General features: G+C 42.0%; 12 protein-coding genes across 29 annotated transcripts in view; 9 read left to right on the top strand and 3 right to left on the bottom strand.

The window, feature by feature from the left end:
• Positions 1-1,545, top strand: part of si:rp71-1d10.8 (uncharacterized) — a 4,662-nt gene extending 3,117 nt beyond the window's left edge. Inside the window, exon 2 of the mRNA XM_061740919.1 lies at positions 1-1,545. This exon is cut by the window's left edge and continues 1,669 nt beyond it. The gene's annotated coding sequence lies outside the window, so the exon portion shown is untranslated.
• The window catches only part of si:dkey-125i10.3 (cell surface glycoprotein 1), a 13,968-nt gene extending 7,918 nt beyond the window's left edge, over positions 1-6,050 (bottom strand). The window contains exons 1-4 of the mRNA XM_061739911.1: positions 5,994-6,050; positions 5,349-5,386; positions 5,158-5,248; positions 4,884-4,961 (exon numbers count right to left, since the gene is read on the bottom strand). Coding sequence (XP_061595895.1) covers positions 4,884-4,961; positions 5,158-5,248; positions 5,349-5,358 — 179 coding nt within the window. The 5' untranslated portion in view covers positions 5,359-5,386; positions 5,994-6,050. The remainder of the gene's footprint in view (positions 1-4,883; positions 4,962-5,157; positions 5,249-5,348; positions 5,387-5,993) is intronic.
• An 8,515-nt stretch (positions 6,051-14,565) lies between these two features.
• On the top strand, positions 14,566-21,278 carry cwc15 (CWC15 spliceosome associated protein homolog). 2 transcript variants are annotated; one of them, XM_061740918.1, is made up of 7 exons: positions 14,566-14,614; positions 14,901-15,041; positions 15,392-15,504; positions 17,028-17,122; positions 18,265-18,375; positions 20,615-20,769; positions 20,880-21,278. In XM_061740918.1, exons 2-7 carry the CDS (start codon positions 14,911-14,913, stop codon positions 21,007-21,009), a joined length of 735 nt encoding a protein of 244 aa, XP_061596902.1. In that variant the 5' UTR covers positions 14,566-14,614; positions 14,901-14,910; the 3' UTR covers positions 21,010-21,278. The 2 variants fall into 2 exon arrangements, with proteins under 2 accessions (XP_061596902.1, XP_061596901.1); XM_061740917.1 differs by lacking the exon at positions 14,566-14,614 and adding an exon at positions 14,676-14,821.
• Positions 21,279-22,826: 1,548 nt separating this feature from the next.
• On the top strand, positions 22,827-33,480 carry mtmr2 (myotubularin related protein 2). 2 transcript variants are annotated; one of them, XM_061739916.1, is made up of 16 exons: positions 22,827-23,062; positions 25,982-26,084; positions 26,183-26,206; positions 26,313-26,379; positions 26,495-26,589; positions 26,674-26,778; positions 27,058-27,162; positions 27,245-27,328; positions 27,415-27,564; positions 27,650-27,838; positions 29,900-30,085; positions 30,283-30,489; positions 30,570-30,662; positions 30,750-30,863; positions 31,506-31,682; positions 31,782-33,480. In XM_061739916.1, exons 1-16 carry the CDS (start codon positions 22,983-22,985, stop codon positions 31,944-31,946), a joined length of 1,944 nt encoding a protein of 647 aa, XP_061595900.1. In that variant the 5' UTR covers positions 22,827-22,982; the 3' UTR covers positions 31,947-33,480. The 2 variants fall into 2 exon arrangements, with proteins under 2 accessions (XP_061595900.1, XP_061595901.1); XM_061739917.1 differs by lacking the exon at positions 26,183-26,206.
• Positions 33,481-35,771: 2,291 nt separating this feature from the next.
• Positions 35,772-45,553, top strand: fam76b (family with sequence similarity 76 member B). Of its 4 annotated transcripts, none has more exons than XM_061739907.1 (11): positions 35,772-36,567; positions 37,927-37,991; positions 38,090-38,144; positions 38,632-38,787; positions 38,879-39,063; positions 39,386-39,436; positions 39,533-39,610; positions 40,335-40,385; positions 43,639-43,774; positions 43,874-43,975; positions 44,418-45,553. In XM_061739907.1, exons 1-11 carry the CDS (start codon positions 36,481-36,483, stop codon positions 44,505-44,507), a joined length of 1,056 nt encoding a protein of 351 aa, XP_061595891.1. In that variant the 5' UTR covers positions 35,772-36,480; the 3' UTR covers positions 44,508-45,553. The 4 variants fall into 4 exon arrangements, with proteins under 4 accessions (XP_061595891.1, XP_061595890.1, XP_061595893.1 ...); XM_061739906.1 differs by having other exon boundaries at positions 39,515-39,610; XM_061739909.1 differs by lacking the exon at positions 40,335-40,385.
• Positions 45,554-55,841: 10,288 nt separating this feature from the next.
• LOC133459700 (tubulin alpha-1B chain-like) lies at positions 55,842-58,742 on the bottom strand. Its single transcript, XM_061739905.1, has 4 exons — positions 58,617-58,742; positions 57,865-58,087; positions 57,196-57,344; positions 55,842-57,125 (listed from the first exon to the last, which is right to left on the bottom strand). The coding sequence occupies exons 1-4, from the start codon at positions 58,617-58,619 to the stop codon at positions 56,148-56,150; spliced, it is 1,353 nt and encodes a 450-aa protein (XP_061595889.1). The 5' UTR covers positions 58,620-58,742; the 3' UTR covers positions 55,842-56,147.
• A 4,312-nt stretch (positions 58,743-63,054) lies between these two features.
• c2cd2l (c2cd2 like) lies at positions 63,055-102,673 on the top strand. Of its 3 annotated transcripts, none has more exons than XM_061739920.1 (15): positions 63,055-63,316; positions 66,076-66,479; positions 83,099-83,194; positions 85,052-85,171; positions 86,167-86,277; positions 86,742-86,855; positions 89,020-89,119; positions 89,205-89,337; positions 91,294-91,358; positions 91,587-91,708; positions 94,566-94,737; positions 94,816-94,908; positions 95,204-95,298; positions 98,270-98,483; positions 100,594-102,673. In XM_061739920.1, exons 2-15 carry the CDS (start codon positions 66,117-66,119, stop codon positions 100,845-100,847), a joined length of 2,052 nt encoding a protein of 683 aa, XP_061595904.1. In that variant the 5' UTR covers positions 63,055-63,316; positions 66,076-66,116; the 3' UTR covers positions 100,848-102,673. The 3 variants fall into 3 exon arrangements, with proteins under 3 accessions (XP_061595904.1, XP_061595903.1, XP_061595905.1); XM_061739919.1 differs by having other exon boundaries at positions 95,165-95,298; XM_061739921.1 differs by lacking the exon at positions 85,052-85,171 and having other exon boundaries at positions 95,165-95,298.
• Positions 102,674-104,485: 1,812 nt separating this feature from the next.
• LOC133460302 (histone H2AX) lies at positions 104,486-105,133 on the top strand. The gene has a single exon (XM_061740916.1). It carries the CDS (start codon positions 104,587-104,589, stop codon positions 105,013-105,015), a length of 429 nt encoding a protein of 142 aa, XP_061596900.1. The 5' UTR covers positions 104,486-104,586; the 3' UTR covers positions 105,016-105,133.
• A 5,217-nt stretch (positions 105,134-110,350) lies between these two features.
• LOC133459699 (pleckstrin homology-like domain family B member 1) lies at positions 110,351-158,293 on the top strand. 10 transcript variants are annotated; one of them, XM_061739895.1, is made up of 25 exons: positions 110,351-110,474; positions 119,142-119,231; positions 121,753-121,876; positions 125,171-125,341; positions 126,877-126,987; positions 128,128-128,924; positions 135,032-135,226; positions 135,304-135,435; positions 136,809-136,946; positions 137,405-137,533; positions 139,412-139,567; positions 139,651-139,761; positions 141,101-141,178; positions 141,288-141,425; positions 142,704-142,829; positions 142,959-143,114; positions 143,306-143,446; positions 145,600-145,719; positions 145,797-145,875; positions 147,615-147,759; positions 148,059-148,149; positions 149,182-149,328; positions 150,727-150,946; positions 156,321-156,406; positions 156,914-158,293. In XM_061739895.1, the coding sequence occupies exons 2-25, from the start codon at positions 119,181-119,183 to the stop codon at positions 157,052-157,054; spliced, it is 3,783 nt and encodes a 1,260-aa protein (XP_061595879.1). In that variant the 5' UTR covers positions 110,351-110,474; positions 119,142-119,180; the 3' UTR covers positions 157,055-158,293. The 10 variants fall into 10 exon arrangements, with proteins under 10 accessions (XP_061595879.1, XP_061595881.1, XP_061595878.1 ...); XM_061739897.1 differs by lacking the exon at positions 110,351-110,474 and adding an exon at positions 112,670-112,768; XM_061739894.1 differs by lacking the exon at positions 110,351-110,474 and adding an exon at positions 112,915-113,074.
• A 9,463-nt stretch (positions 158,294-167,756) lies between these two features.
• On the top strand, positions 167,757-172,500 carry atf5a (activating transcription factor 5a). The gene is made up of 4 exons (XM_061740915.1): positions 167,757-167,914; positions 168,831-169,079; positions 169,355-170,543; positions 170,637-172,500. The coding sequence occupies exons 2-4, from the start codon at positions 168,938-168,940 to the stop codon at positions 170,821-170,823; spliced, it is 1,518 nt and encodes a 505-aa protein (XP_061596899.1). The 5' UTR covers positions 167,757-167,914; positions 168,831-168,937; the 3' UTR covers positions 170,824-172,500.
• A 748-nt stretch (positions 172,501-173,248) lies between these two features.
• On the bottom strand, positions 173,249-186,276 carry stk36 (serine/threonine kinase 36 (fused homolog, Drosophila)). The gene is made up of 21 exons (XM_061739891.1): positions 186,193-186,276; positions 182,311-182,451; positions 181,330-181,407; positions 181,115-181,245; positions 180,779-181,031; positions 178,218-178,311; positions 177,973-178,130; positions 177,277-177,446; positions 177,084-177,189; positions 176,842-176,981; positions 176,594-176,765; positions 176,412-176,503; positions 176,245-176,311; positions 175,376-175,483; positions 175,210-175,281; positions 174,989-175,106; positions 174,778-174,905; positions 174,726-174,729; positions 174,527-174,687; positions 173,499-174,434; positions 173,249-173,357 (listed from the first exon to the last, which is right to left on the bottom strand). The coding sequence occupies exons 1-21, from the start codon at positions 186,274-186,276 to the stop codon at positions 173,250-173,252; spliced, it is 3,321 nt and encodes a 1,106-aa protein (XP_061595875.1). The 3' UTR covers position 173,249.
• A 2,243-nt stretch (positions 186,277-188,519) lies between these two features.
• On the top strand, positions 188,520-204,629 carry LOC133459698 (A disintegrin and metalloproteinase with thrombospondin motifs 15-like). Of its 2 annotated transcripts, none has more exons than XM_061739893.1 (8): positions 188,520-189,681; positions 193,819-193,951; positions 194,044-194,211; positions 198,502-198,785; positions 200,652-200,829; positions 200,920-201,092; positions 202,187-202,362; positions 202,446-204,629. In XM_061739893.1, exons 1-8 carry the CDS (start codon positions 188,737-188,739, stop codon positions 203,227-203,229), a joined length of 2,841 nt encoding a protein of 946 aa, XP_061595877.1. In that variant the 5' UTR covers positions 188,520-188,736; the 3' UTR covers positions 203,230-204,629. The 2 variants fall into 2 exon arrangements, with proteins under 2 accessions (XP_061595877.1, XP_061595876.1); XM_061739892.1 differs by having other exon boundaries at positions 188,521-189,681; positions 200,917-201,092.
• Positions 204,630-212,500: the final 7,871 nt, after the last annotated feature.

The raw sequence follows: 212,500 nt of genomic DNA, 5'->3' as shown, positions 1-212,500 counted from the left end.
AATCCCTCGAAGTTAAGAGAAAAGTTAAAGAACGCATTCTGAATATCTTTGCTAGGATAAAAGAAACACTGTTAAAAAAGAAAAAATGCCATATTATGAAGTTTTTCTCACGGTATTGTAGAAGAAACATATGTTTGGCTTTGTTAAAATGTAGGTTGAGATTCTGCAGGATTTATTTTGCTTTAATGCTCATGCCAAATTTGCCAGATTTTCCAAAGAGATCCACTTTTAAAACCTGTTACTCAGTTAAAGTCTATTGCGAAACAAGCGAGAGCGAAAGGCCCAATAACTTATTTTTATAAAGCTGGGGCACCTACAAAGGTCCCTGAGGGACACCAAAACACAAACTGCTTTGCATTCTTCCTGCTTAGAGACTTTGGTCATTTTTATGAAGTGCAGAAGTTCGAGTCGGTGAACTTGAACATGTGTGGAGGAACAGCCGAGATACTGAGAGTTCATCACCGCTGTGTTTAACTGCAGAAAGCTGCACAAAGCTTTAACTAACCATCTGCTTTTAGTAAAAGCACATTTGGTGCGTGAGCAGAACTGCTTGAAACTGTTTTGGTATCATACCAATACAAAGATACAGCAACTCTGTGTTGATCATGTCACTTAGCATCATGATACTTATATATACTATAGAGGATGTAAACGCTGTAACAGCTGCAATGTTGAAGATTATAGTCATTTTGAGATGAGATGTGTTGACACTGCCAGTTAAGGACAATACTCTGCTGATATTATGGAAATGAGAGATAACATGTCACTAATCATTGATTATTCAATTGAATTAATAGTCTGACACCGTATAGCTGCTAGTCCCGAGCACAGCTCCTTTTGCTCGGGGTGGCTGTGATGACGGCTTTGTGGCTGGATAAGGAGCTTCTGATGTACCTCAGTCTATGGTGCTGTTGATATCACCCATTGTACCTGAACCTCCCACGATACACGCGCCGCTAACGCGCCGCTAACGCGCCGCAGCCGTTGGGACTTCAGTGCGAGGCCCCGACCAGTCCACCGGCGACTACCCAAACCTCGCGTTTACTGTTGCATCCATCAAGAGCAAATGTGTCCCGGCCGGTGTGGCAGAAATTGAAGCACAGCCACCGCTGCTGTCACGTTGAGAGATGTGCCACCCGAGTCTTTAGTCATAATTACAGATGCAGCCTGTCTCTTCAGCTGCCAGTAACCGAGTGGATGAACTGCCCCTCTAGTTTTCTCTCTACGTGCAACAGTGCAGACTCGTCTCAGACTCGCGTTAGTCAATACCAGCAGCAGACTGCTACATAAAACATTACACTGTAGGATAATACATTACACTGTGTAATGATACCACATGACAAAACCTTATCGAGAGGTAAAAAGTTCACCTTTTTGTGCTGTAACCTTTTCAGATGTGACTCTAGAAGACATGTTCTGTATCAAAAAGCTCTGGACAAATGTGAAAGTTGTATTAATGTGGAGGGTTTGTGTGAATGAGTTGAACCACTGTGTGATGATGCTGTAGAGAAGAATTGATCTCAGGGAGGAAAAAAAAAAACGAAATAAAGATGTCTTTGGAATATAAGTACAGATTTGTTGTTTTTTGCTTGTACCACTGACAGACTGTTCATATTATCTGATCAATGTAATGACTTTAGCCTCTGTTAGGGGTATACGAATGTCCCGGAGCTGCTGGAGGCCATGTTAATGTTCTGTTATGTTAATTTCACAGATGGAGACTTCAGCCTGAAGCCCTTAAATTGTTTTAGTAAACACTCGCTGATGTAACATCGTCAAAGTGCACTCTCAACCCGACGCGTAGAAATGACACCGCCTTGTGAAGTCGATGTCGTGGCCTTATAACTCGCGGGACACAATAATCAGAGTTGGACAGAGTACTTGAGTAAGAGTACAAATACTACTGGTCAAAATTTACTCCGTTACAAGTAAAAGTAGCTCAGTCAAAATATTATATAAAATATAATTTTAGGATGAACCACAGTACAGAGACAGCACTTTTAAAGATTTTAAATGACATCAGGTGCAATTTAGATAACCAAAAACTCACAGTCTTGGTTCTGCTGGATCTAACCGCCGCCTTCGATACAGTAGACCATCACATTTTATTAAATAGACTGAAGCACCTGGTCGGCCTCTCTGGTACTGTTCTTAAATGGTTCACGTCCTACCTCACTGATCGTAGTTTCTTCGTAAGTATGGATACATGTTCCTCAGGAATCTATAAGATAAGGTGTGGGGTTCCCCAAGGGTCAATTTTAGGTCCAACTCTTTTTAATCTGTACATGCTGCCCCTTGGGGACGTCATCAGGAGACACGGCATCAGCTTCCACAGCTATGCTGACGATACGCAACTGTACATCGCCGTGTCTCCTGATGACACAGGGCCAATTGATGCCCTTTTTAACTGTATTTTAGACATCAAGTCATGGATGGCAGCAAACTTCCTACAGCTCAACCAGGGCAAAACAGAGATTTTACTCATCGGTCCTGAAGGCCAGAGAGAGAAACTTTTACCAAAGTTACAGGATTTTAAACCCTCAAAATCAGTTAAAAATCTGGGCGTGATTTTTGACTCTGAGCTCACTTTTATTCCACATATTAAAAACATAACAAAGATCGGTTTTTACCATCTTAAGAACATAGCCAGAGTCCGCCCGTTTCTCTCTCAGGCCAGCACGGAGGTGCTAATGCATGCTTTTATCTCATGTCGTTTAGATTATTGTAACGCCCTGCTCTCTGGTCTTCCCAAAAAGAACATGTACAATCTACAATTACTACAGAACTCAGCCGCACGCGTGCTGACGAGGACCAGAGGGCGGGAGCACATTACACCTGTTTTAAAATCGCTGCATTGGCTCCCTGTGCGCTTCAGGGTTGATTTTAAGGTTCTTTTACTAGTTTTTAAGTGTCTTAATGGTCTTGGGCCTTCTTATTTGTCTGCACTACTTTTACCCTATCGACCCTCGCGGACCCTGAGGTCCTCCGGTGCCTTTTAACCATACCAAAAGTTAGAACTAGGACACACGGGGAGGCGGCATTCAGTTTTTATGGTCCCCGATTGTGGAACAGCCTCCCGGAGAACCTCAGGGCCGCAGAGACTGTTGATGTTTTTAAAAAGAGGCTCAAGACTCATCTCTTTAATCAGGCTTTTAACTGACTCATTTAACTCTTTTACATTTTTTATGCTCACCCTTATTTTTATTGGATCTTACTACTCTGTTTTATAGTTAGTTTATCCTTTTTTATTATCATAATTTATTCTCATTGTTTTATCTTAATGTTTTATCTAAATATTTTAGTCGTTATTTATGGTCTATTTTATACATTTTACTGTCTTAGTCCTTTAGTTTTTAATGTCTTGCTTTTTAGACATACTTTTAGGATTTTACGTTATGTTATACTTTTTAAACTCTATTAGTGTATTTTATCCTGTTTTCTTGTAGCTTTTATCTCCAGTGTTTCCTCATGGGGAGCCTCCATGCTGGGAGTGACTCTGGCCTGCAGGGGGTCGTCCTGGGGATGGTTCTGGCCTGGATGGTGGTGGAGTTCTGCACCACGGCTTCACCGCTGTGGTGTGGACTTCTCTATCCGTCCGGGCCGGGATGGTCTCTGTGGGCCCCCCCCCCCCCTTCTAGCTGCGGGCTATGAGACCTCCTGGCGTGGACGGCTCCCTGTTACCGTTTCCTCACCTGGATCCTCTGTGCCTAGCCATGTCTGCACCATGTGTCTGCGTGTGTCTATCTGTGTGTGTGCGGGGAGGGGGAGGGGGGGGGGCACTAATACATTTTATGTTTATGTTTTATGAAAAGCACTTTGTGTTACATGTTTTTTGTATGAAAGGTGCTTTAAAAATAAAGTTTGATTTGATTTGATTTGATTTGATTACTCGAGTAAGAGTAGAAAAGTACTTGCTTTTAAAGGTACTTAAGTATCCAAAAGTAAATGCTTTTAAATTTACTTTAAGTAAAAGTAAGCTGTTATTTTCCACATCAGTAAATTACTATATTTTTTCTAAATTAATTTAAGGATCTTTTAACTCTTGTTTCTGAGAATTCGATGTTGAGTTGTTGAAAGCAGAGAGGTAGTTCTGCTTCGGCAGACACAATAAACATTTGAAAATAAATGTCTGTGGTTTGTCTGTGCCCTCGTTTTTTACTCGGTCGAACTCAAACATTGAGTTAAGATACGGCCAAGGATTTTGTGAAAGTCCCTGCTCCGAGTCCGGCTCATTATCAGACTCAGACGACTCAGCGGATTGTCTTTCTTCTCCTGACGCAGGCGTAGCCATTGTTGCGGCTCTGTCTTGACTTGTTGCGGCTCTGTCTTGACAAACGCAGGCTACTTTGGCGGTATCGTTTTGAGGAGGCTTGACGTATTTCCGCTTTACGTACATCCCAGTGGAGAGCGTGCACTGTGATAGGTCTCCTCCTTTGACAAAAACAGCTTGTGTCCAATAGGATTTTAGGGAAGAAGAAAAAAGAGCAGACCTGAAAGTAACGAGTACTTTTCAGCCTTCCTAGAAATTTACTTGAGTAAAAGTAAAAACATTTGTCTTGGAAATGTATTCAAGTAAGAGTAATAAGTACCAAATAAATTTAATACTCAAGTAAAGTACAAATCCTCTGGATATGTACTTAAGTACAGTACTCAAGTAAATTTACTCCGTTACTGTCCACCACTGACAATAATGGGCCTTGGGGAAGTTGAACCTCCTGATTGAAGGATGATCACTTCACTTCCTGAGCTTGATAGCTGTCTGTTTCATATCCAACGGTTTGAAGTTAACGCACCGCATGAATTAAATGAATGTTCTCATGATTCAGAAGTATAACGAATTGGCTCTAGTATTCACGGGGAGATTAACATGTGGCGGTACTCACTCAAAAATCCTCGCCGTGGACAGGACGTACGACTTCCTCCTCAGCGGAGCAGGTTTATCTCCCCCTTCAAGGGTCGTGCTGCGAGACAGGAGCAGTTGTTGTAATTACTCACCACATTTACTGCATCATTTGCTTCCCAAAAACTCTTGAATACAGCTGACGACAGCGGCCTGCTGGGAGCTTCATCTCTCGGTGCATGTTAACGCTTAGCGCCGCTGCAGGCGCAGGGAACCCGGACAGCTTAATTATTAGTTTGAAATGAAAACAACTCAACTCGTCATCCTTCGACCTGTTGATCCAGCTGCCGTCCTTCTTCAGGGCCTTCCGCACTCTGACGTTGTGCAATACCTGGCGTCTGTCAATCTCTGCAAGATAAACGTTCGTCAGCGCTTCAAACCGATAATGGGCCCAAACTCAAATATTCATTATAATTCTTTTATGATCATTTAAAAAAATGCAGCTTGCCTTTTGACATGATGCCGATGGATTATCTGATGTTCAACCTGAAGGGAATATTTAACTGATGAGTAAGTTCCTTGTATTATGCAGAATTTCCTCCCCTTTTTCTTTCCTTTTTAATTGTATCCACCCCCCCCCCCTTTGGCATCCTGGGCACAAAACCTGTACGGCGGGCCGACCTCACACCTTGGAAAACTTTATTAACCAGTCTGAACAATTCTGCCCAGCTGAATCAAATTTAAAGTGCACTTAAAAAGAAAAATAAGTCACACTGACCACATTTTATTCTGTAAGAAAACCCAACAATAAGAATTTCACATCTTAGTAGCACTGATGTAATAATGGTCAGCATCCAGTCCACCGTATTCACCAGTCATTCTCTCTCTCTCTTATTCTTAACCTGCTCTTTATTTACAGTTTCGCGTCCTGCCATACTCCTCTGTAGTCTTTCTGAACCCATTATTAACATTTTGATGTGCACTTAGTTTTTAATATCTTACAATGGATCAATCTGAACATGTGCCAGCACCAGTTAACCGAGTCAAATTTGTCATGCATTTCAAATGAAGGCAATTCTGATGTTATAATGAGCTCTTATTTTGCATACAAGCCGGTGAATAGTAAAGAGTGAAGGCCATGTTTTGCTCTCACCTGCTCCAGTCAGCTGTTGGAGTCGAGCGTCGGCGTCGAGAAATCCTCTGTCTTGACCTTACATAGGTACAGATATTTTAACATGAGCCTCCACCCCGTGTCGTTTTAGGCCGCACCCCCTGGTACTGCAAAGTTTTACAACTGGATGCTGCTGCACAGGTTGATCATGTCAGGAGGGGTTTTTTTGTTTCTGGCATCAGACGCAGAGGTGAAACTGTTTTTGAAGTTTCATTTTAGATTAAATTTCACATTCCAATGCTGGTTCTCATAACCGCTCTTTCCTGAACACTGAATGTTGACAAAAGTTTATTCACGCATTGTTGGTTTTGGTTTTCCATTTAAATCAACCCACGATGGGATTTTTATTTCTCATAACTTTAATCTTGGAGACTAAAACTAACTATACATCTCTCCAGGACTAAATTCCTGCCTGTAATCAGCTTTATTATGTACGCTAAAAACCCTTTAGTTTTTATTTGCGGCTCTGACAAAAACATTCTTTGACAAACTTGCTGCTTGAAAGAATGTGAGGAATCAGGAGAAACCGGATGCAAAACTTCTTGGAATTTAAGCATCTGTCTTGTCAGCTCTGTCTTTTTCAATATCTTATTCAAGCGAAATGTAATCCAGTGAAACCGGCACCGTCGGATGTCCCTTTGCATCTTAACCGTGAATATTCACACTTTGGTCTGTGGGTTATCTGTCTCTGAGAAGAGACAGATAAGAGGCAACTCTCAGCTTTTCTAAAGCATCCATCATCTAAACAAACCACAGCACACTGCCTTCAACAGTAGCGAGATGATGGCTGAAGCTTTAACATTTAGATCTCAAACGTAAAAACTTCTTTGCTTGATGCAGCAGGAGGGAGGGGGGAATACTATTTTAAATGTATAAGAGGGTCATATTTGTTTACAGTTAATCATTTGGCCGGTGTTTTAACTTAAAAGTGAAGATCAGAAGAGCAAAATTAAAGAGGATTTATTCTCTAAAGAGATGCTACTTTAATTGATTATTGAATATAAAGAGGAATCTCCCTGATCTGATAGCATTTGGCTGCATTTTCCAGTATCCTGGACTCACAAATGTGCATTGAGACGGAAGTATAGAGGAGCACAGTGGTCGGATTCAGTTCAGATACTTCGGTGCAGACTCTGCAGACCCTGCAGCCGCTCTGCAGGCACCCATTGGTTGACCTGAATGTGATTCTGGCAGCTATGGCTAGTGTGTGGCGGCCAGTAAGTTGCGGAGTGACGTGCCGCTTGCGCCTGATCAAACACCAGAGGCCCAGCCGTGTTTTGGACCAAATATAAGGACTTTGCTGAGCATGCTGGGAGACCTGCCAGAGAAGCACAGCAGTAGTTGAGGTGAGGTAGTCGGGGCGTCATACTGACTCAGATGCGACCTGATTTTTCTTATGTCGTCCAGTAGAAACCAACATAACTGAGTGACAGATGCCGCGTGGCAGGGAGACGCAGGTTTCTTGCAGTCTTTGTTGGAAGATAAATTGAGGAGGATTGGGTTTGGGTCGACTGATTGGCTGCAATGACCAATAGATCTGTCATTAGGAGCCTTGCTTGAAGGTTGCATGCTAAGATTCCTCCCATCAGCAAGCATAGGGGCATCTCTGTCAAGGTGGGGGCAGAACATGTATATTTATTATTCTCATGACACCTTAAAACAGTGATTCTTAACCATAGGGCCGCGGCCCACACTTGGGCCGCGAGCGCCATCTAGTGGGCCGCGAAAAAATTTAGTTTTGTACGTGTGGGCCGCGGGGGCCGCGGGACTGCATAGCAACTCCCGACCAAATGAGGAGAAGAAGACCCTCAGCTAGCTCTAGGTGTAATAGTAAGAGAAATGGTGTGTATTTATAGAGAAAATCCTTCATTTTGCACAGAGTAGGTTTAGATCCGCCAGGATCAGGGATCGATTACTTGGGTCTGCGCCCAGAGCGAGCGAGTGCGGCGTGATCATTTATCCTGACTCGTCCGCGCAGCCGGGGAGGTCGGTGCCGCTCGGGCGGTGGGCTCCATCGTTACTGCTGAAGGATTGTACATGTAGATGTGTCTGCTGGACTGGACTGTTGTTCGGGCTCGCAAAAGCATCGGAAAGTAACTCTGCTGCAGCGGCCAGAGAGCTGCGGGTTCTGCCCGGCCGTCTCAGCTGATCAGGCTCGGATGAAATCCGACACGCGCAGTCCTGACAACTTATTAATGTAAATAAAACTTAGTAAGTTACTTAGTAAGTAATTAGCTTGACTCTTACAGAGATGAGAAGCCTAACAGGTGGAAAGGGAAGTTCAACCCGGAATGGACAGATTCATCCTGGTTCAGTCTTCCCACTGGGACAAAACCAGTGTCTCATGCGTTCAGAGACCGTGGCGTTCAAAGTGCGAAAGTAAAACGCCTCTGAAACAAAACACAAAGTTTTTCATCAAACATATCCACTCAAGTCTGAACTGAAGTCACAGAAAATAAGCTGACCATCTTAAACATGTTTGGGTCCACATACAGCTGTGAAGCAGCTTTCTCCACAATGAACATAATTAAAACTAAATATCGTTCCAGGTTCATCAATGAGCACCTTCTCATGTGCATGAGAACCTGACACCATCCAGCCCAGATTTAAAGTCCTGGCAGGAGAAATTAGAGCTCAGTTCTCTCACTGAACGACAGAAAGTGAGGGCATAAGATTAAGGGGAAGAAAGAAAAACTGCAAAACTTTTAAATTGCTAAGACGTGTTTATATTAATTTATTATAAAAATGTGTTGAGACAATTAACAAAGAAAAGGGGAAATTCAAACTGCTGGTAAAGAAATAAAATAAGATAGCATTTGAAAAATAAAATAAAATCTTATTTATTTATTTTATTTTTAAGAGGAAAAAAATGTGTAATTGAAGTTACACATGTTAATGGGAAAATATGTACTTTTTTAATATAACAGTCAGATGCAGATGTTGATACAACTATGAGGCTACTTGAATATATATATATATATATATATATATATATATATATATATATATATATATATATATATATATATATATATATATATTTATTTATTTATTATGATGTTCTGGACCTTCGCTGCTATACAGTGTTAATATTTAACGGGCCTTGGGCCACTCTGTACTGAAAAAATTGGGCCCCAAGGTCAGAAAGGTTAAGAACCCCTGCCTTAAAAGACATACGTATTATCCAAACATGTCAAGTATGTCAGAGTGCAGAGAGTAGCATACCATGGTTTACCGTCCCAAAACTACAAAGAGGACAGTTAAGATGTGAATGCAGAGCTGAGCTGCAGCTCCAGTGAGAGCTAAATCCCTGTAGTGGACGCTCTTAAAGTTACACCGATTTGGTTCACTGACATTATTCTGTAAGAAAAAAAAACCTTTTGATATTCCTTGAAAATACAATGAAAAAGCATTTTTTTAACACTTAATCTGTAGATTTAATACTTAAATATTTTTAATATTTTGTTGTTTATTCGGGCTAAAATCAAACTTTGGATTTTGTCCATTTCTGTGTTTCCTTTTCTCTGTCTTTCTGTCTCTATACTCGGAAAGCCTGTAATCAGGGAAGGGGTTTAAACTTATAGAAACATGCACTTAAATATTGCGTGGAACCGGTCAGACGCCTTCTGACGCCTTGCCATTTCACACCTCAGCACACGCTCTGTAATTCCTAGTATTCCTGCATAACAGCATCATAGTAAGACTGGCATCTGTGGGTACATTTTGTTCTTGGCTGTGTTACTTGTTTCATAGTAAAAGAGATCTTCAAAACAATCGTCAAAACAATCAAATGCGATACTTCCAAGAAGTACTGTAAATGACACAAAAGCTCTCTGTGTGATTGATTTTAATATAATCTATGAGCAATTGTATCTGCTGAGGGACTTTATATAAGTAAGTTCATCAAAAATAAGATGTAGTTTCTTTTATTTTTATAGCCTTAATTCTTTCTGGCCAATGGCTATATTTAACTTGAATTTATGTTCATGTTTTTATCTTGAAAGTTTGACATCATGAGGCTTCATCTTAATAATAATATTGTTTTAGATTGGACTCAAATGCATTTAGTAGAAAAAGCACAAATTGTCTGAATTAAGACATAAAGGCTGGGGGGTGGGGGCCCTCACCTACGCTTACAGGTATCTGCGGGGGGGACTGGCCAGGACGATGGCTCCTGACGGGCTGGAGAACGAGGGGGAAGTCTGCTGCACGATTCTGACCCAACACACCGGTACCAACTGAGACTCAGCCCGAAGTTTTGGTTGCGATCGCGAGCTGTGGCTGAACTGGTGTTGGAGACTCTGACTGTTTCAGCTCTTTCACAAATTGGGGGGGTTACATTAATTTACACACATCTCACTACACAAACACCAGGGCTTTATTAATAACACGCACAACATCCATCATCATTTTATTGTATCTCTTTCGCTGCTCCACGTGAACAGTATGTGAAACATCTTTGTGACGTCACTTGTGTAGAAATGTGACTAAACTGCAATCTTGAGCACCTACCTAGTAATTAGGGTGGTTGGTTTGTCAAACTTTGATTTACGACATTCAAAGCATCCAGGTTCTGCATACCACGGCACGACGATCCTGTAATAGGCATAACATTGAATATATTTGTAAAATACACACCCACAACCCTTTGTAACACTAGCAAAAGAGCAGGTTTGGACGCAGTGTACCAAGTTAATAAAATCTTATATCCAAGTTATAAGACTAAGACTACCTCTCAGAACAATAATCAAAGATAAAAATTTTAGGTTAACATTAAACTTTAATGCATCATATATTAATATCAGCATGCTACATGGAATCAAAGGGTTTTTCATCAAGCTCTGATGTCAATTATCATTTCCATTATTAGCTGAAGTGGTTGCCCTGATACTTTTTAGAGACATTTTATTGGTGGTTAAAAACTTTTTTTTTTTAAAGATGTTGCTCACTGAAAAAGAGTGTGTGTGTGTATATATATGGAAATTACATTTTTTTTTTCTCCTCAATTTTATTTATATAGCGTCCATTACAACAGATTGTCTCTAGGCGCTTTCCAGGGACCCAGAACATGACCCCCGAGCAATTATATTACATAAACGTCTACCTCATACACATCCTACCTGCTTTTTTTTTTTGCACTGTTTCTTTCCCGTACTGCACTATTTTTCATTCCAGTGTATATACTGTTTATATTTCGTAATTATTTTTTACCCTTTCCCTGCATGTGTGTTGAGTGTACTGCTGCTGCACAAAGTGAATTTCCCCATTGAGGGAGAAATAAAGGACAATCTTAACACTGGCTGGACTCTCTAGCGCCACCCTTCACCACGACGGCCGTTGGGGGTACTGCAGCCAACAGTGAAGCCGGCACGGGAGAACGGGGAGAACGCACATGCAGCGTCATGTGACATCACATCCGCAGCCCAGCGCGGGAAATTCGGGACCGAATTGCAGCACATTTTGCAGCACACAGCCTGTTCAAGGCAAAGGAGAGATACACTAGAGGGCTCATTCTTTTTGGTTTGGAACGCTTCATCTGACATTACTAGAAAACTTAAAATGTATACTGATTTTTTTCATAAATCTTGCCACAATCCGGCCTCAAGCTCCTTTAAGCCAAAAAGTGGCAAGGAAAAACCTCCCCCTTTAAGAGGGAAGAAACCTTACCAGGATCGGGGGGACCCTCCTGCCGAGTCCAGCTGGGCAGAGCAGGAAAAGAGACAGAGGGAAGAACAGAGAAGAGACACAGACTAGCTATATACCATATTGGCCAGAATATAAGACGACCCTCCCTTTAAGTTTGAAAAAGACTTTTTGAACACCAAATTACATTTTTTTATACAGAAAATCAGTACATCTGTTACATCATATTTCACAGCCGCTTTGCAATTGTTTTAACACTCTGCCTCATTTATCACCATCTGTTGGGGTTGGTAAAACAGATATCCCACTGCAAGTGTCCAACATCCGCTCTGCAGAGGTTTTGGGGGTGGGCAGGCATGTGGGCCTGTTCCAAGCAGCTTGCTGAGCAACATGGCTGCCCCCAGCAAGGAGAGGAACAGGGTTCAAAACCCAATGGTCACAACCTTATGAGGCAGCCATTTAATGTTTAAATCAGTTGGTTTGACAACACATTAAGATGGGATCTATTAAGCAATACTATTGGTCATGATTGTGTTACGCTTTACCACCAGTCAGTTTACTGGTTCTAGAGTCATGAAAATCTAGTAGAGTTGCAGTCACGCGCCATAAAAGGGGCTCTCAAGTTTAAAAGCAAATCAAGGGTCAAAACAGTAACCAGGGCAACGATGACCAAGATGCATCAGCCACTACAGTGGAGGAATGTCAAACCTTTAAAGATGAAAGTTATCACAGCCTCATGTGGAAATTATAAGTTTATTATGGCAAACAGGATGTCAACTCCAAGGGTTCAATGTTGTGGTCAGACCTGCAGAGGAAAAAGGCAACAGTCAGTATAACCACTTGCAGTACTGCATCTAATAGTATCAATATTCAGATTGTTACCTCATTAGAAGGTCTTGTGCCCTTTAGATCCAGACCCTGTCTGGTCATCAATAGGAATGTGGTCAAAAGTATCTGTGGTATATTTAGAATTAACCTGGACGTCCCTTGCTCTCTGGTAGCCATTGCTGGAGTGAACAGAGTGGGAAGAAGGGTACAGAGGGCGCTTCTCAACTATGCCGAGGGGACCGTGGTCACTGGTCCAGGCAAAGTCTGGGAAGGGACGGTAAGGCCTGAGGCTCAGCAGCTCCTCAATGATACTGGAGATCCCTGCATCCTGGTCACCCACAAGGCCACTTCCTGCACCAAAGCCAGACCCCACACCGTATCCTGTGCCGGATCCCACACCGTAGCTGGTTCCTACGCCATAGCCGGATCCCACACCGTAGCTGGTTCCTACGCCATAACCGGATCCCACGCCGGAGCTGGTTCCTACGCCATAACCGGATCCGGCGCCGGAGCTGGTTCCTAGGCCATAACCGGATCCCGCGCCGCCAGCGCCAAAGCCAGCTCCTTCACCATGACCGGATCCTGTGCCATAGCCGGATCCCACACCAGTTTGGCCTGAATACAGATTTGTTAGCAAGTCTTTAGTGCGTGTTGCTGGCACCATGTAGCCAGCTAAAGACATCTGACAAGTGTTCCTGAAACTGATCAAATATGATTTTATTGCAGTTAAAATGCTGAAAACGTGATCCTTTAACCACTTGCCAGTTTTACGTAGTGCTTATTTGCCCACCCAATTACATCCTACTGATAAGGTCCATGGACTTAGTTACCTACTTTTTTTAGTGGGGATACAGCCTCCAAAGCCATAGAGCAGGAAACAGAGCCAGGAAATCCTGTTCACATGGACAACATCAATCATTTGAAATACCAAAACAAATACCAAACCTAAAAACTCACCTCAAAACACACTGAGACACCATATTTAAATGCAAACTAATAACAAGCTAAACAAAAATAGTTCTGTAAAAGTCATAAGAAGAATGACCAAAGCCTTGTGCTTGAAGTATTTCGTCAAACCAGATCATTTTATACTGATGCTTCACCTGCTTTAATTTAGGTCATTAATCACACCTGGTGGGTCACATTTTCTCCTCTGCCAGCTTTCTGGCACAGCTGAGTTAGTAAATGGTAAATATTATACACGGTATGTATGTATGTATGTGGCCCATTTCAGATTTGCGGGTACATTTCAAGTTTAGACAGAAAACAAAAATTAAGAATGAATTTTTCCATTAAACTTGTTTTATTCTCATAGAGTATACTTTAAATTGAACATTTCCAGTATTTGCTAATCTTAAACCTGTAAGAGTTAAAATATTTACCGTAATCTGAAAATCAGTGTACTAAAAGAAAAATCGGTCAACTCTGTTGCAGACAAATTGGGTCAAATATATATAATACTCAAATGTAATACAATTTAAAACCATGTCTTCCCTAGGAGAACTTTTGTCTTTACATCCATTAATTCAACTTTAAATCTTGTAAGATAGAAACTCTTTTTTCTGGAGTAAAAACATTAACACATTTAACTGAAAAGTAGCCAAGATGGTTTGCATTTTCTCTAAATATAGCTTTAAAAATGAATGAAATGCTTTGAAATTTCATGTAGTGAGAATGTTAGTTATGACACAGCTTCTGATCAATTTGTTAACAATAAAACCATTTTAATGATCATTGTTTGAAACAAAACCTTTGATTTGCTTTCCATATATATATATATATATATATATATATATATATATATATATATATATATATATATATATACATATATATATATATATACATATATATATATATATATATATATATATATATATATATATATATATATATATATATATATATATATATATATATATATGTATATATATGTATATATATGTATATGTATGTATATATGTATATATATGTATATGTATGTATATATGTGTGTGTGTGTGTGTGTGTGTGTGTGTGTAATAATGAAATAATTAATAATAATTTGTTAAAATTATACCACGTGACATAAGTGCCGGAAGTGACGTAGCTCGCAGTGCTGGGTCTTCCTGTTGTCGTGTGGTAGTAGCTTCGTAAGTGTTGTTCAGTTTAAACCTTCCCAGAAAACGCCAGTTACTTCAGACTTCGTAATAATTCACCGATACACCTCTCTCACACATTTCACGTTGAAACTTTGATGGCACGAAGACCGCCGACGGCGTTTTAGAGCAGGCTAGCCTGCTAGCAGTGTGTTAGCGCTGGTGGCTAACGTGTTTCTTGTGTTGTCTCTGAACAGAAGGGTGCAATATGCCGTCTAACGTCTTAAATATAACCTGAAGTTTAAAAAGATAGTTCATGTGTGACGTGTTGTTTCAACAGGGCCATAAAGATGACTACAGCTGCCAGACCCACGTTTGAGCCGGCCAGGGGGGGCCGGGGGAAGGGCGAGGGCGACCTGAGCGCCCTGTCCAAGCAGTACTCCAGCAGAGACCTGCCGGGACACACCAAGATCAAGTACAGGTGGGACTGCGAACCCACAACTCACTCACTCACTCACTTACTTTTGATCTGAGAGGGACCATGTGCAGTTAGAAACATAAACATTTGATGCATTGCACCAGAGTTAGACTTAGGGTAATTTGCATCTGCAGTCCCTTGTTGGTACAAATAAATACAGCACAGATAAAAAACATCAAACATTATTCAAGGATATTATCGAACATCCCCCATCAAACATTATTCAGGGACATATAACATAGCAATAAATCATGGGATCATCAATGGGAGTACATGAAGTAGCACACACACACACACAGCCCCAGAGAGGGGAGTTTTCTTTTCTTTTCCTGAAAATGCCTTTTCATCTACAGGCAACCTACCCAGGATGCCCCCGAGGAGGTGCGTGCCCGTGACTTCCGCAGGGAGCTGGAGGAGAGGGAGCGTGTAGCTGCTCGTGATAAGACCAGGGAGAGGGGACCCAGAGGTTGGTTGTTATGCAGATATTTGGCTCACTGTGCGTTCAGACCTATGTTTTGCACTGATTTCAGACGTTTGTTTCTACATTATTGTACAACACACAAATAATTCCCCTCTGATCTTGTCTTACCTTCATAAAAGATCTGCATATGCGATGCAAAATTGTTAAATATAACCCCAGTTCCAGAAAAGTTGGGATACCGTGTAAAATGTAAATTAAATCGGAATGCAATGATTGCATATCTCATATTAACCCAAATTTTATTCCCAGTCGATCGTAAACAACATATCTGATGTTGAAACTGATGCATTTTGGCATTTCATGGAAAATATCAGCTCATTTTAGATTTGATGGCACCAGCACATCTCAAAAAGGTTGGAACAGGGGATGTTTCCCACTATGCAGCATCCCCTCTTCTTTTAACATCTGCCTGTAATCGTCTTGGAAGTGAAGAGAGGAATGTTGTCCCATTCTTGTCTTAAGCAGGGTTCAAACTGCTCTACCTGCTTGATGGTCTTAGTTGCTGATTTTTTTATTTATTTTTTTTAAATGATGCACCAAATATTTTGCAATGGTTCATCACCCAGACTCTCTTCCTCCAGAGACATACTGCTGGGATGGATGCACTATTGGGTTTAGCATTGTCTTGCGGAAATATCCAAGGCCTTCGTTGAAAGAGACGATGGGAGAATATGTTACTCTATATTCTCACCTTATTTTCAGCATTGATGGTGCCTTTCCAGATGTGCAAGCTGAACCTATTTACATCTGAGAGGCTGCTGCTTTTATACCCGATCACGTTACTGAGGCCAGTTTATCTAATTACCAGTAGTTGTCAAATTCTCCTCTGGTTGTTTTTGGTTTTTGCCAATTATGTTCCAGCCTTTTGTTGCCCCAGTTCCAGATTCTTTGAGATCTGATGCTGACATCAAAAAATGAGCTTATATTTTCCACTAAATGGCAAAATATGTCAGTTTCATCATCTGATATGTTGTTAATTGATGTATTAGAAATAGGGTGTTATGAGTCTTTCGTATCATTGCATTTACACAGCATACCAACATTACAGACCAGTGTAAAATCACATATCTATGAATTTTATATGGTTATATTTTCCTACTAGTGGTCACCAAGCCCCGTAAGTCAACCACCTAACCGACCAAGGCTGCTAATGCGACTGCTAAGTTGGTATTTGTTGAAGTACTGTTACTTCCACTAGTGATTCTCGTTCCACTTAAAGTCAGAAACATCTCAATGCCGATAAGCTGCTGCAGTAAAACATTGTACACATTTTTCACTACAGTTGAAATATTTTTTGCATCACATGGACCTGTATTTGTATACGCTTATGTCAACAAAACTGCATCTCGCATACTGATGCAGTTTGTATGTAATCTTGTTGACAAGCGCACCTGGCTTTATGTTTCACCTGAATACACTTATTAGTCTTTATTAAATATTAGTAATTGTTTACATGTCTGAAATGCTCCCTAATCCTAACTTCTATTGTATTGGTGTTGCCTTTCCAGAGCACACCACGTCATCCTCATCTTCTTCTTCAAAGAGGCCCAGGCTTGATCAAATTCCAGCAGCCAACCTTGATGCTGATGACCCTCTCACTGATGTAAGTGCTCACTTGGAATGACTGAAAACTGTAGCGTTGACAGGAGTGTTTACATCCACCGTCTTTGCTTACCAGGTAACTCCAAAATGAAAAAGTCAGGTGATCAAATCTGACTTGAACCATCAAACCGTACCATAAGTAATCTTTTGGGACAATGAAAGACAGAGCTTGTAGAGCATTCAGTACACCGGTAGCTTGAATGACATATTAGATAAATCCCCTTGATATTTTAAATACACTTGATAATTAAAACTTTCCAAGTGGACGGTCGAGCATAATTACAGTGTCTGTTCCCAAAGGCTTACACATTTACAGCGTGATTCAGAGTGATGGGTTTGGTCTCACGATGCACACACATCTGCTGTTAAACGTACCGACTAGATTCTACTATGTTTTCCTGCACCGTAAAGTAGAAATGATTGAACGTCCCTCGTCTTTCATTGACGGTAGCTCACCATCTGAACTTATAGAAATGTATAGACTGATTTATATTAACAGGAGGAAATGAATATCTTTGTTAAACAAACGGTAAGAACTGTATTAAACCTGTATTGATTAAATGGAAACAAAGAATTCTATTTAAGATTTTATATATACATATATATATATATATATATATATATATATATATATATATATATATATATATATATATATATATAGGTCTGTGTTAAAAAGGTTTATTCTCCGATTAATTCCTAAAAATCGATTCGTATGTCTTTAAGATCATTTTTATATTATTACTTATAAGCCCGGTGAACTTTAATCCCAGTAGTTGCGTCATTTAATCTATGCATGCACGTCGTGTGAAACTATCAAACAATGAACATGGTAACATCAAGTTTAATACTAGTATTCCCATTATGTTGCATTACAGTCATGTGCTGTAATTCAGGTAACAACTAAAAGAAAAAACATTTTTAATAAAACTAACGCAAATAGATATTGGCTTGAATCGAATTCTGATAATGGATTCTTAATCTTAAGAATCAGAATCGAATCGATTCTTGACATTTGAACATTTGCCCTAATTATATACAGTTTATTAATTGTAACTCAAATTGAGTATTAAATCTTCTTATGAGAGGTACATGGCCCTATTCAGCGACGCTCCTTAATAAAGCAGTTTCTTTTTCTCCTAGGATGATGAGGATGAGGACTCCGAGGAGGACAGTGATGACGACGACACTGCAGCTCTGCTTGCTGAACTTGAGAAGATTAAGAAAGAGCGGGCTGAAGAGCAAGAGCGCAAAGTAAATATTCCTCTCCAATTCAAAGTTTCAGTGTATCAGGATTTAGTAAAAGATCATCTGGTCCTTATGAGATGTCACATTGAGTTGTTCACGCATAACAATCAAGTGAGAACCTGCCTGCCACAGACGCATTGGCAAGCAACAGTTGGTAAATTGGCCCTAAAAGCGCACTTGGCTTTTGAACGTACGGTTTCAAAATGCAGACAACCAGAGAAGTGCAAAACATCACGTCAGGGGGCGACACGGGGGTATCTGCAGACTTGTGTGTTTCCAATCTCGCCATGAAAATTGGAGAGAAGAAGAGTTTAGCGATCAATATGGATTTCAGAAAATCACGCAGAGAGTTGCAAGACATTTTACAGCCAAAAGAATTTTATACTTGTGGAAAGAAAAAACAAGAGTTGCTGCGGCTCCAGAGTTGAGGTTTGAAGATTGCGATGAAGCCGAATCTAACCACAAAAGCGCCATAAGCAAAGTCAGCAGGAAAACGATAGATCTCAGTCAACTGCCACAGATTGGAATTACCTGTGTATTTGCGTATTTGGTGACTGTTTTTAATGCCAGTTGACAAGCTAAAGAGATTCAGGGACTACAATGGTAACGTATGCAGTCATATTCAGGTATACAGGACTGTCTCAGAAAATTAGAATATTGTGATTTCCTGTAATGCAATTACAAAAACAAAAATGTCATACATTCTGGATTCATTACAAATCAACTGAAATGTTGCAAGTGTTTTATTATTTTAATATTGCTGATCATGGCTTACAGCTTAAGAAAACTCAAATATCATATCTCAAAAAATTTGAATATTCTGGGAATCTTAAACTGTAAACCATAATCAGCAATATTAAAATAATAAAAGGCTTGCAATATTTCAGTTGATTTGTAATGAATCCAGAATGTATGACATTTTTGTTTTTTTAATTGCATTACAGAAAATAAAGAACTTTATCACAATATTCTAATTTTCTGAGACAGTCCTGTATAATCCCATTCACCGTAAGCGACCTCTAAATCTCTCCTTGGTTCTCTGAGAGTCATGTTGATTGGTAAACTCTTTTCAATTTCTGAGGTGAGATCGTAAATACCCCCCCTGTCCTAATGTTTAGCGGTTCTCGGGTCTCCCATATCGACTCTGGAGTACTTTTGTTTGACGCAGCGGCTGCGAACTTGCAGAACAAGCCCAAATCACAGCCACGGCTAAGCTCGACAGTTGGTACGCGTTAGTCCTGACTTGCTGCCTGATCCTTCACCGAGTGTAGTAATATCCATTAAGGCCAAACATCTCTACTTTGTTTTTACTCGTACCTCGTCCGAGAACTCTGTAACACTCGGCTATTAGGGAGAGTATTCTTTTTCTTTTTTGAAATTAGTACATGTTATTTTACAGAAATCCTTCCTAACAAACTACACGTCTGCTCTCTCTAATTGTAGAATCATACACTTTTAACATTTGACATGCTGAGGCTGCACATCCTGATATGTTTGTATGTTTTTCTGAAGACGCCCTCTGATCGTCACAATCCTGACCTTGGTGTAAACAAGTGAAAGTGATTTGCAGCTACTGGCTCCTTCTCACCCCCTTAAAAAAATACTCCAGTTTTAAATCAGCCCTCCTCGATAGTAATGACTGTAAACCTTCGTGACGGCGTAAATCTAAGCATGTTTGACTCTCAGCAGAATACACATGGTGTTTCCCCCGGTTACCTTTGTACCCATCGGTCTTCGCCTTCAGGTCACTGTCGTAAATCTGCACCGATCGATGGCTGCATGTTGGATAATGTCAATAGACACTATTTCATGGCTACTACTTCTGTTAAACAGACTTACTGATCCAGTTCTAACAAATCAGTTGCCATAATATGTCCCGTGATTTTGTTCATCTGAGATTCTCTTCATTTTAAGACTTGGTATTTAAATTTTTCTTTCCACACACTTAAGTTTCAAGCTTTATTGTCAGATATGCTATATGTTCGACATACGGCACAAATTAAATTACAGTCCTCTCTGACCCACGGTGCAAAATACAAGTAATGAAATAGAATAATAAAAATAAGCAGTCCACAATTAAAAATACATAAACTAAAATTCAATATTTACATGATGAAATAAAATAGAAGATAAATACATTTTGAATAACTATGTAAACGGGCGAGGTTGTGCAGTTAAACAACGGTACTTTTGCTCATGACTATAAGTGTTGTTTGTAGAGCATTTATTACCCTTCCCATTTTAGGAGCGAGAGCAAAAGGCGGAGGAGGAGAGGATTCGAATGGAAAACATCTTGAGTGGTAACCCGTTGATTAATTTGGCGGGGCAGCAACAACAACAACAGCAGCAGCAGCAGCAGCAGCAGACCCAGACCCAGACTGCATTTAGAGTCAAGAGAAGGTACGTGGCTCAACCAGACGTGCAGACGGTACCAATGTGCTGAAACCTTTGACGGGTTCTGAGAGCGTACCAGGTGATTATCCCACGTTCATTCAACAATGTCGTTCCAGGTGGGACGACGATGTTGTGTTCAAAAACTGCGCCAAGGGAGTAGACGAGGCTCGGAAGGAGAAACGATTCGTCAACGACACGCTGCGCTCGGAGTTCCACAAGAAATTTATGGAAAAATATGTAAAGTAAAAGACTTGTGTTTGTTTTATATTTTGTTTTGTTGTCCATGTTTTGTTTTTTTTTCTAGTATTTGGTTTGCCCTCTGACCCACGTGTGGCAAATGACTTTATATCCATTCAAATTTTTTAGAAATTGTACAGACGACGGGTTCATTTCGGTGTATAAATGATTAAAGAGTTTCATCTTTTTGATTTAAAGTTTGAATTCAGTTCATTTTTAAATGTGATTCAACATTATTTCATCTTTAATTTCAATAAACACTGACGGGCTCACAGAGATTTACTTGTGAATTGTCTTTTTGAAGGTTCATATGTGGTTCTTAATGGAAGTCAAACACTCATGGAAACGAGGAGTTTCCAGTCATGTGTTTGAACTGTCATGTGATCAATTGGAAAACTAATGCATTAAAATTCCCAGGGAGTCATTGCAAAAAACGGAGTGTCTGTGTTCTTTGGAGACGACTACGACTGGGGATTGATTCAAATGTCAAGAATCAAATCCAATTAAGATTCAGAATCGATTATCACTATTCAATTTGATCAGATATCGGTTTGGGTAAGTGTTAATAAAAATGTTTTTTTGAGCTGTTACCTTAATTACATGACTGTAGTTATGAATGAATGAAGGATTGTTTATTTCGTTCAGCAGCAACATCATAAAAAAACAACAAACATGAACAAAACAGAAAAAATAAATTAAACTATGGCTGAACGAAAAGGGTTTGGCAGAAGCATAGCTTTTAGGCGCCAAACCCTTGTTTACTATTCAAAATTTGACAAACAAACAAAACATATTCTAGTAATACAGTACTTTATAGTACTACAACAATGTATATTAACATATATATCCAGAACTTTACCAAAATTACCTTATCTGTTATGCAACATATTATTAGTATTAAACTTGACGCCATGTTCATTGTTTGATAGTTTCACACCACATGCATGAATTAAATGACGCGACTACAGGGTTTAAAGTTCACCAGGTGAAGATATAATAATTAAAAAAAAAAAAAAAAAAAAACAATCATTAGACATATAAATCTTTTTAGGAATTAATATGAGAATCAATTTTTTTTTTTTCAACACAGGCCTATATACAGATACAGGCAAAGTTTATTAATTGTATTTCCAAATTATTGACCCCAGCCCTGCCAATTGTGTTTAAATGTTGAATTTTTGCCTGAAATCTAAGAAATATACTTGGGACTACCAATTCTGACAAGGAGAGGGCAGTTATCCTGCTACTTTTTTTAAAGCTAGTTCATGACTGATGTCTCTTAACCTACCCGGGATCCGTTTTGTTTGATAGATAGATAGATAGATAGATAGTCCTTTATCCATCCTTCAGTGGGGAAATTCGCTTTGTGCAGCAGTAGTACACACAACACACACATGCAACGAAAGGAGGAGGAAAAAGGTAAGAAATATGCAATTGCAAAATATAAACAGTATATACAGTGGAATAAAAAATACAAGTAGTGCAGTACGAGAAGAAGACAAAAACTGCAAAAAAATGTAATGTGTTTGATATTTATATTTTTATTTTATTTAGTTTCATATTATTTTACCGTATAATTTGGTTTTGTTTATTTTTCTATTTTATTTTAACGTATTTTGTTTAGTTTTATTTCATTTTATTTTACCGTATTTTATTTTGTCTTGTTTATTTTATTTTATTCTAATTTTTTTATTTTATTTTATTTTGCCTTATTGTATTTAGTTTTGCATTTCATTTCATTTCATTTCATTTCATTTCATTATGAAGAACTGTGCAGTCATGCTGCAGTTGCCCGGGTCGGCCGGCTGAGGGCGCCACCTCCATCACCAGCCGTCACCGGGACTGGGAGGCTTCTGGGAAAAGATGGCAGCTTCCTTTTGTCGGTGGGGTTTTGCTGTTCTCAGAAACAGGATTTAAAGCAGTCCTAAGTGGAAACCCTCGCCCCGGAGTCACCCACCACCCACACCTTTGAGAGGGAGAACATGGAGAAGAGCGGCAGCGTCGACAGCCTGGGCTCCAAGCCCTCCTCCTCCCGACAGCCCAGTGTTGATTCATTGTCCAGGTAAACTAAACCCTCCTCAAAACAGCTTTATGCGACACCAGTAAGTTGTGAAACCGCTTTACTATTAATAATATGATCTTATAAAGTGATATAAGCGCTTCTGGTCCGGGTGGTGGTCCTGCAACAGTCCAGTTTGGACACATGGAGGTGTGAGCAGGAGACAGGAAGACCTGATTACTGACAGAGACGCAGCCAGAGCTGCTGCTGCTGCACAGATTAGTGTTTCTCCTCCCAGTCTCCCCCTCAGTCTGTGAAGGTCCTGGCTGGGTGTCTGGGTAGTAGACACGGCTCTGAAAGTGGGTTAATGCTGGGCATGGATGTCACCACCCATTAGGGTAATCCACTGAACCAGGTCCTGTGAAGGTTCCTGATCAGACACACAGATACACACACACAGACAGATACACACACACAGATGGATATACACACATAGATAGATACAACCATGCACACACACACACACACACACACACACACATAAATACATACACATATATACATACATACACACAGTACTGGAGTTGAGGGGGGATGAGGGGATGGCATCCCCCTCTGAAATAAAAACGGTCAAAATCATCCCCCTGTAAAACTGCTATCCCTCCTTTCTATCCCTTATGTCATTTCATCAATGAATGTGGTTTTACTGCTATTTCAACATTTAGAGTCATCACCAGAAAAATAATTCATTTGACAATTTTCACCTGTTTCAAGTAAATTTCACTTGAAATAGGTAGAAAAATCTGCCAGTGGGACAAGATTTATCTTCTTATTACAAGCAAAAAATCTACTTGAAACAGGTAAAAATTGTTGTGTTTTCCAGTGATAAGTCTTGTTTTAAGTGTAATGAGATTTGTTTTACTAAAATGAGACATTTTAACTAGAAATAGGACAAATATTCTAGTTAAGATTTTGAGTTTTTGAGTCATATTGATAAGTTCAGAAAACTGTTTTTTATTGTTGTGTTTTGATGTATTTGATGTAAGCCCAGTGGATATTTAAACTTACAGAAGGCTGCATTTAACTGCTGCTATGTCATTCCTGCAGTATTTCTGCAGGTGTTTTGGTCACTGCTATTATTTGTAATATATTATATTATTTGTAATCAGCACAAACTATCTGTCCCCATATGATTAAAATCCACCATCCCCCCTGATTTTTTTTTACAACTCGAGTACTGCACACACACACACACACACACACACCTCCAGGGTCCTTCTCTCTGCCACCGACACCACAGATCCAGCCCTGCTTACCTGTCCGTCCAAATGCCCAGCATCCCTCTTCTTAATACTGCCCCCCCCTCCAACAAACCCCAGCATTACAAAAGCGAACACTAGGCACAACAGACTGTTAGAACATCAGCAGCAGTTTCTTACCGACGTTAAAGGACCCCGGTCTTCTCAGGAGGTAAAGACGACTCTGACCTTTACGATGGATGCCGTCTGTGTTGACAGTCCAGTCCTAACTAGGGATGTTAACAATGAATCGATTTTAGATGAATTGTCGATAAGAAATTACTCGATTAAATTAACCAAATAACAGTTTATCACCGTTTTATGATTGGGCTGTGTTCCATGAATGTAAAGCTGATTTAATGTCTCGGCGCGCTATACAGCCAAGAAAGCAGAGCTGAAAACACGGCTAGTAGCTCTGACAACAGATTGTTGGACTTCCTTAACAATAGAAAGCTACATCACGATAACATGCCACTTCATACAAGTTCAAAACAGTGACATTTTCTTTTAAAACAGACATTTTCCTTTAAAACACATTTTCATTGAACTTTTTCAGTTATATAGGCTAGGCCTACTCATTTTCCTTTGTTTGTGTAAACAAATATTTGACTAAGGAATATAATATGCCTTGTGTATTCTGTATGTCAGCAAAAATCATTTTTCTTAGACCTTATTGAGGGATTCTCAGATTTAAAAGAAAAACACTGCTTATCAGTTAATCGTTAATCGGTTGATAAGGTCATCAATTCATCAATTAATGAATTAATAGAATAAAATAAGCTTTATTGGCCAAGTATGAACATGCCGGACAGGAGATTGGTCTTCGGTTGTTTGGCTCACTAATCGATAATCGATAATTAGCATCCCTAGTCCTGGCTCTCCTCCTCCTGAAGTCCACCACCATCTCCTCAGTCTTGCAGGTGTTCAGCTGCAGATGATTGGCGTTGCACCACCCTGTACTCCGTCTCTCGTCCATCTGCAACACATCCAACAACAATTAGTTTCCTTAACAAAAATAGTTTTTATTCCTCATAAGGATCCCTGAAGAAAGCAGAAATTAACATAACCAACTTATTTGGGGATTTCTCAGCTGGATGATGATGATCACTTAAAATGTATACTTTGTCAGCAATATTACTTATAATATTGAAACCAGCCTGAAATTAAGCCAGTGGCTTCTGACACAATCCATTTTAGAAAACGTGTCTTTTAGCTGGTTGATGGATATTTGTTGAGTCCTTACAAACACCAGGAAACTGGACCACATTACACCAGTCATGAAATCGCTACACTGGTTCCCAAGAACCAGAACCAAGCAAGGTGAGGCAGCGTTCAGTTATTCTGCTCCTCACCGGTGGAACAAACTTCCTGTAGACCTGAGGTCTGCTCCAACTGTAGATCCTTTAAATCAGGACTAAAAACATTACTGTTTAATTAAATACCTACCTGCTGTACTTGCTTTTAAAAAAATTGTGCTTTTTATTATTTTACCTCTTTTCTTATCATTTTATTTGTTATTTACTGTTTAATTGTGTCTCGCTGCTTTTAATGTTGATGTTGACACTTTGAATTACCTTGTGTTGAATTGTGCTATACAAATAAACTTGCCTTGGGCACCTCAGCTTGTTCAGTCTGATCATCAGGGATTTTAAAATCTGCCATCTTTGTCATCTGTCCCCGTCAGCACCTGCACATCCCGCTCTGACCGGTCAGCCCAGGCCAAACCACCATCCGCTCTGTCCTCCGACTCCGTGTCGACCTCTGCAGACTTTTCTCCGGAGCCCAGGGTTGGTAGCCTACATGCACATTTAAAAAACTGATTCTCTGCATGCATTAACACTGTTGATAACCAAAGCACGACTCTCCTCATTTATGCATGCCTCAGGTCAAGCCTGAAACCACCAGCAAGGTATACTAACCTATGCATTCATGGTACATCCTTATATCTGAAATATACTGTACACATGGTGGAAGTGACTGCTGTAAATGTATCAATTTGTTTCTCATGTTTCCAGAAAGTGTTCAGAGATTCAGACAAAGAAGAGCCACAGCTACTTCCAAATGAAGCCGTGCAAGATATGGGTAGATATTATCTTTTAGTGTTGCTGCTCAAATCAAGACATAAACACATTTTGTGACTAGATATAGTACAAATATATAAACCAAATTCGTTTCTTTGTAAATTTCTATCCTCTAGCACAAGATGTCACCTACTTCTGCCCGTTCACTGGAGCTCTGAGGGGAACGGTGACGGTCACCAACTACAGGCTTTTCTTCAAATCCATGGACCGGGTATGAGGAGCGACTATTACAACACACGACTACTACTTTGATTCCTTTGAGGGATGTTTTTCTGATTTTGTTTTTGGTTTCTAGGAGCCTGGGTTTGTGTTGGACCTGCCTCTCGGGGTGGTGAGTCGAGTGGAGAAAATTGGAAATGCTTCCCAACGCGGAGATGTGTCCTACGGGATAGTCTGCAAGGTGAGTGAGCTGTGGAAGGGATTTATAATCATTGCAAATGTTGAATGTTTAAAGATTGTAGATAATTAATGGTAGAGGTTAAGAAAAAGAGATGTAACTGCAGTTGTAATTATTTGTACTGATATTAAACTAAAATGCTATACAGATGAACTTAACTCGATTTAAATAACTAATTTAAGAGACTGTTCACTCAGTAGTCGGTAACTTTTTACTGCTATGAAGACCTATTTGCACGAATACGGCTCTGGCTGGGTCTGACCATGACTCTCTGCTCTGCAGGATATGCGTAACCTGCGATTTGCACACAAACAGCCGGAGGACACGCTCAAGAAGTCAATTTTTGAAGTGCTGATTAAATTTGCGTTTCCCGTTTCCAATGGGCTGGTGAGTGTTTCTCAGTGTCTCTCCGTCGTCGTACCGTCGGCGTGGCCCACTAATGGATTCCCCTCTTCTCCGTTCTCCATAGCAAATATTTGCCTTCGAATATGGTCAAGTCTTTCCTGAAAATGGCTGGAAAGTGTATGATCCTGTCGCAGAGTACAAAAGACAGGTACTTCCAGTGACACGGCCCATATATGTTGCCAGATGTGAAGGGTTTACAGCAGATACTGATGTGTTTTGTTTATTTTTGTCAAGGGTATACCCAATGAAAGTTGGAGGCTAACGAAGGTGAATGATCACTACGAGCTGTGCGACACCTACCCGTCCACTCTGGCTGTACCCGTCAACATCCCGGATGAGGAGCTGAAGAAAGTGGCTGCTTTTCGTGCAAAGGGGAGAACGCCTGTGAGTGACGGTTCTGCAGCTTTCAGGGGTTTGTACGTGGCCGTGCATCGTGCTGTGCTACAGTCCTCTCCCGCCGTGCCTGCAGGTTTTGTCCTGGATCCACCCGGAGAGCCAGGCCACGGTGACGCGCTGCAGTCAGCCGATGGCCGGGGTGAACGGCAAGCGCAGCAAGGAGGACGAGAAATACCTCCAAGCCATCATGGACGCCAACGCTCAGTCCCACAAACTCTTCATCTTTGATGCCAGACCCAGCGTCAACGCTGCTGCCAACAAGGTGGATGTAATCGATGTCCAAGCAGATTGCAAACTGTTGAAATTGCTACATATTATCACTGTTTAGTTTAGTTTAGTTTAGTTTATTTAACACATACAATAAAAAATAACATCACACAAATAAGTGCAGTTAAAAGAAACTGTGCATGGAGGAGCGAGCAAGCCAGTGGGTTTATGAGGAGGCCCCACCTAATAACATTTAACAATAAAGTTATGAGGATACAAAATCATAAAATAAAAAAATACATCATAAAGATTGCATGAATGAAAATAAAAAATTACTGTAGACCTATGATCACATGATCATGAAAATATGAATATTATGCTGAACAAATGGCAACACAGAATATGAAGTACAAAAGAAGCATTAACAGTGGGAAAAGCAAGAGCTTTCTTGACTACATTGTTGAATTAAATGCTCTCTTGAGCGACTTTTGAAAATGGATAGGGACCTACAATTGTTTGCAATATGGTACCAACTATTCCAGACTTTGACACCTCTAAACCTTAAAAAAAATTGGCTTCTAGATTCCAGACATTTCGGCGGATGTACGGCGAGGGCCTGCCATGTTGAGTAAGAATGAAATTGAGAGTTTATAGCGAAGTATGACCTAAAGTGCTCAGGAACATTTCCTTCTGAGGAAAATATCTTGTAAAGAAAAATGCATATTTGGTAACTGTTGATGTCATAAATACTAAGGATCTGTAGATTTTTAAATAAGGGAGCAGCAGTAGCATCCCAGACAGATCGAGATGCAAGTCTGTTGCATTTGTTTTCCTTTGAAACATGTTGAGGGATTTGTACACAACCGTTGCACCTGCTGATGGAGACATATCTGCTGTGCAATGGGAACTACAAGTTTTAACATTCATTTTCTCACAAGTTGAAGAAATTACACCACATGTGGAGTGTTGTCATCTTCTTAAACTTTGTAAGATTACAACAGCAAGAAAAGTTTTAGCCGTCATTTCTAAAAGGGAAAAGAAAACTCACAATTCTCCTGATTATGTCTGTTGTTAAGTGAAGTTTTGGGAAATGCTGCACTGACACCCATTTCAGACTGACGGAGGAGGCAGGTAGCTTAGTGCTGAGATGGTTTCTTTAAATGCATCTAAAATAAACGGAGCAGGTTTCCACCCAGTTGCTCTTGTGAGCAGTTTTTTGCAGACGTGGTAAAAGCAGCCTGCCGGCTGAGACTGAGGTGCTGAAGTATCCCATTTCAGACTTATTTACTTACTCTTTAGACTTACTAGTGCTGGCTGCCATTCTCTTAAGTTCACTTCAACTTTATTGTACCCGAAGGTAAATAACCAGCAACAAGAAACCATCAGTATACATACAACATAAACCATAATCACAACATAAACAAATGTATCTATTTATTCCTGAGGGTTATAGCAGTAAAAATAAACCTATGTTTAAACGTTTGGTTTTGCATTTTGGTACTTATCTGGGTCTGCATTATTTTAAGGACATTTAATGTCTAGAAATGTCTTAGTATTCACACATTTCCTCTCCCACGGCATCTTAAACTGGCAACGAAAAAGGTTCCCTAACTGTAATTAAAGTGTTCAAAAATTACAACTTGAAGCCAGTTTTTTTTTCAGAACTTAAAGTGGAACAACAGCAAAACCTGTAAGAGCAAGATGTCACTTTTTGGGCTCTGAAAAGAGGCAGAAAATGTACTGATTCCACGGTCTTTGAATGATTGATTGATATCTTTATTTCAAACATAAGCACAAAAAATTCCTAAATAAATAAAACAGCAGAACAATAAATCAATAACATAAAAAAGAACAATAATAATCACTAAATAATAAATGTAAATGTATATAATAGCATGTTATGCTCAAAAAAGGAGGAGGACAGACGTACAAACTCTTACAGAAAATGGAAAATATAAGTAAGAAGCAGAGAAAAGTTTACACAGTTTCATACCTGGGACCCTTTATCAGGCAAAAAATGTTTAGAAGTTGTAATTTAATTCCACTTTAGGACTCTGAGTTGTTGAGTTGATCGATGCCCAGCTGATCTTCTTCACCTCTACGTTGTTTTCCACAGATGAAAGGAGGTGGATTTGAAAGTGAAGATGCGTATCAGAACGCCGAGCTCGTGTTCTTGGACATTCACAACATCCACGTGATGAGAGAGTCTCTCCGCAAGCTGAAGGACGTGGTGTACCCCAACATCGAGGACTCCCGCTGGCTTTCCAACCTGGAGGCCACTCACTGGCTCGAGCACATCAAGGTGAGCAGATGAGAGTGAAGATGAGAGTGAAGATGAGAGTGAAGATGAGAGTGAAGATGAGAGTGAAGATGAGAGTGAAGATGAGAGTGAAGATGAGAGTGAAGATGAGAGTGAAGATGAGAGTGAAGATGAGAGTGAAGATGAGAGTGAAGATGAGCGATCAGCGACGCTCGTGTCTGATGGCTTCTTGTTTGCAGTTGATCCTGGCCGGAGCACTCCGGATCGCAGACAAGGTGGAGTCGGGGAAAACGTCGGTGGTGGTGCACTGCAGCGACGGCTGGGACCGCACGGCCCAGCTCACGTCCCTGTCCATGCTCATGCTGGACGGTTACTACCGCACCATCCGCGGCTTCGAGGTGCTGCTGGAGAAGGAGTGGCTCAGTTTTGGTCACCGCTTCCAGCTGGTAGGTGAAGAATCTCATCTCCCTTGCTCAAGGCGTTTCTGTCTGTAGTTACATGACCAATGTTCCCTCCGATTCTCCAGCGCATCGGCCACGGTGATAAAAACCACACGGATGCAGACCGATCGCCTGTCTTCATTCAGTTCATTGACTGCGTCTGGCAGTTGACCCGCCAGGTAAGCAACGAGCTTTAAAGTCGGGTCTGAGAATCTGTCCTTAAAAAAAAAGTCTAAAAGATGATAATCGATGTGTTTTTCTGTAAGTTTCCTGCAGCTTTTGAGTTTAATGAATACTTCCTGGTAACCATCCTGGATCACCTGTACAGCTGCCTGTTTGGGACGTTCCTGTACAACAGCGAACAGCAGCGGATGAAGGAGGTAAGTACGGGTTGTTTCCCTCGGCACTAAACGTTTGAGATGATGATGCTTGCTGATTAGTACATTGTTAGGATTTTATAAAATTGTATGAAGGGTTTTTCTATCAGATTCTACCCTGGTGGTTGCTCTCAGGGCAAGATCACCTCCTGGTTTTATGACCAGACTATTAAGACTTTTAGCTGTTTTCTCTTCTTTAGGTGAAGAAAACGAAGAGAAACATGTTTTAAAACTGATTGATCCCATCCTGTTTTTCTTAAACTTTTAGTTTACTTTTCTGGGTTGACACTTCAAGTAGGAAGCAATCAACATAGATATGAGGCTGAAGGTGTGACATGTTTGGGTGTCTTTCCCTGCGGCTCCACAGACGGGGTTCACGTACTAAACACCTCCTTTTTCAGTATAAATACGACTGGATTGATGACCACCGTGTGCATTTCTCTCCTACCTCTGTGGTTTGAGAAAAGTGTACCTGCGGGTGGAAAATATTGTGCATGATATGATAAAGCTTGTATCAACATTTGATTCAGTTCACTAGTTTTCTCATGGTGCACCAGACAAACAAACACACAGATTGGAAGACATACAAGCAACCAATCAAAAAGGCTCTTGCAGATTTAACACGTTTACCCTTTTACTTTCCAGGAGATTCCCAAGAGGACGGTCTCCCTGTGGTCGTATATCAACAGCCAGCTGGAGGAGTTTACCAATCCTCTATACGTGAACTACTCTAACCAAGTGCTGTTCCCAGTGGTCAGTTTGCGCCACCTGGAGCTTTGGGTCGGCTACTACATCCGCTGGAACCCTCGCATGAGACCTCAGGTACGCTGTGAAACCTGCTTCATGTTTCCATCACCGTCCCCAGACACCAGCACTTCACCTGAGCTTTACACATCCCCCTTTTCTCTTTCCTCATCCAAGGAACCGCTGCATCAGCGCTACAAGGACCTGTTGGCAAAGCGCGCCGAGCTGCAGAAAAGGGTGGACGAGTTGCAGCGGGAGGTGACAAACCGCTCGGTGTCCTCGTCCTCTGAGCGGGCGGGCTCCCCGACGCGCTCCATCACTCCGGTGCAGACCTTCGTCTGACGCGGTGGGACGCCTCTGACCGTCACAGGAGCAGAGGGGAGCTACATGTGAGAGGCTGCCGAGCAACAGCAGCCACGAGGGCCACGGCAGAAGCCACGAGGGACCCGTTCACCAAACTGCTCCTTTAGGTGACTTTTGATACACTACGAGCAAAAGTGTGAAACGACAGTGTTGTATTTCCAACTCTCTGCCTGCAACACGGCGAGTGTTGTCTCTCTAACACAACACGGGACTACAGCCATACGCTACTCTTCCTCCTTGGTGACACTCGAGAGGACATATAATCAAAGTAAGAGAGCACTGTGTAGCCTTCCTGACCGCACTCACAACTAGTATAACTATAGTAACTATTACTCGGGGTTGACTTTTATGCCTTATAAGTATCATAGGAAGACTAGTGCTTAAAAAATCCAAACCAAGATTGGAAATTAACAAAAACATTTGGTGGTTGTTAATTATTGATTTGGACAGCGACGTTGGCTTCCTATAATAGTTAAAATGAGACGTTTTATGAGCCCATAAATAGTAACGTTTGACATTCCTTTCACCAAATGATTCAAGCTTTGTAAGTTTAATTTTTCTAAGTAGCGGAAATTATTTATTATCATTTACAAGTGTATTCATAGCTCTTAAACATTCTGTATCTGATGTTCTGATCTCACGATTAGAGCATTACTCTGTGCAACACTAATAAGCTGCAAAAAATACACAAGAGTTTGTTTGCGCCAATAATTTGTAATTACGGGGGGGGGGGGGGGGTTAGTTTTGCTTTTTGTTAACTTTTCTTATTTTGTTTACATTTCTTAATGCTGCATTTTACAACTAGTATTAGTTTCGTAAGCAATAGAACGGGTGCTAACACTAATGAGTTAATGGATCTTAATACGAGTGCCTGTTCTGAATAACTGATGACGAAAGGACGGCGCATATGGTTTGCGATGTGAATAAGTACACTGATGGCCTCGGGCATCATCGCCGTACACGTGAATACTTGCATGAACCATGCTCCTCAACCTCAATGATGCAATACACTTGGATATATTAGCGTGAGAACAGCACCCTCCTTGCATTTAACTGTTAGTGTTTCAGATGATGGCTGGCACTGCCACCGTCTCCAGATCTGCTTATGATCTTGCTGTTAAATGCAAGATAGAGAGTGCCTTTCATGATCATTAAAGAGAGAAAAAGAGATGAATTAACTATGTTTATAAGGCAGGCGAATACTGGACCACCATGTCTCTGCAGAGAGTCTGTTTTATCTATCACTTTTTTTTTTTTCTTGGTACCATATAGCCGTTATCACTCATTATTCCTAGTGCTTTTGTACTCAATTCATGTCTGCTCCTATTTGTACTCGGACATCTGTTTACCCTCACGCTGTATTTTACACTATTACAGTTAAACACTTCCTCTTAAAGTGAAACTACATGTGCTTTCCAAATTCAATTCTTGAATTTGGAAAGTGATTTACTAAACACAATAATTGTACTTTCAAATGTAAGACTGTAGTAACATATTTAATAAAGATTCTAACATAACATTTATGGTGTTTTTCCTTTTTCCCCCCCATAAAAGGAGATCAGGGAAAAAGTGTGATCTCCCTTTGTGACAAAATGAAATCTGGGGATAAGAAGGAGATTATCTGGGGATCTCGGAGGTCGGGAGGCCACGTACCAGGTCAGCAGGTCTGACATGGAAGTTGGAGCAATGTGAGATCTAACAGGAAGCCAGTGAAGGGGAGATTTGGTCATGGTTTTTGTGCCATACTTTTTTAGTCTTTCTGCAACATTTTGAATTAATTGGAGGTGACGGAGGGGACCCTGGCTGATTCCTGAGTACAGTGAGTTACAGTAGTTCAGGTGAGAGTAGACACAACTTTTTATAAGTCAGCAGTTGAAAGAAATTATGGGATTTTAGCAATAAACTGAAAAAAAAAAAACCAACATTTTGGGCCATCCAGGATGTAATCTCATAGAGAAGCTGTGAGATTTGCAAAACTGCTATGATATGTGGGTTTTATTTACATGTACAGCATCATGAGCATCATCAGCATAGAAATAATTATTTAGATTATGGTCCTGAGTAAATTGGCCCACAGGAAGCATGTCAATTCACAACGAGATGGGACCAGGTATTGAGCCTTGTGGTACACCACAACTGAGCTGAGCAACCAAAGAGATAACATTATTCAGATTGACTGAAAATATATTTTTTAATAGAGATGAGAATGTTATAGAATGAGAACTAAACTCTTAATTCTAATCCAGGACTCAAAACGATGGAGAAGGATGTCGTAGTCAACAGTATCAAAGGTGGCACTTAATTTTCAAAGAATCCGCTCTATCTGCACTTAGCAGTAAGTCATTGGTCACCTTAACAAGGTCTGTCTCTGTGCTATGGAGTGATCTAAAAACAGACTAAAAGCTATTGAAACTACTATCGTCTTTCATAAATCATATCAACAGGCAGAGATCACCTCTGAAGCTTTACATCAAAGGAACTTTGAGATTCGTCTGTTGTTCGTTAAAAACATGGAGTACAAATCAGGTTTCTTTAGCAGTTGGTGCACAACTATATGCTTGAAACCATCTTGTAAAGATCCACAGGCCAGAGACAAACTAAACATCTTTAAGATAATAGGACAGACTGTGTGGAATGCTTCTTTATCAGCCAAGTGGGAACCATATCCAGAGTGCAGCAGGAAAAAGCCTTATGGGATAGATAGCAGAAGATTTGTTGAAACTGTGTAAAAAGCAGATTTAAGATGGGGAATAGAAATTTCACAAGAATTGATTCTTGAAAGGATGATGGGGAACCATTTATAATAGTGTTAATGACAATTCTGGGATTGTAATTGTTATTGAATATAAGCTAAGCTAAGTGAAGTCGGCTAATCTTGCATCTTCAACTGTTTACTGATGAATCAGCTTTGATTCTTAGGTAAATTGTGTACTTATGTACTCAGATTTTCAGGCCTTCCATCAGGGAAGACTTGGTCAAGGATGGGGAAGCAGTGGTGATTATACAAGTGTAAAAGTGCCTCTGATCTGAACAAGTTTTCATGGTGGGGGGGTACACCCTCATCAGGACTGCCGTCTATCATGGGGCCACACAAAGAACCATGCATGCGTCCAGATTCATTGCTAGTGTCTAGCAAATTAACATTTGGATGCATTTGATGTACCTTTTAAATTTCAGATTTGTCTACATCCATGGGTGAAATCCATAAATTGGAGGAAAAAACATGCTTGTTTCCAAAAGTTATTTTCTATTTTATCTTATTGCTTTATTTTATTTCTAAATGGTGAATATATTTCATTGGATATATACATTAGTTTAAGTGATTCGTGATGTGCTTCAGCCAATGCAGGAACCATGAAATAATTGAATACCGGTATGTAATTAAATATATATTCAAAATATAATTATTTAATGTAACATTTAATTATTTAATTGTATATTAAATACATATATAATTATTTATTTCCAATTGTATTTTGTTTCATTGTACATTTATTTAATGATTGAATTAATTAATTATTTATTTAATTTTGACTGTTTCAGCATTCCATACCTTTCCCTTTATGCAATCAATCAGTGTAATAGGAGGCGTGATTGTTCTCTCACTCTGATGTATTTATGTTTACATCTGAGTTTGTCATTGTTCTTGTTAAATAAAGTAATAAAAAAACGTATGGTAGTTAAGCTAAAAATACATTTAAAAAAGAAATAAATAGTTGACCGTAACTCGACACTTGATTGGTTCACCTGATTTGAAACTGAAATCCCGCGGACGGACATAGTGTCGCGAGAGGTTTCCTTTCTTCGGGAGCAGCTTCCGGTTGCTCGACGGCTAGTTGATGCAAACAAGAGAGCAAAACAAGGAAAAACCTTTCTCCGCGAACACGGCGGAAACTTCATCACCCAGGAGGAAAACCCGCCAAGAAAAGGTTTATATTTGTGGCGACGGAACCAAGGACGGATTATATCCCGCTGCCGCGGTAGGAGGCGGCGAAGGATAAAGGATACTTGGAGTTTATTGTTCCTCGCCTGCTCCAGCTAAGCTACCTGTTAGCCCGGACCCGAGGCTCTCACAGCAGGTCCGAGTCTCTGCAGGAACCCGCCGGTCCCAGGTCTCAGTATCTACAGGAACCAGAAAGTCTGAGTCTGTGCAGGAACCAGCAAGTCCAAGGTCCTAGTCTCTAGTCTCTGGAGGAACCAGCAAGTCCCAGGTCCTAGTCTCTAGTCTCTGGAGGAACCAGCAAGTCCCAGGTCCTAGTCTCTAGTCTCTGGAGGAACCAGCAAGTCCCAGGCCCTAGTCTCTAGTCTCTGGAGGAACCAGCAAGTCCAAGTCTCTACAGGAACCAGCAAGTCCCAGGTCCTAGTCTCTGGAGGAACCAGCAAGTCCCAGGTCCTAGTCTCTAGTCTCTGGAGGAACCAGCAAGTCCCAGGTCCCAGTCTCGAGTCTCTGGAGGAACCAGCAGGTTCTAGTCTCTACAGGAATCAGTTAACCCCTCACCCTGCTTCTGGCTCCATGGCTACGTCGGCCCTGTACGCCTGCACCAAGTGCAACCAGCGCTACCCCTTCGAGGAGCTGTCGCAGGGCCAGCAGCTGTGCAAGGTGGGGGCCGTGTGGGATCTGGGGGGACGGGGGCTGTTGACAACACAAATAAGATCTGAAAGTGCCGGCGAGAGTTACAACACGGTATTACCGCAGCAGCAGGTCAGCCCGGCTCAGGTTATGTAACAAGTTAGAAAACAGCCGCGGTGACCGTGTTCTGACCGTTACCACACTAAGACCTGGGGGTTTTCAGCTATTAGTATCTATTTATACTGCCAACATGTTGCTCTGGTATTGATTTTTTTGTTCTCGGTGTAGATATGAAGAACAAAGCAGTTTCTTGTGAGACACAAACAGCTTTCATGAAGAAAAGCAATCTCAGAGCCGCAATCCTCCACCGTCGGCCAACTAGAATAACAGTAGAATTTTTATTTTCAAATGATTAAGTCTGAGTCTGACTTAGACATCCTTGATTTAATTATGTGCTGTTTTTAACTGAAGAAGCGGAGTAGATGAATAGATATACTTTATTTATCCCAAGCTCGGAAATTGTAGTTTGTTTGTTTTTTGATTGATAGATAGATAGATAGATAGATAGATAGATAGATAGATAGATGTGAGTAGACGAGATTGTAGAGTTCACTTTGTTTAGATGTTGTAACCCAGAAAGTTGTTTGTTGTTTTTCTTCGGTGTAGATATGAGGAACAAAGCACTTTCTTGTGACACACAAACAGCTTTCATGAAGATCATGACTAGATTTTTAGCAGATTTTTTATTTTCAAATGATTAGGTCCGTCATTTGTTGAACAGAATTGTTTCTAGTGTCTTGTGAAAATTAGACCTAAACATCTTTGTTTTGATAATGTGCTGTTTTAACTGAAGCAGCAGAGTAGATAGAGATATACTTTATTTATCCCAAGCTGGGGAATTGTTTACAGACAGACAGACAGACAGACGAGATTGTAGAGTTAACTTTTTTTGTTAGATGTTGTAACCCAGAAAGTTTTTTTTTTCTTCTTCTTCGCTGTATTTATGAAGAACAAAGCACTTTCTTGTGACACACAAACAGCTTTCATGAAGAAAAGCAATCTCAGAGCCCCAATCCTCCACCTTTTACAATTGTCATGACTAGATTAATAGCAGATTTTTTATTTTCAAATTATTAAATCCGTCATTTTTTCACCAGAATTGTTTCTGTTGTCTTGTGAAAATTAGAGGACCTAAACATCCTTGATTTGATAATGTGCTGCTTTAACTATAATAGCAGAGTAGAGAGTTGGATTTTCATAGATGTTGTAACCCAGGAGTTTTACACCACACACCCGAGCACATCTTGTCTCAGACTCGTCGCTCATAATTGTATTGAGTAATGTTTTGCCAGAGGAGGATGTCATAACACTTTCTTTGTTTGGTTTCAGGAATGTCGCATCGCACACCCAATAGTGAAGTGTACATACTGCAGATCTGAGTTTCAGCAGGAGAGGTGAGAAATGTACCCTTAATTAAGATTTCCATCTTTTTTTAATACTTTTTCATGGTTTGTTTTGAAATTGTTAACTTATGTTTGTTTGTTTTTAACAGTAAAACAAATACAATCTGCAAGAAATGTGCCCAGAACGTCAAACAGTTTGGAACAGTGAGTAGATTTCTCCTTTCCTTTCCTTTCCTTTCCTTTCCTTTCCTTTCCTTTCCTTTCCTTTCCTTTCCTTTCCTTTCCTTTCCTTTCCACTCCACTATATTAGTATAACACTATTTATCATACTGTACTTACTATGTTTATAGTACATTTATTCAGTTTACAGTAGATTTGTTCAGTTTCAGTTTGTTTTTTACTGTATTTATTCATTTTATTTATTTTTTTCATACTTATAATTTATCTTTATTGTTTATAGAGTCTGAGTTCATGTCCGACATTGAGCTACTGTAGCGCCCGGATTTACCCTCTGGGGATCAATAAAGGACTATCTTATCTTATATTATCTTATCTTTAACATGTGATCGGCTCTGCCGTCACTAATTGCTGTGAAGCTGTCGTATTGGCTACTAAATAAAGACTATTTCAAACTGTACTCAGAATATTGAGCTTTTGGAGATTTAATTTAAAGGTCTTTTTTCCTCCACAGCCAAAACCCTGCCAGTACTGTAACATCATTGCTGCTTTTATCGGGACGAAGTGCCAGCGTTGCACTAATTCAGAGAAGAAGTATGGACCTCCACAGACTTGTGAGCAGTGCAAGCAGCAGTGCGCTTTTGACCGTAAGGAGGAGGGCAGAAGAAAGGTATGATCCTGTCACAGAAGTAGTCCGACAGAAGCGTTAGAAGTGTTACGTTTTATCAACTCCTCTTTTTTATTTTTAATGTGTGTTATAGGTGGATGGGAAGCTGCTGTGCTGGCTCTGCACTCTGTCTTACCGCCGTGTCCTGCAGAAGACCAAGGAACAGAGGAAGGGCTTCGGATCTTCCAACTCCTCATCTCTGAACGAGAAAGACCACCACTCCAGATCCCACCACCATCATCATCATCAACAACACAGACACAGCAGTTCCCACCACAAGTAGGTCCCCAACTCTGCCACCTCTCTCTTTTTGGGCCGTCATCGTGCTCCTGATGCACTCGTGGTTGTAAAATATCATTTTTTTTATTTGGTTTATATTTGCTTAGGCATGTGAACATACACTGGATGCTTTGAGGTCTTAGCTATCCATTGAGACCAAGATTATGCATATTGTCCTTATAATTGTGGAAATATTGTTGATTTCATTTGGATAGGTCTGTTCAGGCGAAATACACTTCCACAATCCCATAACAGGTTAACAGGTTAAAGGCACTTGATAAATGTTGTCCATTAAGTTACTAAGTGTACCTGTCTTTCACAGACTGAGCGGCAGCCTGAGTCCTGAGCAGGACCCGGGAATGTGGAAGCAGAGGTACAGATATCCTCGTTTAATCTCCATGATGGGCGTGGCAAAGTATTTAGATGGTGTTTGTTTATTGTTTTACTTCAGTCTTGATTTGCTTTGCAGCCATAAATCATCTTCGATCCAGAAGGAGACTCCAAAGAAGAAACCAAAATTGGAGATGAAGCCATCCAACGGGGACAGGTATGACGAGGCACATTTCAGCAGTTCTGTGGTCCCCTGAGGGTTGTGGGGAGCTGAGCTCCCTGATGCTACATGCCTTCGTACCCTCTTCTCCACTGAGCATAGGGGTGTAACGGTACACAAAAATCTTGGTTCGGTACGTACCTCGGTTTGGAGGTCACTGTTCGGTCATTTTCGGTACAGTAAGAAAACAAAATGCAAAATATAAACGTGCTAGTTGTTTATTACACACACACAAAATAACATTGGCTGTACGTGTGCCGGCGCTAGGACCGCGCGGACGCAATGGTGTGTCGTCGGGCGGTGTTTTCCTTCGTGCTTCCCTGCAGCGTCACATGCAAACACAAACACACGTACCTGGCAGAAACATTTCTTTATATCATGTTGTCTGTCGCTGGCTGGCTACAAACTCTATACATCCCATAATGTATAATAATATGCCCACGCTCTCAGCAGCGGTACTCGCATCGTTAAGGCTGATTTATGGTGCTGCGTTACACCAACGCAGAGCCTACGGCGTAGGGTACGCAGCGAACGGCCGTACAGTGCACGTCGCTGTGTACCCTACGGCGTAGCCTACGGCGTAGGCTCTACGTCGATTTAACGCCGAACCATAATTCAGGCTTTACTAGGCAACGAAGCAGGTTGACTCGCGTTGCAGAACAGCGCTGCAGAAGCGCTCATAAACGTAAATGATCATTGTTTTTTTTTTGTTTTTTTTTAGGCCTGGCGAGGGGTCTCGTTGGCCTGGCGGCCCCGCCAGGCCTAAACAATGGTAGGGGAAACACTGGACTTGTCACAATTATGTGCTTAGCTCTTTAGTTCTTCATTAGTTAGTGCTTTTTTCTTTAATCTTAATACTTTCTCGGTGTGAGCGCAGCTGCAGCAGCGCTCTGCTCCACAACGTGTGGTCCTCTACTTAATATGTCCGTGTGGAAACTCGTTCGGTACGCCTCCGTTCCGAACCGAACACGCTATACCGAACGGTTCAATACAAATACATGTACCGTTACACCCCTAACTGAGCATCATAAGATCACTCAAGTGATGTGACAACCAGCTTGTGGATGGGCGAGTAAATATGCAGCAATACCTTCATTTCATATCAACTCACCTAAAGCTAGGATCCACTGTTGCCTTCACTCCACTCATTTATTTACAGGCCTTTTTCGGGGTGTCTGCAGGGTTTAAAAAAGTATGAAGAGGTGAGACATCAAAATTGACATATTTACGGCCATTAAAAATGTTAAATGTGGTTTTAGAGCTTCTTTTTTTTTTTTAGAAGAGGGTATTATTTTTCTCACACTATGAGGAGTCATATTCTGATTAATATTCTATCCACTAAAGTTTGCGTTAGTTTAAATGCAGGCTTTAGCATATCTGGGCAGACAATCAAAGATCCTCGTCTCAATCCTGAAGTCCAACCTTGTCTGATGCTGACGTTCAGCTCAACAGGGTAGTCAGCTGGTTGGTTTACATTTTTTTTAGATGCTTGGACGTATTTCAGCATCTTTTGTTTCAGTTTTCTGGCAGCACTTAAGGACTGGCTCCGGCATGTATCTAGTTACAGGCTTATTTAGGGACGCCCGATCAGGTTTTTCTGGCCCCAATCCGATTCCAAGTCATTTCCGAGTTCCAATCCGATACTTTCGTAACACATAAAAAAAAAAAAAAGAACAAATACAAAATAAACAGATCCAGGTTGTCCTCTATTTTAATTTTACTCACCTTGTTTAACCAATTTGCTCTTAAACATTGCAGTTCTCCTTGAGGTAGCTGGAACGATAAAGTAATAATAATAATAATAATAGTGCAACTATTAACTAGTAAAAATAGTGCAAATTTAAACATGAATTTGAATTCAATTAAAAAAAGAGCAGGCCAACTTAAAATACCCAGCAGGCATGTAAACAAATAAGCAAATAAATGTTCAATGTCTTAAAGTACGGCAGTAATGTGCTTTTGAGACTGAACTCTTACTTCTTAATGTCCTTTTCTCTCTTAAAGAACAAAATGTTTGTTTGAAGCGACCTACAATCTTCCTCGCAGCAGCCAGACTGTCCATCACGCTGCCCTCGTGAACACAAAGCCTGTGGCGTTTCTGAACGCTCAGCTGAGGAAGCCGACACAGACGCCAGCTGTTGCTTGTTGATACAGCACTATAAAATTTTTTCATCTGTTTGATGTGCTGATCAAAATAATGAGAATAAAATATAAATCCCATCCCTGATCGGGGCGCAACGTCCCATTTCGATTAAATCAGGAACAACGTGATCGGCCGGTTTCTGATCACGTGGTCGGGATGTCACTGACCTTATTGTTCGTTTTGTAAAAACATCACCACCTGGATGGCAGCTCACGCGCTCGGTCGCACGTCCTCTAAACATAGAATGGCATGAACGGTTGACGGGAGCGGTCACTTCTACCACTGTCAACCTTCTGCTCTGCTGCCCCCCCCCACCCCCACCAACTAGTGCCACGGTACCAGCCAACGTCACGGCTCCAGCAGCTACGCCTGACCTCCGGGTGACTGCAGGCGCCACATCAACACGGAGGCTCTGCGGTCTCTAAACACTGCAGTTAAACACCGCTCACTAAACTCCAATTAAGGAGTGGTGGAGCTATTTAAAGAAATATTCCCCGACTCTGACCTCGCAAAGTCATTCACGGGTGAATCCGGGCACATCATCAGATTTGGATTAGCGTCATTCTTTAAAAAAAAAAGAAAAACAGCTTGTTGGTGGCATCAACAAGGCTGGACTTTGATTCCTTTGCTCACAAGTTCATATTAGGCCTCTGACAAAGGTTTATGTTGAAATAAAATAATAGCAGGTCTCCCGTTCATGCAGCGGAGGCCAGTTTGTGAAGTTTTGGGGCGGCAGTAGCTCAGGCGGTAGAGCGGGTCGTCCAATGATCGGAAGGTCGGGGGTTCGAATCCTGCTGCCCCGTGTGAATGTCTTTGAATGGGTATGAATGTTTGGAGGCGCGATATGGCAGCCACGCTTCCGTCAGTCTGCAGGGCCGCTGTGGCTATAAGCGTAGCTACCACCGCGGTTGAGAATGTGTATGAATAATGATCTCTGTAAAAGCGCTCTGGGTGCCTAGAAGGGCGCTATATAAAACCAAGTCATTATTATTGAAGTTAAATCAGCAACAGTTGGGAGAGCAGATGCCAGTTTGTCGTGCATCAACAGTTCATGTAGTGAAGGCCAGAACCTCCTCTTCATTGCATATTTTATGTAGTTTGTTTAATTTTTATTCACAAAGTGAAATAAATTTGTGCAGTATGGGATCAACATCAGTGGGTCTTTATCTACTCTGTTGTGTGTAGTGTTTATATGAATCAAAATCTGCGTACGCGTTAGAGACGTTGCTGATTAACACTTGAAACTCGGTGTCAGAAACATTCTGAAGGTAGTTGGGGGGGGAAAAAGGTATACATTTAACTTAAGGATAGCTCTATAAACCCTGTTGGTGGTTACAGAGGTGGACTTGGGTCTGGAGGATCCAGGTTCAAGCCCTAGGATGGCAACCGAAATGAAAAAAACACTTTGGGCCCCTGAGCAAGGTCCTTAACCTAATTGCACCAGAATAATGGCATCCCACTGCAGTCTAACTAGTGATGGGTTAAAAGCAGAGGACACATTTGGGTGTGTTTCCATGTATACTGACAAATAAAGAGATTATTATTTGGTTTTGGATGTCCAACCCCTTCATGAACCGTCCTGTTGGTTGAACCAACACCTGAACACTTGAATCGTTTTGACTGATTCCATTGAGTCACCACGAGTTTTGCTCATGAAAATTAGGAAACTTCGACTCTTAAGATGAGCGGTTTAAAAAGAGTTCCTGGAGTGCAGACACTCACGAAAAACAACTTGAATCATTCTGGGAACAATAGAAAGGTTCCTGCCCTCTTAAAGCAGGCCTTGCTGCTGTTTGAGAACCTGATCTTTTGGGATATAACTGCTCAGATTTGTTTTGATGTCTCGGTATTGACTTCATGCTTTTTGCTTTCGTCCCAACAGCAGTTCCATCACCCAGTCCATGGATTCTGGTGGAACGGACAACTTCATCCTCATCAGCCAGCTGAAGGAGGAGGTGATGTCCCTGAAGAGACTGTTGCAGCAGAGAGACCAGACCATCCTCGAGAAAGACCGAAAGGTGGGCCGTCACATTTCCTCCCGCACCGCTGACTCAAAGCTGCACTAGTGTGCGTTACTATTGAATGACGTTTTGATTGAATGACAAATTCTCCTCCAGCTCACAGAAATCAAAGCCGACTTTCAGTACCAGGAGTCTAACATGAGAGTGAAGATGAACCAAATGGAGAAATCACACAAAGAGGCGATGGAGCTGCAGCAGGTAGAGTTAATGTGCATGTTTTCATTAAAAGTCTTGAGCTGTTTTAAACGTCAGATTTGGCTGCTGATGAGCTGTTACTAAAAGATTTGTGCATGACTTGATAGTTTTCAGCTTCTCTTTAAGTAAAATAAAGCTTGTGCAGATCAGATGTGCAGGCTGCAAGAATCTTATGCACTCAGCGACCTAAGTCCCTATCTTTACACCCACTAACACGTTATCTGTATGAAAGTTTACTATGAGTGTAAAAGGCAAATGTATGTTTTGTTTTTCGGTATGCATTTCCACTGTTTCCATGGATACACAGCGAGGTTCATCCTGACAAGTTTCCTGTCAAACTGCAATTTTATATTAGCTGCTCTGCTGATTAAATCTGCATAAACTTAGATATATAGACACAGACTTGTACATCCCACCTCTAACAGTCTGTGATCTGTTTCTGCAGGCCAAGAACAGGGAGCTGATGAAACAAGTGGCCGCCCTCTCAAAGGGCAAAAAGTTTGACCGGACGGGGAGTTCTCTGCTAGTGCCCTAACAGCAGGCCGGCCGATGGGCAACGACACGGAGAGGCTTCATTTTTGTAACACTGTGAAAGTCTCTCCCCCGTTCCCTCATTGCCATCTGCATCGATTACTTCTTAACCGACCAAGCCAGAAAAATCGTGTTGGACATGGAAGTCGGTTGTTAAATGGAAGAAAACCTTTTCTCTAAATGTCAGCATATTTTAGATATTTTTTCGGAGACTTTCCCTCAGGATCATGAAATACAACTTTAGATATGGTGGAGGATGAAGGCCTCTTTTTCAACACTGCCGGGCCACAACGTAAAGGCGTGGCGTGCTTGTGTGGATATCATTCTGGTGGCTCGACGCGTCCACTTGAATTTTATGGATGTCATGCATTTATTTATTCAACTGTATTTCTTAGCTTCTTTATTTTTTATTTCCTCACAACATACTAAGAGTATCCCACATTTTGGGGGTTTTCTTCAATAGCGATTAGTTATATTTTTCTAAATGGTTGCGACTGTGGAAGACATGCTCTCATCACCGGAGTTCATGTGCCACCTCACAATGTATGCAAATGCCAGATGGGTTACCAGTGAACTGCTTCTCGGCAGTCGAAACCTCGTTAACAATTCAGGAGCGACCAACGAGCACTCAGAACCGCCGTCTGGTCGACGTCTTGGCTGCCTCGCTCACTGTGTGACAGCTGTAGTGCTTTGTCGTCCCTCTTTAGTGGAACGACCGTAACTGCATGATTTTACTGCCAGATACCGGACGGCATTGTGGTCAGACTTTTACCTTACCCCCACTCTTTTAAATTTGTTTTTTAAAGAATCACTTGTAAATGTATTACTGGGGTCAGCCATTGTATTTAAACTATTGCTTGTATCTGTTTTAGTGATTAAAAGTATGTGTATGGTGAGGCCAGTTGAATTTAACATGTCTGTAGAAAATGCTTTTTAAAAGAACAAACCCACCTCTCGACATTCTGGGCTGGTTTCATACTGTGGCGTTCAGGATCACTTTTGTACTTTTTTCCAATCTTGTTTAAATCTATTAAAACTGGCTAAACTATTGCTGTATGCCTGTTTTATTTGCTATTTTCTTGTTGCAACTATTCAGGGTTTTGTATTTCAGTATAAAAATATACAAATTTAGTAAGAATGGTGATAGAAACTTGGTGCTTCCATGGAGTAGCTCAAGATTTACCATTATACTTTATGTTTATGGTGCGGTTTGATATAAGCTACCTGGTCATGAATTGGTTCAATTTACAACCCCAATTTCAAAACAGTTGGGAGAGAAAATGTAAATTAAATTGAAATTCAATTATTTGCAAATCTCACTATTAAATTATTGGCTCAGAGAAGCATTTAGGATCATGTTCACATATGGCTTCTTCTTTGCATGATGAATATTTAATCTGCAGTGAAGGGGCTAATGCTGTTATTTCCATACATTATATGCCTCTTTTTTCCAGATTTTCTAAACCTATTGATAGTGTTATTTATTGTAGATGAGGTATTCAGTCTTTGAGATTTTACATACAGCGGGGAAAATAAGTATTGAACACGTCAACATTTCTCTCAAAAAACATTTTTAATCGAGCTATTGACATGAAATTTTCACCAGACGTCAGCATCAACCCAAGTAATGCACACATACAAAGAAATCCAAACATTTAAGTCCATAAATTAAGTTATGTGTAATAAAGTGCAATGACACAGGGAATAAGTATTGAACACGCTTACTGAAATGTATTTAATACTTTGTGCAAAAACCTTTGTTGGTGATCACAGCCTCAAGACGCCTCCTGTATGGAGAAACCAGTCGAAGACATTGCTCAGGTGTGATTTTGGCCCATTCATCCACACAAACTGCCTTCAAATCTTCAAGGTTCCGGGGGTCTCTTCTGTGAACCCGGATCTTCAGTTCTTTCCAAAGATTCTCAATTGGATTCAAGTCTGGTGATTGGCTGGGCCATTCTAGCAGCTTTATTTTCTTTTTCTTCAACCAGTTGAGTGTAACCTTGGTTGTGTGCTTGGGATGGTTGTCTTGCTGAAAGATCCACCCTCTTTTCATCTTCAGCAGCCTGGCAGATGACAGCAGGTTCTGATCAAGAATGTCTCGATACTTTTCTCCAGTCATTATTCCTTCAATGATATGAAGTCTACCAGCCCCACGCCAAACTCCAAACATGTTGTGTCTTATGACATCCGAATAGTTCAAGTTTGGTCTCATCTGACCAGAGTATGTTCTCCCAGAATGTCATGGGTTTATCCAGATGTTGTGTGGCAAACTCCAAACGAGCTTCAACATGCTCCTTCTTCAGAAGTGGAGTCTTTTGTGGTGTGAGTGCATGGAGGCCATGGCGGATTAGTGCATTACTTATTGTTTTCTTTGAAACAAAGGTACCTGCTGATTCCAGGTCTTTCTGCAGCTCTCCACGGGTGGTCCTGGGCTGCTGGAGAACTCTTCTGATGATTGTTTTCACTCCTCTGTCTGAGATCTTGCGAGGAGCACCTGGCCGTGGCTGGTTTATGGTAATGCCGTGTTCTTTCCACCTCCGGATGATGGCCCCCACGGTAGTCACTGGAACTTTCACAAGTTTAGAAATGCACCTGTAACCAATGCCTTCAGTGTGTTTTGCAACAATAAGGTTGCGTAGGTCTTTGGACAGCTCTTTGGTTTTACCCATCACGCAATGCTTCTTGTCCAACACCTTCTTCTTCTTCTTTGTGTTAACGGCGTATTGCTGCCCTCTACCGATCATTATTCAAGTCTCTGTCAGTGTACTATATCTTCCAATATATATATATATATATATATAAACTTTATTTGCAGACACTGGGTCCAGAATACAAAACAAGATACACAATCATTAAACACAAAGAGAAAGAGATTCACTTGTACCCTTCAAATAAGTTAAAAACATACAAACATTCACTTGTACCCTTCAAATTAGCTAAAAACATACAAACATTTCCTCCAGTGTTTCCAGAAACAGGAGGGGAACCTTGTATCGCTCTGTGTCGTGTCAGTTAAGGCCATTATTAAAACATTCTTTGACTCCTTCAGTCTACACATAAATCTAAACATAAAATTCCTCAGTAGGCCTACAGCACGGAAAGTGGGTACATCACTGGTCACAAACATTACACTTGCACTTGTCCATCTAGGGAGTTTTAGAAAAATTCTAAAAGCATCATTGTATGCCACCTGTAGCTTTTTTATTTTAGCACTTGTGTAATGGCACCACAAGTGAGCAGTGTATAGCGGAGTGCAATATGTTTTAAACAGTGCTGTTTTAACACTATCCGTACACATATGAAACTTACGTGCCAGCATATTGGCTTAGCCATATAGTTTACAGCACTGATGCTGAAAATCATCATCGTCACAGAAATCATCCCTAATTATATGGCCCAGGTATTTAAACTTCTTTACAACCTCTAATACTTCTGCCAAAGAAAAAGAGGGAAAGGTAAGCTTCAGATCGTCCTTTGTTTTGCAGATCATAACAACACTCTTTTTAGAATTGAACAATATATCAAAAGAAAAACCATATTTAGTACAGACCCGTAGTAGCTGCTGTAGGCCAGCACTGTACGGAGACAGTAACTAAGTCATCTGCGTATATCATATGATTGATAAGGATGTCCCTCACCATGCAACCTGTTTTACACTCATTGAGCAGTTTGGATAAATCATCCATATATAATATATAATATAATCCAGTACTGTGCAGATAGTCCAACAGTTTCTTCATCTTAGTCCAGTCATCCAGGTTGAGTAAATTACGCAGATTAAATGTAGTTTCTCCAGCTGCTCCCAGGTCTCTGAACAGCTTCCTTCTTTGTAGAGCGTAATTCTTGCACTGGACGAGGATGTGTCCCACTGTTTCTCTGCCTCCACACTCACATTTACCATCCGGGTGTTTCCCAATCAGAGCCAGCCCACTCCTCAGCCCACAATGCCCAAGCCTCAACCTGGAAATAAGAACCGAGTCTTTCCTTTTACAATTAAAGGTGCATTTCCCTTTTTCCACTGAGCTCTGAATAGCAAAATAAGACCTCCCTTTCTTTTCAGTTCCCCATGCCCTCTGCCGCATTTCTTTTGTTGACTTATTTATGATCTCAGTGTATTCTGACAATCCATACTGTAAAGTGATTTCTATACTTTCCTCCTGTACTGCCTTTTTTGCTAATTCATCTGCCACCTCATTACCCTGCACACCCATATGCGCTGGGACCCAAAGAAAACCCACCTCACACCCTGCTCTGTGAATTCTGTACAAACTCTGGAAGATTTCTGACAGTAAGTCAGGTCTAGACTTGGATTTGGTTTCTTTTATTGTTGTTAATACTGCTGCTGAATCACTGCATATAATTGATTGCCCTTGTTTGTTATCCTCAACCCACCTAAGTGCCCATAATACTGCCATCATTTCTGCTGTGAATACTGACATGTGATCTGAAATCCTACATCCCTTTTTAAATCTTAATTTAGGTATAAAAACACCAAATCCCACTTTCCCGCTCCCTGGGTCCTTTGACACATCAGTGTATATTTGCAGATAGTCTCCCCATTCTTGTTGCAGGCGACTATTAACTTCCTTTATTATATCCCCTGATATCTTTTTCTTGCCATCATTCAGTATGTGCAGGTCAACCTCGGGATCTGGAATCAACCATGGTGATACAACTGACCAGCATATTGGAGGGCACACATCAGGACAGGCAACACCAATTTCCTCCATAATAGATTTTAATGTTTCACCAAAGTTTTAATCTTTCTTGCTATTCCCATAAATTCCCAATGATGGTTCAGCAATCTTTTTATAGGAAATGTTTCATTTTGCCCTTTTACTTTCATTAAATACTTCAGACCTAGTTTTTGTCTCCTGATTCCTAATGGCATTTCTCCCATTTCTATTAATAATGCAGGTACTGGAGTTGTCTGAAATGCCCTACTACAAATTCTAAGGGCTTTTGCTTGCACTATATCAAGTTTATTGACCACTGTAGGGGCTGCTGATCCATATACCATAGATCCATAATCAATAGCTGATCGCATCATCGCTCTGTATATCATTAGTAGCGATTCTCTATCAGCCCCCCAGTCAGATCCTGCCACACACCTTAGAACATTTATTATTTTCTCACACTTCAAAGAAATCTTCTCAATATGAGTTTTCCAAGTCAGTCTTTCATCCAGCCACATTCCAAGTAACTTGAAGCTTTTTACTTTTTCAAGAGTCTGATCATATATTTGCAGATGTTGTATTGGCAATTTCTTTCTATAACCAAATACCATATATTTAGTTTTATCTATAGATATCTTAAAGCCCCAATCATTAGTCCACTCAATCACTTTCTCCAGAGCTCCTTGGATTTGACTGAAAACATAAGAGAGGTTCCTCCCTCGCTTCCAGATGGCCCCATCATCCGCAAATAACGAACGACCAAACCCTTTTCCCCCTCTACTAAACATGCCATTGACTAAAATGTTAAAAAGGACAGGACTAATCACACTTCCTTGAGGGGTTCCATTCTCCACCTCAAGCTCCTCAGATAGCTCACTCCCAACCCTCACCTGAATTGACCTATTAGATAAAAAATTCTTGATCCAATTAAAAGTCCTTCCTCTGATTCCAGCATCATAAAGTGCAATTTGTAACCCCTCCTTCCACAGCATATCATATGCTTTTTCAATATCCAGGAATACTGCCACTACTGCCTCCTTATTTGCAATGGCTTTCTTTACGTCAGTGTCTAAACTTAAAACATCCATCGTTGAGCGTCCCTGCCTAAATCCACTCTGAAATGACACAAAGTAATTGCTTTTTTCCAGCTTCTCCACAAGTCTGTCTTTTATCATGCGTTCCATAATTTTGCATAGCACAGAGGTTAGGGCAATGGGTCTGTAAGAACTGGGCTTATCTGGCTGTTTTCCAGGTTTCACAATTGGAATTATTACAGCGTGTTTCCATTCTCTAGCACAGTTTTCACTTTCAATGCTTTAGCTTGTTGCATAACTGACTTGCAAATGATAGAGATCATTCCTGGCATTTTGTAAAATGGAAGCATGCATCACATCGCCCATCTCCTTTTTTAGCTCTTTTGTCAATTTCAGGGGATTGACAGTAGAAAATCCAGGACCTCCCTTTACTTTGATAAGAACTTTATATCCCTCTTCCCTGATGCGATGTGGTCTCATTGCTTTAACCTGTGTGTTATCCATGTCACTATCTTGGGAGCTATATTCGCGGTTTCTCCTCTTAGGCCTATTCTTGCCTACTGTGCTCCACTCTTCCCCACCATGCTCCCCATCCCCCACCCCCCCCACTTCCCGTGGGCATAGGCTGGCTCTGATTTACCACCAACTAGGCAATGTGAAGTTTCAGTTGTATTATAGAGTTCAAAAGATAGCGTTGACGTCCTTCCTTTACAGGAGACTCACCACACGACTTCTTACTTGTCAAGCTACTCAATAATTCAAGTCCATCCACTGTGTATATTAATCAAGGATGATGCTAATTAGGGGTGGGCAAAAATATTGATACAGCAATATATCGCGATACATAGTCTCCCGATACGATATCGATATTCAATGTATGTATCGCGATATATTGCCGTATCAATATTTTTGCCCACCCATAGCTGTACTGTGATTTCAATTTCAGTGTGGGTGAGACACTGCATTTTATTTTGAGTATTTTGTATCTAAGAATAATGCACACTGCACTATTGTGTTTCAGTGTGTTTTTTCATGCAAATATGTTGCATATTAAAATGGAAAGTTTGAATTACATTGTTTTGACTCAGTCTGTCCAATGAATTATCACTATCATCTGATGTACATATATACAACTTGGATTTTAAGATGTAATGCATTTTTAAATTTTTCGGTGAACTATGTAGAATATCGTGATATATCGCATAATCGGGATATCGCATATTGTATCGTATCGTGGCTCAAGTATCGTGATGCGTATCGTATCGTGAGGTCCTTCCCAATACCCACCCCTAATGCTAATGCAACAATTTGGCTTTCTGTTTCAAACCACGCGCTCTCCACCTCCGACCGCTTCCGCATCCGCCCACCGTCGTAGTCAGAGCGCTCGAAGCCGTCCAACACCTTGCTGGTGAGAAACCTTTTTAAAAGGCATCAATCAGGACTGAACCAGCTGATATTACTTTGCACTAATAGGGGACAGGTTAACTTTCTAATTACTGACAAGCTCCAGCTGTTTTCTTGGCTTTCCAGACCTTTTTACCCCTCCTTTTCTTCATGTGTTCAATACTTATTCTCTGTGCCATTTCACTTTATTACACATAACCTAATTTATGGACTTAAATGTTTGGATTTCTTTGTGTGTGTGCATTACTTGGGTTGATGCCGACATCTGGTGAAAATTTCATGTCAATAGCTCGATTAGAAATATGTTTTTTGAGAGAAATGTTGACGTGTTCAATACTTATTTTCCCCGCTGTATGAAGGATATCATTTAGACATTCTTTAACAGATATGGGAGCCTCAGCCCATCTTCTGAGATTCTTCCAGAGTTTCTTTTTGGTATCACTCCCTTTTGCAGCCATTTGTTCCCCATGTCCCAACTTTTGAAACTTTTTTTTCCTGCTATAAAATTAAAAATAAGCTAAAGTTTTTCATGACATGTTTATTATCATTAACATTAAATATGTTTGATGCAGAGCAGGGGATAAAACAGAGTGGCGACACTTCCATAGGACTCCGTTGTAAACCGCAGCTCCGGGTTATGGAGCCCTCTATAGTTCCATAGTGACGTTTGATCCCGTTGATTTCAGTGGCCGCACGTCGAGAGACTCCTGAGGTAAGGCGATGAAATACCGACCAATTTTAAGTCATATGTGTAGTTATTATATCGGAGGCGCTTTTTATGTTAGATATGATTTTTTTCCATTTTTAAATTCATACATTTAATAGGCCAAAACATTGCACAGTGGTTTAAACACTGTGCCAGTAGATCACCAGTTACCACTGAATTAATTATATTGCTAACCTCTGATTTAAAATAAATATTACATGTTTATATGGGATGTTGAGTTTAATTATTTTAAAGGTAATCCTGAAAGAGCCTTGTGAATTTTCTGCTGTCAATAGACTAGCTATAAATTACATGAGCAGCAAAATAATTGTGTGGCTGTTCCTTTTCTTAGTTGTGTATGTGAATCATGTTTTCTTCTTGCAGGGTTTGCTGTTCCTAATGCCTTCTCCACCTCCAGGAATGGGAACAAAGTGACCACCCTTTGCCTAGTCACTTTTTGATTTAAAAGCACACGTCATCATCTGCTTGAATTGCTTTTCTTTTATCAGAGTACAGTGGATGTATTTGAATGTGCGTCTCCCTCACAGGTCCCAGGAGGTTCCCCAGCCCAAGATTTCTAGTAATTTCAATTCAATTTATTTGAACAGACACAAATCAATAGATTATTAAAGTTAGTTTCCGCAGATAGCCTACTCCTTGGGAAGACGAGGATCCTGTTCCCCCTCATCCTTGATCTGCAATTGGAAATATCATTTATTTTCCTGCTCCACTAACACAACTAGTCATCATCATACCATGGTATGATCACTGTTCTACATACAATAATAAATGTTAAGCGTGTCAAACCTCACCTTGATTATTATTAACATTTCGGATTGACTGAGAGCACTGCAGTTGTTAAATAATAAAATTAAACCTCAAAAATACAACTTGCCTAATAAATTGTGCACACAGTGTAGATGAATACTTTGTAGTGGTGTGTATATTTAATTGACACTTTTATTTTGTTGCCATTGATGAATATAGACATTAAGATAGTGAATGCTCGGATGCTAGATTACTTTTTCTAACTCTTCTTTCTGTTTCCTACTTGTTTGGTTGATGTGCACAGATGATATTGCTAGAGGATATTGTAATAAAGCCAACTTTTACACCAGATACGCCTCTTTTTTTCAAATTGTTCCCCTTGGAGAAGTCAGAGTGTGTCAAACACTACACTGATGAGCAGGACGTGGCATCAGGCACTTTTCACAGTATTCTAATAAAATATATGCTCATAGTCTCTGTAAGAGTGTGAAAACAGCTTGTGTTCCACTGTAAGAAATGTAAGACATTTCGTAGCCCCACCTTTGTTCTGCTGTCCTAATGCTGGAATACAGTCTCTGTTAAATAAAACATATTTTTCTGTGATTTAAGAGCCTTCATACATTGTCTTTTAATTATTTTACTTGTTCCCACAGACACTTGGTGTTATTGTCACATTCATCATCTAAATACATAAGACTGTATTTGTGTGTGATTCCTCCCCAGCAGATGCAGCATAAAACACACTGACCACAGACTGATAAACATCTGCAGCATCGTACTACAGATTTCAATAGATCTGGATCATAAAATATTTAACTGAAAACCATAATTTATCATTGTCCAATGTAAGGGAGTATTAATACATCCAGGGGTGCAGATCCGATGTCAGGATTGGGGGGGCACACCAACGTGATTTTAATTTTACATTTTTTGCCAATATGCAACTCATACCATGCCATAAATTGGTAAAGGCTCGCCAAAAAATACTGCACAGGGAATCATTTATTGTGCTTACCTTTCTTGTTTATTTGTCCTAAACAGCCAACAGTGTGTGTCACTGCTTACTTAACTGTTATATTCCTAAATCATAATTTTGAGGGTTTTGGGCATGTAGTGTCTACTCATCTCAAATTCTTCTCACCATCTTCCTTTTATCCTATGGGACTACTTTATGCACGATCAATGGATATATGGATGAAATATGGATGAAATATGGAGCCCTAAACAAGTTGTTTAAACTAACTGATCATGTTTTAACACAGTTGTGGTGGTAAACAGTTCTAAAACAGTTCGTGGATGTATTATTTTTTTAGAAATATATTTTTAATAAATATTCTACATATTCAACCTTTAAGTCTGAAAATACATTTGTTAAATTTTGAATAATTTAGGGTATTTTTATTGGGGGGGACCATTCATGTTTTTCAGAAATTGGGGGGGACATGTCCCCCCCATCCCCCCCGGGATCTGCACCCATGAATACATCGTTTACATTAATCTCATGTAGCTACACAAGAGATGCATTGCACCAGATTACAGTTCAGTTACTAATTTATCTGCAATCCATGAAGCGAAGTTTTCCCTCCCCCCCAAAATAACACAGAAAAGCTTGTCAAATTACGCTTTTAGTTGTCATCCAGCCATTCAATACACGTAACTGACATTGATGTATTCACAGTGATTCAATATCAGCTGTAAATGTACCTGTGTACGGATTATTTTAATATGTACCGTTCAAAAACCCTGCTGTCTGTCCCATAGACGAACATGACAGCTCTTTGTTTGGGCTTCATGAACCACGTGACCGCTCTGGCGACGAGAACAGAAGTTGTCTGTTTTATCCACTGCTCTGGTTTGATGTATTTTTTTCGATATTGCGCTTTGCAAAATGGATGCCGCTTTGTATTTACATTTACACTGCGTTTAACAGACAGCTTCGTGGTTCCCTGGTTGCTGCAGCATGAAACAAAGAGCCACATTGTTGATCTATAATAGCTTTCCTTGAGTTGTTGCCGTAATTAAACCCACACAGCCTTTCATCTGTTAACAGTTTTACAACTAAATACACTTCCGGTTACAGGCTTCAAAATAAAATACCTACAAATGTATGTGCTTAAAAATATTCCTTGATACATAAATGATATTCTCTGCAACGTGCAATTATGTAAATAACATCTGTAAATATCCATCTGTTATTCTTTTTATTTACTAGTATTTTTTATTACTATTTTTATTCTCCTTATTGTATATACTGTTTAGTGTTTTTATTATTGTGTGATATTGATGCCTCTTGTGTTTTGCACTATCCCCTTTGCTGCTGTAATCTGGAAATTTCCCCTCTGTGGGACTATTAAAGGATTTCTTATCTTATCAGATTTCCTAATTTTACATATTAAAATATGTGGTAGCTACATTTCTGAGAATGTTTATACATCCTCGTCTCTCGAACTTAAGTTTTTACTTCGTTTCTGGAAGCTAATGTGACGATGCAGTCTTGACGCAGCAGAAAATGTTTCTCTTAAATCGTTAAAATATATTCTGCCATCTAATGATGAAAAATAGTATGTTTATCATCGTGACTGTGGCAAAACTGCAGCTCAAGCTGACGTAACGTAGCAAAGTGAGACAAATAAAATCAGTAAATGCCACAAAGTAGGATTCATCTTTATTCAGTCCATTTGTGCTTTTCAGCTTTGTGATCAGCAAACATGTTCCAAATTTATAAGGAAAGTCAAGTACGTTGTCTAAACAAGTTTACCTTCACTGCCATCTTTGTATCTAGGATCAATTTAGTAGATTTTATAACCTCAGCAGAGCTTTTCTGCATCAGCACTTGTTTAAATCCAGTTACACCTCAGTCATTGTTTGATCTGCTTATAACTCAGCAGGTCAGAACGCTCATGAATCATGTTTGAAATGAAGAGACGAAACTGCAACACAGAACATTTATTACCAACGACACACTTGTAAGGAACTAAACCAAGTGGCAGTTTAACCGAACATTGATACAGTAACACGGCGGAGGACGGATGCTGCTGGCTGGAGATCACGTCTCAGTACTCCCCCTCCTCGTCTCCGTCTCCCTCCACGGAGTCGACGCCCACCTCCTCGTAATCCTTCTCCAGAGCCGCCATGTCCTCCCGGGCCTCGGAGAACTCCCCCTCCTCCATCCCCTCCCCCACGTACCAGTGGACGAAGGCCCGCTTGGCGTACATCAGGTCAAACTTGTGGTCCAGGCGGGCCCAGGCCTCGGCGATGGCGGTGGTGTTGCTCAGCATGCACACGGCTCTCTGCACCTTGGCCAGGTCTCCCCCGGGAACCACGGTGGGGGGCTGGTAGTTGATGCCCACCTTGAAGCCGGTGGGGCACCAGTCCACGAACTGGATGCTGCGCTTGGTTTTGATGGTTGCGATGGCGGCGTTGACGTCTTTGGGCACCACGTCTCCGCGGTACAGCAGGCAGCAGGCCATGTACTTGCCGTGGCGAGGGTCGCACTTCACCATCTGGTTGGCCGGCTCGAAGCAGGCGTTGGTGATCTCAGCTACGGTCAGCTGCTCGTGGTAGGCCTTCTCCGCCGAGATGACGGGGGCGTAGGTGGCCAGAGGGAAGTGGATCCGGGGGTAGGGCACCAGGTTGGTCTGGAACTCCGTCAGATCCACGTTGAGGGCGCCGTCGAAGCGGAGGGAGGCGGTGATGGAGGACACGATCTGACTGATGAGCCGGTTCAGGTTGGTGTAGGTGGGACGCTCGATGTCCAGGTTCCTGCGGCAGATGTCGTAGATGGCCTCGTTGTCCACCATGAAGGCGCAGTCGGAGTGCTCCAGGGTGGTGTGGGTGGTCAGGATGGCGTTGTACGGCTCCACCACCGCCGTGGACACCTGGGGGGCCGGGTAGATGGAGAACTCCAGCTTGGACTTCTTGCCGTAGTCCACGGACAGACGCTCCATCAGCAGGGAGGTGAAACCAGAGCCGGTGCCCCCGCCGAAGCTGTGGAACACCAGGAAGCCCTGCAGGCCGGTGCACTGGTCCGCCTGTCCACAGAGAAAACCGTGAGGAAACAGTCGATGCCTTGGAGGTGAAAACCACTTGAGAGGAACTCACCAGTTTCCGGATCCGGTCCAGAACCAGGTCTATGATTTCTTTCCCGATGGTGTAGTGTCCGCGGGCGTAGTTGTTGGCAGCATCCTCCTTGCCAGTGATCAGCTGCTCGGGGTGGAACAGCTGACGGTAGGTCCCCGACCGCACCTCATCTGAAAGAGAGGGGGGGTAGACAAAGGCCTAAAAATGTTGAACTTACAGAACACACACAAATTTACACTGGAAATTATTAAAAAAAAAAAGATTTAGATGGGACAAAGCATATTGATGGCCAACATAAAGCAGTGTAAATACACCGGATTTAGCATGAACCTTTTAATTTATGTAGGCTATATCTAGCTCTGTGCAGCTCTCCTCTAGAACATTACATGTCCATTTGAGAATAGCCCTTTTACAGTTAGGCTTACTCTGAATTAGGTAAACAAGACTAGTTTACCCATTTGTTCACAATAATTCTGTTCTGCAATCACTTACATGAAAGTAAATGTTTTGCAATAAATTATGCTCTGTGTCTTACTGAATAGTCATTTTAAAATTGTAAAATTGAATTTGTGTTTGAGGTTGGGCCCGTGGGTGGGGGTGGGGGGATTAGTTCTTCCACCCCTGGTCAGCAGTTTCAAATCATTAAAACGTGATCTGCTCAGACTGAAAGGCAGCAGAACTGATCATCACCGATGACGGTGGGCTCCAGGTCCACAAAGACGGCTCTCGGCACGTGTTTTCCAGCTCCAGTTTCACTGAAGAAGGTGTTGAAGGAGTCGTCTCCTCCGCCGGCTGTCTTGTCACTTGGGGTCTGACCGTCCGGCTGGATGCCGTGCTCCAGGCAGTAAAGCTCCCAGCATGCATTCCCAATCTGAACACCGGCCTGGCCCACGTGAACCGAGATACACTCACGCTGGGAAATTCAGGAGAAGACAAGAGAAACACTTTAGACTGAAAGATTATAAAATTTAAAAAAATAACTTATGTATGTATATATATATATATATATATATATATATATATATATATATATATATATATATATATATATATATAAAAAAATAATAATAATACATTTTTATTATAATTTTTTTTATTATTATTATTAATAATTATTATTATTAAAATAAAATCGGCCGAACCACAAAAATGTCATCATTGCGCATGCGTGGCGGGAAAGTACTCATGACTAAACTGGAATTAAGGCTTTGGCCTCTTGGGCGTTGGTTTAAAAAAATAAATATATATAAGAAAAGAAAAGCATCCATCTCTGCACCAAATACAAACCCTGTTTAACAGCAGATACATTTAATTTTACATTACGTTATCAGACTCATTGTTAAAGATTAAAGTTGATGACGCATTTTAACAAAGAAATTGACACGAGGTGAGAAAGTTTCAACTTTTGAATCGAAATAAACCTGACAATTAAGAATACTTACCATGTTTGCTGTACTTTAATTTAAGTGCTGATTTTTTAAGGGGAAAAAAGGGAAGAGGATGAAAGTTTTGCTCCCGCAGTCAGACGTTAAAGCGTCTCAAACGAGAGGCAACTGTGACTGGAGCCGTTGGGCGGAGATATTTATACTCGGTGAACAACCGGAAGTACGTACTTTCACGTGATTGGTCGGCTGTTTCTTTGCCGTTATTCCCTTGGCTGAAATCTACCCGGCAACGCCCCCACTGCTGTTAAGCTGCTGTCAATCAAGGCTTACTGTTCTCTGACAGGACGCACGCAATGAAAAACTACCAAAGTAAAAGCAGGACATTTATTACATATATTTATTTGTGATAGACTATTTGAAAAAAAAAAAGTTTTACCGTGATTTTTGAGCTGTAATTTTGTGAAATCTTTGTTATTGTTGTTTAGTAAAGGGATGGTTGAGTTTGTAGGCTGAGTTGTAAGTATATTTACTGTATTTAAAAAATCTTTATTGACACCAATGCATAAGACAAAGTAACGGTACGTTTCCTAGCTTGGAGTATACTATAGCATCCATGCAGCCATCATTACCTATGACCACCAGTCCATGCAGGGCCACATGTACACAAACCACCACCTGTGCTCAGATTTACCCCTAAGGATATTTAGACTCTACCATTAGCCTTTTATACATGTTTTTTGGGCAGAAACACTCCTAGAAAGTAAATGTTATTGCCTGATATCAATACATCCTGTCTTTTCTTCCACATAGAAGTATTATGATGTGTAAACTTGACTTCCCGGTGAAATGCAGAAAGTCTAATGTGTCTAAGTCTAATGACAATAAATGTACATACTGGAAAATAATGTGCAATGTCATTCACTGCAACGTGCAATTATGTAAATATCCGTCTGTAAATATCCGTCTGTTATTTTATATACCAGTATTTTTTATTATTATTATTATTGTATATACCAGTACTGTTTATAGTGTGTCATACTCTGATATTATTACTGTATTATTATTATTTCTATTGATGCCTCTTGTTTTGCACTATCCCCTTTGCTGCTGTACACTGCGAATTTCCCCGCTGTGGGACTAATAAAGGAATATCTTATCTTATCTTATCTTATCTTATCTTATCTTATCTTATCTTATCTTATCTTATCTTATCTTATCTTATCTTATCTTATCTTATCTTAACAGGCAGTGAATTGTAGTTGAAGTTGCAACGCATCTACAAAGCTTTTAACTAGATAGTCTTCTCTTATTTACTGATATTTATACTCTTATATTCATTTAAAGTTCATATCAATTGTTTTCACAAATTTCCTTGAAATCAAGGAAAATACATAGCCTTTACGTCTGGAGAAACTATCTGTTATATAGTGTTAATATAACAGTATATAACAGATAGCTTACATATATGTAACTGTTATATATTATTTATGCTTGTTTGAAAACTTTTTCAAGTGTTTTCAAGATAGTGCTTACATGAATTGCAATTGTTTTGTTCATATATTCATGTGTACAAAGAATAAATCATTCGTGGGTGAAGGACATGCCACAAAGTTGGAGAAAGTCACCTCCACAGAGCAGATGTTTAGTAGCTTCTTCTGTCTGCATTTCACTGGGAAGTCAAGTTTAAATTAATATATAAGCAGAATTTCACACATCGTGATACGTCTGTGTGGAACACTAGACACAATGCATTGATATCAGTCAATCACATTGAATTTCTCATTGTTTCTTTGCAGAGACACCAGATAAGATCATCAAAAACAGTTGTAAGTTATGATAAAACTGTTTTTAATTATTTAAACATGGAACAATATAGAAGCTGGATTAAAGCAAATTTAAAATAGTTTTAAAAAGATATAAACATATGATAAAGCCACACAACTACAATCATAAACCTGGAGCAAGGAAAAATATATTTTCTGATCTAATTGACCTTATAAAATGATTCTCTTTCTATGACTTTGACATTAGACTTCATGTTTAACTCCGAGACACGACTCAACAGCAGCAATGCTTCTGAAACAAAACATGGTGATACAGAACATGCTGAGATGTTCATGTTCGAATGCTGGAAACTCTCCTTCCCTCGTGCTGTGACGACTCCTGGCGTCAGCAGCTGCTTTAGTTCATTGTGATAGTTGTGGGTGACTTCATGGAAACTTATTTGTGACGCTTTGTTGTAGGAGCAGAAGCAGAGCAGTGTGACACTAGGAGCAGAAGTGTCACATCCAGACGTGTACAGTGACCTCATCTCCAGGTATCCACCGTCCTGACCTGTGATGAGGTGATGAGCAGCAACAAGCCAGCGTTTGTATGTGCGGCCCATTTGAGACAGAAACGGCTGGAAACATCGAGCCCCGTGTGGTTTGTCTGCAGGTTCATGTTGACCCCGAGGGAACAGCTCGGAGCGTTTACGCTCAGGTACGAGGGGGATGAACGGGCAAAACGTTGGTCTCATCTGTGTCCCAAATGAGCTGACATCATCAGCAAGCCCAGGTGAATGGTTCAAGTAGGGCCGGTACCGGAGCAGGCCTTTTATTTACTTTTATTTAATAAGCAGGAATTCATGAATTAATACACCAAATGTGACTAAAGGTTCAAACTAAATATACATGAAGAAACTGGTAAAAGGTCATTAAAACCCATATTGTTTGTGTACAGCCTCATCTTTAGATTTCCGTCAGCAGTTTAGTGAACAAATGTTATAAATCAAAACTGTTCAACAGTATTGAATCATTTGAATAAAAAGGAAAAGAAAATGTTTTATGTGCAAATCTGGCTAAATGTTGTAGTGTTTGCTAAAATCTAAATTATAAACACACAAAAGACTGATTTTCAACCTCTTAATAAAGTTAATAATTGTGATTATCAGCAGAGCAAAGCACAGCTTCATCTTCTTATATCAGATGACACTCAGAAATAACGAGGAGCACAAAACCATAATCATGATCTTGATATGAAAAACGAATTTTGGGGATAAGCAGAAAATTTCCGCCGAAAGGCGTGCCCATAGTTCCCATTTGGGGTTTATTTAAATTAATTAAAGCAATAAATGAATTACCCTCTCCATGACCCAGAGACAGATGGGCTGTTTGAGTTGCTTCGACCAGCAGCCTTCAGATGGGAGTGAAGATACGTTTTAAATATAATCACTACGTTTTGTGAGTTTCTTTATTCACAATTAAGAAGTCAAGACAGTGTTAAGCTCTAAATGACTATGCCATCCACCAATCAAAAGACTTTGCCCCCAATTATACATATACTTGTAGCTTAATGTAATTTTATTAGGTAATTTAAGTAATTTAATTTCATGTAAGCAAGGCTCCGTTGTCATGGATACTCATCCTCACAAATGTTAAAAGGTCCCAGGATTACCAGCTGAAATCCACCAGAGAAACTTGCATGGAAAAAAAAAGTCTAACAATCATGATTTAAACTTGATGATTTAAAGAAGCTATGTACAAATCTTAAGAAGATATGACACAATTTGACTGATCCACTGTTGCTAACTGAGTGTGTAAATAACTTAAATAGTTTTTATCTAATAATCATGTATTTGATAATTAGGCACAGAATCAACAGCGACCACTGTTCACAGTGTCATTTATCTAAAATGTTGCAGCTAAAGCCTGAATTATAGTTTCGCGTTAAATGGACGCAGAGCCTACGCCGTAGTTGGTGTAACGCGGAACCATATATCAGCCTCAAGTTGTGTTTACAGTCATCTCTTTTAAATTGATACACAAATTCTACCCTGCAAAACAATATTTATGCAAAAATTTAAGAAGGATATAGATGTTAATTGTTCTTTTTGCCAAAGGCATCCGGAAACATATTCTCACTTATTCTGGTCATGTGAATTCACTTATAAATTCTGGAGGGACTTCCACAAGTATTTTGCTGATTCTGTCTTTTCTGATTTTCATCTTTATTTTAAGAATGTTATTTTTCATAATTTTAATCACAAAGATAGGGACAAATTCTTTTTTTTTTATAAATCTGTCTTTATTTTTTAGCAAAGTTTCACATAAGTGCAAATGCATCCACAGAAAGCCTTAACTCCTTGTACTCAAATAGAACTTGAACAATATATGAGGACGATCTACTCGTCAAAAAACACAAAGGCGCAAAAGACCATCTGTAAATCGCTGAATTTGTTTACATGAAACCTACTCTCGCACATTATGTTATTTTTATTTTTATTTATCTTGTTAATTTAAATTCAACTGTCTTGTCCTTTATATATATTCTTGTGTTTATTTCTTTTCAATATGGTGCTGGAATCTCTCTATTTGTATGTTGCCTTTGTTCTTTTCATTGTATTTCAAGATAGAAAGTGTGTTTACGGTCATGCTTTTATTCTGAAAGGCCCGCGCAGGCGTGCTGCGGCGCAGCAGCGCCCCCTGCAGGACGCCGTCCACACCGCTGGAAGGAAGGAGAGCACGATCCTCGCAGGGTTTAAGTCCACCGGAGCATGTCATGCCCAGACGGATAGCAGGCTTGTTGTTCGGGCCGATGCATGACAGCAGACATTATTATTATTAGAATTATTATTTTTTGTATTAGAGACGCTCAGACGACTCGGAGATGGGGAGCACGTTTGCAGCTGGAAGACCCTCAATTTCGCCATGAAAACAGCTATATTCGCTTTCGGTTTTCTGCAGCCTCCATCTAGGATCCTTTAATCTAAACTTCAGGTTGGTTCTTCTGATATTACGACCTAGCTCGTTTTATGCGCATCCTCGCAACGTCACCGCTGGTTTAAGGCTGATTTATAGTTCCTCGCTACACCAACGCAGAGCCTATGGCGTGGGGTACGCGTACGTTGCGCGTCGCCGCGTACCGTACGGCGTAGACTCTGCGTCGATTTAACGCAGGACCATGAATCAGGCTTTGCTGACATGCCTGCAGCTATGATGCTTATATCCACCAAACCACTGTATTTCTGCCTCATAATATGTCTACACTTATATTATAATGATAGCAGTGACTGGAAATATATTACTAATGTATGGTATTATTAGTGCGATTATAGTGTACTAGTATAATCATGGTGTTATTAATATATTATATATTATATATTATATATGTGTGTGTGTGTGTGTGTGTGTGTGTGTGTGTGTGTGTGTGTGTGTGTGTGTGTGTGTGTGTGTGTGTGTGTATGTCTGTGTGTGTATTATTGTTGTTGTTATTGTTGTTTTTATTATAAATGTAGTTATGCTAGGAATGTAGGGCTGGGCGATATATCGAGATTTTAATATATATCGATATATTTTCAAACGTGATATGGTACGAGACAATATCGTTTATATCGATTATTAAATTAAAAAAAAATATGATTTTGATATAGTTTATTTTGTGACAAAATGACTTGAATGTTTTATTTGAGATTTGCACAAATGTTTTTGTTATTTGCACAACTGTAAACCTCAGTGGAAAAGTCTGCCTGTTACTGTCTACATTGTATTAATTGCAGTGTATTTTAATTTAATTGTTATGCAGGAAAGGGATATTTGTTTTATTTTATTCAAGAAGCATTTTTATTCTATATATGCAGGCAGTTTATTTTATTTCATTTGTTTTATACATTTTGATATTGTGCAGACCTCTGTTAACCCTTTATAGGGCACTCATTGAAATACTTGGAAATGTACAATTTCAACCCTAGAGTGTTATTGGGGGCTACTACCAGAGTATTTTTAATTTTTTCTTTTTTTCATTTTTTTTAAATTCTTGATGCAAATCAAGGTCAAAGAAGTTACCATATATGGTTCCTTGCCCATCGCGAGTAACATTGTATCTAACACTGAAGTTACGTGTATGGTTACTTGCCCATTGTGGGTGAAATTGTACCCATACATTGGATATGTATAAAAATACAAAAAACACATACAACATAATATTTATGATGCTTTCTTCATAGAGATATTAGAACTTTTCTCCATAAATGGTACAACTTGACTTATAGGGCTTCTCTTTTTCTCCATCCATATATTTCGTCCAATCAGTCCAATCACCTCCTGACCCTCTCTCTCCACCAGCAGCAGGCAGGTTGATCATGCCATTGACCATGCCACAGAACAATAAGTGAAGAATAGCATTAGAATTAATGCTGGTACTGATATTATGCTATACAAATCTGTGGCAACATCCAATGCAACATCCAATATTGTCTTACCTTATAATGCGCTATTTGTAAAACGAAAACACCCAAAGTATGATTTACTAGATGCACCGGGCATATGTCTACAAAAGGACACTGTCACTTGAACTAGTTTGACCATAAGGGGGTGTATTTGTAAAAAAATGCACAAAGTATGGGTTACTAGAGTATCTGGCATATGTCTATAAAAGGTTCCTCAGTCACTTGCACTAGTTTTACCACAGAGGGGCGTATGATCATATATGGGATCACCATTATTCATGCTAACTATTTCACTGATTTCACTAATTCTGCACAAACAACACTTATCTCATCAGTTAGCACCATCATTCAAACACATACTGTGTGAGTGTCATCAACTTAGCATGGTTAGTTTCAGCTTTCTGAACTTTTGTGTGGTAGAAGGTAGGAGCAAAAATGTGAATTTCCCCCTTCTTGAAAATCAATGAAGTTCCCACTTCTCCAGGGCACTACTGATTGGTCAGATGCCATGATGACACTGTCTGTGACAAAGCATGATCTGTGCTGATTGGCAGGATTAACTCACATGACTTCAACACCTCACTGAGAAGTGTGGGGAAAGTAGTTTTTCATGTCCACGGAAATTACCGTATATGGTAACTCGCCCTATAAAGGGTTAATAAAGGAACCTGTGTGACATTTGGCACGAGGCTTTGTATTAAAACTGACTGTTTTTTTAACGGTTTGCCTCAGAAAAAAATGAAGCTAACAGAGAGGCTATGCTATAATGCTTTGGGGGAAACCCCAATTATGGCACAGAAAAAATATCGATATATATCGAGTATCGCCATTCAGCTAGAAAATATCGAGATATGACTTTTGGTCCATATCGCCCAGCCCTATAGGAATGTATGACTGTATGAATTTATGTCAATTCAATTCAATTTTATTTGTATAGCGTCTAATACAACAAATGTTGTCTCTAGGCGCTTTCCAGAGACCCAGAACATAAACCCCCGAGCAATTATTACATAAACAATGGCAGGTAAAAACTCCCCTAGTGGGAGAAAAGCCTTAAGCCAAACAGTGGCAAGAAAAACTCCCCTTTAGGAGGGAAGAAACCTTGAGCAGGACCAGGCTCATAAGGGGGGACCCTCCTGCTGAAGGCCAGACTGGGGGGGTTGGGGACGTCTTAGATGTTATCTTTTCTGTAATACTTTATGTACTTTATGAACCTCCGGAAGATTAGTGGTCACCAAGGCGGCAGCTGATGGGGATCCATCCAATAAACAATAAACTTGAGTAACCGACTCTGTGCGTTGCCGTCCGCAGGCTCGAACCCTCGGGGATGTGAAGCGCTGCAGGCGGCGCTGATGGAGCTGCAGGAGTTGGGCTGGCTGGGTCTGGTGGCTCTCTTCTTGGCCTCCCTGCTCATCGTGCTGGCATGGCTGCTCCAGTACGGGCTGTCGGTGCTGCGGCTCTGGAGGTCCGGGAAGACCGCGGCCCGGGATCAGCATCAGCACCAGACCCATCAGAGCCATCAGACCCATCAGAGCCACCAGGCCGGAGGAGTGTGGCGCTTCCTGCTGAAGCTCTGCTCCGGCAAGGATGGAGGAGCTGCACCCGAGGCTGGAGTCAGGGGCTTGTTGGCCTCTCTGTTCTCCTTCAAGTCCTTCAGGGAGCACTGGCAGAGGACCTGGGTCAGGGCTCTGAACGAGCAGGCCTGCAGGCATGGGGTGAGTTGGTGGCATATACCTGTCAAGTTTTGGGATTTAAAAATACGGGAAATCTTCCAGCTGCTGCCCCACCAGTCCAACCCAACCGAGGTCCAGTATCTTACATTTTAAGATAGATTTAGGAGAAATCCAAAATATCTACCTGTCAACCACTTACACACTACAATTATGTGCTCATATCCTGATAGGACGAACTTTATTGACACTGAAATGCTGTGGACATTCCTATGTATGTAATTCATATAATAGAGCCTAAATGAAAACACAAAGGGGAATTAAAGCACATTTATTTATTTTATAATTTTAAGTTTATACACACATTGATTGTCTTCAAGTGAAACTTTTACATTTTCTTTTAATTGGTCATTTTCACTCATGTGGCTCTCTGGCATTAATGACTGATGACACGGACGCATGTTTCTGTCCTGCTGATCTTTAGGAAAGTACATTCGGTTTCCCATTTTTAGAGATCTAGAAGTCTTTGCTTTTTGTGCTGAAATGTTTTCTCTCTGGTTACATCCATCCATTTCTGATTTGTTGCTCTGAGTTTGCTCCTGTTGTCACCACTAACCTCGCGAGAAATGCCACCCAGACTACAGCAGGGGGCAGTTCTCGCGAGGTTAGTGACTATTCAGTTTGCTGTTTAAAAATTATTATATTATAAAACTGGAAATTTACGGGAAAATACTAAAAAGAGCAGTAAAATACGATAGTTTCCCGGCCAAAACAGGAGACTTAACAGGTATGGTTGGTGGTGGTGGGGGGGGGTACCACTGGGGCATGAATAGTTAAGCAGGTGTTTATGTGCAAATGTGTGGAGGTGTGGGAGTGGAGTGTTTCTAATCGGTGAGAGGATGGCAGAGGGGGGCGGGGGGGCAGAGCCTTGTGTAACAGCTCTGAATCGATGCACAAAAGAGCAGAGCCGCGGATCAGCACTGTGACACCCACACGGCGTAAAAATAGTCTGAAATGCGAGCGCGTTTGATCACATTGGGACGAGGTGAAATCAATCCTGCAGCTTTCCAGGACAGAAGAGTCTCACCTGTCTCTCCCGTCTCACCTGTCTCACCGTCCGTCAGCAGCAGCCACTCTGACTTAAACGCTTGACTGGCAGTCGGGGACGTGTTGCAGGCTCATCCTACCTTTCTAAAGGTCCTCCTCTGTGCATAGCTGCTTTTGATGTTTGGCGGATCAAAGTGTGATGTTTCCTGTGAAGCTGGAGGATGAGACGAACAGAGCAGAACTGATCGGGTCATGGTGGTCGCCTCACCTTTTACTGAAACCCTCGGCTGTTTTAGCCCCCAGGTCTGAAGACAAACAGGTTTTAAGGAGCAGAAAAATGTGACACAAACTGAAAATTTGTAGTTGTACATTTCTCCCATTTTTACCAGTATTTTTCAGCAGTTCTGAGTAGGGCTGGGTTAAAAAAAAAACAGATTTTAATTGATTTTCCTTTGAATGATCCGATATCCATCCATCCATCCATTATCTATACCCGCTTTATCCTTTTCAGGGTCACGGGGGTCTGCTGGAGCCTATCCCAGCTCATTTCAGGTGAGAGGCAGGGATGATCCGATATCGATTCATAAAATCCCCAAATCGATCATTTAATGTGTTATGCAGCCTGCAGGTTAAAGCCAGGTCGTCTCGCGTGACCGCCGATCTCACAACATCTCGTGACTCTGTAAAGAGCGTTGTTTCAACATGATGAATTCAGATGTTTGGATGCATTTTGGATTCAAAAAACACAAAGCCAGCTCTAAACCTAACGACTTCTGGCTGAATTGTTGATGTAAACATTAATATTTTTGATAAAGTACCAAGTTACAGTTAGTTTTCTACAATTTACAGCATTAGTTCTCTGAGAATCTCTTCCATATTCAAGTACATTTATCTCTGAAATATCCTTATCCGAATCGAAATGAATCGAATCAAATTGATTTTGGAAATCTGAATCAATACCCAGCTCTAGTTCTGAGTCTCTTAAACGCCATGAATGACAGTTCCCATTCTACGAGGTCTGCCTTAAGTTTCACTTTCATTTTAGACTCCTCTGAGGAACGGATGGTAGTTTCCACTCGCTGCTTTGATGTCAGCGTCACGTTTGACTTGCGAAGAATCCAGATTCCTCAGAAATCTTGAGTTAAACATCCCAACACGGCTGGGGGGGGCGGGGCGATGCGTATCGCCGCGCAGCATCACCTGCTCCTCTAACAATAGTTCACATGTGTCTGGGGACCGGAGAGACCTGTTCCTGTGGTTTTGGGGAATGCTGATTCTGGTGTAGTCTGGTGGAGGATCTGAGCTGCTGCCCAGGGGTGGGTTTGGTTAGGCCTGTGTTGAAAAAAATCGATTTTCCGATTCTAAATTGATTCTCATATTAATTCCTAAAAATGATTTATAAGTCTAAAGATCGATTTTTTTCATCATTACATTACAACTTTTGGTATTTTTTTGTTTATGCCCAAAAAAAGGAATGTTTTGTTGGACACAAGAATAACTAGTTCCATGTTTTTGCCTTCAAATATGTTTAAAGGTATGAAAACATCAAAGTTTTCAGTTATAATTGCATACATTTTCTATATTTCATTACTTTATATACTGTCTTGGGGTTAAATTTGCATAAAATGCTAAAAACCAAATTCCTGAAATGGATCGGAAATGGAAAAAATTAAAACAGAATGTGGGAAAAAATAAAACCGATTTCCTTCGTCTCTGTTTCCTCCCTGGATCTGTTTGGTAATTCTGCCCCACGGTGTTTCTGAAAGCAGTTCTATCAGCATTCTGGGAGGTGATTGGTCCTTACACCATCATTAGCTGCCAATACTTGCTATTGAATCTCAATATAATACTAGTATTAATATGTTGCATAACTACACAGTCAAATAATTCATGCAACAGCTCAAAAAACAGTTTTAATAACACTAACCCAAATCAATATCGGAATCGGATCGAATCAAATCTTGATGATCGATTCTGAATCTTAAGAATCGGAATCGAATCGATTCTTGACATTTGAATCGATCCCCAGCCCTAGTCTTCGTATTTTTGTTCTAGCTTTAATAAATCTGGACCTACACCTGGACTCCCTTACGTTGAAGCTTTCGTGGTGGAGGCAGTAGTTTAGCCTCGTCTTGCTGAAACACGCAAGGCCTTCCCTGTCTGTAGAGTCCATTAGTTGCTCTGAGTACGTGCTGACACTTGAGCATCGATGTTTCCTCTCCAGATGTGTAGGCGTCCCATTAAAGCTCAACCACACCATGAGAGAGGCAGGTCTTTGAATCGAAGGGCTGCCCCTCCCTGTGTAGTCTGAAGGATATTTTTTAAAAGAAGGAGAGTTTCTCCTATTTGCCTCTGTAGTATTTACATGAGCTTTCAGCCCGTCATGGCAGAGATTTAAGTGTTTTCTGACCACGTGCAGTGATTCCCATCAGAGTGTTTTTAACGCAGGACCACCCGGGGCCCACAGACACATCCGGTCTAGATCGTCTGCCCCTCCGGGCACATGCAGGTTTCTCCAAATCCAGATCGTAGATAATAAAGCTGCTCAAAGCATAACTCTACACTGAGGAACATTATAATGCAAATTAATTTGCTAATTCTTTTTGTCGGACACAAATTTTTAGGTTTTTTAAATACCTGACATATTTCAGCGTTTCCTTTCACCTTTATCAGAGTCATGAGGTGTCTCTGATGAAGGCGAAAGGAATCGCTGAAACATGTCAGGTATTTAAATAACCTAAAAATCCTTGTCCGACAAAAAGAATTAGCAAATTTAATTGTAAAGCCATGGACAAAATTAACTTTATTAAATCATTTAAATGGTTTGCATTTTGTGGACAGCTTTACTCGTTTTTACTTGTGAGATTTCTTGTGTCTGTCAGTGCAGTTCCATGCACATCTAAATCAAGCTATTGGCAACAATCTAGATAAGGATTAAACTGGGGTTTCCCAGAAATCCAAGTAAACATGCCCGAGAAGACAATCGATTATTGAGTGAAGGGCGTTTGACTCCACAACGTTAGGTGGCGCCACACAGACTTTTGTGTTGGCGTTCTTTGTTCTTCTTCTTCTTCTTCTCCTACTGTGTTGATTTTCTGGCTTTCGTGGCTCGTCACCTCCAGAAAGGGTCCCGGGGCGGTCAGTAGCTCGGCTAAGTGTGGTATACATGCAGGAATAACTCGGATTAGGACGCATTATCTGGCACTAATAGCTCGATCTCAAAAGCTTCAGATCGGTTCGACTACAGCCCGACTAAGGTGTAAACACAGTTTTTAAAACTTCAATATCGGTCAGATTAAGGCAACAATTCGACTTTCTGTTAGTGCAGGTAAAAGTACAAGTGTCTGTTGCCAGTTGGGAGATCTTCCTCCAGATGTTGGATTTTAACGCCACTTACTTTTCCATCCTTATGTTGGCCACATCCCAACTTCTTCTCATGAAATGGCAGAAAGTTTTACACGTTTTACATTCCACGTCTGCAATACTTTTCATGTCACATTATGATTTAAACGTGTGGTTTTTATTTGCCTTTTGTTCAGGAATTGGACTTGCGCTCTTTCCCGTGTCGCTGGTCATCTCAGGTGCTTGTTGTCTTTATGTCACTGACGCGTCGCTGCGCAGCCTTGAACCCCGTGACAATCCTCAGTGTCAGTTTTCATGATGTGTTTGCGTGGGCAGAGGTCTCCGAGGGTTTACTGGAAGTGGCTCTTTGTAATAACGCCATAGAAAATGGGAGAGTGCCAGCTTAGTTATCTTATAGCGGCCTAATTATTTGATCCGCCTGATGTGAACTTTGGATTCCTTTCCCACTGTTTGTTTAATCTTTCCAGATTTCAGCCGCAGCATTCGTGCATGACTAACAGTTTTATGACCTTACTGTTGTAAACATTTATCACACGGCCACACCTAGCTGCCGTCACCCACAGCGCCAGTTGTTTAGACGTAGATGTTTCACAGCGGCAGAAAAGGCTGTATATCAGGAAATCCCATAAGTTTCTTTTTCTCACATCAGGGTCACATGAAGGTTAAGGACATAACAAGCAAAGCTTTGCTTTTCTTGAAAGTGATAGCCTCATAACTTCACGGGTGGGCGTTCTCTTTACCTAAATATGAAAGTTGGACCCGTAAGCTCTGAAATCCCCCAGAAAGAAAAAGAAACACGACTATTGAGCTCAGTGATTAAAGTATCTGCAGGAGAATCGTCCTGACTGAGCACGTGCAGGAGTGGTCTGACGCATTGATGAGTGGCGCAGCTCCGTTTGTCCATTTGTGATCTGAGCTCACTCAGATCACGGCCAAACACATCTGCCTGTCACCCCGGCTGCATGCGGAGCAATCTGTTACTCTGAATGTGTCTGGAGCGTATGCAAATCAACAGAGCTTGTATGTTAATGCTGCATGCGTGACACCGGGATGACAAACCACATGCTAGGTGTTACCGGTGCACTGACAAGAGCCAGTCTTGGATGCCAAAACCCCTCTCGATGCATGATTCTGTTCACCTATCATGACTAGGGATGGGAATCGAGAAATGGTTCTTGTTCAGAACCATTTCCCAGAGATTCAATTCCTTGGAATCGTTTGGAAATTTTGCAAAAGATTCCCTTTTTGACTGCAGTGCAGAATGACATCATCACGCACGTTGCATAGCTTACGCATCGGATGTAAGCCAGCAGTCAATAGTAAACATGGCGCCTAAGCGATTAAAAACGCCCGAAAGTCTGGTCACTAGTGATGTTTGATACCACCGATTTCCTTTCTGATCCCATATTGAGTAAAATTCAGACTGGAATCGGCGATACCGATTCAATACCGATACATTGTGTAAATACACCTAATGTGCCGGTAAATCTAAAAAAATTGGTGTATTTTAGATAGTTTAAGAATAAAAGACATCAGAGTAACTTATTTAGCTATTTATATTAAGGTCAGAAGTATACTGAGGTAGCTGCCTCATTCACAATACAGCCGAGCTGTTATAACAACAGGAAAAAAGTGTTTGAAAAAGGTGTTTTCATCACTAAAAAAGATCCTAAGTAAAATAATGAAACCAATGAAATAAATAAGAATAATAAACAAAAATAAGAACTATAAAAATGAAGATAAGAAAAGTAGTTCCTACCAGCAGCGGGTCATTTAGACCAAATCTGAATAGTTTAGTATTAAGTATTGATATTTTAGTTTAAAGGTATTGTGACATGAAAAACACATTTTTCTTGATTTTTTGTGTTTTGTTGGGTGTCTTGACATCAATTACACCCAAAAAACAACAAACTTTTAACATTCAGTGTATTGTGTGGTTTCTGGGATTTTCCGCATAACTATGCAAAAACGGCGCATGTGGTTTGGTGGCGGATCGTTACGTAACGATCCGCTAAATCACCGCCCCCTCCACCCAGCTCCCTGCCTCCTCTCCTCTCCAGCGCACCATAAAGGCTGATTTATGGTTCCGCGTTACACCGACGCAGAGCCTACGGCGTAGGGTTACGCGGCGACGCGCACCGTACGCTGAACCCTACGGCGTAGGCTCTGCGTCGATTTAACGCGGAACCATAAATCAGGCTTAACACGGAGCTGTTTAGAGCCTCTTTTGTTCTCTCCCGGAGGAAAACTGTTAAGAAGACCCGCGGCCACTGACTGGACTTAAGATAAGGGGACACTGCTGCTTGCATGCCTTTATTTTTATGATTGTTTGCTGTGGTTCGCCCTGCTGCTTTTCCGTGCATGCTTCGCCTGTCGCTCCCGGCTTAACTCTCCGACTTCGCTGTGAGCGTATGGCTGGGTTGGAGGAGGTTTGGAGGAGGAGCGGAGCAATGATTGACAGGAAAGGGGGAAAAGGAAGCGTTTTTCACGGCGCAAAAAAACACTGTCATAAAAAGCCAGGAATGGAGTACTAGAGTGAAGTTTTTCTTGTTACACTCTTTTAGACACATTTGAGGGATGTTGGCCAAGACTTTTAATAGTGTTAAAAGCATGTTAAAAATGATGTCACAATACCTTTAAGAATCGATTTTAGAGCATACAGATGTGGTATCGGAAGTATCAATATTTCAGTATTAATCCGCACAACCCTACTGGTTGCATTTTTAGTAAAAAAGTCGACAACAAGGCAACTTTCAATATACTAATGAATATTTCGTCAAAGGTAATACAAAGGAAATACTACCAACATGCAATAACAATCAATGAATGTCGCGTTTCGATCCGGACCAACGTCAGTAATTCTCAACCGAGAAGCAGCGACGTTAGCATGTCCTCGGGTAATAGTACTGCAGATAACTGATTAACTAACCAACACTGCCTCTCATATTAGCGCCATTTGCCTCATTGTTGTCCTTTTTTTCCAAACGGGAATCGATAAAGAACCGAACCGTTAAGCAGAATCGTAAAAATCATATCAGTTCCCATCCCTAAACACGAACAGTGACATATATTTGTAATAAGCTCTTGTCTTAGTATTCAACAGGTGTTGTGGGTTTCCACGTCCCGGCTGGACACCAGACTGAAAAGGTTCTCTAGCGAGCACGCGCTCGTGGAGTTTCCGCGCCACCTGTCAGGCGCGTTTCTGTGGCTGTTTTGAAAGAGGACACGACAGCCAGCGCCGGTACCGCGGTCCTTTAACTCTCCTCTAACACCCCGAGATTATGTTTCTGTTTCTGCGTCAGGCAGAATACGAGCTTCCCCGGAGGAACCGGGCGCAATGAAGATCCTGCGTCAGTTTCATCACGGGGGATTATAAACAAATCCTCCACGGCATTAACATAAGTACTTCTGCAGTCAAGATACATGCTGACAGAATAAGTCTGCAGAGAATAATGTTGAACATACAAATAAATGCTAGAGGAGCGGCTGGCATGGTGAAGGTGAAGCAGCAGATGAAGCTGAGACTTTGCAACTTTCCTAAAACCACAAGGTTTCTATTTTCAGTTTTAAAGAAGATGGGTGAAAATTATACATTTGCATAATATATTATATTATTGAACCATTTTAGAGGTTCATGAAATGTTGTTGTTTAACAGATAGCAAGAATTCACCTTACGGTCAGGTTGATACATTTCATATTTTTGAAATAAAAATAAAATAAATGGGTTGAAATAATTGTTTTTTTCATTAAAGTGTAGGTTTAAGAGCTCAGATCTCACAGTAGAGTCACTATTCACTCCACACACTCCGAGAATGTCAGGTTTCATCATTAGGTCTTGGAAATAAAGTCAATAAGTATCTGTGAACAAACATCTGGGCCTGTCAATTTAAGAAATACAGAGATTATAAACATTTATCTCAGAAACAGGTTCTTCCATCATAATATCTCTGAAGATATTGTAATATTTTAGACAATGTTGTGGATAAATGAGCAGGACAATTGAATAGCCAAAAAAACTACTTAAAAGTATGAAAATGGATCAGCACTAAACAGTAATTTCTCACAATAGGTTTTTCTTGTATAGAAACATGATTTCAAGGATTTTACCAATCTAAATAATTCAATCGTTCATTGTATTCATTCATTCATACACAAGGCTCTCATGACAGATGCCCCCCCCCCCCCCCCCCACCTGTCACATAACGGCATTTAACATCACACTGCTTATGAAAAACCGAGAAATGAGATGCATATTTACGGACTCGTGCTTTTCTCACAAATGACGCATGTCGCCGGGTTGGCGAGAGTTGCTGCTCACATCAGGGCGCGTGAAGATTACCAATGTAATACTCTTTATAGCTGAGTCATTATGACTGAGGCTGCTTGAACTTCACATTTCTTTTCTAGGGATACGCCACCTTCGTACATGTGAGTCTGCAGTTCAGGAAACGGCTCCTGAAGTCTGCTCTGGCTGCGTTTTTTAATTTAATTTTATTAAAATTCTGTTCCCAGCAGCAGAGTGACATCAGCCAGGAATCCTCATTCTGTCTCACAAACTCTGAGTGTTGTCAAGAGACCCGACGTCGACCCTGACGCCGACCCGTGCAGTCGGGAGATTATTCAAGGCGGCCGAAGGGAGACATAAGATATAAGATAACGTTTATTTGCCATTTGTACATTTGTTAAAGTACATAGGAATTCTTGTGCAGAACATACTCAGAGTACAAACATGAGAAGGAGTAAACATTTTAAAACTAAAATAAAAAAGAATAAAATAACAATAAATATCAGACACTTTACACTTCACCTAAGAATATTACACGTTTCCCAGTAGATTGTCAATATACAGAAGTAGATTGATCAAGAGGACTGATAATACTTTGCTTTTCCCATCAGTCTCACTGCAGGGAAGAAACAGTTGTAAAAGCGCGTTTTCCGTGTGATGATATGTCCGTTCTACTCTGTCTAAGGCTGTATGTCAAGGGCGTAGGTTTGGTCTCAACATTGGTAGGGACGATATAACAGCATAACCTGCATGTTCACTTTTTGCTGGGGACGGGACATTAATAAGACCAAACAGATTGGGTGAACGGGGGTCAGGGCTACATTTGTCACAAATATGAACCTAATTAATTGATAGGCTAAATGATCAATGCAAAATAAATCTGTATTGACTTATACTGTGTATAATGTGTATTGGTTCACCTGATACACGGTATGATTCAAACCTTTGTTTTCAAAAACTACTAAAGAAACATTTTGAAAACTTCCAGAATATTCCAGGATTTTATTAGCAATTTAAATTGCAATATTTGAACATAACTTAAATTATATTAACATACACAATAAATACAAACGTATTAATAGTCTCTTACCTACTACTTAACCTATGTATGGAACTACATGTTAGCCTACATTGTCCTTCACCACAAGAGTAATACATTGCTTTAATTGGTTGTCTCTTTCACCTTCTTCTCCCTTATTTTCATCTCTAAAATGCATCAGTGGGTTGAGCAATTATGGAAAAAATGGTCAAGTCATCAGCCAATCAAACGTGCGTTTGAGGGAAAAACATGGACCGGCAAATTCAGCAAGTGAAAAGGGGTAAATGTAAGTCTGAACATAATGAAAATAATTAACTTAATAATGGTAGGGTCAATTCTATCCTTACAACAATTGCGAAGACAATTTAAATTACCTTTATATCGGAACTCATTATATAATGCAAATAAGGTTGCTTAAAAGTTGGTGGGGACAATTTGAGCCCCCTTAAAAGTTGGTAGTGTTATGTCCCTACCGTCCCTATGCAAACCTACGCCCTTGCTGTATGTAGAGTATTTATGTTTGAGGACGTTGTGCGCCGGGTGATGTGTGTCTCTGATGATGCTATGTGTGTTTTTCGTGCAGCGTTGCGTGTAAATGGTGTCCATAGAGGGAAGTTTTGTTTTTATGATGCTGAGGCTCAGGCCAGCCTTCCTGAGCAGTCAGATGAAGTGCAGCCGCTGCTGGGCCTTTTAAACAGTGGTGTTTGCAGACCAGCTCAGATTTGCCGCTAACTGCAGACCAAGGAACCTGTAGCTGATCACTTTCTCCACCTCAGACCCCCTGATGTTAACGGGCTGCAGCGGGGGCGGCTTTCTTCATAAACATTCTCCTAGACATGCTCTCTCCGTAGAAACAGCAGCCAGCGAGTCCAAATCTCGATTTGGCTCCACCAGCATCATAAAATTAGTAAAGAACAGAGAGCAAAAAAGTGAAAGATTATAAAAAAAAAACAATACAAGGTTTAAGGTTTCCTGGAAAATGCTGTTACATTTTACGCTGGGTTGTGTTTTTAAAACCAAATTGCTCAAAGCATCTCTGAAAAGTGTCAAATTAGCTAAATCTGGATCGGTCCGTGTCTCCACGGCAACCACTAGCTGGTGGTGCAGGTTGTTTTGTGCACGGCTGTTGCTCGATTCGCTTCACGGATCTCCGGCGAGCTGCTTAATGCTAGTTGGAGTTGATAAATGTTTAACTACAGTTACTTTTGCTGAAATTACAGGAATGCTTCCGTCTGGCTGCAAACGCAGTGAAGCAAATGAACTGTTGCCATGTGGACCAGCTGTTGCAGCCTCGTCAACACGACCCATAGTTACATGTCTGCTGACGGGCTCAGCTGTGCAGGGTAAGGTGCGGTGCAGGGTCCCTTTTAGGAAAAAGGTAGTAGGAAAAACGTAGGATTTCTTTTTGCCTTTTTGCATTTTCCTGATTTGGTTTTAGAATGAAAAAGCTACATTTCGCCCGCGTTTTTCCCTTTTATCTGATTTAGGTCTGAAACCGAAAAAGAAAGGACAAAGCAAACAATACACAAATGAGACAAAGAGGCTTTTTATCTGAAAAAATGCTTTCTTGAGCGTTCTTGTCAAACAACACCGGTCAAGGCTGCAGGACTGCTGCAAATCCAAACCCTGCGTCTAGTCCAGTACCTTGGAGATCCACCGGTTTGGTCCAGTGCAGCCACTTTTATCCAGACAGCATCCCATGGAGGCTTGGGGTGGCAAAGTATCCCAGAATGCATTTCACATCAGTGAGCTGAGAAGAGAGCGTGCGTGTTTTCATGCAAGAATGTGTTCTAACAACAAACTTGTACGACATTTGTCAAGATCGAATCTGTTTCTCTCCTTACATCTATAATTAGAACCAAGCTGCGATATAAAAACATGAAAAACCATTTAAAAGATAAGTCAAACACATATTCTGAGCCTTTTTAATGTCGTGTTTTCATTTATGTTTAATTAAACGGCAGACCTTTGTTGGCCTGGTAGCTGAGCTGAGGAGTCGTCAGGTTCGGAGAACTGCTTCCTCCTGAGTTGTACTTCTATAAACTACTACGCGTGCGAGTCCAAACTGGGGTTATTTGGCACTGGGATGCAGCCAGAGCGAAGCGGGACGCGTGGAGCTTTGCAAAGGTAGCTTTTAATGTTTTGGAGGGTACAAAAATATTTATTAACTATGTTTCAGCAGCTGTTCTCATAGCTGGGCCAACTAACTTGGCAACGATACCTTGGAAACCACAAACTGAGTCACAGTCATGTTACACATCTTCTGAAACAGTTGCTAAACAGCCCGAATACATGGTTGGAGGTCTCTCTCCGCGTCTGGTATGTCCTGGGAGGCTGTCGATGCATCGGCATGCAGAGCTCGCTTCATGAAGACTGATGTCGAGCTCTGGGTGGAGTTAAAGATGGAGGAGCCAGATATATATCTAATCTCGGCTAAGGATGTGACGTTTCAGCCTGCCGCACTTCTGAACGGGTCAGGAGAGACATGTTTCCAACAGCCCTGAACAAGTGACCCGGGGACGTTTTAGGGTCCTCGCAGGCTGTTTAGGGCTTCAGACACACAAATAGATTGTTATTCATGTTATTCCTCCTTAAAAGCTGTTCTGAATAGGCTTCATTTTACTTATCTCACACGTCACATGATAAAATATTCACTGTAGTTTATGAAACCCGTTCTCACTAGAAGGTTTTGAGAGGTGTGGCCCTTCAGTCTCTCCCTTTTAAAGGATTGTATTTTCTTTACTTGATTATTTTAAAGATTAAGATGAATCGTCGAGCGAGCTGCAGCCTCATTTGACGTGTGTTTATTTTCAGTTTCCTTGTCTCGATGCCCCAATGTCATGACTCAGTTGTTTATCCGGGGGAAATGTCTGCATGCGGAAGTATGACTACGCCAGTCGCTGGACATAATCTTGCTCCAGAAGACGCAACCTGATACGAGCTACTCGGATGACTCAGGCAGGATTAGTCTGCGGAGGAGGCGTGAAGGGCCGGTCGGCCTCCCCGGACCTTCTGATCATAGTGCAGCAGCAGACGACGCCCACATCTGCACCCGTCACATGATGTCAAGCATTATGACCGGTCGGTGGAGGAGCATGAACCGGGGAGCGTCTGCAGGGACGGAGGCTCCCGTCCACTCAGTATATCTGTGATCAGCTTCAAGACACTGGCCGGTAGATGATTAATGCCCCGTGATTACGCTCACATTCCTTCCTTCCTGACGACACGGGACGTTAAGCACTCGCCGCTCATTTGATATGACGGCACATCTTTTCACCCCCAGCCTCAGCTGGGGCTGAGGTTCAGCTTCGCCAGGGAGGTTTCCATCAACAGCCAACATCCACAGGGATATAACATGATTTTTGTTGCAGAAATTCATCCACAAGATGACTGTTTTAGTTAGTTAGTTAGTTAGTTAGTTAGTTTTTCCATTAGTCAATCAAAACATGCACCACAGTAAAGCTGGATATATAAATAAATGAACCAAAAAGGTGTAGACTGAAGCCGTAGCTTATATAATGCCTACCCTTTTTTACAATACATCACATCACAACAAATCAAAATAAAAAGTATTACAGAGATCAATTACAACAAAAGCATGTGATATAGAGGAGGTTTTGACTTTAAACTGATGCATATGTGATGCAATATTTAGATGTTTATGTAGGAACTGGATCGGCCCTTTGAAGTAACTATAAATTATAGTGATGCACCGAAATGAAAATTTGTGGCCGAAACCGAAACCGAAAATAATAATAAACACTTGGCCGAATACCGAACAATACCAAACATGGTTCTTCGCAGTTTTTCATTTATTTTGCCAAATTTTTCACCATTGCATAAATCAAATACATTTGATTTAGGCATGCTTTTCAAAGAAAAAAATCTTTTACAAAATTACAAGGTAGAAAATATTTATTGAACATAAAAAACTGAAGATTTTTTAATTTCCCAGCATTATGTTGTTTTGGTTCCACCTCCTGGTGAATGTTAGGTAAAATTCTTATGTGGTTACTTTTTGGTTGGCCAACGATTTATGTTTGTGGTGCGCAACCGTTGCGGGAGCGGCCAGTCTATTTCCTTATATTACAGCGCCGTTATTGATTGTTCGGTTTTTTTCCCACTTATTCCACCGAACACCGAAAGTGCAACAATTTTGGTTACAGAACAATCGGTGCATTACTAATAAATGATATGTTTAGTGTATTTGTAGATATTTTTGACATTTGAAATTCAGATAAAGACCCAATTATTTTAATTTTGTGGTTAAACTCTGGTGGTTTGACACATTTCAGCAGTTTACATCTGTTGTGGTGGTGTTGATAGTAGTAGTGGTGGTGGTGTTGTTATCTTAGACTAATTATTCCTGTGAGGAAGTTCATCGTATTTGCAGGACGTCAGGACGACCAACTGAGTAGTTCCACTCCGGGTTTTATACGCATTCAGATCTGTTGTGTGTCCTCTTGTAACCCAAGAGGAGAGTCAACCAGCCGTTAACACCATTTCTGTCCCTCGGTGGTTTTTCCGAGGGTCCAGATGGGCAGAAAACCTTAAACCTTTTGATGCAACATGAAAGTAGAAGGATTTCTCTAAAATATGTCGTTGTGTTGCCTGTTGGCTTAAATTGCCAGATTTTAGGGCCTTTAAATGCATCATTTTCTATTGGATCCTGATTGATAGATGTGGTTTTAATGGATTCAGATATTTGTGAAGAAGAAGAGCTGCAAAGCCTCAGATATGCAGAATAAACAGAAAACCCAGGGAATGGAAATCAGGGTCATCCCGAGCCAGAGGGGGGGTGGTGTATTTCTGGTTGACCCACATGCTTTACCGAGCCAGCGGGACCCATAGGGGGGCGACGCTGACAAACCTGAAACGACACGACGGACGTCCTCAGGAGCCGTTTCTCTGCAGCCTTTACCGTCACATGACCACTCAGCTGCAGCAGCGGCGGCTCACAAGGACGGAGACGCTCCCTCCGTGACAACAGCAACGCCGCGTCTCCGCCGGGAGGATGCACCACCGCAGATGGGAACCAGAAACCCCCAATGAATGAGAACCAGTCACGTAAACATTACTGAAACGGTAGAAACCTTCAGCCCACCACCACTACTGCAGTGAAAAGCAAAAATCATAATAAAAAACATTTGCAAAAGTCACAGATGTAACTGGAAATAAGATCAGTGGCAAGAAAATTACAGAAAATCAGGCTAGATTGTAATTCATCACACGATGGCAACTTTATTTTATTTAACCTTTATTTAACCAGGTAAGTCAGTTGAGAACAGTTTCTCATTTACAACGACGACCTGGGCAAGAGGCAGCACAAAGAGTCAAGCACATACAATCACTGTGAAACAAACAATCAAACAAAATATATAACAACACACAACACATAAAAATAGCAATAATAATAATAATAATAATTGAGTAATTGACCCACTAACAAGTTGATGCTGTTTGCAACTCTCCATAGAAGTGAAAGACTTTGTGTGACAGGAGCTCGGTATGATTTAGATTATGTAAGTTTATATGAAACATGAAAAACGAGTCCTTATCAAATATTTATTCCTTGTGGAATAACTTTCAGATTTAAGATGAACTCATAAAAAATGAGTAAAAAGTGGCAGCGCTGCTCCGGAAGAGTTACAAACATGTGCAATGACTAGAGATGAATGTTGGGAGTGTATTTTTGAAGGAAGAGAATGGGATGAATGTGTGAAGTTGAAGTGTTTTTCCTGCAGTTTTGTCTTCTGAAGCTTTTTAGAGGACGAGAGAAAAAGTCTGTGCCTTTTTAGGGTTTTTGAAATCCCAACATCCCCCAAAGTTCATCTCCGAGTGGAGCCTGACTTGTTGGTTGGATTTCTGCTGGTCTACCGGTTAAAACACGAACTGCGGGAGCACAAGCTCCCCTTCCACTCCCTTCCCACCTTGTCAGCATCCACGCTTGACGGGTTTTTCTGATTCCTCGTCATCTGAAATGCATCGTCCGCATCAGTTCTCCTCCCCGCGTGTCATGTGACTGCAGCGTTGGTCCTGCGTAATCCTGCAGCATTGCAGCTGGCTGCTTGCCCTGCTGGCCGGAGCGCCGACACACACAGACGCCCCCCCCCCACATCATCCTCCACCATCCTCGTCTTCCCACGCCTGCGCCGTGTTTGCAGCAGGTCGGCTCGGGCCGAGGGCAGCATATGCCCCGACAGCGGGGGATTTGTTTTCTCCCCTCACTGGCGTGTCCTGAGCCAGTTAAAGCCACCCAGGCGGAGGGGACCCCATCCCTCTGCGGAGGGGTGGGGTCCCCCCCCCCCCCGACCTGTCGGCGTGACGAGGCGCCGACTGACCTTTCAACTGTTTCACAAAGTCAAACCGCTTAAGTAGGACAAAGACTTGCATTAACGCTCCCTCAAACGCCCTTTGGTCAAACATATGTCGGGATGTTTTTTGCCAATATCTTCAAGCACTATTCATCCACTAATCCCCAAATCTGCCCGTGCTTTAATGCTCTTTAATGCTGTTATGGATTGCATCTACAACAGCTCTGCGTTTGCTGCCAGCAGCATTTCTGCTGCGTTTTCATCTTTGCAGCACCTTGACAGACTTTGTTTGATGTCACTGGTGCAGCTTTGTTGAATCCGAGGGAGAAAACATGATTAAGAGGGACTTGTTTGCCTTGAATGAAGGTGTTGCATGTGTTTATGTCATCGTCCAATCACCATAAAGGATTACCGGTGGAATTCCTCCACAATGGATGTTAGACATGCTGATTAATTTCCACTTATGGAGTGCAGCAGCTGATTGCAGGACCACGAGGGCCGGCTGAGAGAGAGGCACTGCACGGCTGAATCTAGTGTCACGCCCAAGTGTGTCTCCCCGCCGCCTCTTATGTAATATCTGGGACGTGTTCCTCCTCTTCCTCTGTCTCTCCTCAGAGCTCCCTCCAGATAACCTTTGACAGCAGTCTCCAGTTAACTGCTGCATCTGCAGTGGAGAGCGTGACCTGCACCGAGCAGTCTCCCAGCAGGATGGTAAGTCATTATTCTAACATGTGCTCCACATCCTACACTGGTTTCCAGGTCATTCATTCATTCATTCATCCCAGGCTGCATCCAAACTGAATAAGTCGTCGCCATCGCCAGTGACGACCGATATCAGTACAGATTTGACTTCTTTTCTGGTCAGTAAATGGATTTCGAGCTCAGCTCTGAGAAATCCGATTATTTTGAGAGGTCAGTAAACACAACAGTGTAGAATACACATACAGGTGTTTTGAGCACAGAATACCCAGATTTGTTCAACCTGTTAGATAAAATATGAATCCGTTAGGGAACAGCAGCCGAAACATCTCTGCTGTCTGTCACTAGTCGATTATACGTCCGTATGCGCTTGATTTTAGTTTTTAGAAGAAGAAAAAAGAGTCATTCTGTCCCATTTAAGATCAGCAGTTCAGACTTTTAAAGCCACGTAGGAAATTCTGACTACTTGGGGCCAGTATGCCGGACCATTCCCACTCATTAGCACTGGTGTCAACAAATCCGATCTCTGCGCCCCCGTGTGGTCAGAAGTGATACAACCCGAGTGTGTTTTGATTTGATTTGATATCTTTTATTTCTAACATAAGCACAAAAAAATGAATAAATACAATGAATAAAACAGCAGAACAATGAATCAATAATAAAAAACAACAATAATAATCACTAAATAATGAATGTACCATCGTAAACAAAGTAGACGAGAATTGATAAATATAATAGCAAATGTGTTCTGCTCGAAAAAGGAGTAGGAAGAAGTAAAAAGCTTATGAACTCCTATCCCTTGAACCCAATACTATTTTTTCCAAAAGTTCATTTTGTCCATGGCTTTACAATTTCACTTGCTGATTCTTTTTGTCGGACAAGAATATTTAGGTTTCTAAATACCTGATATGCTTCGGCGATTACTTCCGCCTTCATCACAGTCACCACTCACTGTGATGAAGGTGGAAGTAATTACAGAAACATGTATGTTACGGTTAATGTAGAAAAACGGCTATTTTGCAAAATAGCCGGCTAATGTGGAGTGTGCTCTAAATTTGGGGACACCTCTACCAGCCTTATAGGTCTGGGAAATGTACTCACAAATATCCAGTGTGACAGTCTTTGTGAGGAAAGATCTATTCCCACCTTCTCTTTGCACCTCCAAAACAGACAAACAGTTGTTGCGTCTCTCTCATGGAAGGTGAAGCTCCTAAACCCGAATCGCGCAAACCCGAAGCGCATGATGAGATGAGGTCTCTCCTCCTCCTCCATTTGCACAAATTGATTAAACCAAAACAAAGTAAGCAAACGTAATTAATTTGGTAGATAGAGTCCAGTTACTACACTACAGAATAGCCTACAGTTCAGTTGAATGGTTGAAATTTGCGCTTCAAACCAGTCACTTACAGTCGTCAATCAGTGCAGTTGGTGCGTAGCAGCCAATAGAAGAAGCCCATATGCTGCACATGCTTGTTGTTGACAAGGCTATTTATGGCTGTTGAAGAAGCCTAACGTTACACTCCCCGAAAAAGTGTTGCGTCTGACACATCCACAGCATTAATTATGCAGGGCAGGCTGCGAGAGTGCGGATGTGTTTTATTATAATTTACACATTCACCGGCTAGTTTGCAAAATAGCCGTTTTGCAGTTTTTTCTACATTAGCCGCCCTGCCGGTTATTTTGCACATTAGCCGGCTATTTTGCAAAATAGCCGTTTTTCTACATTAACCGTAACATATACATAGATGTAAAATGTAAACATAGATACCTATTTTTAACCTATTTTCCAGTTGGACCCTGGTTATTAAATATGAAAGAAAAGAAAAAACGTATTATGTTAAGTAGTGTCCTCCTCCTGTTGTGTTGCAGGTTTTACATTGTGCGTTATGGATGGACACGGTGGCGTTTCCCGTGACGGTCACTCAGCAGTCGCCTGCCGCCGTTTCCATGGACACCTACCAGATCACCACCGCGCCCATGGTGGCAGAGGTACTGGGTTTGTGTCGTTCGTGCACGGGAGAGCGTGGTCTCTGAGTCGCATGGAAATCTCAGAGGCATATTTGCATTGTTACGCAAATGTGTAACCCAAGAAAAAAGAAATGTCGTTGCAGGTTTTTCAGTGAGATAAACACTGCTGATTCAGACTGTGTTGAGGAAGAATCTTTATTTAAATATAAATAAAGCAATAAAAGCATCCTAGCAAGATACCGTAACTAGGGCTGGGGATCGATTCAAATGTCAAGAATCGATTCGATTCCGATTCTTAAGATTCAGAATCGATTATCAAGATTTGATTCGATCCGATTCGGTTCGATTCCGATATCAATTTGGGTTAGTGTTATTAAAACTGTTTTTTGAGCTGTTGCATGAATTATATGACTGTAGTTATGCAACATATTACTACTAGTATTATATTGAGATTAAACAGCAAGTATTGGCAGCTAATGATGCTGTAAGGACCAATCAGCTCCCAGAATGCTGATAGAACTGCTTTCAGAAACATCATGTGGCAGAATTATCAAACAGATCCAGGGCAGCAAACAGACGGATGAAATCGGTTTTATTTTTTCCCACATTCCGTTTTTATTTGTTCCATTTTCGGTCTATTTTGGTTTTTAATTTTTGAGCATTTGGTTTTTAGCATTTTTTGCAAATATAACCTCAAGACAGTATATAAAGTAATGAAATATAGACAATTTATGCAATTATAACCTAACACTTTAATGTTTTCATACCTTTAAACATATTTAAAGGCAAAAACATGGCACCAGTTATTCTCGTGTCCAACAAAACATTCCTTTTTTGGGGATAAACAAAAAAATAACCAAAAGTTGTAATGTAATGATGAAAACATTTTTTTTTTTAAATCGATCTTTAGACATATGAATCGATTTTTAGGAATTAATATGAGAATCGATTTAGAATTGGGAAATCGATTTTTTCAACACAGGCCTAACCGTAACCCCGTCCGTCCGTCTCCTCAGGTGGTGGTGTGTCTGGAGGAGGTGGAGGGCGAGGGTCTGCTGATGTCCTGGACTCTTTCCAAGCAGCCGTCGGTGTGTCTGACCGTGTCCCCGTGCAAGCTGCAGCGCCGGGTGAGAACATCTGACACCGACACCAAAGGAGGCTCTGTTCAGAGATGGAGCCCGGGCCGTGCAAATTCTGGTCTTCCGAACTTCATTTCTACCAGATTTGTTTCATGAATCTCAGCTGGGAAACAGCGTTTGCATTGCGTGTCGCTCTCCGACCCATTTAACTCACCATGAGCCATGAAGAGTATGTAGCTCTTGAACCTGTGTACATAAGCGTAGGTGTGAGCCTTGTTTGTTAAAGGAGTCAATCCGGTGAATAAAAGATAATGAATATGTGGCTTTATGTTCTTTCCAATACGGAAAGTTAGATCTTTTTCTTTGTGAAGTGAGATAAATCAATCAATCAATCAAACAAGAGGACTTCTCAAAAGCAGCAGTTCTATTGAGCACACACTGGACTTTGGTGCATCACCAGAGACAAAACTGTTTTATTTATTCATTTATGTATTTATTTATGAACCTCTTAGGGCACCGAGGGCGAAGCCGACCTGGACATGATCAGAGGGATGATCGAGGACACTCTCTTCAGCGCTCAGCCGGCCATGGTCCTCAACCTCAGGATGTCTGCGTCCAGTCCTCTGGTGAGAAACAACCCCGAGCCAGGAAACGTTGTGAAATGTCGATTAGTAAATAAATAAATCTCCGGCACTTGCAAACATATTCCAGAAGAAGTCTGGACGGTCGGGTTTGAACACTTTTGTAGTTTCATTCTTTCTTTTTTTGTGATCAAATGTTTTTATTTATTTTTCATGATTTTCTTATCAAAGGTGGCATCCACAATGATTTTAAACAAGCATTAACACATTCTCAGCCCCTTCCAAACCCACCCCTTGGACCTAAAAAGGAGAGGAAAAAAAAATAAAATAAAAAAAAATTGGTAATGCAGAAAAACAGATACTACAAAGATAATAAAACAAAGGACAAAATAAAACAAAATCAAAACATAATAATATCAAAAACTGGACAAGGATAGCTGCAACAAGGTAATCTATGTCAATTTTAAATACATCTTTTGAGTTTGGACTTAATTTTATCTGCTGCCATAAACCAAAATAAAATATTTCGTTGTTTTGCATTATGGATTCGGGCTGTAGATATTTCCAGGTAGATAATTTCAAGGAAGGTCAAATACCAATGGGAGATGTTAAGTGTGTGTGGTGGTTTCCATCTTACTGCTATTATCTTTTTTGCTGCTGTTAGGCCAGCAAGCAAAATTAGTTTCTGACAGAGTGAAGTATTGATTGTTGATAAATTATTTAAAATAGTAGTTTCATTCTTTCTCACAACACTTAAAAGGTGTTGCAGGGTGGATTCCCAGCAATTAATCGTATCCATCCATCCATCCATCCATCCATCCATCCATCCATCCATCCATCCATCCATCCATCCATCCATCCATCCATCCATCCATCCATCCATCCATCCATCCATCCATCCATCCATCCATCCATCCATCCACCTCGACTGGCTCCTCTGGATGTGGAGTCTTGTTGAGAAATACACAAACATCCCTGAAAAAGATGTCTTAAAGGCCTAAATACTGCTCTAAAGTTTCAATGCATGTTCCTGCATCACTGCTGCCGTCACAGAAGAACGGCTGACCTTTTCCCCCCTGATTCCCCCTGATCTCAGTCCGGATTCCTCCGACCACAATCACCGTTCCTGCTGCTGGACGGTCCGTCTCAGCTCCCCCAGCCTTTTGGACAGGGTGGACACAGGGCCTCTGTTTCAGTGCTCAGTCAAGGTTCCCACACTAATGCCTTGCTCGTGTGGTTCACGCTCACGTGCACGGTGGTTCCTGATGCAGAGCAACATCAGGGATATGAAATCCCGGCTGTTCAGCTCAGGTCCACACATTCCTTCAGATCACGTTAATCGTTTAGCGATATCCTTACCAAAGAGGGAGAAGCATGTAAATACCGGCTGCTCTTTTTTTCTTTTCTGTTTTTGTGCTTTTTGAAAATGTTCCCAAGCATTTGCTGCGATCCTCTGCTCAAAAAAGGAAGTGACATTTAAGAGAAAAGAAGGGTAGTATTTTTGGTTCATGGCGTCTGCAGAGACTTGAATGTCAAAGTAAATGTCTTTTTTTTCCTGATGTGTGTTTTTGTTTCTTTGCTTGAAGCCAGAAACACAAACTGTCTGAGGTCAATGGAGGTGAACGGCTGCTTATGTTTGTTACTAGATGATTATCTTTTTTTTTTTTTTTTTTTTTTTTTTTCTCTCTTTTTTTCTTTTTTTCTTTTTTTCTTTTTCTTCAATTTTTTTCTTCCTTTTTTTCTTTTTTTTCTTCTTTTTTTTTCTTTTTTTTCTTTCTTTTTTTCCTTTTTTCTCTTTTTCTCCTTTTTTCCTTCTTTTTTTCCTTTTTTCCCTTTTTTCTTCTTCTTTCTTTTCTTCTTCTTCTTTTTCTTCCTTTCCCCTGTCGGGGCTCCTACTATAAAACAATAAAAAGATATTTAAAGAGAAAGGGGAAAAAGGAAGGGGGGGGAGGGAAAGGAAAAAAAAAATGTATATATATATATGTATATATATATATAAATTTTTTTTTGAAAAAAAAAAAAAAAAAAATATATATATATATATATATATATATATATATATATATATATATATATATATATATATATATATATATATATATATATAAGAAATAATAAAAAAAAAATATGTGTTGAACTTGAAAAAAAAAAAAAACTAGATGATTATCTTAAGAGGATTAAACCGGGTGTGCTCTCTTGTCTTCTCCAGTCCCCAGCAGACCATCTCTCGGTGGGACCGAGCCCCCCGTCCCAGAGCGTCCTGGTGAGGCGGCTCCTCGTCCGACAGCTCGGCGTGACCTTGAGCAAAGGTGGGGAACTCTCTCTGGGTGGGATTACCTCTGGCCGGCCGTCTGCTGCGGGCTGAGCGCTCACCGCATCCCGCTGTGTTTGCAGGCCAGTGGTCCAGATCGGGGGAGCTGTGCTGCGTCCTGAGCCTGGACCGGCCCTCGGCGGAGAGGAAGACCTGCTTCCTGCCAGCACCCAGCAGCCCCGCCGCTGCTCTCGAATGGAGAGAAGATATTGCACTGTAAGGTTCATCAATCTGTTGACGAATGTTCTCCGGCTCTTCTTTAGATCTGGACGCAACTAGGTTTATAACTGGACTGAAACTGAGTTACAGAGAATAAGACTTGAGAAATGATCCAGATTTCAGTAGATTCAATTAAACAGTTGCTTGCAAAAGATCCAGAACAAACATCAGGCGTCTTGATGCAGAATGACGATGAAATAGGGCTGGGCGATATATCGAGATTTTAATATATATATCATTATATATTTTCAAACACGATATGGTACGAGACAATATCGTTTATATCGATTTAAAAAAAAAAAAAAATTATTTATTTATTTATTTTTTTTTTTTTTGATATGATTTTGATATAGCTTATTTTGTGACAAATTGACTTGAATGTTTTATTTGAGATTTGCACAAATGTTTTGTTATTTGCACAACTGTCAACCTCAGTGGAAAAGTCTGCCTGTTACTGTCTACATTGTATTAATTGAACAGTGTATTTTAATTTAATTGTTATGCAGGAAAGGGATATTTGTTTTATTTTATTCAAGAAGCATTTTTATTCTATATATGCAGGCAGTTTATTTTTATTTCATTTGTTTTATACATTTTGATATTGTGCAGACCTCTGTTAATAAAGGAACCTGTGTGACATTTGGCACGAGGCTTTGTATTAAAACTGACTGTTTTTTTTAAGGGTTTGCCTCAGAAAAAAATGAAGCTAACAGAGATGCTATGCTATAATGCTTTGGGGGAAACCCCAATTATGTCACAGAAAAAATATCGAGATATATCGAGTATCGCCATTTAGCTAGAAAATATCGAGATATGACTTTTGGTCCATATCGCCCAGCCCTACGATGAAACAAAGGAAACATAATGATTTTAAGGCATAAAGGATAATTTATTTTTCAGTTTCTCTACTGCAATCTGTTAACGACTGTTCTCTGGCTCTTCTTTAGATCTGAACCCGGATTTCTGGCTGTTGTGTGAAAAACCCAGTAAATGCTCTTAAACACGTTCTTTCCAACTAGGTTTATAACTGTTACCAAGAATAAGACAGATTTCAGTAGATTCAATGAAACAGTTTCATGTAAACGGGTCAGAACATACATGAGGCGTCTCGATGCAGAAAAAAGATTAAACAAACGAAGCATAATAATTTTAAGGCATAAAGGGTGATTCATTTTTACGATTTGAGTCAACAAAAAGTTGAGTGACGACCCGGGATCCGGTTCTGTTAAAAGCCTTTCTCGTCCTTTTAACTCTAATTTAACAGGAGAACGTTTTATTACATATTTGATCCATTTAGTTGGCAGATTGTCATATTTTTCCCGTGCATCAACCTGCAAAAGTGACATAATTTAATGTTGTCCTGTTCTAATATCACCAGCAGTGACCTAGAAGGAGTCCTGCGCTCTGTTTTTCCTGAAGTTTCCTCCACGTTTCTCCACTACAATCTGTTGACAAATGTTCTCCAGTTCTTCTTTAGATCTGAACCTGGATTTCTGACTGTCGTGGAAAAACCCATTTAATGCTTTTTAACGCGTTCTTTTCCAACTAGGTGAATAACTGGACTGAAACTGAGTGTCTAAGTTACCAAGAATAAGACTTTAGAGATGATCCAGATTTCAGTAGATGTAATAAAACAATTGCATGCAAAAGGGTCAGACCATATGTCAGGTGTCTCGAATGCGAAGGACTATGAAACAAAGGAAGTATAATGATTTTAAGGCATAAAGGATGATTCTTTCTTACGATTCGATTAGACAAAAACATCTTTAAGGTCAGTGTTAATCTTTTTTGAGCAGACTACCAGTCTGCACAAGGCTAGATTTTGTTGCTCTCAGCAGTTTTGGTTTAATCAATAGGCTGCGTTGTGCCATGTGATTTGTTAAAGCAGCAGAAATCCTCGTACAGCAGGGTTTTTCTTTAATTTTGACCCGGCTGTTTTTCTTTGTGTTGAAGGGAGCTCGGCCCGGAAACCAAAGAGCTCAGGATACGCCTTCAGGAGCGGAGCGGCGCCAGAGAACGTAAGCCATTGCTCAATACCAATCAGCGGCTGGCTTCTGTCCACAGACCTGATCAGCAGGAATGATTAGACGGCCTCAGCAGAATCCCCCCCATAATGCACTGCTGGCGCACGGTCATGGCTTCTGTCAGGAGATGCTCGGATCCATCTGCAGTCCTGTCCGCTGGAATGTGATTGACGGTCATTGATTTTATTGTTTAACATAACGACCCGTTCCTTTTTGCGGCAGAACTTCTTCCGGGACACGCCTCCATTTCCTTGAACTTCCAAAATAAAAGTCCAGCCGGACCACGTAAAGTGTCCATCAGCCCCGGTCCTGGACTGGCGCCCAGCGCCACCGTCACCGCCGAGGTGAGTGATGACCCAAGAGGATTCTGTTGAAAGCCTTTCTCGTCCTTTTGACTCTAGTTTAACGTCTAACATCAAGCAAGCAAAGCAGAGGGACTGTTGACGATACAGGAGTCGATTATATAACATCATTGATCCATTTAGTGGGCAGATCGTTGTCTTTTCTTTGTTTTAAACTTTATTTTTAAAGATTTGTATATTTAGGACATTACAACAAAAATGTAACAGTGACATAAAATCAAAAGAAAAACAAAAGAAAGAAAAATAACAAATGTGCACAGATAGGAACGACAGGTCACGTCAGTGAGCCGCTCTGATATCAACAGCCAGAGGTGTCAAAAGTATTCACATTCATTACTCAGGTAGAAGTATAGATACTAGAGTTTAAAAATACTCCTGTACAAGTTGAAGTATCAACTCAAGTTTTTTACTCAAGTAAAAGTATAAAAGTACTTGTTTCAAAACTACTTAAAGTATAAAAGTAAAAGTAATGTAAGGGGGAAAAAAGCCATTAAGGACAAAAGACATTGAAAATGAATGCATCTTAGTATAATGCAAATATATTAAAGAATCATATATGTGTACTATTGAGCATTAACGTGTGTTTCAGAGAGCAGGAGATATGATGACTAGTTGCCTATAAGTATTGTAATGGTGCAAAAAGTCAAACTTCAGAGGCATGTTATCATTTATCCTAACCTTTATTGGAATGTACATCCAAGTTTAGTTGCAGGAATCTGAGGGAACGGATGTAAGAACAAAACTGGACAAGAACATCTGAAACAACCACAACCAAATTCACTCTATCCGGATGGAGCAATTTAACTGGATAGTTTTTATTAAAGGCTGAAATGAAATAGATTAACAAGGCTGTTTTTAAAATGTAAGGAGTAAAAAGTACAGATAATTGCGTGAAAATGTAAGGAGTAAAAGTAAAAAGTCGTCTGAAAAATAATTACTCCAGTAAAGTATAGATGACCAAAATTTCTACTCAAGTAAGGTAACGAAGTATTTGTACTTTGTTACTTGACACCTCTGTCAACAGCAAAAAGAAAGCCACATGGCAAACATTGGAAGTGCATCCCCATCAAAAGTCACAAACATAAATCCCAGGCTATCAATTACACGTACATTTATACCGACACAGAGGGATGTGAAGAACCTGTACAACTGTTAATCTTCATAAACATCTACCTCCATATTCTCACAAAGATGTACACACACCTCCACACCCTCTTCCTCACCCAGATGACCACTGACACCAGTAAGTAGTACATGGATCCATATCCAGGTTCAAGGAGAAGGTTATTCTTTCCATAATATATATTTCATTTACAATTCCTCGTGGTCTTTTCATCATCAGTAGGTTAAAACTAACCTGTCTCACGACGGTCTAACTAACTGACTTGCTCTGATAGAAGCCTCACAGCTTCACTGGCTCCCCGTCCCTTTTGGTTTTACCTTTAAAATCCTGGTGCTGACATTCAGAGCTCTGCATGGTCCGGCCCCTCCTACATCCAGGACCTACTACGCCCTACACTCCATCTCGGAGGCTGAGGTCATGTGACCAGAGCCTGCTCTCGGTTCCTCCTACCCACTTTAAGACGCGAGGAGAACACACCGAGGCTCTGGGCCGATCTTCTGCTGTCTCTACGTTCTCTGGACATTAGGGCTGTTCGATTTTGCCCAAAAATAAAATCTCGATTTTTTTCTCTCAAAATCCGATTTTTGATTACGATTACGATTATTTTGTGAATTGACAAAAGGCAAAGAAATGATTTCAAATATGCTGTTTTTTTATTGAACATTTGCCCCATTGGGCTTTAAGTGCAAACTTTGCTCTTATTAAACCAAAAATGAATGAATAAAGTGCAAAACTCAAAATAAGTTGAAAAAAAGTTTAAAAAAAAATAAAATATAAAGTTTTATCTCTGAAAAAAAATCAGCAAATCAGCACTTGCAAACATACAGTAAGTTATATTTCCAATTAAATAAAACAAGACATTTTCTAATTAAACTAAACTGGGTCTTTGCATGCTAAATAATAATCAACCCATGAAGGAGGTAGAGGTGTGTAATGTCAGTCATTACATTTGCTATTCACATTTGCAAGTTTTTTGCAAGGAACACGAGCCGGTCTACCGCATCTGGCTTAAGGGATGCCCGGTGGCATGTTACAACGCCCCCTCCTACACTAAAGAGCCTCTCCGATGGGGCACTTGTCGCAGGTATTGAGAGGTATTTCCATCAATCATTAATATGGTATCAATCATTAATATGTGTGCAGACAAGGTTAAAAAAACAAAAAAAAAACAAAACGATTTTCACGTTTTAACATCGTTCTAATTACATAATCGCGATTACGATTTAAAATTGATTAATCGAACAGCCCTACTGGACATCGATGCTTTTAAGAACAAACTTAAAACCCTCCTGTTTCTCCGAGATTTTAAACATCAGTAGTGGGACAGTTGTTTTAGGACCTTTAGGATGTTGATTTAATGTACTTTTATTCTAGGAGTTCTCTATCTGTATTGTCCTGTTTTTATTGTATTTCTATGTTTTATTTTTAGTGTTTTATTCGTATTATTGTTTTATTTTTGTGAATCACCTTGTGAAAGGTGCTACTATATAAATACATTTTACTTACTTTCTTACTTTTTCTGTGCATCAACCTGCAAATGTGGCATAATTTGATGTTGTACTCTTCTAACATCATGAGCAGTCACCTAAGGGGGTCCTGCGCTCTGTTTCATGAAGTTTCCTCCACCTTTCATCGTTTTTTTGCTTCACTAAATGTAAAAGTAGCTTAGTTTTTTTTCCAGGGCGACAGTTCTTATTGCTGCTTTCCCTTCTTCAGCTGCACTTCACAGAAACCGAGGAGCCTCGCGGCCCCCACAATGCTCTGCCGCTCCGCTCCTCTCTCACCCCCAGCAAGAAGGTGGACGTGGACCGGACCGTGATGCCGGATGGAACCATCGTCACCACGGTCACGACCGTCCAGTCTCGGCTGAAGCTCGACCGCAGCCCAGGTGAGTCCCGGGCCGCGGCGGGAGACGAACGCCGGCGTCGTCTGAGCGAGGACTTGAGACGGCTGCCATGTCTTTCAGGGGATTCGCCGCTACGCTCCCCGTCCAAGGTGGAGCTGCTGGAGAAGACGTCCGCCGCCCCGTCGGACGGGAGAGGGAGCCCCAACCCGAGCAGTGAGTAGCAGACAAGGCCACACGCCGTTTTACATAAATGTGGCTGAAGTGGGATTAGTAACGAGATCCAGGAAGGATTTGTTTTTGTTGTCCAGATCGTACTCTGGCTGCCACTCCTCGTCAGAAACCTTTAAAAAGGACAAACGCAGGACGTGCATCACTATAATCGCCAGTTCAGTGGATGTGCTGCGTGTGTTTGTGATTGGGAGTTCGGTCAGACGCGCTGATCTTGACATTCGTGTCTCTCGTTGCTCAGAAAGCAGTCGCCTCTCTAATGGCCTGGATCCTGTTGCAGAGACGGCCATCCGGCAGCTGACCGAGTCCGCGTCCAAGGCAGCGCGCAAGACGCCCACGAAGAGGAGCACGCTGATCATCTCCGGCGTGGCCAAGGTGAGAGGAGGAGCCGTACCTGTGTAGCCCCGCCCCACAGAAATGATTATAGGGAATACGCATGATGTCACAGATGCAACTTCATGGCGGGTTACGCCCACTGAGTGGCAGAAAGACTGAGTGGCAGAAAGACTGGGTGGCAGAGTAAACTTTCAGTTTGAGCAACTTGAAAACATCTAAAATGGGAAAGAGCTGTTGTGCGATCGACTGTACTCATAGATTTAGCAAGAAATCGGAGTTATCGTTTTACAGACTGCCAAAAAATAAGCTTAAGAGAGACAAATGGATCGCTGCAATTCACAGAAACAACTGGATTCCAGGCACAGAAACGTAGATTTGCGGTTCCCATTTTGTGTCAAGTAATGTTGGATTTTTGGGTAGCTAACGTTAAACGGTCAAATCATAAAGTTCGGTGTCCTCATCACTTTAATTTCGCCAACAAATCCTGCCTTGAAGTAGGACCAAGTGTCAAAACTTTTGTATGCCTTCAAGCTTTGCTTCGTGTATTTCCCAGGCATAGAAATTAAGTACATATAAATATCAGGAAACTGGATTTGTGGCTAAATATTAATGTCCATGGACCACTGGTTCTTCAGGTAACTGTACGGGTCACTGTCAAGTCCAACTGCCTTTAATTTAAGCCCATAATCTGCTGTTATCCCGTCTTCTCCACAAGTTGCAGCCATTTTTGCTGATGTTTTGCCACTAAGTGTGAGTAAGGGGGCGTGGTCCTGTGGGGAAGTGACGTCAATGCAAACCCCTCTATACCGTATTTTCTGAACTATAAGGCCACGTTTACACATAGCCGGATATTTTACAGAAACTGATATTTCCCTCTCTACATTTTGAAAAATACCATCATTTACATCAGATCGTTTTCAAAATGTCTTCATTTACACGAGCCCACATAAATACGCTGTTAAGGTGCTAAGAGCAGCCAAACCTACAGGGGGCAGTGTAACGAGAAGCGTAAAGTCATGCTAGCCAATTGGAATCCTGGAAAAAAACATCAACAAATGACACAAGTAACTACAGTGGCCAAACAAATTGTAAACACAGGTCGCACACATGACGCTGGTGACGTTTCTATCGCATAATGTGACGTTCTGAAGCCTAAATGTCCGTTTCCCTCTGTTTAAAAGCAAACGTGAAGACGGAGTTTTTGCAAATCTCCACTTTGGCCAGAGTTTTCAGAAATGGTCGTTTTTGGTGACTTTGAGCTTCGTTTTCGTGTAAACGAACGGCCAAAACGCAGGAAAAGACCACCGTTTTTTGCTACGTGGAAACGGGGCCTAAGTCGCTCCGGACTATAAGTCGCACCAGCCATAAAATGCATAATTAAGAAGGAAAAAACATATATAAGTCGCATTTTTGGGGTAAATTTATTTTATAAGATCCAACACCAAGAACAGACATGTCATCTTGAAAAGGCAATTTAAAATAAAAATAAAATAGAGGCAACAACAGGCTGAATAATTGTACGGTATGGTTACGTTACATGACACGACTGAGAACGTGCCTGGTATGTTAACATAACATATTAAGAGTTATTCAGATAACTATAACATAAATAAAATCCTAAGAAGTTACCAAACTATCCGTGTCTCTCCAAATAACTAAAATCCATTGAAATCTTCATCGTCTGTGTCACTTTTAAACAACTCTGCTAACTCCGGAGGTAGAAGATGCGGCGCTTCCTCTTCTACGTCGCTAACGTCAGACTCATCATCAGTTGCAGTTCGTCCTCTTGTGGTTTAGTGTGAAAATAACACGTGAAATGATATACCGGTAATAATGTGTTAATAATTTCACACATAAGTCTCTCCAGAGTATAAGTCGCACCCACGGCCAAACTATGAAAAAAAACACGACTTATAGTCCAGAAAATACGGTATTTCCTTTCCCCACTCCATCAGAGAGCCTTTTTTTGTGTAACTTACATTTTTATTGAGTTTTCACATATTTATAGACAAAAACTATACTGAAAACAAATGACATGTAAGAATAATAACACTAAGACAGTCTGGAGATGAAACTGTTCAGTTCACTGTTCCATGTAGCATCCGTTCAGTCTGTGTTATGTTATCTCATAAGCGTTTCATTTTTCCCAATTTTCGTCAGATACGTTCTCTTTCATTCTCAGTATGAATGTCATTTTTTCCATGGCATGGATTTCCTTGACATGTCCAACCACTGCTCCTGCCTTGGAGCCTTCACATTGAGCTAGTTCCTTGTTATGGCTTTCTTGCTTGCTGCAAGTCTTTTTTCATTATAACTTTTTTCATTATAACTTTGTAACAAGATACATCACTGGACAAGTGTTTGGTTTTTCATACGCCATAACATTTTTAGGGACTGAGTTAACATTTTGCCAATACAAACTCATCTTCGTACATTTCCAGAAGATGTGTGTATGATCTGCCTCCACACTCCCACACAGTCTCCAACAGCCCTGTTGTCTAGCTAGTTGCTTGAATTTTATCTTTGGTGTTATGATGTAAGTAAGGTTTTTCCAGCATTGCGTCTCACACATATGATACCACTGCTCTTCTTGTATTTGTAATTTTTAGCTCTGCTTCCCATTTTGCTTTTATATAAAGCGTTGATTGTCTCCTGCTCTCAGTCAAAGCCTGATTAAAAGCAGAAATAGACCGAGACCCTTTCTGTTATTTCATAATAACTCCAATCACCTCATTTGTAGATTTGCTTGGTCTTATCTCTTTTGTAAAATAGTCTCTCAACGGCAAATATCTATCAGCAGAGAGCCTTTAAGCACTACTAGGGCTGCAAAACACACAGTGACATGAAAAGGATCTAAATTTAGTTCAGTCACAGCCTTTAGAGAGTCTTCTGACCTGATTCTGTAGGAGCCTATTCAGGGAAGTCAGTTTACTTGATGTAAAATTCCTTTGAAACCTCAAGTCATGTCACTTTGAAGCCAAACCGACCGCCTCGCTTTGATTCTCCCCAGGTTCCCCTCGCAGAGGACGACTGTGCGATCTCAAGCGGCTACGCGGCCGCCATGGACGCGGCCATGCACGGCAACCACTGCAGGGCAGGGCACCCCCAGGACCCCGATGAGACCACACCCTCCGACGTGTCGGAGCGCCCCTCCGTGGACGACGTGGACTCAGATACCGGCTCCGCCGGTGCCTTGGAAACCCGCAGCCTCAAGGATCATAAAGGTGATGTGATGCTCGCAGCTTCCTGGCTGCTGCGGTCGGAGGTGGAGCTTCAGCTGCCATCAGATGTTGCATTTGCAAACTGATTTTGTCCACTTGGATGTCATTTTGCCATCTCATTGCTTTGTTTTAACTGTGAATGTCATGAGGTAATGACTGTGCCAGTACCGCCCCCTGGTGGCCGTAACAGAATCAGAATCAGCTTTATTGGCCAAGTTTGAACACGCCAGGCAGGGAATTTGATGCCAGTTATTTCGCTCACTAAACCCAGATTTAATAGCAGCAAACAGTAATAGACAAATGGCTCTTATTAACATATACAATTAAAAAAAGTGAAAGGTGCAACAGTATGAGGTAGACATGGTTATTGAAAGGTGCATTGTTACAGCATGATGGTGGTTATTATTATTATTGGAGCACTGAGATTTATCACAAATATTAGATCTCTTACTCACCACTGTTCTTTGTATACCCGGGTCAGACGGTCTGCTCTGGCCTCCCGTAGACTTTATCAGTGGCATGTCTTTGTTTATAAGGCCATTCTTGGCCTGCTTCCAGCTTATTTGGGGAGGTATCTCTCTCATAAAAGCACTGGGAGTCAGAATCTTTGGTCACAGGACTTATTTTTATTGACTGTACCAAGGGTCCGCACTGGACAAGGTAGTAGGGCTTTCAGCTCTGCTGCCCCCTCTGCTTGGAATGAGTTGGAGAAAATCTTAAAATTGAATAATCTGGTGTCACTTGATGCTTTTAAGGTTGTTCTGAAAGACTTGGAAGCAAGTACAACTGGCTGTAGATGCTTTGACTGCTGATTTTGTTTGGGATCTATATTTCTCGTTTGTTTTTAACTGTTTTGTTGTTTGTTTAGTGCAATTTTGTGTAATTGTTGCACAGTGGTTGATTACTTTGAGACTCTATGGGCCTGATTTACTAAGATCCTAAATAAAGAGTACGGTACTAAATTGCGTGTGCACTGAAAAAGTTTGCACGTGCTGTTGTTGTGTGTTTTGCGGGTGATCAACTAAGAATGCGTGCGCAATTGATAACGGGTGCAAACCTCAGTATTTAAATGAGGTGTTGCGTGTCTGTTTGCGCCATGGAGAGTCTGGATGGAAAGCAGGATAGTTGCAAGCGCAAAATGAAATTTGACGCGGTGGAGTTAAAAATATTAGTGGAAGAGGCAAATAAACACATTCATGAACTACAGCAAAGAAATTTAAACATTACCAAAAGTGTTGTGCCGTATTCAGCACCCCTGCCGTGAAAAGCACCCCCTCGTCGACATATACCCACAGATCTCTTATTCACGAGTAAATGTCAAAAAGGACTAAATGCTCATGTTCAATTTACTCCAAATGACAACGTACACACAATGACAAAAATTATATTCTCATTCCGTGTCACGTTCTGTTTAGCGTCCAGTTTTGTGTTAATGATTCATGTTTAAATGCGCTCATGGATTCCACAATAGTCATACTTTCCCACAATCACAGTCACAGATAACAAAAATCGGGTAAATGGTTATTGATGTCATTAATTAATAGCCTGCTTACTGTGTTGTCTTCCATAATATTTTTAAATATATATAATATAAACTCCTAAGTATGTGTTTGTGTGAGTGTATATGAGGGGGTGCTTTTCACGGCAGGGGTGCTGAATACGGCACAACACCACAATAACAGCAGCCATCGGTGCGTAATGCTGGGCAGATTAGCACCTTCCTTTCGAACGTATTAAATACAGACGCAATCACAATCCCCGCAATTACTTTCGGGCTTCGTAAATCTCATTGTGTGTGGTAAATGAACCTATTTGCATTTTCCCCTCCCAGTATTTAGCGCTTTCTTTACTAAATGAACAGCGTGTGCTATTTTGCTCATTTGAGAGGCGCAGTCCTCTTTGCACGCTGTTAGTAGATCAGCTTGCACTTTGGTTTGCGGGTGATGTCAAGTTTGCACACGTTTTTACGCACGCAAACCTTTAGTAAATCAGGCCCTATCAGTGTTTAGAGTTCATCAGAGCAACAGCTTGGGAGAAGAAACGTATGGCAGCATGTTCAAATCCAGGGATGGATGACCTCTCTCCTGACTGTGTACCGTCTTGTTTCCTGCAGTGAGCTTCCTGCAGAGCGGCACAAAGCTGCTGTTCCGCCGCAGACATCGAGAGAAGGAGCCCTGCCTCAGCCAGTCCCACGAAAACATCTCCAACATGGACAGCAACTTTGCCGCAGAAGCTGCGTCCAGCAGCCGCAAGAAGTCCGGCAGCTTCTCCCGGCGGCTCATCAAGCGCTTCTCCTTCCGCTCCTCCGGTAAGTCGAAAGCCAAAGCTCCCGCCAGCAACGGTGGATCGAGCTCGGTGGATAACTGATCCCCTCTCGAGTCCGTCATCGCTGTCAATGCAGCCACCAGATGTGAGGAGCTGAACGCCCGGGGAGGGCAGTAACTCTTACCCCTACAAAGGGAGGATGAACCTCACGCACCTTCAGGACCCAACCTGAAACAAGATGATGAAATCTATTTTCTTTGAGAAGAAAAAAGTGCTGCTTAGTGAGAAGAAAGGAAACACTACGATGAAACTTTGGTGGTGGAAATGCTCTTAAACTACTTAATGAGGTGAAATGACGAGGTGATATTACCGGTTGCACACTTTGAACTGTTTTTTCTTTTTTAATGGTAAGTTGTAAAATTCTTTATTGTAAAAAGATAATTTATTATTACGTGAAACTAATGAAATGTGCTATTTATTTTCTCTTTTCGCCAAATGCAATCATCCCAGTTGAATTACACTGTAAAATCAAGATATCGTCATCCTCTTTCTTTTTATTATGCAAATGTGATTTTAAACATAAGTTAAAGAGACGTCTCCGTCGGGCCATACTGTGCATTCATCACTGCTCATGAATTGTTTTTAGGATGTTGCTTCATCTTTTATCAGATATAAAAATCTATATATTTATTGTGATTTTGTGTTATGAAGTCACATTCCTATGAATTATAAGTTATGTTTGCTTGCAGACTTTTAATGTTGGGAAATTAGTTTAAAGTCAAGAAAGAAAACAAAATCTGAAAGTCTCTCCAATCAAAAAGTTGGTGACCAGGCGCCGCCGTGGCGCCGGCTGAGCGTGGTTCCGCTTCGTTATTGTAATAGCTGGATATTTCGTGTTTAACGCCTCACAAAGAACATTGTTTTTACGGGAATCGCTGGAAACTGATGTTGTAAACGTAGCAAAGCCTGGCTTGCGTTTACGTTTAGGAGCTTTATTATGAAGTCTTTTGCAATAAGTCTCATTTGAGCGTAGAGAGCGTGGAGGACGCAGGGCTTGGTCGGGGCTGCGATGCAAAGGGATGCGCCAACGTTTCCCATCAACCCCGGAGTTTGATACGAGGGTAGATGCTGACCTCCCGTCTGCTCGTCCAGTAACCCTCGCTGCTTTTAAAGTTTACATGTGAAGGCTTGTGCTTTCAGCTTATTTAGAAATAATTAAGTAGAACGAGACGCAACAATCATAAAATACCATTCTCACTCTGAACTTCACCAAAGCACAGTGATTACAGCAGCTGCCCCCCAGATCCTGTTGTAATTTCTGTTAGCGGTGCCAAAAATAAAGTCCATATGTGTTTATGAGATATTTCAAGGTAAATGTTAAAATCCCTTTATGTTGCTTTCTGAGATGCTTCGTCAGCACAAGTTGAGGTTACTGGACGCAGCGAGAGGAGAAGGTGTTAAATCCAGAATAATGATGTGTGACTTAAATAGAAATCACATGGAAGTGCCCTTCAAAGGCTCACATGTGAAGCTATACACATGTTATTGGGCCATTTGGTTTTTTTCTGAGGATGTGAAAATATTTTCAACTGTCAGCAATAATGTTGGGCCCCCAGAACAACCGATTGGAATGATTTCATCTCCGGGGTTTTTCTCTGTCACCGATCAAAGGGTTTGATTTGATTAAAAAGGGATGAGAGGTCGAGTCCCTGCACGTCCTAATGAGATGTTTTACAAAACTGCACTAAATCCAAGTTGCTGAAGTAAAGAACAAAGCCACCGCTTCGTCTGAAGGCGCACTGAAAGAACTGATGTGGTTGAAGTGTGAATTTATTTTCATTTCAGTGGCTGCAAAATGTAAGATATTGATGACTTCTGTTCTATTTTAAAAATGTAATTTATTGCAAATAAATTATTTTTCAACCATCCTTTTGTTGAATAACCTGACTGAAGATCATTTTTAAGATAAATATGTAAGAAGGGAATTTTTTATTTTTTGCCACATCAGGGTTTTATGACACAAATGCAAGTTTCCTTCAGGATTATCTATCTATCTATCTATCTATCTATCTATCTATCTATCTATCTATCTATCTATCTATCTATCTATCTATCTATCTATCTATCTATCTATCTATCTATCTATCTATCTATCTATCTATCTATCTATCTATCTATCTATCTATCTATCTATCTATCAGGGGTCAGCTTAATTGAATTTAAGATCAATTTGCAGTTAATTTTTTCAGACGCTGGGGAGCGTCGCACTTCCAGTTGTTCATATTTTATTTCTGGTTACAAGAACAACATTCAAATCAACTCAAATAGGCAACACAGACTATATTTTCTTCCTCTGAATTTACATAATGCACAAACAATATTAATAATGCAGAGTATGCAGTAAGGAGTCACACATTTGGGTGAGGCCGGGGTGATCCTGGGCTTAACAGCCTCCGAGCCATTTCACACTTCCTCCTCTGGTATGTGGGAATGTACCTTTAGTTTCACCAGGGGGCGGCGGGGGCTGAGAGAGTGGGTGAGGGGTATCGATTAGTCTCTTTTCAACCTGAAGTAAGGCATGTAGGCCATCAGAAAACCTTTGTCTGCCTCAACAGGAGTTTTGTGACGTCTTGCAGAACTCATCAACGGTGCACAGTTGTTGGCTGACGGCCCGTTCACACGTTTTCTAAGTGACCCCTGACCTCTTGAGCTCAGTTCTGTGACATGCTTTTATTGCACATTTATTGTAGTATTATTCTTTTATTGTACCTCACTAAACCTTTGCACTACAAGAGAAAGTCTGTTCAAATTTCTACTTTTATCAACATGAGACATAGGGACTGTAACTTTGAGACTTTCTTTTGTTAAAAGCACATGTGAAATGTGTTGGCTGTAAAAATTAGACGCTTTCATTTTAAACCCCAAAGCTGGTTCTCTGTCCGTAAGACACCATAAAATAGACATTAGTGTCTTTACAAAGTTACCAGCATGTTAAATCTACTCTGCATACATCAAGGCTTGCTTGTGTTCATGTGAGATAATATACAGCTGTTTAATTGACTATATCCAAACTTAATTTTCTTTTTTTTAACCCCATCAATATAAGAGGTGTACCAAAAGGCAGTTACTGATAAAACATGATTTACAATTACAATTTAGACTCTTTTCCATTTATTAACACAATGGAAAGAAGAATATTGATAGTTTAAAATTCTGTTTTATATGTATAATTTTTTTTTGTGTAGATTTAGTTACACCCGGATTATTAGGAATGTATAGTACAGTATAATACAGTCTAAATATTAACTAAAATTAACACATTCACGTCTGTAGATAATCTGATATAGACAACAGAGGTACTGTTCAATGACTCGAAGCATCCTGTCATAAAAATACTGTCCACGTGACAATTTTGTATCATAAAGTCACCATTAAATTGACTTTACTTCGCCTTAGAAATGTCCAGGGCGCCAAAAATTTAAAGCTGGAGGGAAGATCGGTGATTGGTCCTCCGTCCGCCACTGACAGGAAGCCACGCCCACTCCCGTCAATCAGGGAAAAGACTGACCAATAGTCGGCGCCTATTCCCCAGACGCCTCCGTGATTGGTTAAAGGCGAGAACGCCCCAACCAATAGCGGCTCGGCTCGGCTTCCCTTTGACCTCTGACAACCAATCAGAGCAGCGGGTGGCGAGCCAACGTCCAATCAGCGCGGAGGGCGGGGCGGACGCGGCGGTTTATATCCAGGTCGCACCATCCGGTTTCCCCCTCACGAAGCTTGCAACTATCTGACTTCAGCCGACGTCCGTAACGCACACGCTTCTTCTTCAACGAACCCCACCATGTCTGGAAGAGGAAAAACCGGCGCCAAGGTCCGCGCCAAGGCGAAGACCCGCTCCTCCCGTGCCGGGCTGCAGTTCCCCGTGGGCCGCGTCCACAGGCTGCTGCGCAAGGGCAACTACGCGGAGCGCGTCGGAGCCGGAGCCCCGGTGTACCTGGCGGCCGTGCTGGAGTACCTGACCGCTGAGATCCTGGAGCTGGCCGGAAACGCGGCCAGGGACAACAAGAAGACCCGCATCATCCCCCGTCACCTGCAGCTGGCTGTCCGCAACGACGAGGAGCTGAACAAGCTGCTGGGAGGCGTCACCATCGCCCAGGGGGGAGTGCTGCCCAACATCCAGGCCGTGCTGCTGCCCAAGAAGACCGGCCAGGCGGCGCCCGGCGCCGGCAAGGCGTCCAAGAAGGCCTCCTCGCAGTCGCAGGAGTACTAGCTCCGGCTGCAGACTCACACCACAACGGCCCTTTTAAGGGCCACCCCCCCCTCCTGAGAGCAACTTTCCTGTCTTTTGCTTGTGAAATGTTTTTATTTAATAAACGCAGGTTTTTGTACACGTCGTCTCGTTAACTGCATGAAGGTGAACACGAGGTTTGTTCAGCATTAAGGTGTTGCTGCAGCCAGCAGGTCATCAGTTCAGGCACCGTGAGTCTGCAGCTTTTATGCAGCAAACAGTAAATGGGTTCAGTTGTGGGTTAAAGCTATTTCTACTACCACAGTTTTACTCTAAAAACCATAATCAGCAAATGTTACTAGTTCTGAAGCTGGTGATGAGATGGGATCACTGCATACTGCATTTATTTCTGGGTTCAGTTGTGGGTTAACTATTTCTACTGCCATGGTTTTACTCTAAAAACCCATACTGGGGCTAAATCAGCTCCTGTTACTAGTTCTGAAGCTGGTCCTCTGAGTTGTGGGTTAACTTTCTAAAACCAGTTGTACTCTAATAACCATGATTAGCTCATGTTACTAGCTGTGAAGCTGGTCCTGTGATGAGATGGGACCTCGCATTCATCTCTGAAACCATTTATACAACCACAATTTTACTCTAAAACCCATACTGGGACTAAATCAGCTCATGTTACTAGTTCTGAAAGTAGGGGCCTCTGCAGTCATCTCTGGGTTCAGTTGTGGGTTAAAACTTTCTACTGCCACAGTTTTACTCTAAAAACCATTGCAGGAGTACTAGCTCCGGCTGCAGACTCTCACCCCAACGGCCCTTTTACGGGCCACCCCCCCTCGCTGAGAGAGCAACTTTCCTGTCTTTTGCTTGTGAAATGTTTTTATTTAATAAACGCAGGTTTTGTACAATTCGTTTCGTTAACTGCAGCTAGATGGGGTTTCTGTCCATGAACGAGGTTTGAACACGAGGTTTGTTCAGCATCAAGGTGTTGTTGCACCAGCAGGTCATCAGTTCAGGCACCGTGAGTCTGCAGCTTTTATGCAGCATCACCTCAAAGACAGTAAAGGGGTTCAGTTGTGGGTTAAAACTATTTCTACTGCCGGTTTTACTCTAAAAACCCATACTGGGACTAAAACTGCTCATGTTACTAGTTCTGAAGCCAGTTCCCTGAGTTGTGGGTTAAAACTACTTCTATAACCAGTTGCCCTCTAAAATAAACCATATTGTCTTGTTACTAGCTGTGAAGCTGGTCCTGTGATGAGATGGGACCTCACATTCATCTCTGAAACCATTTATACTACCACAGTTTTACTCTAAAACCCATACTGGGACTAAATCAGCTCATGTTACTAGTTCTGAAAGTAGGGACCTCTGCAGTCATCTCTGGGTTCAATTGTGGGTTAAAACTATTTCTACTGCCACCGTTTCTTTAAAAACCATGATCAGTTAATGTTACTAGTTCTGAAACCGGTCCTCTGATGGGGGGACCACTGCAAACTGCATTCATCTCTGGGATCAGTGGTTGGTAAAAAACATTTCTACCAGTTTTACTCTAAAACCCATAATTAGCTCATGTTACTAGTTCTGAAGCCGGTCCTCTGAAAGTAGGGACCACTGCAGTCTGCATTAATTTCTGGGTTCAGTCAGTGAGGAGTTGATCTGAACCGGTTGTCAGTTAACACGTGTGACCTGAAAAATATGTTTGTGGTTGCAGCCTCCTGACATGTTCAACGGTTCTTCATGCATGTAGCTGCAGGTGTTTCCTTGTTGCACGTGCAGCCAACAAAAACAATGTTAAAAAGTAAAAGGTTTGTTTTTCTTTAAAAACTGACTGCAATCAATTATATGAAAATATAAGCTTGTGTTGCGAATAAAATACAGTCCCTATAATCTAATACCAATGATTACAGCAGTTAAAAAACAGAAACAGTTCAAAATATTAGAAATAGTGAAGTTTTTAAAGAAAACAAAACTATTTAATGTAATTTACTCCTAAATTGACTGACTGGTGTTTGTTTATTGGAGGTATTGTATATCAGTCCAAAACAATTTAGTGTTTAGATTACTCTGGTGACATTGCACAAATGGTCAAATGTTAAAAAACAATCAAGGGAACACTTGTATCAAATATTAAGAAAAGCAATTAAAATGTTTATTGATATCCATTTTCTAATTTTGTAGAAAACAAAATGCCTCAACCGTGGAAACCGGAGGACAAACCTACCAGGATGTGCACGCTCCCTGAACACCAGACTGCAGTCAGGCCTGTGCAATTAATCACATTTTAATTGTGATTTTAATTTTGGCTCTGATCGCTCAAGAAAACAATGAAAGTGAGAAAAGAAATACTGTGTTCAGAATGACTCAGGATTGTTCTTTCCTATTTTCTTCTACATTCAAGCAGACCTGGATGTGATCCAGCAGCAAGGGAAAGGAAAACCAACATAATCATTCAAAGATCACAATCAGACTGATATCTTAGCAAAACACATCCAGAAAGACTGCATAAGGTTGTTTTTTTTTAAATACGTTTTTTATTGACATTCACAACAAGAGTATACATAAAACTGAACAGTGTATACAATAATGATGAAATGTCGAATACAACATTAATACACAAACAATCATTATCAATCAAACATGCCAGGGACAGCAGGACAGAAAAACATTAAATAAAACTTACTCAGTGAAGTACTGTAAAGCTTACATAGATCATATTTTTTAACAGCTGTTTTATTCTCACAATCACAGAGGGAGGAGATATATTGTTTAATATATGCAGAAAGTTCAAAAAAGTTTGGTTTCCTACCAGAAAATGTAGATTTGTGTTTGTAAAATTTAGATAAAATAATTAACAAATTAATCAAGTAAAACTGGCAATTCAGTTTATTATCATGTTCAGTGTAACCAAACAAAACATCTTTCCAGCTTAAATTAAACTGGGGATAAATATGAACACTGAAAACTGATAAATAGCGTGTCAGTTTGCTCCAGAGTTGTCTGATGTGGACAAAACCAAAATACGGTAAATGAACCAAGGTTTCATTTACAGAGTCACAGTGAAGACAAGTCAACCTCAATGTCTTTCTTAAGTAGTGATTAGTCGGGTAAAATCCACGGAAAAATTACATTTTAGATGCTGGTGCATATCCTGGTTTAGACTCATGTACAGGATATCTGTCAATGTTTCACAATATTGTCTTTGGTATCATTTTAAGCATTCATTCAAGCTAAGATGTGAATCTTTCTGACCAACATCGAGGTCACTGCAGCTCTTTAAACTATAAACAACACACATTTTTACACAATTTTCGCAACAGAGACACAAAATACAAAAATTGGAATACTTAAATGATTCAGGAAATGTGTCACATCTTAGCTTGAATGAATGCTTAAAAGGTCCCCTTTAAAATGATACCAAAGACAATATTGTGAAACATTGACAGATATCCTGTACATGAGTCTAAATATGCACCAGCATCTAAAATGTAATTTTCTGAAGGGGGTGGGTAACTTCATGAGCTGATAACTATGATACAGCTGCCACTCAGGAAGGGTTATCATACCAGAATATCATCTACAGACATGGATATTTTCAAAAATTATAAGCAAGTTTTGTCACTTTGAGTGGTGCTGACAAGTGAAATGTTGGGACAATGACTACAAAGCTTCAAGGTTCATTCAGAGATTCACTTACTCATAACAAGTCGAGCATGGACCTGATCACGTGGCAGAAGCGACCACGTGACCGGGAACCTCCACGTCCCCCCCGGCTGCAGTTCCCCGGTTTCACCAGCAGGGGCTGACTGCTCCACGTGGGAAACCATCTGCATCTGTTGATGCCCACGTCTGTTTCCATTTCACAACAACTGGAGACGGCTGCTTTAATCCCTCCAGCAGATGTTTGTCCCGACAACGGCTCTCAAAACCGTCCAGAATGGTGAAGTTATTTATGTTTTATTAAAACACAACCACAGCCAGAACCATTGCTTTAAAAAAAGAGAGAGAAATGTTAAAAACTATCTTGAGAATTCATCCCCACATCTGCCAGTGACAGCTGAGTGGGACCCCTGAAACAGATGTGGCCGCCTCATGTCAACTGCGGCGATGGACTCAATGTTTTTCCCACTTTCACCTCCGACAGTTGAGCTAAACTCAGCCGCAACCTTTCCACAGGAGGAGGGCATGGAGATATTTCTGTCTGCTCCCACTGTTTTATTAGTGGCAAAAGCAGTGTGACGCAACGGGTCTGAGCCGAGCCCGGGACAGGCTGAACCAATTACCCCAGCCCTGACAACGTGTCCAACACCGACATCCAGGCTCAAAATTCCAGCTCCAGAGGAAAAAAGCACGTCTCCACTGGCTGCCATGACTATAATTTCATGACTAAACACTGTTTAGGGCTCAAAAAGCAGTGGTGCAGCTCTTTTTCAGCCGTTTGTGGCAAAAAAGACACCTCTTTGGCAGCAGTGTGAGAAATTCCACTGTATTTCTGGGTGAAGCAGAGATGTGAGGAGTGTGATCATGTGATCATGCCCATTTTTCATATTTGTAGGTGGTAAAGACTAGGGGTGGGCAAAAATATTGATACAGCAATATATCGCGATACATAGTCTCCCGATACGATATCGATATTCAATGTATGTATCGCGATATATTGCCGTATCAATATTTTTGCCCACCCCCAGCTGTACTGTGATTTCAATTTCAGTGTGGGTGAGACACTGCATTTTATTTTGAGTATTTTGTATCTAAGAATAATGCACACTGCACTTTTCATTGTGTTTCAGTGTGTTTTTTCATGCAAATATGTTGCATATTAAAATGGAAAGTTTGAATTACATTGTTTTGACTCACTCTGTCCAATGAATTATCACTATCATCTGATGTACATATATACAACTTGGATTTTAAGATGTGTAATGCATTTTTAAATTTTGCGGTGAACTATGTAGAATATCGTGATATATCGCATAATCGGGATATCGCATATTGTATCGTATCGTGGCTCAAGTATCGTGATGCGTATCGTATCGTGAGGTCCTTCCCAATACCCACCCCTAGTAAAGACAACAAACACATTAATCCTTGGATGGTTGTTGTTTCTTTTAAGTCTAATGTCTTCTGCAAACAGTTTTCCAGCACAAACTAAAAGAGCTCTCAAATTCAGCTGTTTGTACGATACAATCAGGTTTAGTTTGGTCTTTGCATGTGATAAAATCTGGAAAATCTAGAGATGCAATCTGTTTACAGAGAAATATGTAGACTCAGGGGGGGATGAGGGGTGAAAAAGGGCTGGGCAAGAGGGTGGGGGGGGGTGGACCGGACTGAAGGATGTACGGTAACACGTCCAAACATTCACTCTGGAGCAGCAATGGAGAAGGATTCCATCCCCGAGTTCCCATGAAGCTTTGGGAAGATGTCCCGGCTGGTGTTTTTAATCTTTGGACTGAAGCCTCCCGGAGAGAAGAAAATATTCCTCGCCTGCTCGGGTAATTAGAAACACAAACATTTGCTCGACTGTGTGTCTGTGTGTTGTTGCAGAGGAATAAAGAGATAAAAGGGTCTATTGAAGCTGTTTGCTCTCAGTTTTCAGTCCACTGTGACTCAAGTTGTGCTTCACTCGCTGTTATCGAGGTTTTAATCCGTTATTATCGTCCTCGTGAGCTAAACGTTCTAAGATGAGCACAGCAAGAGCAGGTGGAAGTCATTTGATGTCAGACAGAGTCGGAGCCAGATGAATGGACGCTTGTTGGCACGTGAGAGCAGGCTGCCTTTAGGGCTCGGTATCTGGAAACGTGGTCGTCTGAACTGAACTGAACTGAAGTGGATAATGAAGTCTTTCTGTGATGCCCAGGTGAGTGTACCTTTAACCTGCAATAACCTGCATTTACATCTTGATAAAGGTGTGAGATTATGGGGTGGATGTGCATCTGCCTGGAGGAGACTCAGAAGGAAGCTGCTGGGAACGTCGGCATCATACCTGCAGATGTCTAACCCATCTGCAAGCTTCTGTTTTTACATTCGAGTTTAGGGCAAAGGTGGTGTTTGGACCTGTCAGCGTTGAGGAAGCGGTAGGATTTAGAGAGGAAGTGCTGACTGAGAGCCTCGATTTATAGCTCGGAAGTGCCTGTTTCCATAGGATACAAAGATGATCGCTGACCTTGACCTCACGAGGCTCAGAAAAGAGCTTGAATATGAGTTTACTTCAAAAAGAACCACCACCATGCTCTGTTCTTTCATCCGTCAACTGTCGAGTCCAGGCGGCCTGCAGATACATCTGCTCTACGCTTTTAAGTTAATCATGACCACGGGGTGCAGATCCAACTGATCCAAACCGTCCTGCAGACCCAATCACCCCAGGGTAATCTGTACTCTCAGACTGTGCAGCTGAAGATCTGCAGATGCACAGTTTTACCTTTAAGCGTTGTTAGGGCATGCACTGGATGGATAAAAACAACATCCCACACACATTTTAAAAGGAGAAGGCAGATGGGAGCGTACACAGGTAGGCAGGCGAGGAGAAAGAAAACAACTGCTGCCGGTGGTTCTGGGGGCGTCTGGCAAACGAGGAAAATCCAAAAATGGTCCCAAGTGAGTGGGTGGTGACTGTGGAGAAGCCACAAACAGCAGGAATAAAATAAAAAAGCACCAAGACAACTCCCCAGAGCCAAATACAAGCAAGGAAACAGGATCAACAAGAGGCTGAAACCACTAACTCTGCAAAAACTCATTTCTTAGAAAGTTTAAAAGCCTTGTTTCAAGAAAATAATAAGACTGTTTTCAGACTATTTTGCTGGATTTTAGAGTTCTAATCAAGAAAATCCTTCTTACTCCATCGGCTGAGATATGTTTGCTCATAATGAGACAAATTTGACTAGATTTAGGAATATTAGGCGTATTCCTAGCAGGTTCTGGGATTGGGGAGATTTGATGCAGGTGGGATCCTGCAGGCAGGAAGCTGGTCTCTCTGTTGCCTCAAAGGTGAAACATCCCACTATAAAACAGGAAGTGATGAGTTTTTATTACATGTAATTCTCAGAAAAGGCGGGTTACACAGTGAAGGCAACATTCTTCCTCTGTTATTTTAGGATTTGGCCGAGAAAGTGTCCCACGGGAGTAAAACTGGTTCAAAATAGCACTGCACTTCATCAGAAATGTAGTTTTCTAAAGCTGAAACGTGTCCAATCCACTGCAGCTACAGGGATTTAAAGACCACCGAGTAAATGATCATAGTCTCAGCTGTGACTTCCACATGGACGGCTGACTCACGATTGCAACCTGTCTGCCGTCCACATGGTTACTTAGCTGCCTGTGTTTATTATTTGTTGTTATTTTCCTCAGTGAGTCACCATCGTCCTCATTTCCTCCGTCTCCTCTCTGGCCCCGACCCTGGGAAAAGCCTTCAGAGATCAATAGTGGAGTGTTTTCTCCCACTCTTTCTCCAGATATCGTTCCTGTGGGACGTCTTGAGAGATGCTCACATGTGTTCACTTACTTCCTCTGGAACATGCTGTTTCTCCAGCCCATCATCACCACTGCTGCATCACGAAGAGTGGCTGCATTGTACTCCACTGGAGCCCACTCACTCTTTTTTTTTTTTCAACATCACAAATGGTTGCTCAGCAGTTTCCCAGAGTGGAAATACCCTCGTTTGGAGTTTTGTCTGGATGGTTAGCTGCAGAGCTCGGAGCAGGAAGTCGGAGGACACAAGGTCTGCTCCATCTCCTGCACCGAGTGCTGCACCGCCGGCAGCTGACCAGACCGTCCAGCGTCACGTGGAGAGGTCAGTCTGAACTTTCAGTCAATGGGAGGGAGTTAATGAAGAGGAGTGAGCTGTGTTTTGGGGAGGAAGGGCAGATACGGTCTCCTCCTGCAGCCTGTGGCTCTGATAGGATGTAACTCTGCACTGGGATGGGGAGGAGAAGCGGCTGGGAGGAGGGAAGCAGCAGAGCCACTCGGTGTGTGTGAATGAAAAAAGGCGAAGGAGCAAGACGTGCACAATAATGTGGACGCTGCTCCGTGGATCCATGCCCTTCGGAGAAGCCCGTGGATCTAGCTGTGGTGAGGACTCTGTCAGAGTAGAACCATGGTAAGAGCTGCATGCCTGTCGGGGGAGTGGGTAGACGTGTGACTGCTGGCCTCTGATTCCCACTTTTTATGTATTATTTAATCCTAGGGACCCTCTCAGATCTTAAATGTTGTGTCTCTCCTCTGTGTCGCTGCTATTAGTTCCCAGAAACCTTTAAAAGTAGCAGCCCAGACTGTGTAGCTGGCAGTGTCTATTTTCAGCAGGCTCAGCTCTGAAGGGCATAACTGCCTCCGTAATGACGGGTTTGCAGCGCACTGCCCTGCATTTGCAGGCACCAAAGCTCTTCCCCGGCCTGGGTGTGTTCTTTAAATCACTGAGGTTTGTGGGAGAGGACTGAGAAAAGCCGTGCATGTGTGTGTGTGTGAGTGAGTGAGTGCATGTGTGCCTCACAGAGGGCCAGTGTTGACAGCCGGTGGGCTGACAGCAGAGGCGTCGCGGCTCCAGTGTCAGAGCAGCAGCAGAGGGTACGGCCTGTTCTCCGGGTCACCGGGTCCTCCCAGGCCCCGCACACTGACCACGATTGTCAGATGTGTGTGGTTTCGCCCCGGCAGCCTTGACAGGAGTGACATCAGAGGCCGTTTGAAAGCCCTGTTGTCTCAACTCGCCCACGAGCTGCAGCTCCGAGCGGATGGATGCTTTATGGCTGTTTGTGCAGGAACCAATCAGTCTTTGCTGAGCTATAAATACACCTGATGTTTGTTTTCACTGTAGTAGGTTTGAATCTGTTTAGTTAGTTTTTCCTTTAAAAAAAAGGCCTTTTTTATCACAGAAAGACGTGTCTCTGAGGATTAATTTGAAACGGTATCCAAACACAAGCAGGACATTGTTCTTGAAAGGGCGCGCATCCAAAAGGGGTTAAGAAACAATCTTTGTGCCAAAATTCATCGGGATCTTCCCCCGAGACGTAAATTAAGAGTCAAGCATGACATCCAGTTTTTTGGTAGACACAACCAATGCAAGATAGTAGTTAGTTGTGTCTCCAGGTTAATCTTGAACTGGGAGGATGCAGGTCTGTGGCTGAGAGACGCGTCATCTCGTGTTTGCTGCTCCTCGTGGGCGGCTGTTTTCCTCCTGGATGACGTGAACACGACGAGCAGACAGCTGTCTGTAATCTGTGCATCTGTCTGCAAACACAGTAAAAACACTTCTCGTATATGGGTGATTATTTAATTAAGGGAGTTTTTCTGTCCCCAGGGTAGATTTTCAAGAAAAAAAATATTTTTAGAAAAAACAATTATTGCATTTGTTAAAGTTAGGTTGTAGTAGCTATGAAAAAAATAACTGTGTCTCAATGATGACATTTTAATACTTTTTCAGTGTGTTGAAAACTCAAATGTGCAAGAATTTCACTGTTTTGGGTTTGTCCCCAACCCAGACTTTTTGACCGCCTCTCTATAATAAAGCAATAAAAAGTGCTAAATTCATTAAAACTTTACTTTGCATTTCCTTGTAACAACTTAAAAAGGCCTTTTTCAAATTCATATAATTTGTATTTGTTCAATTTGCAATTTATTTATAGTTAAATATCGCTGTCCCTCATACATCTGTCATTACCATCACACGCAACATTTTAGAGAGCAATAAAGTTTTTACAAACAGTTATTTACATTGTTGCATGCAAATTAGATGCTCCAAAGGAACATTCCCAGACATGAGGCAGAAGCCTGATCTTTTGATGCTCACATATGTAAGTAATTTGATGTTTTATACATCCTAATCTGAGAGTAGGTTTATTAGGCGTCATTACCAAACAAGTCACTAGTTGAGTATTTTAATTCATTAATAGGAGATTTCCCTTTATTTACATATATTCAGTGTACAGTGTGCCTAGCTAACCAGTTAGCTTAGCTAATCAAAAAAATTTGCCAACATTTTCTGCAAAGAGGGAGAATTGTCATTACCATCACGTGTCATTACCATCACAAAAGTGACTGTGATGGTAATGACTATCAGTGATGGTAATGACAATTTATCTGTTAATCACCTTATAACTAGAATATATTAGCTTAATTTATCATGCACTACTTTACTATGATACATAATTGAACAGTGACAAACCATAATTTACATTATTTTTGTTTGAAGATGTCAACATGGCCCCAGCTAAACCAGCTCAACGGTCAAAGAAATACAGAGACAAAATCAAGGAAGATCCTGAGAAATATCAGCAATATCTTGAAAGAGAAGAAGAGATACAGTACAAAAAAAGAAAAGAGACAGGAAAATTGAAAGCCATCTCACAATTATCAAAGCGGGAACAAAGATGCAGGAGACGACAGTGGAAAGTTAATCAAAGAAACAGTAGGGCCAGTAATAATTCTGCAGTGTCTGTACAACCGCCTGGATGAGCCATCCAGTGTGATGTGGATCTACGAGCCAATAAGATTCGCCGCGTTTTCATTACGTAACCAAAATGCAAACCACGCCCACAACTATAAAACCGTGTAACTGCATGCGAGCGTCCGACTATCGTAGCACTGCGTGACATCAGACGCTCTCTGTTCATCTCCCTCCAGCAGCTGCCACTTTATTGAGGTTTTTGTAGTGAAATGAGGAGATATCATAGAGATAACTTCTCATTTCAACTAACTGGATCAGCCGTTCCCCATCCGTGACCGTTTCCTACAGCGCTTTCAACCGGCTTTCAACGCGAGCGACAGGAAGAAAATAGAAGCAGGGCCAACAAATGTTCAGCTCAAAACGGCGCACTGCGTCGTGCTGCGTCGCTGTGTCCAGTTAGGACAGTCCAATAGAAAATAAAGACATGGAATTGATTTTGTCGCTGGCGCTCGCTCGCATCGCATAAAGCCTGAATTATGGTTCCGCGTTAAATCGACGCAGAGCCTACGGCGTAGGGTACGGCGTAGGGTATGGTGTAGGGTACGGCGTAGGGTACGGCGTAGGGTACGGCGTAGGGTACGGCGTAGGGTACGGCGTAGGGTACAGCGTAGGGTACGGCGTAGGGTACGGCGTAGGGTACGGCGTAGGGTACGGCGTAGGGTATGGCGTAGCCTACGGTGCGCGTCGCCGCGTACCTTATGCCGTAGGCCAGGGGTGGGCAATCCTGGTCCTCGAGGGCCGGTGTCCTGCATGTTTTAGATGTTTCCCTGCTTTAACACACCTGATTCGAATTAATCAACGTCATCAGCTTGTCATCCAGGGCTGCACAATTCTGTTAATGACACGGCCACTTGTATCATGTTCCAATGAAGCAGGGAAACATCTAAAACCTGCAGGACACCAGCCCTCCAGGACCAGGATTGCCCACCCCTGATGTAGGCTCTGCGTTGGTGTAACGCGGAACCATAAATCAGCCTTAACTCCGCCGGCTGGAGCTTCCACCATTTTTTCGTAGCGGTGTATCTCGTCATTCAGGCAGCCAATCAGCACAGAGCCTCATTATCATAGCCCCGCCCACTCAGAATCCCACATAGAAAATTAGGTTAGAAACGGTAAAGATAAAGACATGGCCCAGAGGCTGAATTTCCAATTTATTTAGAAAAAAACAATCAAAAGCTTGTTTTTAAGACATTCAAGGCCTGTTTAAAAAATACATTAAATGCCATAATAGATCCCCTTTAATATGGGTCACGCCACTGTTGCTGTGCATGAATTAAAATGCTACACACTAATTTGAGAGTGCTGAAATCTTTATTTTCTATTTTATCATTTTTGGATTGACACCCATCATATGGGAAATTTGAGTTGAGCATGCCAATTCTCTTGTTTGATCCTTTTTGATGTCAGAATCGAACCAGCCGGCCCGAAGAAGATATTATTACATAAGCAATGCTGTGGTAGTTTACCAAATAATTATTTTAGTGGAAGGTTAAGTGCTAATAAGGTGTTGTTTTTAAAAAGTAGTGTTTTCTTTATCTTTGTTGTCAAAAAAACAACAAAAAAAACACCAGTGTTAATTTTTATGTCATTACCAAAACATGTTGTCATTACCGGAATACATTGTCATTACCGTCACAATACACTTTTTGACAGAAAATGTTGCTTTTTTGTTAACTTGGGTTTTACCTCAATCATTGTGGTAATGTTTAATTGTCTACATTTGCATTTTCTGAAAAAATATGCATTGCAATTCAAATATTCTCATTAGTATGCAATATTTCATTGTTGTGACGAGGCAATATATTAAAAAGTTAGAGAGAACATGGTGTTAAAATGTATTTTAAATGTACTTACAAATATTTAGAACATGATTCTTAAAGAGCATGTTTTGTACTTACTGGAATGATTGTGAAAACTTTGCTTGTCAAATCATTTTGTTTTAAAATCAGTGTTTTGTTTTTGTGATGGTAATGACATTTTACTGTGACAACTTTGAAAAAAGCATCATAATATCAAAATGATCATGAAGTACAATCAAAGCTATGCTAAGATCTTTGTTCCAGACCAATTGATAAACCTTTTGAAATAGAAAAAACAGAGATTAAAGAACTTTTTTTTTTCAAAATTCCAAAAGTCAAAAGTGCCCCGAATTGAATAATCACCCATATATCGGTTGATGTTATACTTTGTTTGGTATCAATTAGTTTAAGGGATTTAATGTACTCTTTAAACTCAAGTAAGAGTTTAGTGGGGTGGAGTTTTGGAGTATTTACATTTGTGTAACAGGTTTATTATAAAAGTGATTTCATTTTCTTCATGGACAAAATAAAACATCACACTCCTACAGTCAATTGAGATGTTAATCTTGATTTTGGACACTATATATTGTTCAAATTGAGACCAGAAATTGAAAGATCGAGCACAGTGGTAGAATAAATGAGTTATGGTTTCTGGTTCCACGTTGCAAAAAAGTGCAGTTATTTTCAATATTTAAGAATTTAGAAAAATATAGATTTGTTGGATATATAGTGTGCAGAATTTTAATGTGAACCTCTTTTATTTTGTTCAGTCAATATGCACTAAAAAAATATTTGCACAAGTTTAGCAACTTCAGATAGGTTGTTTCTATCTCTGCATTATTTAATTTATAATCTGTATATACTGTATTTACTATAATACTTTCTTTTGCACTTCTGATTGGATGCCAAACTGAATTTTGTTGCTCTGTACTTGTGTACATGTGTAATGACAATAAAGTTGAATCTAATCTAATCAAATTTATTTTTATTGGAGATACAATACTTATAAGGCAATGTCCAGGCCTTCTTTCACTCAGTGTCCGTGAAGACTTTCTGTTTTCAGAGCTATCATTATTATTATTATCATCATTATCACTATTATTACAGTTATTTAAGCTATTATTATTATTACTATTATTATTATCATCATCGTCATTACTGTTATTATTATTATTATTATTATTATTATTACTATTATTATTATTTTGTGTAGACTTATGATACTTCATTTGTTCTTTTTGTATATGCTATTCTGTTAAAAGGTGGGCAAGATAAGCTTTATGCTTCAAGCCCAGACCTTTTCGGTCAAAATAATAACAATGTTGACCAGGGAAAAACCTGTGTTATCTTGTTTGTTGATTTTTATGTTTGTGATTGACCGAAATAAATATGAACTAACTAACTAATGTTATCCCAAAATGCCTTCCCTCGTTATTTTGCTCTTTCCATAAAATGTATTACGTATTTGTTTGTTGTTGCACTTTAAATCCAACATATCAAGTCCATTCATCACTAGAAGGGGTTTTATTTTTAGCGTTTCTTGATACTGTCTGCAAACACAGTTGAGGTTTGTTTGGTGTGTGCGTGAGTCACGGTGACTCACCGAGGTCAGCGTGTGTAACACACCTGTGCAGCCCGTTCACGCCCACTCTGCTCCCCAACAGGTTTACACCCACCTCTCATCCAGGGAGGGTCTTGCTCTCTCTGATGTGATTCTGTCTTCAGTTTCTGGAGGAACAATTAGTCTGTATAGTGGATCAGGTCACGTGGTCTCATAAGTGGGGCAGCAGGGTTTCTAAGGAAAGCTCTGTTCCCATTGTAGTACAACCGCAGCAGCAGTGTTCCCAGCACTCCCATTCATGCCTTGACACCCCGTCTCTCTCTCTCTGTGTGTGCATGTGTGTGTGTGTGTGTGTGTGTGTGTCCAGGATCTACATGTGTCAGACACCTCTGACCGGCCCGTGGACATGCAGCGCCTGAGAGGCGCGCAGGAGCGCCAGACGCACCAGGTCCTGCAGGTGAGTCCTCCAGGGTCGGGTGTCACCCGGGTGGGAGTGGACGTGCCTGCTTTTGGTTTTAATGAATGTTTGTGTCTCTAAACTTTAGTCAAGCTGCTGTTTAAAGATGTTTACAACGTTCAGTCCTCCAGTTGCAGACAGATGTCTGGGGCTGTTTAACTCAGTTAAAGTCTATAAAATAACAGAGCTTTGACAACAAATCACATACTTTAGTAAGAAATGTTCAAGTCTTTGATATTTGAAAAGTGTTGCATAATTAGATTAAAATATCTCTCTTATGTGTCCTAATTCTTTATTAAGACTGTGGCACATGTTTATGGGTCTGGAGTCGAAACAAACAAGGCAGTAAAGAGTGTAAATTTTAGTTTGGGACCAAAAAAACAACAAATATTTCTCTTACACATACGCTTTGGTATATATTTTCAATCAAAGCAAATCAAATATATTGTCAATCAAAGCAGTTTTGAGTTAGAACAGATTTTATGTTTGCAGAAAAATGCAAAATAGCATTCGAACTGGGGACAAGGGAGCTATAACAAAATAATCTGGTATTTTAAGCCTCTGAAAAGACTCAGAAAGGTAATTCCACTTAGGTGGTGGTATGGTGAAGGTCCCAACAGAGAAACTATTCATTTCAACTTTGTATGTGTACAAAAAGTGACTATTTGTACGTGTGTTCACTGCGACGTTGTCATAACTCTGTACTAGTTGGTGACCGGTGGAGGAGGGTTCATTGCTCCTCCACCCAAGAATGACGTGTTTGAGTCTTTTCAAGGGCTTCAAATAGTCATTCATTATGATGTAGCCCTGTTGTATATTTATATTAATTACCATTTTCCTGTAAACATGTAAATATGTCATTTTAACTCAAAATGGCTTTGGTCCCTAATGGTCTTTTTATATCAGGCTTAACATTTTCTGTGTATTTTATTGTACATAATGTAATGGGCAGTGGTTTTTAAAGAGATATTAAAGTGCCCATTGTTGGAGGCAGAATGGAGTTAATTAGGATTAGTCATGTGGAGGCGCTCTGAGGTTTCAGCTTTCTCGTGGGCGCATCGTAAGTCCCTCTGGTCTGGTCTGAAACACGCTGCCAGAGTCTGCAAGCTGAACGTCTGAGTAGCTGTTAACTTTAATGTGAACTGCCCTCACCGTTACAAGACCCGCGAGTGCAAAAGAACTACATTTCTGAAGCGTATACATTATATATGTGGCTGAACTGACTGATGATAAATGAAGAGACAAAAAAACATGCTGGCTGAGTCACTTTTATTAGTAAATGTAGCCAGTAACTGTCTGATTAGGAGCTGTGGGACACTTTTATTCTGATTCATAAAAGCTATAAAATACTTTAAAGTTTATTTTGAACTTGAGCCCACCAGATAGTTTCATTTAACGAGCCACTGAAGACACTTTCTCAATGTTTGAATTTCAGTTACAGTATATATCTTTAAAGAAAAGTCTTAATATTGTTTAAGATGGAAATAAGCAACATTTGTCACTTTTTATGACAATTAATTTCCATACCTCTGTATCCGGCCACTGGTTTACTTTAGTCATTGGTTTGAATGATGGTTTAATAAAGGCCTCACAGCTTCACTCCAGCTGTTAACATCGATTACATAGAATTTGAACTTGAGATTTATACATTTCATAATAATAATTCATTTTATTTAGAGGCGCCTTTCAGGTCACCCAAGGTCACCTTACAAGAGATCCAGTTAAAAACACACATTTTAGAAGTTAAAATACAATTAATACCAAAAAGCAGCAACAGACAGCATACAAAAGTACATAGACTAATAAATAAAACAAACTGGCGTAGTGTAGTGCACAGTGTCCGGTTAGCTTGTTTTCTTCTAGAAATAGACGAGGTTAGTGCCTTGGATCCTCTTAATTTAATGTTGTGACAGGACTGAAGTACAGAAACCTGGGTTTTGTGTACATTTCTTCTGTTTTCATGACCAAACTCATCCGTAGGGCTAGTTCAGCTGTTTCAGACATGTTTCCATCCTTCTGCCACTCAGATGTTTGTCTAGATGTAAGAGAGAGTTTACTGTGACCAAGGCTGCCATTAGGAAGTAAATTGCATAGATGGAGATGTGAATTTGTTCTAATGAACGTTCGACCTACTAACAAACCTGGAATAAATTTATCAGCGCTATCTCACTAAATACTACAATACAGATGGTGGCAGAGTTGGAGAAAATGGGTCCCCTGAGAGTTGTGCGTTCGAGCTGTGATGAGAAAGTGCGGCTTTTCATGCATTTAAGTCTTGAAATAATAATAATTATAAAAAAATACAAACATATTATTGAAGATATGCAATTTGCCCATTAATTCAATCAAATTTTGATGAACAGAAAGTCAACACATGCATGAACTTCAATGTCACAAAAGTTGCCGCTTTACTGAGTGATAAGATTTTATGCTAAATGAAACGTTGCAGTTGACGTTAAAAGTAACTTCATGTTGTGAGGGGAAAAAGCAGTGATGTTTGTGTTTGGTTTTGTTTTGCCAGAACACCCCTTTGGACCTGATTGAAACAGGCAAGTCCCTGAAGGTCCAAGCGGAGCGCCCCCACCTGGTCAGCTTAGGAAGTGGCCGCCTGAGCACCGCCATCACCCTGCTGCCGCTGCTGGAAGGTGTGTAAACACTACCATTCACCTTACTGATGGATATGAACACAAAGTTAAGTCATTGTCTTTAAAATGTAGAAGTTATTTACTTCATATTTTGAAGAAATTCTCACAAAAAGCACCGTTTAGTCTTGGGTTGATATTCGACGAACATTCACTACGAAGCCGAAAAGGCCTCTCTTAGGGACCATCGACAAATTACCGACTGAATGAACTAATGCACATTTTATATTCCATATTCATACCATCGGTCCGATTCACTTCAAAACTAAACAGAATTTATGTACTAAAGGAGTTGAATGAAAACACTTCTTTTCTTTATATGATATTTAAGGACTCTTTTTAAATTTTTTTTAATTTCGTAATTTTTGGGGAGAAAAAAAAATGTAATGACGTTTTCCTCTTTTTTTTTTGTTTGTTTCTTTCTCAATAACCTTTACAAACCGTGAACTCAGGACTCCAAATCTATCCCAAATGATGGCACTCAAATACCATCATGAGACGCAGTTATTTTGCATTTATACATTTTATATTTGTTTATATGAATTAAAAAAGAGACTTGTGGCCCTGGATAGCTAAGTGGGTTGAGTGGGTGCCATTTGTAGAGGCTGTAGTCCTCATGCGGGCAGCGCAGGTTCGAGTCCCGGCCTGTCGTTCTATACTGCAATGCCCCCCCCCTTTACCCGTACCCGTTACGTACTTTCTCAATAAATGACACTAGTGCCACAAAAACCTTTAAAAAAAAAAATACTGAACAGTGACTATTTGGATATAAAATACATTACATGTAAAATGAAAAACAATGTGTGTCTCATGTTGGTATTTGGAGTGTTTAGGTCACGTGATTTGAAAGCTATTGAAAAACAACATTAGATAATTTTTCTACTACTACTACTACTAATACTATTACTGTAATTTAGGAAACACTTTGATCCAAAGCAACTTACATCTAAGAACAACACAAGCACGTAATCACATAGGGTCCAGCTGGACCAGTGCTGGTCAGACTGCTGAGAATCCAGTTGGACACAGGTGCTGCCATGCCAATGCTAGAATATATATGTATATATATATTTCCCTTTATATAAGAAAGCTACGTCTAAAAAGACACCATCTTGTCATATTATTTAATAATTTTTTTTTCAAATAAAGATATTGCCAAATAAAAATGGAGTCCTTAAATGTGTTAAATGTGTGTTTACTTAACTTCTTTTGTGCAAGTAATTCGGTTTGGTTTTGAAGTGAATTGGACAGATGGTATGAATATTGGATATAAAATGTTCATTATTCCATTCAGTCGGTAATTTGTTGATGGTCCCTAAGAGGCCGGTTCGGCTCTGTAGTGAATGTCTGTCTAATGTCCAACCTGAAACCAACTTCACCGCGATACAGACCAGCATCTTAACGACTGAGCAACTGTGATAAAATAGCTTTGCTATTTGCAGCATTTTTGGAGCATGACTCAAAACAAGCCAATTGTTTAGTGAGTAAGAGTTACAACTTGTCAGGAATGATGAATGGACAACAACTGCTGACACATCTTGTTGTTTCTGTACTGAGTCTGAAGTGTCTGCGAGTTGCTGGCACCGTTTGTTTGGCAGCTCTGCTGCAGAAGAGGACAAGCACTGTAAATATCCGCGGATGGTGGATATATTTACTCCCTCTGCGACTGCTGGCGACCAGGAGACTCCCATCTCTGAGCAGCAGTGAATGCACAGTGATTTCTTGCCACAACCACTTGTTCTATAAAACAGGTTTAATGAGGCCTGTTAGATGTAGTTTCCCAGGATGCTTTTTACATTGTGTGTATTTTAAGGAGTTTAAGGTAATTATTCAACCTCTGTTATCTGTTTTCACTGTTGATGTTATGAGTCATGCAAGTTGAGCTGTATTTTGACTATTGTTTCTATAAAGTTGGAGACCATACACGGTAGGGCTGTTCGATTTTGCCCAAAACAAAAAGTATAAAAAATTTTCGATTACGATTACGATTATTTTGTGAATTGACAAAAGGCAAAGAAATTATTTCAAATATGCTGTTTTTTTATTGAACATTTGCCCCATTGGGCTTTAAGTGCAAACTTTGCTCTTATTAAACCAAAAATGAATGAATAAAGTGCAAAACTCTGTAAAATAAGTTGAAAAAAAGTTTTAAAAAATATAATAAAATATAAAGTTTTATCTCTGAAAAAAAAATCAGCAAATCAGCACTTGCAAACATACAGTAAGTTATATTTCCAATTAAATAAAACAAGACATTTTCTAATTAAACTAAACTGGGTCTTTGCATGCTAAATAATAATGCAACCCATGAAGGAGGTAAAGGTGTGTAATGGGGCACTTGTCGCAGGTATTGAGAGGTATTTCCATCAATCATTAATATGGTATCAATCATTAATATGTGTGCAGACAAGGTAAAAAAAATAAATAAATAAATAAAAAAAAAAAAGTGAAAAATCGATTTTACGATTTTCATGTTTTAACATCGTTCTAATTACATAATCGCGATTACGATTTAAAATCGATTAATCGAACAGCCCTAATACACGGTATAAGAAGAACTGGACAACACCAATGTGACGTCATCCATAGGTGTTTTTAGAAGCCTCTTTTTTTTTTAATCTGCTGATTGACGGCAGGTCACAGCAGACTTCCTCTTGGACGGGTCCTGCAAGGATCCGCTGTGGCTCCTTCAGCCCATTCACAAGATTTTAGTGTCCATTTTAACCTGTTTCATTACAAATTTCCAAGTATAGATGCACTTTGACTGGTCGCTTGTACTTGAAGCTGTGATGAAAGATCCCAGTATGCACTAGGGCAGTTCAAAGGTAAATTAAATTTGCCTTAGAAGCAAGCCATGAAGAGACAATATGCCGTTGAAGATGGTATGACATAAACTGTGACTATTTTTGAACGTGGGTTTTGGAGAGGCAGCTGTTCTCTTACTGGAACTGCAACTCATTAACCCTCACAAGGTGCTCGGGAGCCGGAGCCCAGAGCGAAGGCCCTCAGCTCCTCAGAGGGCCTGCCTAACCCGTAGTGCCTTGCAAGGGTTAAAGAGTATTTTATACCAGGAGCAGCTCCTTCCAGCCTACTGTCAGTCCTCTTGAGACAAACACTTGTGACTCACCAAATCCATTTGAGACTCTCCTTCCATGCAGCCGTGCCCCTCAGAGGCCTCTGAGGCCTCGGTGGCCTCGTTGGCCTCGGTGGCCTCGGCTTTTAACCTAATAATACTCAGAGAAGCATCCAGGCTCTCCAGGAACTGATATTGGGAACAAATATCTCCCTTGGCTGCAGGGAGAACGACGCTGGGCAGCGAGACGACCGACATCCCCCTGCAGGGCCCGGGCATCGCACCTCAGCACTGCTACATCGACAACCAGGCGGGGAGCATCACCTTGCACCCATGTGGAAATCAGTGCTCCGTGGATGGCTGCGCCATCAGCAAGCCGTATCGCCTCACGCAAGGTACAGTTACGCCTTGCACGTCCTGAGTGAAAGCAAAAACATCCTCTTGCTCACGATCATAAAAAAAAAGGTGCTTGTCCTTCCAATTAGGCCTGTGTTGAAAAAATCAATTTTCCGATTCTAAATCCATTCTCATATTGATTCCTAAAAATCGATTCGTATGTCTAAAGATTGATTACTTTTTTTTTTTTCATCATTACATTACAACTTTTAGTATTTTTTTGTTTATGCCCAAAAAATGAATGTTTTGTTGGACACAAGAATAAATTGTGCCATGTTTTTGCCTCTAAATATGTTTAAATGTATGAAAACATAAACTTTTTCAGTTATAATTGCGTAAACTGTCTATATTTCATTACTTAATATACTGTCTTGGGGTAACATTTGCATAAAATGATAAAAACCAAATTCTCTAAAATTTAAAGCCGAAAAAGACCAAAAATGGAAAAAATAAAAACATAATGTGTTAAAAAATACACAATGTTTCTGAAAGCAGTTCTATCAGCATTCTGGGAGGTGATTGGTCCTTACAGCATCATTAGCTGCCAATACTTGCTGTTGAATCTCAATATAATACTAGTATTCATATGTCCCATAACTACAGTCATATAATTCATGCAACAGCTCAAAAAACTGTTTTAATAACACCAAAATACCAAATCGATATCGAAATCAAATCAAATCTTGATAATCGATTCTGAATCTTAAGAATCGGAATTGAATCGATTCTTCACATTTGAATCGATCCCCAGCCCTGCTTCCAATAACATGCATACTTACTGTTAAAAAAAAAGAAAAGGCCAGGACCCGCCCCCCCTGCCCTCTCTGTGGGACGTCAGCCAGCAGCTACACCAGAGTGCCATCTGAAGCCGGTGTGTGTGGAGGCAGCTGCTGCCGAGTGGGAACACTTCAGACTCATTTAGACGACAATCAAGATACTTCTGAGGGAAAACTACTCAGGAAGGGAGCAAACCACATCCGAGGGCGTTTTAGCGTTCTGGACCTTTTTTAAGGATGAAGTTGGTCTGAAACGGGCTGTTGGACATCTCCAACTGGAAATAAAACTTCAGTGTGGCTCTCAGGAGGCAGATCAGGCATCCCCGCAAGACGACAGATATGTGGGGAACTTAACTGATTAACTGCACGTAAGTTTGTCCAGGAAGTTTATGTGGATTAAAAAGCGTTGTCACTAAGAATGCAGCTTTGTCCAGGGAGCTTATTACCTTCTTCCAGGTGAACTTCATGTGACTACTGACACATTTTATCCCAGCAGGTCAAAATATGCCTGAAATAAATCCTGCAGATGCAGATTTAACGGTGATAGGTTTTGCATGCACGTACTTGTGAGGCTGGGATGGGTTGAATGTTTGAACGATTAAACAGAGAAGCGCTTCAAAACAAAGACATCCGATTTTAGTATCTGTGTAAACCCTAAATATGATTGACGGGCTTCGGTCTTTGGAGATGGCTGTAACACATGTGAAGACGAGTAATAGATGGCTAAAACATGCCTGTGGGCTCTTGTCTCCCGGCAGGGTGCATGCTGTGCTTCGGCCAGTCGGCCTTCTTCCGCTTCAACCATCCCGAGGAGGCTCAGAGGATGAAGAGCATGCTGGGAACGAGCGCCGCCAACACCTTCCCCTCCGGTAAAGATGTCACAGCAAAAATGATCCAACCCCATCTCCTTCATTTCTGCACTAAACGGTTGCCGGGGATCCAGAAATAAGCGTCCTGTGACAACTGCGTGTACAAAGGTTGCTCAGTCTCTTCTGCAGCTATTCTGGGCGGCGCGAATGCTTCGGCCACATAAACAACTTTAAATCCCTTCTTCTGCATTTGCTAGTGATCAATAAGTTCAGCTTGATCACTGGTCGTAGAAAAGTATCCTTTCTCAGCTGGACTCAGATGGGAAGCAGTTTCTACGGAGACGATGACCAACTCTAAAAAACACTGTTTCAAGGCCGGATAAATAGTTGGTCCTGATTGGTCCAATAATTTAATGAGAAACTCTTAAAACAGCCTGAAAAATCTTTTATTGGTTATCGTGGCACACAAGGTATTCTTCTCCACAAGTCCATCCTTTTAATCTGACTGCCATATTGGACATTATTATTCTTGAGAGCGTGTAAAAATAGCTGGTTGAGGACTAATTATCTTTGGCTGACATTGTGATCTAGTTAATCTCCATTTCCCTCGGTGTGGTGACCTCATTGTGTTGAAGTAATCTCCGTCACCAGTTTAGCTTTTTGTGGGTTTTTTTTGTTTGTTTTGTTTTCTCAACCCCCCCTCCGCACATGGCCGCTCTGTGCAGTCTGTGATATTTCCAGGCTATTTTCCTCTGACCTTATTGGTTTGGGTGCTCGAACAGTAGGAGCCACCGCACCCTTTTCCCAGCGTGCATCGCTCCCTCCTTCCTGACCAAGCCCTGATTTCATGTGCTCTGAATGAGCAACGCGGCTGCAGCTTTATATTTAGCTGCTCCAGATCCCGGCAGGATTACGACACCGCCAAGGAGCATCACGGCCGGCGGGTCCGGCTCATGCAGGAGGCCGCGGGCCCCCCGTAGGGGACCCCCCCCCCCCTGCTAGAACTGGGCCATTGAGACGCGGTGTGTGTCGAAAACATGTGCAGGCGTGTGTACTCGGCACCTTTTGTCCCGAGGTGGAGGTCAGCAGGGCAAAGTTTTTTATTGTCCGTTTACTGAAGTGTGTTTTTACAACTGTCCCCGTCCTTTAATTACCCAGACTGCTCATGGGCAAGTGTGTTTTCCTGTCTCCTCTCTGCAGACCTCCATAGTAGCTCCAATGGAAACCACGAGTCGTTCTCAAGTCACGACGACGCCAGACTCAATAAGGTGGCGAGGAATCTGCAGGACTCCCTGGTTCTGAAGGGTTCTCCAGCAGACCTGCTGAACGGGAGGAACCACCCGGTCCCCCATCCGCGGGCCTCCCAGTCCGGGGGGGGTCAGAGGGCCCAGGAGAACCCCACGGCACTCAGAAACACCAAGGCGGAGGCCTCGCCCAGCCCCGGTCCGCATGTCCGGAGGTCGGGACCGGAGGCCGCTCCGCCCAGCCCCCGACTACGAGGGTCCTCCCTGCAGAGGAGGTCCCACAGCCCCATGAGACACCAAGGTTCCCATGGAGACGGCCATCAGAGGCCGACCGGGTCCAGTCTGAGGGAGCTCCCACCTCCGAGCCCCGTCATGTCCCCCAGGGGGAATCCGGGGCCGCAGGGGGTCCCGGTCAGCCCAAAGGGCCCCCGAAAACTGGCAGCGGCCGCGAGGGCGCAGCAGGGGCCGGAGAAGGAGGCGGGGGGGAAGCATCTCCGGGGCCCGAGAGGTGCAGCCGCGTCCAGCGTGGGTTCTGGATCTAGCCCGTCTCCGCTGGCGAGTCCTCACAGCCCGAGAAAACCCTCCTGCGCGGGGGTCAAAGCGTCCGCCGCCAAGGAGGGGGCTTTCATGAGACCTCACACCCGCGAGCGCAAAAACAGCATCTCTGAGATCAGCGACAACGAGGACGACCTGCTGGAGTACCACCGCTGGCAGCGGGAGGAGCGGCTGCGCGAGCAGGAGATGGAGAAGCTGGTAAGTGGATCAGAGACGCCGGCAAGACTCAGTTATGTATGATAGGGCTGGGGGTCGATTCAAATGTCAAGAATCGATTCTTAAGATTCAGAATCGATTGTCAGGATTTGATTCAATCCAATTTGATCAGATATTGATTTGGGTTAGTGTTATTAAAACTGTTTTTTGAGCTGTTGCCTGAATTATATGACTGTAGTTATGCAACATATTAATACTGGTATTATATTGAGATTCAACAGCAAGTATTGGCAGCTAATGATGCTGTAAGGACCAATCACCTCCCAGAATGCTGATAGAACTGCTTTCAGAAACATCGTGTGGGGCAGAATTACCAAACAGATCCAGGGCAGCAAACAGTGACCCTATGAAAGCGCTTTTATTCTTTCCCACAATCCATTTTTATTTTTTCCATTTTCTGGGTTTTTTGTTTTTTAATTTTTGAGAACTTGGTTTTTAGCATTTTATGCTAATTTAACCCCAAGAAAGTATATAAAGCAATGAAAATAGACAATTTATGCAATTATAACGGAAAACTTCGGAAAACTTTCATACTTAGATACATATTTAGAGGCAAAAACATGGCAGTAGTTATTCTGGTGTCTAACAAAACATCCTTTTTTGGGCTTAAACAAAAACATTCCAAAAGTTATTTGTATAAAATGAATAACTAAGAAATAAATAACTCAAATATAAAGGAAGAAATTGCAACAGGGCATGTGTGAATTAAATGACGTGACTACTGGGATTAAAGTTCACCGGGCGAAAATGTAATAGTGAAAAAAATTGATCTTTAGATATATGAATCGAATTTTATGAATTAATATGAGAATCGATTTAGAATCGGAGAATCGATTTTTTTCAACACAGGCCTAATGTATGACTCGATCGCCCGACGACGACTGTAAACGCTGCGTTCATCCTCTGTAACGTGTCCTAACTGCATGCGATGCGAGCGAGCGTCAGCGACAAAATCAATTCCATTGCTTTATTTTCTATTGGACTGTCCTAACTGGCCACGATCGACGCAGCGCTGCGCAGCGCGACGCAGCGCCACGCAGCGCGACGCAGCGCGACGCAGCGCGACGCAGCGCGACGCAGCGCGACGCGGCGCGCCGTTTTGGGCTGAACATTTGTCGGACGTCCTGCTTCTATTTTCTTCCTGTCGCTCGCGTTGAAAGCCGGTTGAAAGCGCTGTAGGAAACAGTCATGGATGAGGAACGGCTGATCCAGTTAGTTGAAATGAGAAGTTATCTCTATGATACCTCCTCATTTCAATACAAAAAACCTCAATAAAGTGGCAGCTGCTGGAGGGAGATGGACAGAGAGCTGGAAGTTTCAGTGTATTTACAAGCATGCATCTATGCGATGTGAAAAAGGCATTGTGTGACGTATGTTTGCACGCACGTTATTCTTAGTTGCTGTTATGTGGCTGAAGGTAGACATGAGACGAAATGCATGCAGTTAGGACACGGTGTTACTCTTTAACTGTCGTCCAGTCTTATGTTGTCGAGCGCACAGCTGATACGTACGTGACGTAACAGAACTGCATATTAATGCTTTCAGTGTGGACAGAGAGCGTCCGATGTCACGCAGTGCGACGCGATAGTCGGACGCTCACATGCCGTTAGGACACGGGGTTAGGCCGGATTCAGATCTCTGATAAGGAAATTCCCCCGTTTACCTGCCAGGAGCAGAGATACCTGACTCAACGTGGAAGGAAAACAAACTCAGCCTTAAAGATGTTGTCTCCAGAGCCTCGGAGATTATTTCTTCAGATAAACAGTTGAGGGGGGGGGGGGGACTGGCATGTCAGACTGCTCGTCTGCCTTCTGATGTCTTCTCCAAATCTCCCCTGAACATTGCTGGCATCGTCATGTGTCCCGGCCAACGCGGGCTCAGCATTCCTGAAGACGTCTCGGGTCCGGAGCGGTCCAGAACGGTCCGGAGCTGCAGGTCCCTCAGCACTATATTTACCAGAGCGATGAGCGGCATCCGCTTTCAGAGCTGCCCCCCCCCCTGCCACTGGACTCAGGGCTTTCATATCCACCACACCACATCACAGGCTCCCCACTCGCCGTCTATCATCGGCCCGGCACCCACGCTCCAGTCTCCACCCCTCCCACCCCCAACCCAGGCTGTCCTGGTGACAGCTGAGACGACCACAGATGTGGGTGGTCGCTGCAGCCCCCCTTTCCCGAGTCCACGCTGTTTCAGGAACTACAGATTTACGATCACATGTGACGCAGCATCCGTAGACGAAGCTCCATCTCTGATGAGGCGTGAAACTGATAACCAGCGGGTTTGTTTCTTGGCTTATTGATGTTTTTGTACTTTTACTTGTCATCTTTAGCTGGATTTCCTGCTTTTACGTGGTTTTATAGGTCGTAACTGCAGAATCATGTTCCAGTTGTCAGATTGTGTTCTTCCTGTTCAAACCTGGCGGCCATAAATTCACTAAAGTATAGCTGTTTTTTTAGTGTAGTACTTTGGCTATGGAGTATGCAGTACTTTATGTACTTTATGGAGTATGTAGTTCTTTGTTTATGGAGTATTAGGGCTGGGCGATATGGACCAAAAGTCATATCTCGATATTTTCTAGCTGAATGGCGATACTAGATATATATCGATATTTTTTCTGTTACATAATTGGGGTTTCCCGCAAAGCATTATAGCATAGCATCTCTGTTAGCTTCATTTTTTTCTGAGGCAAACCCTTAAAAAAACAGTTTTAATACAAAGCCTCGTGCCAAATGTCACACAGGTTCCTTTATTAACAGAGGTCTGCACAATATCAAAATGTATAAAACAAATGAAATAAAAATAGACTTCCTGCATATATAGAATAAAAATGCTTCTTGAACAAAATAAAACAAATATTCCTTTCCTGCATAATAATTAAATTAAAATACACTGTGCAATTAATACAATGTAGACGGTAACAGGCAGACTTTTCCACTGAGGTTGACAGTTGTGCAAATAACAAAACATTTATGCAAATCTCAAATAAAACATTCAAGTCAATTTGTCACAAAATAAGCTATATCAAAATCTAAGCTATATGTAAATCGATATAAACGATATTGTCTCGTACCATATCGCGTTTGAAAATATATCGATATATATTAAAATCTCGATATATCGCCCAGCCCTATGGAGTATGTATTACTTTATGGGGTATGTAGTTCTTTATGGAGTATGTACTGGAAGATTTGCTCAATCATGCTTGTAAATGAATAGTAACCATAGCAACACCATCTCCCCTTGCAGAGTTTCTTTAATAATTAATCTAATCTAAATGGATCCACTGTTTCTCCATGTTGTTGTTTCTGGGACATTTAAATTGCTCTAAGAATCACGAACACGCCACCCTCCAACTACCTCATCGCTATGCCGACCAGCTTCATCAGGAAACAAGGGTTTTTTCCAACCATATCATACTTTCATGTCCTCGTGAAGTTCGTAGCTGACGGGTCAGAGTTTCTGTTCTGGAGACCCGGCACCTGAGGGAGAGGAGTTTGTGAGAAAGATGTTAGTCATTGGTTTGATGACGCCGTCTCGTCTGAGTCGTGTTGTTGTCATCCCGAAGCAGCAGTCTGAGCACGAAGGCTGGAACAGGAACCAGTACATTCCTTCTTCTCGTCTCACTGCCGTCTCGCCATCGTTGGCACAGCTACGCAAAATCAGCCTTTTTTCTTTTCTTATCTTACGTTACACACATGAGTACTGCTGCACGAACTAATGCTGGCTTTCAGTTTACAGAAAAGTAAAGAGGGAGGATCTGATAGATATTTGAGCATCTTTTCCTCTGAAACGAGGATAAATCGCCTCTTTTCTGAACATGAAACCCAAATACTTTATTTGCAAATCCAGCTACACGATCTTAGTAGTAATTTTCAGTTCAATGAGAAAACCACTCATTATTTAAGAGTTTAGAGTAAAACTTATGGTATTTTACACTTTAAAGTCTATTGACTCGTATGTTATTAATTTATACTCATTAAGGCTAAAATCAGTCTAAAACCTGCTGTTTAAGTCCGTTTCTGTTGCAAAAGGCTGAAAAAGACGAAGACAGACAGCATTTAGAGACACGTTACACACAGTCACCGCCAGTCTGCTAATTATTGTCATATTGCTTTTTTTATTGTCATATTGGAATGTTGATTACATACCAAACACTATTTTAATTAAAGCAAGAGTCTCATAGTTTGGCAGAGTGAAAGACAATAGAAATACCACAAGCTAAAATAATTGTATCAAACACATACACAATGTTTTATCCATGTTCCAAAATGTCAAGAACTTAAAGGCACTCTATGTAGCTATAACTGTACTGACCACATGGGGGCACATGTCTGCTATGTGGTCAAAACCAGCCAGACCATACTATGATGTTGAACGGGGACCGTCCAACCTAAAATACTGCTTTCCCCCACGAGGGATTAACTTTGTTGTGTTTTACACATAAACTGTAGAAATATTTGAACAATGCATCAGTCAAGTGGTCCGGGAGGTTTTGTCAAGAGGGACGCGTGGCCCCATGTTGCCTTGAGGGCCAACCGGAGCAGGTCCATCTTATGGCAGCCAAAGTCAGCTGTGGCTACCAGCTCCAGCTTGGTTGGTGCTTGGTTAGCAATTGGTTGGTGTTGTTTTGGCAATTGGTTGACGCTTTGTTGGCAATTGGTTAACTCTTGTTTGGCGCTTGGTCTTACAACAGGCGCTGTCACAAGAACTGGTTATGATATGCTCCTCCCATGTGGTCAGATGTGGCGTTCCTTCACAGCGTGGCTTCAAACCATCCCAGGCTGTTTGTCTTAAAGAGCTAAACAATAAGACGAAGAGACAGAGTCTGAACCCCGAGTAGCAACTGGCCCCCTGGTGAACCTTAGGCCCCATTTACACGGAGCAAAAACGGTGGCGTTTTCATGCGTTTTGGCCGTTCGTTTACATGAAAACGAAGCTCTAAGTCACCAAAAACGATTTCTGAAGACTCCGGCCAAAGTGGAGATTTTCAAAAACTCAGTTTTCACGTTTGCTTGTAAACGGAGGGAAACGGAGATTTAGGCTTCAGAACGTCACATTAAGCAACTGAAACGTCACCAGCATCATTTGTGCGACCTGTGTTTACAATTAGTTTGGCCACCTTCAATATTTTCTTGTATTTTACCTGTTTTATATTTTAAAGTCAAACTTAAGTAACTCCACTTCTCTGTCACTCCAAACGAAAGACTCGTTCCGTCTTGGAAGTAACTGGCAGTCAAGGCTGATTTATGGTCCCGCGTTACACCAACGCAGAGCCTACGGCGTAGGGTATGCGGCGACGCGCACCGTACGTAGGCTACGCCGTCGATTTAACGCAGAACCATATTATTCAGGCTTCACACGTGTCATTTGTTGACGTTTTTTTCCAGGATTCTGATTGGCTAGCATGACTTTACGCTTCTTGTTACACTGCCCCCTGCAGGTTTGGATGCTCATAGCACCTTAACAGCGTATTTATCCGAGTTCGTGTAAACGAGGATATTTTTCAAAACGTAGAGGGGGAAATATGGGTTTTTTTAAATACCCGGCTATGTGTAAACGTGTCCTTAGTTTTCCAACCGGTCCTGGACGTTAAACATCAGACCCCGTTACACATCAATAAAAATGTGTTTCAGCTCTTTATCCGCCCTGAAACAAATGTTTTATTTTTATAAATGAAAAGAAATGTGGTTTTTGTGTATGAATATAGAAATTCTGTCATGTTTATGGGAAAGTTTTAAAAAATGGCTCCTAAACGGGTTGTACTGGGAGAAGTCTGCTTGTGTGGCCGCAGCCCGAGCTGGCTGAGACGGAGACGCCTAAAGAAGAAGAATCATGAGCTCAGCAGCACCACTTCCCCCCCACGTGACATTTCTGTGGGTGAAACATCCCCTAGATCTCGACTGTTTTTAAAGTCCGTCACATTCACTTTTCCTCCACAACTCAAGTTCTGACAGGTTGTAACGCGACGCCCGTCCCGAGGGACAAACCGCCGCCGGGCTGCAGCTTCCCTGTGCCGGCGGCTGAAGGACGACTGCAACTAATCTGCTTTTGAACAAGAACAACGATGTCCCGCGTCTTTTCTGCAGGAGCGGCAGAGGCTGGAGACCATCCTGAGTCTGTGTGCCGGCTATAACCAGGAGGACGGCGCCGCCGACCTGGTGAAGAGCGGGCTGCTGGGGGATGCTTCTCCTCAGGGAGCAGAACGAGCTCAGCGGCTGAGAGACAACGAGGACGAAATCCAGAGAGACGAGTCCAGCAGCACAGAGAGCACACATCAAGAGGTAACGTACGCTTACGCGTTTATCCTTTATTCCTGCATGTGAGAGGAAAACATTTGAAAATGTAAATCTCCTCGTAGTGTGACGAGCTGCTGGCGGGGCAGGAGCCGGTCTACCTGGAGGAGGAGAGGAGTAGGATCCTGGCCAGGGTGGACGAGCTGAAGCACCGAGTCGGTGATCTGGACCAGCAGCTACAAGAGACCAAACAGGAGGTGAGCCGACACGTGCACAGCAGCTCCTGGCCGGCTGGCGTGCACGATCCCTGGCCCTCGCGGCGGAGACGAGGGCCGGCTCTGTTTCCACTGACTAAGAACTGGCTCCGCGCCACAAAAACCGGTTCCAAGGTAGCACCAACTCTTTGCTGGGCTAGAGGAGAGAACTGCTTACGTAAGCGGAGGGGGTGGAGTTGGTAAGTTATTAAAGCGCCTAGAGACAACTTTTGTTGTAATAGACGCTATATTAATAAAATTGAATTGAAATTAAATAAGAATTAATATGTATACAGCAAAACAGCAGTGGTCTGAGGAGGAGACAAACTCTCTTTGTCAGGACGCGGTTGGAGTAGGACCCAGATGCAGGAGACCAGAAGGCAGGAGTTCCCAAAAACAGTGATTTATTAGTTGAAAACAAAACAGAAAGCTCTGCTGAACAGGATACAAAAACCAGAGCTTAAAACAAGAATCAAAAACTACAAAAACCCGAGCAGAAAACATGGAGGAACAAACAGTACGGACCAGCAGGGAGCAAGGGGAAGACAAGAGCAGATATACACAAGGGATAACGAGACACAGGTTCAGACGATCAGGGCCGATGGGAAACAGGAAGGTCAAACCAGAACTCAAACACAAAGACACGGGTTTCAAAATAAAACAGGAACTGACAAAACCGTGAAACTAGGGCTGGGCGATTTTGGACAAAAATAAAATCCCGATTTTTTTTCTCTGAAAACCTGATTTTCGATTTCGATTTCGATTTTTTTGGTAAAACTACAAAAGACAATGGAATAAATTGTTACAAATATTTTATCTTTAAAGAAAAATAGCAAACAAATTTCCCCATTGGGAATGAAGTGCAATTGAAAGATACTGTAAATCCTCCTTGAGTTTAGTAAAGTGAGACCATTTACAATTTTCTTGACCAAACAAAGATGACTAGACGAGCTCTGTCTGTAATGCAGCCAGCTGCAACAAAGGAAAATCGATTTTCCGATTTTCCTTTTTTAACATCGATTTTGATTAATAAATCAGATTTAGATTTAAAATCGATTAATCGCACAGCCCTACGTGACAGTCTTATATGCGATATGGTCCGTATTAGAGCAAATACGTTGTTGTTGCTTCAACTTTCGTGCCAATGCAAACGCAGCGACGTAACTGACGTTTGCAGTGACGTAATGACGTGGCTCCCCTTAGCACCCGATTTATGGAAAAACAAACCGGTTCTCAGCTGGTTGGCAAGTTGAACCAGTTGTGAACCGGCACCAGCACTGGACCAGAACCAGCCCTGGAACCGGTTTTGGTGGAAAAGGGGCATCACCGTCAAGCCTTCGCTTGGCTGTAAACCGCGACTCTGCGTCTGCCCCCAGGTGGAGATGGAGCAGGCGCTGCTGCAGGCGGAGAGGCGGGCGGAGCAGGAGCAGGTGGAGGCTGCCAACGACATCCTCTCCCAGCTGCAGCTCAGACTCAGCCAGCTGGACAAGGCCACCCGGCAGGAGAAGGACAAGGTGAGCCACGTCACGCTGTCCTTTGCACGTGAATGATGCCTTCGGATACAGAAACTCACGCCTCTCTGAAACCAGAACGACAGTTTTCCCAGGTCGCAGCTCACCTGCACTGCTTATTTATTAGTACGCAGTCCCGCGACACGTAGCGGGGAAGGGACTTTCTGCTAAACGTAACAGAAACTACTAAATGCTGTTTTAGCCATTTTGTTAAATCTTTTTTTTTTTTTTTTACCACGAGTTGCCAGATTTGTGCAGCCCTGCAGCGGCTTATTACCCTAACAGCCTAACCCCGCCTGCTCTAACACGTCTTAACGGTATCGCAGCTTCAGAACCTGATTGCATGGAGTTTAGGTTGTCCGTGATTTGATTTAATTTTACGTTTCTCCTCCCTGCCGTGGTATGTGGGTCTGAATGCGAGCACAACTGTGTTGTTTGCGTGTGTTTCTGTGTGTTTTTAGGGGAGGGCTAATGTGTCGGCTGAGCGGAGGGTCCTGGAAAAGCAGAGGAATGAGTACAATGAGCTGAAGAGGCAGTTTGATAAGTGCCCCTTGTCTCTAAGGGAACAGTTGCAGGAGCAGCTCAGCAGGGTCAGTGTTCTCACGCAGCCCACTGGCTGGCAACAGTGAGTTATAACATACTGGATACTGCAGTACTGTGTGATCTGTGAAGAAGCGAGCCTCCACGCCGACTCTGCTTCCGAGCTCTGAGCCGCTCACAAAACCGCTGAATGTGCCGAGTTTCCTCCATTTCCTGTGTCGTGCTTCATCACACAAACATGTATTGGTCGGTTGCCGTGTCGATGCCGGCCTCCGCTCCCCCCCCCCATCCCAGACGCTTCACGATTAGTAACGAGAAGTAATATCATTAACAGCTTTGCTCTAAAAACCTGCATGTTCACTGGCAGTTATCCAACTCTTTAACTCTTAAACCAGACCAGAGCGTATTTCTTAATATTCAGTAAATGATCCATAACTCCTGAGAAAAGACCAAAAAACAACCTGTTGTCTGCACCTTCCAACACTTAACTGAGAGTGGTATGAAAACAACACACTGAATGTGGTTTAATGCATTAAAACAAGACTTTGATGCCTTAATAACACCGTTTTTAAAGGTTCTGGACCTGAAGAGACCGGTTATCGGGAACACACCTCGCTTCCCCCGTTCCTGCTCGCTTCCAGGATTCTGGCTGGTTCACGAATGATAATCTCCTTTTGCTGAGATTATTGTTTCACAGTGTGTTGATTGTTTTTAGTAGGTGACGGGTCTGGAGGTCTGGACTGCAGTCTGGATTCAGACCCTCGAGATCCTGCATGCATGCACGAACCAGCGTTCTGGATCCTGCAGTATTCACCTCTGTCTCTCAGGCGTTTGCAGCTTTATCTTGTTATTTTTCCATCATTTAACTCACATTTAACAACTTTTCCGCCTCAGCGTTTTTCAAATTTATTTAATGCATACAGTTCAATGTCAACTCATATATGTGGAAGTAAATCTGTGTCATCGGATTTTGAAAGAAAAAAGTGATTGAATTTCTAGCAATGAATATTTATCCACTGAAATTATGTATCTGAATGTTTTTCAACGTTAAAAAATTCAACTGCAACATCCAGGAACCCAAGGAAGAGCAATCGATTCAAGATGCAAGATTCAGAAATAGACAGCTAACATTTATTATTACGATACTTTTTTGTTTTTGGTGGCTTTTTTATGATACTATATAATATATGACATCATACTGAGAGCTTGAAAAAAAAAAACGAACGTCATCTCATTTAACTTCCGCTTAGCTCATGTCTGATACAGTCTGTTAATGTACAAATGTCATCCGTCTATTACAGACGCAAACCACACTGACAGCGTAAAGAAGAGTTAAAACACACAAAGCCCCGTTATTATTGGATATTATTGGCTAAAATCTGGTCACCATGTTAAAAAATATTCAGATACATAATTTCAATGGATAAATATTAATTTGCTAGAAATTGAATCACTTTTTTCCTTCAAAATCTGATGACACAGATTTACTTCCATACATATATTTCAATAACAAATAGTTTCAAAATGTGTTGCTTTTGTACCCTTCTCAGTTTAAGATTGTTGTTTTTTTCATTTTCAGTTATACATTTTAAATTATTTGAAAGTCATTTCAGTCTTTTGTTATTTGCATTTTAGATAACATTCAGACTTCCTTGTAAAGCAGGTTAATGGGGCCTTTTTTCCAACTGTAGCTTCGTTCTTGCTGGTTAGACCTGATGGACAGCAGCTCTGCAGGCTGGGGGACCTCAGGATGTATAAGTGTTCACACATCCAGGCGGGCCGACACGTTTGGATACCTGAGGGAAATAGTTTTTGGTCTTTTCATTTGGATTAGGATTCATTTAAGACTCATCCAGGCTGATGGTAGGGAGGTCTGCTGCATCTTGAGTAGCGTGAATAACTTGTGCTAATCACGTGTTTGTGGGCAGAAAGCTGAAGCTCTGGAGTCGGGGACCAAGCAGTTCGAGGAGCTGGAGTTCTGCCAGCTGGAGGAGGAGAGCAGTTTAGAGGAGAGGAAGGACGCTCAGAGCTCGCAGCTCCTCCAGGAGCAAGCCGAGTACCACTACAGCGTGGCCAACAGGAAGGTGGGGACCGGGGGTGGAAGTAGAAACGTGATCGTCTTGCAGCCAGAGGGGGATAAAAGTATAACGTATAACGTGGTTCACAGGAGAAGATGGCGGCGTTGGAGGCTCAGGTGAAGCAGCTGGGTTTACAGGCGTCTAAGGACTGTGAGATGATAGCCAAAGACAGGAGCGTGGCTCTGCAGCTGCTGCACAAGGTCAGGATCCAGCATCCACACACCTACATATACAGATACAGTTATACTTAGTATAAGACTTTAATGGCAAAACTGGGGTTTGACGATTGATTTCAATGTTGTTTTTTTTACACTTGGGCAGAATGATGAACTAATGTCCATTATTTCAAAAAATAACATTTTGTCTTTCAAAATTTGATTTACTATCAAGTTTCTGAAATAAACTGGATTAAACTTAAAGGATACAACCATGTAAACACACCACAGTGTATAAACGTATAGCATTATTTTGTTGGGATATTCCACAACTCTTCCTCCCACGGTTGGCGGTGGTAACTAACTTTGTTGAATTCCTCTGACTGAGGCTATTTGCAGGTACAGTCCTCATATATCTGAGATTTAGAATTGGATCAGCTTTATCCATCTCACATGAGATGAACCATGTGGTTTCATTTTTTTTGTTGTACCCATAGGCTTTTTTTTTTTTAAATGCTGGACATGAAGCCACGATGACCTGCACCCCCGTGTGGGCTTTGATTAGTATCCCTATGTTGCAATTCCAACTCTGACCACAAGGGGGCATCTATGGACTGTTTTCCAGATGTCATCACTGGGAGTGTTGTCCCATCGTAAAAGTGCAGTTGCGCTGTTCTTTGGGTGTTTCATGATTTTATTTTTCCTCAGGCCGAGATTTTGAACAAAATTTACCCCATTTATGATTAAATCTTTTTTTTTTTATAAGAGTTTGAAGCTTTGTGACCTTATTTTCTTTACTGAAAACGTAGCAACGTCCAGCAAGTGTTGTGGTACCACTTTGTTCCACCAGACGTGCACCGTGTCGTATCATTCTCCTCTTTTTGTGATGTGCTGCCCCCTTGTGGTCACTAGTGGTATTGCTACATTGCGGCTTCTCTCAAGAAATAAGTAAAAATAAAGTCAAACGTTTTGATTGACAGGCCAGTCGTCCTCCTCGACACGCATCCATGATTCAGTGGGTTGTTGTCCCGGGATATACGTGCAGATATTTGTGCAGTTCAGGTTCAACTAACGCTGAAGTCAAAGCTTCAAAGCAGCAGCTTTTCTATATATCTCTATATATCCACAGCATGATGGCCCTGTATTGATATGGATATATAGAGATAAGGTGGACATGTCCTCTTTCCCAGTTCTGCTCGGATCTCTTTGGGCTTTTTTTAATTGTAGTATTTTCATATCAATCCAGTGAGTTCTGTCAAACCCCTTCCCATGACCTTCAAGTCCCCGATGAGGGTATAGAAACCTCTGATCGAAGCTGCGTACGTCAGTTAAAGACATGGATAAAACTGGCCGGGTAACGCCGGTGTTTTCATGTTCCTTTCAGGAGCAGGACCGGTTAATCGCCCTGGAGAAGCGGTACCACAACCTGACGGGGAGAAACTTTCCCAAGTCCACGAAAGAGGTAAGCAGGTACACGTGAAACACGCCACCGCCGCCAGCCGCGGCGTCTGAGCTGGACAAGAACTGTTGCAAAAATGGGTTTATGTCACTCAGGTAAACTTTCTGAACAGGACTTGCTCCACATCAGCGAACCGGACCCCGTTCATGTGGACGGTCGTCCTCATAGCCCCTGTCCCTCCTCTGCCTCCTTCTCCTCCTCCTCCTCTGTCATTCCCTCCCCTGAACTCTGTCCTGTCAGGCTCCAAGAGGTAAATCTCCTCCTAACAAACGGTGTGCTTCTAGAGTAAACGGGGCATGAGGGGTGTGTGTCTGCCGCCAGATTGAATATCTGCTCTTTTGGCGCTTTTCCACTAGTACCTACTCAGTCCGACTCGCCTCGGCTTGTTTCTTTCCCACTAGGGGTCTAAACGGGCCGAGTAGATACTTTTTCTGTAACTATTCTGACGAGGTTCTAAGCGGCTGAGTCTGTATCTGACATCATCACACTACAGGCCACCGATTGGTCGGGGGGTTGGAGTCAGACGTCTGAGTCAGGAGGAGGAAATCAGTGAAAGAGACTCTGACGGCGGCTTCTTGTTAATTTTATCCGACAGGCAACTGCAGCAAAAGTCTGTTTGGTGATCCAACTCTGAGGTGCAGATGTTCATAAACCTGGTGGCTGAGGAGAGAATTAAAAAGGGATCTAGACGGGCGATAAGGAACGACCAGATCTACCAGGAGCTCTGTCATTTCATAGCTGCTCACGGCTCCAGCTGACTTTTCAGCAGCGCAGAGACAAACTAACAAACAAACAAAAAGCGTTGCCGCTCTCATTTTTAACTTGATATCGAACACAAGTCACAGACCCAGCAGCACATACAGGACTGTCTCAGAAAATTAGAATATTGTGATTTCTGTAATGCAATTACAAAAACAAAAATGTCATACATTCTGGATTCATTACAAATCAACTGAAATATTGCAAGTCTTTTATTATTTTAATATTGCTGATCATGGCTTACAGCTTAAGAAAACTCAAATATCCTATCTCAAAAACTTCGAATATTCTGGGAATCTTAATCTTAAACTGTAAACCATAATCAGCAATATTAAAATAATAAAAAGCTTGCAATATTTCAGTTGATTTGTAATGAATCCAGAATGTATGACATTTTTGTTTTTTTAATTGCATTACAGAAAATAAAGAACTTTATCACAATATTCTAATTTTCTGAGACAGTCCTGTATATCATCTCCTCCAGGTTCTACATCTTTAGTGTTGTCTTCTCCGTTTAGATCACACAATCAAATACGTCACAGCAGCTTCACTCCAACCTCCTACTTCTGCTCCAGGTGCAGAATTGTTATGGAAAAGAAACCAGGCCGAGTTGAGTCGAGCTGAGCCGAGTAGAGCCGAGTAGGTGCTAGTGGAAAAGCGCCATAGATCTATGAAACTGAAATTATGATTAGTCAACTTGCATGAGCTCCACTTCTGCTTCCCGGATGTTTGGGCCGACTCTCTAACAAGCGGCTCCTTGTCGACGCAGGAGTACCTCCGGCTGTCTGACGTCTATAAGATGTACGGAAACGCCTCCCTGCAGCCTCACGCTCCCGCCCCCCCCGCCGCTCTCCACTGCCTGTCCCTCACTGTGTCTCCAGCTCTGCCGTGTGAGGTAGTCAGCTTTCCTGCTTCTTAACCGTGTCTCCAATGTTCCTGCAGATGTTCCTGCAGAAGCCTTTTCCTAACCTTCTCTCCCATATTCTGCTCTCTTCCTGTCTTATCTGTGTGTGGTGTTTTGAAGGAGTACATCACGGTCAGTCAGTTAAGCCAGATCTTTGGGGTGCAGAGAGTTAACCCCTCGTCTTCCTCTTCTACTCCATCATTCCAACTGGCCTCGTCCGAATCTTCCTTCTCATCCCACCCGAGTGCATGTGGTCCATCCTTTCTCTCTGCAAAGGTTTGTCTTGCCCTGAAGCTTTTGCTTTTATGACAACTGGCACTTTTCACTTCTCAGCATTGCAACCATCCACTGAGTTTCTACGGTATGACCTTCTTTGTCACATTTTTCCTGCCTGTTTTTGAGCTGCAGCTCCATTGTTTGCTTCTTTTCTTTGTTTTGTTTTGGCTGGATGCTTTTGATCACCTCAGAGCCAGGCTGAGCTGAGCAGGAATGCAATGCCGCCCATTAATCTTGAGCGCTGGTACCAGGACATCATGGCGGCTGGAGAGCCTCAGCTGTGTCCGCCGCCGCTGCCTGCAAAGTCTTTTTCCACACGCAGACACGGGCAGGTAAATCCACTCATGCTCTGCAGGTTTCTAGCTCGTAGGGTCTGTTGTGAGGAGGCCAACAGCGGGAGGCTCCTACCAAACATTTGTATATCTAGTGCGCCATCTAGTGGGGGAAAAGTATATTTAGATAGATGGATGAATCATTATTGTTATTAAAAATACACACCACATGAAGCAAATGTTGTCGCAGATGGTTCAGATAGCGACACTCACGGCACGCCCAATTAACCTGATCTTAAAAACAGACAATAAACGTCAGACCTAGACTTGTAGTCAAGACCACCTAAACCAGGGGTCACCAATCCTGGTCCTCGAGGGCCGGTGTCCTGCATGTTTTAGATGTTTCTCTGCTTTAACACACCTGATTCTAATTAATCATCGTCATCAGCTTGTCATTGAGGTCTGCACAATTCTCTTAACGACACAGTCACTTTTATCACGGTGCAATGAAGCAGCGAAACATGTAAAACATGCAGGACACCGGCCCCTCGAGGACCAGGATTGGTGACCCCTGACCTAAACCAAGACCAAAACACTACCAAGACCAGAGAGTATCTAGACCAAGACTAGTTCAGCTCAAGACCAAGACCAAAAAAAAATAGTTATTTAGTTCCTGATCCTGCGTGATTGTAGAACATCATTCTGGTTCAGCTAGTTTCCATATGAGCTTGTATTCAACTGCAGCTCAATAACACAGAGAAGTGGGTGATGATGTTGAACTCACTATGAATGTTTTCATCCATCAGCTGAGATCAGATATGTGTGGCGACTGCACTACCGCTATTTCTACACTATTGGAGGATTGACTCCAGTGCTTTTAAGGATTGACACGACTACTAACTAGTCCCAAAGTCCTCTAGCAGAATAACCAGCTCCAACACCCCCCTCCACCTCAGAAAAAGAATGGATAGTAAATGTTACTGATTTAAATTGGACTTAATTTGGAGATGAAACCTGAATTTTAAATATTAAAGATACAATTATCAACTTGAACTTGCATTATTTACCATTATAGTAATCAGATTACACCGTATATCAGTATCACTGAAATGGACCTGATGCTTAATCAATCAAAACGATATGCAAATATTATTTATACATTTATTCAAATAAGGCCATTATAAACATAAAACTGTAATTACATACAGACAAAATACAAATAGTTTACAAAACTGTACATTAACAAGAGGAAGAACTGCTGATCACCAGATTCTGTCACCTTGGTGTGGAACGGCATCTCAGTTATACGAGACTGAGACCGAGAGACCGGAGGCCGAGACAAGAACAAGTCCTTAAAATGAAAAAGAGAGGGGGGTTTTCCTTTCACTGCCGTCCTACTTGCCTCTTGCTGGGGCTCCCGGTCGGGCAACTGGAGTCTGGTGGGGGCCTCCTGCTCGCTTCCCTGACGCCCCGGTCTGACCTCACCCCTCATTGCAATATATAAATTACTAATTTTAATTCCAATAATTATTCTTGGCATTATCATGATGTATTGTTTCATAGTTTATTATTATATTAAGTTATGAAATCTCATGGGATGTTAAACTATAGTATTATTATATCGTTATATATAATAGTATGGTGATATCATTTGGTTATATGTTATAATATTTTATAAAAATTATGTTATATTAGGATATTACTATATTATTATTCTATATTGTATAGTGCTACACCACTCTATATGATAATTATTTATTTGTTTAACTTATTTACTCTCGAATTAATATTGTCAATTTATGTATCTACTTTCATCACCTTATCTACACACACACACACACACACACACACACACACACACACACACACACACACACACACACACACACACACACACACACACACACACACACACACACACACACACACAAACTGATGTCGTCTTCTGTTGTTGTTTGCACTGTATGTTAATAAAAAAAAAAAAGACCAAAGACTGTCGAGACTGAGACGAGACCAAGACCACAAAAAAGTGGTTTCAAGAACTACAAGTCTACTCAGACTAGAGACTAGAGACTATTAGCAGTCCAGAGGTCTTGTGGCTCGTGAGGTGTGCAGCTTAGAGAGCCTGCGGTTCCTCCCACCAGAGGCCGGCAGACAGGACCGATGTGACTGTGTGATCATTGAACACTGATCTGCGTATGTTTTCCTCCCAGCTGCTGAAGTCCAAGTCGGAGGGCGAGGTGGCGCAGGGATCGCTTAGCGCTCACGTCAGCAGCTCCGCCGTCATGTCCCACTCCAGCTGCGTCATCAATGACAAAACCGCCTTCACCAAGGTCAGTTTACTGAGTCACAGCCCTGGGTGAGTCACGACGGCAGTTCACCTCACAAATGCTCTCCGCTTCCTCCTCAGGGGCTGCAGCTGACGCTCAGAGAGATGTCCCACCTGCCAGACTACGACCCCAGGAAGCAAATGCCTCTCTACTGCAAAGGTGACTTCTAAGAGCCCGTTTATGTCCGTGCATGTCCCACCCCGATCTGCAGTTGGTGATCTCTAACCACGTTTGTGGTGGGAATGATTACTGAGGAGCCGGAGCAGTAAAAAAAACTTGTCTAATGATCTAATGAAGTTAATTTTGTTCATGGCTTTACAATTTAACTTTCTGATTCTTTTCGTCTGATAAGAATATTTAGGTTTTTTAAATACCTGACATGTTTCGGTGATTACTTCCGCCTTCATCAGAGTCACAAGATGGGTGTGCCACACCAAATTTGTTTGAGACAAACGTCTATAAATCCCACACTTTATAGCATTTTAAACGAGTCGACAATGTCTAATTAGATCCTTTAAAGAAAGAAGTCAAAGAAAGAACTTGAATGAACTTGGTGTGTGTCATCTTGTGACTCTGATAAAAATTCTTGTCCGATGAAAAGAATCAGCCAGTTAAATTGTCTAATGTTGTGTAGGTCTGCTCTGTGCCTTTGACACATTATGGGATGTCCTGTGGGGCCTGTAGGCTGTAGGTCGTGGCCTCCATGTTCCAGGTTTGAGCCTCCTGCAGGCCATCTAGGACCTCTGGGGTGTTTTGGGTTCAGGACAGCACCTTGGTCTTTTCACTAAACCCTTTTCTCCACATTATCCGGATTTTATTTGTTATATCATTCAAATGTTTGCATTCATTTGTTGGGTTTTGGATGAGTGAATACATTGGTTGGTTTGGGGGGAGGGTTTATCTTTGTTTACAGGTTTGTTATCTGTTTTTTAACACACAAGGAATTTGTTGTGGCGATTTGGTGCAATACAAAAGGACAAGTAATATTAAAGGGGACCTATTATGGCATCTAATACCTATTTTAAAACAGGCCTTGAATGTCTTAAAAACAAGCTTTTGATTGTTTTTGCTAAATAAATGAGAAATTCAGCCTCTGAGCCATGTCTTTATCATCCCATTCTCTAACCTCATTATCTATGAGGGATTCTGAGTGGGCGGGGCTATGATAATGAGGCTCTGTGCTGATTGGCTGCCTGAATGACGCGATACACCGCTACGGAAAAATGGCGGAAGCTCCGGCCGGTGGAGTTAGTTGTGGGCGTGGTTTCACGCATCGGAGGCCAACCGGTGCAAATTGCATTTTGGTTACGTAACGAAAATGCGCAAATCTGAACGGCTCATAAAAGTCACATGAACACTGGGAACCTACGTTCAAGCAGTTACATTAACTAATTACCTCATTTGGCCAGAATTCATTTCAGTTTTCTGCTGCTAGTGATTGGAATCATCTGCAGCAAACACTTAAACTTCACACATTCATCCCATTCTCATTCAAATATACACTCCAAACATTCATCTGTGATCATTGCACATGTTTGTAACTCTTATTTTTATGTGTTGTGTGTTTTTTATATATTGTGTTTGATTGTTTGTTTCACTGTGATTGTATGTGTTTGACTCTTTGTGCCTCTTGCCCAGGTCGTCATTGTAAAGGAGAAACTGTGCTCAACTGACTTACCTGGTTAAATAAAGGTTAAATAAAAAAAAAATCACTGCCATTACAGAGTTGAGTCCAAATTTAAAGCAGGACCCTGATCGGATGTTTGCAGCGTTAAGCTGCGTCTCATCTGCACATCACCGGTGATCACTGGCTTCCACCTGCAGATAGTGGCGATGCTCTGCCACTAGAGGGCAGTGTAATGCTGTAAGAACTGACCTCGAACCCTCTCCCCCTGCAGATCCATCTCCCACGGTGCATCACTCCATCCTGCACCACCAGCTGCCCCCCAGTGGCAGCCAGGCGTACGACACGCTGAGCCTGGAGAGCTCCGACAGCCTGGAGACCAGCGTCTCCGCCGGCAACTCCGCCTGTACCCCGGAAAGGTGAGGGACTTGGCTCTGTTTCCATGGGAACACTCAAGTCTGCCCCCCCCGCGTTTTCACGAGAAAGGTCACCGTTCTTTGTTCCTGTGACAACCTGCCTGCTCACGTGACTACACCGGCTGTTGCCATGCCAACCCGCTCAAGTTTTTTTGAAGTGGAGTCTACAGGTGTTGATAAAGGGCCGTGCCTTTGTTTCTCTCCCGCTGCTTTTCTGTTCTTGTTTTTTTTTTTTTATGGTCTCCAGGCATGTTTGTTTGCCTTGTCACAGCCGTGTAATCAATGCCCCCCCCCCTTCCCAGTGCCTGCGGGCTGGAGGCCCAGCGGATAGAGGAGATGGAGAAGATGCTGAAAGAGGCGCAGCAGGAGAAAGCCCGACTGATCGAGAACAGAGTGAGTTCTCCGTCGCCGTGGTAACCCCAGGTTTACTGGGGATCAGTAACCAGGATCAGTTTTTAGATGAACGGTTATTCAAGCAAAACTCTCCAAACGATCAATACCTGCAGGTTTTCAAGTATTAACATTATATACAACATTATATATATATATAAACATTTAAGTTTTCTTGTTTTGTTTTATAACAAACTGAATATTTTTGAGAGAACCTTTAATTTTATTCATTTATTTTTAATTTAACCTTTATTTAGTCAATTGAGAACAGTTTCTCATTTACAATGATGACCTGGGCAAGAGGCGGCACAAAGAGTCAAACACATACAATCACAGTGAAACAAACAATCAAACACCATATATAAAAAACACAACACGTAAAAATAGTAATAATAATAATTGAGTAATTGTTTGCAACTCCTTATCAAATATTTCAGTGACATTTTGTGGAAAAACTTTAAGATTTAAGAGAACTCATTCATTTGAATGAGAGATTTCATTAAAATAAAATAAATAACATTATTATTATTATTATTATTATTATTATTAGTATTATTATTATTATTATTAGTATTATTATTATTATAAAGACAAGTGTTCCAGTCCTCTAGAAAGTTAACAAACTGTAACTCAGAGTTGTTGCCAGACTCGTATTCCTCCTCTTCAATAGGATAAACTATAGGAGGAGTGAAAGTGAACAGCGAGCTTAAGAGGTGGTGAAATGGAATTGTAAAATATTTTGTTGTCCTTTGTAATATTTCTTCGCGTTGAAACAAAGCGAGCCTGAGAGTAAGTCTCTGAAAGCTGCAAAGGATCATTTTACATCAGCAAAGCGTCGCCTTCCTCACACAGACTAAAAGGATATATTTTACAAAACCCTGGATTGGGATTTGAATCCTCATGTGCATCTTCTGACACTCATTTGCTTTGAATCGCAATATTTGCCTTCCATTAACGTATTTCCCCGTCTCCCATTTCCCCGTTATATTTCTCTTCTCTCCATTGTCTCTTGTTCTGTTGTCCTGGTGCTCCCAGGAGAGGGAGGTGCAGGCTCGGTGGCAGATGCTGGAGGAGGAGCGGAGGCGGCGGGAGGAGGCCGAGCGGAGGCTGCAGGACGAGACGGCCCACAGGCGGAGGCTGGTGGAGGAGGAGGTGAAGATGAGAGAGAAGCACTTCTCTCAGGTCAGTGGAGCGGCGGCGGGGGGGGATGTGAGCTACGATCAAAGATTGTCAAAGACGGAAAGAGATCGTAGGAGAAAGGAGGGGAAGTGGAAGAGCTTGAGAGGAAAAGCAAAGAGTAAAGGAGGAGACGGGGGGGGTACAAGATAAACTCTCAATAAGCTCTGATCGTGTCTCGTCGATATGAACAAATATTCCCAGATTATCCCCTTTGTTTTACACAAGTGAACAATAGGAACGATCGTTCAGCGTCGACACAACGCCACAGCGCTGAGCTTTTCTTTGTTTAGCTGAGTTGCAAAAGTTGTAATTTGGGGAAAATCTTTCCTGAGACGCCTATTATGGGATGGTTAAAGTAGTGTTGTTTTTGTCAGCCTGTTTCAATTTTAGTTTTAGTTTAGTCTTTGGGTCAAGCTGTCATTTTAGTTTTTATTAGTTTTAGTCACGTTCATACTCCTTTTAATCGTGTCAAGTTTCAGTCGACTAAAAGTCTGAACATTTTAGTCAGAATTGTGCAGGACTATTTTAGTCTCGTTTTAGTCAAAGGTTGTATTTAGCCAATACAATTCAAACAAGGTTATCTTATTATTATATTATTGTTACCTTATAGGTTCAAGAACACATTAATTCCTGATACAGAAGACTCTAATTTGAGTTTACAACATATTTATTTTTCTGCATTTCTCCATATCTTTTTCTATTTCAACGACACATTGGGTTTTCTTTTCCACGTCTATGTATGAAAGTGTATCCAAAGACGGTCTCTTCTTCTTCTCCAGCCCCAGAGCAGATCCCTGCGTTTCTCTATGTAACTTAGTTTTTAATGTACGTGAACCTAGAGCTCTGCGTTAACGGCATCAGCCTCTAACTCTGCAGCTGCATCTTCTGGATCTGATTCCCCGCTGCAGCGACTGGGATTGAGGACTAACGTCACCCAGCAGAACTAAACCAGAGGAAACTACTGAAAACATGGACATTAAAGAAATTAAGGAAATGTTCTAACAAAGATTGTTAGAACATTTCCTCTCGTTTTCAAGTTTCAAGTTTCAAGTTTATTTGAGATACATCATTGCATAACAATATGAATAATGATGTTTCTTACATTTTGAGACAAGAGGACCGCTCTTTTGAGAAAAAAATAAAAAAATAAATATCAACTGTAAGACAATGCTAAAAAAGTTTTGGTCAACAAGTTTTTATTTTGTAATCTACATTTTAGTCTCATTTTTATTCCTCTACGATATTGCATTATATATTTAATTATCGTTATCGTCACATGACCAGCATTTCCGTTGCGTTTCGTTTTCCTCAGGTGATAAGGTTCGTTGACGACGATATTTAGTCATAATTTTCGTTAACGAAAGCAACTTTATTTAAAAGGTTGTGGTTTTTTTCTCCCAGGCCCGTCCAATGACGCGCTACCTGCCGAACCGCAAGGAGGAGTTCGACCTGCGCGCCCACGTGGAGTCGTCGGGCCACTGCGTGGACACCTGCCCCTTCGTCATCCTCACCGAGAAGATGTGCAAAGGTCACCTGGTGAAGATGGGCGGCAAGATCAAGTCCTGGAAGAAGCGCTGGTTCGTCTTTGACCGCCTCAAGAGGAACTTCTGCTACTACGCTGGTGAGGGGGGCGATGGTGAATAGTTGTTGAAATGAGGTTAAAATTGTATAAATGTATACATTTAAATCATTATGGCCCCACTGACTCGGCTGCTGGTACAACTAGATGTCGCACTGCGTTAAAAATACAACAAAAAAAAAACTGTAGAGTTTTTTGGGGGGGGGCACAATGTACCTTGGCATACAACGGGGCGTAACGGTACGCAGAAGTCACGGTTAGGTACAAGCTTGGTACAATGGGGAAAAAAGAAAGGTAGAAAATAATATTTTGGTCCTTTAATTTTTAAAAATGTAACCATCCAACAATGGCTTATTGGTCATAAGTTAGGTCATAAGATCAGTTCAGTTCTGCTGCAGTGGAAAAAGAAAACTGAACATAAAGTAGGGGTTTAACGTTTCAACAATTCCACTGTTATTTTCTTCCTGGTTTGGGTTCAGTTTCTTTTACACATTAGAGAGATTAAAAACATTAACGTTTCCATTGTTCTGTCTGGAATTTATATTTGAAAAGATAATGTTCCTTTCTTTCAGATATCTGATCAACAAATATGATTTCAAAAGCAAGTGTTATTTAACCTATTTAAAGCAAACATAAAAATCTGGTTTTCTGTAGTTCAGTTTGATTTTCTAAACCAGACGGGGAATGAATTGTCCAATCACATTAGATTAAAAACAACAACATACGAGTACGTCACGATGCTGATCGCAGATTCGTTGCTGATAACTGAGTTTCTGGGACGAACACGACTGCGTCCCTTTACCAATCTAATTCAAACCAATTAAAAGTGATCCTCAGGTCACGTGATTATTATTATTATTATTATTGACCGGCGCTCCTTACTTCCGGAAGTAAATAAAATAAAATAAAAAACATTTTGGAACCAAATAAATATTTAAACAACATTTAATTACTATTGACAGTCACCCACAGACTGAAATAACACCTTCTTTTAATAATTATTTGCATCTTACATGTTTTTTATTTTATTATTATTTCTTGATTTGACGGGGCGGCGCCCTAGCGCCCTCTACTGACCAGCCGCCACTGGTGTAGAGTCTGAAAACTGGACGGGGGGACTTCTTAGGGCCCGATTTACTAAGATCCTAAATAAAGAGTACTAAATTGCGTGTGCACTGAAAAAGTTTGCACGTGCTGTTGTTGTGTGTTTTGCGGGTGATCAACTAAGAATGCTTGCGCAATTGATAACAGGTGCAAACAGCAGTATTTAAATGAGGTGTTGCGTGTCTTACGGTTTGCGCCATGGAGAGTCTGGATGGAAAGCAGGATAGTCGCAAGCGCAAAATGAAATTTGACGAGTTGGAGTTAGAGATATTAGTGGAAAAGGCAAATAAACACATTCATGAACTACAGCAAAGAAATTTAAACATTACCAAAAGAAACGCAATATGGGAGAAAATCTGCGATAGAATAAATGTAGTTGGTAACACAAAAAGAACGGCAGATGAGGTTAAAAGAAGGTGGCAAGATATAAGGCGAAGAACTAAAGAAAAAGTGGCCTTTAATAAAACTTCGGCAAACAAGACAGGTGGAGGGCCTGCGGAAGAGATGTCTCTAACCAGCATTGAGCAGCAGGTGCAGCTCACCTTCTGCGAGGAGCAGATAACTGGGATGACACGCTAGAGCCAACTGCAGAACAGGCGCACAATAAGAAACACTTTTTTCTCCATGAAAACACGTGATTTATTTATTATCACAAATAAAAAAATGAATGTGCCTCCTGTGGCAACCTTTTGCTGAATAATACTCGATTTAACATTCAAAGAAAATATTTCTCCTTTTGCATGAGGAGAATCCTCACCACAAGTTGAGCCATCCCCACCCCAGTCCTCAAATCAGCCCTTAACTCATTCAACAGCTCCAAGATGGAATCGCTAGATAGTCGATATGTTTCAACTATCTGGTTTTCATTCATTCCAAACAAATTTACCCGAATCCGAAAGACTCTCTCTCTGCGTATTCTTTGATTTTGGCGATGTCGCCTCCTTGCCACAATACCAGCAGCCATCGGTGCGTAATGCTGGGCAGATTAGCACCTTCCTTTCCAACGTATTAAATACAGACGCAATCACAATCCCCGCAATTACTTTCAGGCTTGGTAAATCTCATTGCGTGTGGTAAATGGACCAATTTGCATTTTCCCCTCCCAGTATTTAGCGCTTTCTGGCGGGTACGCCCCATATTGATTATTCATCAGGGCAAAAGTACTAAATGAACAGCGTGTGCTATTTTGCTCATTTGAGAGACGCAGTCCTCTTTGCACGCTGTTAGTAGATCAGCTGGCACTTTGGTTTGCGGGTGATGTCAAGTTTGCACACGTTTTTACGCACGCAAACCTTTAGTAAATCAGGCCCTTAGACAGGTGCAGCCCGTTTGGAGGGCAGTCGGATCAGTCCAGTACAGACTAAAACCCCCATGAGCCCGCTGGGATCAGTCGGGAGACAGATGAGACAGGGGGAGACAGGTGAGACAGGTGAGACTATACCCGCCCTACGACTGGTGGGACCGATGAAACCTCTGCAGACTTCTGGCTGGGGGTCCCGGGCCTGATGCAGCTCAAGTCCTGGCATGTGACACCCTGATGTCTGTTTCACCCGTCTGTAAAACCTTTAAAGCCTCAAAATGTGAACAAACGTAAAGAAATACAGTCACTAAAACCCACTCGAGTCTGAAAATGTGAACAAAAGGAAGAGACGAGCTGGTCGTGGCGGCGACTGGCGGGCTGCGTGCAGACGTCATGATCGGGGCTGCTGGGACGCCTGCAGGTCCGGAGAGGCTTCTGCAGAGTCGGGATCAGGCAGGGCTTACGCAGACCTGTGGACCCGAGCTGCAGAGGCCTCAGCGGACCTGCCGGATTGGTCCTTTCTCTGGTTAATCTCCAACCTTTTTTAAATTCAAGAAGGGTTTGTGGGAATACGCAGAGCGGCGCTGGCGGCGCCGACGGCGCTGACGGCTTCCAGCAGCCACAGCGGACAGTTAACCCGCTGGATGAGACGTCTCCGCTCCGTCACGTCACCAAAAGCCCTCGGAAACATACGGAGGCACTTTCCAGAGGAGACGGTGACAGAAAGTAATAGTTTAGCTTTTCTTTGATGTGTTTTACTGTTAATGGCAAAGAAGTGATGAAAAAATAATAAGCTGAGCTTAACTGACACATTTCCGTGAAACGGTAAACACTTTTACCAGCGTGAAGCAAGTTGAAAAGAAAAATCCTTGTTGCCCCTTTCCGCTGCCTTTGAGGCCTCAGTGCTCCAGCTCCCGTTAAATCCGACTTCAGCACATCTTTATGTCGCCAAAGGACTGATTTAATAACTTAAAATACACTGATTATCTCTGTTTCCAGTTAAAGTCAGTTAAAGTGATCTAACCAGTGTCGGAGAGCCGAATCTGGATCAGATTCTGCACTTTTTTCACTAAAAACCCAATTTAATTCCCGACCTGTCGACCACCCGACTGGAAGCCGGGCGAACGGTCCAGAAGTGGAGCTTCGCTCCCGGTTTCTGAGCACGATCGCTGCTTCGTTAATCACGTCTCTCTGTATCTGAAAGGAAAACAATCTTCTGAATAATTCACAAGCTTGTTTTTGAAACATATTATTTTACAATCAAGTTCAAAAAACGGAATCCAACAATATTTTCAATCCTGACACCCCTGCTCTCGTTCGCTCCCCTCTCCACTCACTCGCCTAGCCTTTTCACCCCCTCACTCCTGACGAAGATGATGGTGATGACGGTGATGAAATAAGATGCAATACTTTCTGGAGATGTGTTTTTCTTGGGGAGGAGGCTAGCTCCTGGCTTGTTCGTGACTAATAAAACGAAACTCACATTTCAAAAACATTTATCTCATTACTAAGCAGATTTGACTAATGGAAAAAGGGAAAGCAGGAGAAAAAAAAAGTGTGAGACGCGTTTCAGAAGATTGCTTTTAATTGTTGGTGGGTGTTTGTTTCTCCGCTGGGCGCTGCGCCTCGCGTGGAGGAGACTTAAAGAAAAGACCAGTGTTTATTTGAGCAAGACTCGAGTCCAGACAGACTTTTCATGTGAAGACGTGTCTGACATCCTCCTCCACCCTGAAACGCCTCATAGTTGAGCCCCGAACCGTAGAAACCCATCAGCTCAGCATCCAGCCAGCTCCGTCCTGAGGTGGCGCTGAAATACGACCAGCAAACTTTTCAGCGTGCAGGGACGGAGCAGAGAACAGAGGCTGGACGCCAGGTCCAACCCGCTTCCAGCCCTTTGCTTTCTTTCTTTTTTTTTTTTGAACACGAAAGATCAAATGTGATATTCAAAAGGGCGGTTTCTTTTTAAGATTTGCACAAAAAAAAAAAAGTGTCAACCTTGCCAGCAGCGAAAAGGCTCCGAAAGGAAAAAAGAGAAGAAGTGCAGACAATCCAGAAAGAGAGAAACAACTGAAGAAAACAAGTCATATTAATAGGACAGTTGAGACTTGAGGCATAGCTGGAAATAGACTTGCACATTTAATTAACTTTTACTCTGATACGGTGCTGCTCATACCTATTCATGGACTGCATGTCGCTGGGAAAAATACTTCATACATATTTTCCTGTTTTCCTCTCTTTTCCCTTCCTTTTTTTAAAAAACTTTCTGTCCAATAAATAAAAAAAGGAAAAATCGCACAAATAGATGATTGAAAAAGTCCAATTTAATCACATTTATCAGATTTTCTTAACTAAAGTTCTCTGAAAGGAAAATTTAGGGTCAAAATCACACGACAAGAAGATTTCACATTTAGCTTTTAATTCTGAAACATGGAAAAATGATAAAATTTGAACGTGCAACAAAATAAATAACTGGATAAACAGCAGTTTAAAGTAAAACGGATGATGATCTGATGAGGATGAAGTTTACGGATCGAATGAATATGTCCATTGTCGTAAGATGAGGTTCATTTTAATTAATTCTCTTTCTTCATCCATTCCCTCCTCTATTTTTCTTTTTTCCCTCATTATTAACCAACATTTACTTTTTTATCAGTCTCCATTTGTTTTCTTTCCCGATTAAGGACACAAACACTAATCTTTTTTTTTTTCTTATTTAACCAGGGATGTCCCATTGAGATTAAAAACCTCTTTTTCAAGGGAGTCTTGGCCAAGAGGCAGCAAAAAAAAAAAGTTTTTGTTACTTGTCATTCAGTAAATGACAAGTGTTTTGTAATAAGATATCTTTTGTTCTCCACTTATTAATATTATTATTATTATACTTATTATTGTCGCGTCTTCCCTCATCACTCGCCGGTTTCCAGCGCGTCTGCTGCTCGAACTGGCAGAGGTCTTGCATCAGTACCACAAGATCTAACGTTTTCTCTAATATATTTATTTCCTTTTCCTCTTCAGACAAGCACGAGACCAAGCTGAAAGGGCTCATTTACTTTCAGGCCATTGAGGAGGTTTATTACGACCACCTTCGCAGCGCCGCCAAGGTAAACGCTCCTTTTCCTTCCACTACACTTCAGCACTTTATTGAGCATTTGGACATTTTCTGCGCCCGTGTCTCGGCCGGGCGGGGCGAAGCAGAGCCGGGCGACTCCACAACGCGCTTTATTTAGGTTGGTTGGATTTCTGGGGACTTTTGAAGAGAAGGTTTTTATGGAAATTAATTTAACAGAAACAAATATATTTTATTTAAGAGAGTATGTTGAGTCTCTTGAAATGTTATGTTTATTTCTATGATCACAATTTATTCTGAAATGTCAAAAAAATGTCAGCATTAAATCAAAATTACATTCATTTTTTTTTTAAATAATTGTTCCGTGGAAGTGATTGTCTAAAAATAAATTATACTTAAACTTACAGGCCTCAGTTATGTTATAATTCTCTACTTTTATAGTCAGATGTTTGATCAAACTCCTCAGGAGGACGAAGCAACAGCGTTCAGGTTTCATTTATGTGAGAAGTAAAGTTTTCCGCCTCCTCCTGTGATCCTGCAGAGCCCGAATCCATCTTTGACCTTCTGCGTGAAGACTCACGACCGGCTGTACTTCATGGTGGCCCCGTCGGCGGAGGCCATGAGGATCTGGATGGACGTGATCGTGACGGGTGCAGAGGGCTACACGCAGTTCATGAGCTGAGAGACCTCCGGGTGAAAGATCGGAGGGGGACGGAGGAGGGGCACGCACACGCACACACACACACACCTGCGACCCGGCTGAAACCGGCGGCGTGCGAAAGACGGACATCTGAAGGGATGAAGGGTCTCGGGAGCTGCGCCCTCGAGCTAATGAGGCTCAGCCACCACAAGGGTGCATTTTAACGAGATTTTAGGTTGTATTTATTGTCCGGCTGTGAGTTTGAAAGGAAGGAAGACGGCAGCCTGTCGGAGGATGATGGAAGCCAGCGCTCCGCCACATCAATAATACTCTCTTACCAAAATGTATCATTGTAATATGATGGTTCAGATTTCAGGAGGAGCGTTTACTTTCACCGAGCTCGACATTTACAGCGCTGATTTCTGCACACGGCGCTCTCACGCGTACCTTTTTGATACATTTCTACTTTTTCTCCGACTTTTAACTTTTTCAGATGGAAAAAAATAATAATAATTCAACATTTCCAAAGACGAAAGAAAAAAAATGATAAGGAATCATACTAAAATACGGATTTAAACATGATCTGGTGCTTTGTGACAGAGTTAAAACATCCCCTGCTCTGTTAGCAGGTAGTCAAGAGTGGACATTCTGGGACCAAAACTGTGGAAACAAAGCAGTTTTCAGTCTTTGCAGAACACAAAACACTCAAAGTTTTTGCAGCTATAGTGATTGGGGGCAAATAATTGGCTGTTTCAAGCCTCTGAAAAGACTTAATTCCCCTTCAGTGACTGTCTTATAGACAAAAGTCGTTTAAACTCGTTCACGTGTCCAGAAAGGACCTTACAGCCATCTCCTTCCTTCAGTAGATGCTGATGGCATCTGATTTCTGCTTTTATCTAAAAAAATGTAACCTCTAATTAGTTCTATCGGAGCAGCATCACTTAGGTGGAGTTTAGTCACAGGTTTAAAGAACTGTTTTATTCTAACGAAGCCCCAAATGTTCTCCGTCACCGATCAGAAATCCCTCACGAAGCCCCACGCTGCCGACCGTCTAACAGAACTACGCTTGTTTTATCTCTAAACATGTTCCTTTTAATACAGTTTTATATATCGTTCCAAGAGCTTTTCATTCAGTTAAATAAGAAAAAAAAAAACAGTGTTTGTACTTTTCATAAATATGTCAAATAAGATCTTCTTAGCGTTTCAGAAAAAAAATGACGACTTATAGTGAAATAATTATATTCTCAAACCACTATGTAAATCTAATAAAGGAAAATATAAGCTGCACCTGCTGGTTTGTTTGTTTTCTTGGTGACAAATGGGCTAAACTGAACAAAGCTCTTCCTCGCCTCCTTAATTAGTGCATCTCACAAACACGTTGTTACTTCCCAGCTTTATTCAAATAATCTCCCGAGCCCTGATGAGCTGCGGGCTTTCACAAAGGTGTTCCCGTCGAAACCCCCCCCCCTTAAAGAGTGTGTTTACATAAGAGCAGTCAGGTAGTCTAATATGGTAATGGTCTCATTAGTCTCGATTGTCGACACGGGTTTGGTCCAGAAACCGCACCGACATTTGTGTTTCTGGGCCGGCGTGATTAATTATATAACTCATTTGCACTAAAGAAACATGAAATTACATGCAACTTAACATGCATGATTCAACATCGAGAAATTTGAAGCCACACAGTTTTCATAAAATAGTTCTTATCTCCTCGTGCCCTTGTTTCAAATCGGATCAGTGCAGCGTGATGATGAGGATGATGTGTGACCGGAGCGGCGATGAGGGGGATATTTAGCAGGTGTGCAGGTGATCAGGGAAACTCCCCACTGATGGGAACCACTTAGATTCATCCTTAATTCCCTGAGTTGGAGTTGGAGACTGTGTTTAGCTTTAATGACGGAGACGAGGATCCGTCCTCCCCGAAACTCCAGGTGAAGTTTCCTCCACAAAGACGCTGCCGGCGGCCCGGGGCTTGTTTACATCTCTCTGACCTTGGGAGAGATTTTCACTCATCACGGCGTTCGGCCGCCGCTGCTCCCGGCTGCATGATAAACAGCCTGGGAGAGGGGCGGGCGAGCTCATTACCGTGGTGATGAACGTGAGTGACACCCAGCCTGGCTGTTGGTAAAATTTTAATGAGCCAAGGGTGATCTCTCACTTACACACACACGCACACACACACACACACACAACACACACACACACACACACACACACACACACACACACCGGGCCTTCACAAATAAGAGAGTCAAGCTGCGAATTAGTCGACGTCTCACATGAGTTTATCTCCATTAATGGGAGATATTAGCCCTATCTGAACACACACACACACACACATACACACACACTGGACTGATGAAATGGAGACATCTTTGGCTCAGAGGGAAGGTTCATAGAGTTAACTGTCAAAACGTCTTCTCCCACGTCTAACCCGGTATTTCAGAGCAACGGCTTGTAATGTATAAGTTCTCACATCCGCACGTGAGTTCAGACTAATTTCAGAGATTAAAGGAAAACAATCTTTTGCACATCCCCGAACATGCTCCCCCATCCACACACACACACACACACACACACACACACACTCACACACACACCGCAGATGAAAGCATCTCTGACTAAATGCGTCTGATACAGCAGCAAGAACTACGCTCCTAATGTTTACCGCTTTGAACAACTCATCCTCAATTTCTGTGGAGGGAACGTGAAGTTCCTGTCATTAATTCAAAACAACACACACACACACACACACACACACACACACACACACACACACACACACACACACACACACACACAATCATTAAAACTAGATTTCATTGCAACCACAACAATAGCATGTGAAAAACATCCAGAGGGCGTCGGTGTTGACTGAAAGTGGCCAACAAAGACATGATCGCACTCCAGTGAGATTTTTTTTCTGGTGTTTTCTGTATTTATTGTTTATTGACGGTCCGATTTCACACGATTAATGTACTTAGATTTTATTTGTCAAGTTGTTAAATGTAATTTTATCAAAGCAGGATTAGTTGTTGGGTTTAATAACAATAATGTATGTTTACTGCTTACATCCATTATGCATCCACCCACCCACCCATCCATCCATCCATCCATCCACCCATCACTAGTGCTCCAGTTACCACGGACACCACTGTTGTCTCCTGCATTCAGCCTTTTTTACATTTAATGTGTTTCTTCTCAAGTTCGGAGTCACGTGAGACTATGACACGTCTCCCGGCCTTCTTACTGAGTCTTTCAGCACTTGGCTGGTTCACCGTGTGTCTCAGTCTCGATCTGGAACTTCCAGAGGATCTTCTCTCCTTCCTCCTGTATCATCATCTCCTACCTTGGACTATAGGACAGTGACGGTGTCCATCAGCGCAGGTCTTCAGGATCCACCGCTCTGCACGTTCTAGATGTTAACAGAGTTGTGATGATTTTGATGACATGCTGATAGTGATGCTTCTAAACATCTAAAACATACAGGTCAAACGGTCCCAAAGACCTGGATCGGAGCACAACTTTAGTGGGTTTTTATTTTTCAGTTACCGTATTTTCTGGACTATAAGCCGCTACTTTTTTCATAGGTTTTGAACCATGCAGCTTATACAAAGGTGCGGCTATTCTGTGGATTTTTCTTCCACCACTCGGGCGCTCTAACCGGAATTAGAATAAAAACTAAGACAAAATAAATGCAAAGAAGAATACACTACTTGTTCTTTAGCAGATAGAAGTAAGTAGAAGCAGATTTCAAACAGATAAATAGATAAATAAATAGCGGTTATTTTCTCTTGGTTCTGTCCCGTTTTAATCAGCAAAGTTGCTGCCGTGTTAAAAGACACTGTTAGGAAAGGATCTATTTAGGTACAAACATGTACATCATTTACAGTTCAAAATGGTTCTGTACATGTAGTAAATGTCTAATCTAACAACATAAATATCTGCGGCTTGCATATCTTTTTTTTTAAATAGAGCGGATGCAGCTTATATACAGGTGCGGCTTATAGTCCAGAAAATACGGTAATTTGATTATTTGAGTTTGGTTTTAATTAGTTAAACAAACACATCAGTAGTTTTTGTTTTGAAAAATGGGTTAGTTTTAGAGGTATTGACTTACAGATAAACAAAACAATCCAGGATGAAATAATCAAGAGTGCCATACAGAGCAAAAATCTTCTATTCTTCCTTTTAAATTATTAGAATTAGAAAAGAATTGAGTAATTAGAAAGATGAAGCCCCAAATTTAAAAAAAAAAAGGCACGAAATTAAATTAAAATAGGTTAATTTGACCTTTGATTGTATTTTGTTTCATTTAGTTCTGCATTCTTCATTTTAGTTTTATAAAAACCTTTAGTTTTTATTCCTATTTAACTTACAGGACTGTTTAGTGTTAGTTTCCGTTAACTATAATAATGGATCAGAGAAAACTGCTCCATTATTTCCCACCTTTACTCAGCACAGATGTACCTGCACACGGCTCCATCTGCTAGATTAGCTCTTCCTTCCCGCCGTACCTGCTGCGTCCTGCCCCCCGCTGCTCTGTGCCGGAGGCATCGCCGCCCGGCCCACCGGGGGTCGTGTCTGGGGGTGGTGGACCCCAGACTTCGGTTTATCCTGGGCTGGTATCTTCTGGATCTCGTGTAAGCTGGCTTTACGGCAGCTGCGTAACGAGCGTTGCATTGGTATTGCTGAACTTTTGGATCTAAGACTGTGTGAATTCACAGCACGGATTTCACTGGTGCCCAGCTCCTGTCTATACAACCTTTTGAAATAGACAGTTAACAAAGCTCGGCCGGCCATCATGAATGTTTTCCTCCCAGACAAAAAGTTATAGGTTATTTCCTCTTGCTTGTGTGCACTCGTACATCCAGAGCTCCATTCATTGCTGTGGAAACCTCCATAAGCTGACATAGCTGCAAAACTTACTTAATTATTTCCAGTTGTTCTGAGCCTTATTTGTTTCATGTGTGTTGAAAAATGGTTTAGGTCACATGGCGGGTTTCAGAAGAACATAAAACTAGTCCGCCTTTGACTCAAATTCTCACGAGTGATGTTGATATGACCCGGATGCAGGAGACCAGGAGTTCCAAAAAACATGTTTTATTAAATTAAACAAAACCTAAAGCGCTGTTGAGCAGGACAGCGAAAAACCAGAACATGAAAAAATAAAACAAACAAGATAAGATATACACAGAAGGGTTGACGAGACACAGGCGTGGACAATCAGGGCAGATGGGAACCAGGGAAGTCAATACAGAACTGAAACACAGACACAGGTTTCAAAATAAAACAGGAACTGAAATCAAACCGTGACAGAACTGGTACGAAGTTGTACAGACAAGTGCGGTATGTGGTGTTGACAAACAAACTATGCTCAAACTATGGGTGCTGCTGCATAGTTTGAGCAAAGACAGTAAAAAAAATGATGAATGAAGCATGAGGTCACGTGACCCCGTTAGTTTGTGAAGAGTGGTTTGGAAGCCCGTTCGCAGCCATGTTGGGACACGCCCACCGTGTGTCAATCAAAGTTAGCTTTGGATACCAGCTCCTTCAGCGGCTCCCCACCGAAATATCTGCATTTACAGCTGAACAAACCGTTAAACATGTTGACTTGAGGATGAAATCAAAAGTGACTGTTGTGTTTAGCCTACGCTGGATTCATACAAGCATGGTAGCATGATGATGAGGAAGTGTTAACGGCTAGCCATTGGCCGAGCCGACTGTCAATCAATCATATTAGAATTACATTTATGTGGCACAGAGAAATTTTACCCCTGACCGAAAGGATTTTTTTCAAACCAGGCTGTTAATATGTTTATTTCTGCTCTAAAGTTGGACATTTTAACATGGAAGTGGATGGATATTGACCTGCTTTTGCAGCCTGATTCTAGTGGTCAGTCGAGGAACTGCAGCGAATCTTGGTTCCAAATGAGCCTCAAGTTAGGTAGTTAGGTAGGTTTATTAGAAAAGCCATGTATTGTGTACGAAACAAGTCAGGGAGGTAAGTTTGACAAATTTACAGTTTTCAGAACAGACCATGAATCTTTTGTAGATAATAGTAATAATAATACAAAAATGAAATAAAGAAACTGACAAAAACAATATGGCAAAGGCTAGGCATCATATTTAAAACAGCAAGGACTTAGCAATGTTTTGATAAATCATGGCAGTTTTCTTATTCTCATTTTTACTCACTAGCTTTTAACTCGCCATGATTGTTGTATTTCATTTACGTGTGTTATGTTTTACGTTGTCCTGTTGTTGTTTTTAAAAGTGCTTTAAAAATGAACTTGAACTTGAACTTATTGGTATTAGAGATATATTTAGGTGATTTGAAATATACGACAAAGTAGTTTAGAAAGACAGTAAACAATGAAGAGGTATTTTTCCATTTACAAGTATGAATAAAGTATTTACTCAAAATGATCACAAGATTAATGACATCAGAAATATCAGAGTCCAAATTGTCCATGAAATAAAGAACATCCTTAGCTGTGACATAAGGAATTTTAGAGATTTTAAGCGATAACCAACTATGAATATCAGACCAAAAAACATTAACACGTTGACAAGTGTAGAACAGATGAACTGTTGTTTTCTATTTTAGAGGAACAAAGAAGTTAGGTGGTTGGCCCACCTCCATGCTGCTGAGAGTGCTGAAAAGGTACCAGGCTCGTTTCAACCAAGACATTTTGTCAAGTGGATGTGTTTAGCCATCCAGGCTAATATTAATGATGATAATCTAATCTAATCAATGCATTACTTTTCAAATCTATAGGATCAAATCTATAGGTTTTGAAAAGTAGGGAATATGAAACTAAACCCTTTATGATTAAAAACCAGTCACATACATTAACAGACACTCTATAGCACTAAAGCTTTATTTAAAAGGTGCAGTGTTGTGTCAGTGATGTAAGTATGACCAATGTTTTAGTGGGGAGCAGCGTCGTGACATTTACCTCACAAATGAAAAATAAGCAACACGTCAAAACAATCGATGCCGGGAAGATGTACATCCTCTAATCAGCTGAAATAAATAAGCATGTTCTGCAATACATTTGGCAACTTACACCCACGGGTTGAATTTAAAAGCAAATAAATGATGGCAGGGAAACACATGAGAGTTGAAACTGGCCAATTCTTTACATTTGTTTTTTTTTTTTTGGGGGGGGGGGGGGGGGGGGGGGGGTGTCTTACAGGGGGATTCCTGAGTCACACACAAATAAAGAGAGAACCATGTGCTAAACTAGATTTCCCTCTTAATGTTGTTGTAAAGTTTCAAGGCGGAAGAAAATAAAATCACAAGTGGTGTTCATCTCCATGAGGGAAAGGATCTTCGCTTAGCGTCTGTGTAAGAGATTGCAATGAGCAGGAAACATATAGTCTGAAAGAGTATTGCTTGTGTAAAGCTCAGAGGTGATAGACGTTGAGCCTCGGGGGGGTGGAGGGTTCGCAGACTAGTATGACAGTGTGACTGCTGTAAATAACACAGAGCAGCCTTCTGGGACCTGTTTGCTTAAAGAGTCAAAGTTCTGACGAGGAGAAGTGATGCACGAACATTACAGCTGTAGCCTTAGTTGTGTCCTTGTTCACTTTCACTTCATCTGCAACTTGTTAACCTTTACCATGTTTTTGTTTATTTAGAGCTGTATGTGGAAATATTTCAAGCAGCTAATATTCAAGTCACTTTCTACTGTTTGCTTTTATTTTATCTCAGCGGGCTTTGTGTATCACAGCTGTTTCATTCATACAAAAGACAAAAAAAGAAACTACAGTCCTTTACATAAAAAAAAAAGAAACAAACAAAGAAAAGAAACTATAATTTACCATGAAGTCCTTGAGGGATGGTACATAAAAAGCTTGTAACTGGCTCTGATCTGTCACGGCCGAATGAGTTGAAACAGCCACGAGTGAAAACGCTCTTCACCTTTTTTGTGATTTGATTACCTGTTTTCATGCCAAACCAACAAACGCGTAAGCAAACGCTGGGCTGAACCCGAGCAGAAAGATTCCCAAATCCCCTCCGAGAGGCTTCCATTCACAAGTGGTAACTGAACTCCATGTTTTCTTCGTATGTTCAAAAGAGGGGCAAAAGTTGAGGACAATAAATTCTGAGAGAGATGATGATGAAATGATGGTGTAACCCCCACTAACGTGCCATACATGCACTTGGCATGCAGTACTGACTTTTCTAACTTCTCCGCTCATGCACAGCGTTGAATGAATTTGGGAATTGATTGACAGTTGTTTTGTTTGAAAAGAAAATCTTTTTTTTTTTCAAATCTGTCAAAACTAGTCTGGTCTGATTCAAAATTGTTTACATGGTCTAAATTGGCTTGTCAAATGTGATTGTATATTCTTAAAAACTTGTAAAATGCCTGTAATCCTGTTACTGAGCCGCTGAGCCTACTGGACCATCGCATGTACGCAGCAGACATTAACATGCTTTCTCTTGTGATTTACACATCTCTTGTTGAGCAACGACAAAAGATCGTTGTACTCAAAAGTGGAGACAAAATGGAAAGTGATGTACTGTCACGAGCAGCACCTTGGATTTCTCTCATGTCACACAAACAGGAAGCCCTCAGTGGGCCAATTAATACAGACGGAGAGAGCAGTCAGCGATTTCCTGCGAGACCTGCCAACATCACCAGCTACTACTACCTCAAACTGGTCTCCATTACGACCACATTTATCTAGATTGCATCAGGCTCCCTTCCTACAAATCTCTCAAAGCTCATATGGTAGCTACAACCCTCAACAATTTTGCTGAATTGCTTTCCCATAACAGGACTGCCCTTATGTGTGGTCAGAATTCAACAGATGGAGCGTGTGGGGACATTTAATTAAATTGAATATAATTTACAGTTAGAGCGTTTCTGTTGTCTTGGCTTCTCTGTCAGGATAGTGTCATTACATGGCATCAGTTCAAGTTAAGGTGCTGTGAAGCTCCCTAAATCCAACGACCTGCGTCTCAGTGGACAAATCTATTACAGGCCCATCAACATTTAAATCCGGCAGAACTGTAAACAAATCTGGCAAAGCGATAAAGTCACAGACATGCAACTCAGCAAATGAGATGGAGGATGGTTGAACTGGGAGGGGTGGCGCTACAGAGGTGAGCTGAAAGAAAAACACTGGGTAAGGAGGAGAGAGAGAGATGCAAATCCCATGGCAACAGCAGCCGAAAAACAAGTCTAAAATAGGGGGCAGTGTCCGCTATCGCTATAGCAACAGGAGAACAGTACACTTACTCAGTATCAGGATTTGATGAAAGGGGAAAGACAAAGCTTTATTACTGACATAATTATTATTGATATAGGCTGCCAGTTTTTAATTAATTTAGCCAATTGATAAATTAGCAATGAGAAATTGTCAATTACATAATGTATAAGGAAAACAGTTAACAAGCTTTTGTGAATAGTTTATCTTTCCTTATTTGATCCCTTACTGTCATTTCCTTCTACGTCTATCAGCAAACAGTAAACAGTTGTTGAATAATGTATTAATACAATAAAAGGGAAATGTGTCATAAGTAAAACAGAACTCAAAGTAAAAAAGTGGTTTACAATTAGAATAATACTGTTTATATCATCCTTAAATCCCTGTAATTTGTTTCCTTAATTGTGTGATATCACCATGAACCATAAAGTTCTTATTAAAGAACAATGAGCTTGTTAAAATGTATTAAAAAGCAAAAGTAAAAGCTTCTCTCAGCTTTGAAGAACTGCTACACTGAGCTCCACGCCCGGTTTGTTTACATGAAACATGTGCACCAAAAAAATAAAAAAGGATAACTGGCGCTTCGCCCTGCCTGTCGCCGACCAATCATATTTCACTAGTAGCCGATTCCAACCAATGAGAGAGCAGGAATCTGAGCCGCATCAGCCAATCACACGGCCCGTGGACCACTGATGCAAGGGAGCTGCAACAGTCTCCTCAAAACAACAAAATGTGTAGTGAATCAAATAGTCCTTCAACTAAACAATACCATACGTAGTGGTGAACTACTTGGAGAACCATGTTCACGTAAATAAAACCTATATATGGCAGGTCTCGGACATTATAGTGTAGTTACGCCCAGCTGTGATGTGCTTCCTCGTCTCTATGGCAACAAAGAGCAAGGATGAGATGACAGTGAACGAACCACTGTAGTTAGATGTACCATTTGACAACACGGCTTGATGCCACATTGTCTAAATTGACGTAGAACGCTATCTAACCTTTTAAATAGCTTCTTAAAATATCTGCATATAGCTTTTGTTATCTTTATAAACTCGATCAGCCTTTGTTTGTGTGCGTTGACTTTCAAAATAAAAGCATTGTTGAACGGCTTCTGCCTAAATAAAGTATTGCACACCTACTTGTAAATTGCATCTACTTATAAAACAAACCCCCCAGAGCATTACGTCTTAGTAACTTTCAGAAGTTACTAAAAAAAAAAAAAGAAAAAAGAAAAAGTCCCTCAGCGGTTTTATAAAGGCAGATTTATGGTTCTGCGTTACACCAATGCAGAGCCTACGGCGTAAGGTACGCGGCGACGCACGCCGTACGCCGTCGATTTAACGCGGAACCATAAATTAGACTTAAGGGAGTGAGTGGGACGTCCTCCGCGGAGGGAGGGGCGGAGGGATATCCGCCGAGCAGCGACGCGCTTTGCCCCGGTGACGTAGTTGGTTGCTAGGTGTGAATGAAGTGATGCTTTGTCTCAATTAAGCTGCTCCTCAGTGTACAGGTCGAGCACAACAAAGCAGCATCTCGTCGTTTTTGTGTTGTCCCGGGTTGTTCGGAGCTCACAATGGCTCTCTAACTCCGTCAAGTTGTTGGACCCGAGAAGAAGTCGTGCTTTGCTTCAGCAACGCACCACCAAGTGCTCTACAATTTTTCTGCAAGAATGGAGTAAGTGAAACTGTCTCTCCTCAGCATCCTTACAGCTGTGTTGTTGACTTTGTTGTGCCATGTGTGTCACAAATAGCTGGTTTGGGGAAAAAAAAAAAAAAAATCATATTTGCATTTAAATTTACAAATGTTTTAGTGACTGCTGCTTGTCAGTGTAAGTGTCAACCAACTTCATTATTATGGTCCTAAATTGTATTTCCTGTAATCTACATATTTAGTGTGAATTTGAGTTATTATATCATATATTTGTCAGGTTTAATTGTATGTAGTGACTGGTTGTTATGTTAATACAATATATTACATAAGACACTAAAAAATGTGGGTGTTATAAAAAGAAAAGTATAAGTATTACAATGTCAGAGAGCACTGTCTGGAAATCTCCTGGTGACAGCCTGGATGTTCCCATTGTTGTCATGTAAACTGCTTAAGTGATGAAACAGAGGTGATTAACTTAAAAAGAACATGCACTGGAAGCAGCTGATCTGCATTAATCCGATTTGACCATCAGGGTTTGAATCTCACTGGAGAGACAGAGAGAGAGACAGTTGCTGTGGAGCTTCATGTCAACAGTTGGGCCCTTGACAGCGTCCCTGTCGGTCCCACGTGCTTTGAGGATGTGAAGAGCGTTTTGTGCCGAGGCAGTTCAAAGCCCCAAAAGACCCCACGTCCCACCTCTGTGTCGGTGATTCCCCCCCGAAAACTGAGGGTCTGTTATTGGATTAGTTAGTTTTAGTCGTGTGTCACACCGTTTTGCTGGATTTGTGTTGTGAACACGAAGGTGACTTAAACAAGGATTTTCTGGGGATTTCTTTTCATTGTCTCATCAAAACAATCAGGTTTAAATCGCTGGCTTAAAGGGGCTGCGTAGTGGGATCTGGTGTATGGCATCTGACCCGCGCTGCTCTCCGCCCTGCAGGTTTCACTATGCTCGCCCTGCCCTGCTCTCCGTGGCCCATCTGTCAGACCCCGCTCGCCCCCAGCACATGCCCGGTTGTGGACTGAATCAAAGGACCAATCGACACAATGATGGCAACATCAGCTCATGTTTGGAGGACTCTTCGTGTCTGCCCGGCAGACCCCCTCGCTCTCTCTCACCCACAGGCTAACCACAGCCAATCGCAGGGGTGCAGGGGGGAGGTGTCAGAGGAGAGTCAGCACTTAATTGGTGAGTTGCAGCGAGTACGTTTTTTTATATTTTTCCCCATTTCAGGTGGGTTCGGCACTGCAGCACATTCGTCCTTCTTGAACAGTAAGTAATAAACTAGCTATGTCTATTATAATACCGGGCGACTTAATTAAAAGAGACGTTCTTATTTGCTACGGTCGATCAGATTAGGCTCTTAGAAAGATGCTACTGTACCTGCATATTTTTATATTTGCATGGATGTTGTGATTTGTGGTTTTCAGCCTGTAACGAACAGCTTTCCTCCTCCTCGATAGGTGATGGTCTCACTGACTGGATGACGGAAGAAGTGGATTTTTCCTCGTACCTCCCAAACCCTCCTTCCCCTCCCTCCTCCACCAATGCCTCCCTTCCCCCTTCACCCCTTCAGAACGATATCCAGGTGCCCTCTGACTTGGAGGTCATGACCTCTTTGCTGCAGGAGGAACTGGCCCAACTGGAAGACTACTTCCTGTCTGAACCCCTGCCGGAGAAAGGGCCGCGGCTGGGGAAATGCGACCGAGGTCCACCGCCGGCGGGTCCCCAGCCCTTCGGCCAGCTGCCTTACGCGTCGTACTGCTCGTCCAACCAATCGGAATCCAACCCCCTCCTCGTCACCCTGGCAACCGGCGAGCTGGACCTGCTGAGCATCTGCGGGGGGCCCATCGGGCGATCCAAGATCCCGAGACACGCCCCGTACGGCTGCGGCCGCCCCGCCGGCTGCGGCAGGAAGAGGATTCTGGACGGCTTGAGGCTCGGCGAAGGTTACGACAACGGTTTGTCCAAAGGAAGTGACTCAGGTAACTCGGCCCTGACCCATCCAGGTAACTACGGCTGCGTGGACGACGACCCCATGGTGGGGAAAAGCTACTCTCTGGGTAGCGCGATCGAGCTCAGACGATGTCCCGGCTTATCCAAAGAAGAGAAGAACTGCTGCTTCGGCCAGGATGTGTTGGGCGGCCCGAAGGCTGTTGGTGTCGGTGGCGGGTTCGGCTTCGGCGGGCCGCTGGAAGCCCCGCACAAGAAGGAGGATGTGTTGATGTACAGCATGCGGGAGGTCGGCGGAGGCACCGGTAGCAGCGAGGTGCTGGGCGGCATCAAAACCAGCGTGGAGGTGACCAAAGCCACCGTTTCGTGGAAATCAGAAGGCGGCGAAGGTTGTTATATCCCAGCAGCGCCACAATCCGAGGCCTATCACAGCTTCCTGGGGAGCATCAATGAGCAGCTGAAGACCGAGGGGCTGCACGTCGTCCAGCCCGACCTGCACCACAGCTACATGGAGGATCAGGCTCCAGACTGCTTCCTCATGGCCAGGGAGGGTCTCAACCTGGAACCCTCAGGGCACATACCCTCATGCAGGCTGAAAGAAGACCACTGTGCTGTGAAATACGAGGAGGACCTCGCCCCCCACGAAGGCGGGGAGCGAAAACAAAAGAAAAGAGATCAGAACAAAACCGCGGCCCATAGGTAAATCCAACATTTTTACTCTTTGGTAATAAACGCCGGCAGAATTTCAGAAAAGTTATGGTGTTGATTGAGTCTCTGCGTTGTCGAACACAGGTACCGTCAGCGGAAAAGGGCTGAGCTCGACTCCTTGGAGGAGCAACTGCACTGCCTTGAGGGCAGGAACCGCGAACTGCGAGACAAGGCAGAGTCGGTAGAGCGTGAGATCCAGTACGTCAAAGACCTGCTCATCGAAGTTTACAAGGCCCGCAGTCAAAGGCTCAAGCAGGACACCAGCGCGTAGCACCACACCCCTGCAAGTACACTCACATCCCAGAGCTCTTACTGCTTTTTCATTTGTCTAGAAATTAATTTCTTCTCTTTTCTTATTTTTCTAAATGGCGAAAAAGCAAACGCATGCCCTCGCTAATGTGAATTATTTTCCACATTTGAATTTGACATCCTGTCGTGCTTCCATTGCTTTTCACATTGAAATCACTCGAGCCTTCACTGTGGCCCTGCAACGCTTTAACTGACAATCATTTTACACAGATCTGAAATCTTCCGACTCCACTGATGGCAATAGGGTTATGTCTGCGGAGGCAGTTGAAATCATCAGCAGGTTACACGTCTTTAATAGCCTTACATTGAAAATGATGTCAGCACTAGACTTTTTTTTTTTTTTCTTTTTTTTTTTTTAAATCTGAAGTAACTTGGACTAATGAAATGTGTTGTTCCTGTCAGACTGAAATGTTGATATTATCTGTCAAATGAAGTGTTTTTCTATAATAATAATAATTATTTCTGGACTTTTTCGACCAGCAAATATCGCAGTCGGTGTGAATGTTTTAAAAATTAGAAATGCAGTTGAACACGTGTTGTCTTTTACAATTTCAAAAGGAACAACTGATGCACAAAAAGAGTCTTGCCCTCATGAGATAATTTTTTTTTGGTGATAATTTTAATATCGATCCATTTTTGCAAATGCATTTAATTGACTTCAAGCTTTCTTTAGCTCCAAATATTAATTATTTGTATGTATCTTAGTAAGAATCTTTTACTTGTTGTACATTTTTCTTGCATTTCTGTTACTTTTAATGTAACAGACAATTGTAATATTTTTTCACCAGTGGTTGCAACTAATGTCCAAGTTATCTGACAATCCAACAAATACTAAATTTACCCTTTTAGGGAATTGACATTTTATTTTGTAGTGGCTGTAAAGCTATACTTCCTTTGCATATTGCAATTTATATCATTTGAGTTGCAGCTGAAGAGACACAGTTTAACTGTGTTAAGCGGCAGCGATTTCAAAGGTTTTTCCTCTTGTAATTTCTTTTCTCCATGGGTGCAAATATTGTAACTAGTGGTGTTTTAGCCGTCTCCCTCTGCATGCCTTTGCATTAATGTTCTCTGTGTCTCTCTCTGAAATAGAATATTTATGGTTTCAGAAACAAACGAGGATTGTTTCTTTAAACTGCTTAAGGCAATAAATTTTATAGGCCTCTGGCTGATCTGCACTAGTTTATAAAAACTTGTATATGTTCAGGGAGTGGAGTGTGTTAAACTTTTTCCTTTAACATAATTAACAGGAAAAGCAAATAACAATCATCAGACTTTTAGTTATTTTCCAGCTTCGTGGCTTCAGGAGGAAACCTCTGAATTATTTTGCAATAAATTTGTTGGAAATCTAAGAAAATATTAAACCACTGTAATTGTTACACAGGCTTGGAAAAGTTTTTTTTTTTCCCCTATGCACATTGATTTGAAGACAATCTTGACTGTAATCGCTGATTTATGTTGATGTACTTTTACTGTCTGTTGGTTTTTTGGTTAAACATTCTGCTGCGGTGAACTATCAGCTCCAACGGTCCAGACCAAAAATGGGAACCAACAGCACATTGACGCCTTGTCATTTATACATTTCATTTCTGTGATGTTAACTTATTTCCCTTTAAAAATAAATAAAGTGTGTCACTTACCTGGCTCGTTGTGTTTCGAGATTTTTTTTTAAAAGGTTAAATATTGAGGTGATTGATTAGAATCTAAGGCGTGACCCTGATGAGCTGCGTGACGCGGCGCGGCCTGAGTCCCGGCGCCGCCGCGGTCCATCAGTCCCGCGGGAGGAACGACATTTCCCAAGTTACGCAATGTTGCACTGTTGTTATTGATATATTTATATATTTTTTTATAACTGAATTAATTTCCTTCTACGGCATGGTGCAATTTTAAAACCGTATAAAGCCTATTTAGATTATAAATGGGTCGGTAAAGTCCGTCACCGTTCCGATGCGGCCCGACGCGCCCGGAATAAAAGTCCGATTTATAGTTCAAGGGCTTCAAAATCCATCCTAATTTTAATATTTACATTATCGATCCGGCAAAAAATAAAAATAAAAAAGCTTTAAAGTCTTTACCAGATATAAATGCAACTAAAGTAAAGCCTCTGCGCCGCTGGCAGATAAACGGCTCTCTTATTACTTATTCTCTATTTACAAATTAGTGTGGTTTTTGTCCTCAATAATAAAAACCACTCCGGAAGGATTTCAATTACAAGTCTTTTCTTTTCATATCAATTTTATTCGACAAACTTTTTTATTTATATTTGACAAAGAGGTAAAGACAAGTAATTTATTTGTTTTCATTGGAAAAAATAAACATTACAATTTGAACATTTTTCTTACACATATAATAACAAAAGAGAATCTAGTCAAATAAAGAAGCAGAAGACTAGAATGTTTTTGGTAGGAGTCTGAGGAGCTGCTTGTAGTCACACTGAGGAGGGGCATGTTGGGAAGCCTGCAGGAGTTTCTCACTGGCATCGAGGGACATCAGGACCTCCAAAGAGATGTGAGAAATGTGACATAACTTTAATAGATGGAGCGTAAACAAGCAGGGCAACATGTTTAAACCTTTAAGGAAGAGTGAAAACAAACATAAAAGTACTGTCAGCTCTTCTGTGAGCCGTTCACTTCATACCTGACACATCTCGTCCCGCTGGATGTACAGGCTCAGCGTCGCTATGGCGGCTTGTCTCACTGCATTATGGGAGTCTGAGCATGCGACTCTCAGAAGTAAGTTGGGAACATCCTCCTCCAGCAGCGCCGACGCGGCTCCGTCGATATTCAGCAGGTTTCTCAGCGCTGCGCAGCAGTGGCGGCGCGTCAGGGTGTCGGGGTCCGTGAGCAGACCGGCCAGTACGGCCGCTGACCTCCTGACCTCTCCTGTCCATCCTCCGCTCTCCGCACTCTGCGCACTGCTCACCGTCTCCAGACTGCCGGCCGCCTCGGCGCGCAAACCCACGTGTTTATTTAGCTCCTTCTCGTCGCCCCACCCGATAGCTTTCATGCCTTTCCCGTCAGATCGGGACATCCTAATCCCCGGGCTTTCTGCCACGTACCCCAGCCAGTTTCCCACTGCCCAGCAGGCCGTTCGCCGTACCGACATGTGCGGATCCCAGACACGGTCTAGCAGGTTTTTGAAAACATCTGCTTGTAGGGGGTCGGCTGCAGGAGCCGCGAGTGGATTTAAACTCCCCAGAAGTCTGCATGTGGCCGCCCTGATCCGGTCGTACGGGTGAGTGAGCGCCTGCTGCAGCGTCGAGGCCTCGACGTGCACCCGAGGGCCGCCGGGCCGCCGGGAGCCACCGGCTACCTGGGACAGCAGCGTTAGGAGCTCCGCCGCGGAGTCCCAGAGCGCCTGCGGCTGCAGCAGGGCGCAGAGCAGAGAGCTGGAGGTTCTGGGTCGAGGAGTCGGGGATCTGGAGTCGGCGGACCGGCGGTCCTGATGTGAGGAGAAAAAGCTCAAAGCAGCTTCTCTGAGGTGGGAAAGGGCGCGCTGGGGGTCGCACAAGAACAAGCGGCTCAGCAGGGAGAGAGGCACCTCCAGGAGCGGGAGAGGAAGAGTCTGAATCACCTGGAGAAGCAAAAAGAGACACATCAGAACAGCCAAAAACAAACATGGGAGAGTTGTCCTCTGCAGGTCTTCACGGAGCAGGAGGCCCTGACCTGCAGGAGGCCCGACACAACGCCACAGCTGTCATACAGCTGCAGGACCGAACATGTGGTGCTCCACTGGAGGTCCAGGGCGAACGGGAAACACAACAATTGGCAGCTCAGGATTGTCAGGCCGTCGCGACTCGGCTCCGCGTCGGGTCCCGCAAGAGCGTCTTCATTGAACCGATGAAAACTGTGGAGGAGAAGATACGAGGCTGTGAGCTGCAGGTGGCTCAGAGGTTTGTAACTTCTCCGAACTCCACTAACCGGTCGGTTAGCAGCCGCCCGAGCGTGTGCACGCAGTTGGATCTGCTGTCGGTGAACAGAGGGATGCACGAGCTCAGATCCCTGGTGAGGACGAACACGGTGATGGACAGAAGGGAGTGGAACCCTGGAAACAGGAAGGAGAAGAGTTTTACCTGAAGGTTTAGACGTTTCAAAATAAGAGTTGGTTTTACTGGACGTGGTTTTTACCGTGAGCTGAACAGAGTTCCAGGTTTGGTTTGGCGCTGGCGAGAGACGTGCCAATCTTTTCCCACATTTCCACAAGCCTGACAGAATTTAAATTAGAAACGTCCCGGGCATTTTCATGCTGTTAAAACAAACAAACAAATAAACAAACAAGAGTGCTGCCGTCAGACCAGGGCTCGTCTCTCAGTTCATGCTCGTTTTTACACAAAAAAAACCAAACTGACCGTCGAGAGCGAGTGCAGCACTAAAGAGAGGAGGCCATCCCAGAGTCCCCAACCGCAGGGCAGCAGGGAAACCTGCAGCTGAACACACTAAAGCAACACAGACAACTGCAAGTCACAGACACAAATAATGACAAAGAAAACGTCCAAATGTTGAATAATTCAGCACCTCATTAGAGTCCAGGAGACGCGTCGTCAGCAGGGACGTTACATGATCCAGATCAACGTGAACGTCAACATGTTGTGTGAAGAGGGATAAAACACAAGCAGCTAGAGGCTTTAAAGAGAAAAAGACAAAATAAATGTTGTACAACAGGCCATTTTTCTGTACGGTCAGAGGTGTCTTCAGTATTCACATTCATTACTCAGGTAGAAGTATAGATACTAGAGTTTAAAAATACTCCTGTAGAAGTTGAAGTATCAACTCAAGTTTTTTACTCAAGTAAAAGTATAAAAGTACTGGTTTCAAAACCACTTAAAGTATAAAAGTAAAAGTAATGTAAGGGGGAAAAAAGCCATTAAGGACAAAAGCCATTGAAAATGAATGCATCTTAGTATAATGCAAATATATTAAAGAACCATATATGTGTACTATTGAGCATTAACAAGTATTGTAATGGTGCAAAAAGTCAAACTTCAGAGGCATGTTATCATTTATCCTAACCTTTATTGGAATGTACATCCAAGTTTAGTTGCAGGAATCTGAGGGAACGGATGTAAGAACAAAACTGGACAAGAACATCTGAAACAACCACAACCAAATTCACTCTATCCGGATGGAGCAATTTAACTGGATAGTTTTTATTTAAAGGCCGAAATGAAATAGAGTAACGACGCTGTTTTTAAAATGTAAGGAGTAAAAGTAAAAAGTCGTCTGAAAAATAATTACTCCAGTGAAGTATAGATAACCAAAATTTCTACTTAAGTAAGGTAACTAAGTATTTGTACTTCGTTACTTGACACCTCTGTGTACGGTGAAATGTTATTGACAAAAACTAAATTTGAGAACACAACGGTTAAAGTTGAGTGAATACTTACCGCCAGAGCTGTGAGGTCTGGTCCCGTCAGAACTGTGTGGAAAGGCTTTGTGAACTCCTCCAGTCGACTGAAAGAAAGCAAAGAATGAGCTTCCTCTGGTGGGTGATAGTCATCCTGCGTGCACTACTTCACATATAAAACAGCAACTAAAGATGGTTTTACTGAACCTGGACTCTTCTTCTATCCAGTCGGAGTTCTTCTCCCAGTAGATCAGGAGCAGAGTCATCATCTCCCCCAGGACCGGCACACTCCCCTGTTGCTAAGAATGAAAAAAACGCACTAAAAGGTCAGGGTTGTTGTTGCACAAGTAATAATAGCTGGATATGGTTCCATAACGTAGAGAAATAACCTTGATGAAGTCTGGATTTTCAACAGAGTTGCGGATCGCGTCGAAGAGGACACGTGGGAGCTCAAGTTCACGGGAGATGAGGCTCAGCATCTTCAGGTCAGGGGTCAATATGAGATTACGAAGGACCTTCAGAAGTTGACAAACCTGCCGCGCATCTTCTAAAACGCCGCCTCTAACCTGAACAATCAGAGTAGGAGAAAGTGACTTATGTTGAGGAAGCGTTAATTCAGATAACTGGGATATTAGACCTTATTACCTGAGCTTGAAATGCTGCGATCCTGCTTTTAATTTGAGGCAGAACATCCTTGTAGTTAAATCTCTCTCCAGAAAACCTGTTTGGATCCGATTGTTGCGCCAAGTTCTCCCAAAACTCCTTATCATCGACATCCTGGAAGTACAATAATGTTGTTGTGTGATAGCAGAAAAGCATTTATGATCCAGACCTACGGTGACTGCCTCCTCTTTGATCCCTGGGGAAAGCATCACTGACCTGCCTGGGCGGCGTGGCGTTACGGTCCTCACTGCCCCATCGCAGCAGCCGAGGCCCGACCTCCACGGAGGGGAACTCCTGCTCGTAGTCTCTGCTGATCTGACCCCTGCAGAAAGGCCCACAAGCCTGAACCCATGTTTTAGATTTTACAAGTAAACTCTTCCTCTTTGCTTCGAGCTCCCATGAAACAAACCTCTGTTTTGCTCTTGTAGAAGCTCGACTCCTCGGATTGATGCTTTGATTGGCAGCTGTCAGGACCGAGTGACCCGGGGCGCTGGAAACTTCCCTGGAGGGAGACTCGGGGATGTTGGGTGACGCTTCTGCCGTGGCAGAATTGGCCCTCTCGGTCCGACGCTCCTTTTTCTGTTGATTTAGAATAGAATAGAATAGAATATCCTTTATTTTTTCCTCAGTGGGGAAACTTATTTGTTGTCAGCAGTACACACATATAGGGGAGGGGTAAAAAGACTGAAAAGTCAGAAATAAAAATATATAAAAAATACAAAAGATATGTATAAAATATAAAATATGAACACAGGATATGAACAGTATATACAGTTAAACAGTGCAGAAAAGCAGGTGAAGTGTTGTGAGGTAGATTGGCAGATATTGCACATCTTATGTTATTGCACATATTATTGTCATATTATTGTCTCTTGGCTACTGAGAGCAGGCGTGGTTATATAGTTTGATGGCAGCGGGGAGGAAGGACCTGCGATGCCTCTCGGTGGTGCATCGCAGGTGACGAAGCCGGTCACTGATGGAGCTCTCCAGGGCTCTGACAGTCTCATGTTTAGACCAAACAGGTTAAAGTTCCTCCAAGAACTTCAACAAATCTTCTAAATACAGGAACGAAGAGACGACTCACTTTTGCGCCGTCACTGCCGACTGGTTTCCTCTTGTTCTCCTGCTCCATGACCTTCCACAGGAATTTGCTTCGTCCAGACGTCGGGACGGACCTTTCTGCCACTTGTTTAAGCTTCAGCGCCTGAATGTCGGGGCTCGGCGTGACCGTCAAGGGGTTGAAGACGTTTGTGTCTGACAGGACTGGAAGCACACCGTTAAAAGGGTTCCTTAATCACAGTCAGGCACGAGTAGCCACAAACAGCACAGGGGGATGTGTGTGAGCCTCACCTAAAACACCATCAGCAACGAAGGGATGGTGCAGGAGGTCCGGCCATGACAACCGTCTCTGGGGGTCTTTGGTCAACAAACCTTTCAGGAAACTCTGGATGGAAAAAAAAGACTAAGTGACAAAAACATGCAACAAAGCAAACTATCATCCTCCTGAATGTCACTGAAACTTCTGATTAGATTCACCCACTTTATTATTTATACTTTTATAGAAATAAACTGATGACATCTAAGTTTATGGGCAACAAATATTTATGTCCAGTATTTTAGGCTGAATATTGATATAAAATATAAACTGTAATTTTACATGACTGGTTTAAACGGTAAACATTTACACAAATGATATAACAAACGCTTATTTAAAGACTTAACGTTCAGTATTTATGTTAACATTGAGCTGAACAAAAACAATTAATAAAAATTAGAAACTAATTAGCCTACAGTATATTAAAGAACTGCAGCGGTGCTTTAAAAAGTCAGAAAATGTGAGATTTCTCTTTGGATTTTTCCACCCATCTCACAATTTGATTGCCTCAAGTTCTTCTCTCTTTCTGTGTAATAAACATAAACTGTTTCTTTTTACCAATCTGCTGTAAATATAACAGAGGAAGAAAGGAGTTTTCTCAACATCAGGCCATCGTGACGTCCCTTCAGAGAGACTGACCAGAGATGCACGAACGGAAACACAGTTTTCAAACATAGAATATAATAATTCAGGGAATTCAGGATGGGAGTTATGTTTTTGTTCCTTCCAGAAACTGCTCACTCCACCTAATATCACACTCTTGTAGAGAAAACAACCAAAGAAAGACCGTATTCTGGGGCCCTGGATAGCTCAGTGGGTTGAGCGGGCCCCATTTGGCTATGGTCCTCGTGCAGGTCCTGTCCTCCCACTCCATACTGCAATGTCTCCCCCGTCTCTCCTCTCCCGTTTCCTATCTACCTACTTTCTCAATAAAGGCCATTAGTGTCACAAAAACCTTAAAAAAAACAACACTTCTTTCCACACAATAGGGCAAGTTTGACCTGATGTATTTCCCCCTAAGTGATCAAATTACCAAAAAGCTGAGAACACATCTCTCCGTCTGAATAAAACATGATTCTGACTATTTCACTCAGTCGTGTGTGACTGAGGTGCAACGCTTTTGTTTGCAAACGCCCTGCTCTCTGGTCTTCCTAAAAAGAGTATTAAGAACCTACAATTATTACAGAATTCAGCCGCACGCGTGCTGACGAGGACCAGAGGGCGGGAGCACATTACACCTGTTTTAAAATCGCTGCATTGGCTCCCCGTGCGCTTCAGGGTTGATTTTAAGGTTATTTTACTAGTTTTTAAGTGTCTTAATGGTCTTGGGCCTTCTTATTTGTCTGCACTACTTTTACCCTATCGACCCTCACGGACCCTGAGGTCCTCCGGTGCCTTTTAACCATACCAAAAGTTAGAACCAGGACACACGGGGAGGCGGCATTCAGTTTTTATGGTCCCCGATTGTGGAACAGCCTCCCGGAGAACCTCAGGGCCGCAGAGACTGTTGATGTTTTTAAAAAGAGGCTCAAGACCCATCTCTTTAATCAGGCTTTTAACTGACTCATTTAACTCTTTTAAATTTCTTATGCTCACCCTTATTTTTATTGGATCTTACTACTCTGTTTTATATTTAGTTTATCCTTTTTTATCATATTTTATTTTCATTGTCTTATCTTAATGTTTTATCTAAATATTTTAGTCATTATTTATGGTCTATTTTATACATTTTACTGTCTTATTCCTTTAGTTTTTAATGTCTTGCTTTTTAGACATACTTTTAGGATTTTATGTTATGTTATACTTTTTAAAACTCTTTTAGTGTATTTTATCCTGCTTTCTTAGCTTTTAGCTCCAGTGTTTCCTCATGGGGAGCCTCCATGCTGGGAGTGACTCTGGCCTGCAGGGGGTCGTTCTGGGGGTGGTTCTGGCCTGGATGGTTGTGGAGCTCTGCACCACGGCTTCACCGCTGTGGTGTGGACTCCTCTTTCCGTCCGGGCCGGGATGGTCTCTGTGGGCCCCCCCCCTTGTAGCTGCGGGCTATGAGACCTCCTGGCGTGGACGGCTCCCCGTTACCGTTTCCTCACCTGGATCCTCTGTGCCTAGCCATGTCTGCACCGTGTGTCTGTGTGTGTCTGTCTGTGTGTGTGCGGGGAGGGGGGGAGGGGGAGGGCGGGGGGGAGCATTAATACATTTTATGTTTATGTTTTATGGAAAGCACTTTGTGTTACATTTTTTTTGTATGAAAGGTGCTTTATAAATAAAGTTTGATTTGATTTGATTTGATTTGATTTGATTTGATTTGATTTGCAAAAGCAGACATGTGCACTGTTTTCATATTCCCCTCTTTTGCCAAAAGCAAACAGAAAAGCTCAAAATGTATTTTTGGCATCTGATCAAAAAGACTTTCATGAGCTGATTTGCAGGAGAAGAGGAACATTTGATGACTTTGTTTTGTTATAAACCTCACATTTATATAGAGAGGATACTGACTTTGATCCCTACATGACACGAGAGGGTTGCAGCTGCATCTTACCTGGCAGATGCTGCTCATATTATTGTCTGGCCATTTCACTTGGCCCCTCACGATGAGCTGCACCAGGTGGAAGATGGAGTTGGTGTAGAACGGTGGCTCCCCCGTGTGGAGCTCATAAAGGATGCAGCCCAGAGACCACAGATCAGCAGTGTGGTCGTAGGGCTTCTCCTCCACCAGCTCGGGGGACATGTACAGAGGTGTTCCCTTGATGGAGGTCAGGACCAAGGTGGACACGCTCATGGCCCTGGCAAACCTGCACAACGTGTTTGTGAAGTTCAGTAATCTGTGAGTTATCAAAACACTGACGCAGATATTCAGAAAGGAGCTTAGACCTACCCAAAGTCACACAGCTTCACCACGCCAGTTTTCCCCAACAGGATGTTTTGTGGTTTCATGTCACGGTGAAGGATGCGATGGGAGTGTAAGTAGTACAAAGCTGAGACCAGCTGGCAGGCAATCTCACGCACCTTTGAGGAGGGGGGAAGTTAAAAGCACATCACTCATGACAGAAGTACATGTTTGGCAGAAATGTTACCAGACACAGTGAGTACCTGGCTCTCCGGCAGGTTCCCATCATCCTCCAGGATCTGGAACAACTGGCCCTCTGCATACTCAGTCACAACCACAACCTTTTACACACATCAGAGGGAGTATGGTTATGAAATAGGCAAGACAAGGCAAGTTTATTTGTGTAGCACAATCCAACACAACGTAATTCAAAGTGCATCAACAATATAAGCAGCAGGACACAATTAAATAGAAAATAACAAATGAAATGAAATAAAATGAATAGAAAGGAGGTAAAATAATAAAAAGCACAGGTTGTTAAAAGTAAGGGCAGTAGTAGAGTACAGCAGGTAAGTATTTAATTTAAGAGTACGCTTCAGTAAACAGTAATGTTTTTAGGCCTGATTTAAAGGAGCTGACAGTTGGAGCAGACCTCAGGTCTACAGGAAGTTTGTTCCACCGGTGAGGAGCAGAATAACTGAACGCTGCCTCACCTTGCTTGGTTCTGGTTCTTGGGAAACACAACAAACGAGATCCAGATGAACCTCAAGGGTCTGGGAGCTTCATAGGAACTAACAGATGCAGCATGTATTTTGGTCCAAAACCATTCAGTGCTTTGTAGACCAGCAGTAAGATTTTAAACTCTATCCTTTGACTCACTGGAAGCCAGTGTAGTGATTTCATGACCGGTGTAATGTGGTCCAGTTTCCTGGTGTTTGTAAGGACTCTGGCGGCAGCGTTCTGGATCAGCTGCAGCTGCCTGATAGATTTCTTGTTAAGGCCTGTAAAGATGCCATTGCAATAATCCAACCTACTGAAAATGAATGCATGAATAAGTTTTTCCATATCTTGTTTAGACAGAAACCTTAATTCTAGCAATGTTTTTCAGGTGGTAATAGGCAGATTTAGTGATAAACTTTAGATGGCTGTTGAAGTTCAGGTCTGAGTCAATAATTACACCAAGATTTCTGGCTATAAAGAAAGATAACACCACGTATACTTGAGAGATTGACTTATAAACACACCTCGGTGTCAGTTTCAAAGCTGTCGAAGAGCTGGACGATGTTTGGATGTTGAAGATCTCTCAGGATCTCGATTTCCCTCTTGAGACTCCCCAGCTCCTTTTCAGACCGATTCACTTTCGGCATGAACTTAAGGGCGACCACCTGATGACAGAAGTGACAGAGAATGAGAACTGGGAAAACTCAGAAAACAGGACTATACCTACCTGTCAAGTTTTGGATTTAAAAATGCGAAATTTTCCACCACCCGCTCTCCCACCAGCCCAACCAAGGTCCAGTATTGCATTTTTTGAGACAGGTTTACAAGAAATCTAAAATATCTACCTGTCAACAACTTACAAACTAGAATTATGTGCTCTGAATCTGCTAGTTCTACCTTTGTTGACAAAGAAATGCTGTGGACATTCTTATGTTTGTTTGTTTATTCCTATAATAGAGCCTAAATAAAAACACAAAAAGTGAATTAAAGCACATTTATTTATTTTAAATATTTTCAGTTTATATACACATTGATTGTCTTCAAGTGAAACATTTACTTTTTCTTTTTATTTGTCATTTTCACTCATGTAGGTGGGTGCAGATATGAAAAAAAAGCACCTTACCCCAAAAAAATTGCAACAAAAGGTTTTTCAACAGTTTTCTGTAGCATTAGGTGTCCTTAATAACATACTAAAAGTCTGCCAAAGTCTGACCACTAGAAAGGTGTCATTTTCAAGATGGCGTCCCAGATGGTCAAAATCACCCTAAAATGTGTATAGCTCCTTTATTATATACCCTAGACAAGTCATTTTTGTGTCTAATCCTATGTTTATGAGGCCTGGGAATCATGGAAGTGGAATGACGGAGGAAATGCGTGCATTGTGGACCATGTCCACACCCATCATGTCCGAGTACAACGATGCCATGCAGGAATTCAATGAGCTGACCTACATGACCAGTGAGCAACACAAGGAATCGACAGAGGCAAGGATCAAACGAGATCACACTGACCTGGAGAGAATGAAGGAAAAACTTTCCTTTTGCAAACCATTCTCTCAAGAACCAGCTTTGAGAAACATTGTTACCGGTGTTGTCGCCAAACCTGATGTCAATGTTCATGAGTTTGAGTCTGTTGGGACTGAGATCATTGGGAAAATGGTTGGGAAACCAGTTTTTGGAATCTCATTCAAACGCAATGACAGGGCAAAAACTCTTGCAGATGATTGCAGCATCAAAATCACCCAAGACCGAACCATTGATCCTGCTCTGTTGTTCCAACGTTTTCTGATTATGTCAAAAACAGGACAACTTTCACTTGAAGATGTCATGGGCTATGAGCTCAGTCCATTCCCTGCAGCACTGTTCGAAGCCAAAGAAATCTTCCGTAAAGCCGACAAGCCCCAACTGGCACAGGCTGTCGCTGAATTTACAGGCAAGAAGTCAAAGAAAAGTGTCCTGGATTCTATCCCACCAACTGAACAGTATGTCCTTGATGGTGGCTCCCTGATTCATCACTTGCCATGGAAGAGGGGTGACAGTTATGGTGCCATTGCACAGTCATATGCAGACTTTACGATAAAGCATTATGGTAAAGCAACTGTTGTCTTTGATGGTTATAGTGAAGGTCCTTCTATCAAACACAATACACATCAGCGGCGCGGGCAACATGCACACCCGGTTATTAGCTTGGATGCAAATACTGAGTTTTTGGGGAAGAAAGGATGACTTCCTATCCAGATCCAGTAACAAACAAGGGCTTATTCTTCTTGTCCCTGAGGAACTGCAGAAGAAGGGCTGTACTGTCATCAATGCACCAGGGGATGCAGATGTGGACATTGTCAAGGCTGCAGTCCAAGCGTCACAACATCAGCCCACAACCTTGATAGGGGAAGATACAGATTTACTTGTTCTTCTTCTCTACTATGGTGAGACGAGCAATATAGGCCTTTATTTTCGTTCAGATAAGTCAAAAGTACCCAAGGTGTATGACATCAGCAAGATGCAAAAGGTCCTGGGTAAAGACTTGTGTTGTCAGTTGATGTTTGTTCATGCCTTCACAGGCTGTGATACAACATCACATATTTTTGGTGTTGGGAAGAAAACTGCTTTCCAGAAACTTGTGAATGGGGAAACGACCATCCAGGCATGTGCGAATGGATTTGCACTACCAAAGCAAGCAAAAGCTGCCATAGAGGACCTTGGGAGCAAGGCAATGGCAGTCATGTTTGGTGGCAAGAATACCGATGCACTTGCATCTTTGCGCTACAATCTTCTCAGCAAGAAAATTGTGTCTGCGAAGGCATTTGTTACCCCAGAACATCTCCCTCCTACAGAGTCCTCAACGAAATATCATTGCCAAAGAGTTTATTACCAGATCATGGTGTGGACTGAAATGGATAGTGATATGAATCCTGTTGATTGGGGATGGAAATTGGAGGACAATCGTTTTCTGCCAGTTATGACAAAAAAAGCTGCTGCCCCAGAGAGCCTCTTGCAGATGGTCCACTGTAATTACACAACTGCTTGCCGTACACAACGTTGTAGTTGTAGAAGATATGGACTGCCCTGCATGCCTGCCTGTGGATCATGCCAAGTGGAAAATTGTGAGAATCCACATAATCAAGCATTATGGGAGGAAGAGTGTGATGATGACTAATTGTTACTCCGGAGTGGGAAAAAGGAAATGAAAAAATATAAGTAAGACGGTAAAAAAAATCACAAAAAACACACAAAAAACAAAAAAGAAAAAAAAACACAAAAAAACTAAAAAAGAAAAAAAAACACAAAAAAACTAAAAAAATAAATAAAATAAAAAAGGGGCTAGCGGTACTGAGCCTTCACGTGGCAGCCCTGTTTAGACTAATTTCACAGTACCACGTAGTAATAATTGATTTATTCCTCATTAGTATAAAAATTAATCTCCAGAAATCACCAGAATGTGAATTGAGAGAAACCTCATTTCCCCATGCATTGTGACATCTTTTTTTATGGCATGTGGAAAAAGAAGATTATGTTTGAAATGTTTTTCTTTGTTTTTTTTCATGTCTATGTACTGCATATTTCATTACATATTCGCTTATAGTCAATTGTTTTTATACATAATTGTACCTCGATCACTTCACTATGATTTGTATATGCTTATTTTAATTCTAGATAATCAAATCATGGGGTTAGACACCAAGATTGCTTGTCTAGGATGAGGGAATAATGGTATTTTTAGAGACTGGCGGCGGCCATTTTGAAAAACGGACCTTTCTAGTGGTCAGACTTTGGCAGACTTTTGATATGTTATTAAGTACACCTGATACTACAATAAACCGTTGAGAAACCTTTTGTTGCAATTTTTTTGGGCTCAAACCATAACTGCACCTGCCTAATGTGGCTCTCTGTTATTTATGGAAGCCCTTTTCTGCCAGTAAAAGAAAAAAATAAGATGAAAACTTAAAAATAAAAATATCCCCACGGTAAATCCTAATTATGACTTTTTATCTCATCATTTCGACTTTCTATCTCATTATTATGACTTTGAATCTCATAATTTCGACTTTTTATCTCAGAAATGGGCTTCCATAGATATTTACACGAAGTCTTCTATTTTTTGGCAGAAATGTCTTCTCTCTGGTTACATCCATCCATCTCTGATTTGTTGTTCTGAGTTGCCTATAACCTCGTGAGAACAGCCGCCCAGGCTACAGCAGGTGGCAGTTCTCGCGATACTAATAACAATTCAATTTGCTGTTATATACTATTATATACTATACTATTGTTATACTATACTATACTATTTTATATTATAAAATGGGAAATTTACGGGAAAATACTAAAAAGAGGGGTGAAATACGGTCGTTTCCCGGCCAAAACGGGAGACTTGAGAGGTATGGACTATACACCTGCAGTAAAACTTACCTGGCCAGTGAATTTCTTCCTTCCCTTGAAAACTCGTCCAAACGAGCCCTCTCCCACCAGCTTCAGCACGTGGTAGCGGTCCATCAGGGACAAACCCACAAAAGATACTCTCTAAACTGATTCTCAATGTTTAACTTACCGATTCACAAGGCTGAGATGAGTTAGTAAACAATACAACTGTGTCGCAGCCATGTCACAAATGAAGCAAAATACGCTTTGAAGCTTGACACCTCGTGCATATATATTCAGAAATTCTTACAACCGTGTGTTTTTAACAGAATATATTGAATCAAATATTAATTAAAATTATTATCGAACCATTCTTTTACAGTAAAATGCTGGCTTTTATTTGGACGACGCGTAAGCAGGGGTCCTTGGCCTAGCAACGGCTGTTGCGTTCCTGGCAACAGGCTCCTTGGCAACGGGCTCCTAGCAACGGGGGTTGCAAGGGGAAACAAGACATAAGCATCGTTTTTTCCACATAGTACAAATATTCTGCTTGTATCAAACACCAGTTTTCTACTAAACCTATTTCTTTACATCTGTCAACTCTGTCCTAGATAATTACACTGCTGGAACATAACTGGATTCTTTTTATGGCACTGAACTTTTTATTTTTATTTTAGTTTTTACCTTTTATTTCTATTTTTATCTTTATTCTTATTTTTTAAAATATTTTTATTATTGTATGGGTATATGGCTTTTGGGGTGTTTGATTTGTAAATTATAGTGTTAAGTGTGTGAGATGGAGATGTCAAATCCCAAAGGGATTAATAAAGTCATCTGAATTTGAATCTGAATCTGAATGTATACCTGTACACACTCTGTATTATTATTATTATTGTACACTTACCATGTTCTTCAGTGAAGTAGTGAAGTTCAATCAGTAAGACAACGTCATAGACATATTCTGTGGCTGGTACTATTATTATTATCATTTTGAATTCTAAGAGCAGGGGGGGGGGGGGGGGGGGGGATTTCTGTATCTTTGCACTTATGTTTTTATTTCTGTTGTCTGTTATATGGAAAAATTACAAATAAAATAATGGAGAAAAAAAACAACCTACTTCTTTACTTCTCACAGCACCACGTGTCATTAATAACAGGGACTCGGCGCTGACAACAATCCCGTTTATTTGTGTCCACTAGATGTCGTATGTGACACACACAAAGAACCAAGACATGACTGGGACTGTTCACATCCCTGCAGTTAAGTCTCCCGGAGTCCCCTAAAGAGATTCACTGTTGCAGGCTATTGTGACCTGTGTCATATTGAACACATTTTACCATTACTCTGAGATTTTATATGTGTATTTAAATGTTTCTTGTTGAATGCAGACAGTGCAGATGCTATAAGATCAGCCTCAATATATACTATTTTGGTGAGAAATAGTTTCTGTTTTCGTTTGTGGCCACCTAGATAACAAAGTAAAAACATTTAAGCTGCCCTTTTGACTGTGGAACACTTAAATTACACCTCAGATTATAACTCTGTTTTATCACAGAACTACAAGTTGACATGATTACAAAGAAATACAGACACCTTGTCAGTCAAAGTTACAATTTGTAAGATTTGTTTCACAAATGTGTGCGTTTATGAAGTCAGAAGTTCTATTATTTATTTATTTGGCTAATTTGAATTCATGATGTCAGAAAATCAAAGTTTTCTCTTGCAAATTACAGTTTGAGAAGTTTTTGAGAAGCATGTGTCACTATAAATATACAAAGGACAAAACTACTCATCTCTTGTTTTGAGTGACGAGTAGTTGTAATTAATTAAAATTAAACACGTGTTTTAATTACACGTGTTTACTGTTAGTAGACTGCTGTAATAAATAACTGAGAAGTTTCGAGAAGTTTTCAAAGTAAAAAAAAATAAATCAATATTTATTTTTATTAGTTCATATTAGCCAACTCGGCTTGTTTTGAGAGCTTAGTTTTAAATTAGATTAGATTAGAGTAACGAAACTATTGCCTGCCTTCTCACATAATAGTGCAGCGAGTTTACAGAGTTTGAAACTCCTGCTGAGTTTTACATAATAAAGCCTCCCAAACAGGGTTCTCCAAAAAACTAGAAACGGCTCTGCATCCTCCATAAAAATGGGATGAAAAATATTTTGCATAGAAAATGTTATGTTTCATGATGAGTTTAGTTAAAAATAGGTCCGTCTTATAATAGTTTCTGTTTGCTGAGTCGCGACTGAAAGCGTCCTCAGATGAAATGTGCATCCAATGAGCGCCTCTGGGGATTGTTACCCTACCCCTCCTCCAGCAATGGAGAGATTGTGTTTCCATATACTAGCTATGACCAGCATGCATAAAGTCCTCAGACGGCAGCAGTCCATCCGACACTCACACATGGAGGATGGAAATGGGTCATGACCGGGAGGAGTTTTCTCTGAGTGGACTTGCGCGACCTGCATTGTTGTAGAGCTGCGCGCTTTGGATCATGCTCTTCACGTTGATCTGCGGCTTTCACTGCTTCTCCTGATCTTGCAGATTCAACACCACTCAATTCATTCTCTGCTGAATGCAAACATCGTCATGTTCATCAGAACTGCGCTTCTCCTTTCCTCTGCCGCCTCACTACTCTTCACGTTTGTCAGCTGCATGGAAAGTGAGATCTGCTTTCCGACCGTGTCGGACAACAATGACAGGAGGTGGCAGGAGTTTGACAACGACGTGGACGTCCTCGATGTGGAGCGTGTCATAAAGATACGAGCTTTCCAGCAGGAATTGGTGATCGATTTACATCCAGATTCTAGTTTCATCGCACCTTCCGACTCTTACCAGGACGCGCTGCCATGGCTGTCCAGCGCGGACGTGCAGGGCGCAGACCTGCGCCGGTGTTTCTACTCCGGCCATGTGAACGCAGACCGCCACTCTTACGCTGCTTTAAGCCTCTGCAAAGGGTTACAGGGTGCATTTGGATTCCAAGGATGGGAATACTTCATCAGCCCGGCGCGCAACGACACCGCGGGCGCAGAGGACGCGCACATCCTCCGGCGCAGAAGCAGCGACAACCTGAAGCAGAGGTCAGCCTCCCGGTGCGCGGTGCACAGCGAGCTGAGCCCTCAGGTGGCGCAGTCCCTGGTGAAATACAAGCAGCTGATGGACTTCAACAATGAAACCGAAACGATGCTGAAGAGGATGGGGAGAGCCAAGCGCTTCGCCTCCGTCCCCAGATACGTGGAGACGCTGGTGGTGGCGGACGAGTCCATGGCTGCGTTCCACGGAGACGGTCTCAAACACTACCTGCTCACGCTGATGTCGGTGGCCGCCAAGCTGTACAAGCACCCGAGCATCCTCAACTCGATCAGCATCACCATTGTCAAGATCGTGATTTTATCAGAGGAGGACAAGGGACCCAAAGTGTCCGGGAACGCAGCCATGACGCTGCGGAACTTTTGCACCTGGCAGAAAAAGATGAATAAAAACAACGACAAGCATCCAGATTACTGGGACACAGCTATTCTTTTCACCAGACAGGTAAAATATCAGAGTTGAAGGGGGTTGAATGGGATGGTTATGGCACAGACGCACGGGGGGCGCACGGGAATGCGTAAAAGCGCGAGGGGTCTTGTTTGAAAACAGATTTATCACTTAATAAGCAACTAAATGAACACAGATTTCATATGGTAGGCTTGGCCTTAAAAAGTCCCCTGCTTCTTTGCTCTGAAACACGCCCTCTACCCCTGGTGAATTCAATCTCAGTGCACCAACAGCTTCAGATTTGAGGCTGGTGTTTGACCACAAAAGAAATGTCCTTAGCCGAGCAGAGCATTAATATTGATCGTCCTTCGTGGACCCTGGGGGAGTTGTTTTACAGTCTTGGAACACACCTCAGATTTTTTTTTCTCTACACTCCCAAATATTTGATGAGAGACAGAGGTTACAGATGAAGTCATTGCTCACATTTATTTGTCAGTTTGATGAATCGTGTTCACTTTGACTTATGGAGTTGACAAAAAGCAGACATGGTGAGTGAGGAAAAGCTCCGTCCAGGCATTGTTTCAGCTGCAGATGTAAGGGGGCTTTCTCAGAGCATCTGTCACAGAAACCTGGGGGTGGAAAAGAGCCAACTGTAACATAATAAAGTCCAAGAATGACTTCAGGCCGGTGCTGTTAACATGACATGCCCTCCTCGAGGGGTTTTACCTACAGCTTTACCAGATATAATGAGGGCCACTGCCCTATTGGGGATGTACTTGTCGGAAACGTCTAGTTTCTCTCAGCCACTCCCGTCCTCTTCCAGCTGTGGGTTTTCCAGCCCTACCCACCTCCCTGCCTGCTCCTTGTTAAACTGGCCCCTGAAGGGAGGACTGGAAGGGCTGAGGGTAATAGTGATGAGGTCTTACATGTACCTCAGAGTCACATCCCTCATGTTTCTGCCCCATCTACTTGCTGCGAGTCTGAAACAAGCCCCTCCAGCGGGGGCACATCTGCACATCTGCAGCCAGCCTGCACACTTTCTACTTTACAACATATTAGTCACTCTGACTTACATTTCCTGTAGAGCTTATTCCTTCAGCTGTATGAGTTCTGCAGGCTCGGCTCCTGCTTCCTGTTTACAGCAAGAAAGCTAAAAGGTAGTCAGCATTTAAAGGAAAGTGCTCCAACGACAACATCTCGAGTGTTGGTGGGTTCTGGGCTGCACATGCTCAGCTGATGTTGTAAACTCTGCAGCCAGTTCAGCTGACCCCATTAAACTGCCTATTGGACCTGCCTACAGTGAGTCACATGGATTTAATTTGCTATATAAAGCAGAAACGCTGGCGTCAGGGGATTCTGTCACTGTTTCAGTTAACGTACGAGTGGGTGACCTCATCGGCTTTAATCAGAGGTTTCACAAACTGTAACAAGCACAGAGAAGGATGCTTTCACAAGAGAGGGTAAAAAAAAAAAAAACAAAGAAACATTTTCGTCAGCGGCTCTGACCAAGCTGCCCGGAAAAACTGATTCCTGCTGCTGGAATTTCTTATGTAAATCACGTGAGACACAGAGACACAGAGACAAGAGACACAGAAAGATCATTAATGGTAAATAGCGTCACAGTGTACCGGTACAAAGGAGCACTATACAACAGACAAAACCCCACTCAGGGGAACGAACGTGAGGGAATCACCAAAGCAGAGACGACACCACGTTAAACTGTAATATGTGCGAAGCTTAAACAGCTGAGACAAATGCTTAATGTTTTACTCACGGTATAATAAAACAACTTAATGTAAAGCTGTTTGTTTTTGTTAATTAAAAACGGATGTCTTTTATTTTCCTCCCAGAATAAAACTAAAACATTTGACGTTTCAGCTTCATGCATCAAATGAGATGTTTGCATCTCTGCATTCAGCAAAGGTGAAAAGTTCAGACAAAGGCTCATCTCCTGTGGGTTTACAGCAAGTTTAATCTGGGTTTTTCGTTCTTATTGTTTGCCATAGTTTTCAGTTGGCAATAAAGCCTCTACTATTGTACTGTAGGCTGTTTATCAGGCCGCAGAGTAATTTCCTAGGTTTTATGAAGACCAACTTGGTGTTGTCCAGAGGCAAATGTGGTTGTGTTTAAATCCTACATAAAGCCTGATTGCTGTGAAAGGAATGTCGGATGATTACTCAGTTCATTAAGCTGCAAGAGCCGCCAAAACGATAGATCCAGCTATGAATCGGGACGTTTTTCCCTTTTGGAGAGAGGATGTGGCTGTACCTCGTCTCACAACCTGTTGGCCTTCAGTCTGGATGTCATAAACCCGTCTGTGTCACTTTGGATATTAGAAAACAGAGAGAAATTCCTTTATTTCACTACTTTTTTATCTTTTCAGCAAAAACACAGTCCTACAGGACTCGGAGGCGTAGCGACCTTTCTCAGCACAGGAAACTATTGTCTTCAACTTGCAGGAAGGCAAAACTAAAAAAGATGGATGACTAATGTGGGAAGTAGGTCAAAGCAAAGAATAAACCCCCTGAGATTGTTGTTTCTGTTCCCCTGTTCATCATTCAATTTCTTTTTCCACCCTCAAACATTCACATCTCATCTACGCACATGGGCACATCTGGACTGCATTTGCACCGGCCAGCAATTGTACTTTTGGTGCTTTATACTTGTATGATCTGTCGCAGAGGTCGAGGTCTTCACTTGGCACCGATTTTTTTTAAAGTAGCAGTCGGTGCAGCAGAGGATTGTGGGTGTTGTGTGAGACCGAACCGGCCCGGCCGGCGTGATCCATGTTCTTGGAATGTGGAGCGCTGAAGCGCCGTTTCGGGACCGTGGAGATGGGTAGCTCTTTGTGGCATTTACTGCTGAAGTCGTTCTGTGATTACGGGGTTCAGGTCCAGATGGATACCGGCTACGACAGGGTTTGAAAACCCTGCGGTGGTAAAATAGGTCATCTGGAAAATGTGCCCTGGCATGGAAACGTTGAAGTCGGGGACAGTCACTTCACCTCATAGCAGAAGGTGTGCTCCAAACAACGCTGCCCACTAGGAGGGTTAAAGGCCGGGCATTGGAGGGCGGTGCTGGTGCTACTGGATTTCCCCCCCGCCTCCACAAGACAAATCTAAACCCAATGAGAAAAAAAGAAAAAGAAAGCTTGGAGGATAATTTAATAATGTTACTTTCCTTGCTCGTCTTGGTCTAATAACGTTACACTCAGACGAGTTAATTGCCTGGGTCTGTCAACATAAGCCAGACGGGGCAAGAGTCACTGTTGCAGACAGTTTCAAACCAATTCCAGCCTGGGAGTGAAAACAGGGCCCAGATAAAGCTCAGCCTGCTGTGGGTGACTAAAGTTTTCAGTTTTTGAAAGTTAGTCTCTGATAACGTTTCATGGCAGATGATTGATCGGTTTGACACGTTTTGGGTAACACTTGCCCCAAGAACAGCTCCACAAAAAGTTGATTTCTTTTTCAGCTCTGTATTTTAATGGATGGATGGATGGATGAATGGATGGATGGATGGATGGATGAATGGATGGATGGGTGGATGGATGGATGGATGGATTGATAGTGGATAAATTACTTCAAGCAAATATTTTGCTAAGCCCAACGCCCTCATTGATGGTGTCCAGGCGTTCGGATCAGCCCTGCCCTTTTGTAGGGCCCAAATACATCAGAACAGATTTGCAAATCAGCTCAGAATCCATCATGCTAGACTTTAATGGTGCAAGAGGACTTTTTCAGAAGATTATCACGCTTACATGTTTGGCAAATATCGAGGCAAGTGGGAATTTGTTGTGAAGGGCCTGGCCTCTCCAAAATCCAATAACCAGGCCGTCTTCTTGAGTGTAGTCATCTGGACAACTGTGCAGATATTTATTTTGGAAGCAAATGCACATCAGATCCCATTAAAGAGCCAAGCATCATGCTTTCTTCCAGCTTTCTGAAATGTGAGCTGAAGCATTAGAGGGGAAATAATATTCATAATAACTCTGTTGGATTCTAGCACCAATAATGTCTCTACTTAAATATTAAACGCAAGTACTTGCTTACAAGTATTCTCGCTCAGCTTAAAAGCTAAGATGTCAAAGTTGTTTATATCTGGTGTCTATAAGCCACTAAATCATCAGTTTTTTGTGTTGAGTCATTTTGTTTCCAGTGCTCTGATGCCGTGTTGTACATGTGTTTTCTCTCCCAGGACCTATGTGGCGCCTCCACCTGTGACACTCTCGGCATGGCGGATGTTGGCACCATGTGCGACCCCAAGAGGAGCTGCTCCGTGATCGAAGACGACGGCTTACCTTCGGCATTCACCACCGCTCATGAGCTTGGTATGTCCATTCATGACTCTCCTCCGGTCGTGATTGAACACGATCAAAGATAACAACGTTTTCATACCGACACATCCACTCTCTCTCCACAGGACACGTGTTCAACATGCCTCACGACAACGTTAAGGCCTGTGAGGACGTGTTCGGGAAGCTGCAGGACAATCACATGATGTCTCCTACGCTCATCCAGATCAACCGCACCAGCCCCTGGTCGCCCTGCAGCGCCGCCATCATCACTGAATTTCTGGACAGCGGCCATGGTGAGTTTCCCCACTGCTAACAACTTCAAGAACAAATTCAGACACACACAGTGAACAAACACTAACAGAAGACACACTCACCTGTCGCTTTATTAGTAGCACAACTGGCAATTGACCCTTTCTCAGCCTTCTGATTGGTCCCTGACTGACCAATCAGAAAAATCCTCCTCCGTCGCTACATCCGGGTCAGAATATCTCTCTCCTTCAAATCAATGGGAAATGTGTAGTATTTACTTGCCTTGTATCAACATTTAAATCACTTTTTAACCTTTGTATTAGTAAAAGGAACACTTGTAGTGTTGTGAGGGTGCAGCATATTTTTATCCCCAGACTGCCAGAAATCCGATCCGTACTTCCAAAACAAAGTCGGCTCGGCAGCAGCTACAACCCATAGCTACAACCTTGAAAGCGTTTTATTTATTTATCGTAAAATGGTTAAGCGGTGTGTTTGGGGCACTTGTAAAAGAGACACCCGCTACACAGACAGAATCACAGAAATATATTGAATTCCAAAACCAACGGTAAATTACGAAACATGTCTGCTTTGGATGAAGCTATGTGGACGACCTTCCACCGTGCTGTCAGCTAAAATAATCAAAGTCTGGTTTTTGCCGAACACCTCAGTTTTTTAAACTCACTACACGGTACGTAAACTGTTCCTTTTTATTTATATCCAGTTGCTGTCGATTTTCTTTGGTCCATAATTAGAAATAAAGTGATGTAAAACCCAGTTTTTACAGTGGAAATGGACGGGAGAGATGACAGTTTTGTCCGACCTAGCAACGGGGGCATTCCTCTGACTTCTTGGCCTTTTTCATTTAAAATTAGACTTGTTTCAACCAGTCAGAGGCTTTTAAAGACTTTATATGCTTTTTAATAAAATGACACTTGAGTTTTCATGTCTAGACTTTGATCTAATCAATCGCCATTCAATTAGGTTGATATTGTAGAGATAAACTCCATAGAAAAGGACCCTGAAAGTGAAAGCTGGGGAGGAGGCGGGGTTTTAAGAGCAGCAGCACGCTTGGCGGGCGAGATACCAGTACGTCTTGCCCGTGAGACAACCCGATGAGTGAGACAGGGAAATTGAAATAAACCATGCAGAGGGGTGAAAGCAAGCGTGAAACGCTGCTCGAGATGCCGACCTGAACCAGCTCCCCCCTGTCTCACCGCATTTTCAGGTTCTTCAGGTTTGCACCATATTTCCTTTTTGGGTTAGCATTCCTGATTAACTACAACACTTTTTAAAAGAAATGCATGCAAAAGAATGGATGAACACCAGCACAAGTATGTGCTCTGACTCTGACGTCATGCAAACCTCCTATATTACAATGTTCCAAGGAGCAACAACCAAGGGAAAATTCATTCATTTGGGAGCAGATTCTTTCTTTTTTCTTTTTTTTTTGCCAAACAGGCCAGACCGCAGGACTTGGCCTTAGAGCGATGCTGAATTTTTAACTGCACCCACATCTGCTCCAAATTACAGGGCCTGTTCTTGGGAGAGTTACCACAGTGGTTTGGATGGGAGGTGTATCTGCCCAGTGTTTCCCATGCAGGTTTACTTCAAATACGTCCATGTTGGACAGATAGTACGAGACTCCACCAACACCGACTCCAGGGACACACCAAAGAAAAACATCTTTTGACTTGACATCAGATGGTTTTTTTCTAGCGTTACAGCCGGGTTTTCCTGCACGTCTGCCATAAATCCAGCAACGGAGAGGAAGAAAGAAAAAAACACGTTGCCACATGTTTGAGGCAATTTTCACCTAGTGCCGTTTCCAGAGTCATTTGTCACTTGCTCATCTGTCTGCACACAAACAGACACGCCGCCAGTTATTGTGTTGCCTGATTGCTCTTTGGAGACGGGATAGGAAGGAAGAGGCGAGGCTCAGTTTACTCAGCGCAGAGTGACTTGTATACGTATCAGAGCGCTATCAGCTAATCGAGCGTGTCTCTTCTGCCAAATTTGCGGTCGAATGGGAGGAAACAAATTTGCCACCAGCTGTTCCTCTTTCGTTCACTGCTTTATGATGTGTTGAGAATTCACCGCAACACAAATGCCATAATAAACAGTTCGGAGTCAGAGACCCTGCTTTTCCCCCTCCAGTGTATATTACTCCATTTGAGCATGAGGATTTCCCATAAAGGTGAGTGGTCTGTGTTATGAGGAAAACCAGAAATTCTTTCCGTGAACACTTTCTGTTCCAGTGATCTTGAACTTGGGAGCATCTATTGTTATTTTTAGCCTTTTCCATAAGGGTTTTTTTTTTTTCCCGTGTGCCATTCACATTTAATGACGTCCGTGCCTTTGATCTTTGCTCGTTGTCTTCATGCCGTCTCCAGCTCAGATCGAATCCTTCAGCTACACTCATGTAAGACATCCCCTGCACGTTGTGCAACAACGCTGGGCTTGAGAAGGAATTTCAGGATGGATCGGGGTGGGGAAATCTTTGTGAGCGGGGTCCTCGTGCGTGTTTATGTGTATCTGTCTGTGTGGGATTTATGGCATTAGCTCTAAAGCAGCTTCCACTTCAAAGACAATGATAAATGGCTGTCTACACACCCAACCACATTCACACTGAACGTGTGGGCAGACGGGATCGGAGCATTTAATGACAAGGATAAGAAAGATTTGATATCTTTTGTGGTTCATGTACTTTAGTAAGTTTTAGTACAAATGCATGAGGAAATGTGAGAACCTTCTGGATCTGCATCTCACTGCAGGCGTTGGGGCTTGACATTGGACTTATTGAATTTGGTAACTGACTGAACTTCTCGAATTACAAGAAACCTCCATCAAATGTTTCCTGTAGCCGCATACTTCTATGACAGGAATCTCACTTGGCCATCCTAGAAAATAGTTCTTCCTTCCAGCGACCAAACTATGCTGACACAGTATTAGTATGAGTAACGGTTCATCCAGCCTCTGTTAACCCCGTGGGTCACTGACATTTCCTGTAAAAGTTTGGATTTATGGTTCTTTTGACGTTAACAAATACTTATACACCGAATGAGCGTATTAGGCACACATCATGGTACTCCCTCTTCCATGCCTTATTGTGTTTATGGTCAAAATGTAGCTTTGTTATCTCTCTTCTTTCATCTTCTTTTATTTTTTCATCATGTAATCGTGATTTTAGGAAGCTGTAGAAATGTCTCAAAGTGTTTTTGGCGATCACTGCAGGAGGCCATTTCCTAGTAAAGATTTTCACCTTCATAAACACCTTCAGTTATCACAGTTTGTAGACATTTGTAGATCTTAAGTGAACTCAAGGTCTTTGACAATTATTTCAAGAGTAGTGTGAGATATTAAACAATGTGCCAAATAAAGAAGTACAAGCATTTGTGTGATATTAGTTACTAGACTTTGATCAACATGAGTCTGTTTTTTATGAGTAATTAAAGCAGCATCTATACAGTCATTAATATTACTGTGTTCTAACTAAAGTTGCTTTTGTCAACGAAAAGTATGACTAAATATCGTCGTCAACAAACCTTTATCACCTGAGGAAAACAAGACGAGATGCAATGAAAATGATAGTCATGTGACGATAATTAAATATATAATGCAATATCGTAGACAAATAAAAACGAGACTAAAATGTAGATTACAAAATATGTTGTGACGTCACATCCTCAATCCCAGTCGCTGCAGCGGGGAATCAGATCCAGAAGATGCAGCTGCAGCTGATGCCGTTAACGCAGAGCTCTAGGTTCACGTCAATTAAAAACAAAGTTACATAGAGAAATGCGGGGATCTGCTCTGGGGCTGGAGAAGAAGAAGAGACAGTCTTTGGATACACTTTCCTACATAGACGTGGAAAAGAAAACAGAATGTGACGTTGAAAAAGAAAAAGATAAAAATAAATATTTTGTAAACTCAAATTAGAGTCTTCTGTATCTGTAATGAATGTATTCTTGAGTCTATAAGGTAACAATAATATAATAATAAGATAACCTTGTTTGAATTGTACAATCTTTGACTAAAATGGTCCTGCACAATTCTGACTAAAATAAGACTAAAATGCTCAGACTTTTAGTCGACTGAAACTTGACACGACTAAAAAGAGTATGAATGTGACTAAAACTAATAAAAACTAAAATGATAGCTTGACCCAAAGACCAGACTAAAACTAAAATTGAAACAGGCTGACAAAAACAACACTAGTTCTAACTCTTGTTCTTGTAACTGTAAATCGATGTAAGCTCTCCTGGGGAGGAGCAGTCAAAAAACCAGATCCTCTGATGTTACTTCTGAGAATCACTTACTGAGTCTCCGTCTTTCAGGGGAGTGTCTGCTTGACCAGCCTCAGAAGCAGCTTGTCCTTCCCGACCTCATGCCCGGAACATCGTATGACCTGGACCGTCAGTGTGAACTGGCCTTCGGAGAAGGCTCCAAGCCCTGTCCCCTAATGCAGTCTCCATGCAGTCGCTTGTGGTGCACGGGGAAGTCCAGCGGCCACTTGGTGTGCATGACTCGGCACTTCCCCTGGGCGGACGGCACCCGCTGCGGTAACGGGCATATGTGCGACAGGGGGGTGTGCAATGACAAGCTGGTCCAAAACGTGAAGGTAAGAGTCACACAAGGTACAACTTACAGTGGGGCAAAAAAGTATTTACTCAGCCACCACTTGTGCAAGTTCTCCCACCTAAAAAGATAAGAGAGGCCTGTAATTTACATTACAGGTAGATCTCAACTATGAGAGACAAAATGAAAAAAAAAATCCAGAAAATCACATTGTCTGATTTTTAAAGAATGTATTTGCAAATTATAGTGGAAAATAAGTATTTGGTCAATAAGATAAGATAAGATAAGATAAGATAAGATAAGATAAGATAAGATAAGATAAGAAGCTTTATTATCATTGTACAGTATACAACAACATTTCGTTCGGCAGCATCCTCCAGGGACAGCAGCTACATTCACAGTCAGAATCCCAAACAGCAAAAAATAAAGTGCAATGAAATTAAGTATTTACATAAGGACTGGTGTTATGAGTCCTGTAGCAGTAGCAATAACAAAGGTTAATCTCAATACTTCGTTATATACCCTTTGTTGGCAATAACAGAGGTCAAACATTTTCACACATTGTTTCTGGTATTTTGGTCCGTTCCTCCATGCAGATCTCCTCTAGAGCAGTGATGGTTTGGGGATGTCGCTGGGCAACACAGACGTTCAACTCCCTCCAAAGATTTTCTATGGGGTTGAGATGTGGAGACTGGCTAGGCCACTCCAAGACCTTGAAATGTTTCTTACGGAGCCACTCCTTCGTTACCCGGGCGATGTGTTTGGGATCATTGTCTTGCTGAAAGACCCAGCCACGTTTAATTTTCAATGCCCTGCTGATGGAAGGTTTTCACTCAAAATCTCACCATACATGGCCCCATTCATTCTTTCCCTTACACGGATCAGTCGTCCTGGTCCCTTTGCAGAAAAACATCCCCAAAGCATGATGTTTCCACTCCCATGCTTCACAGTAGGTTTGGTGTTCTTTGGATGCAACTCAGCTTTCTTTCTCCTCCAAACACGACAAGTTGTGTTTCTACCAAAAAGTTCTATTTTGGTTTCATCTGAACATATAACACTCTCCCAATCCTATTCTGCATCATCCAAATGTTCTCTAGCAAATTTCAGACGGGCCTGGAGATGTACTGGCTTGAGCAGGGGGACACGTCTGGCTCTGCAGGATCTGAGTCCCTGGTGGGGTAGTGTGTTACTGATGGTACCTTTGTTACTTTGGTCCCAGCTCTCTGCAGGTCAGTCACTAGGTCCCCCGTGTGGTTCTGGGATCTTTACTCACCGTTCTGGTGATCATTTTTACCCCACCGGGTGAGATCTTGCGTGGAGCCCCAGATCCAGGGAGATTATCAGTGTCTTGTATATCTTCCATTTTCTAATAATTGCTCCCACAGTTGATTTCTTCACACCAAACTGTTTACCTATTGCAGATTCAGTCTTCCCAGCCTGGTGCAGGACAACAAATTTGTTTCACACGTCCTTTGACAGCTCTTTGCTCTTGGCCATAGTGGAGTTTGGAGTGTGACTGTTTGAGGTTGTGGACAGGTGTCTTTTATACTGATAACCAGTTAAAACAGGTGCCATTAATACAGGTAACGAGTGGAAGACAGAGGAGCCTCTTAAAGAAGAAGTTACAGGTCTGTGAAAGCTTGTAGGTGACCAAATACTTATTTTACCGAGGAATTTACCAATTAATACATAAACATTCCTGAGATGTGATTTCCTGGATTCTTTCCCCCCATTCTGTCGCTCATAGTTGAAGTGTACCTATGATGAAAATTACAGGTATATCTCATCTTTCTAAGTCGGAAAACTTGCACGATTGGTGGCTGACTAAATAATTTTTTGCCCCATTGTATATCATCAAATACTTGTTGTCAAGTATTTGACACTGACATGTTTATCCTCCTATGTCCAGGTGGATGGCCGCTGGGGTAAGTGGGGTCCATTCGGATCCTGTTCACGCACATGTGGAGGCGGCGTCCAGCTGTCCAAAAGGGAGTGTGACAACCCAGTCCCATCAAATGGGGGTAAATACTGTGTAGGGGTTCGGGTCAAGTATCGCTCCTGCAACTTGGGCCGCTGCCCTGAGACAGGTAGGACTTGCTCAAGACGGGTAACCTTGACACCTCTCTCCTACAGTTCGCCCAGCTCTTACCTGCTGCACCTTCCTCCTCTTTCAGCAGGTAAGACCTTCAGGGAGGAGCAGTGTGAGACGTCTGGCCGCAACTTCAACAGCAATCTCATCACACACTCGGTGGTGTGGGTGCCCAAGTACTCGGGCGTGTCGCCCGACGACAGGTGCAAACTCATCTGCAGGGCCAACGGCACCGGCTACTTCTACGTCCTGGCCCCCAAGGTACACATACGTTAAATACGTTCTATAACACTTGCTCTTGAAATAATATTTGTTGATCAAATATCTGAAAGAAAGGAACATTACCTTTTCAAATAATATAAATTCCAGACAGAACAATGGAAATGTTCATGTTTTTCTCTCTAATGTGTAAAACAAACCAAACCAGGAAGAAAAAAACAATACAAAATTCAAGCTGCAAGCAGCGATGAACGGGCAATGAACACACGTTACGGTTCGGGCGAAGAAACGGACGAAAAAATGGCATAAATTGTGTAATAAAAATAAAAACGAGAAAAATAAAAATTCCTACATATACAATAGGGCCTTTGCACTGTCAGTGCTCGGGCCCTAATAACAGTGGACTTGTTGAAATGTTAAACCCCTACAGTACTTTATGTTCACTTTTCTTTTTCCACTGCACTGCTTCACTAAAACTTATGACCAATACACATTTTCCACAATTAAAGGACCAAAATATTATTTTCTACCTTTCTTTTCTCCCCATTGTACCAAGCTTGTACCTAACCGTGACTTTTGTGTACCGTTAAACTCCAATGTATGCCAAGGTACATTGCGCTCCCCAAAGATTTTTACCACCAGCTGCCACTGGTTTTTATAATAACAGCTGATATGTCCGATCGAGGTCAAAGTCTGGCCAGTGGACGCTACTTCTAGCTGAAGCAGACTTAAGGAAGGGAGGGAGGAGGTTTTATCTTAGTCTGATAGTGGGCTGTGAGTTGAGCTTGGGCAGCTTTCACACCTACTCCGTCCCAGCGACGGAGGAGGACGAGATAAGAGCCGTTACAGGACATCACACGGCAGCTGGATGTTTTAACCCATCGGAACTTTGAGGGGAACATTGATTGATTTTTATTCACCACTAAGCCTTAAAACATGAACAGTCTTCAACCATGTATGGGGATTTATTGGACACGATTCCTGGCAACAGGGAGGATGTTTACAGAGTGTAACGTATTGTACATCATCCTCATAGTTTCCACTCAGAATAGCCCACTTATTGCATATCTTTCTGAGGTTTCTAATCTGGTACTTGTGATGTCGAGGCGACATTAACCTTGCCGGGTGTGTTGCAGGTCGTTGACGGGACTCCGTGCTCGCCAGATTCCACGGGAGTGTGTGTCCAAGGAAAGTGCATCAAGGCTGGCTGCGACCGTAAAATCGGCTCGTCCAGCAAGTTTGATAAGTGTGGAATCTGCGGCGGTGACAACAAAGGCTGCAAGAAGGTGTCGGGGCTCTTCACGAAGCCGCTGTGAGTGAAACCAGAATCCTCCCTCACGTATAACGTGTCATGATTATAAGCTGTCATTGACTGTCACATTCCTCGGCCTGCAGGCATGGCTACAACTTTGTTGTCACGCTGCCGGTGGGTTCAGCCAACGTAGACGTCCGCCAGCGAGGCTACAAGGGAATGAAGAGTGACGACAACTATCTGGCGGTGAAGAACGGCGAAGGCCTTTACCTGCTCAACGGGAATTACATCGTGTCGGCCGGAGAGAGAGACATCCTGGTCAAGGACAGTCTGCTGCGCTACAGCGGGACGTCCGGCCTCTCGGAGACCCTGCAGGTGGTGAAGCCGCTGGGAGAAACTCTGACCGTGGAGGTGTTGTGTGCCGGCAAGATGACGCCGCCGCGCATCCGCTACTCCTTCTACCTCCCCCGTCAGACCAAGGAGGACAAATCCCTGAAGAAGGAGGAGCGTGCAAACTCTCACAACAGCGTCCTGGCCGAGGACGGTGGCAGCCGCAAGGAGGCCGACACCCTGAAGGCCGACTACGACTCCGCCGGGGGGAAATGGACGTCCACCGGGTGGGACGGCTGCTCGGCGAGCTGCGGCCAGGGCTTCCAGAGGAGGCTGGTCCAGTGTCTGAGGGCGGACGGGAAGCCCGGCTTCGACTGCGACTCCTCGCAGAGGCCGTCGGCCATCAGGGCCTGTGGAGAGCCGTGTGCAGAGTGGGAACTCGGGCAGTGGTCGCCCTGCTCTCGGACCTGTGGGAAGGGCTTCAAGAGACGGCCGCTGCTCTGCAAAAGCCAAACCGGGACTCTCCTCACCAGGGACCGCTGCACCGGCACGCGAAAACCGCAGGAGCTGGACTTCTGTAACCTCAGACCTTGTTAGGGATGAAACCTACAAACGACTCCTTTTTTATTTTTGAGTTTTAACGTTTGAGATAGAACTGAACTGACTCCACCTGCGGTTATTACGCTGTGTCTGTCACGTGGAGATGTTTCCACTGGCATCAGCTTAAAGGACATTTCTGTGAAGAAAGACAAGAAGCTGGAAGACGTTTTTCACTGCCATCAGTGTGCCTTTGAAAGACACGGCCGAGGTGTAAATCCGACAGGAAATAGTGAGTCAAGTGAAATGTAAATCTCTCGTTCTGTTAACTGACACAGAAAAGTCCCATTTGTTAGCAATCAACGGCCTCTGCCATGTGGTCCTGCAACCCATTTGATGTCATAATAGTTTAACGGCGCAGGCTTCGGAGATTTAGCTCAAAAGACTCCAACAAAATGACTCCCGTCATTTTTCAAATTGCAGATGTATCAAGACCGACGTACATAAATATCCACTAATTTTTCTTTGCTGGTGCGTTAAATTAGTTCTGAAAAGGGACATCTCATGATACACGGGGGTGCACGAATGCTGCTGCTGTATCAGTTTCCTAATACCAGTATACTTGAACAAGGCTGATGGTTAGCAGCTGTGGCGAGTTAAGACTCAGAGCTTTGACAGCAGCGATCGCTGCATCATTTTAAACACGCTTTCTACTCCTGAAACAAACAACGACACATTCAGCATTTCACCTCTAAGAGTCGTGTCACCTCGGAGAAGCGCATTTTGAGTTTTAGTGGGTCGTACGCAGCCTCTCACGAGACGTATCGGTTCGGTCTGACGCCATGCAAACTGATATACGCGCGATGTGGGTTCAGCCTTCACCTCCTGAGCTCAACATGTTTCACTGCTGCCTTCGCTTGACCTCAGCCGCCTGTTGAGGTCAAACGAAGTTCATCTTCACAGTCTTCAGCCAGTCTTGAAGTCTGTTACGTCAAACCTGTCTGGCACAGTTACTGCAGATAATTTATTATCAATGAAACAATAAAGCGCGGGGGGAATGCATCGTCTCGGACCTCCTTATTCACGGCCCCACAGCCTGAAACACGCTGTTCCTCCAGCATTCTTGAAGAAACCCTGTAATCCATTATGTACTTCATCGTTTTTTTTTTTTTTTTAAGAGGCCACGTTGACCAGTCCAGCGCCTGACTGGAGGATGATTCCTGCCAGAGTTGGAGTATTATTTTAGTTTGTTTTTCTCTGTTTTTTTCTTGTCAGCTTTTGCACTTTGTACAGCAAAAGAAATCCTTGACCCACGCGAGCTGGGCTGTATACTATGTATACATTTATTCAGCTCTGTGCAGAAACATGTATATACTTTTCAAGTCTTATTTTTACACAGACATTTGTAAACTGTCTTTGACTTCTCTGTATTTATTCCAAAATAAAGCAACTACTTAACAGCTGTGAGTGTGTGTTGCTCTGTAATGATGGGATGCCGTGAAGGCAGGACATAGCAACCTTCGCTGTTCAGGGTTTCTGATTCATATCTGTTGTAGGTTATTATTGTATAAACATTGCAAATGATGGTGTTATTCTGTTGTTAAATCTTTTTGGTCACACACAAGACCGTCGAGGGCAGTACAGAACCAAACCCCCTTATAATAAAACCTACTTGACCAGGTCCAGTCTTCTTTTAAGATATATATCAGTATATAAGTTGTGCCAGTAAAAGTAAAGGGAGTAAGAGAAGGAAGACGTGGAGGGTGAAGTGAGCAGTGGTACTTGGAGCTGTGACCATTTAGGAGCTGACTTTGTTGCGGATTGTCGCTCCTAAAACCCCTGCGAGCTGGCAGAACAGGAAGTCCTCCTGCCCAATCAGGTGGCCTCTCTGAGGGCAGATCTCCAAACCTGGCAACCCGGACTCTCTTGTGGTGAAGATGATGCAAATCTTGGGACATTTTTAAATGGTCAGTTTTATAAATATTGACATTCTCATATCAGCATCACGCAGTACTTTTACATGCATGAACAGAAAGTCGAATTGTTGCCTTGATGCAACCGATATCGAAGCTTTAAAAGCTGTGTATACGCCTTAGCCAGGCTGTAGTCCAACCGAACTGAATCTCTTGAGCTTGAGCTTTTAGCCAGATAATGCATCCTAATGCAAGTTATTCCAGCATGTATACCAACCTATGTTTAGCCGAGCTACTGACCGCCTCGGTACCCCCCCGTCAGGAAGTGACAAGCTGCGGGAGCGGGAATAATAACAGTCACGGCATCACAACAACACGGTAACAGAAGAAGAAGAGGGAGACTTTGCTGCATCTTACCTGCAACCTGATCAGTTTAGTATGTACGACATTCACAGAGCTGCTGCATCGTTAGGGGCCATATTTTTGCATGTTGTCCTCCTTCGCGCTTGTTTACTAATAGAACCGGAAGAACGCTAACGCCTAGCGTTGCGGAGTCTAACGCACCTAACCCCATTATCAATTGAATTTCTCTGAAAAGTTGCCAATAGCTGGATTTAGATGTGCATGTAACCACTCTGACTGTCTACAATTAGATATTTTTAAGCATGAAGGAATAATGAGCCGAAATGGCGTCTAAAGGTCAGCTCAGGCTTGTCTCTAGCTAACGTTCAGTGATGCAGCTGCTGAGTTTCCGTTTCCACCAAAATGGTGCAAAATTCCTAAATATAGCAAAAGAAAAACTTGAAATGGAAAAACTTACAATCCGAAAAACTGTCGCAAAAACCTTTTAATGGTGCGTTTCAGATGTTTCAATAGTCCAGTTTAGCGCATCACGTCACAATGTGACCTCGTCGGTCACATGACCAAGACTGTGTGACCATTCGAATGATCCTCCGGTACCTTCGTCCTCCCAATAATGTGTCGTTTCCGTCCATCTTCTTCGAGGTGGAGTTCCTCTTCTCCTTTGTCTTACAGAAAAGTCTCGCAGGAGGAGATTCCAGCAGAGTGACGACACTTCACGAGAATTATGTGCATTCTTAAAACGCCTTGAGGGACATTTTTTCTTTCTCTGACAGCAAGAGTTGTGGATGTTTTTGTGTGGAATAGACGTGTGCAGCTGTTAGCGCGGCCTGCTAGTGAGAAAGCCTCATCTACTTCCAGGTGAGAGACAATTTAGTACTTCAAGAACTTCAAAATACAAAAATGCACTCGTCTGAATTCCTTTCTTCCCACCTGATTTCTCTTCTTCTTTACCGCGTTTTGAGTTCGAGGGTGAACCACGGATGAGCGACGTGCATCAGCTCAACGTGGCCTGTAAACTTCACTTCACCATGCGTTTGTTTCACGGTCAACATCTCAAATATGCAGCGACAAATGTTTTCCGGCGGTGGTGCAGCGACCTGAGCTCATTCTCCCCATTTGTATCTGCGACCGGTCCGACGACGCAGCTGTGCTTCGAGGTGGAAAGTCTGAACGATACGATCATGACGTGAAAACTTGCCTGACCGCCTGACTCTGAGAAATGGGTCTGCGAGTCCATCGGCGGTCTTGTATCACAGCTTTATTTTATTTCACTTTAATTGGTGAGAAAAAGAAAAGACAAATAAATCCTGCAACAGCTGACGGCTCTGGCCTACATACTAGCAGATAGAGGAAAACTGGAGGCGTTCCAGTGGAAATATTAATGTGTCCTGCCGAGGCTTTCTGCCTGGACTCGCAGTCGTATCTTGCAGCAGGTTGGGTGGCTTCAACTCAGCCAGACTCCTTATCTAAGCATGTTTGCTTGTGAGAGCGTCTGATGGGGGGCCCCTGAGTTTTACTTGAACTTTAAATAATAATTGGAGTTAATTTTGTCCTAATTTCCAACCAAAGCTTCACAGTTTTGCAACATGTCTTGTGAGTACAACAGCACATGTTGTCATCTTGCACGTATTGTCGTTGGATTTCACGACTCACTGAGGGAACGTTAGTCTGGAAAGCCCCTGGGCTGATGACCTAGTCAGCATGTTTATTCAGGTCAGAGAGTAGGCCTGATGTCCTCTGGTCTTCAACACAGCCAGTAACTGCGTTACAAGGAAGGCGGCAGGGAAGGGAGAAAGAAAACAACTTACTCAACCAGCCACACACAGGTTTTTCTTATTAGCTGTCTTCATCTCTCCAGAAGAGGCAACACTTCTAACATAGTCGTGCCGAGCGAGGCGACCGTGGATGAGCCATCCTTCATTAAAGAGCAGCTTTTTCTTCTACCAAACCAGGAAAGTAAAACTGTGATTGTCACTTTACACTCTGACTCCTGCTCCACCACTGCAAGGCTAAAGTCGTGTTTTCCTGCAAGTTTTTAGTTAGGTTCAAGCACCATCCGTAGAGCGTGCACGCTAACTGTGCACGTTACAGATGCGCACTTGCTGACAGATACTCAGCGAGTAACGAGACACACGTGTGAACAGTCGGGATGGGAATCGCCGGAGGAAGTCAAACAAGAAGCCTCACAGATGACGTGTTTTCATGAAACTTTTCAGCAAAAGAAAACTCTGGATTTGTGATCAGAGTCCCGCCGCGGGGCGTCAGGGTTTCCACTGAACCTCGTTTCCTCTCCTGCTTCTCTAAAAAGGGTTTGGGGATATTTGGCAGTTTTTCGAATTAGAGGCTTTTACATTACAGGTTGTTTTGGGGTTATTTTTGCGATATTTTTTGCACAAATCTGAAGAAGGGGAAAGCCTTTTCAAGATAAAGCAGTCAGAAGTCAAAAAAGAGGATAAAAAACACATAAAACACCACTACCGATAACGGAGAAAGCATCAAATAACCCCAAATGGATGTTTGTGGATTAACTGGGATTAAGGTGGAGTCAGCTCCTGCCTGTATGTTAGGGATGTCCGAAGTCGTCCTGCATGTTTTAGATGTTTCCCAGCATCATTAATGGTCATCATCAGCTTGTTATCAAGGTCTGCTCAACTCTGCTAATGACAGTCATCTGTATCAGGGTGTGTCTAAGCAGGGAAACACCTAAAACCTGCAGGACGCCGCCCCTCGAGGACCGACTTTGGATGCCCCTGCTACACGGGGCTGCTGAGAGGCAGGGGACGGGCTCCCCTTTGCCTTTTACACACACCCAGAGGTGCCGCAACGGGGCAGGCAACCCACGCAATTACCTAGGCCCCGAGCTGAAGGGGGCCCCGAGGGACAGTTGACGTCAACAACAAAATAATGAAACTACTTTAGACGCTGCAACGACAATGCATCAGAAATGCCCCTCACGGGGCCCTTTCCATGTTATCACTGGCTAGTTGATAGTGGGGGGCTCCGACAGACGGCTGTTATTGCTCCATATCCGCGACACAATTTGAAACCCCCATAGACACTACATTGACAGTCAGGAATCCCCCTAATGGGGGCCCATTACTAGCCAGCATCCACATGCGGCAATAGTGATTCACAATTTGAAAAAATTAAGCAAACATCTCCCTCTGGGCACACGAAAAGAAAAAAAAACAAGAAGAAGATGAAAAGAAAACAGGTGACGGTGGTAAGTGGGAATGTGTAAGCTATGCAGGTTATAAAAAAGTAATGCTGCTAACCAGCCTTTATCCCACACTCCCAGTCATCCACCAAGCAAGTTTACTGCACATTAAAGTGGTTTAAAGTGAATTCAGCCATTTTCTTCTAAAAAAATTCATAGCAACATAATATGTTAGTGGGTATGTAGGGTTTGCATTAAGATGGTTATGTTATTTATTATTTATCTTAATTGTTTAATGAAATATTTCATTACTGATCTGTGGTCCTGGACTTCATTCAGCATGATTCTGGGGGGCCCCATGGTCTCTCCTGCCCAGGGCCCCCAGGGAGTCTAAAAACACCCCTGAACACACCAAAACCTCATTTACTGCAAGCTGCTTTAACAAATAAAAAAGAAGATGTAGAGTTGTCAAGGGTGTTACCATCTTGTTGATTAATATGACAATAAATCTGGCTCCAGTCAACCCCGTTACAGTTGGTGTTTGCGTACATGACCCATCACTCCACATCCTTTTGGGATGCTGTTTCCTAATTCATCACTTAGAAGAAACTTGACCCCATAATCAGGGAAACCATCCTAAAGTGGTGAAGCGCTGACGATGGTCTGTTAGCACTTATGAAATGTCCCAATGATCCATTTTCCCAACGGCGTCTTCTGTCTGATGAGCAACATGTTTTTGTTTGTGCAGCTCTCGCTGAGTCAGAGAACCCTGCTACCACAACACTTTCTGGATAAACGTCAGAGAACATCCTTGAACGTCGTCCATGTCGTTACGAACTGGTACATGGAAAGATGGAGCGAGGCTAATCCTTGAACACGCGAGGTGGTCTCTGACGGCGGCGAGACCGGGAACAGCAGCCATGACGACGGCGTTGACGGAGCCGCCGCTGGGGTCCGTTGGTGAAACCTCACGCGGTGATTCAGCTAACTGTGGTTGTCTTAAGCTGCGTGATGCTTTGTGTTGAGCATCCGGGAATGCTTTCATTCCCCACAGAGCATTGCGAGCTTCCTCAAATTCACTTGGCCTGGTGAGATTCTTTTGGCCATATCTCATCTGGTTAAATAGGTTTGCAATAGTGGTGGGGGCTCTGGTGTTGCTCCGGAGCTGAAGGCGGTGTGGAAAACTCAGAACTGGGTCACTTATATTTGGAGATGATGTGGCCTTTTCTGGTGGTGTCCGTAGCGGGACGAGAGCCAACCTCCGACTCCGAGACCAAGAGTGCTCTGCCAAGAAATACGCTCCGCCGTTTGCCCTCTGGGCCGCTGTCCCGGCCGGAGGAGTCCAGGAATCTTGTGGTCTTGTTCACAAGTGAGACGGGAGCATGAGACCCACAGCCAGGCTGGAGCTTGAGGAAAAGCCTTGTCAAATTTCAGCTTGCATGTAGTTGTCATGGATGTGAAATACAATTATGGAGATGAAAACACATTTTTGTACTCGGCTGTGAGTAAAGCGATTAAGTCCATGTAGATTGAATCATTCTTGGCAGGTGCCTCTAGTGGTTATTCAAGGAACTGTATCTTAGGCCACGTTTACACATAGCCGGGTATTTACAAAAATGGATATTTCCCCCTCTACGTTTTGAAAAATATCCTCGTTTACACGAACCCAGATAAATACGCTGTTAAGGGTGCTATGAGCATCCAAACCTGCAGGGGGCAGTGTAACGAGAAGCGTAAAGTCATGCTAGCCAATCAGAATCCTGGAAAAAAAACATCAACAAATGACACGTGTGAACCCTGAATAATATGGTTCCGCGTTAAATCGACGGCGTAGCCTACGTACGGTGCGCGTCACTGCGTACCCTACGCCTTAGGCTCTGCGTTGGTGTAACGCGGAACCATAAATCAGTCTTGACTGCAGTTACTTCCAAGACGAAATGAGAGTCTTTCGTTTGGAGTGACAGAGAAGTGGAGTTACTTTTAAGTGTGACTTTAGAATATAAAACAGGTAAAATACAAGAAAATATTGACGGTGGCCAAACAAATTGTAAACACAGGTCGCACAAATGACGCTGGTGACGTTTCTGTTGCATAATGTGACGTTCTGGAGCCTAAATCTCTGTTTCCCTCCGTTTACAAGCAAACGTGAAAACAGAGTTTTTGAAAATCTCCACTTTGGCCGGAGTTTTCAGAAATGATCGTTTTTGGGGACTTTGAGCTTCGTTTTCGTGTAAACGAACGGCCAAAACGCATGAAAACGCCACTGTTTTTGCTCCGTGTAAACGGGGCCTTAGTGAATCAAGCACACTCGCTCTTCACTCAGAACCTCTGAGACTGTCTGAAACTAGAACGAGTCTCTTGTGATGGACTGAGTATGTTTTTTGTTTTAAAGTCATCTCACCAAACATTCATTCCTATCATAAACCTGAAGACGATTATTAGCTTATGTGTTGTCTGATGTCTGGACTTGCACCAGAACATTTTTATTATAAACATTGGGAATAAAGTCATGCTTTTTAACATGCTTTGGAAGTTTTTCATTCAATTACTTATTGTTAATGCGCAGAGAGACAAAAAAAAAAAAAAAACATTACTCAGTCATTACTCTTCTTAAATGTCCTGAGATTCAGTAAATATCAGGGTCTTGCCAAAGGAATGTCCTCGATGAACTTACTTACAAAGACAAACCTCGTAAACAATCCCGCAGCGAAGTCCAGCGTTTATCTGCTGTCAGATCTGCAGATTTTTACCTTCTGCTCTCGTTCTGTTTTTTTTCTTTCCTCTTTTATGAGGCTATTGTGATCCAAATTAATCAGATTGGACCACTTTTCACTTTTAAGAATAATGTAATGCAGATAATTAATATAAAACCCTTTTATTATTCTGCATGTATTCCCTCAAACAACTTCAAAGGTGTCTGCGCGGCGGGATGAGCAGCTTTTCCAGACTTGGCGCTGAAGTCGAAGCACTGCAATCGGAGGCTGATCCACATTTAACTTTAAAATATTTAACTATTGCAATATTGGATTCCTGATGAATCCTATTTTTGGAAAGCTGCTAACCCAGTTGCAGTTATTTGCCATTATTTGAACCTTTGTTGGCCTGTTGCCTCATATCGATTCCCCCTTGTACTGTACCTCCCTCGTTCATCATCGAAGAAAATACAGATCTTTTAATAAAGACGTGGTTTATTCAACCATGTATAAAGAATTACTGACGATGCCATCCTTGTTGCCATGCCAACAGCTTTCCCACACTCAAATTCTGCCTTTTATCATCCTGCAGCTGCCAACATGTGTTTTGACGACGACTATTAGTCGAGTAACTTGGATCATGGAGCAGTGTCTTCGGGACGAGCAGGCAGGTGGTGAGGATGATTATTTTGGGAATTAAAAAGGTTGAAGATGCTTCACCTGAATGATCCTGCCCATCATTTTGAGCCGTACCTTAAATGATGATTCCTTAATGAACGGGTCTCCTCAGGTTACCAAAACTTGGTGGAGACCTCCAATTACCCAAATACCTTCATCTTAAAATAACAGTGCACAAGTGTTCATATTGTGTGCTGAGGTTCTGGTATCAGAGCTGTCCTGCAGCAACTCCACATGTTGTCAATTCAATATCAACAAGCGACTAAAGTCCCAGCAGAAGCATTAATTATCAAGGTTTCCATGAAACAGGCAGTAAAGCATTCTCTGCCACTAAAAGCTTATAAATTCTTCAAAAACAGAAGCTAGCATGGCTTGATTTCCAGAAAAGCCCACCCAGTTTGTTCCCAGTATGTCCTGCAGGCCTTGACAAACTTTAAATTGCCTTTAAGAATATCAGAAAAAAATATGCTTTTTAAATCTATTTCACATCGCTGGGCTGGTTATTGCTCGAGACGATAGACGGGTCA

Source organism: Cololabis saira, chromosome 14 (genome assembly GCF_033807715.1).
Source record: "Cololabis saira isolate AMF1-May2022 chromosome 14, fColSai1.1, whole genome shotgun sequence".
Taxonomy (NCBI): domain Eukaryota; kingdom Metazoa; phylum Chordata; class Actinopteri; order Beloniformes; family Belonidae; genus Cololabis; species Cololabis saira.
This window is presented reverse-complemented; position numbering and strand designations above follow the sequence as displayed.

Excerpts from the sequence above, each read along its gene's own strand:
- LOC133459699 (XM_061739894.1), top strand. Across the intron at positions 136,947-137,404 it reads CCCGGCAGGAGAAGGACAAG|GGGAGGGCTAATGTGTCGGC; the intron begins GTGAGCCACGTC and ends GTGTGTTTTTAG. Across the intron at positions 150,947-156,320 it reads GAACTTCTGCTACTACGCTG|ACAAGCACGAGACCAAGCTG; the intron begins GTGAGGGGGGCG and ends TTTCCTCTTCAG.
- cwc15 (XM_061740918.1), top strand. The coding sequence starts at position 14,911 with ATGACTACAGCTGCCAGACCCACGTTTGAGCCGGCCAGGGGGGGCCGG. Across the intron at positions 15,505-17,027 it reads CAGGGAGAGGGGACCCAGAG|AGCACACCACGTCATCCTCA; the intron begins GTTGGTTGTTAT and ends TTGCCTTTCCAG. Across the intron at positions 18,376-20,614 it reads CTGAAGAGCAAGAGCGCAAA|GAGCGAGAGCAAAAGGCGGA; the intron begins GTAAATATTCCT and ends TTCCCATTTTAG.
- mtmr2 (XM_061739916.1), top strand. The coding sequence starts at position 22,983 with ATGGAGAAGAGCGGCAGCGTCGACAGCCTGGGCTCCAAGCCCTCCTCC. Across the intron at positions 26,207-26,312 it reads AGCCTGAAACCACCAGCAAG|AAAGTGTTCAGAGATTCAGA; the intron begins GTATACTAACCT and ends TCATGTTTCCAG. Across the intron at positions 26,590-26,673 it reads TCTTCAAATCCATGGACCGG|GAGCCTGGGTTTGTGTTGGA; the intron begins GTATGAGGAGCG and ends TTTGGTTTCTAG.
- fam76b (XM_061739906.1), top strand. The coding sequence starts at position 36,481 with ATGGCTACGTCGGCCCTGTACGCCTGCACCAAGTGCAACCAGCGCTAC. Across the intron at positions 39,064-39,385 it reads CACAGCAGTTCCCACCACAA|ACTGAGCGGCAGCCTGAGTC; the intron begins GTAGGTCCCCAA and ends TGTCTTTCACAG. Across the intron at positions 43,976-44,417 it reads AGGCGATGGAGCTGCAGCAG|GCCAAGAACAGGGAGCTGAT; the intron begins GTAGAGTTAATG and ends CTGTTTCTGCAG.
- atf5a (XM_061740915.1), top strand. The coding sequence starts at position 168,938 with ATGATGGCAACATCAGCTCATGTTTGGAGGACTCTTCGTGTCTGCCCG. Across the intron at positions 169,080-169,354 it reads GGAGAGTCAGCACTTAATTG|GTGATGGTCTCACTGACTGG; the intron begins GTGAGTTGCAGC and ends CCTCCTCGATAG. Across the intron at positions 170,544-170,636 it reads AACAAAACCGCGGCCCATAG|GTACCGTCAGCGGAAAAGGG; the intron begins GTAAATCCAACA and ends TGTCGAACACAG.
- LOC133460302 (XM_061740916.1), top strand. The coding sequence starts at position 104,587 with ATGTCTGGAAGAGGAAAAACCGGCGCCAAGGTCCGCGCCAAGGCGAAG.
- LOC133459698 (XM_061739892.1), top strand. The coding sequence starts at position 188,737 with ATGTTCATCAGAACTGCGCTTCTCCTTTCCTCTGCCGCCTCACTACTC. Across the intron at positions 198,786-200,651 it reads AGCTGGTCCAAAACGTGAAG|GTGGATGGCCGCTGGGGTAA; the intron begins GTAAGAGTCACA and ends TCCTATGTCCAG. Across the intron at positions 202,363-202,445 it reads GGGCTCTTCACGAAGCCGCT|GCATGGCTACAACTTTGTTG; the intron begins GTGAGTGAAACC and ends CTCGGCCTGCAG.
- stk36 (XM_061739891.1), bottom strand. The coding sequence starts at position 186,276 with ATGGACCGCTACCACGTGCTGAAGCTGGTGGGAGAGGGCTCGTTTGGA. Across the intron at positions 181,408-182,310 it reads GCTTTGAAACTGACACCGAG|GTTGTGGTTGTGACTGAGTA; the intron begins GTGTGTTTATAA and ends TGTGTGTAAAAG. Across the intron at positions 176,312-176,411 it reads TGGATAGAAGAAGAGTCCAG|TCGACTGGAGGAGTTCACAA; the intron begins GTTCAGTAAAAC and ends GCTTTCTTTCAG.
- LOC133459700 (XM_061739905.1), bottom strand. Across the intron at positions 57,345-57,864 it reads CCTGGAGCCCACCGTCATCG|ATGAGGTGCGGTCGGGGACC; the intron begins GTGATGATCAGT and ends CCTCTCTTTCAG. Across the intron at positions 57,126-57,195 it reads TGGACCGGATCCGGAAACTG|GCGGACCAGTGCACCGGCCT; the intron begins GTGAGTTCCTCT and ends CTCTGTGGACAG.
- c2cd2l (XM_061739919.1), top strand. The coding sequence starts at position 66,117 with ATGGAGCTGCAGGAGTTGGGCTGGCTGGGTCTGGTGGCTCTCTTCTTG. Across the intron at positions 91,709-94,565 it reads GCGCCACCGTCACCGCCGAG|CTGCACTTCACAGAAACCGA; the intron begins GTGAGTGATGAC and ends TCCCTTCTTCAG. Across the intron at positions 94,909-95,164 it reads AGGGAGCCCCAACCCGAGCA|AAAGCAGTCGCCTCTCTAAT; the intron begins GTGAGTAGCAGA and ends CTCGTTGCTCAG.